The sequence below is a fragment of the Saccostrea echinata genome, unplaced genomic scaffold, assembly GCF_033153115.1.
Source record: "Saccostrea echinata isolate AGI-Se365-2 ecotype Australia unplaced genomic scaffold, CSIRO_AGI_Sech_v1 ptg000012l, whole genome shotgun sequence".
Lineage (NCBI taxonomy): Eukaryota > Metazoa > Mollusca > Bivalvia > Ostreida > Ostreidae > Saccostrea > Saccostrea echinata.
Window position 1 is genome coordinate 2,168,790 of NW_026889761.1, and position 250,083 is coordinate 2,418,872.

At 33.2% G+C, this 250,083-nt stretch overlaps 12 protein-coding genes and 1 pseudogene across 14 annotated transcripts; 7 read left to right on the forward strand and 6 right to left on the reverse strand.

Annotated features, from left to right (window-relative positions):
• Window positions 1-18,761: 18,761 nt before the first annotated feature.
• LOC133185671 (ficolin-1-like) lies at window positions 18,762-35,183 on the reverse strand. The gene is made up of 4 exons (XM_061320979.1): window positions 35,084-35,183; window positions 33,436-33,532; window positions 20,935-21,099; window positions 18,762-19,012 (listed from the first exon to the last, which is right to left on the reverse strand). Exons 1-4 carry the CDS (start codon window positions 35,108-35,110, stop codon window positions 18,762-18,764), a joined length of 540 nt encoding a protein of 179 aa, XP_061176963.1. The 5' UTR covers window positions 35,111-35,183.
• A 13,949-nt stretch (window positions 35,184-49,132) lies between these two features.
• LOC133185672 (ficolin-1-like) lies at window positions 49,133-57,944 on the forward strand. Its single transcript, XM_061320980.1, has 6 exons — window positions 49,133-49,180; window positions 49,291-49,372; window positions 50,669-50,802; window positions 51,055-51,151; window positions 56,293-56,457; window positions 57,697-57,944. Exons 1-6 carry the CDS (start codon window positions 49,133-49,135, stop codon window positions 57,942-57,944), a joined length of 774 nt encoding a protein of 257 aa, XP_061176964.1.
• Window positions 57,945-66,595: 8,651 nt separating this feature from the next.
• LOC133185673 (fibrinogen-like protein A) lies at window positions 66,596-73,467 on the reverse strand (annotated as a pseudogene).
• Window positions 73,468-80,029: 6,562 nt separating this feature from the next.
• Window positions 80,030-98,579, reverse strand: LOC133185186 (fibrinogen-like protein A). Its single transcript, XM_061320276.1, has 5 exons — window positions 97,841-98,579; window positions 95,789-95,937; window positions 91,857-91,953; window positions 85,337-85,501; window positions 80,030-80,324 (listed from the first exon to the last, which is right to left on the reverse strand). The coding sequence occupies exons 1-5, from the start codon at window positions 98,490-98,492 to the stop codon at window positions 80,077-80,079; spliced, it is 1,311 nt and encodes a 436-aa protein (XP_061176260.1). The 5' UTR covers window positions 98,493-98,579; the 3' UTR covers window positions 80,030-80,076.
• Window positions 98,580-102,735: 4,156 nt separating this feature from the next.
• LOC133185783 (uncharacterized) lies at window positions 102,736-103,400 on the forward strand. Its single transcript, XM_061321076.1, has 2 exons — window positions 102,736-103,032; window positions 103,172-103,400. The coding sequence occupies exons 1-2, from the start codon at window positions 102,738-102,740 to the stop codon at window positions 103,330-103,332; spliced, it is 456 nt and encodes a 151-aa protein (XP_061177060.1). The 5' UTR covers window positions 102,736-102,737; the 3' UTR covers window positions 103,333-103,400.
• A 10,024-nt stretch (window positions 103,401-113,424) lies between these two features.
• Window positions 113,425-122,227, forward strand: LOC133185183 (uncharacterized). Its single transcript, XM_061320273.1, has 7 exons — window positions 113,425-114,196; window positions 114,284-114,344; window positions 114,999-115,052; window positions 115,198-115,407; window positions 115,968-116,314; window positions 120,890-121,089; window positions 121,275-122,227. Exons 1-7 carry the CDS (start codon window positions 113,623-113,625, stop codon window positions 121,908-121,910), a joined length of 2,082 nt encoding a protein of 693 aa, XP_061176257.1. The 5' UTR covers window positions 113,425-113,622; the 3' UTR covers window positions 121,911-122,227.
• Window positions 122,228-125,246: 3,019 nt separating this feature from the next.
• LOC133185784 (nacrein-like protein) lies at window positions 125,247-132,068 on the forward strand. Its single transcript, XM_061321077.1, has 8 exons — window positions 125,247-125,428; window positions 125,796-125,957; window positions 128,689-128,855; window positions 129,157-129,249; window positions 130,266-130,283; window positions 130,526-130,730; window positions 131,160-131,326; window positions 131,690-132,068. The coding sequence occupies exons 1-8, from the start codon at window positions 125,260-125,262 to the stop codon at window positions 131,870-131,872; spliced, it is 1,164 nt and encodes a 387-aa protein (XP_061177061.1). The 5' UTR covers window positions 125,247-125,259; the 3' UTR covers window positions 131,873-132,068.
• Window positions 132,069-135,307: 3,239 nt separating this feature from the next.
• LOC133185785 (N66 matrix protein-like) lies at window positions 135,308-146,892 on the forward strand. The gene is made up of 8 exons (XM_061321078.1): window positions 135,308-135,507; window positions 135,760-135,921; window positions 137,111-137,277; window positions 137,669-137,761; window positions 138,121-138,138; window positions 138,524-138,674; window positions 144,333-144,499; window positions 146,084-146,892. Exons 1-8 carry the CDS (start codon window positions 135,345-135,347, stop codon window positions 146,255-146,257), a joined length of 1,095 nt encoding a protein of 364 aa, XP_061177062.1. The 5' UTR covers window positions 135,308-135,344; the 3' UTR covers window positions 146,258-146,892.
• Window positions 146,893-154,665: 7,773 nt separating this feature from the next.
• LOC133185786 (mitochondrial carrier homolog 2-like) lies at window positions 154,666-165,070 on the reverse strand. The gene is made up of 12 exons (XM_061321079.1): window positions 164,977-165,070; window positions 164,182-164,269; window positions 163,690-163,796; window positions 160,361-160,441; window positions 160,191-160,248; window positions 159,785-159,836; window positions 159,464-159,523; window positions 159,235-159,328; window positions 158,925-158,957; window positions 158,599-158,666; window positions 157,000-157,075; window positions 154,666-156,380 (listed from the first exon to the last, which is right to left on the reverse strand). The coding sequence occupies exons 1-12, from the start codon at window positions 165,058-165,060 to the stop codon at window positions 156,267-156,269; spliced, it is 915 nt and encodes a 304-aa protein (XP_061177063.1). The 5' UTR covers window positions 165,061-165,070; the 3' UTR covers window positions 154,666-156,266.
• A 209-nt stretch (window positions 165,071-165,279) lies between these two features.
• LOC133185788 (large ribosomal subunit protein bL19m-like) lies at window positions 165,280-169,269 on the forward strand. The gene is made up of 6 exons (XM_061321080.1): window positions 165,280-165,350; window positions 166,205-166,415; window positions 167,174-167,301; window positions 167,510-167,644; window positions 167,986-168,173; window positions 168,583-169,269. Exons 1-6 carry the CDS (start codon window positions 165,302-165,304, stop codon window positions 168,853-168,855), a joined length of 984 nt encoding a protein of 327 aa, XP_061177064.1. The 5' UTR covers window positions 165,280-165,301; the 3' UTR covers window positions 168,856-169,269.
• Window positions 169,270-174,821: 5,552 nt separating this feature from the next.
• On the reverse strand, window positions 174,822-197,362 carry LOC133185175 (MORC family CW-type zinc finger protein 3-like). Its single transcript, XM_061320238.1, has 17 exons — window positions 197,333-197,362; window positions 191,071-191,143; window positions 190,606-190,738; window positions 190,064-190,281; window positions 189,277-189,427; window positions 188,927-189,068; window positions 187,230-187,358; window positions 186,862-186,984; window positions 186,350-186,447; window positions 181,989-182,081; window positions 181,030-181,161; window positions 180,379-180,462; window positions 178,274-178,307; window positions 177,885-177,968; window positions 177,316-177,480; window positions 176,285-176,346; window positions 174,822-175,900 (listed from the first exon to the last, which is right to left on the reverse strand). The coding sequence occupies exons 1-17, from the start codon at window positions 197,360-197,362 to the stop codon at window positions 175,366-175,368; spliced, it is 2,286 nt and encodes a 761-aa protein (XP_061176222.1). The 3' UTR covers window positions 174,822-175,365.
• Window positions 197,363-204,584: 7,222 nt separating this feature from the next.
• Window positions 204,585-227,925, reverse strand: LOC133185174 (MORC family CW-type zinc finger protein 3-like). Its single transcript, XM_061320237.1, has 17 exons — window positions 227,896-227,925; window positions 223,899-223,971; window positions 222,682-222,814; window positions 222,127-222,344; window positions 220,778-220,928; window positions 220,334-220,475; window positions 219,069-219,197; window positions 218,133-218,255; window positions 216,013-216,110; window positions 213,955-214,047; window positions 212,996-213,127; window positions 212,345-212,428; window positions 211,045-211,078; window positions 210,691-210,774; window positions 210,120-210,284; window positions 208,654-208,715; window positions 204,585-208,279 (listed from the first exon to the last, which is right to left on the reverse strand). Exons 1-17 carry the CDS (start codon window positions 227,923-227,925, stop codon window positions 207,745-207,747), a joined length of 2,286 nt encoding a protein of 761 aa, XP_061176221.1. The 3' UTR covers window positions 204,585-207,744.
• A 275-nt stretch (window positions 227,926-228,200) lies between these two features.
• Window positions 228,201-239,316, forward strand: LOC133185789 (SET domain-containing protein 4-like). Of its 3 annotated transcripts, none has more exons than XR_009720949.1 (8): window positions 228,201-228,411; window positions 232,027-232,153; window positions 233,346-233,745; window positions 234,391-234,565; window positions 234,818-234,902; window positions 236,987-237,067; window positions 237,372-237,725; window positions 238,517-238,597. XR_009720949.1 is itself a non-coding variant. In XM_061321082.1 (8 exons), exons 1-8 carry the CDS (start codon window positions 228,246-228,248, stop codon window positions 238,616-238,618), a joined length of 1,260 nt encoding a protein of 419 aa, XP_061177066.1. In that variant the 5' UTR covers window positions 228,202-228,245; the 3' UTR covers window positions 238,619-239,316. The 3 variants fall into 3 exon arrangements, 2 of the variants coding, with proteins under 2 accessions (XP_061177065.1, XP_061177066.1); XM_061321082.1 differs by having other exon boundaries at window positions 228,202-228,411; window positions 237,372-237,495; window positions 238,517-239,316; XM_061321081.1 differs by lacking the exon at window positions 238,517-238,597 and having other exon boundaries at window positions 237,372-237,850.
• The last annotated feature ends 10,767 nt before the right edge of the window (window positions 239,317-250,083 follow it).

Below are 250,083 nucleotides of genomic sequence, written 5' to 3' on the forward strand. Positions count from 1 at the left end.
TCTTGACAAATCGATCTAGTGCAAGGGCATACCCTCAATGGATCATGACAAGCTTTTATTCATAAACTCTAGAAGTATTAAGCTATTTGAAAATTGCTGCGATCCTGTTGAAATCTTGAAACTGAATTAATTATTTCTATATTTAATGAAGCTGACCAGCAAAAAATTCAGTATGCGTTCATACAAATATGATTTTAACAATGAAATAGTAGAATCTATTTAGGATCTCGGCACTTTTCATAAACTATAATGGGTGTTGAAACTATTTAAAAATAAAACTTTGAATTTTAACTTGGCTATGCCCATGCACTATTGCCATTTATAAGCATCCTCAATACTGCAAGTATTGTGCTAAAATCACGTGACTGCCACATCACGTGACAAGTCTAAATAGAAAATCAAATCGTCCTCAATATGTAGTTAATAACCATAATTACATTTGTCCGATATTAGTAAAGAACTAAAAAGAATTGCCATCTTGAAAAAGAATATATTTTGTTTCATAAAAAATCACCGATATTTCCATTGCGCACCTTAACTGTACTGCGTGAATAGTAAGGGGATAAATTTAACAGCTACCCAAGTTGTACTGTATAACCTTTGCTGGGCCAGTTTACGCGTTAAAATCGTGAAGCGTTTTTTGGAATAATCGTAAATTTGTTCCAATCTAGTTTTACAAGTACATATATGACTTGCGTAGCTATCAAATTTATTTTTAATTGAAAAATACTTATGACCTTGAATATTGTTCATTATCTCCATACATTTCAATTTAATTGAATTTTCTATTTAAGCGTAAAATTTAAGATATATCCCTTCAAAAAAGCCTTCATAATATGCAAAATTGAAATGTAACGTCAAACAAATTGAAATTCTTTTTTGCAATCAAATTGCGACGTAGGCAAACTACAATACTAATTCTTCTATCTAGTCAAAGTGTAGTGTTTAAAGTAGTCTAGTGTATTATAAGCAGAAGTAAATTACAAACTGATAACACTAATCCCCTGTGATTACTAGAAATTATGTAACCTTATTGTTGGGTAGACTTATCTGAGTTTCAATCGGGATTTTATTGGACTTGATCCACGAACTTTCCGAACAACCCTCGTATATATATATATATATATATATATATATATATATATATATATATATATATATATATATATATATATATATATATATATATATATATATATATATATATATATATATATATATATAAAATACTTTCATGTAAAATACTAAAATCTGATTGGTTTAGACGCATTTAACAATTCGTAATGTTACCCTCAGCGTTAGCAACACACTTGACAACGGGTAACATTACGAAAATGTCACATGCGTTCAAATCATGTGCGTACGGTTCACTGTAGAATTCTCGAAACGTCGGTTGTGCGTTTGAAAGAAACCGAATAAACGACGTCAATAAAAGCTTGCGTCCGATGTAGCTTATTTGAAAACAACAAACGACAGAAGAAACATCCTTGTGAGTGCAAACTTTAGATGTTAAAGGACTTTTTGAGTAGCAAACAAACATATAAAGAGGTTGGTAAATCTTTTCCGAAGCTTTCTTATTGAGAAAAATAGAAGCGGGGAGTTTGAAAGCTTTCTAAGCGTACACTTAACGACGATCTCCGATTTTTTTTTTATAACATCCGAAATCAATAAGACATTCAGTATAATAAAATAAATAGTGCACGTTTTTGAGGGTAAAAGTTGAAATTGACACCCCTCGGAAAACCATTGTCAACCTCCGCTGACGCGTCGGTTGACAATGGTTTTCCTTGGGGTGTCAATTTCAACTGTTACCCTCAAAAACGTGCACTATTTATATAAAATATATATATATATATATATATATATATATATATATATATATATATATATATATATATATATATATATATATATATATATATATATATATATATATATTCGAGAAAAGTATTTCTCGCTAGCAGAAAAGCTTGATTGTATAAATAAACCAAAGTAGTTTATGTGAATAAAAAAAATTGATTCCAATATATGTTGAAATGTTCAGGCTCCGATTTATAATTTTAATGCAAGTAACTCTCTTCTTAAAAGCTTGTTCCAGCTATTCAGTTTGGAATTCTTAACGGGAATGTAATGTAATATTATACCTTTTGACAAGATCCAGCTGGATTCGTTGAGATCCCTACAAATAGTGTGTAGAGTGTCATTTACAGAGACGGAAAACCTTTCAAACGTTTCCTCTGTCTTTTTTACACGTTCAAAAAGACTGTTTACACTGCATTTCTGTAATGCATCATTCATTTCATTCAACTGATATTCGAGAACCTCAATACTTGGGCTTTTAGTGGAAACAATTAGCGATTCATTTAGAGCCTTTATCTTCTCCACTGTGTTCTGTATATCTTTTTTAAAATCACTTTCCATTTTCTTTGAAGTCAAAATAAGCTGTTTTTCAAAATCTGCATTTTTCAAGACTAGTTTACGATTTTCATCTTGAAGAGCGAAAGTTTTCCTTTTAATTATCTGGTCAAGATATTGAATGTCTTCCTTTGTAGAGTTTCCATTGTCATTCACTGTCCCGTTCACAACTTTTAAGTCCTCTTTATATTTGGCATTTTCTTCCTCCATAATTTGTATTTTTTTCTCTAAATCCTGTAATTCTTTTGTCACCTCGATCAGCTTCGTCTTTATGACTTGTCTATCGCTTTTGCCGTCTATAGCATCCATCACTAAATTTTGTAATTTTTGCACCATAGAAAAACGAACCATACTTTCCTGATTCAAAATGTCTCGTAAAACATTGGACACCCTTCCTGATACAGCGCTAGGAAAGAAACCATTCTTATAAGAAGTTTTTTCTTCTTGTAAAGAAAACTGATCAAGGTTTCCGTGCGTGTGCATAGAAAGTATTAAACCTAATACGTGTACTTCTAAAGCTCCCATTTTGGTAGGGTCGTCTGATAGACAAGAGAGTTGTATATATAGTGAGTAGCACTTGCCGTTAGTTAACTAACACTCTGAAAAGTGTTTTACACTGAAAAGATTACTGTTCTTAATTTGCGTTCAAATTAACAAGACACGTTCGTGTATATATTATCTCGAATATAATTACTTATATACTTTCTGAGTTATAAATGCATCATATATTTGCTAAAACGTATGTACATGTACATACTGCATCCTATGGTAAATTTTCATTGAAAGAATACTTATCCCAAGAATCAAGCATTTAAAATTACGTTTGTTTGTTTGCTGTTTTAACGTCCCTCTCGAGAAGTTTTCACTCATATGGAGATGCCACCACTTGCTGGTGGAGTTCTGCAAATTTAGACCTATACTCGACACTTAGGGCCATTGAGCAATGAGGGATCTTTTTCGTGTCAAAACCTACTGCAACACAGGACCTCAGTTTATACGGTCTCATCCAAAGGACCGGACTCCACGTCCCACATTGGATTTGAACCCGCGACGTAAAGATCAACTCCTTACTCTGCGACTCCAGAGCAGACCCCATAACCATTGCGCCACGCGAGCGACTTTAAATTATGTAAATTATGGCAATTGACATAAAATGAGATAAAAACTAGAGCAAAGCTCGTTGCAAAACAACTAGTAGGTCTTCCTTCAGAGCGCTGTGATGCAGTAAACCTCGAACTTGCCCAAATGACCTTGGGTCAAAGTCCTATCACAGTCCAGTTTACAAGTAATTTTTGTGTTACGTCTAATGTTTCTCCATTACAAGTACGGTCAGTACAGGAACTTTCTTCTTGTACAGGGTGTCCCAAAACATATGTTACACTTTTAATCATCTATAACTTTATCAAACCCAAAGCTATGACAAAGATATTTAGTCAACATCTACTGTATTAGTATGAATTTTATTTGACAAAATTTCGGGAAAATCTGTTAAATAGTCAGGTAATTATGACATCATAATGATGTCATCACATTTTTAAGCTGGATCTTTCATATGAACAGCTGGTAGAAATTGTAAAACTTTACCATGAGTGGAAATCTTTATTGTGAGTGTAAATCTGCTTCTTTAGTCATTAGAACCACGAGAAAACAACATCCAGGAATGAAAGTGCTCAACAGAATGCAAATTTACAGACTTGTGAGGAAGTTTGAAGTTAAAGGCGCCATATATGACACAATGTACTTTAACTTGACAGAGTGACCTTGGGTCCAGGTCATAATACATTCTCAGGACATAAACAATCTCTGTGAGAACTCTTTCCATTGTTTCACAATTCGGAAACAATAGTGAGTTATTTTACACGATTTTTACACTTTTTTTCCGCGAGTGACCTTGAACTTGTCTAAATAACCCTGAATCAATTTCATTACACAATCTCTGGTCAAAGCACTATTTATAATACATATGTCAACTGTAAGTTTTTAATCTTTCTTTTTTTTCTTAAATTTATAACCCAGGCATACTTTCACCTATAGAAGGTCAATATCATCAAACATACACCCCTATTTGGGTTTTTGTCTCGACAGCTGCTTCTTAATAAAAATGGAAGTAGAAAAATTTCGTATTTTGTGATTGATCATCTACAAAATTACTTCGATAATAATCACTCTGATTCTACAAATAAGTAATCTGAAATTGATATTAAAAGGATGCTGGAATTCGTCTTTGATATTATTGATGTAGTCTTCGGAGACCAGGTCTTTCAATAAACTGTTGGAATTTTGATGGACACTAATGGACTTTTACGAGAAGCACTGACTTTTACACTCGACGGCTTACTTTGACATTTAAACATGTGTCATGTACAGAGGTACGGACTTGATATTGGATTAGAAAACCTTACTAGTGGTCATAGGTATTGTGTTAGGGGAACTTACGTGATTTACTTGTATGCAATCAACACAAGAGATGATTGGAGGTAGAATAACATAACTTAAAATACATTATTCGTGAGGGATAGTATTTTCTTTCAATCTCATTTTATGAAGGAATCAAATAAGGAAGAAAAACATTCCAGAATGACAACTTGGCAGTAGTTGATCAAATGGGAAGGGAGGGGGGTAAACATAGGGTGTTTCTCCTTCCCCTCCCTCGAAAACGTAATATGTGCTTTGAAATGCCCAATTATTATCGTTATATTTATATCGCAAAAGAGCCGCCGTATATTGTCACAGTGTAAAAGTAGGTCGTCGATTGTAAAAGTCAGCGCTTCTCGCAAAAGTCCAATTGTGCTACCTTATCAGCCGACCTGTTCTTATATTCCTATGAAGCAGAATTTATTCTAAATTTTCTACACGAGAAAAGGAAAATACTTGCTGTGGTCTTGAACTCGACATTTAGATATATCGACAAAGTACTATCTATTATCAATAGTTACTTCCCTTCATATATCGACTATATAAATTACAGTGAACTTGAAATAAAATTCACAAGAGAGTCTACCCCGTCTATTACATATTTGAATGTTTTACTGACTATAGACGATAATGGCAAACTAACAACTAAATTGTATGACAAACGAGATGACTTCAGCTTTTTCATCGTCAACTTTATTTATGTAGTAAAATTTCTTTATCACCTGCATTTGGTATTTTCATCTCCCAAGTTATTCGATACTCACTAGCATGCTCCGAGTACGACCAATTTTTAAACTAAGGCAGGCTGTTGACAGAACTTGATGTTACAGGGATTTCAATAACCTCTTTTGTAGTCAGCATTCATAAAACCTATGGCCATTATAATGGCAATGTTGGCAAATATAACCTGTCATTGGGTCATATGTTGGCAGACGTGTTTCGTCCCAGTTATTAGGCTTTTGTTTTTATACTGAATTTAACTACGGAATTTTCCGGTTTTTTTTTTATCTATGCATAGGGCTCACGGCGGGTTTGACCGGTCAACAGGGAATATTTACTCCAGCTAGGCACCTGATAACTGACTATCAATTCTGAAAGTTTGAGACTTTACTTGATTACTATTGCTGAGCAAGTGTGTGAACAAAATCTTATTCTGATGAGAGGAAAACACACGAAAAGAACAGAATATTACAAAGATATTTGACGTTTCTCTAGACCTTTGCAGTTTGTAAAATATATATAAAAATCATTCAAAAGCTTTATTTATAAACGACATTTATAGGAAAGTTTATTATTCAAATTATGTTGTTTTTTTCTCTCTTATGTTGAAGTTTTACCTTCCGGTGGTACCTACATATTTCGAAACTGCAAAAAAGATGCAATAAAGTGATGCAAATTTTATGAAAAAAGAAAAGTTAAAATTTTCAATTTTTTCATAACTTCCTGTGACGACGAAACCCAGATAGCAAGACATTGTTGGGCCAACGTTGGCCCAATTGTTTTTCAAACGTTGGCCCACTGTTGGTTAGTCCTACGTTGGCCCACGGTCATTTTGCTCATCGGCCCAACGTTGGTCCAACATGATGGCATATTGTTAGGCCAACGTAGGTATAATTGTAAGCCAACTAACAGCCAACCTTAACAACTGGTTGGTTAGGTTGGCCCAATGCTGGGCCTTTGTTGAAATGTCAGATGGCATATTGTTGGGCCAACGTAGTTATTATTGTAAGCCAACTAACAGCCAACATAGAAACAACATTTGCAATCGGTTAGTTAGGTTGGCCCAATGTTGACCCTTCATTGAATGATTGGTCCGATATTTACGGTTTATTGGCCATTAAGCTTCTTTCTGTTGGCCAATTGTTGGATGAAACTTACATCTGTTTAAGTAAATTGAATGAATACTTCTTGAAAATACATTAATAAATAATTCTTTATATAGACCTTTCTCATAATTGTTTTAAAAAAAAATAATACACACTTCAACCTGCATTCATAATGCATACACGTTCAAAGAAAACATTACAAGTGATTCACTGTAAAATTATTTTATAGATATATATCAATCCAATCAGAATTTACAAAATTACTTTTCAAAATAGATAATGGTGGAAATGTATGAAAAAATATTAATTTAAAGTTCTTAATCCTGGGTCACTTCCTCTATCACTGTCCTTTTGTTTTGTTTCCCGCTCTTTCTTTTTTCCTCCCTTTGTCGCCTCCCCAGGCCTCCATCTTGATCTTTGACATACGTACTTCATACAGTCCTTTATATTCTTCAGTTTCATTGTCAGTTACCGCTACAACATTTGTTTTCCTTACAGTCTCTGATTGAAAATACAAATAATTTGGTATTGGAAACAAAGCAAATACTGGTACAGACTCCAATATGTAAATCATGTAATTAAGTCTTTTAAAGACAACGATGTAAAATACTACTAGTACATGTTGATCTATAAACCTTAGTATCCTTGTTAAAATCATAATCGTGTATGCAATAGACAATGGATGGAGACAAGTTGAAAGATGTTTTTTTACCTAACTTATTATTGTATTTCTTAATGAGCACTAGAAGTTATTGTAAATAAAAGTTTAAAGTACTTGTATGTTCCAACTGTATACACATATATAATTCATATTTACATTAACTTATATAGTGCTTGTGAGCATAAACAAGAAAAGGATGAATTCCGAACAATTTTAACAGTAAACTTGAATTAATAAGAATAATTATACTTACATCGCTTCTAAGATGCAGCTGTAACAATGGTATAATCAATAGTTTTTAAATATCCCTTCTTACTTGCTCTGCATTTTGAGTCTATCACCCACCTGTGAGCAATTGAATCTGACAGCTCACCCAACAGTTTGGTGTTTTAATCGCCGCGACTCTCCAAGCTTTAGCGAACGCCTAGCTTTTGTTTCAATTTAATTATAAAGCTGTGTTATCTTGATTTATGTATATGTAGGCTTCATTCACATCCTTTTCTTGGGAACTTTTTAAATGTTTTTCAGTCTTCTCTTATTCTCATGAATACAACGCTCATGAAATAATTCATAATTTAGAGCTTAGGATTTTAAAACTAATAAATAATCATGCACCCACTTAAAAAAAAAACAGAACAAAAAACTGTTTGGTGCTGTTATCACTTTAGTTCAAAGATAAGAATGGTGAAAATATATCAGATCTAAACAGATCCAGTCATCCAATTAAAAGCAAGGACAGCGAATGCCCTCTATTATTTCAGAATGTGCATCTAAATCAATGTTTTGCAATCAAATAAGCTTGCAACACAACAGTTCAATGGGGCAACATTGGAACCAACGTTGGCCCAACGTAACGCGCATCAGCTTACATGGACACCATAATTTAGTTGGCAGTACAATAATTGGGCCAACATTGGCCCGATATAAATATCCCATCTTGAAACAACATCGGGCCAACGCTGGGCCGACGTACTACTACCAACTTGATTAGACATTTTCAGTAAGGGTGTATTACAAACGTTTGGCCAACGTTGGGCCAACATTAGAATCCTAACTCCCTTTGAAAGTTGAGAGAATATAGAAGTTGGTTACGTTGGACCAACGTTGGGCCAACATAGGAATCCCAACATGATCAAGAAGGTTGACATGGTTACATTGGTCCAACGTTGGCCCAACGTTGTCCACCCAACGTCAACCATACAACCATTTACCAATGTTGGTCCAACGTAGTCATGCTATCTGGGAAAGTTACCGTTGACGTATTAATCCAAATGGGCTCGCCTACTCCTCAAGGTCTATTACTCATAAAAGTTTGGTGCCTTAATCTCTTACCTTTTCTTAAATATTCCTTACACATAATATTTTTGGGAAAAAAATGGAAATATGACAAATTTGATGACTGAAAGTGAATTTTGAGGGAAAAAAAAAATGAAAAATATGCTTTTGGGTATTATCATTCTCTATCATCCCTGAAAATTTCAGGAAAATTCACTCAACCATCTCTGAGAAATCCTGCCGACAAGAAAGGGAGAAATAATAATAATAATAAATAGTAAATCACTATAAAGTCTTCCGTCTGAAACGAAAGACCTTAAAAATGAAATGAAAATTAATAAAAACTGTAAAACTGTTGAGAGGGGAGAATAAAAAATACCTTTAAATTCTTTTTAATTATTATTTTTATGATTTGAATTTCGACTGACCTTCATTTCAAAAAAACTTTGAATTTCTAGGACTTTGTAAAACATGCAACCAATCATTTGTATTTAGGAATTTATATAAAATACAAGGTAGTGTCGTTCTCTAGGGACTTTCACACCTGCTTCTTTTAAGCTCATTCATTGATTATACTTACCCCCGCAAAACCGTTCAGTTGAAAACGTCGGCCCTGAAGGAAAACAGTTTATTCATTGAGAGGGATAGGGGTGGAAAAGGGGATGAGATGGGCGTTGTATGCATACACTGATGAGAGGATTTTTAATCACCTATTGGTCCATTAAATATGATTTATTAGGAATCATGATTTGTATCTAAATGCATGACTTCTGTATTAATTGCATTAAGAAAGTTTACTTAGTTAATGGCAACTAAAAACCAAATTAACATTTGTTTAAAAAATGAAATTTATTATATACACGTAGCTGTTGAGTAAAAGTTTATTCATATTTGTAAGAACCAGTTTATTTATATAACAAATTTTAGCCGTATTGAGGGCGTCCATGTCAGATTTGACAGTCTTTTTTTAGTCTACTTCGGATATATTGCAATTCAAGTCCAACATTTTTTTTTTAATATTACGGAAGCAAAATTGTCCATACAGCTTTGGCATGCTGCTATATGACTAACGTGACCTCTCTGTTCTGGGGAAGATATTTATAAGGATTTATTTCTCGTATAATATAAAATCTGTTCTCCGTATTTAGCCCCATCCTAACCTTAGACCTAAAAGCAAAATAAAAAAAAAATCATTTTACGCACATAACTTAGGAATATTTTATATGATAATAATTTGTCATAATTTAACATATATATTCCAAAGATATAATCTTTGCTAATAAGGTATTTAACTACAGATTTTCTACAAAAAGCTATTCTAAAAGCAAATGAATTACAATTTTCTTTACCAATTGTTACTCTAAGTCAAGTTTAGAAATACAAGATCTGTAAATTCCATATCGAAAAAAAATGAATTTTATTCAAAGATAAGTTTTTCGTACTTGTAAATAGAGAGCATAATGTATGGCACTCTTGGAGCTCCCTTTTTAACTGTGGCTTCTATTCATCTAATGGAGACGAAAATTGCTTATGTTGTGCAGTAGAGGGTTGGCAGCTTAAGCAATATTGGTAACACGCGGGTATGTTAAGACTACACCCAGAGATATCCTACTTGCCTTTACAATATGACGTCATAGTAAGCTGTATGACGTGAACTTTAGAAATAATGTTTTCTCAATATCTATATTTAAAGTATAATTTCAGGTCAAAGAAATGAATGGAATCATTCAAAACATAATATAAACTACATCTTGTCTTTTTTGGGTGGTATAAATAGCTAAGTATTTTGCACGGGGGTTAAATACCAAACCCATGACGTCATAACTATTGATCAAATATTTGCCGAGTGAAATTAAACGTGACGAGAATTCATGTAAACAAATAGATGAAATGGGAGTTTTAAAGCATATACCGTGAATGTTATGTGTGATTCATAAGGAATTAAAGATTAAGAATAAGGTACGCTGATATATTCTTATCATGTTTTCTGATAATTCACACAGGCAGTGCTTTGAAATCCCGATCGGCCTTTTCTCTGTCGTTCTACAACAACAAAGATGCAAAAGTTGAACACTACGCCGCATACCTTGAAACAAAATTTTTGTTTGTATCGAAAGCTTGTATTCTATAGTACTTGGAAAGTGCTGCTAGAATCGTGTGGTTAACATGAATTGATAACAAATCCTTGATCGCATGTATAAAATGTAAGAATTTTGGTAAGGTTTCATGTGAAACTTTGGAATATTTTTTTCTGTGTCGGGAGAGTAGGATTCTAGCAGCACATTTCATGGCCCAGTGATGTTTTTACATAATTATTTTGCACTAAAAGAAATGAATTAGCTCCGGGGTAGTGTTGAACTTTTCACTTTTTCATTAAGGCAATTTTTCTATTTATAGACGTCACGTGATGACGTCTTAGTGGAGTGCTTCTTTTAGCCTAAGACTCAATGACGTCTATACAATGGATAATAATAGTAAATGTTTTGTCCATGACTTTTCCGATTTATGAATGTTACATTTTACGAAAAGAAGTCTAAATTCGCCGAAATATGGTCTGGGTACTGCCTTAACATACCTGAGCACTCAGGAAAATGTTCATACTATAAAAGATAAAAGAACAAATCTTTGTTTGTTCTGGTAAAATTACAAATATACTTATCAAAGTTCATATCATAATAAAAAAAAAAAAAAAAACTGGCGAGTAAGTTCATTATTAGAGAAGGGTTCAGTACTTTCTTGATGATGTTATAGCTGGCAATTAAGTTAATTGGAAAGGAAGTTGTGGCATCTTTGTCTAAAGTGACATTATTATCCTGATTCTACATGTATTTGTTTGTTCATAACTATATGCTAACCAAGTCATTAATACAAAACATTATGAGGTTTGAAACATTGAAACATTGAAATGAAATATGAAGATAACGAACAGTATTCAATCTCGAAAGTCCAAAGAAACGATACGAATTTGGAGCAGAGCAAACACGGACCTCAAAATTTCGAGGCGGGATCAGGTGCCATGGAGGATTGAGCATCCCCTGCCGACCGGTCACACATACCGTGTGCTCCTTGTCATGATCGGGAAACAAAAACCGGAAATATATGAAACAGATGTGTCAGTATCCGTGGTATCCTTTATTTCAAGTTCACTGGGATATATCGAGTGGATATATGAATGAAAGTGACTATTTTCAATTGATTATACGTCCTCGATATATTGAAATGTAGAGTTGAGGGCCACAGCAAGTGTTTTCTTCCTCCCATGTAGACGTTTTTGAGTAAATTCTGCTTCACATGAATACAAAAATAGGTCTGCTAATAAGGAGGCGCAATTGGTATCCATGGGTATTCCAACATATTGTTGGAAGACCTGATCTCCAAAAACTACATATATATTGTCAATCAGAAATTCAAGCATCTTTTTGATATCAACTTCAGAGTTCTTGTGTGTACAATCAGAGTGCTTCTAAACAAAATAATTTTGTATATGTTTTACGAGTTTCATTTTTACAGAAAAAAACAACTTTCTATGTTGTCAAAAAGTCTGGACTTCAATTCATCTTGGGAAGTGATTGTATAAAGTGTTGAAAAGTCATACGTTTTCATGCTATTCATTTTAATAAAAATTTTTGATTTCAAATTTTCCAAAAATTCTTTAGAGTTTTTAAGTATCCACATCTGATCTACACCACTTCTCGAATATACTGTTGCACAGTACTTCTGAAGTTTCTCCTTCATTACAGTAAATTTCTTAGTGAGGGGTAAAGAAAGAGACTTTGTAGAACATTTGCTGGAGCGCGCTATGTATCTTTGTTTGTAAGGAATCCAGTAAAACTATGGTAATTCAAATGCATTTTGATTGTTATAGGAATATCAAAATCATATGACAATGCAATATTACAACATACATTAGCAAAATCATTAATGGAAAAGCTGCATGGCCAACTCGTGTGTCATATACACGTAAGTCTAATAATTTTTTATCTGTTTAACATCCAAATATAAAACACGAGACAGATTCTTATTTTTCTTTAATTTTAAGTTCACTTGGATTTTACTGATTAGAAATAAGATATAAAGATATTAAAAGCATGAATGAAAATAGCTACTGTTATTTGACAAAACGGCGATACATCATCTGATTCATAGGGAAAAAAACTTGTCAGCTGTTTATGAAAAACAATATGTGCTTTTTGGAGTTCCAAAACAAAAATCTTTTTAATGAAGCGATTTTTCTCTTTTTTTTTAACCTGCGATTTCATTGTTTTCATTAAAAGACATTTTCATCTCTAATATGAGTATCGGAAACAGAGATGTATAACGCACTATCCATTCCGAAATTAGAACTTGGAAGAAGAAACTTATGAATATATTTGTAATTTACTTTAATGAATAATTTACATGCTTTCACATTTTGTGATTAAAAATATTACAATACATTGAGTGTTTGCCACATGACTAGAAAATTTGACTCACTTTGATCTCCGATATAAAGCTAACATAAACAATGGACAACATTTTTGATGACAGGGAACAAGAAAAAACAAATGATGCTTTTCTTTTGTGCTTTGATAACATTTGTCACCTGACTAATTTAAATTTCTGTCGCCATTTCATCCATAAAAGATTGTAGCTTGTTTAGAAACTAATTTTATCTGAAATCTTGACGTGCATAGAAAGCTACAATTATATCAATGAGATTAAATATTCTCAAAACAAAGAGGAGATGCATGTGTTCTAATTTTAGAAAAGTTGTCTGGCTTAAATTTTCCTTTGATGAAATATATGGAGATAACGAACAGTATTCATGCTCAAAAGATTATAAATCAAATTTCATTGTAGGTTTTTTCTCTTTGACTTTATTCATTAACGGAAGCTGGATTCCATCAATCATGTTCATGTTTCATGGTGCAGTTAAGCCAGTAAATCCGCAAACACAGTATCATTGGAACATTTGAGACTAAGCAGAAAAAAAACATGAAGATCCAGGGAGTTACAAGAAAACTTTTTCTTTCTTTAATCAATAAAAGAACAGTTTATGCATTGATATCTTACGCCTTTGAATCAATTCTCGCTGCACAAGTATAACTCTTACAAAAGCCTTGACTCGGATTTAAATTTGTAAGAGAGGGATAGAATTAACTAAATCACCTCATAATTTGTGAACTGTAAAAGCGAGATTCTGTATTATAAAAAGAAAAGTCAATTAATAAACATAGGAATCTAAATCATGAGTTATTTGCAATAAGTGCCCGTCTTAATTTAAAGGGGAAAGAAAAGGGATCGCCATGCTTTTAAATGTTAAAGATGTAACATGTAAACTGATACTCTTTTCCAGTTAGCAGCACGATTTTCTTTTCAAAATGATAGCCACCAAATATATTCATTGTAGAGATTATTTTGCTAAAATTAGACCATATAAATAATTTTAATTAATTGGAATACGGCAGGAATATAAGTACTTCTACACTCAAGTTGAAATATATTATTACTTGAATAACCCATGCAGTGTCTAAACTCGTATGATTTAGCGTGAATTAATCTTGCTACCCTTCCCCCTTTCCCCTTTCATGAGAGGTGTCTTCTTGTATAAACGTGTTGTACAATCATTAATATGATGGACTATGAATGAAGATATCGATTTATATTATTCAAAATTGGTAGTGAAGTGTAAATAAATAGAAAATATTAATAATATACAGTATTTATACTGCGCACTTAGATTTACATCGAATATACTATGAAACTTTAGATGAAAGGTCCAGCTTACAACCCCATGTGTTATGATCTACATATATCATGATCGATGGATATAGCGGAAAATTAATCAATTTTTTTTTCTACCTAAGAGCTCCCCTCTTTTTCTTATATTAATATATAAATTATTTAATTAAAATTAAACAAGAAATCACTCAGCAATTCCATATGTTAATTGCGCTTGGTAAAATATTTTTATAAAACATATTGTACAGACTGGGGTAATTCAAACACTTACTCAGTAAATGAACATGTGATGTTTGAGTTGTTAAATACACTTGGTGTGTCGAGACTGAAAGAAGTTATAATAAACATACAACGCCTCTGGCTATGTCCCACAATATCTTTTTGAGAAAGGTGTGAAATCAGAATGAGTCCAAAGAATCTTTGAAGACTCACAGCAGTCAAGCGCATAGGGAGCAATTTTGATTGACAGGTGAACCACGTGGATTTCGTGTGTTACATTGAAAAAAAAAACACATCAGATTGTATGACTGGAAAATAAAACGAAGAAAAAAAATTGGCTACTTAATTATTGTTAAAAAGCAGAGAACGAAAATTAAATATTTGATAAGATTTGATAAGATTGATACAGAATATATACAAGTGAGAAGGAATTCATACTCTCTCTCTCTCTCTGAAATGAATTAACCTTGCTTTTCAATGCTAAATGACATCCACGCATTGAATATAATTTTTCATTATTTATAAATATCAATAGCAAGGGCATGTAAGTGATATATATATATATATATATATATATATATATATATATATATATATATATATATATATATATATATATATATATATATATATATATATATATATATATATATATATATATATATATATATATATATAATTGAATAGAATATTTTATTGTAAACATCTGTGTCCCGTTAAGGTCGTTTTCATTATTGAAACTATTTTTATTCTATATTTTATTATAGAATTTTATGATGGTTAAAACATATTTAAGAAACACTGATGCCCCCGTATGGCAATTTATAACAAAGGTTAAACTTTCTCAAATGCAAATCAAATATGTTGATACCCAAAGTAAGGTCTTGTCTCGAGGAATAAACCTGTGAAATATGAAAGGCCTAGCAGCAACCATTGAACAAATATGGAAAAGGTTAAAGTTTTTCTCAAAAGGTCAAAGGGTCAAAGTTGTTGGCATCCAAAGGAAGGTCTGTCACAAAGATTACACATGTGAAATATAAAAGCCCTAGCACCAACTGTTCACAAGTTATCGCAAAGGTTAAAGTTTTCCAAAAGTAGGGGAAACTCCAAGGTCGAGGTCAAAGGGTCAAAGTTGTTGGCATCCAAAGGAAGGTCTTGTCACAAGGATTACACATGTGAAGTTTGAAAGCCCTGGTATCAACCGTTCAAAAGTTATGGCCAAGGTTAAAGTTTGGTAAAATTTTTGCAAAACTGGGTCTAACTTCAAGGTCAAGGTCAAAAGGTCATATATTGTGGTACCCAAGGAAAGGTCTTGTCATAATAAACACTCATGTCAAATATTGAAGCCTTACCCTTAACACCGCAATAGTTATGGGCTAGGTTAAAGTTGACAACAGACAGACATGCAAATAGACAAACAGACAGACAGGACAAAAACAATACACCCCCGGGATCTTTCGATCCAGGGGCATAAAAACATGATATGATATAGAAAAACAATCATGAAAACCGTCAATTAACGATTAATTATTATAATTTTATTTAGCAAGTGCATGACGGTTTTCTAGTATATCTTCATTTTTATTAACTACACACAGAAATAAGTATATAATATTAGGTAGAAATATAACTTGAAACTAATGCTACAGAAACTTTAAATTTGCTGATTGTTAAAGTCACTACAAAGTAAACGAATCGCTGAAACATCAGCATAACTTCCAGTTTTTTTTTTTTTTTTTTAGTATTCAAAATGGCTGGTCCATGTAGTGATATAACAGTGGCCAAAGGCCTGAAACCTCGATTAAGAAAATCACTAAGGTGTGAATTGGGGTTTTACCCGGTATCTCCTTTAATTGTGCATAGATTTTGATGCATTTTTTCCTAGGATTTATTTTACCGTGACCTTTAACATACAAAAGAATTAGAAGCCATTTCCATTACCCTTAAAATATATGCACTGAAAACAAAATATGGGGGTTGGGGTCGGGGGTTGATGATATATATACAGGCACCCAGGTAGATTTGAATTGTTGTATGTTATTTAAGATCGGTGAACTGTTCTTCATCTTCATACTTTTTGTTCAGTGTGTAAATAATAGAATATCAACAAGTATGAAAAACATCAGTCGGCATTTGACCTAAGGATTGATTATTTTTCCTGATAAGGTCATTTTATCGACAAAATAAATTGGGAAATGATGACTTCAAAAGATACTGCTGATATCCTTGTTTCATCAACTTGTTAGTTAATAGCTTGCCTCGATTTAAAAATTGATCGAACACAGATAATGCTCTTGCGTATCGAATCAACTGGTAGATATAAACACCATATGCAGGTGATAAGGATATATTACTTTTGCTATGCACTCTGAAATGGGTTGATCTCCCCTACACTTTGAGAGTAGAAGATCAATGATGAGCAATATTGGTATGGGCTTGAAAATCTGGTTAGTCATTTCCACTTTTACAAGATGTATATTGTAAATGCAAGTCACTATATGAGAAAAATATTCCTGGTATAAATATTCTTCAATTAATTTTGTCATTACATATATAGATAATATTCGTCGTAATTTAACTTTAGTTAAAGTGAATCATATGGTTAAAAATGCTGTATAACATATTCATGCATTAAAGACAACGTGATACTTGCTAATTAATATTCATTATTTTTGTGATAATTTTCAGAAAAAAATTAAATTATCAATATTATTATGTGAAATATATAAATTATAATTTCATGACATTCTCATCATAAGACAATAGTGAAGTTCAATATCCTCCCTGGCCAAAGCTGCATTTTCCAAACTGGAAGTGTCTTAAACATGATCATCGGCTTAAACAAACATCTTATTACATGTATCTTAAAAATTGTTGTAGGTTCCACAATTTCTCCATGTCACCCGATCCTACCTAGGCGCGGATCTAGAATTTTTTTTCAAAGGGGGGTGTTGGTGGTTGAAACGGAAATGAGAGCTGTTATACCTTACGTTAACATAGTTAAGCGACGACTTAATAGGAGTATTCAAGCCAATAAAAACGGGGAGGGGGGGTTAACTTGCCAAAAAATTTGACAAGCAAAAAAAACAAAGAAGAGAGAGAGAGAGAGAGAGAGAGAGAGAGAGAGAGAGAGAGAGAGAGAGAGAATAATAATAAGAAGAAAACCTAATTAACTGTCCAAATCCTAGAATATGCGAGTTCTCGACCTAACAGCGGCAAAAGGAGGGAGGAATCAGCATTTGAAGCAAAATAACTATATTAAGAAAAAAGTCCTGATACTCTGATACTATCACACTATAATTATAATCAGATGTCAATTTCCATATCTCGTTTCACGTAAATAATCCATGAATTAATTATTCAAAATATCAGGTTTATGTTGTTGACTTAAAACCGGTAAAGCATGAAAAAATTCATGAAAAAAAATGTGGTAAAACTAGACGAAAGCAAATCCGTTTCTGAAAAATAAAACAACAGATATCTGTGACACTCCTCTCTCACTTTCCCTCCTTCACTTTTTCTCTCTTTTATCCTTTCTTTCTTTCTTTTTTTAGCAAATCCAAAAGGGAGGCACCCCCAGTACCCCATCTAGATCCGCCACTGCTACCTCTGATGTGAGTAAATATCCCTGTTTGCTCTGCTCCCATCTCGTTTTGTTCCAATAGACCTTTGAAATTGATTGTTGTTTGTTATCTTCATATTTCATGTTACAAGACATATAATTAACCATTTTCTAAGGACATGTATCTCAAAATTGTTTGTTATTCTCTTACATAATTTTGCAGTAATGTCTGGACCAATCAGCCGAAGATATTTATTATCTGTATACTATTGTGCTAGATGTAATTCTAACCATTTGAAATCGGAATGCGTAAGTCCTCTTATCCAACGTGATTTTAATGCCTCCAATGCATATAAAGAAAATTATGCAATTCAATTTGAAATTATGTAACACAAATGGTAAATTGCAAAATGCTAAGCGGAAATTTTACAATACAAATGGAAAATTATACAATACAAATAAAAAAGATACAATATTAATGAAAAATTATACAATACAAATGGATAATTATACAATGCAAATGAAAAAAAATAGAGAAAACAAATTGAAAATTATGTAACACAAATCGAAAATTATACAATACGAACGGAAAAGATCTGATATTAAAAGGTTAACATGCCATACTAAAGCAAAATCCTTTTTTCCAAAATGGTTTCTTTTATCTGATTCAGTTTTGGTATCTAATCATCATCACAGTCTTCTTTAGCGCCTCATTCCATTTCCAGTCCCACCATATTGGGTGTTTTGAATTATTTACAGCTGACTTTGCGTACTCTCCGTTCAGGTTTGAGTGGAGACAAGCGTTGTACCACCAGGCTCCGTGCCATTGAATAGCACAGTTACCACCAACTATGTCGTTGTCATTTTCACGATCTTTTGTTGTGAATTTCATTCCATTGTGATTAAATAAGCTGTCTCCTATAACAGAGTATTGCTAACTTTAAAGCTTAAATTGCTTATTGAAAGAAATACTTATTGTTAATCATTTATCGTTATCAGTAGTGCATTGTACTACTACTACTACTGTATTCTGTTAAAACGCATTCTATCGTAATAAACTACGATATCATCTAGAAAAGAGTATTAACATTCAAATGTTCTGCCAGAAATCACAGTAATTTTAGAACAGCTTTCAACACTGGGTTTTCAATGTCCTGGTCTATTGTCTAGAAAACTTCAAATTCTCAAATCAAAATAATCATATGATAGAACAAGGCCTTGTAACAAAACAACTGGATAAAAAATGAGCATGTATCACCTAAAATTTTCTTTTCTGTGTTTATCCTGATTTTTTAAAATAAATAATTCGGATACTTCTGTCCATTGGTTGCATCACTATCTTTACAGGCCCGTAGGAAGCAATTTCACTTTTATTAGGATACTCCGTGATCGGGAGGTCGTGAGTTCGAATCTCGGCCGCGACAGACCTAAGTCGATAAAAAAATAGGTAGCAACTGTTCCTTCGCCATGCGCTCGGTACTTTGGAGTGAAAGTTGCGGGTCTTTCGGATGAGACCTTAAAAACCGAGGCCCCGTGTCACGGCAGGCGTTGGCACGATAAAGATCCCTCACTGCTCAATGGCCCTGAGTGCTGAGTAAAGGTCAAAATTTGAAGCACTTCACCGGTATATGGTGACGTCTCTATATGAGTGAAAAATTCTCAAATGGGACGTAAAACAATATACAATCAACAATTTATTAGGATACCCACTTCCACCCAAACCTAAGGTTGAACTCTCGACTTACGGAATCTGTCTCCAGTACAGAAACAGCGTGCTAGACCGCTCGGCCATCTAGGCAAGCATATCAAACTTGCTTTCGATTGATTGAATGATTGTATGTTGTTTTACGTCCCATTCGAGAATTTTTCACTCATATAGAGATATCACCATATACCGGTGAAGGGCTTCAAAATTTGACCTTTATTCGGCACTCAGGACCATTGAGCAGTGAGGGACCTTTATCGTGCCAACGCCTGCCGTGACACGGGGTCTCGGGTTTTAAGGTCTCATCCGAAGGACCCGCAACTTTCACCTCAAAGTGCCGAGTGCATGGTGAAGGAACAGTTGCTACCTATTTTTTTTTATCAACTTAGGTCAGTCGCGGCCGAGATTCGAATTCACGACCTTCCGATCACGGAGCGAGCGCTCTACCGACTGAGCTACCGTGAACGGTTGCTTTCGATGTCACTACACGGTCATTGAGAAGGGAAGTGAGATACAGTATTATATATATATATATATATATATATATATATATATATATATATATATATATATATATATATATATATATATATATATATAATATATATATATATATATATATATATATATATATATATATAGTCAATGGTTAGGGTATAATTTGGATAAGGAAAAGGTTGAGGTTTCGCTTTAAACAATATAAGGTGTAATTCAAGATATGATTTTTAGACAGCGTATTGAAAACTTTTTTTTGGAATAAATCAACTTAACTTGTTCAATTGTATACTTTGTTTTGAATGAACTAAAGTAGTTAAAATGAAATAGTAAAATTGTTGTAATATCACAAAAACTATAGAAAGCAAGAAAAGTTTAAAATTTTATTTTAAATCGACCCAGAAAGTAATATCGGTATCTTTAACATCATGCAAATTTATCAATCAAACATACAACTAATGAATGATCTTGATGGTATTCTATATTTCCATCTTTGAATGTTCTGAATCTAAATCATAAATATATCATTATTGTCAGGTTATTTCTTCCATTGACTGTCAAATATAAATCTTAAATTATTTTTCAGACGAATTCATTTCAACAAGGCTATGAAATAAGTCATTTAAATTACATAACTTACCAGCAGTTCCATAGTACCCGGAGACTGTGAGTTGGTATTCAGTTGTCTCGCTTCCGATAAAAAACGTGGAATATTCAGCATACGCTGTCTCTCCGTTAAATCTCTGGAGTTCTACTCGCAGTTCCTGGTCCTCATCTTTGGTTAAAGCATGGATTGCATCATTCCCTTTGCAAGAATAAGATAATTATGAAAACTTATGTTTTTGACTGATTTATGTAAGTTCGTTTAATTAATGTGTGCTTATTTTTCAATTACAAACTAAGAAGGTCAAAAGTTGACCCATTAATTTACACTTACTACTTTTACGAGCGAGAGCGTGTGTGTGAGGGTGTGTGTGTGTGCTCTAAAATATGAAGATACCGAACAGTAATCAAGCTCCTTTGTAGCAATACAAACTGTGAGGCGTATCTTATCGTATACAACAAAATGGTTTATTGCTATACAAATAAGGGAGGCTGACTATAAAAAGATGAAGTCATCACAATTATTAAGTGTAGTTGTCTATTTTGCTATTAATACATTCCTGTAGTTAAATTTCAAAATATGAAGCAGTCGTGTCAGATTCCGTGTATTTATCATAGTAGGAGACTTTTCTTTTTATGAAGAAGTTTTTTGATCAAATTCTTCCCATAAGAATACAGAAACAGGTCTGTAGCAAATACTATTAGATACATTGCTTTGCATTATCTCTAACAGACAAAACTGATAGCGAGTTATTTCTCTCTAAAACCCTTTCTGTCCTAGGTTATCCCCAGTACCATTTCATGGTAACTCATTTTATGGCATGTCATAATCCAAAACAAAAGTGACATCCTCAGCTATCAAATACATGAAGTAACAACATACTACATATGCACCTTTCATCCATTTTGCTGAATTTCAAAGAAAGAATGGCGAACACATCAGGAATAACCCGTTTTCTCTATGAAACATTTTTTTTCAAAGGAAACAAAATGTCAATTCATTATCACAGAAGTTGTGAATAAAACTAAATTTCAAAACGAGTTTCCCTGTTTCGAAAGTGTCCAATACATAATACGTACCATCCTTTGAAAAAGTGCAGAACCTTTAGATTGAAGAGTATTCAGGAAAAGTTGAAAGAGAAAGGAAAATATGCTTTTCTCGATGTTGTGCTTGAACCCCTCGTCTACTCATGTCATGAAAGACTGTAAAAAGATAATGTCATGCAAAGAATGAAACAGTTGCAGTCATCCTACTGCTTAACATATCGATACGCCATCAGTGACTCTACATCAATTTCCAGTGGGGAGGCCTGTTCACACTCTTCGACTCGCTTGAAATTCAGGGACAGGATGTAGAATGCATGCTCATCTCATGCTCAGGAAATGAGTGAGTTGTCGATATGAGAGCCCGTGGCATAGTGGTTGGATCTATGGATAAGACTGTCCTACTCCAACTCCCTGCTTCTGTTAATTGCAGTTATCTTTCTAACAATTGCGAGGAAATTCACACACAATAAGAGCTCAGAACTATGCTCATTTACCTTACATTGCCCAGCATATAGGGCTTTTGGATGACAACATCCAAATTATCTTACTGATTGGATAAGAAGTCAGTAAAGCTCATAATGTTTCCCTCAACGTATCGGACCAGCTAAATATCTCATATGCACAGAAATTCCTATTAGGATGGAAACTTGTTTAGGAGGTCATCGTCAAAAAAAAAAAAAAAAAAAAAAAAAAAAAAAAAAAAAAAAGTTTGTTAATGAAAGAGGCACAGTACTTGATCCTTGCCAAAATCAGATTAAGAATATGTGAAGAAGAAGACATTCTACATTCTGTGAGTAACTCTATTTATGAACCTTACGCAGACAAGTTATTTATGAGAACAGAGGATGATGAAAACCTGGCTTGTCTGTGTACGACAGGACAGTCTTGGATAGTATAGATTCTTAATTCAGAAGGAACAAGAGTGGCTTTTGGACCTCTCCACTCATTTTTTTTTTCATTTATATTTTTCTCATAGTAAACCAAGTGATTGTGAATAAACATCTTTACATTTATGAGATACTCAAATGTTCACTCACTCACACCATTTACATCCTTTTTCTTATGAGGTCAAAAATAATAAAAATAATTACAGTTTGTCACTTTTTCCTCCTAAACCTTATACCTATATTTTCCAAATTATTAAATGAAATGTTTGGAGATAACGAACAGTATTCAAGCTCAAAAGTCCATAAAGCAATACAAAATAGGAGCAGAGCAAACACGGACCTCCAAACATCAGAGGTGGGATCAGGTGCCATGGAGGAGTGAGCATCCCCTGCCGACCGGTCACACCCGCCGTGTGCTCCTTGTCATGATCGGGAAATAACGGAAAAATCCGTCGACAATTCAGTGTGTAAATAATGGCCTAACAATTAGTGTGAAAAACGTCAGTCAGCATTTGACTCAATGATAAATTGTATTTGCTGACAAGGTCATTGTATCGACCATATAACTTACGAAATGAAGACTTTAAACGAGACAGCTGATATTCTTGTTTCATCAACTTATTTGTCAATAATTTACCTCGTTTTAGAAATTGTACATACGTAGAGCATGCTCTTGCGTATCGAATCAACTGAGAGATATATACCCCGCATGCAGGTGATGAAGGTATATTGCTGCATAAGTAAGGGAAGTTGACGATTGAAAAGTTAAAGTCATCACGTTTATCATAAAGCTTGGTTGCTAGATTACCATTAACGTCTTTTTCAAGTAAAATATCCAAATATGAAACAGATGTGTCAGACTCTGTGGTATCTTTTATCTCAAGTTCACAAAAATATATCGTATCGACATAAGAATGGAAATAGCCATTGTTAATTGACAATACGTCATCGATATATCTAAATGTCGAGTTGAAGGCCACAGCAAGTGTTTTCTTCTTTTCACGTACAAGATTTTGGACAAATTCTGCTTCATATGAATACAAAAAAAGGTCTGCTAATAACGGGGCGCAATTGGTACCCATGGGAATATACTTTGATTCTTTAAAGGGAAATTTCAGGATAAATATAAAAGAAAAAGGGAAAATATAAAAAATAAAAAAGAATAATTTCAACTGTCGCTCATCAAAAACAGGTTTCAATGTAGACCATTTGGAACTAAAATTTAAAGTTTTATTCTTTTGGATTGAAAAACATTTCAACTTTGTACTTGACTCTAAGATTGCATAAGAGAGCACTGAAATTTAGCATTTTCTATTGCATCGGGCAAGTAAAGATATTCTGTTTCCTGTGTAAGATAATAAAGTTTACAATTCTGTTATTTTTTTGACAGAGGAACCCCCCTATTATGACAATGTTAATATTAAATCCCACCCTTTTTGAAGTAGTTCTATATAACTGTTGGCTAAGACTACTCCACAACGGCAAAATATCGTTACAAAATAAAAATACATGTTTTATTTCACTTTCATTCTTACAAAAGGCACAGCAATCTGTAGTTTTAATTTTAAAGATAGTAACTTACAGGAAGAATCCTATGCAATATTCTAAACTGCAGCCATTGAACAGCTGTATCACTTGTTACTTTAAAACGAACTTTGAAACCATGTATTTCAAAATAACAATGCCCATAGATGCCTAAAATGAAAATCTATTTTTAAACATATGTAGTTTAACACTACGTCTGTTTAATTTGGAGTATAATGAATGTCTCAAGCTACAATTCAAAGTAAAAGGACATAGAGCTATTGAAAGATTTCGCCTTAAGTTCTGTCAATGAACATATATTTGAAGTATTGTGATACTGCAGAAAGAACACTATTATATTGCATAATCTACATATGCATATCTTTATATGAAAGGCAAAACAGTTGTTATAAAGAATCTTAGTTTAAAAACATTTCCATAGTCATCTAAAAAATATCCCATTACTCTAATACCTTTCTCATACCAAACTTTGATTTCCAACCAAGATGTTAGAATTGTACCATACCGGGATATTTAGAAAATTGTTTTGTTTTGTTTTTTTTTGTTTGTTTGTTTTTTGTTTTGTTTTGTTTTGTTTTTTTGTTTTTTTTTTTTTGTTTTTTTTTTTACATTTTCTAAATTATATAAACATTTCATGACTTCAAGCCATGATTTTAATACTTCTTGCCAAAAAACATTGTTTTTAGGAAGTAAATGTTCTAAGATAAACAGATCCCCAAAATGAAATGGCCTCTCAGTCTCAAAAACATCTTTCTCATTCATTGCAAAATAGATATCCATCCATGGATCTTTGTTTTTGAGTAAACCTTTTATCCAGGAATATTTTTAAGGAATTATAAAAAAAATTTATGTTGACCATTTTTAGACCCCCAGAAAGATAATCTTGCTATACAAGGGATCGCTTAATCTTATCCGATTTGGACTTTCATATAAATTTAAAAATATCTTTTTGCGATCAACTATAAACTCTTTCTAGGAGTTGTAAATAAATAAATTAATTATTAATCTCAGGCATAAATATGAGTCTTTAATTAACAACAGTTATGCGACCAATTGGAGTAAGGATTCTTCGTTTCCATTGTTTAATCAAAACTTTTTATTTTAGGTAATTGTAAATTATAATTAATATCAACAATGTCTTGAAGATGAGCAGAGAATTGAATTCCTAGTAAGTTGAAATCTGCAGCTCCTTATTCTAGTTTCCACCTTGTATGATGGAGAACTTCCTTAAAGAATCTTTTTAAAACAATCCATACTATTTTAGTTTTTAAAATAGTGATTTTTAATAAAAAAAAAAAATGAATAGAAGTCTATTAATCAAGAGCAGCAAAAGGAGATTTTTGTGAACTATCTAAAGCAAGAAAAGTATCATTAGTATACTGGGATAATTTATGTTCTTTATTATCTACCACACTAATACATTTTATATCTGTATTTTGTTTGATTAAAAATTCCATAATTTCTGCACATAATATAAATATCGAGAAACAGGATCACTTTGTCTGCAACCTCTTTGTATATCAAACTGACCAGATAAAAATGTATTTTGTAAAACTGAAGCGTTCAAATTATGATTCAGAATCTAAACCACGTTTATAATCAATGTACCAAAATCAAAATACTTCAAAACTTTATATGTAAATTCCTCATGAGAGTGAATCAAAGGCCTTTCAAAATCAGTCAAAACTAATAAACCTGGAATGCTTTTAGAAGATGTGTAGTGAATTTAATTTTACATGAATCTAGTATTTTCACCCATATATCTATCTGGTATAAATCCTTAATGAGTATCTGAAATTTCATAATCTATTGTTGTCTTAATTCTTCATGCAAAGTATTCTGATACTATTTTGTATAAAACATTTAGAAGTGTTAATGGATGCCATTTTCTTAGAAACTGTCTAGATTTATTGACTTTTGAATTACAAGAGATTATACCTAATTTTTGTGATATTGGAAGCTCATTATTGATAAAAACACACTTTACCTTTAAAAAATAAATTTTCAAATCGTTCCAAAAGAATTTAAAAAAAATTAACGGTGTAAACATTACTACAATGGAAATTAGTTATTTGTCATATTTTAAAGTAGAAGGAGGGCCTTGAGGTGAAAAAAATACAGCTCATTCATTTTTTTTTCGTATTTTGTACATTTCTAATTTATTATGTCCCACATATTTTAAAGCAGTTATGTCATTAGGTTTCTAACCTTACTTTAGAGATATTGATTGACAAATACTATGCCCTACAGTGTCTTAGTGGAGTTTTGATTTTCCATTTTTCAGGGCCGATTACTCTGTCCATAATTGGATTTTTTAGACATAGATAAAAATATGTCAGTGGACATGTATCATATTTCAGAGTATGAATGGGGTTTAGAATTTGAAATTCTTCTACTACACTGCATCAGGGTATGGAAAGTAACGTACTTTTTGAGACAACTTAAATAATTAAAAAAAGCTTGAGTTGCAAAAAAAATTCTATCATTCAATATATGAAAAATACGTTGAAATGCAAGTTCTTAATATTATTGATTAACTGTAAAAATATCGAATTTGTCAAATATTTACAAAAGAAGTGATAGTTTACACGTTTTGCACTTATATAACGGACACTATGACGTAGTTAAACAGTCATGTGGCCGTGTGTCCTTCATTCCCTTAAGGACAGATGATACAAACAAAAATATTGATGCCTGGATTGGTATACATTTGTTTACCTATTTTGGTTGTAAATGAGGTGAATAATAAATTTCTAAAATTTCCGTGTTTGCTCTGCTCCTATTCTGTATTGTTTAATGGACTTTTGAGATTGAGTACTGTTCGTTATCTCCATATATTTAATATTAAGAAATTCTAAACTTTCAAAGATGCTCAAAATGTTACCATTCTGCAACCATCCTTATTAATCTAAGCAAATTTTTGTCATTTGAAATTCAATTCTTGTAAAAATTTTAGCGAAAAATTAAAACCTGTGCGGTTAAACTTATTCATTTTCCTCATATAAATATGACTTGGGTTGTTATTTTTAGGATTTTTGATAAAAATGTGTTTGTATCATCTGTCCTTAAGTACCTCGGCTATTTCTTTTTCATTAAAATCATATTCAAGTTTCTCAGATGCACGTGTAACTAACCTTTGAATATCTTTTCCTTATATACCGTTCACGATTATCGATATAGTTCACCGTTCACGGTAGTTCAGTTGGTAGAGCGCTCGCTCCGTGATCGGTAGGTCGTGAGGTCGAATCTCGGCCGCGACTGACCTAAGTTGATAAAAATGGGTAGCAACTATTCCTTCGCCATGCGCTCGGCACTTTGAGGTGAAAGTTGCGGGTCCTTCGGATGAGACCTTAAAAACCGGTGCCACGTGTCACGGCAGGCGTTGGCACGATAAAGATCCCTCACTGCTCAATGGCCCTGAGTGCCGAGTAAAGGTCAAAATATGAAGCGCTTCACTGGTATATGGTGATCTCTCTATATGAGAGAAAAATCCTCGAATGGGATGTTAAACAACATACAAGCAATCAATCTTTTCCCTATATAATATCTCCTAAATTATTGTCCCAGAGTTCAGAGTCTGAACTTGTATACTAATGCTTATGAAAAAATTTCAAATGATTGAATATCTCTGCCATGATTATATATTGTACCATCTACATCTAGGTCTACTTTTGTGGTAGTTTTGATAAAAAAAAATTCCTGGCTTTTAATTTACAAAATATACTTTGTTGGTTTTTCCCTTTCTTCCATCCATCGAACTCTTGATCTTATAATAAGTCCCTGCAATTTTTTGTTTCCTCAAATTTTGAAGGCTTAACTTTTTAAATATCGTTCAAAAAAATTTCTGTCATTGATTCTATATTTTCAATGTCCTCGAGTAATAAAATATATAGAGAAAACGAACAGTTTTCAAGCTCAAAAATCCATTCGTACATTACAATTCCGGAGACGAGCAAAGACAGACCTCTAAAACATCATAGGTGGGATAAGGTACCATGGAGGAGTAAGCATCCCCTGCCAAGTCACACCCGCCGTGTGCTCCTTGTCATGATCGGGAAATAATCCGTCGACAATTTGGTGTGTAAAAGATCTTTCAGAAATTTTCTTTCTTTTTTCTGAACAATGAATAAGAAATATTTACCCCCTTAATTTCCATCTGAATGACTTCAAAAAATAAACTGTCTTCGTTTTAAACATGAGATTGGATGTCATCATTTTTAGAAACATGTAAATATTGGGCAACTACCTTTTCTTTGGTTTCCTTTACTTTTTCAACATATGTTTTATCTGTTAATAAGCTATTATTAAATTTCCAGAGACCTCGACCTCTCTGATGGCATTAAATTTTAATTCAATTATGACTGTAGAGTGATAAGACCTGTAACCAAATTTATTAGCAAAGTTTTCAACCAAATTTGAAAGACTACCCGAAATAAGGATATAATCGAGGCAGCCTTGTTGTAATGGATTTCTTTTTTTCAACAAGGTCTATATTTTTTTTTTTATCTGTGTTTAGAATTCTATAGTAGTAGTCTATAAAAGTATGAAGATATTCCATAATCTCTAACATTTTTCCAAGTGCATTTAGGTTACTGACACTACAATAATAAAAAGTATCTGAAGATGGGTTTAAAGATACAAAGAGAATATCTTTATTAATTGATTTGATATTTGCTTTATCCAACGAGTTGAAATGGAGTATATTCGCGAGGCATGCCGAGCGAATAAACACCATTTCAACAAGTTGGATAGAACAAATATTAAATCACACAATTACAGATGTTCTATTTATCTCATACAATTTTCACTTTTGACGAAACTTTGAAAAAAACCCTCTGAAACTGTATGAATAATTCTCATCACAGTTATATTGATGACGTCGCACTGTTGATGCTGAAACGTCGAAAGAAAGTAGATCATGTACAAAATATAAAATCTTTGCTATTTGCGTCTTTGAAAACTTATGTGATAATATGTTTGAGATTTATTTCAAACAAACTTTTGACTGAAAGTTGTAAAGACCGAGGGATCATTCTTTGTACGACGGAGGTACTCAGGGTGCTTGGCTACTTGTAGATCCATCATTGCAGTTTCATGGTAAGTTACACATAAATTCCTATAAGGCATACTTAGTATAATTTAAGAAAGAATTGTTAAGAGTGTCAAAGGAATTTTACAATCTTGCACCACCAACTTAACTGCTAGGCCTTACGTCCCCCTTCAAACGATTTAAGGTTGGAGGTAAGGAGTAACATCTGTCTTCACAGTAACAAGTACGATACTTTGATAAAATTTGACTCTTCATTGAAATATACGAGTAATTTTTCTTTTTTTCACGAAATTCTTGCTCACTATCATTTAGATTATATGGCAAGAATTTTCACAAATCAAAGTTTAGATCAATTTGAATCTTGAATCGAGGGATTGTGTTAAAACGGAAGTGCTACTGATAAAGTACCTACCCGTGGATAAAGCATGTGTTTATCTCATGAGTTGTATCCTCCACACGTATGAGATAAATATCACAAACAAATTTCCTTATCTCCCAAGCAGAAGAGTAACAATAATACTTTTTTTCAAAATTTCTTTCAATGGAAATGTAATTAAGAAATTTTAACTGTGTAAAATGTTAAAATTCACTCTGAAAAATATCCCCAGAAACTTTGCAATAATAAAATTTCATGCATTTCAAAAACTTCTCAAAAAATATGCTGAGCTGTAAACGTGCATTTCTGCACTTTTCACACAATTATGTGACTTGGCCAAACATTAAGATGGTTTAACTTAACGAAAATCACTAAGTGAGAGAGGCACATATTTCAGCAAAGATATTTGACTTTTTGGAAGAAAAAAGTTTGCTTGTGTTATTTCTCCTGGAGGCCAGATTAAAGCCACCACAAAATGACAAATTTAATTATTAAAAACCGGTAAAAGTTTCTCTAACCATGTTATAATAGTCTGGATCATCAGAACTAGGACCATATATGTTTTGATAGTACTTCTATTATCTTCAACTGTGAAGTCTAATGCCAGTAAATTTGTAATATTAAATCTTTTTACATTGTGTACTTTAATTTCAAAGTTGCTTTTAAACATTACAGCAACCCCTCTTGGATTTGATTTAAAAGAATTAAATGAACATTAAATTTTGAAACCCCATTGTGCTTCTCTGTATTTGCAATTTCTGTTGTAAAATGGATGTCTTGCAAACACACAATTTAATATCTTTTTTTTCTGAAAAACAAAAATTCAAAACATCTAGATTTTTTTTCTGAGTACCCTTGCTCTCTATTTTTTTACTGTCTCCCTGCATTATGATCGACTACTCTTGGTTAATGGCACGAGAACAATTGATAATCTCCGTTTCTCTACAATAGAAACGTTTGGAAATCACGTTTATAGTTACCTATAGTTAATTTTCACAATCTGGAGAGTTTCTAACTATTTCAGAAATCTCAAAAAATTAGAAAGGAGAAATTTAAAAAAACTAACAACGAAGCTGAAGCCCGCGTGGCGCAGTGGTAAGAGCGTCTGGTCTAGAGTCGCGGAGTAAGGAGTTGATCCTTATGTCGCGGGGTTCGAATCCCATTGTGGGACATGGAGACCGGTCCTTCGGAAGAGACCGTATAAACCGAGGTCCCGTGTCGCAGTAGGTGCTGCCACGAAAAAGATCCCTCACTGCTCAATGGCCGAGTATAGGACAAAATTTGCGGCTCTCCACCGGCAAGTGGTGGCGTCTCCATATGAGTGAAAAATTCTCGAGAGGGATGTTAAACATCATACAAACAAACAAAAACGAAGCTGAAAAAAAAAAAAAAAAACACTTCAGCACATTACGTGACCGGAAGTCGGTCTCCACGCAAACTTACCATGTTAAACTTTTTCGATCTGACCAAGGGACCAACTTTATATAGTTTATTGACAACCTTGGCGTCAATGTAATCAATGTAGAGTAAAAGAATTTTTCAATTTCAATGTAGTGTAAAAGAATTTTTGTTCTGCCAAAGATGCGCATAGCTATTCTACCCACCTCTTGCATCCCACATAAGTGGGGTATTAAAGAAGATTATTGGAATTTCAAGAGGGATCCTATTTAAATCTAACAGCTTTTTGTGCTAAAGGCCTCACCCATGAACGTTCTCTCTCTCTACCTTTCTCGTCGAAGTGTCCTTCATAATTTAACGCAAGAGCACTTGTTCTTCTCACTATAAATGCAGAGAACTCCTCTTGTTTTTCAACTCATTTATTGTATGTACTTCAATTGGAAGTAAACTTTTAAAGAATTATCGTATCATCTCTTAGTTAAATTAATGACTGCCAATTTGGTGCATACTTGGTATTTTTCTTACATTATTTTGTTACTGACAATAAAGTACGAAATCATTCGTGTTGTTGAATCGGACTTTTGCGCTTAATTAGTGATCGTTATCGTAATAGGAAATATTCTGACAAGTGTCTTAGATCAGTTCTAGCTGAAAAAAACTCTCAAATATGTACAAAATGTGGATTTTCATGCTTCTATAATATAGCCATAAAAATGTATGTGCAGCCATCCCTTCCTGTTACTGGAAGAGTGTCCGTTTTCTCGTCTTCCCTCCTCTTGATATCTCTATACGGACAAGTCTGCGATCATCGCTCCTTACCCCTGTCCAAGTCCAAATGCGTAGAAGCCCATAATGATTACGGTGCCAGTGCGCTTGCAATTATGTTGGATTTTCCTGGCAGTGCAGAACCTACTATTAGTGACAAGTTTGGGGATTATTAATGCTTGGCAAGTGTGCGAACACCTCCACTTGTTCTATATGGAAGAGCTTTGGTATGCGGACTTTTTGCCTGCATACTTGCAAGCTACACAGATACAACTCAACTGTTTGTGCAATTACCTGGTTCTGCACCGTCTAAGACCCAAATTAAAGTGCGCAGTACAGTTAAGGTGCCAAATGGAAACATCGGCGATTTTTTTAGATAGAAAATACATTCTTTACAAGGACGGGCGCTTCTTTTTATGACTTTAGTATTATCGGACAAATGCAATGTGGTTGAAAACTACATGTGGAGGACGATTAGATTTCTTATTTAGACTTGTCACGTGATGCGGCAGTCACGTGATTTTAGCAAATATACCTGAAGTATTGAGGTCATCTATAAATTCTAATATTGCAAGGTCATAACCAAGTTAAAAATCTAAGTTTAACATATAATTATCTTCAACACTCTTTGTAGTTTGTGAAAAGTGCTGCGAAACTATATATAGATTCTACTATCCAATTGCTAAAATTACATTTGTTAGACCGTATGTTGAATATTTTGCTGGTCAAGTACATTAAATATAGCTATAATTAATTCATTTGCAAGATTTCAACAGGTTCGCAGCATTTTCCAAATATCTTCATACTTCTTGAGTTTATGTGTAAAAGCTTGTCATAATTCATTGAAGGTATGCCCTTGCAATATATCGATTTATGACGACCCTTCTATTACCTTTCAATGAATCTGCATACAAATATACGACAGTATTGCTTGTCTAGGGAATATGCATGAAGTATATGAATAAAATGATAAAATAGACATCGCATCTAAGTTAATGGCCTCTTATATATCTACAGTTTGTATTTCATTTAATTACAAAATACATTTTTCATTGTATAAATATAACTTGATCCGCCTCTCACTGCATACAAACTGCGTCAAATTTTACGATATGACGTCACATTGACAAGTGCATTGCGATCAGTGAATTGTTTTTATATTGCTCTGTGGGATTTAACCAACGACAAAAATGCATGCGCTAGTAAGTATTGATGTAGTTTAAAGCTATTCAACAGTTTAAAATAGCAAATCATTTCATTTTGTGGTAATTTGAAGAACTTATATTTTTGTGTGATGTCATAATAAGCATTTCCCGTATAAATTAGGCCCCGCCTCCTTTCTGCAGCCTTAACTGTGCTGCGTGATTGTAACTCAAAGCTATCAACCTTTATCAAGGATACAAGCCCTAAGGACTTAACATTCAGTGATTTCCCTTGCATGATGTAATCTTATAAATTCGTGATTCTTACCTATCCAGTAGTTATTCCTTGGATCCCCAAAACCATGTTTGTACTCTTCCCAAATCCGATAAAAATCAGTCGACCCATCTATTCTTTTCTGAAAAACCTATTAAAATGGTAGTATTAAAACAGTTTATACACGTAATATGAACAGATTTTGTTTGTTTGTTTGTATGTTGTTTAACGTCCCTCTCGAGAATTTTTCACTCATATGGAGACGCCACCACTTGCCGATGGAGAGCTGCAAATTTTGTCCTATACTCGGCACTTACAGCCATTGAGCAGTGAGGGATCTTTTTCGTGCCAGCACCTACTGCAACAGGGGACCTCGGTTTATACGGTCTCATCCGAAGGACCGGTCTCCACGTCCCACAGTGGGATTCGAAGCCGCGACATAAGGATCAACTCCTTACGCCGCGACTCTAGAGCGAACGCTCTAACCACTGCGCCACGCGGGCGACAATATGAACAGAGTACTAAAGTACGGAAATAACCAACGAGAGCTTCAAGGCATTGAATATAAGGAATATTAATAATTTTATCTTTTCAAATGTAGAGCAAGTTGGAGTGGAAAAAGCACATGACTAGCAAAGAACAAGGTAAATTAACTTTAAAAAAATAAGAACAATGAGTTCGTACATTTTATAGCTCAATACAATGAACTTGTATCCTCTCGATCATGGATGGAAAACAATGATTATTTGTGGATTAAGTAGTCTACAAAAAAGTATTACAAGAATACATGCATATCCAAAATTTCATCGGCAAATTCAAAACTCTGGGTTGTGGACCACAAACGTATGATTAATCATAATTGAAATCATAGCTTAAACTTTGACTTTCTGACTCCCTTGAGCTTTCAGAAAATGAAAAAGATGAAGATAACAAATACTGATCGATCTCTTAGAAACAATATAAATCGTGAACAGGGTAAAAAATAAACCCCCGGAGTTAGATCATGCAATCTTGAAACATGCATGAAAAATCAGAAAATTCAACTGCCCTTTGTTGTTATTTCAGGTTTCGTCCCTCCATGTTTGGTTAATGTTAAAATCAAGAACTATGGTTGTGTTTCGAAATCTATTCCTTATTTAGGTACTCATGCTGTGGATTTGGTTTCTAGTTATACTGAGCAAAAGACATAAAGTCATCATGGTAATACTTTGTGTAATTTGTTTTCATGAAAAACTCTAACATCTGAAACTGTCTTAGATTTTCTACAGTTGAAGTTGAAATAGCTTATAAAAAAAAATTTATTGAGTATTCGTTAATCTTTCAAAAACTAAAACACCGTTCACGGTAGCTCAGTCAGTAGAGCGCTCGCTCCGTGATCGGTAGGTCGTGAGTTCGAATCTCGGCCGCAACTGACCTAAGTCGATAAAAAATAGGTAGCAACTGTTCCTTCGCCATGCGCTCGGCACTTTGAAGTGAAAGTTGCGGGTCCTTCGGATGAGACCTTAAAAACCGAGGCCCCGTGTCACGGCAGGCGTTGGCACAATAAAGATCCCTCACTGCTCATGGCCCTGAGTGCCGAGTAAAGGTCAAAATTTGAAGCACTTCACCGGTATATGGTGACGTCTCTATATGAGTGAAAAATTCTCGAATTGGACGTAAAACAATATACAATCAATCAATCAAAAACTAAAATACTACTCACCGTCCACCCTCCTCCATCTGTCGTCATGTCACAGTAGACCTCTCGTCGGGTGTCAGGGTAAATAACGTACACTCCATCTTGATCTTTCGTGCTTGGGTCTCTTTTCACAATATCTGAACAGTCTTTATATATTTTTTCTATTCAGTTTTAAAAAAGAAAAATAAATTTAATTTAATACCTGATTGCGTTACACAACTTGTAAAACATAAATTCATTTGAGATTGATATATTTATTGTGTGTTTGTTGATTAATGCTCTATAAAACTGAAAATCTTCCTTTTGGACTTTTTACAATATTCTACAGAAACTGAAGTTAAAGCAGTTATAACCGTGAGAGTTAAATATCTAGTCACAAGTCATAGTAAAATAAACTGTTCAATTAGGAATTAATTGAAAGTGTATCATAATTAAGAATCTTGAAAGAAAATGAACATTATTTGGAGAATGTATTGTATGATTGATTGATTGTATTTTGTTTTACCTCCCGTTTGAGAATTTTCACTCATCTAGAGACGTCACCATATACCAATGAAAGGCTACAAATTTAGACTTTTACTCGACACTTAGGGCAATTGAGCAGTGAGGGTTCTTTATCGTGCTAACGTTACCGTGACAGGGGGCTTAGGATTTTAAGATCTCATCCGAAGGACCCGCAAGTTTCACTTCAAAGCGCCGAGAGCTTGGTGAAAGAACAGTTGTTGCCTACTTTTTTATCGACTTAGGTCAGTTGGGGCCGTGGTTCGAACACACGACCTTCCGATCACGGAGCAAGCGCTCTACCGACTGAGCTACTGTGAAGGCTACGGTATGAATTTATTATCATTAACATTTCATATAAAGATAAGTATTTTGCAGTCTTGATGCGAATTACATTATAAACATACACATCAGTACTCTGAAAATGATATTAAAACTATGTTTGAGCTTCTGAAGATCAGGTCTTCCAACAATCTGTTGATATGCCCATGGGTACAATTGCACCCTATTATTAGCAGACCTATTTTTTGCTTTTATATGAAGCAGAATTTATTCAAAATCTTACAGAAGAAAACAGTTGTTGTGACCTTCTACTCGACATTCAGATATATAAACGACGAATTATCAATCAACGGTAGTTACTTCCATTTATACATCCCGGTGAGCATGAATACCAGAGTCTGACACACCTTAAATTTTTCCTTTCCAACTTCATATTTGGATATTGCTTTTATGATAAGCATGATGACTTCAACTTATCGATTTATCACCACATGGGGTTTATGTCTCTTAGTTGATTCGATACGCAAGAGCAAACTATTGATAAGTTGATGAAACAAAGATATCAATGGTTGCGTATGTAGTCATCATCTTGCAAGTTCCATGGTCGATACAATGACCTTGTCAGAAAATATAACCTATCATTGAGTCAAATGCTGACTGACGTTTTACATATAAATTGTTTGGATGTTATTAATACATTGAATTTTCCACGAATTTTTCCGGTATTTCCTGATCATCAAGGATTGCACGTCGGGTTTGACCGGTCAGCACGGGATGCTTCCTCTTACATAGCACCAGATCCCACCTCCGATGTTTTTGAAGGTCCTCGTTTACTTTAATCCCGATTTTCATTGTTTAAATAGAATTTAAGCTTGAACCATCACTTCTAAGAAAAATGTTTTTTTTTTTAAATATGTAATAAAATATTGGACTAAATAGAACGCAGTGGTTGGTCATGGAATGGGTGAAAGAGTAATTCGGGTTTAATCTTAAATATTTACATTTCATGGATTATTGTTCCTTTATATCTTTCAAAAACAAATTGAACGTTCATGGTAGATCAGTCGGTAGAGCGCTCGCTCAGTGATCGGAATATGACCTTGTTTCTAAGCACAGTCTACTGTTTGGTCGAATTTTGAGAAACAAGATTCATACAGTACAACATATCACAATCTGTTTATGCACATTACCTGGCTGTCAAATTTTGTAGTCTATGACCGTTAGTTACTATGAAAAGATTCCGTCCTGGCTCAGTTCATACTTATATATGCAAAATACTCACTTAAAACGAGGTTGTTGAAAGTCTCGTAACATGAGCTTATTTATCGGTAGTTTTTTTTTTTTTTTTTTTTGTCTGGAATTTGATTGTACCCAGCATACCGAATCTTTTTTGATACATAACCACCATATATGGTTGATCGTGATTTTTATGTATCACTAAATAAATAGTGCCAGTTGACTATGAAAATTATCATGTATTTGTAGCAACATATCCCTATCACCTGCATATTGTGTTTATGTCTCCCAATTGATATATAGGAAAGTATTTTTAGAAGTATATTTATCAGTTTAATTGGGAAAATATGAAAATTCCATTGCAATTTGCATTTGTTATACATGTATGATTGAAGTATTTTTCAAAGGTTTTCCGTTTTATGATTTATTTAATGTAATAAGCAAGCTTGTTCAATTATACAGAGTAATTATTAGACGTACAAAACTTTGATATGAAAGAACTCATCTCTTTATTCTCATACAAACAAATAACAGAAACTGGAAGATTACAATCTTTATCAAGCATTATAAAATAATTTTTGTACATATTTTTTTTCTAACTAAAGAAAGTGTAATTTAAGAATAGAAAATTTAAAAGCATCCTAAAGTAAATTTGAAGTAATATCTTACCTTCTAAAACAGGAACACATTTCCCAGCAATACATATTTCATCCTCAGTACAGGAATGATTCAGACAATTGCTCGCCAAATGCTAAAGTTAAATGAATTAAGGGTTGCGATTACTTAAAGGGTTTTTATCACATCTAAAACTTTTTCGATATGACAAAGTTTACATGTTATTTAAATCATATATTTAAAATTCTTTGCTAGGAAATTAATATTTTTGATGTTTCAGCGATTCAAATTTGAATTTTTCAATATGCATATTTTCATCGCCGATGTTACGCGCCATTGCTCTGAGGTCATAGGTTTCAATCCTGGTCAAGCGAAGTACTTATTGTGTATACAAAAGTACTCATTTGTTGCGTCTATTAAACCTGTTCGAAAATAATTAATTGATAATTGGATAATTGACAACTAGTAAGGTATAATTTGTGGCTTTAAGATCCACAATTGTGCACAAGAAAGGCTTACGAAATATTTTTTCCCACATTTCCTGGACAGGCATTTTAAACAGTCGCACAGAATCTAATAGGAATGTTGTGAATTTCGTAATGGCACACGGCGCCATTGAAGAAGTATCACTCTTATTGTATGATAAACACTGCTTGAACAAGATATTCGGGATTTATTTATATATAAATAATTGAAATAATTAAGAAGGAGAATTTAAAACTCCCATATTTATAAATATTTACGAAGCTAAACTTTAGTAATTTCTTCTATTCAGTAGAAGTCCCGAGTTGTCAACGGCTTCGTCTTCGGTAACCTCTCCAAATGTCGGCATATTTTCCGGTTATTTCTCACTGCTAGACGTTCATACATAAAATATAGACCGTCCATAACCAAAGGAATATGGCCGATGTCAAAATTTCAGCCAGCCATTATGTGTAGTCTATCTATTTAAAGTAAGAATCTATTCAATATATTTTTTCTTACGATAAGCTTTACGAGTTCTAATTGACCATTGACACCTATGACGTTTCAGGACCACGTGACCCCTATCTTATTAGTGGAGATTTGTACTTCAAGAACCCTATATTACAGGCGTTTTATCGTCTAATTACAACCGTTTTCAAAATTATTTCGTAGTTAAACGATAATTATATGTTTCAGGAATATAATAGTGTTTCATTTGAAAGAAATTTAGATACGTGATAAAAACCCTTTAAATATTTCATTAAATTCATTCTTAGTTGAATGTTTCAAGATCTCCATCTTACCTTTGGGAATATTTCCCGTTCGACATGAAATGTGTGGCCTTTCTTCATTAGATTTCCACCATTCTTGATGACAAATCTTGTGTTTAGTCGGCATACATTTTCTTCTTGTGTCCAATCCACTGAGCGACACAACTTAAACTTAAAACAAACCATCATGCACATTGCAATGTCAGCATTTGTCAAAAGATTAAAACCAGGCATTGATGAATTTTTGTAATTGCTAATGAGGAAAGTTTTTGGGTCAAATGCATCGAAGCATTGGGAGTAACATGTTTGTAACAGAGCGAGAACTTGTCCAAAACGGTAAAGACTGATCATCGTCACACGATTACAGATTTTTAAAATTTCGAATTTTATTTTCGTAAGGTTCTACCAGGGCATTTTCTAAAACTGTTTTTTTTCTGAAACATATATGGCAGTCGTTAAGGTCTGTCTATTTCTGATTGATGAGGTCTCCCATGATAGTTTTTTATAGTAGTATTGTTCAATAATCAAAACACAAATGGTTTGAGTAAATTGGAAAAAAAAATATAAAATATTCATGAATAACCGAAGTATCAATATTTTTTTTCTGTTCGTGTGCATTAATATAATTTAAAAAAGAATTTATTTGATTGCTAGTATTTCGGTTTTAATACTATTTATTGTCATCTCTCTCTCGAGGTAATACATTAAGATTAAAGGTTCTAATGTAAACTGCCATTATTGGCTGGTTGTTTGGCGACCGCCAGGTTCTATTTAGAAGGTGGTGGCCTGGCAAACTTTTTATTAAGCTTCTGAGACTGCCCCTCTAGGGATAAAAATTCTAAAGGTAAGAAACATAACGTTGTAAACAAATGGAGGTGCTCTGTTTGTGAGATTTTCAACATGTTTACATGTACAACATTACCAATTAAATTCATGCAAGAGGCAGAGATGATCTCCTTCAGTCGCTTCTATCCATAACCCATCAAAATATATTATTTGCCCAAAATTAACGTTTATTTACAGGACTTAGTCCATTTTCCTTCCACTGTCAATGTAAGAGGATGTCAAAAAAGGTCACAACATACAAATTTTTATATATCTGTAGAGTGACAATCTCTGAAACTTAACAAAAAAGAAAATTATATAAAAAATCAAAATATAGGCATGATAGACTAAGAAACCGTGTATTTTGGATAAATAATCGTGTTAAGGTTATACAATTTAAACAATTAATTAAACAATAAAAAGTATAATGATTATAAATATAACCAGACTGATGAGTTTCCAATAATTTGTTCTTATTCTTCTTAAAGGTATTGTTCTACAATTATATATAAATACATCGAGAGTCAATGCAGTACAAATTACAATAAATGTTACATTAATTCCTTCTCTGTCTTATTTCTTAAAATTATAGCCTCATATCACATTTGCATTAATTTTATTGAATATTATAAATGAAACAGATAGATAATTTTATGATATTCAACATATGTGAAAAACATATATATATATCTATATACGTTTTCTTTGTCCTGAGGAAGGGACAGGGCGTCCCGAAAATTTGACAATTTCTATTGATCGTGTCGTTGGTCATTTTTAGTGCTTTATATAAATTTCCATCCTTGACCTTGTATCTATTTAGTAGATCCGACACTAAGGATATACAGTAATGTTGGTTTTTGTAGTGCTTTATATATATACCCTTAAGTAAGGATCTGAACAGGAGGTGTTGTAAAAGAACAAGTGACTGACATTAGGTTCACATCAACCTGTCAGCAATAATGACATCATATAATAATAAAACAATAAACAATAAAAATTACATACCCAGAAGCTTAAAACCCATGGTCGTAGGAACCTAGGGGGAGTGGGGCGATACATAGAATACATAGAAAACATAGATACTATAGACTTGTGGCCCCTCAATAAAAACGTCTGATGTCCTTTTTTTTTGAAAAGTCAAGCTACTTTTGGTAGATGATATTGTGTGCCCGCGAACTGAAAATGTATAGCTGTGCCCCCCCCCCTTCCCCAATTTCCAAACTGAGATTGCTACAATTTTACAATATCATTCTTACACTAAATATATGTGGTTTACAATAAGGCCTGACAGCTAGAGTTTGCAGTGACCTGACGTCATATTCCTTGATATACATTAATATTTTAACCTACCCGAATACAATCTTTGAGTCTCTTTCAAGTTTTTATCATCTAACTTCTAAGGAAGTTTAGCAATATCTGATGTTTTTAGATATATATTATTTATAGATCCATTACGAATATTTAATTTTTATCTAGGCCAATGTTTTGTTTTTGTTTTTTGCAAAACTCTGTTATTTCGTGAAACATTAAACATTTCTTAATTATTTACATACTTGAGTTCCATAAAAGAAAGATCAATCCATGAAGTTAATAACATATTTTCAAGAAAAAGTTTATGAAATAGGTAAAGTTTATGGCTAATAGCATCATCTCGTAAAAATTATACTTTTTCAATTGTCAATTAACTTGAGTTTTCCGCAGAGATTTTTCAATAAATGATCAGCCCTAACTTGTTGGCTATCTGCTTACTCAAGAATCGGCTGACAAGACACACAAGGTTGGCTATCGTCTTTAACTCAGAATCAGCAGCCGCCAAAGGGGAGGATAGTTCTACTAGGATTTTAAGACACCAAAGGGAGGGATGGTTCTCTTAGTAGGATTTAAAGAAATCAAACAAAAATAAAGGAAGGGATAGTTTTCCTAGTAGGATTTTAAGACATCCAACACTGAAGGGATAGTTCTCCTATTAGGCTAGAAAGATACCAAACAAAGGGAGAAATTCCTCTCCTAGTTGGATTTTAAGGAGCACAATTTAAAACTAGATGATTCCCGATCATGACAAGGAGCAAACGGCGGGTGTGACCCGTCGGCAGGGGATGCTCACTCCTCCATGGCACCTGATCCCACCTCTGATGTTTTGGAGGTCCGTGTTTGCTCTGCTCCTATTTTGTATTGTTTAATGGATTTTTGAGCTTGAATACTGTTCGTTATCTCCATATATTTCATGATGTTATAAGACAGTAATGCCCGCACATATGTGTTTTTCCCTAAATGTACACTCCCCTCTACCTGGGTAATGAAATTCCCTGAATAGTTATTTTATTTTATATTCTACATAAAATTATTCATGCATGCAATTAAGCAAAAAATGCACAGGTGAGCATGTGGCCCTTTAGTTAGCATTTCAACAATAAATCAATTCGAATAGATGCAGTTCGTGTTGTGATTTATACATTTACCTCAGAATGGTCATGTCAACTTTATTCTTATGAGTAATATAAACGGTCAGAAATTTTATTGATTCATTGTGAGTCTAAAACCGAGTAATATAAACGGTCAGAAATTTTATTGATTCATTGTGAATCTAAAACCGATCTCAATTAAGAATATTATAGATTTAGTTTTGAGCCAAATTAGACAAACTGTTAACAGTGATTGATACTGGTGATTTATAAAAAATATTTTTATTGATTGATTAATTGAATGTATGTTGTTTTACTTCTCATTCGTGAATTTTTCACTCATATACAAAGGTCACCATATACCGATGATGGGCTTCAAATTTTGACCTTTACTCGGCACTCGGCACCTAGGGCTATTGAACAGGGAGAGATCTTTATCTTGCCACCGCATGTCGTGGCACGGAGCCTTGGTTTTTAGGTCTCATCCGAAGGACCTGCAACTTTCACTTCGAAGTGTCGAGCGCATGGCAAATGAACAGTTGCTTCCTATTTTTTATCGACTTAGGTCAGTCGTGGCCGATATTCGAACTCACGACCTACCGAACGAGAGCTATACCGACGGAGAAAAACTATTTTGAAAGCATAAAGATATTTATTTTGTAAGGGAATTTTTGACAACATTCTATTAATATTTGCGTATAATTTTCTGACCAATATGCATATGTACATTGTGAATAAGTAAATTTGCTAACCCGCAATTGAAACATTAAAATATGAATTTTAAATCAGAGATCTTATTAATTCCTGTATGAATGAAGATATACATAATGTGTGTAACATGCCGCTAGAATATTCTAGTTATTCATTTTTCTTATTTTAAATTTTTAAGTGCAATATTTCACTGTCTGGACAAATTATAATAAGAGTTTTACATGAGCCTATGACCACCCCCCCCCCCCTTTGGTAATAAATGTACTGCATTTCAGTTTTGGGAGAAATTTGCATATTTTCTGTTGTTGCAAGTTAATTTCTTAAAGGTTGTATTCGTGGATTAAAGTGTGTACTTTCAATGCATTTGTGAAAATTTTACTATAAAATAATCCTTTGAGATTTTAATTTTATCTGTATACCAATTTCAAGATTTTCTGGGAAATCTCAATTTTTTAACTCAGCTGAGTATGCTGGTGGCACGCAGAAAAATATTAGATACTAGTATGGGAAAAAAACCTCAAAAGACTCAGAAGACAAGTCTGAGTTTGAAAAAAAATATTTATTTAGTGGCACAGTTCGTTGAGAAAACCTCACAATTTCTTCGATAGAACAGTTTGGAGAGAGATATTTTTATGAGAAATCCTCAGATTTGAGAAAATCTCAGCGTTGGTGGGCCCGAAGTCAGAAGATCGGAGTTTTGAGTCTGACATACAATTAGGCATTATTACTTTAAGATATGTCTTCTGAGAGGGTTACTTCAAAAATCTGTTTTCATTTCCGGTTATTTTTATTTGCTCTCCTTGGATTTCCCAGCATTGCACGTAGGCAGGAAGGTTTTCTGAGCAAACTGCGATGGACACTTTGTAATGTTATTGGCGTTGCACAACATCTGAAATCTGAACCTCGACCAGCAACAAATATAACAGCTGGGAAAAAGGCGTGTTCACCTTTTATAAAAACTTTGCCCACAATCATCAGTGAATTCTTCCCGAGAGAACAAGTATCTTTCCTTCCCCAGAAAAGAATTGTTGTTTAATTGCTGCGATAACAGTTTAATATACAATAAAGAAAGTAATGTTATTAGAAAGGAAAGAATATTAGAAGAGATAAAAGTCGTACAAAGTTCTGTTTTTAACAAAGAATTTTTTGTAAAATTTGCAATATTTGACACCTCGTTAACTCCTAGGATATTCCTTATAGCAGAAATATTGAGATATTGTAGTTTTTTTTTAATATTGACAAGAAGAATTGATATTGGACAAAGATAACTAGTTTTTTTGTCAAGTTCAAACAAAGCAAGGGGTCATTGTTACAGGGTCCTCATAAAAGCATGTATTTTTATATTATCTATTTAATTAAAGAAGAATTTAACAATACATTAGAGTGGCATGTTACCATCGTATTAGAAGCATATTTTTTTGCGACTCTTTAAAAAAAATCATTGACCGATTTGCATTAAAAAAGTCTCAAGAGTATGAAAGGAGAGATAACTCAAATTTGAACACTAAGATTTTCAAGCTTTGTTGAAAAATGCTATCTCAAATAGTAATTAAATTTAATATTAATCCTACAGAGCTTGCATTGAAAATAAAAAAAAAACTAAAATTTCAATTAAACTCAACTTGAAAGTCTGAGTGACAAGAAGATATAATTCTACCGAACTGTTTCATAAATGTTTAAATAAAATACGTGGGTAGAATCATATTGAGTTAACAAACCATATTTAATATTTTTCAACAAACTTGCTTTCACGTGCTAGCTATTAAAAATGCATGTTATTTTATATTCATCTGCTATTTTTTTTCACCATTTTTAATAAAATTTCTTGAGCTGTAGTTTTCTACTAATTTAAACCTGACTGAGCTTTTAATAATATTAAAGTTTTAAACAACATATTTAATGAGGATTAAAAACCCGATTTACTTCTGTGTACCTACATAAAACATTTTTTTAATTTGATTTATTCCAATTGTCAAGTTTATCTGTGACAATGTGAATTGGCATAAACTTTTCTATAGTAAAACAATAACAGGGAAAAATGAGTCTGATATGTTTTCAATGTTACTAAAAATTCATTTTAAGTACATTAAAGCTAATATTTGCATTTATCATTATTTATAAAACACAACAACAAATACTGTTTTCTGTATTGTTAGAAGTGATACTTGTATGAAGTTAAAACTTGAATAGGTGTATGTTTGTAATAAAATGACACTATCACAACATGAACTATTTTATGAATCATAACATTTGATTTATTTTTTTGTATCTAATCATCATCAAAGTCTTCTTTAGAGCCTCCCATCTATTTTTCCATTCATATCATACCGGGAACGTATGACCAGTGACAGCAGACTGCATACTGTCCGTTGAGGTTTGAGTGTTGACAGTCGCTGTACCACCAGTCTTCGTGACTAAAGTTTGCAGCACAGTTATAACTACTCCAGTTGTCATTATCCTGATCCTTAGTTCCAACAGTTTGGTGGAAGACTTGATGGCTTGAAGACTTGACATAAATGTTGTAAATAAGAATTCCACTATCCTTTTAATATCAACTTCAGAGTACTTTTGTGTAGAATCAATGTGACTTTTAACGAAGTAATTTTGGTGATGACCTATTACAACGTCTTCCGATTTGTATCCTTTCAATGAACTATTGAACTTGATAACGGTTCATTATCTTCACATTTCATGTATTTGTTTACTTGCTTTTTAAGAATATAGTCTCTACTTTGACAGAATTTACTTATTGTGTGAAACCTTTCGTAAAAACACATGACCTCGTTTCTGATAATGATTTTAAATGGGCTGTTGATGAGATTGGTATGAAATATCTGAAAACAAATGGTTTCTCAATGGAAATGGATTCTACAGATAAGCTTTTTCCAGTATGGAAAAAAACATATGGATGTTTGTAAACACTGTAATATTTTTATTCTCAATGACAGATCCAATGCTTACCCAAATTGTAAATGTACATGTAAACAAACTAGTGTTATAGATTATTGTATAATTAATCTTGAAGTTTAAGAATATGTATGTGATATAATAGTATTACCCTTTTCTACACTATTATCTGATGTTCACACACCTATTGAGATTTTTTATAGTTCTTTGAAAAGGATCTTGTCTTTATTTACGTGTAAATAACCAGAAAAAAGTACAAGGGACTGTTAAAAAATAGCTTCCCGAAAAGAAAGTATCAGTCCATAACTTCATTAAATATAACTAAATATTATCACAGCACTCGAACATGAAATAAAAATACTATAGCAGAAAATTTCACGTCATATTTTAAAGTTATATACCGCATTTTGAGGTAAGTTAAAGAAATCATGATTTAGTGAAGTACAAATTTCCACTACAGGTTAGATTACAATTTTAAAAAAAAAATCTTTGCAAAATAATTTTTGAATTAGCAACTTAAACTGTCCAAGGAATATTCTGTATTGTATGCTGGGATTACAAAACTACCTACTGAGACACTTTATGGTTGAACCAACCCAAGAGAGAATAGAATTTTTAAATTATAATTATTTAACTGCAATGAACTTGGTGATGAATTTCATGACCTATTTAAATGTACTGATGTATCTAGAAAGAAGTCAAGATTTACGTATTTACCAAAATACTTTCAATCGAACTCAAATGTCTTAAAATTTGAAATGCTTTTGAATGTTACAAATATGAATAAACTTATCAATATTTTTGAATAATATTATACATTATACATGCTTCATTTAGTTAATCCCACTCTGTTATTCCTTCTCCATACATGTAATATTTAATGTTTATAATATTCTTAGTACACCTTATTCTATGTTCGCTACAACACCCTTGTCAATTGACCTTGATCTACAATACCTATACTGGATTCCTAAACTTCATAAAAACCCTTACAGAGAAGGATATACTGCCAAGCCAATGTCAAGCTAATGTTCTACCAAGCCGCTATCTTTAGTCATTACACAAATATTAACAGCTGTAAAGTACGAATTTTAGACACACTGTTCTACTGCATATTCTACAAATGGTGTAAATCAGATTAAAAAAACATCAATGACATCACCCATTGTTATTAGTCTACGTATATGTTACCGATTCAATCAGCACTAGTTGGATATTTAAAGATCCAACTGCCTATCGGTTGGATATTTAAATATCCAACTGTGCATAAAAACATGAATAAGCAATGAACAAAAAAGATCAAAGAGTTTTAAAATGTATTTCCAATGCACATGAAAAATAATAATTACTCCAAATTTGTCATACTATTAGAATTTATTTCCAATGCACAGGAATTAATTAATTCGCCTTTTCCCACCATTAGAACCGTGTTAAAAATGCACTTCCAATGCTCACAAAAATAACAATTCCTCTCAATTTTACACTATATTAGATTCTTGTCGTCATTAAAAATATCCAATATTTATGCGATGGTATTTTTACAGAAATGTTTCCAGTCTTAAATTTTCAAAGCAACACTTTTCACACGCTTATAAATACATTTTCACCTTGAACCTTAAACCTCATCACCTCCTGTTGCTGAATATTATTTCGGGGATCCGTTATCAGAAAATCCCCTCAGATTATTTGAGGTTCATCTCTGTTCTCATACTTCTTAAAATAATTTTATAAATTGCCAATCTATTTTTGACACACTGTTTTTATTGCAGATCTTGATATGGATTATTTTCAAAGCAGGTTCCGCATAACACCGACAATCTTTTTATCTGATTTAGAACTACTAGAAGTATTGCCCGAATGGATATCCATAAGATTTCAACACTTTTCCTCAACAAATCTTCATCTTATTCACTTTATCATTGAGTCAAATGCTGACTGACGTTGTTCATGCTAATTGTTAGGCCATTATTTACAAACTGAATTGTCGACGGATTTTACCGTTATTTCCCGATCATGACAAGGAGCACACGGCGGGTGTGACTGGTCGGCAGGGAATGCTCACTAATCCATGGCACCTGATTCCACCTCTGATGTTTGGAGGTCCGGGTTTCCTTTGCTCCTATTTTGTATTGTTTAATGGACTTTTAAGCTTGAATACTAAATTATATGTAATGAAAAATTTCCAAACTTTTATCAAAATTCTGTAGTTTTCTTCTGCTTCCAGGTCAAAATTATTCAAAACACTATCTGAACCTCTCTAAATCTACTTGGGATTGGAGAACATCCTTGATCTGATTTCATGACTGTTCAGTATAATGGAAAGGTTTGAAATGACATTAGCGCCATGCAGTTTCATGCTCACTAGTCCATGAATACAAGGAGTGTTCGATAAGGCTATTGTATTGTGTCTCTGTTGGATATCTAAATGGGATAGATCCTATTGTATTACAGCAAAGTTGGATATATGAATGGGTAAATATTTCATTGGGGCCCAAAGTGGGGAAGTTTTTTAAGTAAGATAAATAACTCGATAGTGTTGAATAGTTTAGAGAAAACACCCCCTCCTCGGGCCTTCAGCCCTCGGAGGGAACGTTTTCTCTAAATTATTCTACACCATCTCGTTATTTACCCATTACTGAGGATTCTAAAAAAAAGTTGATATTAAAAGGATGCTTCGGCTTCTCGTTTATAATATTTATGCATTTTTTTTTCGGAGTATCTATACACTTAACCCAGAAAACATTTTATGAAAAAAAAATGACTATCAAATGACAAGAAAATAATTTTTATTTTTTATTTTCTAAATCCTAATTTAGACCGAAATGCTGTAAATTATTTATAACGACTTTGAAAAAAGAAATTATTGTTTCAAGTTTTTCCATTTCATTAGTAAATAACAATAGGAATCGATGCATTGTTTTAATCTTTAAACAACCCACCCAGTGAAGGCATCTGGTGAGAGAGACATGATCAATCATTTACTGGCAGATCTGAACACTAGATGTATACATAACAGAAAAGAAGAAAATAGTCTGATACCCAGGTACACATTGATTTTCGCTATAAAGTTTAAAATGGAATTAGTCGGACATCTTATGGTGGTCAGTCTGTACCTCATTGGACAAGTCCTCACTCTGCTACAGACATGCTGCTCTCAGTGCGTCGACCCCAAGACTTTAATTACAAACAATCATGCAAATTATTCAGCGCCTAGTTTTAAGCTTTTGAACAATTCTAACTTAACATTGTGTATGATTGTTTGTAACAAATTTAAACTGTGCCTTTCTGTGTATTGGATACAAGAAACAAAGACATGCCGGCTAAACACAAGATCTACCATTAAAAATGACAATGGCTTAATGACCGAAGGCCACTACATTCATGTCAAGCGAGAGAATTTTCCAGAGGTGAGAATAAATTTAAGACGGAAAAAAAGAGTAAAACTGAGTTATTATGATAGAAATGAAACCAATTGTATATTTGAGGATTCACAACTCTTATGTTGAATTATTTTCAGCACGTGGCGGGTGATTGTTTAAACCATACTTGTACAGAAGATTCTATATGTATTCCTGGGAACTGTTCGGCAGTTTTCAAAGGTAAAATATGTTTTCACTTTCCTGTTGGTTGTGATTTTTGGCTTATTTTTCCATTTCCTGATACCGCTTTCTAAAGATCTTTTTATTTCTACTTTGAATTTTTTTTTTTCTCTCAATGACATTTTTTTCAAGAAATCTATCTCCTTTATTAAGCTTTATATACTTCGTTAAATCCCAGTCTTTTATTTTATTTTTCGAGAAGAACAAAATGTACAAATGTAAAACTATGTCCCATTTGAAAACACATCAGATAGAAGAATAAAAACAAACAAGGCTTGATATGTTACAAACAACTGAAAGATATTTACATCTTGAGTGTAAGCAAACTCCTAAACTGACATCTTAATTTATCTTATTTGATTGGTTTAAGAACATTTGTTGAAAAGGACTATTACTCTACTGTATGCATATTTTACGGCCTCCTGTTAACCCAACATAGAAACGGCTGAAATTGCATAAAGACGGATAGAATAAAAATAGCCAACAGCGCAGAATATTGCGATTCACCATGATATTTTACTATAAATTCATTCTAAATGCACATTCATTGTAACTTATAGATATATTGCATGATTTTAACGGGATAACCTTGAAAATTGTTATCCATTGAAAATCATTGCTGTCCTCGGTCGCACCTCGGTCAACAATGGTTTTCGCGTGAAAATTCACAGGTTGTCGAACCCCCTCCCAACAGAAAAGACGTTTTATTTTTGATAATGTCAACACAGACAAAGTAGCAAATCTAAACTTATGTTGCTAAAATAGGACTAAATAGCAAACAGGGGTTTAATGCTTCAAATCATACCGAATAGCAAACAGACAGCTGAGACAAGTGTTTAAATATGTTTAAATACAAACAGACACACTGTAAAAATTAAAGTAGACCTCAGACCAGATATTAAATAAAAACGTAAAGGTGTTGCACAAAAAAGGAACCGGATAACTACATCCGACATTTGAACAAGGAATGAACGGACATCTAGAAGTTTCGAATTCAATTTTTAAAAAAATGCACATCTACCGCTGTTAACTTCATCAGATCAAGTACCAAACAGCAAATCACAACTGATTAAATCAGAATAAATAGCACACATTCTCTAACAAAGTTTGAAAAACATTAAAGCAGTTCCTGACGGACAGGAAAACATGTCAAAGCATGAAAATCACTTGGACTCAAAGGGATAGAGAATATTTGATTATAAATCATCAAATTTTTGACCTGTTTGAAAACTTGGAATGAAGAAAAAGTAAATTAAGCAGTAACAAATTATTTGATTTTTTTAACATATTAAATAGGTTTCAAGGATTGTTCAGAAATTTTAAGTACAGATTCATCAAGAAAAGGACAAGATGGCGTATATGTTATTTACATCGATGACACCTGGAGAGAGGTCTTCTGTGACATGACGACAGATGGAGGAGGGTGGACGGTGAGTAGTCTTTCATTGTCAATGATTAACCATACTCTATAAAAGGTTACATGTAAATCATAAGAAATTTGTCTAACACGCAAATCTATTTGTATTGTTCAAAACAACACTATATTGATTCTTCCAGACAATACCGGATATACAAATGGTAGCTTTGTTATATTAATCTAGGATAAAACAATCTAGTTGTTCATGTTTTCCCCCAATTAAAGACATGAAGCTTTATAATAAATCAAAAAATTTTTGGTACAGATAATTCAGAAACGAGAAGATGGCGACGTTGATTTTTACAGAACATGGAAAGAGTACAAAGAAGGATTTGGCAACGCCTCTAAAAACTATTGGATAGGTAGGTATGCTTGTGTGATTCTTTGTATGTAAGGGATGTTTTAGATTTTACATATTCACAGTGACAAATATCAAAATTAATACAAAATTGACGATTTATCTTCATTTCATGAAGAGTCTCATTGACCCCCCTCCCCCTCTCAGTATGAGCTGATTAAAGTAATTAAGCAGTTCAAACACTTACTAAAACTGCTAAAGTTTTAGTTAAAATCCATGTTTAGAATCATTATCAGCTCTAAAGCTTAGTCCTGACATCTCAGCCTATCGCACTATTACGGAGAGACAAACACAAATGGAAAATAACAGAAAATGAAATAAACAGGAGATTTAAAGTATTAAGTAAAATATCCAATTTGTCACTCGTAAGAAAATTTTTATTTTTTTTTTTTTTCATTTGTTCTTTGAACCTTGACTCTTTTAAATTCTTCATAAAGAGAACTGGTGACGGGAGCCTAGTGGTAGGGCGTTCGCTCAGTAATCGGGAGCCTGGGTTTGATTCTCGTTCGCCGCGCTGCGTCAAATCGAAGTCCTAAACATAGATGGTGACTCTTCCTTCGTCAAGAGAATTATATACTAGTGAAAGTCACGGGTCTTTCGGATGAGATCTTAAAAACAGAAGTGGCGTGTCGAGCTGCGCGTTGGCACGTTTAATTTTAAGAACCCTCATTACTCAGCAGCTCTGAGTGCCGAGTATAGGTTTAAACAACATTTAATCAATCAATCTTCTTTTTAAAGAGATGGAATACGTTTGTTATCCATACCATCTCGATGTGTTTCTAGTACAGGGTGTCCCAGGTATATGGTATATGATACCATTTCAAGATTCTGTAAAACCTAATGAAATGAATATTGAATTGTAACAGATGCCTTATAAATATTGCATATACTGTCCAATTTTATTCACATGATTTGACAGTCATTAAAAAGAAAACTACAAAATGAGTTCACTTTGAAAAATGCTATGGTTTTTAAATGATGCCCTCTAAATAACGTTCTATCTGTGTAATGATGATGTGAAGACATTGCACAAAATTCCTTAATTTGAGACGACAGTGTCTGTCTCGGTAGTTACTTCTTGATTTTCATCAGATGTATAACTTTTATATATGTTAAGGATTCTGGTTTGGGTTTAGTAGCAGTAACCTAAGACTAGGATTGATAATTACAGTTTCAAAATGAGGGTAGCTAGCTCTTTTGGTAATCCATTTTGATTGAAATTACAGTTTTCTTTTCAAAAGTCTGATGTAAATTTGTATCGTTGCAATTTCATAAGTGTGAGAATTTTTTTTTGAATATTTTGTTCAAATAAAAATGTACTTATTCAAATACATGTATTTTTCGAGACATATATCAAAGAAATTAGCCAAGGGATGTGATTGTGGAAGGTATTTCAAATGATATCATATACTTTTGTACACCCTGTATAATGGTAAAAGAGATGTAGTCTTTTTCTAGTAGTGTAAAAAACACTTTTCATTTCTAAAACTGCATTCAGTGAAGGATTTAAATGTAAAAATTAATGCAAGAGAAACACATACAAATAGGAATATAAAAACTGAAAAAAATATTAGTGTCTAAAATATTCCTATTGCTTTGAACATTATGAGACACCTTTAAAATATTCCAGTAGTATTAAGCTATTCTTTATCTGGTCAAGGATCTTATAAGTATTTTATAAGTATTTACTCTAATACCGATGGAATTCCTTTTCACATAGTCTTGGAAACTTGCATCTGATTCTGATTTATCTTTTAAGGAAAGTTATTATGGATGAGACATTATACACTACTTGGGGCCTAATTTGAGTCAATGATTGTACTCTGAGTATGCTCATGTGTTTTGAATCAGCTAGGATACATGAACACCATATGCACGTGAGAGTATATTATTGATACATAAATAAGGGATGTTGACAATAGAAAAGTCTATGTATTTTAAATCTGAATAGAAGGCCACAGCAACAGTGTTTTTTTTTTCTTTCTATTATTAAAACGTTCTGAATGTATTCTGCTTCATAAGAATATATATATATATATATATATATATATATATATATATATATATATATATATATATATATATATATATATATATATATATATATATATATATATATATATATATACCGTTCACGGTAGCTCAGTCGGTAGAGCGCTCGCTTCGTGATCGGAAGGTCGTGAGTTCGCATCTCGGCCGCGACTGACCTAAGTCGATAAAAATGGGTAGCAACTATTCCTTCGCCAGGCGCTCGGCACTTTGAAGTTCGGATGAGACCTTAACAAGTTGCTGTCCTTTAAAAAAGACTGCAATACGTGGACCATATGCATGTGTTTCGAAACGAAATTCGAAGAAAATTTCTAGATTTAGTGAGCTTACAAAGGTGTAATTAAGTTTTTTTCCCCTAATTTTCATCGTTATTTTAGTGTGCTTAATTAGGCTGTAATGATAAGAAAAATCATGACCTTGAAATGATATGAATATGAAATGTTGATCTAGATATCTATCACAATTGTAAATTAGCCTTTAAAATTAACAACAGAATTAAAAGAGGCTGAAGCGTGCAGGTATCGTAATCTCCATTGGTGCATCCAGGGGGGGGGGGGGGGGTTCGGGTGTTGGAACCCCCTATATTTTTGTAGAAAGAGGAAGACAGAGAGAGAATGTTTATTCTGTAATATATATATATAAATATATATATATATATATATATATATATATATATATATATATATATATATATATATATATATATATATATATATATATATATATATATATATATATATATATATATATATATTAATCTAGTATTTTCAATAAAATATTAAGTACTTCAATCTCTGCCCTTTCTGCCCACTAGATAGAGTTTTGCTTATTGCTTCCTCCGTGTACCTTTACCGGTTCCGGGCCTCGACCACCCACATGTAACATGAAATATTTTACTTTGATATCATCGGAAGATTCCAGCGAACTAGCGTACGGCTATGCCATTTTTGGACCATCTTCTAAAGTAACTAACTTTAAGAAGTATGCATAAAAAGTCATGAAAGGGAGTATCCATAAGAGAATATTATCCTTTACAAAAAATTTGATATTTCTTATGCAAAATTTGTACATGGCAATTAATTGTCATGTACAAATTTTGCCTAAGAAATATCAAAATTTTTGTAAAGGACAATATTTATCTCCTTACATTATGGCGATATTTTAATCAATGAAGAGAAAGGTTCAAAATGTCCCGTAGTATGTGGGGGAGGGGGGCTCACTTTTTCTTAAAAAAATCTTTTGTTAGAATTTGAATATATAAGTTTTAATTTGCATTGGAAGCTCCCTCGCACTTTTTGTCGCGGAAAGGTTCAAAATACAGAAAATCAAACATTTAAAAGAAATGAAAATGTACCGAAAAGTTAGACGAAGCCCCCCCCCCCCCCCAATAGGATTTTACAAGGTGGTGCACAGATTGTTAATTTATTTATTTATTTCTGCTTGTCAACTCTTTTTGGAAGTTGCCCCCTTTGAAAATTAAACCGTTGCTACGGGCTTGAACGTAAGTGCCTGTGCTGTGACTTACAACCCCCTTTACTAAAGGGTCTCGAGTTATCTTAAACAATTAATACTAAGTTATCGATTAACTCGATCATTTAAAAACACAAAAAAAGATTAATTTTGTGTGTTTTTTCTTCTCTGTCTTTTTTAAATAACAGAATGGTTAATATACAACACCTGCAATCGTAACTTCTCGGCAGAAGGTCTGAGAAGATGCGATTGACAATCTTGTCGTACGTGTGTAGACCTAGGCTATTTGGTCTTGCAAGAACAGGTGTGAGTACTGTTTGCTAGTGACGCTTAGACTGGTGACGGTATTTGCTACAGACATAAAGAACTATACACCAGTTTCATAACATGTACAGTTTTTTTTCTAGTGAAAATTGGAGTAAAGTAAATGGGGTAACCCATATCTATTCTTGTTACAACGACCGTCAATGCATCCATGAACGAGTTCATTGGTTACTCTGAAAGGTGGCACAGGTTTACCTTTCGTTAACATTTTCTACAATGATCTGCCTACTTTGAGTGATTGTACTTTCATAGCAAAATGTTAAATTTTATTCCCGGTTGGCCTATAGTTTTGTCATTTAACTGAAAAAAAATCGGGCTATTTCGATACATGTAATGCTTAACGACTGGGACTTGACATCTGTACTAGATTTATACGGAAGTATCCTGTCATTGGAAAGATAGATGGTACACGTGTAGCACAGATCTGTAGTACGCAGAATTTTCTCTTTTTTTTTTTTTTTTTTTTTTTGATGTTTCTCCCTCTCCCCCACATGGAAAAACATTGCTTCAGACCTTTATCAAGCTATATTTGGATTGCTGTCTATCAAATTATTTTGCAGACCTTGATGCACAAAACTAATGCCGGTAAACATGGCAAAGACTATCTTTTAAAACTTAGAGTGGTTTTAATTCAACATGTTCAAGCGGTTAAGCTATCTCTATAAGTTCTTCCTACTTATTTAAAATGCTTGTACCATAGAATTTAGTTTGTATATAAGGATATATGTATTAAAGAGTAATTCAGATCTTGGTTACGCCAAAGAATAGATAAATATGATGCGCAGATTTTAGAGCGAAGTTTGCCAATGATTGGCATATTCTAATTCGAAGAGGGCGAATTGTTCTACGGGCAAGTTAACTTAGAGGCGAATTCTCTAGCATCCTCGCGCATGCGTAGCCTGACGTAAGCCCATGGCATCCGGTTTAACTCCGCTAATATATTTTCTGCGTAGACCTCAGGGTCCACGCAAAAACCGAGGCCCCGTGTCACGGCAGGCGTTGGCACGATAAAGATCCCTCACTGCTCAATGGCCCTGAGTGCCGAGTAAATGTCAAAATTTGAGGTCCTTCACCGGTATATGGTGACGTCTCTATATGAGTGAAAAATTCTCGAATTGGACGTTAACAACATACAATCAATCAATCATAAGAATATATAGAGGGTTGATAAAGTAGTACAACAAATACCCATCTGATTTCCCCTGAAATTTGTCTTTAAAGATTACATATATATTGTCAATAACGAACTCTGAGGAATAAATATATAGTTGATTACTATATTTGTTTACATCTTTCACAAAGGGAATCAAGCAATCCACGCCCTAACAAAGGATAAAAACCAAGAACTCCGAATTGATTTCCAGAGACATAATGGAGAACAGGCCTCTGCTGTGTATACCACATTTTACATCGGAGATGAAGACAGTAAATATACCCTTACAGTATCTGGATACAACGGTACAGCGGGTGAGAAAAGAATTATGACACGTCAGGAAAATTCACAGCTTCATTTATCATATTCAAAAATTATATTAAATAAAAAAGCACGGATTTGAAGTGATACATTTTTTGGACAATTTTCGATAAAGTGCAAAGACAAACGGAGAAGTTAAAATATGTCATAATTTCTATGTAAAGAAATTGGCCATTGTATCTAAAATCCTTTAAAAACTCAGTTTTACCTCAACGACTTTCAATTATAAACATGAAAATATCAAAATACAAGTAGTATGAAGTACAGAAATAAAAATAAAAAGATCAGTATGTTCTGTTGTTTTCTTTTCAGTACTTGCATAAAGTCTGATCTTTATATTATTATGGGAGATTGTTCTACTTGATCGATATAGGGCTCACGGAAGGTGTGACCTGTCCGTAAGGGATGCTTACTCCTCCTATGCACCTGATACTCCCCTGGAATTTCCGGGGGTCCTTGCTTATGTCCTGGTTACAGACTTGTATTATTTGTAGTTTTAATGAGCTCGAACGCTTTTCGTTATCCTAACCCTTTTCATTCTATAAAATGTTGATATGCACATTATTCCTTTTGAGCAGAACATTTAGTTTCAAATTTTCTAAAGGCTCTTGGAAGTTTTTTCATGTATCATCATCTGATAAACATCATTTCTTGAATATTTTGGTGCACATATTACCGACTTTACTCCTTACCTATTATTTTAACGAAAGACTTTGGTAAGCATTCGGTAGACCCCCCTATGTATCTTTGTCAAGTTTTAAATGAAAATTATGGAATTAGTACTTTACAATTTTTTTGTGGATGTGTTTCACAGTCCAGTAAAATGTAACAATAATTCGCCGTACATCATAACGTCCATCACGCCACGAAGTAAGGGACTGAACCTCACGTCGCGTCGCTGGTTTGATTACCACTTGCGTTGTGTGAGAAAACACTATTACCCTCTAAATGATAAAACCACGCCCTCCAGCGTGACAAAACGTAGGAAAAGTCAGCATTTCCTGAAAACGATGTTCGTTATCTTCACCCTTTTCCTTGATTTTCCTAAAATGTTGACTAGACAAACTTTTTGCGCATACGATACACATTTATGTGCATTAATATACACAATCATCTCGGTTTACGTTGGCTTTTTGGGGATGAAAATTTTTAATGATACTCTTAATACATACCATATGTGTATGTTAATTTAGGAAGACTAAGACGTCCATGTTATCTCTACTCTGTTCCAGGTGACAGTTTGTCTTGGCACAATGGTATGAGATTCAGCACTAAAGATCAGGAAAATGATATTGACAGTAGCCGTAACTGTGCTACAACATTTCACGGGGCCTGGTGGTACAGATACTGTTTCCAATCAAACCTGAACAGAGAGTATGCACAGTCTGCGGCGAATGATCCTCGGTATGCGACACGGTGGCACTTCAAACGGTCTCATGAAGCATTACAAAAAACGGTGATGATGATAAGACAAAATTAATAGTATTATTCAGTGACTCTACAAAAACATGCCCAATTAAGAATTTTTTATTCCGCTTACAAATTCACCTTTGTGATATCTTTACTGTGATTGATTTCAACTCATTGACACATTGTTTTGTAAATACGAGGGCCGTTCAAAATGCGGTCTCTGATATTATTTACTCTTTAAGACGTCATATAGAATTGAAATTTCACAGAAGCATATTTCTTTACGATTCAAGTAAATTCGTTGTATAACGTTTTCATTTTATTTCATTTCCCCTAAAATTATTGCTGTTATGATACTGCTGTTGGTGATGTACGGAGCAAGACAAAATTTTGAAAATTAAAGAACAAACAAACAAACAAACACACAGTATCCAACTCCTACTCATTTATTTTCTATAATTCGTGATGCTATTCAACAATTTTCTCTAAAATTTCTTTTAATACTTCTAATACTTTAATAATACTATACTAGTTTTATAGTTTTTAAGTTGGACCAGAAATAGTATATGGATGTTTGTGCTGAATGGAAGAGGTAACCCAAACCGTACAGTATCAAGTACTAAAGAAACATGTTGAGAAAGTCAAAAGTCACATTTTACAAATGCCTGTAACGACAAAGATTTTACTGCACCGTGACTTCATGATATGTTCGGTTAAATCATAACAATTTACAGCATCTGGTATGAAATTTTGATAACCATATAAGTAATGATTCTATAATACATGTATTAAGCTTGCATATTTACTTAATAAGGTCATCAAATATTATTTTTCTTTACAACAAATTAGCGTTATTTTTGAACGGACCTCAAGTTGGTATACAATGATACAAATGATTTATTGCCATTAAAGTGCCCCGAGAGGCATACAACAATGAAACATGTAAAATAAATATGTATAGTACAGAGATTTGTATAAAAAGTACAGACAACAACAGAAGGTACAAAGAGACGATGTTACAAGAAGGTATGGAAATCTGTTGCATTGTAAAGGATTTTTTAAAAATCTTTTACTCATATAACATTAACAATTGTACTTAAATATGTTCCACCTCTCACCTAATGTGATTGTCCCAAGAAGGATATACAATATATAAGTTCAATTACATCTATATTATAAATTATGAATAATATATAGCAGTGTTAATGATTGGGGGGAAAAATCATAATACAGTTTTATAAATAAAAAAAGATATCAATTAATCACAATTCAGGTAAACAAATAAAATTTATCATTTGGTTGTAGGTAAGAAAAAAATTGTAACATTCTTCATTTACAACGTTCATTAATTTTTGCCTGTCCTCCTTGTGTTTCTCACAAAATAATAAAAAAAAAAATGCTATCCATCACAAACAACATTTGAACTACAGTGTTGACAAATTCGTAGATGTAGTGGAAGTTTCTTATATCTACCCATTTCGATAGTTAGTCGATGACACGAGATTCTATTTCTTGTAAAACTTTTTCGATAATCAGCATTATTAATCAAAGACAAATAACCTTCCATTTGAAGAGAATATTTAATGTTAAGATATGTCCTGAGTTTTAAAACTGTGAGCTGTTTTTCTTTTTTTTTTTTTTTTTATCTACACTCCAAGACTTTAATTAGAAATGCTGACTTAAGAAGAGTATGAATATGATTTTTGAAAAATCTTAGCTGGTGTCTTTTTTAAACATTTTTTTTTTTTATCTCGGGAATCTTATCCAGAATAAAACTAATACAGCCAAAAAGGGAAGGAGCATTTTGACCATGTAGATGTTTGGATGTAGCATATGCGTTTAAGATAATTTCATTATCCGAAGATTCCATATTTTCTAGCCGGTGCCGGTAGTTTTGCATGCTCCTTAAAATTTTGTAAATTAGTATTAATCTTCCAAGTTCAGATAACACAGCTAAATCAGCTGGTTTTCTATTAACATCAAGTACACTTTTACAAAATTTAGTGTGCAGTTTTTCACATTTGGAGTCTTTCAAAATTGCTAAAAATTTCTTATTTTAACTGAACGTAGTAGACTATGGATTGAAAGCACCCCAAACCTCACTTCCATACATCAAAATTGGCACAATTGTGTGATCAAATAAATGAACTGTTTTTTATACCTGGACTTAATTTTATGAACTCCTTATTCAATTTGTAATATGCTTTTAATGGGTTTTTTTATTCAATCCATCTTGTGTCAAAGTGAATGAACCAAACGCTGAACAAAGAAGACCAAGATATTTATAATTTTGAACTGAATCAAGAATTATATTATTGAGCAGAACATTTTCTTTTATGCTTTTCCCAGCTCTGTTGATATTGTTTTAGTCTTAACAGGATTAAGTGTGAGACACATGTCACAGCAATATTTATTAAGCTTATCAAGTCTATCTTGTAAACCCATTGCAGAAGATCATCAGCATGCAATAAACAATGAGATGGCTTGTTGTTTAGTATAAAACACAATCCCTTATATATATGCAGTTAAAGTTCTGATACGAACAAAATGTAAAGTTAAAAAAAAACAACAAATTCCACTGCAAATCTTAATGTCTTTTCATTTATTTACAACTCTTCTAGCAGTTTTTGTTCTAGAAAATCTAAACAGTTGCAATACGTTTGATGTATTTTGATGACTCTAGTCACAATTACCATAAGTTTTTCAGTTGATGATTTACCTTGAAAATCAAGTAAAATAATTTCATTTTGCATTCCCAAAAATGCTATTTTATTTTGATAATAATACTACAAAATATAGGGACCTTTTGAATTCCAGCGAATTTCCTCCGGAATTTCCGAGACCTGAACTGTATTGTTTGTAGATTTTTTGAGATCTGTAACTGGTCGTTATCTTTTTTTTCCTTTTGCATTAAATACTTTGCTTGTTTACTTGTTTGCTAAGATAGAAGTTACGTGTACAGGGATATGTATTAATGCATTATCAGTTGATCATTATCAGAATAAGTGACTGCTTGTTACTGAGTGAACTAGTTTTGCTTTTAGAGATATTGATTGGAAAGCGCAATACTCAAATGTAGAGCTGTACGTGTTAATTTCTTTTTATGTAATAAATACCGATTAGTAATGGTTCCCGATATTATGCATATGATGTCTTTACCAACTGCATTAAAAATTCATCGTTAGTGTGTGTGTGTGTATGTGAATATGATAATAGAGTGTCAGCATTTAAAAATAAAACATGATAGATATTGGGAATATAACTTAACGTTTAAAACTTTCATTTTTAAGGTGCGTGTGTGTATTTAAAGAGAATACCAGCATTTATAAATAAAAAAGTGTTTTTCTTTGAAAAATATTGGGAATAAATGTGGCCCTAAATACTCTCTAATACAGTAATGATTAAGTTTTTTTTTATTGTTTTCGTTGTTAATTCTGTGTGTTTTTGATCAGAACTATGGCACAACTGTTATTCATTTCTTCTGTTCTTTGAAGAACTTAAATACGGTTCCCTTTTTACTCAGATTTACAGTTAGCATTTTAACTGTATTTCTTGCTTTCATGAACGATGAGGATAACGAACATTAATCTTGTAATCTTGCTTAAAAGTAAAAAAAAATAATACAATGGAAAACAGAGCAAACGTGGACCCTTCAGGTAATCGAAGGTGAGATCAGGTGCCATGGAGGAGAAAGCATTCCCTGTCGACCCCCCACCATGATCGGGTAAATTGGGCTATTCCAACAATTATGAAAGAAATGGCCCAACAACTTTAATTAGCTGACATTTGACCTTTGTATTTGCAAGCACTGTCTGTATGAAAGTTAATGACCTAACAATTTGTATGAAAGACACAAGTCAACATTGGATCAATCGATAGATTGTATTTCAAACAAGGTGATTGATTGGACCATATCATTTGCGAAATTTTGTTTAAATTGAGATTGTTGATATCCTTTAATCATGAACATGAGTTTATCAGTAATCTTGCTCGGTTAAGAATAATGCATTTGCGTATCTAATCGACAGGAAGACATCACACTTTATAGTGTTTTATTGGGGTCGTTTGCTCATCTCAATTTGTAATGTTTATTTGGACTTCAAATCATTAGACCATTCTTGTCACACTAAATTGTCTTAGGATTTTTCGTAGTCTCGTTTAAAGTCATCATTTAGCAAGTTCTATGGTCGATACAATGACCTTGCCAGCAAAACAATCTCTGTTTATGTCGAATGCTGACTGAAGTTTTTCATACTACTTGTTAGACCATTATCTACACACTGAATTGTTCACGGATTTTTACGTTTTCCGTTTTCCCGGTCTGGACAAGGAGCACACTGCGGTTGTGACAGGTCGAAGGCATATGCTTACTCCTACATGGCAGTGGATCCCACCTCTGTTTTTAGAGGTTTGTATAATTATATGTACATGGCAGTGGATCCCACCTCTGTTCGTAGAGGTTTGTATAATTATTTGTACATGGCAGTTGATCCCACCTATGTTATTAGAGGTTTGTATAATTATATGTACATGGCAGTTGATCCCACCTCTGTTTGTAGAGGTTTGTATTGTATCCCACCTCTGTTTGTAGAGGTTTGTATTGTATCCCACCTCTGTTTGTAGAGGTTTGTATTGTATCCCACCTCTGTTTGTAGAGGTTTGCATTGTATCCCACCTCTGTTTGTAGAGGTTTGTATTGTATCCCACCTCTGTTTGTAGAGGTTTGTATTGTATCCCACCTCTGTTTGTAGAGGTTTGTATTGTATCCCACCTCTGTTTGTAGACGTTTGTATTGTATCCCACCTCTGTTATTAGAGGTTTGTATTGTATCCCACCTCTGTTTGTAGAGGTTTGTATTGTATCCCACCTCTGTTTGTAGAGGTTTGTATTGTATCCCACCTCTGTTTGTAGAGGTTTGTATTGTATCCCACCTCTGTTTGTAGAGGTTTGTATTGTATCCCACCTCTGTTTGTAGAGGTTTGTATTGTATCCCACCTCTGTTTGTAGAGGTTTGTATTGTATCCCACCTCTGTTTGTAGAGGTTTGTATTGTATCCCACCTCTGTTTGTAGAGGTTTGTATTGTATCCCACCTCTGTTATTAGAGGTTTATATTGTATCCCACCTCTGTTTGTAGAGGTTTGTATTGTATCCCACCTCTGTTTGTAGAGGTTTGTATTGTATCCCATCTCTGTTTGTAGAGGTTTGTATTGTATCCCACCTCTGTTATTAGAGGTTTATATTGTATCCCACCTCTGTTTGTAGAGGTTTGTATTGTATCCCACCTCTGTTTGTAGAGGTTTGTATTGTATCCCATCTCTGTTATTAGAGGTTTATATTGTATCCCACCTCTGTTTGTAGAGGTTTGTATTGTATCCCACCTCTGTTATTAGAGGTTTATATTGTATCCCACCTCTGTTTGTAGAGGTTTGTATTGTATCCCACCTCTGTTATTAGAGGTTTATATTGTATCCCACCTCTGTTTGTAGAGGTTTGTATTGTATCCCACCTCTGTTTGTAGAGGTTTGTATTGTATCCCACCTCTGTTTGTAGAGGTTTGTATTGTATCCCACCTCTGTTTGTAGAGGTTTATATTGTATCCCACCTCTGTTTGTAGAGGTTTATATTGTATCCCACCTCTGTTTGTAGAGGTTTGTATTGTATCCCACCTCTGTTTGTAGAGGTTTGTATTGTATCCCACCTCTGTTATTAGAGGTTTGTATTGTATCCCACCTCTGTTTGTAGAGGTTTATATTGTATCCCACCTCTGTTTGTAGAGGTTTATATTGTATCCCACCTCTGTTTGTAGAGGTTTGTATTGTATCCCACCTCTGTTTGTAGAGGTTTGTATTGTATCCCACCTCTGTTATTAGAGGTTTGTATTGTATCCCACCTCTGTTTGTAGAGGTTTATATTGTATCCCACCTCTGTTTGTAGAGGTTTATATTGTATCCCACCTCTGTTTGTAGAGGTTTGTATTGTATCCCACCTCTGTTTGTAGAGGTTTGTATTGTATCCCACCTCTGTTTGTAGAGGTTTGTATTGTATCCCACCTCTGTTTGTAGAGGTTTGTATTGTATCCCACCTCTGTTTGTAGAGGTTTGTATTGTATCCCACCTCTGTTTGTAGAGGTTTGTATTGTATCCCACCTCTGTTATTAGAGGTTTGTATTGTATCCCACCTCTGTTTGTAGAGGTTTGTATTGTATCCCACCTCTGTTTGTAGAGGTTTGTATTGTATCCCACCTCTGTTTGTAGAGGTTTGTATTGTATCCCACCTCTGTTTGTAGAGGTTTGTATTGTATCCCACCTCTGTTTGTAGAGGTTTTTATTGTTAGTCGTTGGAGCGTGATTACTGTTGGTTTTCTTTATATTTTATAATTAGTTACTCCTCCGTTCATACTATACACAGAAAAGCTGTAGTAAATGTATATCAAGAGATGAATATTTATAAACGATAAAGTAAATATAATTATTTCCAATGTGTCTTAAGTGTGTTGACAAAATTATTCTTACAATTAAACGTCAACTAGAGAACGTAGGTGGCCTTTATTGCTCTGTTTGTAGGATTGTCTAATTTGCAATAAGTTGTTCTTGTTGCAAGGTATGGTTAATTGATTGGAACGATCCAAGATATGAATATTTCAGAATTTTTATTGAAGAGGAAGTTGTTTAAAATTTAAAAGAGCCAGGCTCCGAGGCCGTAAAACTTAGATGAGCCTACTTTTGATCTCAGTCTCTCTTTTTCCTTATTTTCTCCTTTAGATCTAGAACAAGTGAGACCAATTTATCCTGAATTTAGAATGATCATTAATTCTAGGAATAGTAGTATAAAATGAAAATTGATACATTTTGATGCTATTGATTTTGGGGAAAATGTTATTTTATATCAATCCTATTGAAAGAGATAGGGTGCAAGAAAAAATATAAAAAATAAATCTCCAAGCATCGTGCTATAAAACACTGTTCCTGCCATCATTGCCATCCATACTTTTATTTTAGATCGAATATTTTTCGCTAATCAATATTTTTTTTCTTTAAGAGTTTCAAAGTGACCTCCTACTGAACGGTGTTTTAATGGACTGGATCCAAAAAACTCTTAAACAGTTTCTCATGCGGCTAATAGATCAGATGGAATCCCTTTATCCCAGTTTTTCTTATGATTAACAACTTTCTTCGCTTTAGTTGACATGGTGTGATGATTGCGTTTTATGATAAAGGACACAAACTTTCTTCCGCAACCAAAAATGTACATGAAAAGTTTATATATATATATATATATATATATATATATATATATATATATATATATATATATATATATATATATATATATATATATATATATATATATATATATATATAATATTGATCAACTAATTTTTATTAGTTCTTAATACTGTACATGAAAATTTTCGCCCTATTTTATTTAAAACGGGGAGAATGAAAAGAACACAGCTGTGTTCGGCGAAGGTAAATTGTTAAGAAGTATACAAACGCGAAAATAACACCAGGCGAAAATAACCCTGTACGCAGTATCCAAGAAGAGGTGTAATGAAATGTATCGAAATAACGAACAGTATTCAAACTCAAAACCCATTAAACAATACCGATTTTGGAGCAGAGAAAACACTGACCTCTAAAACATCAGAGGTGGGATCAGGTGCCATGGAGGAGTGAGCATCCCCTGCCTACCGGTTACACCCGCTGTGTGATCCTTGTCATGATGAAAATACATGAATATTGATCGTGTTTTATTTACAATTATAGAAAAAAGAGATTAAATTCCATCGACAAAACATTTCTATCATCAACTTCCCTTATTTATGTAACAATATACCCTTACCACCTGCATATGGAGTTTATATCTCCAGGTTGATTCAATATGCAAGAGCATGTTCTATGTACGAACAATTTCTGCAACGAATCAAGATATTAACAAACAAGTTGATAAACAAAAGTATAAATAGTCTTGTCTTAAAGTCAATATTTCGTAAAATCTATGGGCGATGTTATAACTTTGTCAGCAAATACAATCTATCGTTAAGTCGAACGTTAACTTACATATTTCATACAAATTATTAAGCTGTTATTTTCAAACTGAATTTTCGACGGATTTTTCCGTTTTCTCGATCATGAAAAGGTGCACACGGCGGTTGAGACCTATCGACAGGGGATTTTTAATCTTCCATGGCACCTGATCTCACCTCTGATATTTTTAGAGGTCTTTGTTTTCTCTTCTTTCAATTTGTACTGTTCCAATGGACTTTTGAGCTTAATTCATTTTCGTTATCTCCGTATTTTACAGGTCACTAACTATCACCCCCAAGAGCTGAATTGGCTAATGTGTAAATGTATGCTAAGTTAAGGATACCAAGTTTTTGTAGAATAAAGGTAGTTTTTCGACACCCATTTACCGCATAAGTGGATGTGATAACTCTGAGAGATTATCACACATCTAAAAGATACTATTAATAACCTTCTCAAAAATGCTTTGTATATAACTACTAATAAAATAAAAAGAAGTTCTTTGAACCAGGTTGTTGTTGAAAATGCCGTATTTTTTACATCAATTGACCCCAAGAATGAAAAGGATATTCCGCTCTTGCATATCTACATGCCCCACCAATCACCTTTAAAAAAGATAACTTGGTTGCTGTGTAAAACGTAAGAGGAGTTCCAAAAACCCCCTAGATAAAAAAGAAAAATTAAAATTTGTCGAAATTTAATTGCACATCAACTGGACAGCCATCACCTTCCTATAGATGATTAGGCTACTTTCGTAAATATAAGAGCAGTTTTGGAAACTAGGTTTTGTAGCTAATCTCGTTTATAGTCTCCATTTGGCCACTTGAGTGAAAATTAAAACCAATTACACATCTACAGAGTTAGTTACTCATAAAAATGAAAGATTAGTTTTACGAAGAAGAAAGTAAAATAGAGCGTACTACGATATCAATATATACGAACTTTTTTTTAGAAAGTGCAGGTATAATGATAATCTCAATATAACCATGTCAGGATGAAATAACACATTTAGTTTTTGTGTCGTATCATCATTACAGTCCTTTTTAGTGCTATATATCCATTGGTCCAGCTTCTCCAATACAAATAATTACCGCCATACACCGCAGACTGGGCGTACTCTCCGTTCAGGTTTGAGGATGTACAGGCATTGTACCACCAGGCTCCGTTAAATAATACTGCACAGTTAAAATCTAACTTCTTGTCGTTGTCCTGATCTTTGGTGGTAAACTTCATTCTATTATGATAACCCAAACTGTTACCTGCGACAGAATATTGGTATTATTAAAGTTTGATGCTTATTGAAATGAATAAGGATTAAGATAGAAATACAAACACTTAAAGCTGTCATTGTCTGGGTACTCAGTAACCATCCACATACAATGTATTAGTAATAAAGATATCTGTAATAAGGAGCATTGTCAAAACTGCGTATATAAAGAAGGCGGAACTAATTTTTACAGGAATGTGTGATATCACGCAAAAATAGGAATTATTTAAATAGAAGAGTATAGAATAATTTACATTTAAAAAAATTAACTAAATCAAAACAAACCTGTACATTTAATTTTGATGTTTTAACAAGTGACTGATCGCAATATTGCAATCATACAGATTTTCTTTGCAGCTTTTAATAGAAATATGAAGATAACAAACAGTTATTTATTCAAATGCATTACTTTGCTTAATATATTTAATGACACATCACATTCTAGAAAAAGAATTGAATCAATACATTCTGAAATATGATTTGCAATGTTTATGCAAAAGGTATACACCTTTAATAATATTTCGTCTTCGTTGAAAACATTATAAATATTTCATTAAATTTTAAAGTGAAAAAAAGAAAGACCTACAATTTTTATCTTAAAACCGTTAATTTATCATTTATACCTCTTTCTACATGCATCACTGAGGTTTTTTTTTGTTTGTTTGTTTGTTTGTTTGGTTTTTTTTTTTTTTTTTTTTTTTTTTTTTTTGGTAGTTAATACTGTCGCTTCTCATATTTGAGACTAATCTCTGTCAAGTATTTGTTATCATTAAATCATTGTATATAAACCAATTCTTCTTTTGTTTACTTGATTCTTCAATCACTTGTGATGACTTTTACATCATGTAACAGTCTGAGGTGAGAATATTTTAAATAGACCTACCCGCGGTGCCTGAATAGCCGGACAAGGTCAATGTATATTTACTGCTTTCGTTGCCGACATAAAAAGAGGAGTACAGGGCGTGTGCTTCATCTCCATCAAAACTTTTTAGCTCAACTCGGAGTTCCTGGTCCTTGTTCTTTGTCAACTCATAGATCGCGTCATTTCCTTTAATAAGAAATATAGAAAAACAAATATATTGTTTTACCATATTATAGTGTAAAAGAGTATTATCGAAATATAAAATCGAAAGGTGATCCAAACAATTTTGCTTACCTCAATATTTTATTAGGTAAACTTAGCTGGTACACAACTCGCATTTGATGTAAGAGTTTAAATTTTCAATAACAGGATGCCCAGGATATAAATAATGATATTTTTTAAACATCGAGAAAAAGTGCCTAGATTCAAATAGTGCATATTGAAATGTAAAACGTGAAAATAACGAACAGAGATTGATCTAAGAAAAATCTACACACAATTCAAATCTGCGAAGAAGGTATAAAAAACGGAAACTCTGAAATCGTACAGTAAAGATCAATTGTCTTGGAGAAGTAAGCATCCCCTTTTAACCGGTCACAACTGCCATGAGCCCTATGTTTTGATCAGGTAGAGGGAATATCCCGAAGTCAGATTTAGAATAAAAAACAGGCGTAATATTGGTATTAAATATCTTAGTTAAAAACTCAAGATAGGTTATATTTGCTAAAAAGTCACTACAACAACCATAGAATTTAAGAAATGCTGACTTTAAACGAGGTTGTTGAAATCCCTGTAACATCAATTTATATGTCAGTAACCTGCCTCGGTTTAAGACATTGATCATACTCAGAGCATGCTATTGAATATCGAATAAGGTGGGGGACATAATCAACATATGCAGGTGATAGATGAAAATATTCCGTTTGTCATAAAATTTAGCTGTTATTGGACCTTATCATCTACAGTTAGTTGACCATTATACAGTGTTCTATAAAAACCATGGCCCCGGAATATAGGTTAGTTCTGAATTAAAAATTAAATATTCACATGAAATACTTAAGAAATATTTTTGAAAATTCGAATTATTCATATTAATATGCTATCCACTAATTAAATTTTCCAGTTCATATTCATTCAATATTAGTGTCCTTAGGAATGTGTCAGGGATAATTTTCCCCCTAATTTTAAATGGGAAGAATTCTTTATGAAGGAAATAAGGTATAACAAAATGCTAACTGTCTATCTCTTCGTTTTAGTAGACCGGAAGTGATAAAAGAATTTTAAAAACTACATATGCATGTATATAGAAAGTAAGTTTATAAATTCAAGCTAACAAAACCTGTAACAATATTTGTAAGGCTCATTATTGCAACTGCATTTTAGAACAAATTGGTTCTAATTCCATGTCTATGCAAATGAAATTTAAAGCCACAATTCCCTTTCAAAAGACCTTTTTCAAAATCAATGTTCAGATTTTTAAATTGTTTTAATATTCCAGTCAATGAAAGTGAGCGTGATTTGCCCGTTTTTTACTGTTGTACTTTATTCTTTTTTTCCCCTTTTTTAAGGTTTCATCCGAAGGACGGGCAACTTTCATTTTAAAGTGCCGAGCGCTTGGCGAAGGAACAGTTGCTACCTAATTTTTTATCGACTTAGGTCAGTCCCGGCCAGGATTCGAACACACGACCATCCGATCACGGAGCGAGCTCTCTACCGACTGAGCTACCGTGACGGTTAAATAATTGAAATTCTTATTCAAGTGTAACATGGTAATAGAATTCTGATGCCTGCTTAGTTAATATTTACTAAGTATAATGCTTACAATTTTTATGCAAGGGATCGAGCTAAAGCATCTCAATTACCTATTTGGATATTTTACTAAAAAAAGACGTACATGGTAACTTAACAAGAAGACTTGATGATAAATGTGATGACGTTATTTTTTCTCTCGTAATCTTCCTTTATTTATGGAGCAATATCACTTGCATATGGGATTTATGTCTTTTAGTTCATTCGATACACATATTTCTTTGGCTAGAAATGTGCCCTAGGTTATATGGTTCGAGGGTTTTGGGTGGTTTTTTTTTTGATCGATCAATATTCGTTATCTTCACCTTTTCATTAATAATGAAACATTGGCTCGTGCCTATCAACGTTCGTAATCGTCACCTTTTCCCAATATTTACTGCTTTTTTCTTAATATTCAAATAATCAGTGGCGAAGCTAGCAAAAAAATACTGTATTGAAAAAAGGGCAAGGGGTCTTGGTCTGCCTTGAGGCCTCCAGCGTGTCCAGAGCATGCAGGGCCCTGGTTGGGGGCCCAGGGAGCGAAGCCCCCAGAAGCTTCTGTAATATTGTTTTCAATTTTTTATTATCGTACTTTTAATATATATGAAGATAAAAGCTGAGTTTTGACAGAATCCACAAAATTTGTTTCTTCAAAAGCCGTTAGTATGAAGGCATTTCATTTTCAACAATGAAATACAGCAGATTATACTTGTATCATCCCTTGAATAAAACTGATATTTTCACAGGTGTTATTTTTACGATCAGAATTGCAAAGTACTATGTGGCACCACAATTTCGTCTTTTTAAAAAATCAATTTACAAAAAACATCAAATCTGTCGTATTTTAACGTTCAAAATACCATTAAAGTTTAATTCTAATTAAAGTTGGCTACTTGTTCAAATGTACTGAGCCCTTCATTTCATTTTTTTTCTCATTTCAAATGCACCTTAATGTACCTTCATCGCAATATTGTATTGAATATTAATAGAGAGGCAGCTAGTAGAAAATGGAAAAAATAAATTACAAACAGAAAAATCAATGTTTGCTATGTAATATATTTCACAAGAGAGTTTTTTTTTTAAATATTTATAATTTCAGGAGTGCGATATCCAACAACAAAAATCGAATATACATTTAAAATGCTATTACATTTTCAATTATTGATTTTTCTAAAATAAAGAACTCGTGCAACGCAGTAAATTTGTCTTTCAATTACCAGGGGAATGAATAGTTTACATCATTGCTTTAAATTGAAGTATATATAAAAAAAATTGTCCTTGAAATTAAAACATAAATAAATAAATAAATTAGATAAAACGAGAAGAAAACTGAATCAAAAATCCATTAAAAAGATCAAAAATCTTATGGATAATATGTTCGAATAAAAAGTCTTTTTCTTTTGAAATTTCATATAATTTTTACTTTTGTCTATAATTGAACTTTCGAAATAATTTGTTGTTGAAAATCTGTGTATTCATTTGAGTTGTTACGTAAAGGGCACTACGTCACTGATAATGTAAAAAAGAAATACACAGACAAACCTAGCCAGTAACTTTTAGATGTATTTCCAAATCCATGTTGATACTCATCCCAAGTCCTGTAAAAATCCACGTCATCTTCTCGTTTCTGAATGACCTGAAAAAAAGTTAATAGCATTTATTCTGTAGAAACTATTCAGAGATACATGTATATAAAAAGAGTTATTACAAGACATTGTCCTAGCTATAGATTTTCTGGTAAGTTCCAGACTATAATATCTGCCACTGGGAACTATTTCATGATACAGAGATAAGTCTGATTGTCGCAGTTATTTGTTTTAAATATGTTTAATTGAAAGAATCAAAATCCATTGTGTATTTTTTATGGGTTTTTTTTTAATTCGTAGCGAATTTTATATTCCCAACATTGAATCCATTGATTTGTGTGAGGATAAGACCTGATGTTAAGTATATGATATATTAGCCTAGAATCCAGGTCTGGAAATGATTTTTCTGTTCAGTTCCATTACAAGATATCTTATGTATCCCCCTCCCGCTCAGAGACTAATGTCAGCAAAAAGGTGCATCTCATTATCAAAAAATGATATTATTATTTATTTCATTAACCTTTGCAATCTGCAACTGCCTAAGAATTTTCCAGTGCGAAAACTTACTCATAAAAAAGACTAACGAAAAAAGGATATTTCATAGGAACCGTCATTTTAAAATTAAAAAGAAAAACACTACTCACCGTCCACCCTCCTCCATCTGTCGTCATGTCACAGTAACCTCTCTCCAGGTGTTGTCGATGTAAATGACATATACGCCATCTTGTCCTTTTCTTGTTGAATCTGTTCTTAAAATTTCTGAACAATCCTTAAAACCTATTTTCAAAAAGAAATTAAATAATAATTTGTCGCTGCTTAGAATACCATTTCCTCCATTTCATGTATCCATTTTTATGTTTTACTGTGATTTTTTTTTAATATAATGCTAACTTTGGTACGAAAAAGTTTGCTATAATTTAGTTTGATTTCAACAGTTGTGAGTGTCTCTTTGATATTAAATGTAAAGTCAACATTGGTATATGAGTGTTTGAAAATTGGTTTGATGTCAAAACTTCTAGGTGTCCGCTTGCTTTCTTTTCAGATGCTAATGTTCGTAGCTGTTGTTTGCTATTTGGCCGATACTTTTACATTTCTGTTTTTATCTGTTCTGATGTCGACACTGTGGATATCTTTATGTTACTATTTAAGTACCATCACATGTTGTGCCTATAGTGTTTTTCTTATTTCCAGACTAGTTTATATCCATTTGCTACCTGTTGTTGTAGCTGTTTGTGCTATTTCGTACGATTCGGAATTTTAGCTGTCTTATCTGTTATTCCGTATGATTTTGGCATTCTACAAAAAAAACTCATTATTAAATCCCTAACGCCCTATCTATCTAGTTTGGCCACCATTACTGGCATCGTCTCTTATGTCAATCGTCGATAAAATCAGTACATTTGTTGTTTCGTTTACGAAATTGTAAAATAAAATTGTGAATACTGTTCGTTATCTCCATATATTTCACTATAACAGAAAGAGAAAAAATCCTGCCAAATATAACAGCCATTACCACAAAAAAATGTGGAGTCATATTTTACCTTTTAAAACAGGTACACAGTTCCCCTGTATGCAGACAGAATCCTCGTCGCAGGTATGGTTTAAACAATCACCCGTCAAGTGCTGAAGATAATTCAACTAAGAATTATGAATCGTTTAATGTTAAATTAAATTCATTATGTAAACTTTCCAATATTTCCATCTTTAAGTGCGACACGACACCTATACTCACCTCTGGAAATTTTTCCCTGTTGACGTGAATGATGTGGTCGTCGGTCATTAAACCAATGCCATTTTTGATGGTGAATCTTGTGTTTAGTCGGCATGTCTTTTTTTCTGGTTTCCAATCCAGAGAAAGACACAACTTAAACCTGTTGCAAACTACTATGCACATTACCAAGTCAGAATTGTTCAAAAGGTTAAAACTAGGAACTGAATAATTTGCATGCTTGTTTATGATGAAAGTTTTCGGGTCGAAGCACTGAGAGTAGCATGTCTGTAACAGAGCTATGATTTGTCCAAAGAGGTACAGACTGATCATCAAAGGACGTTCAACTAATTCCATTTTAAACTTTTTAGCAAACGTCTTTTCTGCTGTCAATGTGTACCAGGGTATCCGACTATTTGTCTACTCTTCTGTAATGTATTTACTATACAACGTAGCTATTTGCCACTTGTCACAAACTACATGTCCCCATGTCACTCTGGCTCTCTGTTACCACTTGTTCAGCTTGATAAAGTATTAAAACAACTTCATGCAGTCTCTTACCAACAATGACTTTACCTGAAAATATCTCATTTATTGTAAAACAGGACTGCACAGTTACACTTTCTAAAGACAATTGGTCCTTTTGCTACATAAATATTCTTTATGTCAATCCTTTATACTGCTTTACAGGCAATAATCCGCCTTTGAGCATGCTTTGCTCATTCAAACCAAAAATTCATCTTTATTTTTTATTATACTTGTATGAAAAGAAATGAATTTGCCTCTTAAACTAAATTTTTCTTAGAAAGTTTAAGAGGCAAATTCAACAAATATTCTTCAAAGATTAATGTTCTTTTTTTTAATGTTATCAAACCTTTGGGGGAAATTTGAATTTCACTAAACCATAAGTGCTTAAAAGGATCTAAAAGAGTGGTTTATAACTTTTTTTTAACCAAAATATATTAATTGAATATGCATTCCACAAATAGGTGTTTCTACATTCATTTAAACATTTCCACTCTATGGGTAATGATTAAATCTTTTAATCTTTTAGTCTTATACATTTCTTTTCATACAAGTCAGCTTAAAAAATTTCCCCACCAAAATTTTTATGCAACCTCTTTGCTTTCATAATTTTTTTTTAGCATTTTACAATCATGCGTAAACCATGTACCTGTATAAAATTCTTTCCAAAGGCCTCTTTAGCACTTGAAACCAATATGCTACTAATTCTCTATAAAATCTGACGTGACATTTTCCGCTATAGTGTTATTGATTTCATGCTCCTATACTATGAATGCATTTATTTTGTCTTTCATGGAGTTATGGAGTGATTCCTGCTTTTTGGGGATCCAATTTTTAACAATCTCATACTTTTTTCTGGTTATTTTCATGTAAATTAGAAGCATGCTTCTTTTATAAGACTAGTTAAACCTCCATAGGATTGTGAAGATCAGATAATAGTGTAGAGAATGGTAACACTGTAACATCAGATACATATCTTAAAAACTCAAATCTGGTAATACGATAACCTATCATACTAGTTTGTTTACATGTACATTCACCATTTGGGCAACCTTTGGATCTACTACTGAGAATAAAAATATTTTAGTGTTTACAAATATCAGTAAATTTTTTTCCATACAGGTTAACAATCTTATCGCTAGAATTCCTTTCCATCAAGAAACCATATCTTTCAAGATATTTTTGTCAATCTGATCAACAGCCCAACGAAAATTGGAATCAGAAGCAATGCCATGTATTTTTACCAAAGGCTCCACACTATTAGTGGTCTTTTTTAATTCGCTCAAAAATTTCAACAGATGAAAATCGAAACTTTGATGGTGGTATATAGACTTTTTCTATTAACAAATAGTCGTCAATGCCAAATGTTTAACCTTCTTTTCTGACCCAAAGTACATTGCCACATTCATTATTAATACACGTAATATTGCAAGTCTTGGTTCTTGAATTTCTGAAATATACAACTATTCCAATAGATCTATGCCTGTAAAATTCACTAAAATTAGGAATATCGATTATGTCAGCTTTATCTGTTATTGTTTCTACCACTAGAGTTGTCCCAGAAAACTCAAACTCAAAAAAACTCAAAACTCAAAAATTACCTGACCAGTTTTTTTTTTTTTTTTTTTTTTTTTTTCATTTTTTTTTTTTTTTTTTTTTTTTTTTTTGCGCAATGTTGGGAAATGATATTTTTAATATTTTGACCTAATATTATTAAGGCTGTAATCTGATTTGTATATGGAAGTGGCATTGAAAGAAAATTAAAAAAAAGGTGATCGATGCACCACTGTTGTTTCGCTATTTTAAAATAGCATTGTCAGCGATGTTTTGTTTATTACCAAATTATACGAAAATATTAAGCGACAAAATGTACATTGACAAATCTCTATGATTTGCGGTACTAATATTTGAAAATTCATTAGTTTGACATAAAAAAGTGGCAATTTCAAGACGATATATGCACAAACACTTTCCGTTAGATATAGCTAAAAATGGCGACATTGGGTGATTATGCAGATTATCATTCGTTAGGCTGGGAATGACTCTTGTCCCTACGGGAAAAAGAGACTGAAACGATTGAATGACATAAACTTATCTCAGACACTGGTTTATACCAGTTAAAAGAAGTTCAAGGATGACTTGACTGGTTAACCAATGAAAGAAGAAGTTGGTTGACCAACAAAAATGACAAACTGAAAAGTAAAAAGAAGTACGTTATACGTGGAGACTAATTTCTCGAGAAGTTGGAATTATGATCCGGGTTGAGAAAGTCTATTCAAAGAATTAATCACCCGTACTTTCGATGATTCTAGAATGTGTGATATAAGTACAAACAGTTACAAACTAAAAAAGAAAATGCACTGTCCAATTTCTGCCTCACAAGAAATTTTAAAATTCAAAAAAAAAAAAAAAAAAAAAAAGGAGAACATTTTTTTAAAAAAATGTTAATGTTTTTCTTGGACTACCCTCGTTTGTCATATTCATTTATAAAATCAAGAAAATCAGGTTTCGGGGCCACAAAGGTATACAAATCTCTGCTCAAATCGCAGCCTCAAATCTTAGATATTTCTGCCTCAGCTGGGATTTTCCTAAAACACCGTGCCACCAACATTTCTGAGATTCGTCTCATGTAAGCTGAGATTTGAGAAAAATCTTGGACTTATTTTCATCGTTATATGCGACCCTTTTTAATAATGCACGAATTAGTTGAGTGAATGATTGAATTTACCTTCTAGATAGTTGTTTATGCAATATTTTGGTGTATAATCACGAAAATACACATTCTTCACTTTTTTTGCCGTTTGGCGTCATTCAACGGTAAGAATTCCATTATGATCTTTGAGAAAATAATTGTACAGCGATCCTCCCCCCCCCCCCCAAAAAAAAAAAAATCTTCAGTAAATTACCACAAAACATATCCAAACTTTGTAGTCTTTGCTCGTCTGTCGACATAAACACACGGAAATATAAACCGAGGCGTCACTTCCGCCTTTGTGGCGTTACATATAGAAAGATAACAAAAATAGGTAGGCGGATCAAGAATATATTATGCGTTTTACCGATTAAAACTTATCAATTTGATTCTGTCTTTCTTTTCTTCTGTAAAATGGCATATATATCTATTACATTTCATTTTCCGTAGCAAATATTATATTAGTTATAGGAACTTTTCGTATTTAGAATAAATAAAAGATTTTTTAAGCGGTCAACAGAAATAAATTTTACCTCCGAAATATGACTTGAATGCTGCAAACTCAGCGTAAAGCAATAAACATTGAATGATTTTTTTTTCTAGCAGATCAAAAGCAAAATGCTCGATATATAGCTAAACTGTGCACATCATAAACTTCTTGAGTGTTCCGTTAATTGTGCATAAGATGCGAAAGAGAACGTGTCCAGGGGCGGGTAAAATATGCATGTTTGATTTTACATGATCCCCATTTATCAAGGAAATTTAGATACAAATTGCTTAATTGCCGGGAGTTTCAGCCCCCACCCCCCCACCCCCTTCCCCAATGAATGAAAAACCCTGTATATGGAACATGTTAAATAACACATCGCATATCACTTTTGAGAAAAATGTCACAGAAATTTCTTATTCTTCTTTTTAGATAGTAACACATTGCCGTTGTATAACGACAAATAGTAACAAATATTCGTCGTTACACTGGGAACCCAAGTCAATCTCGCATACGCTTATTAATTGATGAATAATCACTTATTTCATATTATAAATAAAAGTTTTACTACGTAATCATGTATTTAAAATTATGTACCATACTTGTTTTTGATTTCAAAACGTAACTGGTCGTATTTATAGATGTTTAAATAAATGGTTATTGTAGATTATCTTTCATTACTGTATTATTTAAGAAAGTCAATACCTCCTATTTACAAAAAAAAAAAAAAAAAAAAAAAAAAAAAAAAAAAAAACATGAAAGTAGAATAAGAATATCTCTTCACATTATCTTGCAATTGAAACTGGGCGAAATATTGTAAAGGAACGAATATTTTGTGAATTTTGTAAAACTAACATAGAAAATGAGAAGTTTTAAAAAAAATCGTTTGAATAGATGCAGTTCATGTTGTGATTTATATATGTACCTCGGAATGGTCATGTCAAGTTTATTCCCATGAATAATATAAACGGTCAGGGATTTTAGTGATGCATGGTGAGTATAAAGTCGATCTCAATTAAGAATTTTATAGATTTAGTTTTGAGCCAAATTGGATAAACTGCTATCAACAGTGATTTATAATGGTGGTTAAAAATACTATTTTGAAAGCATAGAAATATTTGAAAATGGAATTTTTGACAACAATCTATTAATATTTGCGTATAAGTTACAAGAAATGTTTTTAAAAAAAGTAAAAGTAAAAAATAACTACCGGAGAAAGGACGAAAAAAGGAGATTTGAATTTTTTTATGTAGTCATTTTTCTTTTTTCTTTTTTTTCCTGACTGATATACATGTACATTGTGAAATAGTACATTGGCTTCCCCACAATCAGAGCACAAAAATATTAATTTAAATCGAGTTCTAATTAATTCATGTATCAATGAAGATAAACATGATGTGTATAACATGCCGCTAGAATATCCCGGTTATTCCTTTTTTTTTTTTTTTCTTTTTTTTTTTTCTTTTAGATTTTCAAGTGCAATATTTCACTGGCTGGACAGATTTATAAGATTTTTACATGTGCTTAAGTCCTCTCCCCCCCCCTCCCCTTTCGTAGATATACTGCATATCAGTTTTGGGAGAAATATAGCATTCTTTCTGTAGTTGCAAGTTCATTTCGTGTTAGATTAAAGTGTGTACTTTCATAACATTTGTGAAAATTTTACTATAAAATAAACCTGTGATATTTTATTTGAGGCTAATGTATACCAACCTCAAGATTTTCTGAGCTGAGTCTGTAAAAACGTTGGTGGCACGCACGTTTGAGAAAAATCTCAGATATGAAAAAAAAAACTCAAAAGACAAGTTTGAGTTTGAGAAAATATTTATTTGTGGCACAGTTTGCTAAGAAAAACTCAGATTTTCTGAGAAATCTCAGCTTTGGTGGCCCGGAAGTCAGAAGATCGGAGCTTTGAGTATAACCCACATTCATTAATGCATTCTTACTCTAGATGGGTCTTCTGAGAGAGTTACTTTAAAAGTCTTGATTTCATTCCTAGTTATTTGTTGTTGCACCCCGTGGTTTTCCTAGTATTGCACGTTAGCAAGAAGGCTTCTGAGCAAAAAGCGATGGGCGCTATGTGTTGTTGGCGTTGCACGTCATCTGAACCTGGACCAGCAACAAATCTACCAGTTTGAGGAAAGACGTGTTTATCTTTTACAAAAATTTTGTCCGGAATCATAACTGAATTCTTCCCAAGAGAACACGTATCTTTCCCAAAAAGAATTGTCGCTAGATTTCGATGACAGCTTATCATACAATAAGAAAAGAATGTTATTTAAGAGGAAAGTATATTAGAAGAGATATAACCCAAACGAAGTTTCGTTTTTTATATAAACATTTTTCACCAAGTATACAATATTTGACACCTCCTAACTCTTATTCAGAATTACAGAGATATTGAGAAATTGTAATCTTTTCAATATTGTCTGTGGTCGTAATTGACAAGAATAATTGATATTAGATATAGACAGCAAATAACTAGTTTTTGTCATGTTCGAACAAAACAAGGGGTCATTGTTACAGTGTTCATAAAGACATATTTTTTAAATATTTCTTTTAAAAGAAGAAACATCACATGAGAGTTGCGTGTTACCATCGTATTATACGTATTTTCGTTTGCGATTATTTTTTAAAAGAAAAACTTTGAACGGTTTGCAGAAAATAGTCGCAAGACGGTAGAAAGAGAGATAACTCAAATTTGAACACTAAGATTTTCAGGGTTTGTACAGAAATGCTATCTCAAATGTTCTGTAAATTTAAGATTAATCCTACAGAGGTTGCATTGAAATTTCAAATTTGGCATATTGTCCTTCCAATTAAACTCAACATAAGTGTGTGAGTGTCAAAAAGATATCATTTTATAAAATTATTAAAATTTTATTAATATCATATCGAGTTAAAAAAGCAGTTTTAAATATTTTGACAGCAAACTTGCGACAATGTTAATTGGTATAAAATTTTCTAGAATGAAACAATAACAGGGGAAAAATGAATGTGATAGGTATAAAATGTTACTAAAAATTAAGTTATTTTCAGAATTGTTAAAGCTTATATTTATCATTATTTACAATACATAATAACAACAAAAACTGTTTCCTGAATTGTTAGAAGTGATACTTGTAAGTTGATAATAAAAGGACTCAACTAATATAAAACTTCTTCTAATGTATTCAAGTTAATACTTGAACATGTGTATGTATGTTTGTAATAAAATAGTAATATCACAACATGAACTATTTTATTAATCATAACATTGAATTTAATATTTGTATCTTATCATTATCACAGTCTGTTTTAATGCTTCATTTCTTTTCCAGTGTTCCCATACCGGGTAACTCCAACTAGACAGAGCAGACTTTGCGTACGCTCCGTTAAGGTTTGATTTGTGACACTCGTTGTACCACCAGGCTCCGTGCCATGTTGAAGCACAGTTACTACTACTCCAGTTGTCATTGTCCTGATCTTTAGTACTAAATTTCATTCCATTGTGCCAAGCCAAACTGTCACCTGAAACAGAGTAAGTTTACTGCTGATTAATTAAAAAAATAGTGTAACAGATTAACATCCACCTAGTTTAATTATGTACAATTTAAGGATGTTTTATGTAATATGACTTTCCCTTAACCTTAATTATTTTACTCATAAATACTATCATAATCTTTAATTCAATTTACTATAATAATAAATCAAACTGTCACATAAGGTATTGATAAATTCTACAATTAAATTTATTGCATATAAGAATAAGATCTGGAATAAACATCGATTGTGATATCATGTATCATTTCTTTGTTATTTTTTATTGTGTTCCATTATGTTTATTACATAAAAATGCAATTATATTTAAAGAAAAAGACATGTTTAAAGTCATTGAACATTCTCAGTACTTCAAAGTGCTCATAAAGGCTAAGGAAATAAAATATGAGTATTCATTATTTTTTCACATTTTTAGCTTTGAATGCGCCGATGTAACATACCTTTTTAAAAAATTTATAACATCTAACAAATCTTTTTGAAAACAACCTGTTTTCAGTCAAAAAATACACTTTCATACCAAAAGTATGTCATTTCATATTAATAACAGAGAAAATTCTAGCATGAAATAAGGTTTATTTTCAAATAAAGCAATTTATGTTAAAAGTCTTGTAACTTTACTTTTGTTGATTTCAGAATGTGTTTTATCTTTCTAGTATTTTTCTAAAATATTTATTTGTAAAGCTCGAATATAAAGCCCCCCTTTTTTCTAATTATGATCCGTTTTTATCCGGTTCCTAAATTTTATCAAAGCCCTTATCTGTCTCAGCCAATCAGATTGCTGCGCAATGCATCTATTTACATAATTCTTTGTTTACTCGGAGTGCTGCCACAGAAAGTTTGTCTGACGAAAAAGCAACCTCCACCTCCACTCCATCCCCCACATCTTTAAGTCAACAATTATGCATATTTCTCTGATGTTTTCATGCGTTTTTTATGCACCACTTTTGTTTCCAATAAAGTTTGATGTTGTATTATATCGCATTATCGCATCTGTGTGTTGTAACAATATTGTGGCTGGGAGACCACTGTTGTGTAATATTTTGGTGACTTGCATTTCTAGCCAAGAAACAGTTTATATGTCAACAAGCTTTCATTGATGCTGGTATGTCTCCCAGCCAAATTCTTTTGTAATTGTTTTTATGGATTACATTTTTCGTCATTTAAATAAATGACAAGTTTTTTACACTTAACATGTTTTCTGTTATAAATATTGGAAACAAACTGAGTTGCTATGTTGCCTTGGACTACCAGTAAGGTTTTAACATAAATACTATTGTCGAAAAAAATGCTTAATAATATAAAATTTTTGCATGTTTTGGGGTTAATACGATGATTTAGCCACCTGAGGAGTACAATATTCACCTAGTCTGAAGGGCAAGCTGAATATTGTACTTCAAAGGTGGCTAATTCATCGTGTTGACCGAATAAACAGCAATAATTGTTTTATTATATGATAGCAAATTCCAACAAGATTGTTTTTTGTTTTAATTGTAAGTTTTAACAAGACATTTCAACAAGAACACATTGTAACAGAAAAAATGGTACACTTAAAATGTTAAATTTCAGTTTCTTGTTTCAGGTCTATCACTGAACCCTTTTTAACACTTTCCCTTGAAGAGTACAGTGTAATTAATTATTATATTACATGAATTGTGAAAGACATGATTTTTTTTTTGTTACATTTTTAGATACTCCCTCTAGAAAACAGCCAATAAAATTTTGTGGTTCATATTTGGATATTTTACTAGAAAAGACATCATTGGTAACCAACCTAGATGATGAACTTGATGACCTAAACGTAAAAATCGTCAGCTTCCCTTACTTATATAGCAATATACCCTTATCACCTGTATATGGGGTTTTATGTCATTCGGTTGATTCGATACGAGAGACTATGCTCTACGTACGAACAATTCTTAAACGAGACAAGCTATTGACAAACAAGTTGATGACACAAGAATATCAACAGTCTCCTTTAAAGTTATCATTTTACAAGTTGTATGGTCGATACAATGACCTTGTCAGCAAATACAGTCTATCATTAAGTCAAATGCTGACTGAGGTTTTTCATAATAATTGTTAGGCCAATATTTACATACTGTATCGTCGACGGATTTTTCCGTTTTTTTCGATCAAGACAAGGAGCACACGGCTGGTGCGACCGGTCGGCAGGGGATGTTTACTCATCCATGCCACCTGATTCCACCTTTAATAGTTTTAGAGGTCCTTGTTTGCTTTGCTCTCGATTTGTATTGTTTGAATAGTCTTTTGAGCTTGAATACTGTTCGTTATCTCCATTTTTCATTACATATAGTGTACAATATTGTATTACTCATCATATATTATAAATTGAGCAAAGGGAACAGCAAGTAACAGCTATCCCTACAATTTATCGTGACATTTAGAAAAAAAAAAACAATTCGGCAACATTTTATCAGTATTATTCAACGTTAAATTTATAAAAGCTTTGCATCAACCACAGAATTGTGCATCTATACGTTGTCGTAAAAAATGTGCCGAAGTTAAATATTCCAGTAGACATTACATAATCGTATACAGTGTTTTTCCTAAAATAGCTTCATATGGTTTATAGCTTGGATGTTTTGCTTACTATGAACGATAAGGGCCAACTAACAACTAAACTGCATGACAAAAAAAAAAATGAGATGACCTCAACTTTTCCATCGTCAACATTCCTTATTTGTGTAGTAATTGTCCGCTTTCACCTGCATGTTGTGTTTACGTCTACTAATTTATTATTTACTCAAGACCATGCTCTCAGTACGATCATTTTAAAACAGGCAGGTAACTCACAGATGATTAAAGTAACAGGGTCTTCAACATCTTCATTTTAAGTCAGCATTTCGTAAATTCTATGCTCGTTGTAATGAATATAATGACTTTGTTAGAAAACGTTATCTATTATTGGATTGTTGTTTAGCTGACATGTTTGATACGATTGTCAGGCCTTTGTTTTTTAATACTAAATTTGACTAAAGAATGTTCCATCTACCTGATCAATACAAAGAGCTCGTGGAGGACGTAACCAGACAACAGGAGATGTATAATCCTCCTAGGCACCTGATCCCACCTCTGGAATTTCGGACAGTCCGTGTTTTATGCACTTTTTACAGATTTGTATTTTTTTATAGCTTTTTTTAGATAATCACTGTTTGTTATCTTCACCCTTTTCATTGTACTTATAATAGTATACTTGGAAATATATTCGAATTTCATCAAACTCGACCAGTTCTTCTCTACTCCGACATATTCCGTGTTTACTGAATCATAAATAATGCACAAATTAACCTTTAGGTATTTGTTTCGAATATATTTTTATTCATACACTGTTACATGAATCTTTTTTTCCAGTAAAGCTGATCAGCTTTGATCTGAATGATTTGCTAGAGTATGGTGTCTTTTTTACATAATTTTATCAAGTCGAACATACCTCACACTGAGATGTTTAATGTTTACTATTCTTTAAAGAAGATTTGAAAGCAACTTTTCTGGTCTTCACCGCTGGACACTTAATAAAATAAAGTGGATTGTAGCACTGCCCTAATTCGGTTCCATCGATCAGATACAGCGGTGCTGTATTGTATGACTTACTGTATCTGAGGACTCCCTAATAAGTCCTTGCACATGCGCTTAGCCTTAAAAAAGGATATATATCAGTGACCGTATAATGTAGGGCCGTGCATCTAGAATTCCATCAGCATAGAAAGCAAGTTTATTGATTTGCCTATATATCTGATTGGTCAACCGCGCTGTTCCTGCACTGCTAGGACAAAGATTTCGCAGAACGAGAGTTCAACCCCTGGTCGGGCGGGAGTTGGTATTGTTAAAAAGTGAATTTCTCTGTGCCTTCTTTACTTTTATTTTTTCCTGTTCAGCTATGTTAATTAAATATTCTAATGCAATTGTTTTGTAAAACACATTTTGATTGGTTAATACACTGAAGTTGAGGCAGTAACACGAGCATTAACGAGAATGAAAGCTTTTCATTGTGACGTCATAATAGAGCGACGCAAAAACACAATGCTCCATGACGTATTTTTTTTTTTATAACAAAACCGACAACAAAATAAGACGGGAACATCAAACAATCTCTATATATTTCACAAAATGCATTTATTGCATTAGAATGGGAATAACTATCTTTTATTTTGGTATTTGCGACCGTTAATGCTGATTTAACGGTCACAAACATCCGTTTTACGCGTCGCCGGTAAAACTCAGTTTGCGACCGTTAAGGACAGACGATACGTTCCTCAATAATATATAATTTTTTCTAAGATTTTGTCTTTGAAGTATTGCTACTTTAACATATTTACACGCAAAAAATTGAGGTACCTTACCAGGCATTTGTGTAAGATACCAGACGATGATGTTTCCTATAAAATCCTTTTGGAAAAAAACTTAATTAGCCAATAACACATATTTTTACTTTTTCAATTTTTCAAAAACAATTAGAAACCAGTTTAGAAATCAGAAGATAATTAAAATTCAGAATATTTTCCACACATTACGAAGATATACAAAACAGATATTTGAGGAACGTATCGTCTGACCTTAAATCAGCATTAACGATCGAAAATGTCAAATTAGAAGATGCCAAATTAGAAGGTAGTTATTCCCTAAGTAATTGTAAATAAAAATGTGCTTTTAAGTAATGTTAATTTCATCAGAATATGTATCAGAAACGATCTTTTAAATATCATAAAACTAATCCTGTATCTCTCTTCCATTCTCAGTGACATTGTAGTATAGAGCGGCGATGCGAGATTTCCATCGACATCTAAAGAAAGATTCCTTGACTTGACTAGATAATCGTATGGTCTAGTGCGCTGTTCCTGCACTGCAAGGAGACAGTTGAGAGTTTAAGGCATATGTAAAATGTATGACAGCGGGGCAACAGTATTTCCATAGAAGGGTGTGACTCGGGGAAGGTGGTAAGAAGTAAAAGGAAAAATACAAACCTGCAGTTCCATTGTACCCGGAAACCGTCAGTCGGTATTTATCAGCCTCGTTTCCGATATAAAATGTTGAATATTCAGCAAACGCTTTTTTCCCATTAAATCTCTGGAGATCTACTCTTAGTTCCTGGTCCTGATCTTTGGTTAAAGCATGGATGGCATCATTACCTTTGTGATAAATAAAAAAAAAAAAGATGATAAAAATCAAGATATTTGACTGATTATGTTTATTCATTTTACAATTGAATTATAATTAAATTTAAATTGACATCCTCAAAATCACTAATATTTAATTTTAAAAAAAAATGCTCCGTATTAAATAAAAGATACTGTTTGGGACTTAGGAAATGTTAATTCAAAAATTAAAATATATGAGCTTAAACTTCATAATTTTGCTAATATAAGCATGATTTAAGCTGTATCTTCAAGAAAAAAAAATGAATAAATAACAAAAAACGAATCATTTGTTCTAAATAATGCCCTATAATGTGAAAAAAAACGTAAAGATTTATAAGGGTCATGGCAAAAAGGAACTTGGAATTTAAAGAAAATCTACCTTTTCTTCATCTTTTTAATTGTTTTTTTTTTTTTTCCCATTTATAACCAAACTCTTTCAAAATATGTTCTCTAATCCATGCATCATTTTTTTTCGTTTTACATGTTTTTCAATAAAAATGGAACTCGTAAATATACTTACCTTGTAATTGGTCATTTGCAAAATTATTTTGTTAAAAAACATTCTGATTATACACACAAGTACTCTGAAGTTGACATTAAAAAGATGCTTGAGTTTCTGATTGACAAAATCTATGTGGTTTTTGGAGACCAGGTCTTCCAACAATCTATTGGAATTCCCATGGGTACCAATTGCCCCCCGTTATTAGCAACCTTTTTTTGTATTCATATGAAGCAGAATTTGTCCAAAATCTTGTACGTGAAAAGAATAAAACACTTGCCGTGGCCTTCAACTCGACATTTAGATATATCGACGATGTATTGTCAATTAACATTCTTCTGTCGATACGATATATCCTGGTGTGCTTGAGATAAAAGATACCACTGAGTCTGACACATCTGTTTCATATTTGGATATTTTACTTGAAAAAGACGTTAAGGGTAATCTAACAACCAAGCTTTATGATAAACGTGATGACTTTAACTTTCCAATCGTCAACTTCCCTTACTTATGCAGCAATATACTTTCATCACCTGCATACGGAGTATATATCTCTCAGTTGATTCGATATGCAAGAGCATGCTCTACGTATGTACAATTTCTAAAACGAGGTAAATTATTGACAAATAAGTTGATGAAACAAGAATATCAGCTCTCTCGTTTAAAGTCATCATTTCGTAAGTTCTATGGTCGATACAATGACCTTGTCAGCAAATACAATTTATGACTGAGTCAATTGCTGACTGACGTTTTTCATACTAATTGTTAGGCCATTATTTACACCCTGCATTGTCGACGGATTTGTCCGTTATTTCCTCATCATGACAAGGAGCACACGGCGGGTGTGACCGGTCGGCAGGGGAAGCTCACTCCTCCATGGCACCTGATCCCACCTCTGATGTTTAGAGGTTCGTGTTTGCTCTGCTCCTATTTTGTATTGGTTAATGGATTTTTGAGCTTGAATACTGTTTGTTATCTCCATATATTTCATTCTTAAGACGACAAAGATGGTTTCATAATGCGGCACATTTTGAAAATAATTTTTTCTTCCTTAAAATATGAGTAAAATATTATGTTATTTGTTAAATACCTCTTTAGGTTTAATTTATTTAGATTTTGCTGATTTTTTTTTTTCATCTATCAACATATCAAAGAAATCCAGTGAATGCAGGAAATCTTTTAAGGTTTGTATTGATATGCATAATTGATAATAGACAGCTCATTTTGTTGTTATTCAATATACAGATTTATAGCACCTTTCTATAAAAATGAAAGATGAATCTTGCTTGAAAGGCAATTATAGTATATATTAAGTTATACTATCACACAATGGGAAAGTCTGATCAGTGTAACCGTAATTATTCTAGAGATATTAGATTTTTTTTCATTTTAATCACCGAGCATGTATCTCTGCTGGTGGACAGTGTCCCCGAGGACACTTGTCACTCGGTATATATTCTACTATGAATATTGAAAAAAATTAATGTTTCCACACAGGCTACCACGGCGTCAAGTATAAAAAGGCATCAATCTGTAGAGTCTATAAGGGACACAGGCTCTAATGGTTGACGCTCCCCGGATTCTCCTCGGGGATATTAACAATTTATCCTTTATACAGTCAGTAGATAATCAATTTGGTATAAAACAATTCTAACCAGTCTGGTATAGAACAAATCTAACCTTTAGATTAACCTGCAGCTCTCTGCAGATTAACCTGCAGAGAACCTGCAGCTCTCCACCGGCAAGTGGTGGCGTCTCCATATGAGTGAAAAATTCTCGAGAGGGACGTTAAACAACAAACAAACAAAAAACAAAAACTTAAAAACCGAGGCCCCGTGTCACGGTAGGCGTTGGCACGATAAAGAACCCTCACTGCTCAATTGTCCTGGGTGCCGAGTAAAGGTCTATATTTGAAGCCTTACAATCAACCAAACATATATCAATCTTATGGAAAGAGTTTCTATACTAAATTTACTGAAAAATTGACTTGTAAAACTTCCAACATTGTCTATGCAGTTGAATGTACTGTATGCGGACTCATTAATATTGGTGAAACAAAGGGTTCACTTAAAGAATGTCGGGGCATTGGCTCGAAATAAACAATGTGGGGCAATTAACATCTTTATAAACATTTCAATTCACCTGACTACTCTATTCTTTCTATGAGGGTTAGAATTTTGGAAAGAATATATCATCCAACTAATAGTCCAATATTAAGTACTCCAGGCCATAGACAACGAGAAGAATACTGAATCAGAAAACTAGGCACGGCCTTTCTGTATAGTTGCAATGACCACATAAATAAATAATGTAGGGAATCTTTCAAGGGCACAATGTGCCAACGTAAATGTAATAGAACTTTTTCACAATATACCTAGATAAGCGTAGTCATGGGCATAGATCATACAATAAACCAATTATACATGATGTCTCTTTTGATTCACTTTCACCTTACGTCAATAAACAATAAGGTCCTCATCACATTCGCACTAAACTGTCTTCAGTTTCCTTGACATATTTGAATTGGCTCTTTGAAGAAGCTTAAGCAAGTCCATACTTATTCTTCAACTGCAGAACACAAGCTAATGTCTGTGATTATGGATGTTCCCCAACACATAAATTCCTAAACTTCCTTAAAATCTTTACACAAAAAAGATATATTGCAGGGTCCAGCAAATTTTCTACCAAGCCCCTTTTTCTTTTCCTAACCAAAATACTGCAGTTAAGGGGAAACTTCAGACGTACTTTGCTAAAACATACTCTAGAAGTGGTGAAAATCAGATGTGGATCCTCAAAAACTCAAAAGAACTTTTAGAAAATCTGAAATCACAATTTTTTTCAAAAGTCTACAACATCAAAACGTACGACTTTTCTACACTTTATACCACCATTCCTCACGACGAATTAAAAACTAGGCTTTTTGATATCATAGACAACTTCTTCAACATCATTGGGACTCGTGAATTTTCACATCTTGTGTTTGTACATCAACAAAATTCCTCCGTTAAAAGCCACTCTAATTCTACACACAAGTACTCTTAAGTTGATATTAAAGAGATGCTGGAATTGCTCACTGACAATATTTATGTCGTCATCGGTGACCTAATCTCCCAACATACTTGGAATACGGATGAGAACTAATTGTGCTCCTTTATTCAAAAGCTTCAACATGAGAAGAAAACACTTGTCGTGGTCTTCAACTCGACAGATGAATCAACGACGTTTTATCAAATAACAATAGTTATTTCCATTTATATGTCGACTCGATTTATCCAAGTGAACTTGAAGTAAAAGAAACCACAGAGTCTGCCACATCTTCTTCATAGTTGGATGTTTTACTGATTTTAGAAGACAAAGACCAAGTAAACTCTAAATTATATGAAAAAGGAGATGACTCCAGCTTATTCATCGTCGACTTTCCTTATTTATGTAGTAGTATTCTGCTATCACCTGCATATGGTGTTTATGTCTCCAAACGTATTTGCTTCTAAAGAACATAGTCTAAGAACGGTTAGTTTTTAAACTGAGGCAGACTACTCATACATAAATTGATGTTACAGGGATTTCAACAACCTCGTTTAAAGTCAGCATGCCGTAAATTCTATGTTCGTTATAATGACCTTAAAAGCAAATATAACCTATCAATGGGTCGTATTCTAGCTTGATTTGTTTCCTAGAAATCGTGAGACATTTGTTTTTATACTAAATTTGACTAGGGAATGTTCCGTCTACTCGATCAATACATAGCGCTCATGGCCGATGTGACCGGTAAACAGGTGATGCCCACTCCTAAAAGGCACCAGGGGTCCGTGTTTATGGCCTATTCACAGATTTGTATTGTTTGAAGTTTTTATGAGATCGATCACTGTTCGTTATCTTCACCCTTTTTCATATTTGTGATATTAATCAAAAGCAGCGTGTCAAAGATATATGACGTAATATTTATATTTTCATTAAACTATATAGGTTTTTGGGAGGGAAAAAACGTAGACATTGTATTGTAACTAAATTTTATGCTTTGTTTTAAGGAGGTTGGATCCTGACATTAAAAGTAATGAGAATTTTTTATCAAGTATATTTTTAGAATTTATACACATAGCTTAATTAAAAATCAAAACAAAAAACTGGGGTCAATGCGCTTCTTTTGGCGCTACAGAGCATATAGTTTGACCTTTTTGCACTGTAAAAACGTCTTACACATAAATCAACTTTTTAAGTTTTTCCTCTGATATTTTTTATTCAAATAAGTTATGGGAACAAACACAGTTTTATTTCATCTTGAATAGACACATCAAAATTTTTGACAACGAAAATTTTTTTAAATTACTCCGCACATTCAATTATTTGACCTTTTTGCACTCAAAAAATTTCATTTTGCTAGCATTACAAATTTAACAAGCAAAAAACTCATTTAAAAGTAATGACATTTTACTGAATTTAAGAAGAATGGTTAAAAGTATCTTGTATATTCAGAAAAGAAAGTTAAAAGTGGGGGTCTGTGATGTTAATTTTTAGATATTACTAAAATAGTGCTAATTTTGAGCTTAAATTAGGGCTATTTTTTTTCTCTTGATTTTCACAATATATTTGATTTACTTATCAAATATGATGATTGAATTCATGACAGTTTATTAAATATATAATTTAGGACCAGTATAAAACAGTTCACTGCACAAAATAACTCTGTGTGCAGACTGGATGTAAAAATAGGAATCCAAACTTAACATACTTTGAATACTTCGAAAGAGAAAAAATGATCATTTTCTTCTAAAAAACCTTCCGCCACAAAATATAGTTCCTCACTTACTGCTTTTGGTATGGAATTTAATCATGGAGTTTTAACTGAATATAGTTTATTTGGCATTGTAGAATCCAAATTTATTGTAAGAATTAAAGCATTACTCAGATTTTTTTAAATATAGGTTAAAATAAAAATCTGCTCAAAAGCTCAGGAGCGAACCTCGTTAAGCTAGATACAAATTTCGTGCGCTATTACATTGCTTATATGAATGATTGATTGTATGCTGTTTTACGTCCCATTCGAGAATTTTTCACTCATATAGAGATGTCACCATATACCGGTGAAGGACTTCAAATTTTGACCTTTACTCGGCACTCAGGGCCATTGAGCAGTGAGGGATCTTTATCGTGCCAACGTCTGCCGTGACACTGGGCCTCGGTTTTTAAGGTCTCATCCGAAAGACCACTATTGTATTGGGCTAATTACTAAGATTACTGATTAAATTACTGGTAAAATCTAATTTTACTAAATCAAACATATTACAGTAATGCTAATGTAAAGATACCTCATTCAAGTTTCTGAGAAAATCAACAGATAATTACGGAACAGGCCTAAGAGAAAAATCGGTATGTCTGATATAAACAATTTAAAATATCCTAATGAAATATGTATTTGGAAAAAAATTACTTTAGTCTGCATATTCCAGGTTATTAAAAGTAAAAAGTAAAAAATAATTTGTTTTATCAAAAATAAACATGTAACTCTGATCCTCGGAATTTGCATTTGAATTTATTTGCAAAAACAGGGCCTACAATTCATAAAAATTCTGAAATTCATCCAGATGAAACTGTACGATCTTATTGGTATTTTTTTTTTTTTTAAAGAAGATTTAAAGAATTTATGTTCTTAAATTCAAGTATCACTAATAGTAATTTTCAGATTAAATCCACAATTTAGTTTAATATGGCACTAATGAGTACAAAAATAAACAATCAATACCTCAAAAGCTTGCTTTGTGTAGAAATGATATATATCAACATGCATACTAACCACTTTACAATTATTGCTTAAAGGACAAAGTTTCCTTACAAAGTTTTTATTCTTACCAATCCAGTAGTTTTTCTTTGGATGGCCAAAACCATGTTTATATTCTTCCCACGTCCGATAGAAATCAGTTGAGCCGTCTATTCTCTTTTGTAAAACCTAATAATGATTAAATTTAATGAAAATGGTAGAAATCAATTAATCTTTGATAGGATGTAAGAAATATTTGCTGGTTTTAATTATTGCAACAAATATTCCCTAAGAATGATTAAAACCGTAGAAACCAGTTGTTCTGTAAAATGAATATTAAGAATTACTTTCGCATCCATAACTAATTGCTGACTATGAATGCGACAAACTTGAATACATTAAACATTCATGAATAAAACACTAAATACAAGTAATGTTTTTGTTTGTCTGTTTATTTTCACTCATATGGAGACGCCACCACTTGGTTTAAACCTATCCTCGACACACAGGGCCATTGAACAGTGAGAAATCTTTTTCGTGCCAAGACCTATATCCACTGCGACACAGGACCTCAGTTTATTCGGTCTCATCCAAAGCACCGGTCTCCACGTCCCACCGTGGATTCGAACCAGCAACGTAAGGATCAGCTACTTACTCCGCGACTTCAAAAGACGCTCTAACCATTGCGCCATGCGGGCGACACAAGTAATGTTAAGAAAGTATTAAAGTGTGCGAAGGGCCGCTATGCAGATGCATAAATAAAGTAGTATAAGCACTAGTGTTAGACGGTTATATGTGAAGATTACGAAAATATCTTGTCAACATAAAGAATTAGAAGGAGGGCAAAAACATGGAGCCCTGAAAATAACAGAAGCGGGTTCAGGAGTATGCAGTCCCTGATGTGGATGAGTGTGGGAAAAATGCCATCTGTAGAAGAAACCCGCACTGAATATATGTAAGTAATCTCGTCAAATCTCAATAAATTTACAATTCATACAGGGTGTTTCAGAAAACATGCAACCATTTGCATTCCCCACTTTATTGATATGCAAACAGAAATATATAAAAATTTTATTTGATATTATAGTAAATAGGCTCAAGATTTTATTGTTAACAAAAATTTCGGAAATAATTATCATTTAAATGAATTATGACATCATATTTGACATCATTGAAAAACAGGTCATTTCATTTTGAATGTGGAATTTACTAATTATAAAGAGCAATCATCAGAAGTCATCAAAGCATGTTGCTAATTCCTGTGATTACTTTAGGGCAATATACAAGTAGATAGGTATTAAGAATGCAAAGAACTTAATAAAAAGTTGAAGTTGCATGTACAAAATTGTTAAAAATTTTGAATATAATGGAACGTAAATGATAAAAGAAAAGGAAAAATTGAAAGAACGAAAACAATAAAAGACATGAAAACATTGAGAATGTTAGAGACGTTGATTCAGGGATTCGCATGAAATCCTTAAGTAAAAAACTGACCTTGTAAACGAATGCGACTCAAAAATGAGAAGTCAAGTGTTTATCGGATGATGAAATATGATTTGAATCTTACACATTAGACTGGTTGAAACAAATATTTGGAGAACTATTCTTCTCTTCCAAATCCCAAAATTATTTGGCCTCCACATTCACCTAACTTAACCCGCCAAGACTTTTATCTTTTGGGGCATTTAAAGGTCACAGTTTATAAAATGCACCCTATCACAACACATGAACTCAAAATAGTAAAAGAAAAAAAATGAGTTAAGATTCATAACAAAGAAATTTTGTGTACTAGTTATGATTATGAAAAATTTCTTGCATCAATTACATTTACTCATTTGGCGTAAATGATGTCATTTAGAACATATTTTGTAACTAGGTGAAATTTTAAAGCTTCCCTTTATTCTTTCGTAACTCATTATCTATTTGCCGGAATAATTTCATTCTTACAAGAATAAATTTTGAAATTGTGCCTTTTGATTTCATATGTTGGTGAATGGTATTGGATGAAACATGAATAAAGTATAGTCAATCCAAATGGTTTCATGTTTTCTGAAACACCCTGCATATCAAACAGGTTAGTTGAGTGTTGTAAAATTAGACCAACTGGAGAAAATCACAAAAATGTAAAGATGAAAATATGACCCGTCAACACACTTAATGTGGGATCTGTTGCATAAGATAAGCAGGGATACTCTATCTGCATGTAAATGCTGTTGCCGCTGTAATAACCTGGTAAGCAGAATAATTTGTAGTCAAAATATCGTAAGAACAATGGCTTCATAAATGGTCTACAATTTGTAAGAAGCATGCAAAGAAATAGAATTTCCTTTATGCTGAATGTTAACGAGCCTGTTGAAAAATCTCTAAAATTAATGTACTTGTATATTGCCTAGTTCTTTCTAAGAATTGGTCGTATTCATTACCTGTTCATGTGAACAGAATCATAGACTCTTAATGAAAGTGATACGGGATACATTTACAGGGACATACCTCGTTTGTTCACACATTTTGATAAAATGGTCGTAATAATCATCTACAGTCTGGAGTGCAGTATATTATAATGTCTTTTTTTACATTTAGATACGTCGGAGGTCCTGCTATTTTTTTTTTTTTTTTTTTTTTTTTTTTTTTTTTTGTGAGTGTGAGCTCGAGGTTCTAGTTTCTATAGTGATAGGGAATTCCATTCATTAATTTTATTTGGAACAAATGATGATTTATAAGTTTGCCGTCTACATACGGGTATTTTATAGTTTTGAGAGTATCTTGCTGTAAAAGTGGAAGCTTTGCATCGTATGTAAGGTATAATATCACAAAGATCATCAGAAACTAAATTATTATAAATCTTAAACATGTATTTAATCTGTGTAGCTTGTGTCTATCACTAAGCAACATCCAGCCAGATTCGAAGTTCAAAGAATCTCTAGGTGCTAATAAAGTCAGACCAGCAACAATACTGAATGCTTGTTGTTGTAATTTCTCTAATTTTTCAGAATCTGTGACTGAACCGCCATTGAAGCAAATTCAAGTTTGGGGGGGGGGGGGGTAAAATGACGTATACACAAGTGAACGACTTTTTAAATTAATTTTGAATTTAATTTTTATCAATAATTTATTATGCATTTGACAGCAAGATTTGATTTTGAGATGACCAACTTCAATTTTATGAAAACGTTACTACTAAATGTTTGCAGGTTTGACCATATTATGATTGGTTATCTTGAAGAAAAAGCTTAAGAGGTACTCATTTTTTAAGTCTCGTTTTAAATCAACATTTTGCAATTCTATAGTCGTTTCTTTGATTTTGTCAGCATTTAAAATATATCATTAAGTCGAATGCTGACGTTGGATTTTGAGCTTGGTTATTGTTTGTTATCCCCATATTTCATTATAATTGTGCTTAGGCTTTTATACTACCTTAAGGGTAAAAAACATATTATTTTGTGGTGATTTGCTCGTGATTGCCCAAACCCCCTTGTCTTTATTTTATATGTAGTTCTTTTTGAAAGCATATAAAAGTATTATTGTGAAATATGGGTTTTTAACTTATTTTTCGTTCTCATATTTCTTTCATTTTCTTTTCAATATATGTTGATTTATAGGTACAAATTATCAGAAAGTGTAATATTTTATAAGAAGTAACCATAAAAGGTATTTGTTATACAACCAAAACATTGCAACACAACTCCTATTTCTAATCAAAGCATTCATGTATTTTTATCATTGCATTGTCATATGACTATGAAAATCGCCTGTGTGGCGCAGTGGTAAGAGCGTCTGCACTAGAGTCGTGGAGTAAGGAGATGATCCTTACGTCGCGGGTTCGAATCCCACCGCAGGACATGAAGACCGGTCCTTAGGATGAAAAAGATCACTCACTGCTCAATGGCCCTGCGTGCCGAGTATAGGTCAAAATTTGTAGCCCTCCACCGGCAAGTGGTGGCGTCTCCATATGAGTGAAAAATTCTCAAGAGGGACGTTACGCAACAAACAATCAATCAATCAATCAATCATATGACATACTCACCGTCCATCCGCCTCCGTCTGTAGTCATGTCACAATAAACGGAAGTGATCTTAGAGTCGACGACAATATCATAAACGTCATCTTTTCCTTTCAGGCTGGGATTCCTTTTTAGTCTATCATAGCAATACCTTGGGAACAGTCTTGAATCAACTGGAAAAATATACACTTTATGATTTGAAATTTTTGAACACCAAACAAAATTATAAGATTGGAATGAAATAGAATGATATCATTGAGGCAGGCTATAACGCACTGTTTATTTGTTTTATAGATCTTTTCGGGGGAAATGCGTTAATATCTCTAATTATGTATGAAATTACAATACTAATTTTTAGTACGCGTACTTTTTCCTTGTTATTTTCACAGGAATGTAAAATTAATTTCAGTCTTCCATACTCGTGTAAAATGAAATGATTTTAAATATTTTTCACTTGTTTGTTACTGTATATCAGTATAATAATCTAGCATATTAAAATTTTGAAAAAAATGCTCAGCTGTGATCAATGAAATGCAATTTGACATTATTTCGTTGTGATTGTTTTTGATTGCATGTTATTTAACGCCACATACAAGTTCTTCTTATTCATATAAATCGCGTCTGCTTTATGTATAATACCATGAAGATCGCTTAGTACCGTAGGTGCGAGGATTCCAATATTACCCCCAACGCCTACTGTGACACGGGTTTTAAGGTCTCAGTTTTTTTTTCTTACGCCGGTTGCTTGGCAAACGAACAGTCAGTACTGTTTTTAATTCTTTGATTTTCCGCGGCACCGGGAACTAGAATAAAACCAAGACATCCAAGGCACTACCTATAGACTACTTCAATCCCTAAATGGTTTTCTATGTGAATGTTTTAATGTCTGAATGAGCCAAATAAACAAGTTTGAAATTCACTAAATGAGTTTGAAGAAGACATAATGAAATGTATGGAGATAACGAACGGTATTCAAGCTCAAACGTCCATTAAAAAATTTCAAATTTTGGAGCAGAGCAAACTCGGATCAGGTGCCATGGAGGAATGAGCATCCCTTGCCGTGTGCTCCTTGTCATGAGCAGGAAATAACGGAAAAATCCGTTGACAATTTAGGGTGTAAATAATGCCCTAACAATTAATATGAAAAACGTCAATCTGCAATTGACTTAATGATAAATTGTATTTGCTGACAAGGTCATTGTATCGGCTATAAAACTTACGAAATTACGACTTTAAATGAGACTGCTGATATTCTTGTGTCATCAACTTTTTTGTCAATAACCTACCTCGTTTCAGAAATTGTTCATACGTAAAGCATGTTCTTGCCTATTGAATCAACTGAGAGATATAAACCACGTATGCGGGTGATGAATGTATATTGACGTCTTTTTTTAGTAAAATATTTAATTATGAAACAGATGTGTCAGACTCTTTGGTATCTTTTATTTTAAGCTCTCCGGGATATATCGTATCGACATAAGAATGGAAATAGCCATTGTTAATTGACAATACGTCGTCTATATATTGAGAGGTCGAGTTGAAGGCCACAGCAAGTATTTTCTTCTTTTCACGTATAAGATTGTGAACAAATTCTGCTTCATATGAATACAAAAATAGATCTGCTAATAACGAGTCGCAAATGGTACCCATGGGAATTCCAATAGATTGTTGGAAGACCTGGTCTCCCAAAACCACATAGATATTTTCAATTAGAAACTCAAGTATCTTTTTAATATCAACTTCAGAGTACTTGTGTGTACACAATCAGAATGTTTTTTAAACAAATTAATTTTGCAGTGTGATCAATCACAAGGTAAAAAAAAATCTTCAAACAATATAAATCTGTGAAAGAGCATAACACACGGACCCCCTCCCCGAAATTCTTAAGGTGGGATCAGGTGCCTAGAAGGACCAAAATTCTCCTATAAACCGTGGAATTGACTAAGATTTTGATAAAGAGGAAAATATCCACAGCTATTTTATGAAATATATGGAGATAACGAACAGTATTCAAGCTCAAAAGTTTGATTTGATTTGATTACAAATAAAATAAGATTACAATAACTTTTGACTTACCTCTCGATATTTTATCCGATAATTGTAATATTGATTGATTAACATTCTCACGAATATTGTTCATGGTTTTATTGATGGAGACTGAAATTCTTTTGAATATGTCCTCCAACATATTGTACTGAGTTTTATTCATTCGATTTAGTTGATCAGCTAACGATTTCTTTTCTTCAGAAAAGGTGTTGTTTTTGTTTCTGAGCTCTTGTAGCTCATTTCTTAGCAATCTGTCATTTTGTGAATTTTCTGCTACTGCTGTCTTCGTTTCTTGAATTTCTTCTTTTAATCCAGTCTGGCTGTTGTTCACAAAAGTTATTATTTTATGATTAATCTCAAGTCTGGATTTCGTGTCCATGTTTTCGTTTGTTAATGCCTGATTTTTCTTTTGCAGATCCAGGGTTTGGCGTTTTAAGAAACTTATTTCTGATTCTTTTAAATTTTGAATCATTTTTTCAGTGCGATTTTTGTTTTCACCCAGTGTCTCATTCAATATCTTTAATTCCTCTTGTAATTTCAAATTTTCTTTTCTTATTCTTTGGTGCCGATCTTCTGATTCCTGCAATTCTTTTATTACATCGTTAAGTCTTTTATTCATGTTTTGAGTGCTGTTTTTGTTGTCAATGACATCCATAACCAGATTCTGAATTTTCTGTACCATGGAGAATCGAACTAAGCTTTCTTGATTCAGAATATCCCATAAAACATTGGAAATTCTTCCAGACGTAGTATCAGGTAACAACTTGTCCATCAAAGATTTGTCCGTAAAAGACTGGGCACCAAGTATCTCATTTGAAGAGAAAAAATACACAGCTACACATAGTAAACACTGCATTATTTAAAGGATATGTCAGAATAGTATAGATTGTAAATGATACGATGAGTTTAAAATGACCCTTTATATATAACAGCAAATTATATGCAAAAATGAAAATCTTGAAGAGGAAAACAACTGTTTCTAGTTTAATTATGACGCAAAGAGCCTCTTTGCGATCTATTGAAATCGGTGAACACAAACAAAGAACAAAGAATTCGGGGACAAAAAAGTAAACCTTGAGTAATTTCTGGTGTTGACTTGGTAAAATGTGAAAAAATTATATTACGTGTGCTCATATTCTTTGCGAGGTAAAATGTTTGCGAAAGTTACTTTTAAGCAATTTCAATTCAAAATCAATTTGATTGATTGGTTGTATGTTTTTTATGTCTCGTTCGAGAATTTTTCACTCATACAGAGACGTCACTATATACCGGTGAAGGGCTTCGAATTTAGACCTTTACTAAGCACTCGGGGCCATTGAGCCGTGAAGAATCTTTATCTTGGTAACGCTTGCCTGCCACGTGGCCTTGGTTTTTAATGACTCACCCATAACTTTAACTTCAGAGTGAGTTCCTTGCGTTTGGCGAAGGAGCAGTTGCTACCTATTTTTATCGATTTAGGCCAGTTTTGCGGCTTAGGTTTTAACCCACGACATTCCGATCAGGGAGGGAGTGCTCTACCGATGAGCGACCGTGAAGGTCAACATCAATTTTAAGAAATGCAGAGAGACGACTCTAAATAGTCTTTTTCATCTACAACTTAAAATCAATTGAATGAAAAAAAAACTTTACCATTCCAAAATGACAGGCTTTCACAGATATATTGAACACACGTTGTCACATGACTGGTAAAGTCTCTATTATTGAATCCATTAATATATAATTTTTACATCAGCAAGAATATCGAATTAAGCAAGTAATATGGATATCTTTTATGATAATAATTTTAGACAAAATAATATTTAATAGAAATAAAAAAAATTACCGCAATCAATTTAAAACGTATATACATGTACATTCATTGTTTATAAATAAAGAAAAGATATGCATATAACAGGGAAAATCATGGTTTAGGAATCATAATTTTATTTTAAAAAAAACAGCAAAACGTCAATTCTTTCCTTAAGAATATGTATATGTCTAGTTTAGCTAACCGTCTGATCGACTTAACCACAAGGCAAATTTATTTCACAGATTTAAAACGGAAACCTTAAACCATAATAGGAAACCTATCAAATATATCACCAGAAATCAAGACAATTATCGCCTAGAATGACAATTTGCTAACAAGGATAAGTAAATGTTGATTAATTTCATGATTTAGTTTTGTTCACTTTCGAATGACAAATTTCTTTACAAATGATGCTTGGATACACTTTTTTCGTTACGATATGGAGATAAAAATAAAATAGAAATCTCAAAATAATCCATTTTACATTTTAAATCACAAATTGAATCACGTACATTCGGACTGGCTTAATTAAAAAGACGGTTTATAGGTGCTCGAAGAATGATTATAGATCGTCTTTGTCGCCTAACGGGTTATTCATGTTAGATTAAAGATGGATTTTAGGTGCTTAAAGGTGAATTTTTGGAAGTCTTTTGTCACCTTTAAGCCACCTTTAAGCAAGACTTATAACTGCTTAATGACCAAACTCTTTTAAGCTGCCTCTAATCTTTACAGGCCGACATTATTTATCGGATGGTAAATTTTAGGTGAGGATTTTGACTTTTAAAGATATGAATGCCTCGAGTTTTAGTAGTCTACCTTCTGTCGTGTTCTCTACCAATACCTTTACTCAGGAAGTTATAAATTATACAGTAAACATTCATACAGTATTTGAACTTTAACTTTGTTGAATTGATTAATTTTGATTAAAAAGAGGAACATATTGGAAATGAATTTATTCTATTTTTTTGAAATTCAATTTAAGATAATGATTTGTGTTTGTATTAGTTTCATCTTTTTTATGAAGAAGATGGAAGATTTCGCCATGAAATTTAATTAAAATAATTTGACATGACTAGGAGACTTCATTCATTGGACAATTATATATTACAACTTTATTCAGAATATATCTTTGGGCAATACAACCCATCAGTTTACAAAAATAGCATATAATACTAAAATATATTACAAAATTTAAGACTCACAACAAGCCTAAATTTGGGGGGGGTGGGGGGTGGGGTGAAACCCCTGGTCAAGTGTTCCCTCAGTCCCACAATTCCACTCATTTATAGTATACAATATTATAATATATTGAATAAAGTAGTACAATACATAATTCAAAGTTATAATACAATATATAGCAATGCTGTTTTCATGTACAGACATCTGACGGATTCCATGTGTACAGTGAAGCATAAAACGCAGTTGCTTGAATCATGTAGGTTAATATGAAGAAGAATCAAAACAAATTCTTCTTAAATTCTTCATCTGTTAACAATTTGTAATTTACGTAAGCTTCATTTTTTCTTCACTACATATAGAATTCGGTTAACATACAATCAGCTCTAATCATTGTTGTCATTGTCGATAATGAGAATCGGAGTCCTTGGAACAGAATTCCAATTTCTCAAAATAAGAATATCTGCCAGTTCCTAAGATATGAATCTAGGTTGGAGATTTTTTCAGACTAGTTTCACAATAAACATTATATTTTCTGAACTATTGAACAAAAAAAATTTGATTATAGATTCCTTAAATTGAATTTTATTTAAGGAACATAAACTTGTAATGGCATTATTTTATATTTACAAAGAAATTAATAGATTTCCTTGAAATGAATTATGGAGATAACAAAATCTTTCTGCATTCTTGTTATTGGAAATTTCTTAAAGACAGAAATATATTTATTGACGTCATAGTTTATATGTAAACAATCTTCTGCAAACCAAGTTGTCTGTATGACATATTTTAATATATATCTATAGAAAGCACAAAGAAATTCACCTTTTTAATAGAATACCCACTTCCGCCGAAACCCGGGGTTGAACTCTCGACCTCGACCTACGGAATCTGTCTCCCAGCAGTACAGGAACAGCGTGCTAGACCACTCGGCCATCTAGGAAAGTCATAAAACTTGCTTTCGATGCCGATGGAATTCTTGCGGTACTGTCCTACACTACATGTTGAGAATGAAAGTGAGATACAGTTATTTGGACATTAATTTTATTAGAGGATCGATACCGATACATATTGTAATGAATTAAGTTTATTTAAATATATATATATAATACGTTTTCTACAAGTGTACAGTTACTTTTATTATCGTTAAAATTAAACGTAATACAAATTTCCCTCCTTAACATAGCTAGATCATGATATGGGTATTGGAAATTCCAGCTGTAAAATTCGATAGATCAACATTAGAAAAAAAAAATAATAATGTGTAAGGAGCAAAGGAATTGAAAACAGTATCTCTAGCATGAAATTTAAATTTGTCTTTTTAGCAGACACTTTTATTTTGCTTTTATTCAATGCATTTTCCTGTGAATATTTTGTACGTATTCAATATTCTTCAACACAAATCAATACTAATTTTCTTAAGTTTTCAAGAATATAACAATACTATTTTCTTCATTTTTCATCAATATATAAATAGAAATTCTTAACGAATCCTGTTTTAATTTTATTATCATTCATCTGATTGATTAATATCCTGAATGATAAGTATAGATATTATGATAAAAGGAATTCAGCCACGAATCAAAATCAAAGCGCTTTTGTTATGACTGACCTATTTTTAAAGGGCAACAACAGCTCGATTTATATTTATACAAACCATTTGGAAAACCCATCATGTCTTAATTTTTGATACGGGTCAATGATCTCCGGATAAACAGACGTATAACAGCAAACAAGGTACTTTCTTGATTTATTTTACTGTTAAATATGTAAAATCTTTGTTTTTATTAATGTCTGGAAGTATTACCTGTATCGTAGAATAAGTCTTTTAGTACATACTTATAAGAACATGACTAAACTGTTATAAATTATTTGAAAAGAAGGGAGATTAGGCATCTAACGACTAAAGACCAACTCCTTTAGCAAGATTTACAGATATACATAAATAAATATTACAGTGGAATGGATGCTAAATTGGAAGACAAAAAAGAGACTTCTGTCAAACATAAGTCTGCAAGTGAAACTGAGAAGATAAATCAAACAACAAAAAGAAAGTACACTGAAAACGAAGATGGCAAAACTAGCGAGGGCAATGATGACAAACCAGGTAATATAACCAATAGGCATAGAAATGACATAAAGGTAAACGACAGACAGAAGATGGATAATTCAACAAAACGAAGGAAAAAGAAAAATACAGAACCACGGCACGATTCTGAGGAAGAATTAGTGGAAGGCAATAAGGAATTCCTTATTGGTAAGTAACGGGTGATTCGAATTATAGATTGAAAGGTTTGAGCTTCCATATGGAAGAATAACATACTTCCACTGAAATCAGATTCATGTGCTTATAAATAGCTAATTTTTTTTTACTTCTTTTCCTCTTTATTCTTTAGTTGCTGGTCCCGGCAAAGATCGCACTTACCAATGTCCGACCATTCAAACACACCCGAAAATTAAAAATCCACCACCCGCTCCACCTCCTCCACAAAGTGATACGAGACTCTTTGATCTAGAAGCCACCTGCCCCGATAACCAGTACCAGTTCTTAGCATAGAAAAAAAAACTCTTGGATTTAATAAAAGGGAGATACATGTATCTCTGATAAGTTAACAGTAGCTAGATAAAATGCCATGATTAATAAAGAAATCTGAGTGTAGTTAAATTATAGAAAAGTAATATTATTAAAATCATTGTTTATTGAATTATGAGTATGATCATTGTTAGTTTCTTCAACTTTTTCATTAGTATCACTACCCGTAGTCTCATGGTATCTTACGAATCACATTTAAAATTAAGAGTTTTTTTTCTGTGATAAAAACATTTTTTTTATATCGGACAAATGTAATAGGTTAAAACGACAATTTTAAAGAGCTATTCTCTGTAACCACTTAAACTTCTTTGCCAAGCATGGTAACCGATTTTGATGAAACTATGCCTATTATTACACCTTGACACCAGAAATATATATCAATTAAAATTTGGTTGCTATATGTCTTGGTTACCATGGTAACAGCCAAAACAAAAGTTGAAAATTGAGATTTTCAGCTTCTTTGAATCTTTATTAAGCTTTAATAAAGACTAGGAAAAACAAACAAACCATTCTCACAAAAGATGAATCTCTGTTATGTTATAAAGAAACTATTTAGAATACTGTATATCTCTAATTAAGTGGTAACCATGGGTACTAACCCTGAAAAACACTCAAATTTCACAAATGATAGGTGTTACATGATCAAACTCAATCAACAACTTAAGAAAAACTATAAAAAATATTTTACCTTAAGTAATTATGTATTAGCAATATTATTCTAAAAATAACTTTCATGGTTGCCATGATAACACAGTGTACCATGCAAAATGTTGCCTAGATTGAGCTAATGCTATTATCTTGAGGAGAAACATGAAAACTCAAGACTGGCGGATATACATCCTTAGGACCTTGCAACACCGACAACATAAGAAAAACTGGAATTAATTGCAACTTTGCAGTGGAACTATGGCAAAGACGTACCAGTAGTTTAAAGTGACTTTTTTTTGTGCTGCATTAGTAATTTACTTACCTTTTAATTCAAGAAATATATTATCTGACTCACCTTGAATAGTTCTGATCTGGTAGAACAAAAGTTTTTTGTTTGTATGTTGTTTAACGTCCCTCTCGAGAATAGAACAAAAGTAGAATAACATATATTGATATATATATAATACTGATATATTGATGAAGAAAACAACACTGTTGTTATGGTTACCAAGAAGGGAATATGTTCGATTTTGTTATCTTTATATCATTGTAAAACCCTATAGTGCCAGCTTCTTGCATCCAGTTAGAGATTGGGTGGTAGTCAAAATTGAAAGTCAGGTTAGTTGTTCATAAATATAAATCAAAAAAAAATTTTGGGATTCTAAATACAAGTGTACGTATTCAAGGAAACAATTTTTTTTTTCAGATTTTTATGCATATTTTTCTGGATAATTCCATACCAACTTCTATTTAAAGAATTTAATTTGAATTTGTTTGAAATGTGAAAATTAGGACCACACCAATACCTTTAAAAATTGATCGCTAGTTATATTACATAGAAATGTGCTCTTAAAAAGGTAGGATCAGATTAAAACATACATAGAGTAAATTTGAAGTCACTTTGTGGTATTAAAACCATGGTTACCATTGTCAACCAATACGAAATTACATATTTCGTCCTTGGTATATGTTACTAGGATCTTTCTTCTATTGTTTGGTTACATTTCAACCTATAATTGTTTTTTTTTTTTTTTTTATTTTTAAGTATATGACTTTATAACATTGAATGAATAAAATTATTACTTTTGAATACTTTGTTTCCATAGTAACGTCATGTTTATCGTGCATTTATATAGATGATTGAACATACGTACCTTGCAAGAATGTTTATGAATTTATTGTGAAGAAAACCGCAGCTCAGGTTGTCAGAGCGCGCACGGCAATTACATACCCCAGAACCGGTTTTTATGATAATACCATAACTTGTCGATTTTCGAAGAACCCATGTCACGTGACTCCATGTATTCAGCGTGTGTTCAGTATTTTATAACTCTAATCAAAACTAACTTTTACCAAGTTTCGAATTCCACATTTAATAATTGCAATATGTTTTGCAATTTTAAAATGTGTTCAAAGTCAATGAGCTTAACCAAATTCAACATCGTTATCTTTGACCAACACTAACCACGTACTACATGAAATATCACCTGCATACGGGGTATATATCTCTCAGTTGATTCGATACGCAAGAGCATGCTCTACGTATGTACATTTTCTAAAACGAGGTAAATTATTGACAAATAAGTTGATGAAACAAGAATATCAGCTGTCTCGTCTAAAGTCATCATTTCGTAAGTTCTATGGTCGATACAATGACCTTGTCAGCAAATACAATTTATCATTGAGTCAAATGCTGACTGACGTTTTCATACTAATTGTTAGGCCATTATTTACACACTGAATTGTCGACGGATTTTTCCGTTATTTCCCGATCATGACAAGGAGCACACGGCGGGTGTGACCGGTCGGTAGGGGATGCTCACTCCTCCATGGCACCTGATCCCACCTCTGATGTTTGGAGGTCCGTGTTTACTCTGCTCCTATTTTGTATTGTATAATGGATTTTTGAGCTTGAATACTGTTCGTTATCTCCATATATTTCATATTTGATCAATTGGTACTGAATTGCTTTATTGATCAAGTGTCTGGTCCGAATACAATATTTGTAAACAAAAATTACATAGTTTGTTGACAATCTTTAAGCAATGAATACGATGTAATATAAAATCTGACCTTGCACTGAACAGAAATATCAACATTTAAAATTAAAGATGTATGATCGATTTCTTTTATCTCAGAAAATGAAGATTTACCCCCATCATTCATTTACAGTGTAAACGTTTCTAACTTTGCCAAAATTACACACTCTAGTTCGCATCTGTTCCAGAGAAAAAAGAAATTGGAAGATTAAAAAATACGACAATAAATACAACGACTGCTGATAATGCACCTGCGCACTAACCAGTTTTGCTTTAGTCGTAAGCATGAGATTTCACGAGTGCATATTATCTGGTGTGAAAAGCTGGTTATTTTGACGAAATCGAGACACAAGAAAAGAAGAATCTGTATACCTTATAGCGGCCAAACAATCTACCTTATTGAATAAACAATTTTTTTAACAAGGTATGAGGTAAAAAGGTGGATAAACTATGAAATGGTACCCGTAAACAAACGCACGTGTTTTACCTAAAGGTCATGCGATCATTGTCGAACAATCTTTGAACATTCATGAGTTTTTGTTTGTAAATCAAAGAATTTTTTCTTTAATTACAACTTAAACACAAAACATAGGAAAAGTGGAAAGGATGTTTTTTTTTTTTTTTTTTTTTTTTTTTTTTTTTTCATTTGAACATATGATAAACTAATTTCCATAGGGGTGAATTCCAAATAAAAATTACCAAACACATTTATCAACTTGCACTAAAAATTCAGGTAATGGGAATAAATGTCTATGTTTCAGCATATGTATTTTGATAGTGTCTAAATACCTGCCAAATATCTCATTGATATCACAATTCCCAAAACAGCTATGCCCAAAAATGATGCTGAAATGTCCGAAGTGGAAATTCAATATTTTTTGAAGATCTGTGAAATAAATAATACTGGTTTATGTTGGAAATAAAGACTTTCCTGATGATATTCAAAGTATTATCTTCTTTAATTAACAATGATCTATTTGATCTATTATACGCAAGAGCATGCTCTACGTCTGAACAATTTCTAAAACGAAGCAAGTTATTGACAAACAAATTGATCTGTTTGAATAATTTAGTACTAAATTATTGACAGTTTAATTATTAAAATCCTTTTCTTTTTCAATTTTATCATTTCAGATGTGTTTCTATCTTTTCTTTGATTTTTTTTATGGATATGAAAAAAAATAAACACACTGAAAAATTGTTATAAATTTCAAATAATTCCACCTCAACTTCACTGAAACAACAGAACAAGTTCTGATGTAATTTTCGCTTCACAATTCTACTTTAAAAACTCTCATGCTCTTGGTCAGGAATGCAACAAATGTGTTGGAATTATTGCTGATCAAATATGAATAAATATAAAGACAAAATTGATGAATAGAATGTTTCTGGTTGACCTCAGATGCTTAGTGTTTGAAGGAAAATATACTATAAAATATATTTCATCATCAAAATATATATTTTAGCTAAATTTTTGACATGAATATGGAATAATTCAAGATATAAAGACAAGTTTAAATATTTTCATGTGTTTTAATAATGAAGTATTGGACTATAAATATTGTACAATTTCGTTACCATTTGATGTTACCAACACCTCTATGGTTTTAATTTTTAATTCTACTGCAGTCAGGAGAATAATAAAATTAGTTTATAATTATCAATGATATTCATCTATCTTTACTAAAAAATAAATTTAAAAAATGTTTAATACTATTTGATTTTCAATACATTATGTCTATCAACGAATTTCAGACTTTTTAAAGTCATATCAGAGAATAGCTTTCATCACTTAACACATATTTTAAAATACAATATATATATATATATATATATATATATATATATATATATATATATATATATATATATATATATATATATATATATATATATATTTATATATATATATATATATATATATATATATATATATATATATATATATATATATATATATATATATATATATATATATAAAAGTGATTTTGAGGGAATTTTATTGTTTCATATTTCTTTTATATTAAAACTTTTCAAACCAGAATTTAAAAAATAATGTAAGATAAAAATCAAAAATCCCAATTTGGTGGTCATTATTTTTTAATTCACCCATAGGCAAAAAATACATTACACTCGCAGACCATACAGCTTTTATGTATATTGTGAAATTACTACAAAAAAGAAAATAATAAAAAAAAATCTATATTAGATTTCAGAAGTCGATCTTCCTTCAGAATATGCTTGATCGACTGGATTGTCACATGGATTAAGTTTTCGCAGTAGTATTTCTAACTCATAGTTAACGTTTTTAATACTTGATTCAGTACATCTGTGTTATCCAAGAACACTTTGTTAGCTCTCATTGATTTATAATCAGAACCAATGAGTTCAATTACAAAAGACCGTTTACTTGATTTTGTTCCCTCCCCCCCCCCCCCCAAAAAAAAAAAGAAAAGATATTTGTTTTCTGAAATGTTTCATGTAGTGTTGTCAAATTGGACGATTTTTAGTAACCGGTTACTCATTTTCTTTTCAGATGTAGCAACCGGTAACTTGGATGATTTTCCTCATAGTTTCCATATCTAGTATTTATCTCATTCGTTACTTATCGGTAGAAATAAAACACAAAAGTACTGTATATGAACTTCATTTACAATAATAAAATCAAACACACACAGTCGCCCGCGTGGTGCAGTGGTAGAGCGTCCTCTAGAGTCGCGGAGTAAGGAGTTAATCCTTACGTCGCTGGTTCGAATCCCACTGTTGGACGTGGAGACCGGTCCTTCGGATAAGACCGTATAAACCGAGCCCGGTGTCGCAGTAGGTGCTAGCACGAAAAAGATCCTTAACTGCTCAATGACCCTGAGTGCCGAGCATAGGTCAAAATTCGCAGCTTCAAACACACACACACACAATATCTCCGAAGAATTTTGATTTTTAGATGTCACTTGAAACGGAATTTTTTTTTTTTTTTTTTTTTTTTTTTTGGTTCAAGAAATGAAATATATGGAGATAACGAACAGTATTCAAGCTCAAAAGTCCATTAAACAATAAAAAATAGGAGCAGAGCAAACACGGACCTCCAAAACATCAGAGATGGGATCAGGTGCCATGGAGGAGTGAGCATCCCCTGCCGACCGGTTACAGTCGCCGTGTGATCCTTGTCATCATCGGGAAATAACGGAAAAATCCGTCGACAATTCAGTATGTAAAATAATGGTCTAACAATTAGTATGAAAAACGTCAGTCAGCATTTGACTCAATGATAAATTGTATTTACTAAAAGGGTCATTGTATCGTTCATAGAACTTACGAAATGATGACTTTAAACGAGACTGCTGATATTCTTGTTTCATCAACTTATTTGTCAATAATTTACCTCGTTTTAAAAATTTTACATACGTAGAGCATGCTCTCAACTGAGAGATATAAACCCCGTGTGCAGGTGATGAAGGTATATTCCTGCATAAGTAAGGGAAGTTGACGATTGAAAAGTTAAAGTCATCACGTTTATCATAAAGCTTGGTTGTTAGATTACCATTAACGCCTTTTTTAAGTAAAATATCCAAATATGAAACAGATGTGTCAGACTCTGTGGTATCTTTTATCTCAAGCTCACCAGGATATATCGTATCGACAAAAGAATTTTATCGACATAAGAAAACAAATAGATATATATAGTCGTCAGTTACCATTTCTACATGGTTACACTTTCCTTTTCAGTCCCCGATATGTCGCGATCAAGGAGAATTAACATACCCCGTAATTACCGGTTGATTTGTGGAGTGTCAAGTTAATCGCTGGTTTCCGAATTATGTTTTAATCTTAGGTGATGTAACTTATTTATAGTCCCACTTGTATCCAATTCACATAATTTACATTTTACAGATTTCGAGTCAGCTGTTCTTTTAAAATACTTCCAAGCTTTGTATGTCTGCGGCGACAACTTGTTAAATTATGTTCTTCTGACTATAGCACAGGTGTAAATGAGGTAATCATAACTCATGTCTTCAAAACTTGTATATCCACTGGCAATCAAAGCTATCAATTAAACTAATCAAAACAAATCGAACCTATTTGTGAAGCACTATATCAAGTCTAACGGTAAATAAAATTAGGGAAATGTGTTAGTATACATTTATAAACAATGTTACATTTATTTTCTACGTATTTACTAAGTGAAATGCATTTTTATCCAAGTAATCGAATAGCAGTTTTACTAACCGATTAATCGGTTAACCGGGTATTCGTTGACAACACTAGTTTCATGATATGAAGATCAGATTACAATGTAGATATTTGTTTAATTTATACTCTTCATTAGAACGAGAAAACTTTATTGCTTTGGCCTTCAATTTAACATTTAGATAAATTTATGACATTTTATCAATTAACAATAGTCACTTTCATTCAGGATCATATGTCGACTCGATATATCCAATTGTACGATAGGACTGGCGGTAAATTTAGACTTTGCTTTGATGTTGCTGTGGTGTATTTGCAAGAAGTATCACAGTTTTTTCAAGTCACGCCCACCTTTTGGCATCAAGCCATTCTGTGACAAGACCTAGACTGATGAATGAATGATGTCAATTTCCAGACCTGGCTGAGGAATGAATTAAGTCAACATTTCTAATTTAAAAAATACTAACATTATCTTGTCGTGTTCGCTTCATTAATGTTTCTGTATGTTTTCTCCGCGTATCCTTAATCAGTAAATGATACGTCCTATCTCGAGTTCTCGTCATTCTCTTTCCCGTCTCTAAATACAAATAGCAATTTCACATCAGAAGTCCCCGCGTTTTTTTTTTACTTCCAATACCATTTGCTTTGATGTACCAATACCATTTCAAACTTTCATTAACATATCACAAATCATTTCATTTTTTCTGTACGCCATATAGAAAAAGTTCAATGGCGATGTTTCCCATACCCATCCCCCCCCCCTTTTTTTTAAAAAAAAAAAAAAAAAAAAAGATCTAGAAAGATAAATTTTCTTCCAGAGATCACGGCTTGAATATAAAAGCCTACAATCGCTACCCGTGTATCTGTACCTGACAAAAATCATGTTTTCTGCGTCTTTAACATTCCAAAGGTACAATATCTTCACACGTACCAATTCCGAATTTTTTTTATCAACAATTTGCAGTAGCAGGGACGCAGGTAAGTATGATCCTTGCAGATGGAGACAGCTATTTATACAGACTCCGGACCGTGGCTTGACACCTCGTAGTAGGCGGTGCTAATTATCAACTTGTTTTTCTCTCATTGGTCTTCTGGTACGAGTAACTTACACAAAAGATATTAATTGGTTAGCGTTAAATACACTCACAGTTTTTATTCCGCCCCTCGTGAATGAAAAAACTGTGAGTGTATTTACCGCTAACCAATTAATATCTATAGTGTAACTATAACGTGGACACTACAGAGTCTGTCACATCTGTTTCATATTTAGATGTTTCATTGACTATAAACGATAATGGCCAACTGTGAACTAAAATGTATGACAAACGGGATGACATCAACTTTTCCATCGTCAAATCTTATTTCTGTAGCAATATTCCAAGATCCTCGGCATATGGTGCTAATGTCTTTCTACTGATTCGATAAGCAAGAACATGCTCTGTTACCCTCAATTTTAACCGAATGTCTTCATCTTGTACACCCCCCTCCTCTACATTATTTCGCTCGGTGTCTGTACTTGTTTCTGTCTCTTTAATGTATCCTAAGCAAACACCTTTCAACTTGCTCATGAGTAAGGTATCTGATGTTAAAAATTCACGCTTCCCGTTTTCATGATTTTGGCAACGGTGTGCAAATTGTTTATGTCTATTTTTTTTAATGCCTAAATCTGGTAAGAAGAATTTTTTTTACAATTTTTTTTTTATATGTATTACTTTAATTTAGACAAAAGTAAAATATTACATCTAAATTGTATAAGACGATTTACAGTCTTTTGTTCGTTTATATTTTTTTACTGTATTGTTCCTTGAAAGTTTTCTGATGAATTTCAACTGATGAACAAAACAGAAATCTGATAACACTACTTTAATCTTCCTTGAAATGTACACGTACCCTGGTGAAAAGTATCAGCTTTCAAGATATGCAGATGTAATTTTCTATAGTTCTCAAATCCTACAAAAAATATAGACTAATTACTTTGGTAACCGATATTTGATTTCTTCAGCTGCGCTTTTTCTCTTGCTAATTTCAGTTTATTTTTATAATGAATTTTGCAGATGTCATGATACAGAATTTGAAGCATAAATTTTATATGTGCACCTCGGTTTTGTAGCATCTTATTTCATCAGTTTTAATATATAAGGAAATTCCTCATGATATTTTCTTCGATATTTCCTTCGCAAATGATGCATATTGAAATGATTCTCAGTTTACCAACAATCAAGAAGCTAAGTGTTTATGGATAACTTCTTCATCTAATGTTTTCCTTAGTTCTTTTATGTAAAATTCTAATATTTAAAATAAAAACCATTGACCCGTAAAAGAGTGTATACTGTAGAGGGGAGAGAAGTTCTAAAAATAAACATGTTTACCAGGTCATGAATTTCGAGAGGTAAAAAGCTATTTTTCTTGAATTTGTTTATAAATTTTATCGATCCTTGTGTATCAAGCTTCATCGAGAATCCCGTACTTTGTATATAAAGACATTTAAAAATTAGTTACAGTTTAGAACACAAAATGTCATCGTTTAGGTAATAGCAGTGCAGCATTGTACTGAGAAAGAATTTAGCTAGGTATGTCAATTAAAATTATGATTAGATTCAAAATTCCTGTCAGTTTTGAAGTAAATTAATTGTTCTTTTTATATGATATAAATTCATTTAAATGCAAGAATTTCTAAGCTATGTAAAGCATTATTTTGATTGCTTTATACGCCACTTAAAGGATTCCATTTCGATTTTTTTTATTCATTCAGTAAATCTTCAGAAATCGAAGAGAGAAGCTAGTTTTTCAGTCATGAATAACAATAGTGGTGAAGGCATGAAATATATCGATCGGGATCGGAATCCACGCATTTGTCAAAAGAGAAAGTAGGAGGTTGTCAGTGGTAAACAATGCAGTGTTATTGCAGATATAAAACCCTCGTGAATCGATTATTAGAGCTTATGATTTTGTAATATGATTATATGACGACTTGATTTGAGGTAAATATGCATTAAGTCTTATAAAATATTAGTTTTACCTTCTGCACTTGATCATGAAAGGTACTACTAGGGCAATAACACAGATGTTGACCGACAGATTTTCTGTAAAGTTGCCATATCTCATAATCTGTAATCATGTTGTAACGAATTCCATTTCATTCCAGAATGGAAAACATTGTTTGAGAAAATGTGAAAGTTCTATATTGTGATGTTGGCAGCGTCCGAAAATGCAACAAAATTTCATTGTTGGTGGACCAAGAAAAAATCTGATGCAGAATAGATCGTATAAATAATCTGGCCATTTGACATGCTTTGTCAGTTTGAGTTACATTAAATTAAGTAATTTCCATTTCAAGCAAATATTACAAATGCCTTAGGTCTCAACACTCGTATGAAGGACAATGGAGGATGATAAATTAATAAGATACTGCAAGATCATCATCGCAATCAGTCAAGTTCTGACACTAACACTGCGTGATTTACTGAAGACGAAAATTCCTCCAAGGCATATTTTCGAAACTGTGAATAGAGGAAGTAAAAAACAAAAAGATAATGTTCGTCAGCAATTTGAATTGATACAAAAGGCAGCTAACGATAATGATTACTGCTCCTTAGATATAACGCTTCTATATTGTTTACTTCAGAATTTTACAGACATTCCCGAGCCAACTAACGGCTGGGGAAGAGAACCGAGGGCAGGCTTTATAAGAGTGGGAGACAATATCGAAAGAGTTCGATTTATCCGGAACAACAGTTATCATGTTCAATGGTTGGATCAGTTAACAGGAGAAAAATTCGAGGAAATCAGAACTTATATGATTGGGATTTGTGAACGAATGACACGACAAGTTGGAGGTGATTTGAATTACGCAGAAATTCTACTGGAAATTCTGGAGAGACATTTGATATTTGATGACAGATTAAAGAATACAGTGGATAAAACAGTTGAACATTTCAGGCAGGATCACTTGGCAGGTAAAAAAAATGCTGCTTCATCGATTCTATTTCCAGGTTTCTTTCATAAGATCAAAGAGATTAATGAAATTTCATTTTGTTTTAAAGAAATAATTCCTAGAAAACGGACAGCTATGGGGTCAGCAGCAGGGAGACCAGCACCAAAAAGGTTTATCTTTTTTACACTATTTTTTTGAGGGATGAGGTAATTTAGAAGCACAGAAATTTAGCCCTTGTGGTAAAGCAAATACACATATGCTTCTTCAGTATCTAAATCATCATTTCAATTTTCAAAATTTATTTTGATTTAAAGGGTATAAGTAGCAATTTTGACCAAAAAAGAAAATTTTTAATAAATTTAAATGAGCATGGAACATTCCATAGATTTTAACGTAATTCAGGAAGCGATAAAAATCTCTGGATTTGTGAAAAGTACATTAAATCCAAGTAAGATACTTTATGCAAATTTGTTGTTGTTGTTGTTGTCATCAAACATGCAGGGAATTAGACACAGTATTTCCCAATAAAATAAAAAAAGATACAAAGTAATCATCATGATCATATTTTCTTTGAAGTTTGAACCTGTTTAAGGATGGTATTAGAAGAAACTAACTTTATATTATGACACCATATTTACTGAAATTGCCATTGGTTCGACGTAATGTACTTGTCGGATGAAGATTTGTACATTTTAACGGATTGTTGTGACATCTTGTCAAAAGTGAATTTTAATTTTAACAACAAACAAATTTTGATTTAAAATAATGTATATTTGCTTAGAACTAATGCATTGATGAAATAAATAATATGATTTTTCTGTTAGATTGCGAAGATCAGATACGACTCCCGATGGAAATATAGCTACATCTTTCCCTACGTAAGTCCACTGTCATATAATTCTCATTGAGTCGCCTATTTAAAAAGCAAATTCTCAGCCTTATCTAAATAATTTGACCAGGAATGATTTATGAATCATAATGGAGTATTTTGTAAATATAACTAAATTGTACATTGTACTTCAGTTATGACGAGAGACGGAGGGGTGCACGCTGGAAGTTAAGTCAAACATGTTCTAAAAAGAATCTCAAGAAACCTAAGTCTGTTTTGTTAGTTGGACCTGCTGGAGTTGGGAAATCTTCCTTCATCAACTCATCCATTACAGCAATCACAGGGAATTATTGTCCATACGCCAAATCTGGACAAGGAAGAAACGTCACCGTGGAGAATAATGTGTAATAAATATGTCAGATACTGAATGCATAATTTAGTGCAAAAGCTTATAATGAAATGATCGAAATATAAAAAAAAAATTGGAAATATGTTTTTATGCGAGCGTGTTTACTTATCTTGAAACAATTATGTATGTTTTTTTTTTGTAGATTAATGTCACCCTTCTTGTTTATAGCAAGAAGTACACGATTGTTACACAATATGAAATATATTCTTTAAAGTATACTATACCTTATTAATCATTTTTGATATTGAGCAATTAATCTTAAATATAGACCTATATGTGTATATTACAGACTTACATTTATGATTGTGTATTTGCTTAATGTCTATAATTTACAGACCCTTATAGATGATAAGTAATGTGTTCTATTGCATGATATTTTGTGACGATTTTTAGTTTTTTAATTTCATTTCACAATGTTCACAGAAAGGTTAAAACTTTGATGTTTATCATCATTATTAGATGCTTTAAATCATCGATTATTCTTTACTCAGCTATTCCTTTAGGTGACGCATGAGTGTGAAGAATGCTTAATACATATAAAAATTTGTTTTATAGGATATGTTGTAAAAAGTATGCCAAAGGTAAACTCCGGGAGTCATACTTACCTACGTTTGTCGATATGATTGGCCTCGATTATGTCTTTTCACCATCCAATGATAAATCAGAAGAGTGGCTTGCAGATGAAATAGTAGGAAACCTTGTTGATGGGAAATATCCAGAGAACACTGATCTCTGGGACTATGCAAAGAGAAGAATAGAAGACCATGAACCTGTTATTACACACAGTGAACAAGGACTATTGATTGACGTTATCCTGATGGTATGGGCCCCCAAATCTGGTGATCCTCTCCCAGACAAAGTTATAGCATGCATTAATCATCAGCGGTGTATTAAAGGACGAGGTGAGTTACCGGGTGGCAATCACACAAACATTAGTTCTGGCTTTTAAGGTTCTAACCAACTTAAGCTGTAAGCTTAATTGAGCTTTCTGGTATTTTTTCTGTCTTTATTTGCAATGCTGAACATGGCAATATGTTGCATTGGATCAAATATGGAGATATTGAAAATTAATCAAGCTCAAAAGTCCATTGAAAAAATACAAATCGGGAGCAGAGCAAACACGGACCTCTAAAAGCATCAGAGGGGGGATAAGGTGCCATGAAGGAGTAAGCATCCCCTGTCGACCGGTCACACCTGCCGTATGCTCCTCGTCATGATCGGGCAAATGGGAAAATCCATAGAAAATTCAGTGTGAAAATAAATCCTAACAATTTGTATGAAAGACGTCAGTCAACATTCAACTTAATGATATTGTATTTCCTGACAAGGTCATTGTATATGTATCGACCATAGAATTTGCGAAATGTTTAAAATTTAAAGACATTGTTGATATTCTTGTTTCATCAACTTATTTGTTAACAGCTTGCCTCGTTTTAAAATTGTTCATTCATAGAGCATGCTTTTACGTATCAAATCAACTGGGAAACATAAACTTCATATGCAGGTGATAATGGCATATTGCTACATAAATAAGGGAAGTTGGGAATAGAAAAGTCGAAGTCGTAACGTTTATCATAAAGTTTTGTTAGGTTGTCTTTTCTAGTAAAGTATTCAAATATGAAACAGATGAGGCAGACTTTATGGTACTTTTTATTTCGAGTTCAAAGGGATATTTCAATCAACGTAGGAATGAAAATGAATATTGTTAATTGATAAGATGAGATTTGCGACATATTGTTGGAAAACTTGATCTCCAAAAACTGCATAGATATCGTCAATCAGAAACTCAAGCACCTTTTTAGTATCAACAGAGTACTGTGTGGTGTACAATCAGAATATTTTTTAACAAAATAATTTTGCAAATGACCTATGAAAAGGTAAGTATATTTACGAGTTCCAGTTCTATTGAAAAAGCAGCAGTCTATGATGTCAAAAAGCCTGGACTTTAATTTATCCTGGTGATTGGCTAGATAAAGTGTTGAAAAGTTGTACGGGTTGATGTTATTGATTTTCGTAAAATTCTGTGATTTCAAACATTCTAAAAGTCCTCGGAGTTTTTAAGTATCAACATCTGATTTACACTACTTTTCCAATATATTGTTGTACAGTACTTCTGAAGTTTCTCCCTTACTGCTGATAATATTTTAGTGAGGAGTAAGAAAAGAGGCTTGGAAGAACATTTTCTGGAACCCGCTATGTATCTTTGTCAAGATTTTTATGTAGTTTAAAATTCCAGTATAGGTATGGTCATCCTCACAACGTCAGGGATCCTGTGTCAACTCGTTGCCGTTGGACCCCTGACGAATTCATTCGATATCTTTGAGTTTGCTTCTCTCATTGAGAAGCACCAATCAAATTGAAATAGATGTACCGGGGTATAAAGAGAAAGGAGTCAGTTGACACTTGTAATGCACGTGTTACGCGTTGTTTATCACCGAAAGGCGTAATGTGATTGGTTGAGAGATAAGAAGACCAATCAAGATTTGTATTTTTCCCGAAAAGTCTCTTCAGTAAGCCCGCAAGATATCGAATTAAATTTGTCGTGGGTCCAACGGCAACATGTTGACACAGGAGACCCCTGGCGTTGTTAGGATGAGGTATGATAATTCAAATTCAATTTGATTGTTGGGAATATTAAAAATATTGAAAACTGACATATAATTTTGAAGCATTTCCTCCTTAAAAGGGGAGCTGTAAGTTGAATTACCACTTGCAGAATTAATATACAAGTTCCTCTAAAATACAATTGAATTAATGAGCCTTACAAACAAAGACAATTTTGTTACCTGCTTTGTCGACTGGGACCAGTACATATTGATTCTGTAATCTTTGACAATGCAGATTCTGAATTGTTCACCCCCACCCCTCCGCAGAATAAGATGGGTTCCAAACAAGTATATTTTGGGAACGTCTTCATATAAATTTCTGAAGAACGGGGCCATTATAACTATTATTGTAATTTAGCATCTTCAGATAGTACAGATTCAACTCAACCCGTACGAAATTTTGAAGAGGAATAGGCATGGCTTAGATATGGCTTTGGCACTGATTTTGAAAAGCCGTACGGGACATGGACACGGAATCTGAGTCTGAAAATGAAGTGTTTTCACACAGAAACCCGTGTGTAGGTACGGAATCCTTGCCCCAGGAAGGCGGTTTCTAGCTTATAAAATTTGAATGATTGTGAGGCGGTTTTGTGTCAATCTATTTATATCTTACGGCTTTTTACAAAGCATGTTTGTTCATATCTTTCTTTTTTAAACATCGGGAGATTCTCCTGACCTAGATATAGATGAATGCACAGATCCAATGACTCCATATATGGTATGTCGCGCGGCTTTTCTGACGCGAGTTTCCCAAATTCGTTTCTGCATTTTATGAAAAATGTCTTGGGTTTCTGGCATGGGTTTTCAGAACTTATGAATCCATATAAGGAAACTAGCACGGCTTTTAATTGGCACCTGTTTTTAGGTCACCTGAGTCAGGAAACCTATTGCTAAATGTTTCGTCCGTCGTCGTGCGGGTGTGCGTCGTGCGTAAAGTTTTCACATTTTCGACTTCTTCTCAAGAACCACTGGGCCAATTTCAACCAAACTAGCCACAAAGTATCCTTGCGTAGAGATGATTCAAATTTGTTCAAATGAAGGGCCACGCCTTCTTCCAAGGGGAGAAAATTAAGATGAGTGAAATGGCATCTTTTAAAAATCTTCTTCTCAAGAACCACTGATCAAGGTAATGTGAAGCTTATATGGAATCATCTTCAGGTAGTGTAGACTCAAATTTGTTAAAATCATATATAACCCCCAGAGGTAGGGTGGGGCCACAATGGACGATCAAAGTTTTACATAGAAATACATAGGAAAAATCTTTACCAGAACCACTGGACCAAGAAGGATGACACTTATGTGGAGGGAAATATCTTCGGATAGTGTAGATTCAAGTTTGTTCAAATCATGATCCCCAGGGGTAGGGTGGGGCCACAATGGACAATGGAAGTTTTATGTTGAAATACATAGGAAAAATCTTGAAAAAATTCTTTTCTAATGAACAGCAAAGCCATGATTGGTTATATTTACATGAACGCATCCTCAGATAGTATAGATTCAAGTTTGTTCAATCATGACTCTGGGGATAGTTTGGGGCCACAATGGACGATCAAGGATTTACATATAAATACATAGGAAAAATCTTGAACAATCTTCATCTCAAGAATAGCAAAATCATGATTTGTCTTATTTATATGGAAGCATCCTTGGGTATTGTTAATTCAAATTTGTTCAAATCATGACCCTCTGGGATAGGGAGGGGACACAACAGGTGATTAAAGTTTTAGTTAGGAATATATAGGAAAGATCAATTCAAAATCTTCTTCTCAAGAACAACAAAGCCATGATTAGTCATTTCAATACAGAAGCATCTTCAGGTATTGTAGATAACTAAATTTTCGCGACACCTTATTTTGGCGAGATAGTCATTGACTCTTTATTAGAGAGACAGAATATTCACGAGTTGTGGCTATTGCTCTATATAATTTTTAGGAAAACTAATATACAGGAGAATAGAATTTTCTTTGTCTATCAGTTTATTTATACTCTATGGATCCTTTATGGATTGTTGTTTTATACTCAGGTGACCGTGAAGGCCCTATGGCTTCTTGTTGAAAACCATGTGACCTAATTTAAATATTTCAGCCAATACCCGTGCCCTGTTCGTGCCTTGACCACTTCTTGTCAGAGCTTTCTATACATTTTTACATACGAACAGGATTCCTATGGGTTTCTGGAAGCTGAATCCGTGCCTGTGTCGTGTCTAAGCCACCAAGACTGTTTCGTACGGGAATGACCAGGCAGTTTCGTTGGGCCACAAGTTTTCTATGAGAGTATATATGGGATTGGGGGTTGGAAGTTGGGAATAGAATAGGGCCACAAAAGGAGATCAAAATTTGACATATTTTTCTTTTTTTCTTTTTTTTTTTTTTAAAATGTTCCATGATTAGTTATATTCATTTGCAAGAATTCCAATTTGAAGCAGATTTATATTTGTTCAGATTATGGCCCCTGAGGTAAGTTTGGGTCTTAAGAGTCAAAGTTTTTCATGAGAATATATTGAATATATTGCAAAGTAAAAAAAAAATCAAAAACAATGAATCATTTGAACATGCAAACATTCCCAATTTTTGTTTTATTCCATGTAAATCTCTGCTGAATAGTTCATCATTTCAGTATCAATATAGGAGCTTTTTTATATATAAGTATGCTGATTGTTTGAAGTCTAAATATGCAAAGACACACCAAAGATCAGTACTTTTAGGCCATATGTATCTAACTTTGGTTTCTTAGGAAATATATGGAGAAAACAGCTAAAAACATTAAAATATATAACAAAGCTTTTCACATTTGAAGTCATTCTGTAACAGTGTGATCCTTACGACGTGCGTATATTCTGATAAATTCGTATGTATATGTTATCAATTTCAGACATTCCAGTATTTGTGATAATGACGAAAATGGATGAATGTGATGTCGATCCCGATGAATTAAAGAATAAAAAGAATTTCATATGTGAACAACTCAGAATTGAAAACAGTCACATTCTGGAGTGCGTCAACTATATCGATAACCAAGGATGGAATGAAGAGTTTCATTCAGAGTTACCCATCCTAGAATTTCTGAATAAGGTAAGTAGTTATTTTTGTCTTTGTTTACTTTATCCTAATTGTTTAAAGTACATTTATAGAAAAAAAGAAAATGTTTCAGGATTCAGCACATTTTAAAGTGATCCTTGTTAAATGTGAAAAAATTACAGTTTCCAATTTTTAAAATTATTTACAGTTCATAAAGTGTATTTCTTATTCCGTACTAGATCTGTGATAAGGTGTACGAGAGAAGAGATTTGGTAAGATTGCAATATAAACATTGTATGGTGTCATCAGAAAGAGTTGAGGAACCATCAATTAGCTACACAAATCGGAACAGGAATGCAACGGAAAATACACAATCTCAGCCATGTTTGCAAAATGGAGGGGATGAACAACAAAACAATACCCACTTAAAATATGAAGCAGATCTACCGTCGACATCCTTGTTTGGTCTCACTTCTGGGAATCAAACAATTCAAAAGTATCAACAACCTAAAACAGGAAGTCGTGAGAATACGACTAGTATTTCCTCTCGTAATCGGTTGAACATGCCTGATAGTTTGAGTAATGTCGTTGCTGCTCAAAACATTCGACGTGATCGAGGAGACAATACACAAGTAAGGCTTAGAAGTAACCTTCCTATCACTACGAGGAATATCCAAAGCCAGTCGTCACGTGGTGTAGGTTGTCAGTCAGAATCCTTTGTTTCTGAAAACAGGGAACATTCTACATCCACTGAGAATGAACAGGAGACTTACTACATGAGGAATTTGCCATTAGTTTGTCGAAAACTTTTATTTGTAATCATTGTTTTACTTTTAGTTACCTTCTTTTTATTTGTTTGCGTTCAGAGGTCATAGAATAAAAATTTAAAGTAAACAGTTATACAAGCTTACAGCGAAGTGCCAGGGACCAACAATTTTGATTCGTTATAAACGTTATTCGTTATATCCGTTCAGTTCACAACGTTTTAAAAACTGCGAGGAATGAAGATCACTTCGATAGATATTCTCAATTCATTATTAGCGTGTTAGCTATTAACCATGTTTTATTGTATTTAGTTCATTTTATCAGAAGAAATATGATGTTTAAACAAATTACATTGTTATACAAAATTATTTTGATTTGTTTAAGGAAACTGTCCATTTGTTCTTCTATGTAATATATAATGTGTGCTTTGAAGTATACATAAACTTTTATGGTGATCCGTTATTATATTTGTCTATTAAAATATACAAAGAATAGCTTTAACATTTCTCATTAATTTCACAACTGTTGTATAACTATATTTTTCCTAAAACAGGCTATTTCATTGCGTATTGATACCTTTTAACAGCTTTGGCAACGTGCTAAATTAACTGTGGAATCACGTTAATTCTTTGGGGTAAATACAATCAAATTCTTTAATGATTGAAGGAATTGTAATTTCGTGCGAAACTTGCATATACAGAAGATATACATTGACAAAGTTCTGGGGACGTAACTTCGTTAATAAGGATGAACCACAAAATCCATGAAAATTGATCCCACACGAACTATGATGAGTTTACAGTAGTAAACGTCAGATATTCCGCCTTATCTATGAAGTCCAGTAAAATGTATAAAAGTATGAAGTCGAAATGAAAATTTTGTAAAGGCCGACAATGAATCTTGATAATATAAACTGTGACTGCAAAGAGGAATTTTTATTTTTAATTTTACACCTGGTATCCTTATACTCAGAGTTTCTTTCATATGAAATATGGAGATAACGAAGATCAATACAAATCAGGAGCAGAGCAAACACGGATCTCCAAAAATATTAGAGGTGGGAGCAGGTGCCATGGAGGAGTGAGCATCCCTTGCTGACCGATCACACCCGCCGTGTTTTCTTTGTCATGATCGGGAAATAACGGGAAAATCCGTCGACAATTCAGTGTGTAAATAATTGCTTAACAATTAGTATGAAAAACGACAGTCAGCATGTGACTTAATGATAAATTGTATTTGTTGACAAGGTCATTGTATCGATCATAGAGCTTACGAAATGATTACTTTAAACAAGACTGTTGATATTCTTGTTTCGTCAACTTGTTCGTCAGTAACTTACCTCATTTTAGAAATTATTCATACGTAGAGCATGCTCTTGCGTATCGAATCAACTGAGAGATGTACACCCCATATGCAGGTGATAAGAAGAAATTCTTCGAAATCATTTGTCAGTTTGAGAAATATTTTCATAATTTCCATGAACCAAACTAAATCTGAATTACTTTTACTCCATTGGATTCCAAACCTTCATAAAAATCCTTTCAAACAAAGATACTAGGCGAATCTCAGTAGATATTCTTCAAAACCTCTATCTTTATTTCCCAAGAAAATGTTAACAGCATTAAAGTCGAAGCTTCAGCAGAACTGAGTTGCAACATATTCAGGAAGTCATGGTTATTTTAAGAAAAAATTAGAATTTTTTTTATTTTTTTTCAAAATCAATCAAACCATAATGTACATTTTTGACACACTGCATACAACCATTCCACGTGATAATTTTAGAAGAGACTATTTTGAGTTGTAATTAACTGTTCTTCAATTAAAATGGCACTGAGGAATATACATATATATTCTAATAATCATCCTGATAATTATTTTCCTGTAAAGTATCTTAATTCGCACAAGTACCTGAATTAGATATTAAGAGAATACGGGATCCATTTATTTGGTTGTCAATATATGCGTAGTCTTAAAATAAACAATGATTCAAAAAATTATTCAAAATAATCCTGTTTCGAGTAAAATGAAATCTCCGTACATCCCGTTCGTACATCTAATAAAGTAGAATTGTAAAAATAAAAGTAGTTCCACCTATGCTTATTAAAAAAAGACAACCACGAATGAAAATATTATGCATTTCCGGATTGTAAGTAATTAATGATGTGCATTTCTAAATTAACTGAACCAAACAGACTGGGTTTATGTTCATTAATTAAGTACTTAATGCATTCCATAAATTCTGGCTGTTTCGTGCACGAACGTTTTGATTCATTAATTAAATGCATTATTCGTGTTTGAAAATAAATATGGAAAATTTTATCATTTTCTTTAGAACATGTATACTCATGAATCTTACAAACTATTCAGGGGATTTCTATTATAGCACTATTACTTCTAAAAGGAAAATCCTAGAAATCAGTATATGGTCCAATGCATGTGTATATCAATCTTCCATTCATAATTAAATATAAACAATGATTATGACTGAAGAGATTTTTGCTTCATTTCTTTACATTTTTATTTAGTCATTTGCTACAGAAAACAAATGCGAGTGTTTTCTCCGTAAGAGCGTTTATTATACTTAAGAATAATGTTGAGTGCAACTTTTTCGTTTATTCACGGTCTCAATCTGCAAGTAGGAAACTAGGTAGATAATTTTTGCTTAAAGTTATTAAATACAGATGAAAGATATTTATAATAATTGGATGTCAAGAAAAAATACGCCAAAAACAACTTTTCACCCGTATACAGTATATTTATAACATGCATTATCATTTTTTTATTTTAACGCTGATTCCCTCATAAAGATCATAGAAATTTAGTGTATATATATATATATATATATATATATATATATATATATATATATATATATATATATATATATATATATATATATATATATATATATATATATATATATATATATATATATATATAAAGTTTACATAATATCTCAAGTTTTAAATAAAAAATCAATATCGCTGTAAAGTATTTAATGTTCATTTTCAGTCTTTATTGTTTATTCAACTAAAAACCCAAAATTGATTTGCAATTTTTAGTTTAAAAATTCTGTCCAACTGATTAATTCAACCATATGACTGCTTCAAAATCTTTGTACTAGAGCTTGTGATGAGAACATAAGTACTAATTTAATGTTGTGTATTCACTTATTTATATATATAATGAACGTCCAGAATGACAAACATATAATTGACCAAGGGGTTTTCCCGTAGTATTATGGGACACTGGTTAAAATAAGTTCCGGTCTGAGATCTGTTGAGTGTAATCTTGTAGTAGTACCGTTGTCCTGTTGTGATTTGATTTTTTTAGTTATTCAGTGCAACTTATTTACATCGAATGTCGACATCCGCGATGTTACTGTATAAATAATCTTCGCTTGGACAATAAGAATCAATTTTACTTCAGTCGCGATTTCAGTACATTTTACTCACTAGTATGTGTAAGACATCATTATTTTATCTTTTATATCTATCTACAACAGTGACAGTTTTGCAGGGAACATCTATTTATTCTAGCTATATGTACAGAAACCGACACACCGGGAACTGCAGGGAGGAAAATTGTGATTTAGCTCACTTCAGTTATAACAGGGATAGCTGCCAAGGTGAGGCATTTTATCAATAATGCTAAAGATCTTGAGAGAAATACTTACATATTTCAATTTTGTTCAAAAATCTGAATGAGAATTGGAAGGCTTAATTTTCTCTTTGAATTCCTCTACAAGTCTAATTTCTGTTTTCTTGGATTAGTTGCAAGGATTAGTTTTACAAATCATTTATTCACATTTGGAATATCATCAAATTTTTTTTTAAGACATTTTCAATTTTTTTGAAAATAGGTTATCATTAAAATATATCTGACATTTTGAAAATGGCTTAATCACTTGGAGTTGTTTTTCTTTTCTCCGTGATTGTATTTTAAATTAAAAAACAGATATTTTTGTTAAAATGAATTGTAATTGTCAAATGCAGGTCCAAATTTTTGGGACCGGGTCACACCATGCTGGGGAAATTGTTCTTCTCTTTCCCAGTCGCCAATAAATATCAACACAGAGGAGACAACTTATAGTCCTTTCAGGGGACTTAAATTCTTAGATCTTTGTGAGCGCATCAGCGCTAAAATTAGGAATAATGGTGAGTTGCTTTTTTTTAATAGGGATACTTCATTGAGAAACGACAGAAAAGTGTTCATTTAAGTTTCATTATTATACATGTTTTATGTTATCTTTTATAAAACTTTTGATTTTTATTCGAAATCTTATTTATATTCGAGAACCTTATATTCATTAAGATTTATAGATTCCTAAACTTGTCATTCATAATTCGTAAATATTGTGATTTATATTCGATAAGAGCAAGGTTTAGTCAGGGCCTTTTTGGCCCTGTGAATTTCAGAAAAATCAAAGGTGTTTAGTTGACAAAAAATATTACATCAAATATAACCACGACACTTAGTGACTGCATATGTATTAAAAATTTTCTCAAAAGACCATGTATTATGGCGTCAAGAATTGTGTCCATATTCCAAAATCCTGAAGATATCTTCAAAAATGGTAAAAGTTTTTAGCTGGGTTTTTTTTTTCAGTATTTTGCGTAGATTATGCAGTTATATATTGAAAGAACTGTTCTTGAAAATTATAAAACGTTCTTTTTTTAGATCGAGGGGTGGGCTTTTATATTAATTCTTTTCGAAAGGTTCACCCGTTCTGCAAAATTCAAGAACATTTTATTTTCACATAGCCTGTTTTTTAATACTTAGGCTCTCGGAAGATTTTTTGCTAGGAAAGAAAGCTCAAAGTCTCTGATTTATATTGATGGAAATTGGACATAGAGTCATGATCAAATAATTGGTATATGGGTAGGGCCATTTTATTCATAAAGTGGACCCAACTCTTTGATATTCTTGTAGAAAATCTTGTGATTTATATGGGGTTTTTTTTAATACGTATTCGAAATATTGTGATTTTTATTCTAAAAAATATATACATTTATATTCTAAAACGTTTTTATACAGAAACTGTTAATGTGAATTATATGTAACAAACTTGTGATTTATGTGAAAAATCCTTTGAAAAAGTTATCAATATTCTAAAAATTGTAATTGAAATGTAATATGAAACTTGCGATTAAAATGCAGTCTTTCTATTTATATGCTATGATTTTGTAATTTATTAAAGAAATCTACATTTTGATTTGCCTTCTTTTGCATCCTTTTGCATGTGCGACATGATACCTGTAGTACACAGGATTTCAGAATGTGAATCACAAGTCTTTGCATGTAAATAACAAGCTAAACTCGACACTCAGATATATCGATGACGTTTTCTCAATTAACAATAGGTACCTCCATTCCTATGTTGACTCGATATATCCTGCTCAACTCGAAATAAAGTACACCAAGGAGTCTGTCACATCTGTATCATATTGAGATGTTTTACTGACTATAGATGATAAGGACCAACTAACAACTAAACTGTTTGACGAAATGTCAAATTTCTTATTTATATAGTAATATTTCACTATCACCTGCATAGGGTATTAATGTCTCCAAATTGATTCGATACTCAAGATCAACCGAATAAGTTGATGTTACAGGGATTCCAACAACCTTTGTTTAAAGTCAGCATTTTGTAAATTCTATGGTGGTCATAATGACCTTGTTAGCAAGTACAACATATCATTGGGTTGTATTTTGACTTACATACCTTATAACAGTTGTTAGGCCTTTGTTTCTATACATAAGTTGATTATAGTTTGTTTTTTTTTAATTTAGCTAATTAAGTGTTTTAATATAATTTCTTTTTAGATCGGTCACTGTTCATTATCTTAAGCTATTTCATTTTAGAATATATCTCACAATATTTCGTACAATATTAAGGCATATTAATCACAAATGCACAATTTTTGAATATAAATAACTAAAATAAAGTTTTTTTTAAAGTTAGCTTTTTAAGACATTTTTCGAATATGAATCATAAGATCCGGCGTATTAAACAAATTCAAATTTACGTTAATAACAGTTCGTGAATATAAATCACAAGAAAAAGAAAATACGATGATGGGCAATGAAGTAGTAAAAAACATTCTTTTGAATGGAACGTTTGGGTCTTTCTTATAGAAAGTCAATTGTTACATAATGACACGCCCATTTCTTTAGAAACGAGAAAGATATTCGTAGAAATGTTTTAAGATACACACTCTCTACAACTAGCAACATGAGTTTCGCTGATATGAAGATTTTATGAAGTTAGGAGATAGTTAGAAACTCTCCGCTTCTGTTAAACTCACGTATTGCAACTAATATGTGCATAATATTATGGATTTATCATGTTTATTAAAGTTATCACACCATGTATTGATCGAACACGTGTTTATTCGGTTTTTTTTTTGTATGCTGTCTATCTGATTGGCTATTGTATTTATGGAGTACCTGTTCTACAGGTATTTGAATGGACGATTTGACCGGGTTTTTTTTTCCTTTCTGAAGAAATAGGCGTGACATTATGTGGCAATCAAAGTTCAAAAGAAAGCTCAAAACGTTCCATTCAAACAAATTTTTTTTTTCCACTTCAGTGCGCATCATTGTAATTCAATAGTTTCGAATATGAGTCAAATATTATGTATAATATTGCAACGTTTTACAAGCCATATATAGTTATCAGGATTAGATTTTTCCATATATAGAATGTAAAATTTCCCTTGTCAATTGGAACTTGTCAATTGCAAATAAACGTTTTTTGACACGTGAAAGCTGAGAAACAGGGCAGTGTGTCAGTAGTAGGAAACAGCTGTAAATCAGCTGTTTATAGGAAATCAGCTGTTTATAGTGTCATAAACAGTGGAGTTTATTTTCTTTTTTGTCTAGGACACTCGCCACACTTTATGGCTGATAATCCCACTCAGGTCAAACTCGGGAACGTCCCGTACAGCGGAAATAAAGGCTATGTCTTCCAGGAAGTCCATATTCATCTGGGGCAGAGGGAGATTCGAGGATCAGAACATTCACTAAATAATAAGTTTTATGCAATGGAGGTACATGTAATTAGAAATACAGTTAATCTCAGATATAAACAATTCGCTTATAAGGAAGATCGCTTAAATGGAAACCTTAATGAATCCTTTAGAAAGTGTTTCCTTTTGTTCCTTATACGGATATTGTAAACCGAATTTGAAGTCCCTGTGACTTTTATATAACCACCTTTTACAGTATATATTGTATAAATCATTTTACAAACAGTCAGTTATAGATTAAAACATTCCTATCCTTACACGTGCAACAAACTGATCAAAATAAATTCAAAGATTATTGATTTTTATTAATTTCTGATTGTAGGCCCACATGGTGTTTTACGATGACCTCTATGAGAGTATAGAGGAAGCCCAGACACAGCCCGGGGGACTGGCAGTCATTGCAATAATGGTGGAGGTAAATAGTCCGAAGATTTACAATAAATAAGTCTATATTTGTGTGTCACCTACTAATGTATAAAATAGATACAGCAAATATAACCTATCACTGGGTCGTATTCTTTGCTGACATGTTTCATACCAATTGTTACATGTATGAATACCTTTGTTCTTATACTGAATTTGACTGCCGAATGCTTCGTCTACCTGATCAATACATAGGGCTCATGGTGATTGTGATCGGTCAACAGGGGAGCTTACTCCTCCTAGGTACTTGATCCCGCCTCTAAAATTTCAGAAGGTCCGTGTTTTATGCCCTGTTTGTAGATTTTTTTTTAAATCGATCACTGTTCGTTATCTTCACCTTTTTCATACAATAAAAAACTCAAGCATCAAAATCTTAAACATGTATATGGAGCTCAGTAAGTAAGAATTCGTGTGCAATCTTTAATATAATAAATACAACAATTAAAAATCAAGCATCATCATTAAACTAATATGTATTAGGAAATTAGTCGTCAATAATTTTACATTAAAAATTAATTCCACTTACTGTATAGAACTTAGTGACAAAACATTACATTACCTTGACTTTAATGATGAATTTAGTATCAAAGTGTTCGGAAACTATATATCATATCCATATCGATGTCAATAATTTAGCATTAAAAAGGTCATCTTGAATTGCTAGTGATATAAAATGTCGGAATGTCCTTTATTTATTGTCTACTGTTATACTACTTAAGTCAACATTGCATTGCCTTTATGTAGAAATAAATTGGATTATCGTCTATTGTTAATAATTTATATTCTGTATAATACAATATCACCGTAATATATACTTCCTTCTTCCTAAAAAAAATTGAATTAGCTAGACCTCTTGACACTAATGAAGAAATAATATTGTTGAATATGTACTTCCCAATTAATTAATTTTTTTCTAAAATAAATTTTTATACCTCTATATAATTAAATGCATTGAAATGTACAATAAAAATGAACTGTGGATTGAACATTTTATTCTACTTTGTTCAGATTGAAGAGAAATCGAAGGTAAGATTTTTTAAAGACATTTTTAAAAGCTTTTTTGTAAACAGCTATATGATTTATAATTTCTGAACTATATCCGTGCATAGTTCATTGTTGTATTTAATTGGCTTACACTTAAAAAAGAATTAAAAATTCACCCATGGATTAGAAAACAATTAAAGTGTGAACTTCCTGAATGTTTAAAAAAAATCTTAATAACCTTTACCACGGTAAATGGGAAATGATATTTTATTATATCCTTTTAGTTTACAAGTCAGAACCTGAATTTCTATAGAAATTCCTACTTTTCCTTTGGACCTCGATTTCACAGATATAAAAGACGAGTTCCATGGCGAGCGGCTTCCTGTTCCGATACAAGCGTCTGTAGGACAAAGAGTGCCAAGCGTTTGAGCTACTTAATGGAGAAATATTACACTATTATAAGAAATCACAAACCAGAGAGAAACGCAGGTATGACTTTGATTCAATTAAAAGAGTGAAGCTTAGTTATAACGTGTTCAAAAAGTAAGTTTAAACTTAAGATGAAGGATATACAAAATTCTGAGAATGTGACGTTTAGTCATAACTCCTTGTATTTTGTTGCTTTGGTATATTTATTTGCTACATGATAAAATTAGATAAAATTAAATTTATATGTACTTTTAGCGGATTTCAATGTTTTCCTGTTCTTGCGTTAAATTTCTTTTTAGACATAAAGGTATTGATTTAAGGAGAATACAATAATAAGGATGAGTTGTTAGGAAAACCTCTAGATAAAATATGGGTTTAAGCAAAAATAAAGCCTCTTGTTTGAAACAAAATATGCTTCGTATTTCTGTATTTCTGTACAATTTACATCCACCTGATTAATTTCTTGCTTTTTAATCTTCTGTATTGAAGAAAGAATAGAAAATTCCTATGTAGAGGTTCGAGAACAAATATCCTTAAGTGATGTCCTGCCGTATGACTGGAGTTTCTATACGTATCACGGTTCACTGACTACACCACCTTGTTATGAAACGGTTCAGTGGATCGTAATGAGATGTCCCATTAAAGTGACCAGAAAAGTGAGTGTATTAGTGATCAGGGGATGTACATTAAAATGCTTTTTTTCTCTCATATTCTAGCAATACCCCGTTTTTATTCTTTCTCCTTTGACATGCCTGATCATTTAACTTTGGGAAGAGCTCGATACAATAAAGAATTTTAAAGAGCATGTGTAATATGGTATCTAAAGAAAAGTATTAGGGTGTTTGTATCATATAAGCATTTCTTTTAGTATACAAAATATGAGTAAACAAAACAGCTTGACAATTTGCTAGCTTCTGGTATATCAGTGAATAAATTGATAATAATGCTAATTTTAATCCCTAAGAATCAAACAATAATCAAAAACTATTTTTAACACTGGGTGTTAAATTAATTTTCAGGCATTTGAAGCACTTGGTAATGTCTCAGATATCCATGGCAACAGACTTAAAACCATGGGAATTCGTAGGCCCATACAGAGAGGAATCATAGACCATCCAAGTGTAGAAGTAGAACGTAACTTCCGGTGTGGATCTCTGGGTAACAGACAAGATCTCTGTCCAATCAATTACGATGCCTATTAGAGACATTTTCTCGCAATTATTTTGTGTGTGAAATACAGAATCAAATCATTGACCCTTATCTTCAGTGCGAGCTTGTGAGAAGCGTAAAACCATTTGAATTTGGGGCTAAAAATCTAAAGTATTGTTTTGTGTACATTATTGACATGTTAAGCTATTCAGCGCTGGCTCTGCTACGTTATATTGTAAAGTAAATAATGCACTTTTCTCTTGACATTTTGTTGTGATTGTTGTCTTGTAATTTGTTATAAACTTCAAACCTGTACGTAGTATAATCTAATAAGGCAGCTCTGTATTACTGGAGAATATTCATGTCAGTAATATCGCTCTGCTTTTCTTTATACACGCATTTCTTACGAGTTTTGAATTATGTATAATTAATGTCTATAAATAATAGAAATGACGTGGTATTATTATTTTGTATTTATTATTCAAAGTAGCTATACAATCTTTGCAATCGCAAAAAGGTTTATAAATCTGTAATTTCATCGAATTTTGAAGCCGTATTCCCCGGAGGGTCAGTGAACATGGAACGGCAATTTTAAAGTCTTAATGAAAATCTTAAACAACATTGAAAACAGTGGTTACTATGGTCGAAGCCAGCTGTGAAACAATGCAAGAAAACAATTTACAAGGGTATTTGGGGATGTTTTTCCTGATCATACTGATGGGAAATGATGTATGGCCATCTTTCCTTCTGTTTTCAGTAATTCAGAAGTACTAAAGAATTAAATTCAATACCTACAAGTTTTAGCTGACAAAGCAGGTAACAACATAGTCTTTGATTAATAGACCCACTATCACAATTGTCTTTTAGAGGAAATTGATTACGTGGCATTCCAACTCTCTAAGAAAAAGATTCTTCTAAATCATTTGTCACTTTTAAATTTTTTAATTTTTCCAACAAACAAATTGAAATTAAAATTTTACATATATTAGTACTGAATTCCAAAACTTAATAAACATTCTAAATAAACAAACTTACATAGCGAAATCTAATCAATGTTCTACCAAGCCTATATTTTACTTCTCACTAAAATATGCATATGAACAGCGGTGAAGGATAAACTTATCAGCAGAACTGAGCAACAATATATTTGAGAAGTGGTGTTAAATGTGGATAGTAAAACAAAAACTCCAAAGAAGAAAATTTGAAATCACAAAATTTTGATAAAATCAAAAGCATCAAAGGAATGACTTGACTTTAGAACACTTCATGCAATCATTCCAAACGATAAAGACCGGTCTTTTGACGTCATAGACAATTGCTTCTTCAATAAAATAGGAACTTAGAAATTTTCATATCTTGTCAATGATCATTTACAAACTTACATTGTTGAAAACTATTTTCATCAACAGCTTAAAAACTTACGACTTTTCAACTTTATACACAAACATTCCCCACGATAAATTAATGTCCAGGCTTTTTGATATCATTGACAGCTGCTTTTTCAATAAAAATGGAACCCATTTATTTATTTCCATTGTCATTTGTCATTTACAAAATTATATTGTTAAAAAACATTCTGAGTGTACACACAAGTACTCTGAAGTTGACATTAAAAAGATGCTTGAGTTTCTGATTCACATTATCTATGTGGTTTTTGGAGATCAGTCTTCTAACAATCTATTGGAATTCCCATGGGTACCAATTGCGCCCCGTTATTAGCAGACCTTTTTGTATTCATGTGAAGCAGAATTTGTCCAAAATCTTGTACGTGAAAAGAAGAAAACACATGCTGTGGCCTTCAACTCGACATTTAGATATGTCGACGACGTACTGTCAATCAACAATGGTTTCCATTCTTATGTCGATACGTTATGTCCAGGTGAGCTTGAGATAAAAGATACCACAGAGTCTGACACATCTGTTTCATATTTGGATATTTTACTTGAAAAAGACGTTAATGGTAATCTAACAACCAAGCTTTATGATAAACGTGATGACTTTAACCTTTCAATCGTCAACTTTCCTTACTTATGCAGCAATATACCTTCAACACCTGCATACGGGGTATATATCTCTCAGTAGATTCGATACGCAAGAGCATGCTCTACGTATGTACAATTTCTAAAACTAGGTAAATTATTGACAAACAAGTTGATGAAACAAGAATATCAGCAGTCTCGTTTAAAGTCATCATTTTGTAAGTTCTATGGTCGAAACAATGACCTTGTCAGCAAATACAATTTATCAGTGAGTCAAATGCTGTCTGACGTTTTTCATACTAATTGTTAGGCCATTATTTACACACTGAATTGTCGACGGATTTTTTCAGTTATTTCCCGATCATGACAAGGAGCAGACGGCGGGTGTGACCGGTCGGCAGGGGATGCTCACTCCTCCTTGGCACCTGATCCCACCTCTGATGGTTGGAGGTCCGTGTTTGCTCTGCTCCTATTTTGTATTGTTTAATGGACTTTTGAGCTTGAATACTGCTCGTTATCTCCATATATTTCACACACATAATTAAAAATGCTTTGGTTCCTTATTGACAATATCTGTGCAACTTTGGAGAATAAGTCTTAGATAATCTGCTGAGTGATTATTGCTATCATACCCGTTTTTGTATTGTTATGAATGAAAAAATATATAGCAATGAAAAGGGTTAAGCTAATGAACAGTGATCAATCTCAAAAAATCTATAAACAATACAAATCTGTGAACAGGGCATAAAGCACGACCCCCGGAAATTCCAGAGGTGGGATCAGGTGCCAAGGAGGAGAAAGCGTGTAACGTGTTTTTTTTTTTTTTTTTTTTTTTTTTTTGTTATACATTCCTTCAATTATGTTTCCCTGAATTTTGAATTTTCATTGCTGAAATTGCTTTGAAGGCAATGCTATTAATATTCATTTTACAAACAATATTTTGAACAGTTTATATAGTCTAAGAAGATATGATATACATATACAAATGAGTCTTTATGTGTTTTGTCATTTTGTACTTCGTTGGTGTCAGACTGCGTGAGAGATAACTGTTAACTTTGTTAAATATATGATTCAATTCGAAAACAAAAGATTATTCATGAAAACATTAAAACGATAAAAATCAAGAGGGGTATATACCGTTTCACTAATTATAAACAAAAAATATATATTTTAATAGCCTCATTAAAAGATGCATAAAAAATGTATAGGTATTTTAGTGTGGAAAATATGCTGGGGATAATTCTGATGCACTGTTATATTTCCAAATATTGTCTCAGTTCGAACATGTCAAACATAACCCCGGCTTTGGTAAAATCTAAACGGTTAACCGCATAATTAAGGAGCAGTTCTGAAATACTAGTCTTATTTTAATTATGGCAGGGCAAAAAAGCATGCAATTAGATAAAACCCTGCAATTAATGCAACTTGACATCCGCCAGTGCATTGTTCTGTTTTTGTTATGTGACATACATATAAAAAAGAGAGGGATTCCGTCATTGTATTCTGTGGTGCCCTGCTGCACCTTCTCAGGCTTGAGTGTACAAACATGGAGTTCTGTATAGCATGCCTGATAAGTGTGCTGTTGGCGGGGTATTCCACTGGACAATTATATAAAAGCAGGGATGAGTTCAAAGTCAAAATTATCGATTATTGTCGGACAGAAAATTGTGAAAAAGCTCAATACAGTTACCACAGAAATAGCTGTCGAGGTAAGTTTTAAAACACTAAAATTTCATGTTGTATAGATTAAGTCTTTTGTATTCATTTACATTTTGAAAAAAAAGTTAGCATCCCAAACAAAAATGTAAGAGATTGTGGCTTTAGAGGGATAGTTCAAGTGATTTGAATATAAATACTGTATATAGCAAAAACGTTTTTTTTTAATCATACCCTATTTATCTTTGATAAAATTAACGTATTATATGATGGATTTTTATTACAATATACATGTTTTCCATTAGGTCCGAATTTTTGGAGCCGCGTCACTCCATGCTGGGGAAGGTGTTCCTCTTTTCGTCAGTCCCCGGTTAATATAATCACCGACGTAACACGTTACGTACCACATGGACCACTCCAGTTCTCCAAGTTCTGTGACAGAGTCGATGTTCAACTCATTCACAGAGGTATGTGTTTTGACAGAGTCGATGTTCCACCCATTCACAGAGATATTTGTTTGGCTTGTCTGGGAAAAACTACAATATTATAAGCAGAAGGTATGAACACTTTGCTAATAAGCAAAGCTGTCAAATAAATGTGTTGTCTCTATTTGTTGCTCAGTTTTCATATTCTAACATCTATCATTCTATTATAACCCGCTGATGTAATACAGTTATTGTCTAGATAGATCATTTGGGTATTTTTATTCTCTTTAACGGACCTTACACATTGTACCACTGCTAACTACAAATATCCCAAATTGTATGCATTATATTTTTAGGGGTTTTTTTTATTCAGATATACTGCAGTAGAATAAGGTTTCTTCGATTTCACTTTCTTTTCCTTTTGATTCCTGAAATGCGATGTAATTTAGCAAGCTGTTAAAACAAAACCATTGTAATGCTAGAAGCTTCACAATCTGCCTTTTCCCCTGCATATCCTGTTTGACAAATCACTTAATCTGTCCATACAGTGAAATATGACAACAAAAACGTTTTATGAGACCAATTATCACATACTTCTTATTGTTAATTAAGATAACAGCCTTTTTTTAAAATAGTTATTAAATGGTACAGAAAAATGAATAATATATTGAATCCTCTAAATATTTTTTTTTTATTTGTAATACAACAAAACTTGAAAGTTGCATGTTTTTAATTTCTTTGTAAGATACACCTGTTAATGACTTGGTTTTATTAACCAGGTCTTTTTCATAGAATGATGATATGTGATGAGAAAAAAAAATCTAATTATATTCAATTGATGAAAAATCAATTTAAAATTCATACCTTTATTCGAACTAACTTGCGAAATAACTTTTTCTATGAGAGTTTTGTTAAAATTGTAAAGCGGGTGAAGTACGACGGATGGTTCATCGTACATGTAGCTAAGAATGAAATACTTGGAGATAACGAACAGTATTTAAGCTTTAAAGTCCATTTAAGCAATACAAATCAGGAGCAGAGCAAGCACGGACCTCTGAAACATCAGAGGTGTGATCAGGTGCCGCATGGAGGAGTGAGCATCCCCTGCCGACCGGTCACACCTTCGTGTGTTCCTTTTTCTGAATAGTATAGGACAAATTACAATTATATACGACCATGTTCTTGAAAATTAATTTTGATAAGCTAATATACGAGTATGTTTAATTAATAGGGTTTGTGCCTCACTTTAGGGTGGATAGAGACAGCAAGATTGTTATGTGTAACGTCCCTAACCAGGGAAAGCAAAAGTATATCATCAGGGATGTACACCCCCATCTAGGGAGGAGAGAAACTCGAGGATCGGAACACGCCTTTGATGGGTCTTTCTACCCGATGGAGGTATGAACTCAAAAAAAAAAAATTATTTGTACAATTCTAAACCTTAACGTCTTTATCAGTCTTGGACAATTTTTATCAGAGTAAATCATAGAGTATAGAGAAATTTTGTCTTCAACGCTGTTTCCTTAACATATCGCATAATTATTTTCTTATCTTTCATGATGGTAGTCGATACAAAAAATAGAATATTTATTATTTCCGAAGAAATTACACTTACTATACTTACTAATCTAATAGTCAAAACCCTTTACATTTTCATAAAGTTGCTGTTTGGCAATGCGTTTAATTATGATATATAGCTGGATGAATATTAAAAAATATATAAAGAAAAATAATCAACTGCAGTGAATACTTTTATTTCTAACTTTTTTTCTTTTCTTGCTCCTTTCAGATACATTTGGTTTTTATAAACAGTAGATATAGAACTTTCCGGGAAGCGATGACGAGATCTGGGGGTCTAGCTGTCATTGGAGTCATGGTGGAGGTAACACAGCCCTCAACAATATCTATAAATAGATTTTATAGCAAAAGCCATTTTAAAAACCTTAATAACGACTTTTAAAAATATCACGTGCGACGTTAGTGCCAACTGACACATAATGGTTATGTAATGTATGAAATATGATGTTATGTAATTTTATGAAATATTACTCGTCATTCTTGCATTACTTTAATTAAAAGTAAATGATCATTTTAGCAATAATGAAATATGCCTTATAATTTTTTTCATGAAAGTGCACTTATTTCCGTTTTATTTAAGACATATAAACACTACGATTGGTAGAATACAAATTTTATATATATATATATTTTTTTTTTTTGTTTTTTTTTTTTTTGTTTCAGATAGAAGAGAATAAAAAGGTAATTAGACTCAAAATTATATTTGCCATGATATTAATGTCTTTTCAAAAATAATAATTAAGCAATTGACACATCTTCTACCCTTTTTCTGCCCTACCTGTTTTCCAGTTTTTCTTCTTTTTTTTAAAATAATAATATTTATTTATTCATTTGTGTTTTATGACTAAACCTGTCTTAGAAATACGAAGACAATCGTAAACAAATAATTAGCTTCAGGAAATTTCCATCTTTATTAAAGACACCCAAAAAAATAATAATAATAACAAGAACTCTGTTCTCGGATTTTGTTTATGAAACTCTGAGATGCTTGTGACTATAGAAGATGATATGGACTTTTGACATTTCAGCCTTGATTCCAATTCTCATAGTTCTTTGATTATTACAGGGACGTCGATCAAATAGACGTGGTTACACACATCAGAAGAACTCTTGTAGGAATGTAGCTAATTGTAGGCTAAAGAGTGCAACAAGGCTTAGTCATCTTATGGTGAAATACTTCAAAAAGATAGACAAAGAAAAAACAAACTCGAAAAATGGTAAACATGCTTTCTTTTCTCAAAGTCTGTCATAAAAACTTATTTTTAAAAATATACGAAAGTAATGATAACATGCATTGACGTTATAGACCAATCGGCAAATATTGCCATGGCAAATTGAACTGGCTTCCATGTATTAATAGTCGTTTGGGAGAATGTGAAAGAGGTTGATATTTTGCCAGACCATTTTCTTTGACACATCAATAGCAAATTGAAACAATATGAACTAGACTGATTGATTGATTGATTGATTGTATGCTGTTAAACGTCCCATTCGAGAATTTCTCACTCATATACAGACGTCACCATATACAGATGAAAGGCTTCAAATTTAGACCTTTACTCGGCACTTAGGGCCATTGAGCAGTACGGGATCTTTATTGTGCCAACGCCTGCCGTGACACGGGGCCTCGGTTTTTAAGGTCTCATCCGAAGGACCCGCAACTTTCACTTCAAAGTGCCGAGCGCTTGGCGAAAGAACAGTTGCTACCTATTTTTTATCGACTTAGGTCAGTCGCGGCCGAGATTCGAACTCATGACCTTCCGATCACGGATTGAGAGCACTCTACCGACTGAGCTACCGTGACGGTCAACTACAGTTAGTTTGTCTGAATGCTGTTGGAATAGGAAGAATTTAGAATACATGGATGAAAAAAGTGAAGATAACGAACAGTGATTAAAAAAATACAAAAAATACAAATCTGTGAACAGGGTCTTGACCTGAGACTGTCTCTCCTAGACCGAGGCTTTCAATATATTAAAAAAAATAGAGAATTGAAGGTATATGTAGAAAACTCTGATCATCAAAGGCTTATTTGCTTCTTTTGGTTTGCTTTTTCGCCCTTTTTATATACCGGTACATTTGATAAGAAAGGGGTGTTCTTTATCTTTTGATATTGTCCATTCTTGAAGAGACCCAGGTAGCACAAAACATTTTCAAAACATTTTATTGCAGTTATAAAAAGGTTTTTTCAAAACTTTTCAGAGTAAACATTTTTAAAATGTTTTTAAAACATTTTACTTTCCCATTGTAACATTTTAAAAACATTTTTTAAAATGTTTTCAAAATGGTTAAGGTAAAATCTTTAGGGAACATTTCTATAAAATGTTTTTGAAACGTTTTAAAAATGATTCGAAAGGTATGTTTTGTTTGTATATATTAAAAACTTTCATATTACGTTATAAAAATGTTCTTAAAACATAATATAAAACATTCCTTTTCTATTAATCTGTAGCACTGTAATGTTACTTTTCTAAAACATTTTGAAGGAACGTCGTTAAAACATTTTTAAAACATTCTACATACTGCTTATAGTACGATCTTTAAATGTTTCCAGGCGTTGGTCGTGAAAATGTTTTAAAACATTTAACAAAACGTTTTGTCCTCCTACAACAGAAACATTTTATTTATAATTTATGCAGCATTTAATAGAAACATTTTAAAAATGTTTTTAAAACATTTATATCATTTTCAATATTAATGCATTTATTTATTTTCAAAGTATGTCGTAAATATGTTTTTAGAACGTTGACTTTAACGTTTATCCTTCTAAAGACTAAAACATTTTATTTAGCATTAATGCAACATTTTGTAATGCAATTTTCAAAATGTTTTAAAAATATTCACGACTAACCCAATTTTCTGAAAAAAAAAATGGCATAGAGGATAAAGATTAAATGAAGAATTGCTTTTAAAAAGTTTCCGAAGACATTACTGCAACTCGATCACTTGCGTATCCCGGTATTTTCTTTTTTCAATAATACATTTTAAAAAAAAGTCTTACTGAGTTCACAGACTTGTAATCAATACAAAGTTCATTGAATAAATTTAAGAAACTTTAATTTTAAAAAGAAAACAAAATAATAAACAAACTGTTTACAATAATTAACACAGCTTGATTTATGACGGTACGTCTCGCCTGTTTGCATCATATTTCTTAAGCTCCAAAACAGCAGATTAGGAGTGGCTTCACTGGTCAGTTTCAGTGTCAAGATAATCTTGTTATGCAATTCACCTGCTGGGCAGCGCGTTATAGAGTATAGTGGTTTGCAGCTTATCTAGGCCAAAATTTGAATTCTGGTAAACAGCGTTTTCTTGTCGCTGCATGATTTTCAAACAAGATTTTTGCATCATATAAGCCTGGAGAATGAGCACCGGATTATTAACATCTCCATTGTGAGTATACTTTCATCAGAGATTTCAAAAGATAATTTTTAAAAATAACCTTTATGTTACCAGTACATCATTGTATATTTGTATGCACATGTGTGGCAAAGACAAATCTATTATGTGTTTGAATTGAATACTTTAGGCAACAACAAATATATACCTCCTTGTCTTATGTTGATCATAATTCAAAATATCTTAATTTTGAAACATGAAATTATATTGCTGTTAGATGACAGTTCCAGCAACAGACTTGAATTCCATTCATATTGCCACATTTGAAAGAACCGCCTCTAGATGACAAAAGCAATTTTTTTTGTACGTAAATATCATTGCTCTTACAATAATATTATTGTGTTACAGTTATGAACAAGCAACAACTCTAATTCTTTTCATAAATGCAAATGGGAAAAGTTCTTGTGATTTTATGATTTAATTAAAAAATGTTCATCATTTAAACGTTAAATATCTGAAGTAGACGAGTGACTTAAACACTATTGTCTCCATGTTTACAGGTTCTGCTTTACAGAAAAGATCGAGCGACTTGTTCAATTCTTTCCGAGGACAGACTTCTTGTGAAGTTTATGTGTGCGATTCCATTTACATAATAGCTAGATCCGCCGCTCTGTGGTACCTACACATATACATGTAGATACATGCTTTTTGCGAGATCGTAATTGATAACAGTGATCTAGGCCTGGTTATTCTTTTTATGGGAAGGATTTGTGTGATTCTGTTGTTTTTAAATTCAGTGAATGGATTTTTTCTTTAAAAATACCTGTTGGGTTAAAACAATATAACTCAGAACTTGTACTGGAAATGGAACTAAAATGTGTTTTGCATATTGCATAAGGGTTTGTATTAAAATTTGTAAAAAAAAAAAAAAAAAAAATGAATTCATTCAGTTGTGATTTATTTTTTGAGAGCTAAAAATAAGATGAAATGTATTAAAAGCGCTCTTAAAATCATACAAAATGATGTTCTCATGTCATTATTTAGAACATCTAGTGACATTTCAGAAAGAGATGCCATTGCGACATTTGGGTAAAATGTTTTAAAAACGTTTTAAAAACCATACAAAATCACGTGAATAAAACATTTGCAAAAATGTTCTTGTTACATTTTAGGAAAATGTTCTGATAACATTTGCTGAAACATTTTGCTAAAATATTTTAAAAACGTTTAAAAAACCATACAAAATCACGTGATTAAAACATTTTTGAAAAATGTTTTTGTACCATTTTAATTAAATGTTCTGATAACATTTTCTGAAATATTTTGCTGAAATGTTTTAAAAACGTTTAAAAAACCATACAAAATCACGTGATTAAAACATTTTTAAAAATGTTTTTGTGCTAGCTGGGAAGTTCGATATAATTGTTCAAATTCATTGTTTAATGTTCCTTTTCTCTGTTTGGCAGGACTTTCATTTTTTGCAAGATGCTTTTTGTATAATGGGTATCTTAAGCAAAATTTTACAGGCCTCTTTATTTGACTTGAGTCTCTCATCAATAACAACAACTTTTTTATCCTGGCAAAGAAAGCTTTTATGTTGCAGAATATATTGTATTACTCGAATGCGATAGCTTTATTCGCTGTACGAGCCTTGGCAACCGTCGTTCTTTTCTTTATTTAGAGGTGGGCCAATAAACTCAAATGGCTGGGTATTATATTTTTTTTTTATCCATGTTGATTTTTCTAGATAGATCGATGACTAAAGCAATCATGATAAACAGTTTTCTAAATCTGAGTACAATGAGACGCAATGTGATGCATTTTTTCGTGGAATTCACTTTTTTCGTTGACATGTTCCTCTACTGATTGTTCTTCTTCCTCTCTTAGAGAAGTTATGTGAGAGAGTGTTTTGATGTAGATCCCACCTCTGATATCTTAGAGGTCCGTGTTTGCTCTGCTCCTATTTCGTAATGTTTAATGGACTTTTGAGCTCGAATACTGTTCGTTATCTCCACACATTTCATCCTAAGGCTTTAAGATAACTCGATTCTCTTCAGCGGCCAAAAAACACCTTTGAAGCAATGATTTACTCTACTCTCTAACCCCATCATAGGAGACCTGGGTACCTCTTCCTGGTATTTCTAATGATACCCGTAATACCAGAGGTATCAGATTAAATATGGGTTCAAATGTCTTGAAACTTTTCGCTAAATAAACCATTCGATTTTAAATAGCTGATTTTTAAAAGAGTTTTATGCCTCTTGAAAGTAAATAATCTAAGAATGCTGGATTGTTGAAATAATACTTTTTTTATGCATAAAACAAAATTATGAAAAGTATCACTATGCATTTTGCACCAGTATGCATTTTATTCCTTGTATGAAGCTTGTGTCTGCTTTCATTTTTTATAACTGGCGAACTCTCAATAATAGCCTTCACAGGCACTTGTGGGCTGGACCCCACACTACCTGATATCGATAATGTAACCTTTTTGTCTCAATAACCTGTTTTTAAATATGTCGTTTTCGACTGATACATGAAAATTTCAGTCGGAAACGATATATTTAAAAACAGCTTATTGAGACAAAAGGGTTATATTATCGATATTAGGTAGTCCATATTAGAATACAAAAACGGGAAAAGGGTGTGTCGACCCCAAATTTAAAAAAAAGAAAAAATGAAGAGGGGGAGCAACCCCTAAGTGTCTGTGATAGCCTTATGTTTAAAGAAAACGTCGAATCAGGTCAAGGCCAAACATATTGCAAGACCGATTCTTCAACTATCGGGAGACTACATTACAGTTCTAACTTAGAGCCTGATTAAGCAAAGTATCTCATAACGAATTGCAGGAATTTCCTCTGCTTTCTTACATGTATGTGTATCAATAAATCAGAACATTCATTTGTTACACAGAGTATCACTATATTTATTGTTAAACAAGTTCTGTACAAAGTGTCATGTACAGTGAATGATTTTATTGAAGCACTGCTTTCTCCTAAATTACCAACAACCATTTTCATCTATCAGGAATACTTTTAAGATGAAATATATGGAGATAACGAACAGTATTCAAGCTCAAAAATCCATTAAACAATACAAATTTTGGAGAAGAGCAAACACGGACCTCTACGACATTAGAAGTGGGATCAGGTGCCATGGAGGAGTGAGCATCCCCTGCCGACCGGTCACACCCGCCGTGTGCTCCTTGCCATGATCGGAAATAAAGGAAAAATCCGTCAACAATTCAGTGTGTAAATAATGGCCTAACAATTAGGATGAAAAACGTCAGTCAGCATTTGACTTAATGATAGATTGTATTTGCTGACAAGGTCATTGTATCGACCAAAGAACTTACTTACGAAACTTAAGATCTGTAAAATTCATTATTCGAATAATTCTGCAGTTTACTATAATTGCAGCAAAAATAACTTATTTGGTGTTTACAGTCTTCTTTGCATGTATTCTTCATTAAAGAATATATGCACCGAGGTAGCGTTTAAGTTTACGAGAGCCTTAATTTAATTTTATATTTACAGAAATGAATAAGACGTTTACAGCGGATATCGGACAGGCTATTTCTCTGAATGAAATCCTTCCTTATGACCTGAGTTACTATACATATCACGGTTCATTAACCACGCCGCCATGTTATGAAACGGTTCAATGGATCATGATGAGGTGTCCAATCAAAGTGACCAGAGAGGTATTTCAAAAGTTTACATAAAATTGTGCAAAGTGAGTATGGTTTCAATCCATGTCTTCAAAGAGGAAATTAAACTATGTACATAATGAGTGCAATGTCCAATCAAAACTGTACACAATGATTAGTCAAAGTCTCCAGAGTAGTAATGCAAAAGTGTCCAAATTTGTTCGGGGACCTATCAAAACTGCACATTTTTATACGAGGGCTGTTCGGAAATTATTGAGACAATTACTTTTACTGCACAAAGGACGCAGATTAATTCATGAAAATTCGTCAACATTTTATAAATAACAAATAAAACAAATGTGCAAAATTTCTAATTAATAAGATAATCAAATAAGTTTCGGAGAAATAATAAACATTCATATGTCTATTGACCTGGAGCAGCATCGCTACGTCATTTTAACGTCACGTCAGCCGGAGATATTTTATTATGCGAAACGATCGGGAAGCGTTTACTCTTCTTTCTCAGTTATCACATATAACATTCCAAAAATCAAACTGTCTCTTTTCTTAAACGATTCTTTAAAAAACATAATAAAACTTGCTGTTGTTGTTGCTACCCCAGTGTAAAATAAACATAAAGTGTCATATACAGGTTTGACTTAGCATCATGCAGTACCGATTTATGCAAGACGGGTCAACATTATTTAGTCCGTGAACTCTCTTTGCTCTGGTTGAATTATTTGTAAGAAAAAAATATTTACAATTGAAAAAACAAACCCTTAAACATATTTTATCGCATTATTATTGTTAAGCTGGTCGTTTAGTCTGGACAAGAGTTCTCCCTAGCGCTACACAAAGTTTAGGTATGCTCGCTGCTCCACCTTGACGTCAAAATTCATTTTGTCGGCGTCATAAGATTTCTATTCCGCGCTTAAATGTTTTAATGATCTCCTTTTTTCTGATGGAAATTCTAACAAACTTGCAAAAATGAAGTCAAAATTAAATTGAAAAATTATATACATGCATAATTTGAATTATTTTCGCTCTTACTATGGGTCCACCGGGAGTTTGAACGTTGGTTTTACATATTTTCAATATCTGGTTTTGTGACTGCGCCGAGTACCACTTTCAGTGACACATTAATATACCATGGAAAAGAAGAAATTAAATATTTGTAAAATATTTCTTGCTTTTATTAATTAATGTTTGTAAAACGTATATACACATTTTCACCGAAAGACGTTCATTAGAAAGAAGAATATACACAATGTCTCAATAATTTCCGGACAGCCCTCGTATGTTGACCAATAAAAACTGTACATAGTGAGTACAGTGCATAATCAAAATATTTAAAGAGGTAATTCAAGATAGAGTTTAAAAATATTAAAGATTTTACAATCTTACAGATATCAGCTTTATCACAAGCATGGGATGTTTTTATCTAATTTCGGATCGAGTACAAATGTTGAGAATGGATGATGACAAAATATATGCCTAATAATCAGCTAGCAAACCCATTTTATAGTATTGTTGTTAGTGCTAAAATAAACTATGCAATAAAGGGGCCACAGTTCGTACAGGTATGCAACAACTTGATTATCCGAAAGGCTTAATTATTTATATCCCTTTTCTTCACAGGCATACAAGGCCTTGGCAAACTTACCAGATCTTCAGGGTCACCCACTTAGTAAATATGGCACCAGAAGGCCTCTTCAGAGAGGAATCACAGACCACCCCACTGTTGATGTACAGCGCAACTTCCTGTGCAAATCTTCCGGAAATAGGAGAGATGTCTGTTACAGACGGGGTTGATCTCAAAAAGATAATTTTTTCATTAGTTTCAGGGATTTGCTCACAATTTACTTTGAAAATTTAAGCGTTTCCAATGGAAATACTATCTAATGCAAATGATATATACGTATGTACTGTGGAAGGCCACTCGTTTTATATTTTACATCTAAGAGTGTAGTCTGAAGTTAGTGTGATTGGGGTGTTCAGAGGATTTTATTACTCACGTGCTCCAATTTAAATAGGCGTGGTATACAGCAAATGCATTTTACTAAAGGTAACTTGACAACCTTTTCGGTTAATATGTATTGGCAAAAAACTTATTTATCATAAGTCTTCCCCAAATTGTCGCTTATGCTTATATGCAGTTTTAATCAGGCCTACAAAAAATTCTCTTTATAAGACGACCTATATACGGAACTTATAGATTTACAATGAAACAACTAGACCTTCGGCTATCATCAGCCAACGATACTCAATGGATACGCATGTGACGGTACATATTGTCGTTTTTTACATATTGTCGCTGGCGACATTATGTGCCTCACCCTCACTGTACATAGTGTTGCCCCACAGATATTGTTGCTTCAAGATTTTTTTTTTTTTTGTTATTTGGTAGTTTTGTGAATGCAGTACTGTAATTGGTGTGTGATTCACACTGACCTGTCTCTAATGCTATTTCATGCAGCATGATTGTGACGGTACATGTTGTCGTCCTGTTCATATTTTCGCCGGCGACAATGTGTACCTACCCTCACTGCGCATAGTGTTGTCCATCAGAACATGTCGCATGACAATGCACGGAAATGCTCCATATAAAATGTCCAGAGAAACCAAAAACTTCAAAAATGGTCATATACACTTTTCATCGCCGAAATATGGCTGAAATACTGCCGACTCGGCGTTGAACAATAATCATCAATCAATCAATCCATATAAATATGACTAATCATTGACTAATCATTGCTTTGCTGTTTTTGAGAAGATAATTTTAAAGAAATTTCCCATATCTTCCTATGTAAAACTTCGATCGCCCAATGTGGCCCCACCCTAAGCCCGGTTTGATTTGAAGATACTTGAATCTGCGCTACCTGAGGATGCTTTCGTATAAACATCACTAATCACGGTCCTACTGCTGTTCTCAGTGGTGGATCCAGAAATTTCAGAACGGAGAGGGGGGGGGGGGGGTAGGTGCGGGCGGTTCAGAATTTTTTTGTCAAGCAAAAAAATTTAAAAAGTCATTTGTATGTAAAGGTGTGTTAATGCATATGTTAAGTATATTATTTAATTATGAAATTTTACCTGTGTACAAAATTGAGAGTATCTACAAGTTAAACAACAAAATTTACCAAAGCAGAAAGAATCAAACCACCTGGAGGGGGTGGGGTGTGTGCCGTTGCTACATCTGTCTGGTATTTTTAGATTTTCTGTATATATTCCTATGTAAAACTTTGATCACCCATCCCTGGGGTCATGATTTGAACAAAATTGATTTTGTTTGTTTGTTGATATAATGTCCATCTCGAGAATTTTTCATTCGTATGTAGACGTCACCACTTGCCGGTGTAGGGCTGCAAATTTAGATCTATACTTGACACTCAGGGTCATTGAGCAGTGAGGAATCTTTTTTCGTGCCAGCAACTCAAATTTGAACTTACGCTATGTAACGAAGCTTTCGCATAAGTATCATCTCTTCTGACCAAGTACTTCTTGAAAAAAAATTTTGAAAGAATTTTTTTCTTAATATTCTATGAAAACTTTGATCACCTATTGTAGCCACACCCTTCCCCCGAGGGATATGGTCTGAATAAAACTGAATCTACACTTCATAATGAAGCTTTCACATAAGTTTCAACTTTTTTGACACAGTGGTTCTTGGGAAGATTTTTCAAAGATGTCACTAAATTTTCACTCCCTTGAAAAAGGACATGGCCCTTCATTTTAACAAATTTGAATCCCCTTTATCCAAGGATGCTTTGTGGCAAGTTTGCTTGAAATTGACCCAATAATTCTTTAGGAGAAGTGAAATTGTGAAAAGATGCAGACAGAGGGACGGTCAGACAAGATGTGATCAGAAAAGCTCACTTGAATTCCAGTCCAGGTGATCTAAAAATGTCAACCCCAACACCAATTATATCGACACGTGATGGAATATAAGAACAACGCAAAAAATAATCTCCAAATAATCATTACTACTGAACATAAAAAAACTAATAATTGTATTCAATCTCCAAGTATATACAGGCCCGTAGGAAGCAATTTCACTTTGAGGGGGCACAACCATACATTTTCAGTCGGGGGGGGGGGGAGGGGGGCACTATTCACTACAAATTTCACGTTCATCAGATATCTCAAGAATTAAGGTATCTTGACATATCATAGTGATGTACATCAATCCTGGACACAATTTTCTGACCAAAAAGTTTTCTCCCTACAATAATGCGAGAAAAGCTGTCTGTCTCCCTCTGTGTGTGTATCGACGAAAATATATATCGACCTTGACTGTACATATCAGCGCCGACGACAATATGTGCTGGTGCTTGACTGTACATTTTGTCGTCCATTATGCAGGAGGAAAATAAGGCTTGTCTCGGTACATATTGTCGCCGGCGACATTATGTGCTGATGGACGACAATATGTGCAGTGAGGGTAGGTACATATTGTCGCCAACGACAATATGTACCGTCACATAGGCATCTCATCCAATAAAGAGACACAAGGAAAAGGATATAAAATAACTTTTCTTGTATAAATGTACTATTTTAACAAGTCAACCTGAATTATAAACCAATGTATATAATTGATGAATAATTACATTTAATTAAAAGCTTTTTGATCATTCAAGTGTGAATTTTTTCACCATACTCATATGGGGTACCTCTTTTTTAGCTCACCTGAGCCGAAGCTAGGCTCAAGTTAGCTTTTCTGATCGAAATTTGTCCGTTGTCTGCCGTCGTCGTTGTCATAAACTTTTCACATGTTCATCTTCTTCTCAAGAACCACTGGGCCAATTTCAACCAATATTGCCACAAAGTATCCTTGGGTAATGGGGATTCAAGTTTGTTCAAATGAAGGGCCACGCCTTCTTCCAAGGGAAGATGATTATGAATTCGTGAAAAATTAATGGCATTCTTTAAAAAAATCTTCTTCTCAAGAAGCACTATGCTTGAAAATATGAAACTTAAATGGAAGCATCCTCAGGTAGTGTAGATTCAAGTTTGTTCAAATCATGACCCCCGGGGGTATGTTGGGGCTACAATGGGCGATGAGAGTTATACATAGGAATATAAAGGAAAAATCTTCAAAAATCGTCTTCTTAAGAACAGCAAAGCCATGATTGCTCATATTAATATGGAAGCATCTTCAGGTAGTGTAGATTCAAGTTTGTTCAAATCATGACCCCAAGGGGTAGGATAGGGCCACAATGGGTGATCAAAGTTTTACATAGGAATATATAGGAAAATTTTTAAAAATCTTCTTCTCAAGAACAGAAAAGCCATGATTGTTCATATTTATATGGAAGCATCCTCAGGTAGTGTAGATTCAAGTTTGTTCAAATCATGACCCCCGGGGGTAGGGTGGGGCCACAATGGGCGATCAAAGTTGTACATAGGAGTACATAGGAAAAATCTTTATAAATCTTTTCTTAAGAACAGCAAAGGGGGGAAAATTGCAAGTATGAGAGGGCGAAAATAACACGGGGCGAAAATAACCCTGTATATATACAGTATTACCTTCAGTTGTTATATAATACTGTGTAAAGAGCTTGTGTTATCACTGCAAGACATCAAAGATCACTTTCAATTTTATTCCATACTAATAAGTATTGGTAAACAAGGCACGATTAAAGGAAATTTGATTTCCAAAAAAATGTATTCATTTTTGTACTTTTATGGGGTGAAGATGTCAACTTTTTACAAGACCATTTCAAAGACTTCAAAACCTCGAATCATATCAAGATGTATTGAATGTAAATTGTTACATGAAAATATTTACATTTCATGATTCATTTCAAGACTTATTTATTATTAATGAATAATAATTTTATGAGTTACTGGTCCTGGCTGAGGAGCGGATAGCCTTAAATGAGGTTGTTAAAAGCTCTGTCTTGGTAGAGTAACAGGAAGTGAAGCTTTGATTAAATAAAATACTTTCAAAATTTCAGTGATAAAAATAGATTAAAGATTATTTCTTTCTCTTACAAATGTAACTGTGATGAAAAAATTTAGGGTTCTTTATTGGTTCATTTTTCTTTAATGGTTAATTTACTCTATCATTAAGATGGGTTCTGCTTTAAATCAATAAAAAAAAAATACTAAATTTAGGTTATAATTATGTAATACTGTTTATAATTATGAAAACCACGAATTTGGATGAATTTTATGTTGTACATAGAGGTATAATGAAATGTCATTGCATCGTCTTTAATTCTTTATGCATATGTCTGATGTAATTTTAATTAACACGCCTTGTAGATTTCACTGAAACATGACTAACATACCTTACAGTATATGTCAGACGTGTTATAGATAAGACTCTTTATCTTTTTAAATGCAACATAAATTCAAAAAGAAAATAAAATAGATAAATGCTTATATGGGTTTTGCTTTTTGGATTTATAATCCCCAGTACCAAAACGGACACACCATTCTCTCCGATTCTAGTTTTGAAACTGTTTTCAATAAATCTTCATGGTTTTTTGTTAACCTGAGTCATACCATACCATAATAATTAAAAGCATTCTATATTTTACATCATTCACGAGATAAATAAACAGACATGGTTGATTACACTTATTCTTATAATGTGCAAAATACACATCTAAAAAAAATTTGAATTGATAGGCTATCAATTTCAAAACATGTGGCTCTGTGACCTACTTGTATTTGTCACATCCAGAGACTCTAAGATATACTGACTAAGTTTTATAATCCTATATTCTATATTTTGTGGATAAAAGCATCAAACACAATTTTTTTTTTGGAAGTACATTACTTGACCTACTTACGAATTGTCAATACAGACATCTTTTTTAAAGTTAATTGCATGCCTAAGTATATGACATCATTTAAGCTAAGCCTGTGCCTAAGGATATGACATATATCATTTCATAACAATCTTTTGAGTTGAACTTTGACTATCTTCTAGAGTCTTTTAAAATCCCAAGTTAATGCTTTCAACAAATTTAAATCTTTAAAATAAATTTTGATGCTTATTTGCAAGGTTGGTGAAAAAATGTTTCAGCAAGCAGTATTTGGATTAATATTTTCTTGAACCATTTGTCACATGAAATGTTCATTAAGATAACAAACAGTGCTTATGCTCGGAATACGAACTGAGTTCAAACAAAGACCACCAAAGGTAGGTTCAGGTGCCATGGAGGTGTAAGCATCCCCTTTGCCCGGTAATAGCTATAGTGAGTTCCTTTTACTATAATGGCCTAACAATTTATAATAAAAACCTTCAGTCATGTTCGATATAAAGACCTGTTGTACTTGCAAACAATGTCATTTTATCGACCATAGATCCATTGAATTCGTGAAAATTAAAAAATATTAATATGCAGAACAAGCCTTGCGTATCAACTCCATTAGGAGAAATAAATACCATATCCAGGTGATAATAGTATATTGCTACATAAATAAGGGATATTGACGATAGAAATGTTGAAGTCATCACGTTTATCATAATTTTTGTTGTTAGTTTGGCATCAGTGTATTAATATCTAGTAAAACACCTACAGATGAAACAGATCTGTCAGACTCTGTGATGCGTTTTATTTCGAATACAGAGTGATGTATGAGAACAACAAACATATGAATGAAAAAGAATATTGTAAATTGATTCTACGTCCTCAATATGTATACAGTAAATGTCGCATAGAAGGTCACAAAAATAAACTTTTTTTTTCTTTTCATGAAAAAGTTTTGAATGAATTCTGCTTCATAGGATAAAGAGGCGCAATTAGAATCCATTCGATTTTTCCAGCAGATTTTCGGAAGAATTGATCTCCAAAGCGTACATAGATATTGTCAAAGGGGAACTCGAGCAATTTCTTAATATCATCTTTAGAGTATTTGTTTGTGGAGTGTTTTTAAGGAATTAGAATTTTTACCCAGTGGAATTCCAACTTTCAATATTTCGATATATGGACGACGTTAAATACTAATTAACCATAGTATGTCGACTTGATATGTATCCCAGTGAATTCGAAATAATAGACACTACAGGATCAGCCACATCTGTTTCATATTTGGATGTTTTACTGACTATAGACGATAAGGACCATCTAACAACTAAACTGTATGACAAACTAAATGACTTCAACTTTTCCATCATCTACCTTCATTTATGTAGTAATATTCTACTATCATCTGCATATGGTGCTTATAATATCTCCCAACTTATTCGATACTAAAGAACATGCTCCGTTTACGGTCAATTTTTAAACCGATGTAGGCCACTGACAAATACGTTGATGTTAAAGGGATTTCAACAACCTCGTTTAAAGTCAGCATTTAAATTCTATGGTCCTTATAATGACCTTATTAGCAAACAACCCATCATTGGGTCGTATTACTTTAGAATGAATCGTAGATATATGGCTCTTGTATTTCACACTTGCATTACCTGTGAGAAGACCCTTCATAAGGTCCTCTGATTCCTGACCTCATGGCCATAATGTTTGACCCATTTTTTAAAATTAACATTAATTGGTCATAACCTTGGGATGAGAGAAGATATGGTTTTCATATTTATAATTTACATTACCTGGGAGAACATCTTTCAGAAAGTTGTATTTTTTTTTACCTCGGGATCTTTATCTTGAAGTTTCAGGCACGTAGTGTCGTTTTTGAAAGGGGGACAGCCAGAAAAAATTTGAGAACTTACTTGAAAAAAAAAATTTTGACAAAAAAGGTAGTTCAAACTCGAAAATCCTATTTCGTTAGGGGAGGGGGGGGGGTAGGTTTCAAATTCTTTTCACAACCGAATTTTATTTATACATTACCAAATTACCATGATTTAACTACACTTCAACAAAAATGGGATGGGGGGGGGGGGGGGACCTGCCTATCAATTAACGTTTCAATAGTAAAATGTCATGTTTGGAAAAAAGTAGGGGGAGACCTCCCCCACCCCACCCAATACTTCCGTGCCTGATTTTGTTCTACTTATGACAAACGTAAACTCTGGCCATAGCTTTTGCACCTAATAGGAATGGGCTTACATATTTTTTCATGTACATTACTTGTGACAAGACCTTTCCCAATATATGATGTTCTGATCTTGAAGTTTAAATTACCTATCAAAACAGTTAACCTTGGTCGTAACTTTTACATCAGAACAGACAGAGCTTTCATATTTTCCCCCTATGCATTACTTGAGACCAGACTTTTTGGAATGTACCATGATTTTAAATCTCATGACCTAGTCCTCCATGTTTGACTTTCTAAAGCTTCAATCTTGGCAGTAACTTTTGCACCAGAATATATTGCATCAGAAATATAAAACAGTCAGTTTTGTTTTGCATGATGGACAGACAGGACAGGACAGAGAAGATAGTTTTATACAATAAATCACTGAACCCCAACAAGTAGAACCCCAAAGCGGGGGACTACAATTCTCTGGATGGGCTTGTTTTTATTCATTTATTCACGTCAACTCCATATATCTATGAGGTTGAAATAAAAGACACCACAGAGTCTGTCTTATCTACCTCATAGTTGGATATTTTACCGACTTAGCCACTATAGACGTTAATGATCAACTAATAACTAAACTGTATGACAAACAGGATAACTTCAACATATCAATCATGAATTTTCCCTGTTTATATAGTAATGAATAAGTTGATGATACTGGGTTTTCAACTTCCTTGTTTAAAGTCAGCATTTCGCAGATTGCACAGTCATTATAATTATATGTACCTCGTTTTCAGATACAATCTATTGTTGGGTTGTAATTTACTGACCCGTTTCCCACCAATTCTTAGGCCATTGTTTTATACCATTTTGACTATGGATTACTCTGTTTACCTGATCAATACAGGGGGCTTATGGAAGGTTTGAATGGTGGACAGGGGATGCTTACTCCTCTTAGGCACCTGATCCCACCTCTGGAGCTTCCAGAGGTCCATGTTTTTGCCCTGTTCCAAGATATGTTTTCTTTACTGGATATACGAGTATGATCACTCTTTACTATCAAAATATTTTTTCATTCAATGCAAATGGAAGCTTTGGAACAAAGAATACCTTGCAATAAAATTGGTAAATATTGTGTAAGGGGATCTTAAGATACATCCATTTTCAAAGAATTTCACACACAGCCCAAATGACAAAGAATGAGCCCAATATTAAACCTTCAGTTTAGACTTTTTAAAAAGAAATCATGAAAAAAATAATTCTGGATTAAAATTTATTTTATATCAAGTAGAGCAATTGCATACATATCATGATCTAAATGATTGAGTGTTAATCATTTTAAATGTATTTATGCTATAAGTATACTACTTTTAGATGCACTTAATTTGGTAGTTTTGTATGATTTTTATGAAAAATTATAATTTTTCTAATATTCCTGCAAAAGTACACACATTTTTTTTCCACAATAAAATCTTATATACATGTATGACAATATACTAAATACTGCATTACTAAATTCAGCTCTCACTACAATATCAGCAAGGAAGGATCCAATAATTTTTTCAAAGTAAGGAAACTGTTTCAAATTTAATTATTAAATCTTTCATAAATGCATGATTTTCGGAATTTTTCATATTTATTACTTAAGGCAAATTAGATCTTCTATTATTGGTCATGATTAAAAGGTAGACTAACAAATATCTTGGACAGGAAATAAAATACTATCAAGAAACGTTTCTAAAGAAAAAGAAAATATTGTACACTATATGATACATGTCATACATATTTTCACAGTAGGAGAAAAAATGAAATCCAACAAATTAAGTATGCAAATTTTGAGACATTTCGTTGTTGAAGGTGAAAACTTTTCAAAATAAGTAAGAATTATCAATTTTTGTTTGTAGGTGAATGGTCACTCCATCTTAACTCTAACTGTAAAAATAGCAGGTGCTTGTGTATTCCATAAAACACTATTATGCATTATACACTCTCAGTATCCTATACATATTATGTAATATATTTAATTTCATAAATCAAAATACAATAAAAACTGTTAAATCCAACATCTGTACACTATTTCATTGTAAATCAGACCATTCTCTTCATTCCTATTATACTGTTTTCTATCTTCTTTATAATGAGAAATCTGACTCCGTTCTGACACAAATTTTGTGTCCTAGTCATGTCAGTCCAGACGTGTTCACTATAAATAATAAAATCATTGTGTAAAAATCTTATCACTGTACTTTTATATTTTTAAATCAACAGAAGATTTCTAAGAAACTCTGGTAAGAAAAAAAGCAAATTGATAAAAGAGCTGTCACTACCAAAAGTCAAATCATGTATGTCACTAATTGCTCAAGTTACAAAAAAATCTGTAAATGAACCATTTTACTACTGCTCTAGGAAGCAAAAATTATTTGTTCAGTTGAAAAATGGTAAAATCATCAGAAAGAAATAAACAATAAAATCTAAACATACATCTTCACAGATTCTTCAACTGAATACAAGCATAAATCTAAATCATTAATGAAAAAAAAAATTTAAGTCTAGGCAAATTTCCAAATTCTGCACCAAAACATAAGTTCAAAATCATCTTACAGATCTTTAATATCTACAAAGTTTGGCATGTGAAATCTTGATTTGAGAAATGAAAATCCATGAACAATTATACACAGTTATGTAATCATCTCACAACTGATGATATTGATAAATCATCACAGTCTCAAAGAGAGGGCTGCTGAATACCCCCCTGTATTAATACTGAGTACAGTTCCTGTACAATAAAACCATTACTACTTAACAATGGCATCAGAGATAGACTTTACTTTACAGAGTTTGTTTTAGGCCAGCTCAGTTATTTTGAATTTTTTGTGTTGATCCCTCACGTTTAGAAGCTTGCATATTTCCTGTATGAGTCGATAGGAGGATTATACATCTGGTTGTGTCGGTCCAGGCCTGGGCATGCCCTCCAGAACATCGAAGATCCTCGATTCAACTCACCCTGCAGTAAATAAACAAAGATGGCATTTCAATGCTTACAACATCTTAAAATTTTTGAAATGAATTTTTAAGTATTATTTGATCTTTATAACAATAGTGAATGAAAAGTATACAATCATGTGTTTGCTATTACCTATACCTCCAATCATGAATAAATTATAGCATTGGCAGAATACACTACTAGTAGTTGCAGTCTTTTTGACCTACAATACTCAGTTTTTTGAGGCGAGTTATGACCTACAATACTCACAGTCTTTTTGAGGCGAGTTATGACCAACAATATTCACTGTCCTTTTGAGGGGAGTTATGACCTACAATACTCACTGTCCTTTTGAGGCGATTTATGACCTACAATACTCACAGTCTTTTTGAGGCGAGTTATGACCTACAATACTCACTGTCTTTTTGAGTTGAGTTATGACCTACAATACTCACAGTCTTTTTGAGGCGAGTTATGACCTACAATACTCACTGTCCTTTTGAGGCGAGTTATGACCTACAATGCTCACAGTCTTTTTGAGGCGAGTTATGAGCTACAATACTCACTGTCTTTTTGAGGCGAGTTATGACCTACAATACTCACTGTCCTTTTGAGTTGAGTTATGACCTACAATACTCACAGTCTTTTTGAGATTGGTCCAGCAGTCTCGCCAGTCTGCGTAGTAAATCATATAAGGAGGGGACGCAGCCGCCAATCTATAAATAGAAACACAGTGCATAGTTATCCATATATGTAGTGTTAAATCCAGACCCTAAAAAGGGCATGGTAATCCAATAATCAAAAGGGCACTTTACGCCATGACAAGTTTTCATGAGGGCACCTTTTTAACGTCTTTGAAATTATAAATATTTTCTTTATCATGTGTATGTACTTAATTTATTATTAAATACTGAAATCTTTAGTTATACAAGTATCTAAAAAAAAAATTATAAATCTGTCAGCTTAATTCATTTAATACACACTGAGAGGGCAATTATTGCCAAAATTTAAATTCAAATTTTTTAATCAAGAAATTAGTACATGTATGGTTATCAAGGTTATGCTTAAAAAGTAATAGGTGTGAATCTTTTTGTCATTTGCTCAAGAATTATTTTAGTTTGGGGTATGATTTTTTTCCCTTGCTTTAATATTGTTATTTGTGTATGAGGTAAATAACAGAACAAAATTGCAAAGGGGGGGGCTACATGTACTTGGATAATAAATGTAGAGGGCATTCTCCTTATTTTGAAAATAATCTACCAACAAAACCAAGTGAAAACTGATCATACCAAAAAATTAAACTTGAAATAATATATAAATAGGTTAAAACTTTTTTTCTGGCTTAGAAACATTGAACCTCAGGGTGTCAACTCAAAAAGTTAGAACACAGAATCATTGAACATGTTGAAAGAAACACTTCATACTTTGTTGTTTCCTAGCCCATTTCACACATAATATTCTATTTTTTTGGTACTGTACATTGTAAGTTGACTTAATTCATCAGCAGTTTTATTTTTTCACAGTTCTTCATCAACTCTGTTTTTTTCTACTTTCAATTTAAAAAAAAAAACGATCCTGATTTAAAATGTGTAACATTTTAATTTACAAATTTATCTATCTTTGACATTGGGCTAATTCTTGCATAATCAATGCAATCAAATGATATTTTCTCATGTTATCTCTTGTACCCTAACAGCCTGAGGCATGTTACCTGGCCAGGTGGCTGTGTGCGTTCAAGCGAGAAGTGATTTCCTGTCCTGAATTCACACCTTTGCGTGCATTAAATAAACAAAGGGGCTAATCAGCATGCACTGAATAAACAAAGCCGCTAGTCCATCTTGCCTCTGCAAGGCACATTTATTTATTTTTGCAAGGAAAAAAGGGCATGGCGCTGGAAAAAAGGGCATGGCGCCGAGAGAAAAGGGCATGGTGCCGCGCCATGCTAGTTTGCTTTAGATTTAACACTAATATATGGTAGGGATGCAGCTGTCAATCTATAAATAGTAACACTAGTGCATAGTCAATCATATAAGGAGAGGAAGCAGCCACCAATCTGTAAATAGTAACATAACCCTATTGGTTAATGCCTTATCTTTACATGGCACACACATACAGAAGAATGAAAAAAAAGGGGGAGAGGGTTGCAACCATAAATTAATAACAGTTCTATTCATAGCATTAATTATTAAGAAACTGAGGGCAGCTGGCAGTAGAGATGTGCAGTATACACATTGCTTACCCTGAGTTGTTGACACACATGATCCTAGAGACCAAAACAAAGGGGTAGGTGATCTGAGATACAGCAAACTAAAAAATAAAATGAGAGATTATCATGATAATTCTATGTCTGACTTCAATGTTTAAAGACAGAATTAAATTTTCAGGTTAATACTGAATGATTGTCATTTCATGAATTGATAATACCTATAGGGTTTCTTGAATACACATTATGTAAGATTGATGCCAAGTGCAATAAAGTTCACTTTCGGTAATGGACTATTTGGCTACAGATTTGCTGACTTCATTGCTTTTATATCTCTCGCTTCACTCAGATATAATACTTACATTACAGGCCACTGTTGTGTAGGATTTATATTCCTGTAAAATAAACAACATGTGAGAAATGGGGTCTTGGTTATATTAACACAGTATTATGTCCAAGCGAAATATCTTGATATTAGCACCTTAATTGAATAAACTGTAATACATGTTTGGTATGCTCATGTATGCACATCAGGAAAATAATTCAGGCACAAAATATGCCTAATGATTTTGAATTTCCATTTTCGACCTTCCCTATTTTTAGATCTGGGCGGGACTGGGGACAGGGTGTATGTGTGGGGGAGGGGGGGGGGGAGTGGGGGTAGATTCCTACCTTGTCATCTATCAAATAGTCGTTGATGAGGTCTGAGATGAAGTTTATAAGACATATTGTAATGGCTTCTCCTATTAACCTTGGTACAAGGCCACTAAAAAACAAAATGATACAAACATTCAACAGAAAATTTATTTGAAAATATGGATTTGATTCATTTAAATTTCATTTTCAGATGCTCTACTTTTCATTAACATTTTACAGTCATTGAACAGAGAGAAAAACTCACGCATAGAACCCTGAAAAGCCTTCTATTCTGTAGATTTCTGATATTGATGAAAATATGTTACTAAAAATAAAAAAATGTGATTTTAATCAGGTTCCAGTTTATTTAGAACACCTCTTTACAAGAAACATAGTATTAATTTTCTCCTAATAATTCATCATTTCTATTGCTAATACTTGTTTTGGTAGAGAAAGTTTACATTTCAAAACTCTGAATAATGAAACTCAGGGTAAACTTTCAAAACAAACTTAAATTTTAAAAAGAATTTTATCTAGTATGTTGTAAACTTAATGATTTGTATTTAATAAAATTAAAAGACCTTACTTGTACATGGTTTCTTCTCCAATAAACTGGGCCATGGTTCTAATTGCAATAACTTAAAAAAAAATACAAATCCATTTATATTTCACAACAAATTTATTCTGTGATGACCAATTTCATTGCCAACTCCATTTAGATCTGATCATGACTTATAAAATTCTTGTTTATATCACTCTCTGTAGAAAAAGGTAAAAAAAAATTCTTTTCTGAAAACAAATTAAGGTCATAACAATGTTAAACCTCTGCTGACAGATTGATAAAGAGATCAGGGATTTTTTAATTGACCTCTGATCAGTTAACTAAGGATGTAAAAAAAATACATAACAATATTCTAGTAACTGTGCAGTATTAAACACAAAATTAAAATTAAGAATGACTTGCAAAAACCTATATTTTGTATATTTTATACCTTGAAATGGATGGCTACAGAAAATGGCAACACATTTAGCTGTCACTTCTCTTGACGTCTGAAATAAGATTATAATAATTTGTATGGCAGATCAAAATGATATACAAGTAAAATTATTTCATTTGCCTAAATCCTAGTTGTAAAATTAATGGAAAACTGTATCTTTTTACCTTAATTCCAAAATGTCTTAGAAATAGGACAACTTCTGAGCCCGTTTCCTCCTCCTCTATTGGAAACTGTTTCTTAAGTTCCTACAATCCACAAGTGTCATCATTTAGTCACAGTCTTAAGAATTTCAATTTATATGTACCAAAATGTGTGAAACACAGGACAGTTATTGTCATTTCAAAATTTCTTTTTATGCCCATTGCACAACCAATTGCATATACCGGTACATGTATTTTTCAATTCGTTGTTGACATGTCACTTTTCATGAACTCAATTATTAAGGAGGTTCGATCCTGAGCTTTTGGGCAGATTTTGGTCTGGACCTTTATTTATAAAATTCTGCATCATTTCTAAGTTCAAACATTAAATCTGGATTCTACAATGCAAATTAAACTATTTCCAATGAAAAAACCACGATTAAATTCCATTCAGATAGGATTTAGCAAGGAACTATATTTTATGGCGGAAGGTTTTTCAGGAGAAAATGATCAATTTTTCCCTTTTGAAATCTATACAGTACTGTTAAGTTTAGATTCCTATTTTTCCATGCTGGTTGCACACAGAACTGTTTTTTGCAGTGAAATGTTTTATGCTGGTTCTGAAATACCTATTAAATTATTTTTTATGAATTCTTTCATTATAATGTGACAAATATAGTAAATATATTCTGAAAGTCCAGGAAAAGATTCAGCCAATTTTAAAATAAAATTAATACTTTTTTAGTAATATCTAAAAATTTACATCATAGACCCCCACTTTTGTTTTTCTTTTCTGAATATATAAGATAACTTTGATCAATCTACCGAAATTCAGCAAAAGTTTAAGACTTTAAAATAATTTTCTTGCTTGTTAAATTTCTAATGACAGAAAAATCACATTTTTTGAGTGCAGAAAGGTCAAATAATTGATTATGCGTAGCAATTTGAAACTTTTTTTTAGTCACAATCTTAAAGTGTCTTTTTTCTAACATACTAATAATTTATTTTGTCCCATGATTTATTTGGATAAAATCATTGGAGGGAAAATGTCAAAGATGTGATTTTTGATTAAGACACAAATTTCAGTGCAAAAAGGTCATATTAAATGTACTCTAGTGCCAAAAGAAGCATATTGACCCCCATTTTTGGTTTTGATTTTTAATTAAGCTATGTGTGTAGAAACTGAAAATATACTTGACAAAAAAGTTTAAGACTTTAAATATCAGGATCCAACCTCGTTAAATGAAATACACAATTTCTTTACAACTGTATCTTTCCTTACTTTGCCACTCAAAAGGAGAGGGAACAGAAAGGGAACAAAGGAAACATTGCAACAGAACGACAACGCCAATATGAGAGACACAATGTGAGAAAGACATCCTGAACATAACAATATATGTACAGTTGAACTTGAACATGGATATCTCGAATACCATGAATATGTCGAAGTCATTTTGAAGTCCCAACTATTCTTCCCTGGATATCTCAAATCCTCGGCTATCTCGAAGTACTTTCTTGCCAGTTGGTCCCTTAAAGTTCAAGATAACGAGGTTTGACTGTATATGCTTGCTTTTCTGGTCTCATTCTGTTTATATTATATAACAGCAAGGAAACTAGAACTCAACAACCTATGGTATCTATCTTATAACTCCTCTCTCTCTCTGTTATTGAGCTGCCCTCTAGTTCTCTCTCTCTCTCTCTTTCTCTCTCTGTTATTGAGCTGCCCTCTAGTTCTCACTCACTTTATTCTTACTCCTTCACTGTAACATCTTTCTATTTTCAAGCTTTACAGCTGCAATAGCAAGGGAATGAGTGGCTCTATGGGTACCTCGAACAGTGGCTCCATGGGTACCCTGTAAAGTGGTTCTATGGGTGTCCAGTACAGTGCCTCTGTGATTTTGAATTTCTCTTTAAAACCTCCTGAGACACAATAAAACTTAAAATACTCTCTAAAACTCATGAAAGTTTTGTCTTGACTAGACTCTCTCTCAGGGATGGGGTAATTGATAAAAGTAATTGTAATTGAGTGTAATTAATTACAATGAAAAAATACCCTGTAATTTCAATTACTTTTCAATTACATTTAAATTACTTTACATAGTGCATATTATGTGCATTTGATAGGAAAATATTTCCAACACAGTCACATTTTACAGTAATTTTAATTGATTCAAAGGAGTCCTTCTGTTTTTCAAAATCTTAAACTCTTTTATATCTTAATAAATGAATTTGATATATTGGCTTGTTTATAAAAATATTAGTTTGTTTTATGATTATAATGCACATAATGAATTAATACTAGTTTAATGTTTAAGAAAAATTTTGTCCTACCTCTCATATTAATATAGGCATGAAAACATTTCAATTTTTTGTAGCTTGATTATCAAAAAAAGAATAGAAAATTATAATTTAATGTGTCATTAAGACCTGCCTTGTTGCCCTTCAACTCCCAGCTGTCAATTGCTGTCAAAACAACCCTTCAAAATTCTATACCATGCTTTGTTTAAATTCAAAGTTATGACCATTAGAGCTGATTTACTAAATACTATTAAGAATGTTCTACTATTTTAACATTTCAACGGATCTTTATATACATGTATGTATTTCGTATCTGAAATAGTAATTGTACATAAAACAAGTATTATTTGTCAACATTTGCAATTTAAGATGTTTAGCTTGCCTACCTGTAGCTGAAATAATTTGAAAGTATTTTATGGTTGATTCATAAACGCTTGAAAACTTGCTTTTAATCAAATTTCATAAAGGCAGTCAATTAATTGATAAAATTAAATACAAATACATGTAGGACTAAGTCTTATGCTGATGAAACACACAAACATGACAGGCACCTGACATTATTTATTTTAAATATTCCCCTACCTTAAATTTACATGTATTTGTTCTTCAAGATTTTTGAAAAGGAAACAAAAGTAATTGAAATGTATTTAATTACATTCTTCAAAGTAATTGAGAGTAATTAATTACATTTGTAAAAATCAATGTAATTGTAATTGCAAGTAATTGACAAATTTTTCAATGTATTTGAAAGTAATTAATTACATTTCAAAGTAATTAATCCCAACCCGCTCTCTCTTTTAAGTAGTTAAATACCTGAGTCAAGGTGTGTGTGTGACACACATCCTGAACAGACTCTCTGTTAGTTAGTTAAATACCTCAGTCAAGGTGTGTGTGACACACATCCTAACCAGACTCTCTGTTAGTTAATTAAATACTTCAGTCAAGGTGTGTATGGCACACATCCTAACCAGACTCTCTGTTAGTTAATTAAATACCTCAGTCAAGGTGTGTGTGACACACGTCCTGACCAGACTCTCTGTTAGTTAGTTAAATACCTCAGTCAAGGTGTGTGTGACATATGTCCTAACCAGACTCTCAGTTAACTGTGGCACTAGTCCTCTCCACAAACCAAGGAAACCATCTCTCTTCTTGATGTGGCCAACTAAATGATGAAACACAAAGTGGTCAGAAGTATTTTGTGATATACCTATCATGTTGTGGATGTTCCTCACAGTGCAGTTAGGATATCTGACATTCAGTGTACCTCTATCAAGAAATCTGATCTCTAATATAGACCTTACGAGTTACTGACATTACATGTATGTAAGATAAATTATCTGTTCAACACAACTCATGGAAATATCCAATCTTTAGGATACAGGTAATAATACAATATAACTGTACAGTTTTTGATATGCTTGTAGATCAATTTTGAATAATGACACATCTGATATACATTGTTGATTTCAAGGTGACCTGGTATTGTGTCACAAAATCTGATATTATAATAAAGACACTAACTTGCCACATGTATTTATTTGACTTACTGTATTTGAAGATGTTTGGGTAGTACCATCTCTCCTTGCGAGTCAGTAGTTCTTTGGATAACGATGGAAGTAAAGGTTCATGACCAAGCTGAAAAAGAATTGCAGGAATACTTCTGAATGTATATAAAATAATGGTGGTGCCAAATTACTCCTTTGTCTTAAGGTTAGAGCAAGAATTTGAAATCAACAATGTAGAAATACAAGTACTACTACACAGTAAGCAATGGTGAGAGCTAGCAACTTTACTGAGAAGGAGGGGGAATATAAGGGAGCGAAGAAGTGCTACTGAACTCCCTCTCTCACTTTCTTGCACCCCCACTTCATGCAAACATTTTTCTCGTTGCATTCTTGCTTCTTTCCCATACCATCCTTGCTTCCTCACTAAATCACCTTGTTAACCATGGGTTTCAAAAACCAGATCACTGGCTTTATATCATAGCACCATATCATGATAATTTTTTTATCAGTCTGACACAGAAAAATGGATTTATTAAAACATGACCATGATTACTTGTTGAAATCCCTTAACCTTTTTATCATCGATTAAGACTCTGATTTTCGAAATGTTAAATACTAAAGTGTATCAAACTTCATAGTGACAAGAAGGAGTGGGTGTCGACTGCCGATGGGAAGTATCCAAGTTCCCTAGAGCTCCTTTCGCTTAACGTTAGGCTTTGGAGTTTGGCCTGGTTTGGGTTCCTTGAGGTAACATCGAGATTTCTTATGGTATAAAGACGCTCCCATATTGAAATCATATATAGTGTCTACTCAGTGCATGTTGCGTGTAATTATTACCTGTATTAGGACTTTGGCGTAGCCCAAAGGGTGCGAAATTGTGGTGATGAAAGCCCCAGCGGCATAGGAGATGACATTCGCCATTTTCGGTACTTATTAACTCGAAATAAAAGGATTCGTGTCAAAGGACAAGCTGGTCTGTAGAAACGTATTCTGACAAAAACAAATGTTTTGATTTGATTTGAAAATTTTAAAATTCAATTTCCACGTCAATAAATCACTGTATAAATAAAACCCAATAACTTCTTACTATTATTTTATGGTACAACTTAATGTCTATTCCTCTCAAAACGCAATGAAGATATTGAAATTTTAAAGCGTCAAAATGTCTTTCTCGAAACAAATTAAAAAACTTTTTACTTCAACCTTAATCAGTGAGTATTATGTTGATATTTTGCAAGAAAAAAATAATAATAATTGGAAATAGTTTATTCTGTATATCACTAAATGCATTTTAAAAAGTAATCCTATCATCATCATGTAGCTCGAATTACCTCCACAATTAGATCACGTTTGTCAGAACTTTCATGCTCATGATGCTGTCTAAAGCAAGTCTGCCTTGTTTCAGCAAATATTGCCAGCCCATGTATATATTCACCTGTAAATATAGTAATTGCTTAATGTTTACTTTATGGCACACTTATCGATGTTCATTGGCTCATACTGGTGTCAAAATATTTAAATTTTAATTTACATATAATTAATTATACATAATTTTATTCACAAAAAAGTGAATGGGATGGGGCAGCAGGCATAGCCTATTTCAGCCCTCTTCCTAACATATGACAAAATATGCCAGGGTTGCCACTACATCAAGTCACTTGAATTGGTAAATTATTAAACAGGTCCAGTACAATCTCGATTTAGCTATATTTCAATTTCAATTCAATTCAAGCTATATAGCTATATAGCTTGAAATAGCTGGTTGACAGGGGATGCTTACTCCGCCTTGGCACCTGATCCCACCTCTGATGTTTTTAGAGGCCCATGTTTGCTCTGCTCTCGATTTGTATTGAATACAGTTTGTTATCTCCATATATCACCCAAAGGACTCCCCATATTCAAGAAAAATAAACAAAGGTTATCAAAGATTATAAAGTGGAGTGTTTTATATTAAACCTGTATAATATGGAACCAGTACTTACTCCTTTTCAGCATGATAATTATGTATTAAAACCAAGAAATGTACCTTTTTTCCAGTACATTTTTTCCTTTTATTTTTTGGCAGACAATGTGAGAGTGTTCAGTACAAGTGGATGTCAACAGAGTAACACACTACTACACAGAACAGTCAACAGACATCGCCGGGTTAAAAATGGCACAACAGATTACCAAAATGAAGGGGAGGATCAAACAAAAAGACAGAAGGTGGAGGTAGTGGAATTACAGTTGGATTTAGGAGTCAAGCAGAACCAACAGAGAGAAGTGGATGCATTTAAGTGAGTGTGGGAGACTGAGAGTCAAAGATTGTTCTCTTAAAAGTAAACAAAAAATCAATGGCATAGTTATCTTGCAGGGGCTGACAAATAGATTTTATGCCCACAGGCAAATGCATGGACTAAGTTCACTTGCCCTACTTGTATTTTCACTTGCCCAACCATAAACTGTGAAATGAAACTACAAAACATAGTACTAGTAGTTCTTTTATTTCTGTTATTACCTTGCCAGTGTCCTTAATGATACTTAAAATAAAATTAGTTGAACTGGTTTGCATACAGAGTACACCACTCGTTGGATAAACAAATGAAGATAATGCTGCTTAAATGATGAAATAGTTTAGATTTCAGTCCAGATGTAAAGCTAAGTCTTATTTTGTCACTTGGCCATAGGCAAATGCTTATTGAAAATTCACTTGCCTGCCCCCTAAAATTCACTAGCCCCAGGTGTCAGGCAATGTGATTTGTCAGCCCCTGGTTTATGTCATTGCTTTTTTAGCCAATGACTATATGCTCCGAAATTTAAAGCAGCATCTTTTTATTAGTAGCATCTGCAATAAAAAAAAAAAAAAACATGATACTAAGCCTTTAAGTTAATTTTAATGGATTTGCACGGAGAATAAAGCAGTCATTATGTTTTTTGCTATCGATCAACAGAAATATACTGGATATTTGAATCAGCTGATGAAGCCTTTAGAAGGTGCGGAAACTCTGAAGAATATTTTGTATATGAAAGCAATTAACAATGTTTTCTTTTACAGAGAAAAGTACCCGGATTTCCTACCTCGCACAGACAGGGTCTCCAGACGAGACTATGTGTTAGAAATGTTACACAGACGAGATATGTTTAAACGCAGGCAAAACCTTAATATACCAGAATTTTATGTTGGTTTGTATTTAATATGGAGTTGAATAACACTGAAAATTTATTTACTGTAATTGATGAAAATTTTTATATTTGCTTTCAGTCTTCTATATCCATGAGTTTTTCTGAATTTTGTTTGAATCAATACAAATATTCATTCTATATCCTGGCCTAAAGAAATGAGTTTTCCTCGTTTATTGTGTATTAAGATTATGATTGTGTTTTATTTTAGGAAGCATCTTAGCTGTGACAGTAGCTGACCAATATTCCCCAACCAAGGAGAACCGATTTGTTGGGATCTGTATCCAGAGGCAGTTTGCGGGACTACAACATAACTTCACTCTTAGAAATGTCATCTACGGTCAAGGTACTCTAATACATCTTTGTAGATTTGGAACTATCTGCACTTTGCTTATCTTGTCAAATATAGGTATGTAGACAGACATTTTCTGTCTTCGACATCTTTGCTTTCTAAATGAGGAAATTTTACACTTGTTCACAATTACTATCATGCTCTCTGTTTTCTTGTAGAATTGCAGAATTAAGATTCATTGAATTAAGGCCTTATATTCAAATACAAGGGATAAAGTTTATGTACATCTGTCTTTAATACAGTCAAGGATAAAACATTTTGTCAGTAACTGGAATAAACATACATTTATAATAATACACCTTCCTTAACATAAAAGTGTTGTATTTTACTTTTAGGTATAGAAATTAAATATGACCTTTATAACCCAAACATCATTAGTATAGAGTGTCTTAAGACAGAAAAGCGGCTCGACTCGGAGCTGTTTTATCTGCGAGACTGCCCTCAAGAATATTCCACGTTCCCCTTAAACATGGAGAAAGTCCCTGCCCCCAAAGGAAAAGACGTACCAGTCAACGACATCAAGGTCAGTGATTGTTGATAACTGATTTGTTTTAAGAGTTTTGAGTTACATTCTTTAACCAAATTATCCAGTAGCATGTTGTTGAATAAACCCATAAAAACAGATGTGCATAAAGCTTACAGACTTGAAGCAATATTATATTTATCTGCTTAGCTTCGACATGTGCTGAGAACACTGATAAATATTCCTTGGTGTGAAATTTTAAGTCATGACTCCTTGGAGTTGGGGGGGGGGGCACTTATATGGGGTAGAAAATATTCATGGGAATAAAGAGAAAAAAATCTTGATTTGAATATCTCCTGATAAAGAACAGCAGGGTCAAGGTTACTCTCGACTGGTAGCATTGTGCCTTTTGTTATAACAATTTCATCAACAACAAAAAAAAAATATATTTCATATTACACGACTGTAGGTGCCATTGAATTCTCCCCCATGGCTGGAGAGATGGGAGAGAAGAAAAGATCTGAAAGGGATCACCGGAAACGATCGTAGATTGACAGCGCGACAACAGCGGAGGGCAGTTCTATCTGAGAAACCATGGCGGGAAAATGATATCATGTTAGAATACAGACACTCCCTGAGAGATGACGAAGTCCTCCACATCAAAAACATCGTGGACAGATTCCAGGCTAAAGAACAACAGAGGAAGGCGGAGGCTGAGAAAAACAATGCTGCACAAACCTGAGCCATTATTTCTATCAAAATACATGCAAATAATAAATGAAAATATTTCAAGATATCATTGTGTAATAATTCATGAAGTAAAGCAGATTTTTTGGAGAGTTACTTAAGAATCTTTTGAGGAATTGTATGCTACAGGTAAATTTCTGATTAAAAAAACAAGTGCTGTTTTTGGAAAAAGAAATGCATCAGTGGGCAAATATCTTATCTTTAATAATAAAGACCCAACTGAATAAAGTCATATCAAGGAGACAATTTTTCAGTTTTATTCCTGTAATGGACAATGCACTTGATACATGCATAAATTCATGAGAACCTGCTGAGCATTAAAGATGTAGGTTTATCCCAGAGGAGTAAAATGTGGTCAAAATCCAGCATTTGCTGATACTCTCAGCAGAAATAAATATTTTAAAAAGTTCAGGATTGTAATTCATTTGTATGTAGTCTTTTTGTAGTCCTTCCTGGAAACCCTTCAAACATGCTTCATAGTTTGGGAGCTCTATGCAGTGTATGAAACAAATACCATCTTGGCATTCTGACAGTACATTTGTGTATGGTCCATATCTTTGTATTGGAGAAGCTCATACCTGACACAAATATTGCCTATGACCTAACCTTGACCCAAGGTCATTCCAGCAAATTCAAGGTCTCTGGCAAAGGTGTAAATTTTGTCTGATCCATAACTCCCAGTTGATTCAATATGCAAAAGATTGCTCAACATACAAACAATTTCTAAAATGAGGCACGCTATTGACAAATAAATTGATGATACAAGGATAGCAGCAGTCTCATTTAAAAGCAACATTTTGCAAATTCTATGGTTGATACAATGACCTTGTCTGCAAATACAATCTATTGTTAAATCGAATGTTGACTGACATTTTTCATACAAATTGTTAGGCCATTATTTTCTAGCTGCAGAACTGTAGCGTTATGGTTTTATATTTTAGTCTTTGACGGTAATGCTACAGATCCCGTTATGTAAATAAAGTGCAATTTGAGGCACAAAATTTTCTGCACACTTATAGGGATGTATTTCACCACTTTCCAGCACTGGTTAATCAACAACCTTTCATCCCCTAATTCTAGATATAATTCTATAACTAACCTGTGTATTTTATCCACCCCCTAACTCTTTATAGTTGTCTCTACAGTCCAATAAATTCACTTGTGAATTTCTTGTCGGATGGCATAACTATTTTATTGGTCTGTAGAGACGACTATAAAGGGTTTGGAGGTGGATAAAATATACAGGTTGTTTATAGAATATGTCTAGAATTAGGGAATGAAAGATAGTTGATTGTCAAATGCGGCAATTTTTAGAAAGTGGGGGAATACATCCCCAAAGTGCGCAGAAAATTTTGCTCTGTAAATTGCATGATATTAGCATTATGGGATCTGTAGTGTTATGGGCAAAGACTGAAATATAAAACAATAATGCTACAGTTCTGCAGCTAATTATTTTCAAACTGAATTGACATGGATTTTTCCTTTTCCCAATTATGACAAGAAGCACACAGTGGGTGTGACAGGTCAACAGGGGATGCTTACTCTTCCATGGCACCTGATCCCACTTCTGATATTTTTAGAGGTTCGTGTTTGCTCTGCTCCCAATTTGTATCATTTCAATGGACTTTTGAGCTTGAATACCGTTGGTTATCTTCGTATTTCATTATGACTTGAGGATGTGTCTTGACCCAAAGTCATTTTAATATGGTTAAGGGTTTTTGGCAGCAAAAAAGCAAAATTGTATCCTGTTCATAACTCTCCAATGGATGAATATTGGATGTTCATAACTGAGTTTAAAGCATCTCACAGCCTTGACCAAAGGTCATTTCAGCATGTTCAAGGCCAATGGCAGGGGTACAATTTTAGTGAGTTTGGCCAAGTACCTCCACTTCAAAACTGTTATCAAATGATATCAAACATAATTTGTTGATCATGTATCTTAAGTTTAAAGCCTCAAAAATTCAATTCTTCCATCAAGAAGCATCTGACCTGCCAGATCTTACTCATGTTGCTGCCATATTTTGCACATGTTGCCAGATCTTGCACCTGTTGCCAGATCTTGCACATGTTGCTGGCAGATCTTACTCATGTTGCTAGCATATCTTGCTCACAAACACAATGTTTGGTATTAAAAGGCTTTAATGGATCATATAACAACTCTATAATTTGCTAGTAAAATGAAAATAAAATTTCACATCTCAGTGTGCATCATTTCAGTACTTTTAAAGTATATACAAGTGATACATAGCACATACAATGCAAATTGCTACCATCTTTGATTATACTGAAGTCAAGAAAAAATTGAGAAATGGTAGACAAACATACAGTAACTGAAGTTAGAAATTTTAATAATTCATTTAGGACATCCATTCAAAGTTCTTTTTACACTAAACAATAGAAAATATGTGATTTTTAAAGTAACATCTTTTGACAATATCACACATTAACAACTAAACCTTCAACCATATAAAGAGTTATCTCTTCAAGACAAGGCACTGTGCTATCATCATTCTTGGGGGATCAATGTACGAGGATTTTGTGGTCACTCTTACCCACAAAATTCCCTATGAACGAATATTTTCTCAATGTTTTGAATCTTCTGTATAAAGAGTTACCCACAAAATTAAGTCCCCGTGACACCAGTAAAATTTTGCTTGCCCATGACCATTGACCCCCACAATATAAAATGATTCCACAGTTATATTATGATATATCACTACCATATTCTCTGTATAAATCAAGTTTGCTTATATTCAAATGTACAAACTTGAAATTATTATATACAACAAGTTTTAGTACAAATATAAACATAAAGTTAGCAAATAAATGCTTGGTGTATTAAACCTTATTAAATTAGGGTCATACAAATATACTCTGCTGTCTGAAACAATCTAAATTTCCTACAAAGTATGAATTAAAGAATATACAAGGACATATGTACTTAGTGTGAACTTAAGGAACAAATACAAATGTCTATACATAGATAGTACCACATGACTAGATTTACAGGGGAAACACTAGAATTAGGGAATGTTAAAGGATAAATAATTTATGAACCCTTTCTGACAGAAAATTAAAAAGATGCAAAATCTCCCCAACAAAACTTCATTTTAATGTGACTGATAAGTTTGTTGTAGGTGATACACTTTGTTGTGGGTGTTACATTTTGTTGTGACTGATAAACTTTGTTGTAGGTGATACACTTTGTTGTGGGTGTTACATTTTGTTGTGACTGATAAACTTTGTTGTAGGTGATACATTTTGTTGTGGGTGATACATTTTGTTGTGGGTGATACACTTTGTTGTAGGTGATACATTTTGTTGTTGATGATACACTTTGTTGTGGGTGATACACTTTGTTGTGATACATTTTGTTGTGGGTGATACAATTTGTTGTGGGTGATACACTTTTTTGTGGATGATACACTTTGTTGTGATACATTTTGTTGTGGGTGATACATTTTGTTGTGATACATTTTGTTGTGGGTGATACATTTTGTTGTGGGTGTTACATTTTGCTGTGGGTGATACACTTTGTTGTGATACATTTTGTTGTGGGTGATACATTTTGTTGTGGGTGATACACTTTGTTATGGGTGATACACTTTTTTGTGGGTGATACACTTTGTTGTGGGTGATACATTTTGTTGTGATACATTTTGTTGTGGGTGATACACTTTGTTGTGGGTGATACATTTTGTTGTGTGTGATACACTTTGTTGTCGGTGATACACTTTGTTGTGGATGATACATTTTGTTGTGGGTGATACATTTTGTTGTGGGTGATACACTTTGTTGTGGGTGATACATTTTGTTGTGGGTGATACACTTTGTTTCATGACTAGAAATGTAGTTAACCTAGTATTTAATACAAAGTCTAATGAATGTCAGCACAGTTCTTCTGTAAATCAGTTACTGTCGTTATCATCTCCTTTAAATGAATCCAATGACTTCTTGATTGACCTGATTCTAATTTTTGAGGTTCATACTCTACTCTTACTTCTAAGATTTTAAACAAACATAGCTGGTATCAAAACAACTTGACTATGACAAAATAAAGTCTAATATGAATTGGAATAATTCATTTGTGCCAAATACATAACATTCATCTATTTACAAAACAAATAAAATGCATGAAGATAATGTGACCAAAGTGCATATATAAACTTCTTCATCCTATGATATTAAATCTTTATCACACACACAATAAACTCTCAAAATTCAGTTTTAGAAAACACATTGGCAAGATTCTTTTTTTTTTTTTTTTTGCACAGTATTTAAGAATTATTTTAATTCCTGGGATGTCAATTCATGCACAATTCTTTCATTATGAAAGATATAAGCAATAAATCCTTATTCATTCAGATTGTAGATGTAAGGCTAAAATACCCAAGAAAATTGAGTCCCCGCAAAATAAAATATTATATGTACATATATCATGGGATAGGATCTAGTAACAACACCTTTCAGATAACTCCCGAGCTGATACGCTGTAAACATCAATTCATAAAACAGCATGGAGCCATAGGGTAAAATGTTTAAAGACATGCCAAATCAAATACCAGGTTTTATAAGTTTAAGAAAGGAAAGACCATTCATTAAGTGAAGTTAACAGTGTAACAGAAATATATTAGCATTTGTTTTTACTGGTGACCATTTCACTAACCTGTTAAAGATACATGTAGTAAATGTGACATAGTTTAAAATTCTGTTTCACCAAGAATTACAACAACTTGTAGGCTCCAATTGCATTTGTGATTTAATGAGTGAAGCCTGTTTATCATTTCCAGAACTTCTCAGAATTTTCATGTATCTTACATGTAGTTAATGACAAGAAATATAGACTATTCCTCTGTATTTATCCAAGAAAATAATAAAAATGAAAAAATATATTTGGGTTTTGGAATGGAACTTAAGCAATGTAAAATACCTCAACACATTATGACAAAACATACTAATTCTTATAAACTAGTGTAATGGATGCTGTGTATTTATCCTCCCTGAGAATTGTATTAAAAAATATACATGTACAGTAGATTTAAATATATTAAAGTTTGTTAGGAATACACCTTTATTATACAGTATACAACAGTCAAAATACAAAACTGATTCAGTTCTTCATATCATTATAAAATCTGTTCATGACTCATTTTGTAGGTAACAAATAAATTTCACACACATACATGTACATGTATATCAAATCACTCGTAAAATAAAGACATCATATAATGTTTCCTTGTTAACATATTAAAATTATATGTTTCTACAAACTCTTACTTGTAAATACACAGCAAAAAATCCCAGTGAAATTAATAAAATATCCGAACAGTAATGTTTATTTTGGTGTGTTCCCGTTTTGCACACATTTGATAATTAGGTATAGAACAATAGGTGTTAAATATGTTTTGATAGCAATTATAGTCTGATCTCTGACTGGGATTTACCTGGAATTACATGATTTTTACAAATGCATTATAATATATATTTAAAAGAATAAATTTTGAAAATTTAACTTGACTGTCCAACCCAAATGAAGATGAAGTTGATTTATTCAGACAGATATCCTTACAAGTGTATCGCAGTTCAACCATTTTTTTTTCAATTTCATAAAGATAAAATGAATTAGTAAATGAATTCAATCTTCATTGAGAGAGATATCATATGAATATAATCATAATTGTACTAGTAATTTTTGATATTTTGATATTTTTAATGTTTTAACATAGTTTTTTTCTTATTAAGAAATTACAAATTGAAATCAAAATATCAAATGCAAAATTTAATCATCATTTCTACCTATTCTTTCCGTAGATTCTCTTTCTCCTAATTCACAACTATGATATAGGCTATAGCAATTAAGTAATTATCTTACCTGGATCAATTCCCGTTTTGCACACATTTTTTCAATACCTGAAATTCAAATGTGTGGAAATCGGGCACAAACCCTTACATTCTGTATGTAATAGTGTCTCATACATTATATACATGTACATGTGCCATAGAGTTCTGTTCGTTGAAAGTGTGAAAAAAAACATACGTATCTGACTCCCTGTCAGTTTTTAATCAGGTACTGATAGTGCGGCAGTTATCGATGTGAATAATCTCAAAGTTATATCTTAAATTCAAAGTCTGGCATAAAAAATAATATTAAAAACTAGGAAAGTCCCCTTGTATATTTATATTTGATGATATGTATCAGTTTTATCAATCTATCTAATACCTATTCCTAAAACATGTACATGATTGTACATCCTCTATGACCAAAAGTTCAATGTGAATGGGTCTCCTAACCAACAAGTTTCCATGTGTTTCACCAACTGAACAAATTACTGCCACTATATTCTCAGAATCGCCGATATCTAAGGTTTAATCTGAGTCACATTTAGTTCAATGATTGTCACACTATAATCTTAGATCCACCAACTTGTGTATCTAAGCCTAAATCTGAATCACTATTTGGTTCAGTGACTGTCGCCATATTCTCCAATCCACCAACATTTACGCATCAATCTGAATCGTTCTCCTCCCCGTTTGGTTCGATGTGTTTCATCATTTGCACAATAACGTCCTCTATATTCTCGGATCCCCCCCACTCTTTACTGGGGTCGATCCTCCTCAGCAGTTCGTGGACGTTTTTCTGGAAGGCGAGTAACCGTTCCTTATAGCTCTTCTCCTCCTTTGTTTCCTCCCTACCCTCTGTCTGTACACCTTTCTCTTTAAATGTCCGTAACTTGTTGATCTGCTCCTTCAGTTTATCAAGGTTAGGTTTAACATCATCTGCCTGAGCATTGGAAGCACTAGTTTTACTATCTTTATTGTTTGTTTTTGTGGTAGATTTGGAGTTCTCCCCCTTACTGGGAGTAGACTTTGGATCTTCTTCTTTGGATTGTTTTGACGACGACGGAGCGCCTTCTCCTTTCTCATCTGAGTCCTCGGTTATATCCACCACTCGGTCGTCGTGATCGGTGTTAGGTATGACCTCCAGGACGCTGCCGTCCTCCGTCTTTATACAAATACTATTACTGGAATGTTTCCTCTTCCTAATCGTACAAAAAAAAGTTTAACTTTACTATCTCACTTTACAAATAGCTTGATTGAATATTATTGTCATTTAAACTGTGTTGTTTTCCTCTTTAAAGCTTCACATGTAATTCTCAGTCTGTGAATTGTCATTGAGGAATGCAATGACTAAACTATTATATATTATTGAGTATATTGCCACATTTTGTGGATTTCAATGGCTGTACCTTTGATGACCTAAATGATCACTATCAATTATCTTATATATTTCTTTTTTTTTACGGCATTACATTTAATTTAAGGATGTCCATACCATTTTAAATGAAATAACGAGGAGCTGAAGGACTGACTATCAGTTGTAATATATTTCCTGTTATAACAGCATTAATTAAGGATGTTTGTACCTTGAAGCTGAGGAAGAAGAGGACCTGATATCTGCTCCTCGGGCCACTTTGTCCAGGAGCTCCTGTTCATGATATAAATAGATTAATAATCATAAGAGATTTCTCCTCCATATATTTGTCTTCAGAATTTTTCATCAGATAATTTTACAGTTATACATTTTTATTATTGGAAAGATAAAGGATTTGGTAAGATGGCAAGCATAACAAAAATGGAACCTCTTAACCTGATGTAACTTGAAAATCGAATGAATTTCCTGTGAGTCATACTGAGACATAGTAAGCAGGACGTGACTCAAACAAACACTACTCACACTGTGTAAGTCATACTGTGACATAGAGAGCAGAACGTGACTCAAACAAACACTACTCACACTGTGTGTGTCATACTGAGACATAGAGAGCAGGACGTGACTCAAACAAACACTACTCACACTGTGTGAGTCATACTGAGACATAGAGAGCAGGACGTGACTCTAACAAACACTACTCACACTGTGTGAGTCATACTGAGACATAGAGAGCAGGACATGACTCTAACAAACACTACTCACACTGTGTGAGTCATACTGAGACATAGAGAGCAGAACGTGACTCTAACAAACACTACTCACACTGTGTGAGTCATACTGAGACATAGAGAGCAGGACGTGACTCTAAAAAACACTACTCACACTGTGTGAGTCATACTGAGACATAGAGAGCAGGACATGGCTCTAATAAACACTACTCACACTGTGTGAGTCATACTGAGACATAGAGAGAAGGACGTGACTCTAAAAAACACTACTCATACTGTGTGAATCATACTGTGACATAGAGAGCAGGACATGGATCAAACAAACACTATTCACACTGTGTGAGTCATACTGAGACATAGAGAGCAGGACATGGATCAAATAAACACTACTCACACTGTGTGAGTCATACTGAGACATAGAGAGCAGGACGTGACTCTAACAAACACTACTCACACTGTGTGAGTCATACTTAGATATAGAGAGCAGGACGTGACTCTAACAAACACTACTCACACTTTGTCTTAGGTTGACGAGATTCAGATTCTCTGCGGCGTCCAGCATTTGTCGACTCGCGGCTTCCTGTTCGACTCGCTCCCTGTGGAGAGCCGCTATCATCTTCTCTTGTTTCGCTGCCTTCTCTTCAAGCTTCTTCAGCTTCTCGACAATAGGACTGAAAGACTACAATGTACAAAATATCTCCTTCAATTTATAATTACACGCAAAATAAATATCTACAGAGTACATTTATATCACTAATACATGTATTTTATAGCATTGAAACAATATCATTGTGACAAGCCTGCTTTATAGGGAAGGATAAGTTATCACAGGTTTTTATTTAATCAGAAAATTTAATAAGCATTTCAATCTTAATGGGTTTTTTTTAATCATAAGGTCTCAAGACCTAATATCTTTTTTTAAATTTTATACTGGAGAAAATTATTCAGAAGTGCAAATGCTGGCTACAAATCATGGTTCTCTTGTGTACTTAAAGAGAACCAAGACATCCTAAAAAATTACAGATAAATTAGTTTAGTATCTAAGGCATGATCCTGGAGTAACTTCTAATTTTGCGAACTCACTTCTGATTTTTTGCGCTGGTTCATTTCCATTTCCTTCCTCTGAAGCTGTTTTTCTTTCTCTGAAAGCTGAATCTCTTTCTGTTTCTGGTAAATAAAAGTCAGGAAGAAATAAGCCACTAGCAAAAATAATGGATATCTTAAAGATACAAAATCGCTATAGTTTTCCTCCAGTATTTTCCTAGCTTCAAATCATTATTATACGTGTACATACATGTATACATATGTTTCATTTGTAAAAAAAAAAAAAAAAAAAAAAAAAAAAAAAAAAAAAAAAACCATATGAAATGCCCCTACTACATTCATGTAGTTCTTAATTAGGTATTGAGTTACCTCTCATTTAATCAGGAAATTTTTTCCAAAAAATAAAATTGAAGGCAATTTGACCTTACCTCCTGTAGTTTGATTTTCAGCCTGAGTTCAGACCTGTAGAACAAAGAAACAAGGTAAGATTAATAGATCAATGTCTCCTATCTGGTTAGAAACAAGGTAAGATTAATAGATCAATGTCTCCTATCTGGTTAGGTTTTCAGGTAAGATTAATAGATCAATGTCTCCTATCTGATTAGGTTCTCAGGTAAGATTAATAGATCAATGTCTCCTATCTGGTTAGGTTCTCAGGTAAGATTAATAGATCAATGTCTCCTATCTGGTTAGGCCCTCAGGTAAGATTAATAGATCAATGTTTCCTATCTGGTTAGGTTCTCAGGTAAGATTAATAGATCAATGTCTCCTATCTGGTTAGGTTCTCAGGTAAGATTAATAGATCAATGTCTCCTATCTGGTTAGAAACAAGGTAAGATTGATAGATCAATGTCTCCTATCAGGTTAAGTTCTCAGGTAAGAGTAATAGATCAGTGTCTCCTATCTGGTTAGGTTCTCAGGTAAGATTAATGGGTCAATGTCTCCTATCTGGTTAGAAACAAGGTAAGATTAATAGATCAATGTCTCCTATCTGGCTAGAAACAAGGTAAGATTAATAGATCAATGTCTCCTATCTGGTTAGAAACAAGGTAAGAATAATAGATCAATATCTCCTATCTGGTTAGAAACAAGGTAAGATTAATAGATCAATGTTTCCTATCTGGTTAGGTTCTCAGGTAAGATTAATAGATCAATGTCTCCTATCTGGTTAGAAACAAGGTAAGATTAATAGATCAATGTTTCCTATCTGGTTAGGTTCTCAGGTAAGATTAATAGATCAATGTCTCCTATCCGGTTAGGTTCTCAGGTAAGATTAATACATTAATGTCTCCTATCTGGTTAGGTTCTCAGGTAAAATTAATAGATCAGTGTCTCCTACCTGGTTAGGATCTCAGGTAAAATTAATAGATCAATGTCTCCTATCTGGTTAGAAACAAGGTAAGATTAATAGATCAATGTCTCCTATCTGGTTATGTTCTCAGGTAAGATTAATAGATCAATGTCTCCTATCTGGTAGAAACAAGGTAAGATTAATACATTAATGTCTCCTATCTGGTTAGGTTCTCAGGTAAGATTAATAGATCAATGTCTCCTATCTGGTTAGATCTTAGGTAAGATTAATAGATCAATGTCTCCTATCTGGTTAGGTTCTCAGGTAAGATTAATAGATCAATGTCTCCTCTTTGGTTAGAAACAAGGTAAGATTAATAGATCAATATCTCCTATCTGGTTAGGTTCTCAGGTAAGATTAATACATCAATCTCACCTATCTGGTTAGGTTCTTAGGTAAAATTAATAGACCAATGTCTCCTCTCTGGTTATAAACAAGGTAAGATTAATAGATCAATGTCTCCTATCTGGTTAGAAACAAGGTAAGATTAATAGATCAATGTCTCCTATCTGGTTAGGTTCTCAGGTAAGATTAATACATCAATGTCCCCTATCTGGTTAGGTTCTTAAACGTCTCTAAACTGAAGGTAACAAACACTGAATCATATTCTGAATCCATCTAAAACACAAGATTTAAACCTATGAAATAAACTAGATCATTTTCATGCAACATATTTTGAAAGGCAAAGTTATGAAAAGTATATACATGAAGTTAGTAACCTTTTCATCTAAAATATGTATGTTAAGGCATTATCGTCACTTTTTTTTTAAAGTTGCAGACATCAAATATTTCTTCTATGTCTTTTTAAAGCTAACTCTGACCAATCACATTTACTCACTGTTGCTGTTTAAATGTCTTTTTATAGCTGACCAATCAGATTTACTCACTGCTGTTTTTTGAATGTCTTTTTATAGCTGACCAATCAGATTTACTCACTGTTGTTTTTTAAATGTATTTTTATAGCTGACCAATCAGATTTACTCACTGTTGTTTTTTAAATGTCTTTTTTATAGCAGACCAATCAGATTTACTCACTGTTGTTTTTTAAATGTCTTTTTATAACTGACCAATCACATTTACTCACTGTTGTTTTTTAAATATCTTTTTATAATTGACCAATCAGATTTACTCACTGTTGTTTTTTAAATGTCTTTTTATAACTGACCAATCACATTTACTCACTGTTGTTTTTTAAATGTCTTTTTATAGCTGGGGCCCATCAAAGCTTCATCTTCATCCTCTGGTTCTTCAGGAATTTCACAGCGACTAAAAATAAACAGCATTCATAAATTACAAATATACAAGCATGTTAGAAAATTCAGCAACCTATACCACTGAGCAGACAAAGGCATAGATTATTTTATATTCATTGTTTGTTAAATACAGAGGAATTCCAAGATATCCAACCTAAATGTGGCATCAGAGTTCACATGGCAGTACCACAAGCAAAAATGGATTTTGTGAGATACAAAGAGTTTGGTAGATAACTTACTTGAAAGCAGTATTGGGTTCATGTCACAGTACCACTTGTCAGGGAATTTTATATGTGATAGAGAGGAATTCCTAGATGACTTAATTGAATGCAGCATCAGGGTTCATCTGACAGTACCACTTGTCGGGGAGATTTAAATATGATAGAGAAGAATTTCTAGATGACTTACTTGAATGCAGCATAGGGGTTCATGTGACAGTACCACTTGTCAGGGAGATTTTCTATATGGTACAAAGGAATTTCTAGATGACTTACTTGAAGGCAGCGTCGGGGTTCATGTGACAGTACCACTTGTCAGGGAGATTTTATATATGACACAGAGGAATTTCTAGATGACTTACTTGAATGCAGCGTCGGGGTTCATGTGACAGTACCACTTGTCAGGGAGATCCTCCTGTCTGAAGCCTCCCGGTAACCTTCTCCACTGTAAGCAGTTATCACACTGGGCCCACAGCCAATCAGGAGCTAGTACTCTATAAATAGTAACAAAAGTAAATCACACTGGGCCAACAGTCAATCAGGAGCTAGTACTCTATAAATAGTAACAAAATTCAATCACACTGGGCCCCAGCAAATCAGGAGCAAGTACTCTATATATAGTTATGAAAATCAATCACTTTGGGCCCATAGTCAATCATGACCAAGTAAAATATCAATAGTACCAACAATCAGTGCTAAGTTCTCCAAAATTCAGGGTTGTTCCTAAGACCCAGGGGCCAGGGAATTTCCCAGCCTATATGGTGTAATCCTCCAGTTATTCTGGTATTCCCCTTCAACCCTGTTAGGGGAGAAACCCCAGAACCCCCTCTACTTTTTTTAATGTCCTCTGCTATTTCATTTCTTAGGAACAACCCTGAATAAATACATGTAGTTACAACAATCAAGCTGCAAGTGCTCGATTATGGCACTGCCCCCTCCCCATTACCTTGTTTATGGTGTTGTCCCTCCCCTGCCCCCTTTCCTATTTGTTTATAGAATTTGGCTCCCCTTAGTAATATATGACATTGAGCCCCTTCTTTTTTTTTTTTTTTTTTTTTTTTACTTTTTTATGGCATTGGCCCCCATTATTTAGTTGTTCGGACTATTGGACTCCCCTTACCCCTTACTTACTTGCTTATAGCATTAACCCCCCTCCCCCAACTTAATTACTTATGGCATCAGGCTCACCTTAATTTCATATTTATAGCAACGGGTCGCTAAATATTTACTTGTTTATGGAATTGGTACTCCCCTTTCTTACTTCTGTATTGTATCAGGCCCCCTTACTTATTGTTAATGGCATTAGACTCCCCATACTTACTTGTTCTTTGAAGAGGATGCTGTGTTATTGGTCACCCCTCTCTTCTCATTCCAGTAATCATTCAGTTTGATTCCAACATTTGTCATAAAGGCACTGAAATGAAAAAAAAAAAAAAAAACAAGAGGCCCATGGGCTACAATGCTTCATCAAACGATAATTTTTTTAACAATCTTCTTGACATGAAAAATTCTAATCCAAAACAGTGGTCCCATCCTACTCCTAAAGGGTCATGACATAACCTAACTAGAACCAACACATCCTGGGGATGCCTCAATATCATTATCACTCACATGGTCTTGATTTTCTGTGTAAGAATTTAAGTAAACATGTATTAGGCCAAAAAAATCAATCAATAGTTTCTCAGGCACCGCCAAAACAGGTCAAAAACTGCTGCATTGATCATTTTTATTGACATTTTGAAAAGGGAAATAACACCTTCTTCACAACAACAACAAAAAACTTCCTGCCGCATTGAATTTCGAAAATTTTGGCCCGAGGAACTATCAATTAATTTTATTTGGCCTTAATTAGGTAAAAGTTCCCCCGATTTATGCCTCACTTTATCCCCAATATCCATTATCAAAAAAATGTACTTAATTGCGACACTGCTATTTCATTTAGAATAGAGTCCTAATAAATTTCCATGTAAAATACTGTCCCCCTCCCCTGGCCATGATTAAAACAAACTTTTATCTTCATTACCTGAGGATGTTTGCATATAAATATTAATCAGTATTACTAACAATGACCCTGTTGTTCTTGAGGAGGTGACTTTTAAACATATTTTCTGATATACTCATAAGTAAAACTTTGATCACCTTTTGTTGCCTCACCCTAACCCCTGGGGCCATGATTTGTACAAACTTGAATCTGCATTACTATAAACCTTATGCTTGCATAAAAATATTATTGAATATGGCCCATCTGTTCTTAAGAAGAAGATTCTAAAACATTTTTCCACATACATTCCTATGTTCTAAAACTTCTGTCCCTTGTTTTGGTCTAGCTCTACCCCCGGGGGCCATGGTTTAAACAAAATTGAATCTAAACTACAGTTCATGGGATGTTTTCATACAAATTATGCAGAATATGCCCATGCTGTTCTTGAGAAAAACTTCAATCTACACAATAATGGGAAGCTTCCACATTTTAAGTTTCATCTTTACTGGTCTAGTGGTTCTTGAGAAGATTTTTGAAGGACCCCAAACAGAAAAAAACAGCCTATGGGATCATGCTAATGGCTCGTGTGTAAATCATGGTTTTGATATGATTTCGGTATAGGAAAATTTCACATGCAAATGAGCTAATGGATCAGGATTCTTGGATGATCTGTTAAACTAAACAACTTGCAAGAAAACCATGCTCCTGGTATGATCTGGTGTAGCTAACAACTCGTATTAAAACCATGGTCCTGGTATGATCTGTTAAAGCTAACAACTCGTATTAAAACCCTGGTCCTGGTATGATCTGTTTTAGCTAACAACTCGTATTAAAACCATGGTCCTGGTATGATCTGTTGTAGCTAACAACTCGTATTAAAATCATGATCCTGGTATGATCTGTTAAAGCTACAACTCATAGGACAATTATACATTCTTACACAATTTAACTGAACACTTTAAAATTTGCAACAAACATCCCTTTAATATTTGATTTACAATTTCAATTACCAAAAATAAAAAAAAATATTATACATATATGTCACATGTCATGAGGAACTATATCATCATGCAAATGTAATCCGAACAATGGATCTTCCTTAATCAGATGACAATTTAAAAAAAAAAAAAAAAAAAAAAAAAAAAAAAAAACCATTTAATCCAATCTATTCACTGAATTTCAAAAGAATAGAATCACAGAAATCCTTTCTTCTTAAAGAATAATTCGGCATTCATTGATGTCACTGCTTATTTATGATTCTGCAAAAAGCATGTAATTACAACATATGTTCACTATAGGATCAACAGAGTCACTGTGGTGGATCTATTATTTAGAATCACAAACACTGAAAAGGCTCCCAAGTAGTTTGTCCTCAGATATAATTATAAGCTCTTGTTTTGTATAGCACAACCTGAAAAGAAACGTAGAGAAAATGGTGTTTATTCATCGATCTACATATAATTATCTTTAGATGATGAAAATATGAAATATTCAAGTACTTTCCACATTTCATTAATGAAAAGAATTAGATTAATCACCATGAGAATAATATTGTTGAAATGTAATATTATTAACGTACACAAATTTAGTCTTCACCAAAGGCAGGTCATTCGAATGTGGCAATTTAAATGAAATTCAAATATGTTGATTATGTAGATGGAACTGACAACTAGCTGCAAAAGAATTTCATTTTTAATAAACATTTTAAATAATAATTAACAGTACACATACACAACGAATACTTGAATCAAGGAGGTAAATTTGATGCTTAAATTAAGTTTCCAATTCAAATCCATGTAACGCTTTAATTGTCTCTTCTACACATATACAAAGAAAAATTCAATCATGTACGGGTAGAAGTTAGAAAAGTCTTCTCTTTTAAAAAAAAAAAAAGACTAAGATAAAGGAATTATACTCACCGAGCAGAGTTAATAGTCCAGCGCTTATTTTTGTTGCTTATATGATGCAAAGTCTTTTCTTTTAAATCAGCAACAAGAAAACGCGCACATCTTGTTTATCAGAATTCAAATTCTGGCCTAGATAAGCTGCAAACCACTATACACTACAACGTGCTGCCCAGCAGGAGAATTGCATAACAAGGTTACTATGACTCTGAAACTGACCGGTGAGCCAATCCTAATCTAATGCCTTAGAGTTAAATTGGGAGTGGATCACAAATATTATATGAAGACAAAGATTTTAAAAAACCAGGCTGCGTTATTTAAACAGTGTGCTAATTTATTTCTTAATTATTGTATTTATTTATTTGTTATTTCATTTGACTTTTTAAAAAAAAAAAAAAATTTGACTTCAGTAAACTTTGTACCTACCTGTATGAATTTTAATTATTAAAACTTAATTTTTCCGTTCTCTTTTAAATATGGCTATTATTAATGTATGCATGTTGTTTGATTCTCCAAGATGGAGTGAATTTAAAGCTTGCATTTTCACCTATCATAGATGTGTGACGGGGGTCCTCCCCTGTCACTGGCACTGATTAATAATTACGATTGTTTTTATTTACATAGTTTATTTACATATTTACAACACACGCAATATAATTATAGTAATACGCAAAGTTCACAATTATAAGATACATCCACTCTCATTGACTTCCGAACTCATTCTACCCTCTTGTTATCACATGTTCTCAGGGCATGGCCATACCAAATCTCTTACTCCCCAGTTTCTCACACAAATCAACCTAATGCTCACTTTCATCTCTCAGAACTCTATCAAACATAATAAACAAACGACAACAGAACTGACACACTATCAAATTATAAATTCATGCTTGCTCAACTCTCTTTCTCTCTAACTAGCTAAAATGACACCCATGGGAAACAGGGCTACTACGACTGCGTCGTGCACCTGCAACCTTATCAGACCTTCTAACTCTCTCATTTATTTACATTTAATTAACTTGGGGGATAGCTTTGTGACAGATGACAAAGTTAACAAACCATATCAGGATCATACAACCAAGTTAACAAATCATATAAAACTCATGATTCTTAACAGAGAAGTTAGCAAATCATGTGTAACTCGTATGGAGTTTAAAGACAAAGTTAAGAAATCATATCAAAATCACAAACTTTTAGCAGTTAAAGTAAACGAATCATTTCAAACTCATGTTCCTTTGTTTTCTAAGTTAATGGCACATGCCAGAATCGCAAGAAAATCATAGCAGACTCATAGCCAAGAAACAAACCACAACAGGATCATACTTCCTTATTTGTCATATATGATTTCTGTATGATCCATTTAATGGATCATGTCTAAATCATAGTACAAAATCATGAATTTGTGAGTTTGATATGATTTCTATGTGATTTTGGCATGATTTGTTTAAAAAAGTTTTTGTTTGGGACTCTGCCAAATTTTCACAACATGTTGTATTTTTTAATTATCTCCCCTTGAAAAAAAGATGTGGCCCTTCATTTGACCAATATCAATCCCCTCCACGCAAGAATGCTTTATGGCAAGTTTGGCTGAAATTAGTCCAGTAGTTCATGAGAAGTTGAAAAGTTTACACACAGACCGTTAAACAACAAATGCCAGACAAAATGTGATCAGAAAAGCTCAAGTTTTCACTTTTATAGGTGAACTAAAAATGAAACACTGCAAGCTTGACCTTAACACTTATAAAATAATACATTTATATTCTTCATTCAATCTTGCTTCACTTATGTGTTACTCACTTGTACTTGTCGTCACGGCTGAAGTCCTGTTTGTTGTGGGTCGGGGTCAAGAAGAAGGCTTCAGCCACACCCACAATTCCAACTCCAAGCTCGTTAGCCTTAAAGTTTAATTGTCTCATTAATCAAGGTTCGACATTAACATTAGTCTGTTAGTCTTGGACTAATACATTTTCATTCAGACTAATAAAACCTCTGACTAATAAGTCCGAATGGACAAATAAAAATTCCTACTAAACAATGTGATTAAATTACCAATGTCTGATTTTCCACAACATAACTGGAAAATCTCCAAATATATTTTTAGGTTTACAGCTTCATGGCAGGTAGTTAGGCAATTATAATACAACGCCTAAATTTACAGACCATTTTTTGACAGACTATTTAAAGTGCCTAGTAAGGATAGTAAAAGTAAAGAAGCACTAGTCGGGCTAGACTAATGCCCAAAATAGTTAGTGTCAAACCCTGAAACAGTCAAACCTGACATCAAAGTATTATTAAAAGAAGAACAGTACCTGTTTTTGACATCCTACTTTGTCATAAGCCCGAATCAGTCGGTTTTTGTGGTACAACATTACCCCATAATCCTCTGGGTTTTTACTGGACGTGAATCCAAATTTAATCACTAATGGTTTATTCTGACAAATTGTTAGGAATGCTAATAAACCATTCTAGTGCTTATAAAGCTTTAGGAGAGAACGATATGAAATTACGCTTGATGTTATGATACGTTAACTAAAATATAAATTGAATAAAATTTTCATTTTTCTAAATACATGTATAACAATTTCATTGAATTTTGATACCATACATGTCATTGATGTAAACAGTGTAACGCTGTTCTTACAATGGTGAATACTACTTTGTATTAACAGAAGGATACAATCCAGGTCGGCTTGTAGACGTCGGTCTCCGTCTCAGACAGGCTTTTACTGATCATTTTTGTTTTCACCTTCTTTCCCCGCAGAACAATTTTCATCCTCGGCTTCAAGTACAAAATACTGCAGTATGCCTGGAAAATAAACTTTGGAAATAAGATACTTTATTGCTTCTGTAGAAACTTCTACTTTAGGAGTCTTAATACTGTATACAATTTTTATCCCATGTTTACCCCTTTATCCCGTGGATATGACTCATTGGATAATTTTTTCATAATCCACAGTTGTGACGTCACAATGGTTTTTGCGTTAGCGCGATGAAGTAAAATAAAGTGGAGTCCTATATAAAACAGTGTAAAACATTGGTTGTGAAGTGTTAAACATGGGATAAAAAGAATCTCCCATGATTTGTAGTTGGATATGACTTTTATCCAACTCGTTGTGTGTTTTTATCCCCTCGCCAACGCTCGGGGATAAAAAAAACACACAACTCGTTGGATAAAAATCATATCCAACTACAAATCATGGGAGATCCTATATGTATATTGTGCCAAATTTGATGGAAAAAAAGGAAAAATTTCATTGCTGTGTTTGATCTATCTTTAAAGGGTCTCTTTGATAGCTTGCTGTGTTTGATCTCTCTCTAAAGGGTCTCTCTGATAGCTTGCTGTGTTTGTTCTATCTCTAAAGGGCCTCTCTGATAGCTTGCTGTGTTTGATCTATCTCTAAAAGGCCTCTCTGATAGCTTGCTGTGTTTGATCTATCTCTAAAGGGCCTCTCTGATAGCTTGCTGTGTTTGTTCTATCTCTAAAGGGTCTCTCTGATAGCTTTCTGTGTTTGATCTATCTCTAAAGGGCCTCTCTGATAGCTTGCTGTGTTTGATCTATCTCTAAAGGGTCTCTCTGATAGCTCGCTGTGTTTTTTCTATCTCTAAGGGGCCTCTCTGATAGCTTGCTGTGTTTGATCTATCTCTAAAGGGCCTCTCTGATAGCTTGCTGTGTTTGTTCTATCTCTAAAGGGCCTCTCTGATAGCTTGCTGTGTTTGTTCTATCTCTGAAAGGCTTCTCTGATAGCTTGCTGTGTTTCATGCTGTACACAGTGACCAACCCTAGGAGAGACTTTGTACTCGGGACTTTTGTCGTGGATTGTCCGATTGATTGTGGAGTAGTCAATGAGATACGTGCTGACTTACCCTGAGAGAGACTTTATACTCGGGACTTTTGTCGTGGATTGTCCGGTTGATTGTGGAGTAGTCAATGATATACGTGCTGACTTACCCTAAGAGAGACTTTATACTAGGGACTTTTGTCATGGGTTGTCCGGTTGATTGTGGAGTAGTCAATGAGATACGTGCTGACTTACCCTGAGAGAGACTTTATACTCGGGACTTTTGTCGTGGATTGTCCGGTTGATTGTGGAGTAGTCAATGATATACGTGCTGACTTACCCTAAGAGAGACTTTATACTAGGGACTTTTGTCATGGGTTGTCCGGTTGATTGTGGAGTAGTCAATGAGATACGTGCTGACTTACCCTAAGAGAGACTTTGTACTCGGGACTTTTGTCGTGGATTGTCCGGTTGATTGTGGAGTATTCAATGAGATACGTGCTGACTTACCCTGAGAGAGACTTTATACTCGGGACTTTTGTCGTGGATTGTCCGATTGATTGTGGAGTATTCAATGAGATACGTGCTGACTTACCCTGAGAGAGACTTTATACTCGGGACTTTTGTCGTGGATTGTCCGGTTGATTGTGGAGTAGTCGATGAGATGGGACTCCGGGTTTCTGATGTCCAGTGGGTCACTGAGAAAGTCCAGCTCCAAATTTCCAGAGTTGTTGTTCCTTCAAAGTAATTAATAACATATAAGATAGAAATAAACTTTATCAAACTTCATATTACATGATATCTATAGTTTCAGCATTTGAGCAGTGACTTGATTATACTTGAATCACATCTGGCTGAATAAATATTGATGTATGCTGTAGACATGTTTATGTTTTTAACATCAGAATAAGTGTCCATTAGGACACCTTGAGACATAAGACTTACTTAGTAAGATTGTATACAATGATTCTTGTCCCAGTTCTCAATTTTTCCAGCGAGTCAAGCTCGCTCAGTAGTTCTTTCTCATCTTTGAAGATGGAGTGAGTACATATTGCTGACAAGTTATTTTTAGTCTCTGGGGAGGTTCTTCTGGTTTCTGAGAGGAATTAAGGAAGTGCACATATTTTCTTAATGACACACCAATATCAGTGGTCAAGTAATTGAGAAAATCCTTGAATATTGTTTTAATATTTTAAGTTTGAAAAATTTTGATGTTACATACAGTATTTGTCATATCTGTTCTACTTAACATGACAATTGTACCAATTCACTTTAACAACTGTAAAGATTTTTAATATAACGTTTGATTATATTTGAGATAGTTATTCGGGGATAGGAGATATGAATATATAGTGGGGCCTCCTTACTCCAGACACCTGATTCCCCAGCAAATCAGCAGGATAAACCAAGAGTCCTGATTACTGAGACAAAATTTTTATATTTGGTATATACATGTATTTAAATAGGAATTCTATTCCCCATAAATTTCGTCCAGAAGGTGAAGCATACAGAATATTGCCATCCAGGTTAATGAGGCTTCACTGTATATTATCTGTAAGAAGCTGTTTAAAGACTCTCCAAACTATTATCTTGATACTATTAATAATTAAAATAATCACCTGAAAAAGTCACCATAACAGAACTGAAATTGTAGAACAGAAAAATTCTGGTGCATTCCCACCAAAGAAAGAATGTGTTTAAAAAATCAAATAAAAACTAAACAGAGGGATACTGTTTGGGAGATTCCATGAGATAATTGGTACAAGTACCGTCTCTGCCTTGATGGCCTTCAGATACGTCTGAGAAAGAAGTCCAACACTCATCACGTCCGCTTGCCGACTGAAAACAATAGCATCCTTCCCCAAACGCATGCTGCCAGACTTAAAGCCATTGCCGTAGTGACCAATGGGTTGATGGTTTCCAACAGCTACCTTTTCACAGTAGCCAAAACTACAGAAAAATATAATCATATTGTGTGTGAAAATCTGAAATAAGCTACCAGTACCACTATATACATGCATACAGAGTCTACATATACAAATTTAGGAAAGTATCAAATGTAACTGATCAGGTTGATGAGAAATCAAATCTGAGGACTGCAGTCAGTAAGATTCAAACTTCTGCTTTGGGACATATGTGATGTCGGTCTTCTCTTCGGGTCCTGAACACTTTTGTGGTATGTCAGTTAAAACTTCATGCAAATATATCATCTGTTTGGGGGATGGGGAGGGGTCTATACCTAAATATTAAGTAACATGTGGGAATACTACTCACCTGAGCATTTTGTGAAGTTTTTCGGGGACCATTCCATTTCCGTTGTCTGTGAAGGTCAGACACACCTTTCCATTGATGTCTCTTTTGTTGATCCCTAATTCTGAAGCATTCACATCTGGGTCATACGCATTGTCTACAATACATTCAGTACATTTGTTAAAACTGGGGGCAATAATTATTTTGCAGTGCTACATCTTGTTTCTCATGCATGCATTATTGTAAATGTTTCATGTTTATAATATCATCTCTTCAGTGTAGATACAGTTTACATGTATGAGAATAAACTATTGTCAATGTTATCTAATTGTTCTTATATGTTGAGCCAATTACTGATGAGTAAATGTCCTTTGATTTCTCAGTCATTACCCTTTGAAGTCTCAGCTCTACGATTTCTGAGATTTTGAGTTCTAGTAACCCACCTGTGGGTTCCGAGTCATTTAGCTTTGAGGTCTAGCTAGGCCTTACCTATTATTTCTGCAATGGCTGAAAATGCCCAGGTGTGGCTGGTGGAGTTACTATGTAGGTAATCAGGGGACACCTGTTAATACAGTAATGGTGGAGTTACTATGTAGGTAATCAGGAGACACCTGTAAATACAGTAATGGTGGAGTTACTATGTAGGTAATCAGGAGACACCTGTAAATACAGTAATGGTGGAGTTACTATGTAGGTAATCAGGAGACACCTGTAAATACAGTAATGGTGGAGTTACTATGTAGGTAATCAGGAGACACCTGTAAATACAGTAATGGTGGAGTTACTATGTAGGTAATCAGGAGACACCTGTAAATACAGTAATGGTGGAGATACTATGTAGGTAATCAGGAGACATCTGTAAATACAGTAATGGTGGAGTTACTATGTAGGTAATCAGGAGACACCTGTAAATACAGTAATGGTGGAGTTACTAGGTAATCAGTAGACACCTGTAAATACAGTAATGGTGGAGTTAATATGTAGGTAATCAGGGGACACCTGTAAATACAGTAATGGTGGAGTTACTATGTAGGTAATCAGGGGACACCTGTAAATACAGTAATGGTGGAGTTACTATGTAGGTAATCAGGGGACACCTGTAAATACAGTAATGGTGGAGTTACTATGTAGGTAATCAGGAGACACCTGTAAATACAGTAATGGTGGAGTTACTATGTAGACTTTTTACTCGGGACTTTTGTCTTGGATTGTCCGGTTGATTGTGGAGTTTTCAATGAGATACATGGTGACTTACCCTGAGAGATACTTTTTACTCGGGACTTTTGTCGTGGATAGTTCTTTTTATTGTGGAATAATTGATGGATACATGGTCTGATGCTGGGGAAATGCCCAATTGATTATGTAGGGTATTATTACTTTACTTTGAGAGAAGTAAGTCCCTTTTGATTATTCAACTACAATATTTAAATTTAGTTTGATTATAATCTCTTGGGGCCAAGGTAGGGTCACCATATTGGGTCAAATTTTTTTTATGGAAATAACGAAGGAATTTTCTTCAGAAGAACAGGGCTAATATGACTTAGTGAGAGTTATGGCACATGGGCCTCTTTGTTGTCCCTTTTTTGTTTGTTTTTAGCACTTTTGGTGCACGCAAGGGTTCTTTATTGAAAAAATGTTTTCTAACTGTTTCTCAAATGATGAAGCCCAGACAGTACTGTTGAAAGTTACCTGTATAATGTAGTTAAACCTGCTTCATAAGATGTGAATTCAAAAAAAAATGTACAAAAATTTACATGATTTTTATTTTAAAAATGTTTTCTGTTTCTCAAATGATGAAGCCCAGACAGTAATGTTGAAAGTTACCTGTATAATGTAGTTAAACCTGCTTCATAAGATGTGAATTCAAAAAAAAAATGTACAAAAATTTACATGATTATTGTATTATTAAATTATTAATTTAGATAATTATTATCAATAATTGTCAAAAGATTCTGATTCATTTTTTTCACTTCATCCAATATCTGAAAACATTTTTTTTTAAATTTTTCCTATTAAATCACTTAAGAGTGTAAACTGATTATATCTGGGCAAACGTTTATATTTCATGTGTTATGACATGTCCATGCCTGTACATGGATCATTCAAAAATCTTTGTTTATGTGACATTTATTGTCTATAATTCGAAAATCTTATTGAATAAAATGATATTATAGGCACACACTTTTATAAACAAATGCAGGATAAACTAAAATACATGTGCATATTTGTAATTTAGAATATCACAAGTACTATTGTCACCTTTATTTTAAGAATAAAACATTTAAACGTTTAATTTCATATGTCTTTTTATTCAGCATGTATGTTGTCATAATAAAAAAAAATATGAAATTAAATTATGCTTATTCTGAGTTATTGTTATCAAGGTTAATTGATATACTGCTTATCCAAATGTTTAGCTCAATGTTCACTGTTTAATATTTAAACAATTCACATATAAAAGATTAATATATGTGAAAGCCTGGGAGATCTTTCTTAAGTGAATTTTTCAAACCTGAGATTTAGTCTACATACATGTTTCAAAATTATGTGATCAGCAGGTTCAAAGTCAGTCATGTAGATATTTCGCCTATTGTATAATTATATTCATATTTGGTTTAGCAATAGTCCCTCCTACTTGGTGGGGCCTTAAAAGAATTATTTTTAGCATACACAAAAAAATCTTATTATCTTTTGAGGAACTGTAGGGCCAAGTTGACTCGGGTGAGGTATATGGCAATAAGGTTACTGGGTACTAGTATATGTTCATAATGAAATTCATTGTGTGAACTTTGGAAACATTTAAGCTAACTAAAAGTGCAAATTAATTTAACAAATCTCAAGTAAAATTGACCCCAGTATATTTTTAAAGAAGGGTAAAGACCTAGCTATAACATAATTCTGTGGTACATGTACTTATAATAATAATTGTTATTAAAATAGTGTTACACAGTTTTTATCTGTATTCTTGTAAATTCATTTACCTTTCATTTTTACAAAACAAACGATGCATATACACATACAAACAATTACACTTACACATGACTAAAATAAAATTTACTATGATGCTTGCAAAGTATTTTTTGTTCAAAATGAAAAGATGACAGCAATTTTTATTTGAGAGGTACTAAATAAAATGTGTTTGCAAATTCGGATTGTTTAGAGGACGACCATAAATTTGAAATTGGAGCTGCTACTTTTTTGAAACATATAATAATGTTGGAAATAGATAATTTTCCCCAGCTGGCAAGAAAATATTTTTTCATTGCCTGTTGGTACCCCCCTTTCCACAACCACCACCACCAAACTATACACACCCCACAAAAGAGAGTTGTGGAGCAAGTCTGTTTTTTTTTAATTATCTATTTAATTTTTTTTTTCATATATATAATAATTATTAATTTTTTTATTGCCTGTTAATTGGTACCCCTCCCCCATACCCCCAGATAGAGCTGTGGAGTAAGGCTGTTTTTTTCCTTTTCTTCTTATTTAATTCCCAGATAGCAAGACTACGTTGGGCCAACGTTGGCGCACAGTTGTTGACTGCATTAACATTTGCCCAAGGTAAGTTTGCTCATCGGCCCTACGTTGGCCCAACATGTTGAACCAACGTTGGCACAATGTTTATCCATTTCATTACTGAATTTGGTCAATGTTGGCCCAACAATGGACCAACGTCCACTATGAACAGTGATTGTGTCAACAAAGGCCCAACATTGGCCCAACTAATCCGAGATTCCTCTGACTTTAACCCCTGCTTTTATATTTTGACATGCCCTGCATATGTCAAAATATAAAAGCAGGGGTTAGAGTCAGAGGAATCTCGGATTATGGCCCAACATACTTTTTGTGTTAGCCCAACAATGGCCCAATGTCCGTTAATCAACATACCATCGGTGACTCAATGATGGTCCAGTGTCCTTTACTTGTGTTGGCCCAACAATGGCCCATTGTTCTTTTACGGACAGTGATTTTTTCAACGTAGGGCCAACAGAGGCCCAACCTATCCTGTATAAATAATGATTTCCATTCAAAATTAATCCATCTTAACAAGAAATAACTAGATAATATTGACAAAGAGGCAAAGGAAACTGAATCATTTTATACAAGAATTAATTAATTAATTCTTGTATAAAATGATTCAGTTTCCTTTGCGCCGCATGTGAGTTAAGGCTAGGTATAGGCGTTTCTATGCAAATGAGCTAATAAAAACGCATAAGAGGTATATTTATTATTCAGAGAAAGTGTTGATTTATTTTCTTATGCATACTTAGTACCCACGAAATGTTATAGCCAGTACACATTATGACGTCATATTATGACGTCACTGATCCTACCTACTGGAGGTAATAAAACACATCAACAAAACAGCTTCGGCGCTAGGGATTCCCCTATTTATTTGTACATAAAAATTGTACAATGCTAAGAAGAATATTCTATAGATTAATAAACTGCGGCACAAATCCTAGGCATTTTCTCCTTTGATCGGAATTTGAGGAAACTTATACCGGACTCTACATTTTTACATTTATTCAACTTAAATTTTTACAAATAAAAATTATACAACTGAGCTGTTGATATTTCTGCAGCAATACCAGCAAACTTGGGACTATTCTGCCTCGAAATATACCTTGTTTCAGTTAAATAAAATAGAGCATGCCCTTGCGCCGAAGCATTTTTGTTGATATCCATCATAATCTTCTGTAGTAAAGAACAATGACGTCATAATATGACGTCATAATGTGTATTGGCTATCTCATGTCGTGGGTACCAAGTATGTATTAGACAGTAAGTTTTAACTTTTTCTGCATAATATATATAGTCCTTAGGTATTTAATTAGATTATTTACACAGAAATGCCTATACTTAGCCTTAACTCACCTGCAAAGTAGCTATAGTTTAAAAATGTAATAATAATAAACTTACATTTCTCTAAGTACTTAGCCGTTAGCTGTTGTATGCGCGACGTTTTTAAAAATCCCAATCCTACTCTAACTTCCTCTGCATTTTTGAGTTTATCAGCCAGCTGTGAGTAATTGAACTTGACAGCTCACCACATTTTGGTGTTTTAATTGCTGCGACTCTTTCAATTTTAGCGACTCGCCTAAGGTAACTTTTGTTTGAAAGCAATTTATAAAGCTGGCTGTGTTATCTTTATTTATGTATATTTAAGCGTCATTAACATCCTGTCCCTGGGAACTTTTAGTTTCCATATTATGCTAATGTAAAAACAATTCAGATGTATCTATATTATCCTGATGTAAAAAAAAATTATTCAGTCTCCTTTTATAATGAATTCTCGTTAATTCTATACGAGAGAAACAAGTCTTACAATTACGCTCAAACTGTAAGCTTAAATAAGATTTTAAAATTAATAACCAGGCACTATAAAGAGTAGAGGAAAACCCCTAATTTTTTGATAAGTGGATACTAATTACAAGAAAGCTGAACATCAATATAATTGTCATCAATAAACTGCATGGCCAGTCTCATTGCTGTGGAAGAAGCTTACCTAATTGCAGAAGCTTAATACCTAATTGCATGGACAAAGATTGTGCTCTTATCTCAGAATCTAAAAATCCTTAAATTAAGTACGCTTAAGTAATAAAATCTAACAATATATCTGTTGGGCCAAAATAGGGCCAATGTACTCATCCCAACATAGAAGAGAACACTCGCCCTAACATAGGACTAACGTTGGGCCAGCGTATAGTCTTACCAGCTTAAATTATCTTTTCAATTAAGCCTAGGGTATAACAAACACAGGGCCAACTTTGGGCCAATGTAGCGCTCCCAACTCATGCACATCGTCCTTAAGTTCGCAGTCCAACTGTTGGGCCAACGTTGGATCAACGTACTCACTCTAACTATAAAGGACAACTTAAAACAAACAATCAAGCTTACATTGGGCCAACGCTGAGCCACCATACTGCTACCAGATTAAATTTTCAACTTCGTTAAGATTGCATTACAAACGTTGGGCCAACGGTGGGCCAACTTTGAACCCCCAACTTCCTTAGAAAATATAGCAAAACGGAATTAGTTAATGTTGGACCAACGTTGGGCGAACGTAAAATCCCAACATGGTTCGGTACTAAAGAGATGATTCACATGGTAACGTTGGTCTAAAGTTGGCCCAACATTGTTTACCCAACGCCAACTATCGGCCAACCGTACAACCATTAACCATGCAACGTTGGCCCAACGTAGTCATGTGTCTGAGTATTTGCTTCTTTAACTGTTAAAACATAAATAATTCGTCCCTTAATATCTTGGAAATAAATTTATAATCTTTTAATTTGAATATAGATAAATAATCTAAACACCACCGGAATGAAACTATCGTCCTCTTAAAAATGTAGAGTTGATTCGGTTGGGAGTAGGCATTATTTTGTATCACAAAATACTTTTTTGAGTTATTTCAACATAATTGTTAGGAAAAAATTTTTTTTATATCGGAAATAGTTGAGTTACTCTGAAATACTAGTTTAGAGTGAAAATTCAGCGCATGTGCTTTGCGATTTCTGGAGTGAATCTCACCCGTCCCCGAGAAAAATCGGTAAACTAATAGACGGGGTTACGTGACCCCGTCTAAAAATGGCGTATGCCTATTTTCGAGTCGTGTTCAGCTTTAATGCAACCAAAATGACCACAGTAAAACAATAATACTGAAGAAACAAGAGGATATAAAATACAATACAAAGGTTGACAAAAACAGCATGTATACTGGTGTTTTCAGAGAAATAAAACTAACCCTTGAAGTTAAAATTCCTCTCGTCGCCATGTTTGTGGGCGAGTCTATCGACGCCGTGGAATTGTATAGTGGAAAGTGCTTTATTTCTTCCTGGTTGGGTAACATCCCCGTTCGAAAAAAAAAAATCCAGAATTCACATTTGTTGTAATTTCTGAAAATGATTATTTCTCAGAGATATATAAATCTCAATATTTTTGAATGAGGTGTTTCAACTCTTAAAAATATGTTTTTCTCTAAAAACGGAGTACAGTACGTCATGTACCTTTTAAATATATGTTAACGTTAGTCAATTATTTGCTTCGTAATTGTGCAGTAACATATTGATGATAAACAGGTTGTCTGAAAAATTTCAATAATTCAGTTACTATGCGATTGAATATTTGAATGGTCGTATGCGGCAGATACGACCTTCCATTAAAACTTCCGGCACTATTTTTAAACATTGTTAAGCATAAAATAACTGAAAAATGAATAGTTGAACAAATAGCTTTGGATGTTAAAATTATATTGATAAAAAATAATTATTTCAGAAGCAATATGTTTATAGGAACTTATTATATTAAAATATTTCAGCCTCAATATAGATCGAATTATTGCTTTAAGGTCAAGATCTAGTAAATGAAAGGTGCCTACAGATTTCTCAAATGTGAGAAATAAATTCCTTTAATGATGCTTTATAACTTTAGCTTGGTCAAATAAGGTGTTTCGGGGCATAATTTGTAAGTAAACAAGACGAAAAATCATATCTTAAACTGTCATTTTCAAAGAAAAATTAAGAAAACCAGTCATGAATACGGGAGTTTTTTTCCATATCAGACAAAGGAAATGTACCCAGATTGCCTACAGTCTCTCAGAAAACGGTAATTTATATGTTCTTGGCATCTTCTTTAAAATGATATTAAATTGAATATAGGTATCGGGATTACTTTTCACATTATTTTAAATTAAATTCCATGAAATATTTTATTTTCTACATAATTATATTAGAGCCGTAAAGTACGGGAAAAAGAAAGTTGAAATTGATTATGATGTCATAATGGATCTAGCACCAAACAGTTAGTCTAAAGTCATTTACTAGTTCATATTTGGATATTTTACTTGAAAAAGACGTTAATGGTAATCTAACAACCAAGCTTTATGATGAACGTGATGACTTTAACTTTTCAATCGTCAACTTCCTTTACTTATGCAGCAATATACCTTCATCACCTGCATACGGGGTATATATCTCTCAGTTGATTCGATACGCAAGAGCATGCTCTACGTAAGTACAATTTCTAAAACGAGGTAAATTATTGACAAATAAGTTGATGAAACAAGAATATCAGCTGTCTCGTTTAAAGTCATCATTTCGTAAGTTCTATGGTCGATACAATGACCTTGTCAGCAAATACAATTTATCATTGAGTCAAATGCTGACTGACGTTTTTCTTACTAATTGTTAGGCCATTATTTACACACTGAATTGTCAACGGATTTTTCCGTTATTTCCCGATCATGACAAGGAGCACACGGTGGGTGTGACCGGTCGGCAGGGGATGCTCACTCCTCCATGGCACCTGATCCCACCTCTGATGTTTAGGGGTCCGTGTTTGCTCTGCTCCTATTTTGTATTGATTAATGGACTTTTGAGCTTGAATACTGTTCGTTATCTCCATATATTTCATCTTGACCTTAAATGTATTATGTTTGCATGTAAAATTTTTGGCAGAAATTGTTTTCTGCATAAGAAAGCAAAGTTTGATTTAGTGCATTTTTGAATGTACTAGATATAAATGCAGAAACAAGGTAGGGTCACCATATTGGGTCAAATTTTTTTATGGAAATAACGAAGGAATTTTCTTCAGAAGAACAGGGTAATATGACTTAATGAGAGTTATGGCACATGGGCCTCTTTGTTGTCCCTTTTTTGTTTGTTTTTAGCACTTCTGGTGCATGCATAAGGGTTCTTTATTGAAAAAATGTTTTCTAACTGTTTCTCAAATGATGAAGCCCAAACAGTACTGTTGAAAGTTACCTGTATAATGTAGTTAAACCTGCTTCATAAGATGTGAATTCAAAAAAAAAAATGTACAAAAATTTACATGATTATTGTATTATTAAATTATTAATTTAGATAATTATTATCAATAATTGTCAAAAGATTCTGATTCATTTTTTTCACTTCATCCAATATCTGAAAACATTTTTTTTTTAATTTTTCCTATTAAAGCACTTAAGAGTGTAAACTGATTATATCTGGGCAAACGTTTATATTTCATGTGTTATGACATGTCCATGCCTGTACATGGATCATTCAAAAATCTTTGTTTATGTGACATTTATTGTCTATAATTCGAAAATCTTATTGAATAAAATGATATAATAGGCACACACTTTTATAAACAAATGCAGGATAAACTAAAATACATGTGCATATTTGTAATTGAGAATATCACAAGTACTATTGTCACCTTTATTTTAAGAATAAAACATTTAAACGTTTGATTTCATATGTCTTTTTATTCAGCATGTATGTTGTCATAATAAAAAAAATATGAAATTAAATTATGCTTATTCTGAGTTATTTTTATCAAGGTTAATTGATATACTGCTTATCCAAATGTTTAGCCCAATGTTCACTGTTTAATATTTAAACAATTCACATATAAAAGATTAATATATGTGAAAGCCTGGGAGTTCTTTCTTTAGTCTGAATTTTTCAAACCTGAGATTTAGTCTATATGCATGTTTCAAAATTATGTGATCAGCAGGTTCAAAGTCAGTCATGTAGATATTTCGCCTATTGTATAATTATATTCATATTTGGTTTAGCAATAGTCCTACTTGGTGGGGCCTTAAAAGGATTATTTTTAGTATATACAAAAAAAATCTTATTATCTTTTGAGGAACTGTAGGGCCAAGTTGACTTGGATGAGGTATATGGCAATAAGGTTACTGAGTACTAGTATATGTTCATGATGAAATTCATTGTGTGAACTTTGGAAACATTTAAGCTAACTAAAAGTGCAAATTAATTTAACAAATCTCAAGCAAAATTGACCCCAGTTTATTTTTAAAGAAGGGTAAAGACCTAGCTATAATATAATTCTGTGGTACATGTACTTATAATAATAATTGTTATAAAAATAGTGTTACACAGTTTTTATCTGTATTCTTGTAAATTCATTTACCTTTCATTTTTACAAAACAAACGATGCATATACACATACAAACAATTACACTTACACATGACTAAAATAAAATTTACTATGATGCTTGCAAAGTATTTTTTGTTCAAAATGAAAAGATGACAGCAATTTCTATTTGAGAGGTACTAAATAAAATGTGTTTGCAAATTCGGATTGTTTAGAGGACAACCATAAATTTGAAATTGGAGCTGCTACTTTTTTGAAACATATAATAATGTTGAAAATAGATAATTTTCCCCAGCTGGCGAGAAAATATTTTTTCATTGCCTGTTGGTACCCCCCCCCCCTTTCCACAACCACCACCACCAAACTACACACACCCCACAAAAGAGAGTTGTGAAGCAAGTCTGTTTTTTTTTTAATTATCTATTTAATTTTTTTTTCCATATATATAATTATTATTAATTTTTTTATTGCCTGTTAATTGGTACCCCTCCCCCATACCCCCAGATAGAGCTGTGGAGTAAGGCTGTTTTTTCCTTTTCTTCTTATTTAACCCAGATAGCAAGACTACGTTGGGCCAACGTTGGCGCACAGTTGTTGACTGCGTTAACGTTTGCCCATGGTAAGTTTGCTCATCGGCCCTACGTTGGCCCAACATGTTGAACCAACGTTGGCACAATGTTTATCCATTTTATTACTGAATTTGGTCAATGCTGCCCCAACAATGGACCAACGTCCACTATGAACAGTGATTGTGTCAACAAAGGCCCAACATTGGCCCAACTAATCCGAGATTCCTCTGACTCTAACCCCTGCTTTTATATTTTGACATGCCCTGCACATGTCAAAATATAAAAGCAGGGGTTAGAGTCAGAGGAATCTCGGATTATGGCCCAACACACTTTTTGTGTTAGCCCAACAATGGCCCAATGTCCGTTAATCAACATACCATCGGTGACTCAATGATGGTCCAGTGTCCTTTACTTGTGTTGGCCCAACAATGGCCCATTGTTCTTTTACGGACAGTGATTTTTTCAACGTAGGGCCAACAGAGGCGCAACCTATCCTATATAAATGTAAATAAATAGTCTTCTTGAAAAGGTCAAGGAATGTCCATTTTTTGATTCTTCGACACCAGAATATAGGCTCGGATCTGTGATTATGGATATTGCAAATCAAAGGCTTTTTAAACCCCCACGTTTTACTGAAGAAAATGCTGCTAAAACAATCCGTTTTTTCCTTAAGCTTCAATATGCCAACAAAGGAATTGACGCGGTTAATATAAGTAATTTTTAATCACAAAAGGGTCCAGTCTTGTATTCCACCATATTTCAAGTTAAAGACTACACCTTGTTTTTCCTACAAATATACTCGACTATTGCTTCCAAACTTTTTAATTACAAGAAAACTTTACAGGGCCTGGATATTGAATATCTGAAACATAATCCTCCATCGTGTTCATGTTCTTCTTCACCCTATAACTATAGTCCTGCTGGACACTGTATTACTGGTGACGTAAATATAGTTAATAATGAGGACCTTAGATCACTTATTTTAAAAGGTCCCAAATATAGGGAACCCCGATCCTTCAACTGGCGTCGGAATTTCATAAATATTATGGATTCTGTAGAGGATTACGCCAGGCAATGGGCCAGACATGAAAAAGAAGACCTTGACGCTTTGTCAGAATGGATTAAATGTATCAGATGTATGTTAAAATCGCGCATTAAAAGATTGAGGGGCAATATGAGAACCATCTATCCTTCTGTATTCAATAATCCAGAAGGGCAAAAAGAATTAGATAGATTACATGATAAGTACGTACTCGTCCCTGCTGACAAAGCAGGTAACAACATTGTCTTTGTTTGTAAGGCTCATTATATTAAATGTATTTTAGAGGAACTTGGATTTAATTCTACAAGTGGTAATACAACTTATACTAATAGTTCCCTCTCTAAGGAAGACATTCTTCAAATTCATATGTCAGTTTTGAATATTTTTAATATTCCAAACAACCAAAATGAATATGAATTTGAATTACCATATTTATATTGGGTTACGTTTCTCCTTGACTGGGATTATGTTTTTCATGATCAGTGACTGGTATTATGTTTTTCAGTGACTGGGTTATGTTTCTCTGTTACCGGGTTATATTGTTATGTGACTGTGTTATGTTTCTCTATGACTTGGTTATGTTGTTCAGGGACTAGGTTATGTTGTTCTGTGACTGGGTTATGTTTCTCTGTGATTCTCTTTGACTGGGTTATGTTATTCAGTGACTGCGTTATGTTTCTCGGTGACTGGGTTATGTTGTTCTGTGACATGTTTCTCAAGGACTGTGTTATTTTGTTCTGTGACATGGTTATGCTTCTCTGTGACTGAGTTATGTTGTTCAATGACTGGGTTATGTTGTTCAGTGACTGGATTATGTTTCTCTGTGACTGGGTTATGTTGTACAGGGACTAGTTTATGTATTTCCGTGACTGCGTTATGTTGTTCACTGACTGGGTTACGTTTCTCTCTGACTTGGTTATATTTCTCTGTGACTGGGATATTTTTCTCTGTGACTTGGTTATGTTGTTCTGTGACTGGGTTATGTTTCTCTGTGACTGGGTTATGCTGTTCAGTGACTCAGCTATGTTTCTCTGTGACTGGGTTATGTTTCTCAGTGTCTGCGTGATGTTGTTCAGTGACTGGGTTATGTTTCTCTGGGACTGGGTTATACTGTTCAGGGAATAGGTTATGTTTTTCAATGACTGAGTTATGTTGTTCTGTGACCGGGTTATGTTTTTATGTAACTAGGTTATGTTTCTCTGTGATTCTCTTTGATTGAGGTATGTTGTTCAGTGACTTCGTCATGTCGTTCAGTGAATGGGTTATGTTGTTCTGTGACTGGATTATGTTTCGCTATGACGGGGGTATGTTGTTTTTTGACTGGGTTATGTTGTTCTGTGATTGAGTTTTGTTGTTCAGTGACTGGATTGTGTTGTTCAATGACTGGGTTACATTTCTCTGTGATTGGGTTATGTTTCTCTGTGACTGGGTTGTTTCTCTTTGACTGGGTTATGTTTCTCTGTGACTGGGTTATGTTTCTCAGTGACTGGGTTATATTTCTCTGTGACTTGGTTATCTTGTTCTGTGACTGGGTTATGTTTCTCGTGACTGGGTTATGTTTCTCAGTAACTGGGTTATGTGTCTATGTGACTGGGTTATGTTGTTCAGGGACTAGGCTATGTTTTTCAATGACTGGGTCATGTTGTTCTGTGACTGGGTTATGTTTCTCAGTGACTGGGTTATGTTTCTCTGTGACTGGGTTATGTTTCTCTTTGACTGGGTTATATTGTTCTGTGACTGGGTTATGTGTCTCTGTGACTGGGTAATGTTACTAATGTTTAATAAAGTCCAAACTGAATAAAGTCATATTAAGGAGACAATTTTTCAGTTTTATTCCAGTTATAGACAATGCACTTGATGCTTTAAGAACCTACTGTGCATTGAAGATGTAGCTTTATATAAACCCAGAAGAAGATATGCATGTCACAATCTAGCATTTGCTGATACTCTCAGCCAAAATAAAAATGAAAGTTTAGGATTGTAAATTATGATATAGTCTTTCAATACATGCATTCTTTCCAGGCTTGAAACCTTTCAAACTTGCTTCATGTAGTAATTTCACCCCCTGCAAACAAAGCTTGGGAGTTACATGATTGTATATGTATACAGTATATATAATAAATGAATATCACCTTGTCATTTGACAGTGCATTTGTGTATGGTCCATACCTTTTTATCAGAGAAGTATGAATAGATGAATATTGGATGTTAATTACCAAGTTTAAGGTATATCATAGCCTTGACCCAAGGTCATTTCAGCATGTTCAAGGTCAATGGCAGGGGTATAATTTTGTGAGTTTGGTTAAGTACCTCCAGTTCAAAACTGTTCTTAAATAATATCAAACATAATTTGTTGATCATGTATCTAGTTTAAAAGGCCTCAAAAAATTCAACTCTTCAATCAAGAAGCATCCGACTTGCCAGATCTTATTCATGTTGCTGCCAGATCTTATTCATGTTGCCAGATCTTATGTTGCTGCCAGATCTTAATCACGAACACAATGTTTGGTATTAAAAGGCTTTAATGGATCAAATAACAACTCTATAATTTGCTAGTAAAATGAAAATAAAATTTCACATCTCAGTTTGCATCATTTCAGTACTTTTAAAGTATATACAAGTGATACATAGCACGTACAATGCAAAATGCTACCATCTTTGATTATACTGAAGTCAAGAAAAAATTGAGAAATGGTAGACAAGCATACAGTAACTGAAGTTAGAAATTTTAATAATTCATTTAGGACATCCATTCAAAGTTCTCTTTACACTAAACAATAGAAAATATGTGATTTTAAAGTAACATCTTTTGACAATATCACACATTAACAACTACACCTTCAACCATATAAAGAGTTATTTCTTCAAGACAAGGCACTGTGCAATCATCGTTCTTGGGGGATCAATGTACAAGGGTTTTGTGGTCACTCTTACCCACAAATTTAAATTCCCTATGAACGAATATTTTCTCAATGTTTTGAATCTTCTGTATAAAGAGTTACCCACAAAATTAAGTCCCCATGAAACCAGTAAAATTTTGCTTGCCCATGACCATTGACCCCCACAATATAAAATGATTCCACAGTAATATTATGATATATCACTATCATATTTTCTGTATAAATCAAGTTTGCTTATATTCAAATATACAGACTTGTAATTATTATATACAGCAAGTTTTAGTACAAATATAAACATAAAGTAAGCAAATAAATGCTTGGTGTATTAAAACTTATCAAATTAGGGTCATACAAATATACTCTGCTGTCTGAAACATTCTAAATTTCCTACAAAGTATGAATTTAAGAATATACCAGGACATATGTACTTAGTGTGAACTCGAGGAACAAATACAAATGTCTATATAAAGATAGTTTCACATGATTAGATTTATAGGGAAAACACTAGAATAAGGGAATGTTAAGGATAAATAATTTATGATGGAACCCTTTCTGAGTTCTGACAGGAAATTAAAAAAAGATGCAAAATCTCCCCAACAAAACTTCATTTTGTTGTGGGTGATACACTTTGTTGTGGGTGAGACACTTTGTTGTGGGTGATACATTTTGTTGTTGATGATACACTTTGTTATAGGTGATACACTTTGTTTCATGACTAGAAATGTAGTTAACCTAGTATTTACAAAGTGTAATGAATGTCAGCACAATCATTCTCCTGTAAATCAGTTTGTTTTGTATTCACCTCCTTTAAATGATGACTACATTTGTACTTGATTGACCTGATTCTAATTCTTGAGGTTCATAATTAACTCTAACTTACTTCTAAGATTTTAAACAAATGTAGCTGGTATCAAAACAACTTGACTAGGACAAAATAAAGTCCGATATGAATTGGAAAAGATTAGTGCCAAATACATAACATTCATCTATTTACAAAACAAATAAAATGCATGAAGAAAATGTGACCAAAATGCATATATAAACTTCTTCATCTTATGATGTTAAATCTTTATCACACACAAAATAAACTCTCAAAATTCAGTTTTACAAAACACATTGGCAAGATTCTTTTTTTTTTTTGCACAGTATTTTGGAATTATTTTAATTCCTGGGATGTCAATTCATGCACAATCCTTTCATTATGAAAGATATAAGCAATAAATTATTATTCATTCAGATTGTAAATGCAAGGCTAAGGTACCCAAGAAAATTGAGTCCCCACAAAATAAAATATTATATGTACATATATTATGGGGTAGGATCTAGTAACAACACATTTCAGATAACTCCAGCTGATACACTGTAAACATCCATTCATACTATGACATGGAGCCATAGGGTAAAATGTTTAAAGACAGGCCAAATCAAATACCAGGTTTTATAAGTTAAAGAAAGCAAAGACCACTCATTAAGTGAAGTTAACAGTTTAGCAGAAATTTGTTATCATTTGTTTTTACTGGTGACCATTTCACTAACCTGTTAAAGATACATGTAGTAAATTTGACACACTGTTTGTAATTCTGTTTCACCAAGAGTTACAACAACTTGTAAGCTCCGATTGCATTTGTGATTTAATTAGTAAAGCCTGTTTATTATTTCCAGAACTTCTCAGAATTTTCCTGTATCTTAAATGTAGTTAAAGACAAGAAATCCCGACTATTCCTCTGTATTTATCCAAGAAAATAATAAAACTGAAAAATATATTTGGATTTTAGAATGGAACTTAATAAGCAATGTAAAATACCTCAACACATAATGACAAAACACACCAATTCTTACAAACTAGTGTAATGGATGCTGTGTGTTTCTTCTCCCTGAGAATTGTTTTAAAAAATATACATATACAGTAGATTTAAACATATACACCTTTATTATACAGTATACAACAGTCAAAATACAAAACTGATTCAGTTCTTCATATCATTATAAAATCTGTTCATGACTCATTTTGTAGGTAACAAATAAATTTTACAAACCCCTCCATATTCACACACATACATGTATATCAAATCCCTTGTAAAATAAAGACATCATATAATGTTTCATTGTTAACATATTAAAACTTCATGTTTCTACAAACTCTTACTTGTAAATACACAGCAAAAAATCCCAATGTAATTAATAAAATAACCCAACAGTAATGCTTACATTCTGTATGTAATAGTGTCTCATACATTATATACAATCATGTACATGTGCCATAGAGTTCTGTTTGTTGAAAGTGTGAAAAAAACATATGTATCTGACTCCCTGTCAGTTTTTAATCAGGTACTGATTTTGTGGCAGTTATTGATGTGAATAATCTCAAAGTTGTATCTTAATTCAAAGTCTGGCATAAAAAATAGTATTGAAAACTAGGAACATTCCCTTGTGTATTTATATTTGATCATATGTATCAGTTTTATCAATCTATCTAATACCTATCCCTAATACATGTACAGGATTGTACATCCTCTATGACCACAAGTTCAATGTGAATGGGTCTACTAACCAACAAGTTTCCATGTGTTTTACCAACTGAACAAATCACTGCCACAATATTCTCAGAATCACCTGTATTTAAGCTTTAATCTGAGTCACATTTAGTTCAATGACTGTCACACTACAATCTTAGATCCACCAACTTGAGTATCTAAGCTTTAATCTCAATCACCATTGGTTCAGTGACTGTCTCCATACTCTCCGATCCACCAACATCTATACTTCAATCTGAATCATTTTCCTCCCCGTTTGGTTCGATGTGTTTCATCATTTGCACAATAACGTCCTCTATATTCTCGGATCCCCCCCACTCTTTACTGGGGTCGATCCTCCTTAGCAGTTCGTGGACGTTTTTTTGGAAGGCGAGTAACCGTTCCTTATAGCTCTTCTCCTCCTCTGACTCCTCCCTCCCCTCTGTCTGTACACCTTTCTCTTTAAATGTCCGTAACTTGTTGATCTGCTCCTTCAGTTTATCAAGGTTAGGTTTAACATCATCTGCCTGACCACTGGAAGCACTAGTTTTACTATCTTTACTGTTTGTTTTTGTGGTAGATTTGGAGTTCTCCCCCTTACTGGGAGTAGACTTCAGATCTTCTTCTTTGGATTGTTTTGAGGACGACGGAGCGCCTTCTCCTTCCTCGTCTGAGTCCTCGGTTAGATCCACCACTCGGTCATCGTGATCGGGGTTAGGTATAACCTCCACAACACTGCCGTCTTCTGTCTTTATACAAATACTGTTACTGGAATGTTTCCTCTTCCTACTCGTACAAAGAAATTTAACTTTACTGTCTCACTTTACAAATAGCTTGATTAAATAACATCATTTAAACTTGTTGTTATCCATCTTTAAAGCTTTACATGTAATTCTCAGTCTGTGAATTGTCATTGAGGAATACAATATCTAAACTTTTATATATTATTGAGTATATTTGCCACATTTTGTGGACTTCAATGGCTGAACCTTTGATGACTTGAATGATCACTATCAATTATCTTATATATTTCTTTTTTTTTTACGGCATAACATTTAATTTAAGGATTCATTTTAAATGAAATAACGAGGAGTTGAAGGACTGACTATCAGTTGTAATATATTTCCTGTTATAACAGCATTAATTAAGGATGTTTGTACCTTGAAGCTGGGGAAGATGAGGACCTGATATCTGCTCCTCGGGCCACTTTGTCCAGGAGCTCCTGTTCATGATATAAATAGATTAATAATCATAAGAGATTTCTCCTCCATATATTTGTCTTCAGAATTTTTCATCAGATAATTTTACAGATATACATTTTTATTATTGGAAAGATAAAGGATTTGGTAAGATGGCAAGCATGACAAAAATGGAACCTCTTAACCTGATGTAACTTGAAAATTGAATGAATTTCCTGCGAGTCATACTGAGACATAGAGAGCAGGACGTGACTCAAACAAACACTACTCACACTGTGTGAGTCATACTGAGACATAGAGAGCAGGACATGACTCTAACAAACACTACTCACACTGTGTGAGTCATACTGAGATATAGAGAGCAGGTCATGACTCAAACAAACACTACTTAAACTGTGTGAGTCATACCGAGACATAGAGAGCAGGACGTGACTCAAACAAACACTACTCACACTGTGTGAGTCATACTGAGGCATAGAGAGCAGGTCATGACTCAAACAAACACTACTCACACTGTGTGAGTCATACCGAGACACAGAGAGCAGGACATGACTCTAACAAACACTACTCACACTGTGTGAGTCATTCTGAGAGACAGAGAGCAGGTCATGACTCAAACAAACACTACTCACACTGTGTGAGTCATACTGAGACAAAGAGAGCAGGTCATGACTCAAACAAACACTACTCACACTGTGTGAGTCATACTGAGACACAGAGAGCAGGACATGACTCTAACAAACACTACTCACACTGTGTGAGTCATTCTGAGACATAGAGAGCAGGTCATGACTCAAACAAACACTACTCACACTGTGTGAGCTCACACTGTGTGAGTCATACTGAGACACAGAGAGCAGGTCATGACTCAAACAAACACTACTCACACTGTGTGAGTCATTCTGAGACATAGAGAGAAGTTCATGACTCAAACAAACACTACTCACACTGTGTGAGTCATACTGAGACACAGAGAGCAGGTCATGACTCAAACAAACACTACTCACACCGTGTGAGTCATACTGAGACACAGAGAGCAGGACATGACTCTAACAAACACTACTCACACTGTGTGAGTCATTCTGAGACATGGAGAGCAGTTCATGACTCAAACAAACACTACTCACACTGTGTGAGTCATACTGAGACATAGAGAGTAGGCCGTGGCTCTGACAAACACTACTCACACTGTGTGAGTCATTCTGAGACATAGAGAGCAGTTCATGACTCAAACAAACACTACTCTCACTGTGTGAGTCATACGGAGACATAGAGAGCAGGACGTGACTCTAACAAACACTACTCTCACTGTGTAAGTCATACTGAGACATAGAGAGCAGGACATGACTCTAACAAACACTACTCACACTGTGTGAGTCATACTGAGACATAGATAGCAGGTCGTGACTCTAACAAACACTACTCACACTTTGTCTTAGGTTGACGAGATTCAGATTCTCCGCGGCGTCCAGCATTTGTCGACTCGCGGCTTCCTGTTGGACTCGCTCTCTGTGGAGAGCCGCTATCATCTTCTCTTGTTTCGCTGCCTTCTCTTCAAGCTTCTTCAGCTTCTCGACAATAGGACTGAAGGACTACAATGTACAAAATATCTCCTTCAGTTTATAATTACACGCAAAATAAATATCTACAGAGTACATTTATATCACTAATAGATGTATTTAATAGCTTTGAAACAATATCATAGTGACAAGCCTGCTTTATAGGGAAGGATAAGTTATCACAGGTTTTTATATAATCAGAAAATTTAATAAGCATTTCAATCTTAATGGGTTTTTTTTAATCATAAGATCTCCAGACCTAATATCTTTTTTAAAATTTTATACTGGAGAAAATTATTCAGAAGTGCAAATTTCTTTCCACAAAGCATGGTTCTCTTGTGTACTTAAAGAGCACCAAGACATCCAAAAAAATTACAGATAAATCAGCTTAGTATCTAAATGCATGATCCTGAAATAACTTTTAAATCCGCGAACTCACTTCTGATTTTTTGCGCTGGTTCATTTCCATTTCCTTCCTCTGGAGCTGTTTTTCTTTCTCTGAAAGTTGAATCTCTTTCTGTTTCTGGTAAATAAAAGTCAGGAAGATATAAGCCACCAGCAAAAATAATGGACATCTTAAAGATACAAAATCGCTATAGTTTTCCTCCAGTATTTTCCTAGCTTCAAATCATTATCATACATACATGTGTATGTTTCATTTGTAATAAAAAAAAAATGAAATGCCCCTACTACATTCATGTAGTTCTTAATTAGGTATTGAGTTACCTCTCATTTAATCAGGAATTTCTTTCCAAAAAATAAAATTGAAGGCAATTTGACCTTTTGACCTTACCTCCTGTAGCTTGATTTTCAGCCTGAGTTCAGACCTGTAAAACAAAAAAACAAGGCAAGATTAATAGATCACTCTGCTCTATCAGGATAGGTTCTCTCAAATCTCTAGACTGAAGGTAACAAAAATTGAATCATATTCTGAATCCACCTAATAACAGATTAATACCTACGAAATAAATTAAATCATTTTCATACAACATATTTTGAAAGGCAAAGTCTTGAAAAGTATATACATGAAGTTAGTGACCTTTTCATCTAAAATATGTATGGTAATGCATTATCGTCATTTTTTTTTTTAAAGTTGCAGACATCAAATGTTTCTTCTATGTCTTTTTATAGCTACATGTAACTGACCAATCACATTTACTCACTGTTGCTGTTTAAATGTCTTTTTATAGCTGACCAATCAGATTTACTCACTGTTGTTTTTTAAATGTCTTTTTATAACTGACCAATCAGATTTACTCAATGTTCTTTTTAAATGTCTTTTTATAACTGACCAATCAGATTTACTTACTGTTATTTTTTAAATGTCTTTTTATAACTGACCAATCACATTTACTTACTGTTGCTTTTTAAATGTCATTTTTATACCTGACCAATCACATTTACTTACTGTTGCTTTTTAAATGTCTTTTTATAGCTGATCAATCAGATTTACTCAATGTTCTTTTTAAATGTCTATTTATAACTGACCTATCATATTTACTTACCGTTGTTTTTTAAATGTCTTTTTATAGCTGACCAATCACATTTACTCACTGTTGTTTTTTAAATGTCTTTTTATAACTGACCAATCAGATTTACTCAATGTTCTTTTTAAATGTCTTTTTATAACTGACCAATCAGACTTACTTACTGTTATTTTTTAAATGTCTTTTTATAACTGACCAATCACATTTACTTACTGTTGCTTTTTAAATGTCATTTTTATACCTGACCAATCACATTTACTTACTGTTGCTTTTTAAATGTCTTTTTATAGCTGATCAATCAGATTTACTCAATGTTCTTTTTAAATGTCTATTTATAACTGACCTATCATATTTACTTACCGTTGCTTTTTAAATGTCTTTTTATAGCTGACCAATCAGATTTACTCAATGTTGTTTTTTAGATGTCTTTTTATAGCTGACCAATCAGATTTACTCACTGTTGTTTTTTAAATGTCTTTTTATAGCTGACCAATCAGATTTACTCACTGTTGTTTTTTAAATGTCTTTTTATAGCTGACCAATCAGATTTACTCACTGTTGTTTTTTTAAATGTCTTTTTATAGCTGACCAATCAGATTTACTCACTGTTGTTTTTTAAATGTCTTTTTATAGCTGGGGCCCATCAAAGCCTCATCTTCATCCTCTGGTTCTTCAGGAATTTCACAGCGACTAAAAATAAACAGCATTCATAAATTACAAATATACAAGCATGTTAGAAAATTCTGCAACGTATACCACTGAACAGGCAAAGGCATAGATTATTTTATATTCATTGTTTGTTAAATACAGAGGAATTCCAAGATAAACAACCTAAATGTTGCATCAGAGTTCACATGGCAGTACCACAAGCAAAAATGGATTTTGTGAGATACAAAGAGTTTGATAGATAACTTACTTGAAAGCAGTATTGGGTTCATGTCACAGTACCACTTGTCAGGGAATTTTATATATGATAGAGAGGAATTCCTAGATGACTTAATTGAATGCAGCATCAGGGTTCATCTGACAGTACCACTTGTCGGGGAGATTTAAATATGATAGAGAAGAATTTCTAGATGACTTACTTGAATGCAGCATCGGGGTTCATGTGACAGTACCACTTATCAGGGAGATTTTCTATATGGAACAAAGGAATTTCTAGATGACTTACTTGAAGGCAGTGTCGGGGTTCATGTGACAGTACCACTTGTCAGGGAGATTTTATATATGACACAGAGGAATTTCTAGATGACTTACTTGAATGCAGCGTCGGGGTTCATGTGACAGTACCACTTGTCAGGGAGATCCTCCTGTCTGAAGCCTCCCGGTAACCTTCTCCACTGTAAGCAGTTATCACACTGGGCCCACAGCCAATCAGGAGCTAGTACTCTATAAATAGTAACAAAAGTAAATCACACTGGGCCAACAGTCAATCAGGAGCTAGTACTCTATAAATAGTATCAAAAATCAATCACACTGGGCCCCAGCAAATCAGGAGCAAGTACTCTATATATAGTTATGAAAATCAATCACTTTGGGCCCATAGTCAATCATGACCAAGTTAAAACATCAATAGTACCAACAATCAGTGCTAAGTTCTCCAAAATTTAGGGTTGTTCCTTAGACCCAGGGGCCAGGGAATTTCCCAGCCTATATGACGTAATCCTCCAGTTATTCTGGTATTCCCCTTCAACCCTGCTAGGGGAGAAACCCCAGACCCCCCTCTACTTTTTTTAATGTCCCCTGCTATTTCATTTCTTAGGGATAATCCTGAATAAATACATGTAGTTACAACAATCAAGCTGCAGGTGCCTGATTATGGAATTGCCCCCTCCCCATTACCTTGTTAATGGTGTTGTCCCTTCCCTGCCCCCTTTCGTATTTGTTTATAGAATGTGGCTCCCCTTAGTAATATATGACATTGAGCCCCCCCCCCTTTTCTTTTTACTTTTTTTTGGCATTGGCCCCCATTATTTACTTGTTTATGGCATTGGACTCCCCTTACCCCTTACTTACTTGTTCATAGCATTAACCCCCCCCCCCCCCCCACCCCCCCAACTTAATTACTTATGGCATCAGGCTCACCTTAATTTCTTAATTATGGCAACGGGTCGCTTTATTTACTTGTTTATGGAATTGGTACTCCCCTTTCTTACTTCTGTATAGTATCAGGCCCCCTTACTTATTGTTAATGGCATTAGACTCCCTATACTTACTTGTTCTTTGAAGAGGATGCTGTGTTATTGGTCACCCCTCTCTTCTCATTCCAGTAATCATTCAGTTTGATTCCAACATTTGTCATAAAGGCACTGAAATGGAAAAAAGAATGCTGACAAGAGGCCCATGGGCTACAATGCTCACCTATATCCCTCTATTCTTTATCAAACGATAACTTTTTTTTAACAATCTTCTTGACATGAAAAATTCTAATCCAAAACTGTGGTCCCATCCTACTCCTAAAGGGTCATGACATAACCTAACTAGATCCTACACATCCTGGGGATGCCTCAGTATCATTATCACTCACATGGTCTTGATGTTCTGTGTAAGAATTTAAGTAAACATGTATTAGGCCAAAAAAAAATAATCAATAGTTTCTCAGGCTCCGCCGCATCAGGTCAGAAACTGCGGCATTGATCATTTTTATTGACATTTTAAAAAGGGAAATAACACCTTCTTCACAACAAAAAAAAAAAAACAAACAAAAAAACTGCCTGCCGCATTGAATTTCGAAATTTTTGGCCCAAGAAACTATCAATTAATTTTATTTGGCCTTAATTAGGCAAAAGTTCCCCCAATTTATGCCTCACTTTATCCCCAATATCCATTATCAAAAAAATGTACTTAATTGCGACCCTGCTGTTTCATTTAAAATAGAGTCCTAATAAATTTCCATTTAAAATACTGTCCCCCTCCCCTGGCCATGATTAAAACAAACTTTTATCTTCATTACCTGAGGATGTTTGCATATAAATATCAATAAGTATTACTAACAATGACCCTGTTGTTCTTGAGGAGGTGACTTATAAACATATTTTCTAATATACTCATAAGTAAAACTTTGATCCCCTTTTGTTGCCTCACCCTAACCCCAGGGGCCATGACTTGTACAAACTTGAATCCACATTACAATGTACTGTAACCTTATGCTTGCATAAAAATATTTATTTATTGAATATGGCCCATCTGTTCTTAAGAAGAAGATTCTTAAACATTTTTCCACATACATTCCTATGTACTAAAACTTCTGTCCCTTGTTTTGGCCTAGCTCTATCCCTGGGGTCCATAGTTTAAACAAAATTGAATCTAAACTACAGTTCATGGGATGCTTTCATACAAATTATGCAGAATATGCCCATGCTGTTCTTGAGAAAAAGATTTTTCAACATTTTTCCCATATATTACCATGTAAAACTTTAATTCTGTATTGTGGTCCAATCCTACCTCCTGGGGCCATGATGTGAACAAATTTTAACTGTACTACCTAAGGATGATTGCATCTCAATATTACTTACTGTACATTGGCAAATAATCATGATGGTTTTAATTTCACTATGTTCGCGATTCATCATTTTTCCGCAAAATTAAACCCATTGTGAATGCTATCATTAGCTTTTGAAAAGGTTTAAATGCTTATATGAAATTTAAATTAATTTCTTGCAGTGTGAAATTAAACCCATCGTGATTGGTACTTTTTGAGAAATCGTGAAATTTTAACACCGTCGAATTAAACAACTTACAGTATATGGCCCCGTTATTTTTGAGAAAAGGATTTTAAAACATTTATTTTCTATATATTCCTCTGTAAAACTTCAATCCCTCACTGTGAGCCCACCATATTCCTGGGGGCCATGATTTGAACAAACTTCAATCTGCACTATAATGGGAGGCTTTTACATTGTGAGTTCCATCTTTACTGGTCTAGTGGTTCTTGAGAAGATTTTTGAAGGACTCTGCCAAATTTTCACAACATGTTGTACTTTTTAATTACCTCCCCTTGAAAAAAGACGTGGCCCTTCATTTGACCAATTTCAATCCCCTCCACGCAAGAATGATTTGTGGCAAGTTTGGCTGAAATTAGTCCAGTAGTTCATGAGAAGTTGAAAAGTTTACACACAGAGTAAAACAACAGACGCCAGACAAAATGTGATCAGAAAAGCTCAAGTTTTCACTTTAATAGGTGACCTAAAAATGAAACACTGCAAGCTTGATCTTGATACTTATAAAATAACACATTTCTTAATTCAATCTTGCTTCACTAATGTGTGACTCACTTGTACTTGTCGTCACGGCTGAAGTCCTGTTTGTTGTGGGTCGGCGTCAAGAAGAAGGCTTCGGCCACACCCACAATTCCTACACCAAGCTCATTAGCCTAAAAGTTTAATTGTCTCATTAATCAAGGTTCGACATTAACATTAGTCCGTTAGTCTCAGACTAATACATTTTCATTCAGATTAATAAAATCTCTGGCTAATAAGTCCAAATAGACAAATAAAAATTCCTAAACAAGAGGCCCATGGGCCACATCGCTCACCTGAGTAACTTTGGCCATGCTGTTCATTACCAGATTCCCCCTTGTAATACCTATTGTGGCCCCACCCTCCCCCCAGAGGCCATGATTTGAACAATTTAGAATCTACACTACCCCAGGATGCTTCCACATAAGTTTCAGTTTTTCTGGTCCAGTGGTTCTTGAGAAGATTTTTAAAGATTTTTCCTATATATTTCAATGTAAAACTTGGGATTCCCCCTATTGTGGCCCCGCCCTATCCCCTGGGTCATGATTTGAACAATTTAGAGTGTACACTACTTGAGGATGCTTCCACATAAGTTTCAGCTTTTCTGGCCCAGTGGTTCTTGAGAAGAAGATTTTTAAAGATTTTTCCTATATATATTTCAATGTAAAACTTGGATTCCCTATTGTGGCCCCGCCCTACCCCCGGGGGTCATGATTTGAACAATTTAGAATCTACACTACCCCAGGATGCTTCCACATAAGTTTCAGCTTTTCTGGTCCAGTGGTTCTTGAGAAGAAGATTTTAAAAGATTTTTCCTATATATATTTCAATGTAAAACTTGGATTCCCTATTGTGGCCCCGCCCTACCCCCGGGGGTCATGATTTGAACAATTTAGAATCTACACTACCCCAGGATGCTTCCACATAAGTTTCAGCTTTTCTGGCCCAGTGGTTCTTGAGAAGAAGTTTTTTAAAGATTTTTCCTATATATTTCAATGTAAAACTTGTATTTCCTATTGTGGCCCCGCCCTGCCCCCGGGGGTCATGATTTGAACAATTTAGAATCTACACTACCCTAGGATGCTTCCACATAAGTTTCAGCTTTTCTGGTCCAGTGGTTCTTGAGAAGAAGATTTTTCCTATATATTTCAATGTAAAACTTGGATTCCCTATTGTGGCCCCGCCCTACCCCCGGGGGTCATGATTTGAACAATTTAGAATCTACACTATCCCAGGATGCTTCCACTTAAGTTTCAGCTTTTCTGGCCTAGTGGTTCTTGAGAAGAAGATTTTTAAAGATTTTTCCTATATATTTCTATGTAAAACATTGATTCCACATTGTGGCCCCGCCCTACCCCCGGGGGTCATGATTTGAACAATTTAGAATCTACACTACCCCAGGATGCTTCCACATAAGTTTCAGCTTTTCTGGCCCAGTGGTTCTTGAGAAGAAGATTTTTCCTATATATTTCAATGTAAAACTTGGATTCCCTATTGTGGCCCCGCCCTACCCCCGGGGGTCATGATTTTTACAATTTAGAATCTACACTATCCCAGGATGCTTCCACATAAGTTTCAGCTTTACTGGCCCTGTGGTTCTTGAGAAGAAGATTTTTTAAAGACCCAACCCTATTTTTGTCTTCTCTTGATTATTTCCCCTTGTGAGGGGACTTGGCCCTTCATTTTAACAATTTAAATTCCCCTTCACCCAAGGATGCTTTGTACCAAGTTTGGTCAAAATTGGCCCAGTGGTTCTTGAGAAGAAGTCAAAAATGTGAAAAGTTTACAGACGGACGGACAGACAGACGGACAGACAGACGGACGGACGACGGACAAAATGTGATCAGAAAAGCTCACTTGAGCCTTCGGCTCAGGTGAGCTAAAAACAATGTGATTAAATTACCAATGTCTGATTTTCCACAACATAACTAGAAAATCCCCAAATATATTTTTAGGTTTACAGCCTCATGGTGGGTAGTTAGGCAATTATAATTCAACGCCTAAATTTAAAGACCATTTTTTGACTATTTAAAATGCCTAAGGAAGATAAAAGTAAAGAAGCACTAGTCGGGCTAGAATAATGCCCAAAAAAGTTAGTGACAAACCCTGCAACAGTCAAACCTGACATCAAAGTATTATTAAAAGAAGAACAGTACCTGTTTTTGACATCCTACTTTGTCATAAGCCCGAATCAGTCGGTTTTTGTGGTACAACATTACTCCATAATCCTCTGGGTTTTTACTGGACGTGAATCCAAATTTAATCACTATTGGTTTATTCTGACAAATTGTTAGGAATGCTAATAAACCATTCTAGTGCTTATAAAGCTTTAGGAGAGAAAGAATTGAAATTACATTTGATGTTATGATACCTGTATGTTAACTAAAATATAAATTGAATAAAATTTTCATTTTTCTAAATACATGTATTATTAGTTACATAGTTTTTTAGTGACAGGGTACGGAATGATACCTGGTTAGTAAATTTTATACCTGGCGAGGCAAAGCCGAGCCAGGTATGGAATTTACTAACCAGGTATCATCCCGTACCCTGTCACTACAAAACTATGTAACGAATTTACCCCACCGACAAAATATTTATGCATTGTCTGTGGTTTGTAAAATTGTTTTTCTCACTATATATATGTTTCATCACTCATACAATGCCTATTATGACGTCACGTTGTGTGACGTAATGTTGTTTTGCGAGTGTTTCGTGCTATAGACTAATAACGTACTGACAGTTTTGAAGAAAAGGGAGAAAAAGGTTCCATCTTCGTTACTTACATTAGTTAACTGTAACATTGTCAACAGACACTCGGCAAATCGCGTGAACTCGAGTTGTTCGAACGTTACAAAAGAACGATAACTCCGTATCGACCATGTATTGATTTTCAAGCGACTAGGTATAAGTAATACACCCCCTTCATGTGACAGACTTCAACCAATCGTAAGCCAGGATTTCATCGAAAAATCAACAGAGGTGGGGTAAAACTATTTCTTTGAATTTTGATACAATACATGTCATTGACGTAAATAGTGTAACGTTGCTCTTACAATGGTGTATACTAGTTTGTATTAACAGAAGGATACGATCCAGGTCGGCTTGTAGACATCAGTCTCCGTCTCAGACAAGCTTTTACTGATCATTTTTGTTTTCACCTTCTTTCCCCGCAGAACAATTTTCATCCTTGGCTTCAAGTACAAAATACTGCAGTACGCCTGGAAAATAAACCTTGGAAATAAGACATTTTATTCCTTCTATAGAAACTTCTACTTGTATATAGTGATAAATCTGATGAAAAAAAGGGGAAATTTAATACTTGATATCATGATTACTTATCTTTATAGAACTCTTTCGCGGTGAAGGTAGGAAACGTCTGTTTGCTGGGGGCAATGTGCTGTTGCATATATCACGAGACAGAGCATTGTGGATTTTTAAAGGGCAAATATGAAAGAAATCCTGGTGAAATATCTTGCGGAACATTCGCTGAACCACGCCTATAAATTTTAAGAGAACCCAGTCCTCAAGTGTTATATTTTTATTGATACTTTTTCAGTAAGCCGACTCTTCTAATTAAATTTTACCATTTCTTTCTGATTATCGTTCCTTTTGGAAGCCGATAAAAAAAGATCTAAACATTCCAAATAAAACAACCTACTATTTAAAGTTCAACCCTTTGCAATACATTGTATTTTCGGCATACTAATTGTTCGAATCATTCAATTGTCACTAGCATAAGTAATTCATGCCCCGGAAATCTCGCGAGATTTAGAGTTTCCTCGACTTTGCCGCAAAAGAGCGGCATTACATTAGATAACTTTAAGGTAATCGCGATACAAAGTATTGGCAAAGTCTGAAGCTTGCAGTGCTTCTTTTATCTCTAAAAGGCTTCTCTGATAGCTTGCTGTGTTTCATGATGTACACAGTGACCTACCCTAAGAGAATCTTTGTACTCGGGACTTTTGTCGTGGATTGTCCATTGAACATAGAGTGGTCAATGAAATACATGGTGACTTCTCTAAGAGAGACTTTGTATTCAGGACTTTTTTCATAGATTGTCCTATTGATTGTGGAGTAGTCGAGATGTGTGCTGACTTACCTTTAGAGAGACTTTATACTCGGGACTTTTGTCGTGGATTGTCCAGTTGATTGTGGAGTAGTCAATGAGATATACAGTGACCTACCCTAAGAGAGACTTTATACTCGGGACTTTTGTCATGGATTGTCCTGTTGATTGTGGAGTAGTCAATGAGATACATGGTGACTTACCCTGAGAGAGACTTTATACTCTGGACTTTTGTTGTGGATTGTCCGGTTAATTGTGGAGTAGTCGATGAGATGTACAGTGACTTACCCTAAGAGAGACTTTATACTCGGGACTTTTGTCGTGGATTGTCCTGTTGATTGTGGAGTAGTCAATGAGATGGGACTCTGGGTTTCTGATGTCCAGTGGGTCACTGAGAAAGTCCAGCTCCAAATTTCCAGAGTTGTTGTTCCTTCAAAGTAATTAACAACATACATGTATAAGTTAGAAATAAAACTTTATCAAACTTCATAATACATGTATATCTATAGTTTGAACATTTGAGCAGTGACTTGATTATACTTTTAGAACACATCTGGCTGTATAAATAGTGATGTATGCTGTAGACATGTTTATGTTTTTAACATCAGAATAAGTTCCCAATAGGACACCTTGAGACATAAGACTTACTTTGTGAGGTTGTAAATAATGATTCTGTGACATAAGACTTACTTAGTGAGGTTGTATACAATGATTCTATGACATAAGACTTACTTAGTGAGGTTGTATACAATGATTCTTGTCCCAGTTCTCAATTTTTCCAGCGAGTCGAGCTCACTCAGTAGTTCTTTCTCATCTTTGAAAATGGAGTGAGTACATATTGCTGACAAGTTATTTTTAGTCTCTGGGGAGGTTCTTCTGGTTTCTGGGAGGAATTAAGGAAGTGCACATATTTTCTTAATGACAGACCAATATAAGTGGTCAGGTTTAATGAAGAAATTTCTTAAATATTGTTTCAATATATTCCATGATATTGTTTCAATATATTAAGTTTAAAAAATTTCAATGTTATGTACTGTATTTGTCATATCTGTTATACCTACATTAGGCCTGAGTATTGCAAGCTACCTAATGATACAATACATATCACGATACGGTCATGCAATACAACATGTATCATGATACAGCTGTCAATAATTAAATTTACTGATATCTTCACATATTCTTGTTTGCCAACCTCCATAGTTATAGAAAATATAAAGAGAACATCTTGATGCCCATAACCAAAGTTATTTACAGGTGGACTTATAGCCTTACCATTGTATTTTTTCATTGCCACCTTGTTTTCAATCATTTTCTAACATTAAAATTTGTTAGTTTGCATGTAGAGTTTTCAAATAAGACAATGAAAATAAATCTGTACTGTATCATGATGCATATATGGTGATACGATATGCATATTGTGAGACCTTGCAATCAATATGATCGTTGTATTGCTGTATTGACTTGTTACACCTCTAACCAACATGTACCAATTTAATAACTATAAAGATTTTCTGGACTTAAGAGTTTGATTATATTTGAGATGGTTATCGCTGAGGGGAGATGAATATACAGTAGGGCCTCCTTAACAAAGACACCCTTGTTCTCCTGCAAATTGTCAGGATTGTCCAAGATTTTTTTTATGGGTATGTTTAAATAGAAATTCTGTTCCTCACAAACTTTGTCTGGAAGGTGAAACATCCAGAATATTGCCATCCAGATTAATGAGGCTTTACTGTATATTATCTGTAAGAAGCTGTTTAAAGATTTTCCAATTTACTTTCACAGTAAAACATGTTTATAGCAAACACGCTTATAATGAATTGACACTTAGAGCAAAGTGATTTCCCTTTAACTTTAAAATATATTGTACACTTAATGGATATAATGAATTAAACTTAAAAGAAGCAAAATCATCTGTCCCTGGCACTTTGTTATTTTATAAGCATGTTTTACTATAATAATTAAAACAATCACCTAAAAAAAAGTAACAGAACAGAACAAAAATTATAGAGCAGAAAAATTCTGGTACATTCCCAAATGTGGTTAAAAATATTAATAAAAACTAAACAGAAGGATACTGTTTGGGAGATTCCACGAGATGATCGGTACAAGTACTGTCTCTGCTTTGATGGCCTTCAGATATGTCTGAGAGAGAAGTCCAACACTCATCACGTCCGCTCGCCGACTGAAAACAATAGCATCCTTCCCCAAACGCATGCTGCCAGACTTAAAGCCATTGCCGTAGTGACCAATGGGTTGGTGGTTTCCAACAGCTACCTTTTCACAGTAGCCAAAACTACAGAAAAATATAATCATATTGTTAAGTGAAAATCTAAATTAAGCTACCAGTACCTCTACATATACAGAGTCTATACATACATAAATAGGAAAAGTGAATGTAGGAAAGTATCAAATGTAACTGATCAGGTTGATGAGAAATCAAATCTGAAGACTGCAGTCAGTAAGATTCAAACTTCTGCACGTATGACACATGTGATGTCAGTCTTCTCTTCAGGTCCTGAACACTATTGACTGGTACGTCAGTTAAAACTTCATGTAGATATATTGGCTGTTTGGGGGATGGGGAGGGGTCTACACCTAAATATTGTGTAACATGTGGGAATACCACTTACCTGAGCATTTTGTGAAGTTTTTCGGGGACCATTCCATTTCCGTTGTCTGTGAAGGTCAGACAAACCTTTCCATTGATGTCTCGTTTGTCGATCCATAACTCTGAAGCATTCACATCTGGGTCATACGCATTGTCTGCAAACCATTCAGTACAGGGGTGTGCAATTAAAAAAATCAAGTACTAGCCCACGGGCTAGTGGCAGCAGTAAAGTTACTAGCCCCAAGTAAAAAGTTACTAGCCCAAATGTAGGTGGGAAAAGTAACAACTACGAAAAAATAAATTATTGTTGAATAAGTCAGGGGTTTAAGGTAATTCTTTTTAAAATTAAAGTTTTATTCTCACTAGTAAAATTGAATCATGTATAAATTAATAATTATGATAGAGAATAAAATGAATTTAAATGAATTATTTTTTCCCTTTCTCTGTGCATATTGCACTAGCTCATATAAAACAAAGTGAAATCGTTTTTTTATTTATCTTAAATAAATAAATACACTGGAAATATATTTTATGTACACGTAAATCACATAATACTTATCTTTCAGTTGATTGAGTGATCGTAAATAATAGATATCTGCCTTAATTTACCATAAACACACGAATGGAAGAAATTCAGATTAGGAAAAAAACGATCGTTTTTGGAAGTAAGTAAGTCAGGAAGTGCTGCAAAATGGATAAGTTTATGGAGATTTACGAACAATAGGAGCATTCTGCCAGGAAATTTTTCATTGGTTGGGAATAATTAGCAAAAAATAAGTGAAAATACCGGTAGTGATTTTCATTTATAACATTGGTATTTTTTAATTTTTACTAGCCCAAGGGGCTACCTGCATGCAGAGAACAACTAGCCCGACCCCAGAAATTGGTAGCCCCGGGCGTCGGGCGATGCTAATTGCACACCCCTGCAGTACATTTGTTAAAACTGAGGGCAATACTTATTTAGCAGTGCTACATCTTGTTTCTCATGCATGCATCATTGTAAATGTTTCATGTTTATAATATCCTCTCTACAGTGTAGATACAGTTCATGACAATAAACTATTGTCAATGTTATCCAATTGTTCTTATATGTTGAGCCAACTACTGGTGAGTTAATTTCCCTTGAGTTCTGAGTTATTACCCTTTGAAGTCTGAGCTCATGATTTCTGAGTTTTTGAGTTCTAGTAACCCACCTGTGGGTTCCATGTCGTTTAGCTTTGAGGTCTAGCTAGGCCTTACCTATGATTTCTGCAATGGCTGAAAATGCCCAGGTGTGGCTGGTGGAATTACTATGTAGGTAATCAGGAGACACCTATAAATACAGTAATGGTGGAATTACTATGTAGGTAATCAGGGGACACCTGTAAATACAGTAATGGTGGAGTTACTATGCAGGTAATCAGGAGACACCTGCAAATACAGTAATGGTGGGGTTACTATGTAGGTAATCAGGAGACACCTGTAAATACAGTAATGGTGGAGTTACTATGTAGGTAATCAGGAGACACCTATAAATACAGTAATAGTGGAGTTACTATGTAGGTAATCAGTAGACACCTATAAATACAGTTATGGTGGAGTTACTATGTAGGTAATCAGGGGACAGCTGTAAATACAGTAATGGTGGAGTTACTATGTAGGTAATCAGGAGACACCTGTAAATACAGTAATGGTGGAGTTACTAGGTAGGTAATCAGTAGACACCTATAAATACAGTAATGGTGGAGTTACTAGGTAATCAGGAGACACCTGTAAATACAGTAATGGTGGAGTTACTATGTAGGTAATCAGGAGACATCTATAAATACAGCAATGGTGGAGTTACTAGGTAATCAGTAGACACCTGTAAATACAGTAATGGTGGAGTTACTGTGTAGGTAATCAAGGGACACCTGTAAATACAGTAATGGTGGAGTTATTATGTAGGTAGTCAGTAGACACCTATAAATACAGTAACACAAGTTAATAAAAATACACCTAACATTAAAACATGCATGAGTATGGAGAAAGACTTTCCCCTTTATTCCATTGTTCAGATCATATTGTCCTGTGGATCCAGATTATGAGCAAGTATAGCTAGGCAGGACAAAGTACTGCTCAGGTGGCAAGCTACTAATGTAGACTATGTGTATTAACACAGGATTTACACTCTGTTCAAAAGGATTTACAATAAAAAAAATTCTCTCTTCTCTGAATTATTCATAGTATACACATAGATTTGATTTATCTGTCCCTGTCTATTTTGCAAAATTGCCAACACACAGAACAAATTCTAATATCATGATTATATACAGCTAAAACAGGACAACGTCATTTTAATGGTAGAACATTCATTCTACAAGTTCATATTAAAAAAATCTAAAAATCCTAAATCCCGTTGCGCCCATGGGAACGAATTATGGATGTTTCGGGACCGCGATGTTTCGGGACCCCGACGTTTCGGGACCTGACAACACGTTTCGGGACTTGGGTTAACACGTTTCGGGACTTGGGCTAACACGTTTCGGGACTTCTAAATATTTTGTAAAGGAAATGAAATAAAACTTGTTTACTTGTGTTTTTATGTTTATACATGTATAATTTCTCAGTTTGATACACAATTTATAATTTAAGAAGCACTGATTGGAGTTTTTATTAGTTTTAAAGTTTGCCTGCAGCATGGAGCACGCCTGCCGAGAAAATCAAACGCCCGCGATGTTGTCTCTTTAATTTCTTATTACAGTATTTGATATATTACCTTTATAAAGTATTTGGTTAACATTTGACCAAAATTTAATTCAATTTTTTTTTTAAATATATATTTGATTTATTTATAGTGTTTGTTACGAGAGTTTGTAGAATTAAAGCCGGGAGACAATCGTAACTGTGTGAAGACCACGGACGTGTTTTTCTTTCTAAGACTTTCTTTCTCTCCTTTTAATAAAAATTTTAGGTATTTGATTTCATATTTGTTTACAAAATTTACAAAGGCTCAAGCTAGCACATGTGCAGTAAAAACTTTACGTTTTACAGGTAGTTGTTTTGAATCAGAATCTGAAATATTCCATGTTCAACTTTTTAAACATCAATGTATAAAATTTATAATTATTATTTCAGGTTATATATGCAACAAAATCATAAAAGCAAATTTATACAAAATGTTACGGGTAAGAGAAATGTTATAACTTAAGCTATAAACTTCCTACACATCCATGTATACGTTAAGCAGAGAAGGAAAAAAAAAACGAAATGGGTAAGAAAATCAGCATGTATTTGACATTTCAAATATATATAACGTCAAAGAACAGCTTGTAAAGTAGATTTTACTGAAAGTATGATGTGTATATATATACCATGTATGCAACATTTGGAAATAAACCAAACTTACTAATTTTCAAAATATAAACACGTTTAACTTATTTTTCATCTTAACGTTTCAAAGTTAAACAATTTCTTCGTCTATGCAAAGTACATGTATACTCGATGGCTTAAGAAAAATGATGAAAGTAATCGATTTTATTCATTTATTTTAATTAGAAAAAAATATTCCCACGAAAGTCCCAAATATTCCCGCTATATATTATTGTACTATCAAAATTGTTAATTTGTCTACAATGATATGGATGTCTGAATTTATGTTTACTGTGTATACACAGACTACAAATCTCAATGAAACTCAATTATCGATCTTATATACCCGACCAGTGCGTAATATTATATCTGGTGTTACATAGTTAGGTACATGACAAACTTTAAATAATACTGTAAATAAATACTAAATATTATTTAATTTGCAAATATTAAATTTTTCATGCTACATGTACGTTGTAAAAGTGTTTAAAAGACATTCCACATTGACTACGTTAACAGGTCAACTTAAATTTCAAATTTCCACCTTGCCACATTAAATAGATAAAGCTATGATGAAATTTAAAATGTTTTTAAAGACATTATTTGAAACGATATCAAATGAAATCATGTTGTTTATACCATTTAATGCTTTTTTTAAAGTATGGTATTTTTTTTAAATTTAGGGCCAATGTTCTCGCAACATTTGTAAAATATGTTTATTTACAATGTTTTGGAAACTTTAAAAATGTTTTCGTAACATTTCCAGGGAAGAATCTTACAGATACTATGCCAAAACTTTTCGAAAAAAAAATAAATATTTGAAACCGTTTGGGAAAAGGTAGACAAAATCAAGATCAAAACATTTTGAAAACCTTTATATTTTGTTGAACTATTGTTTGATTCTGAATTATTTCATTTACCAATAAACAAACGATATTTTTTCCATATTTTAAATTTTTATTTTCTTAAAATAATTTCAAAAGAAACCACACAATCTTTTTAGTTCCCATTACCGGCGGCGTCTTTATACATGTACGTAACACCTCCCTATGTACAGAGTATCAGTTGGCATATGTGTACCTGATCCCAGTTGTTGTTTTAACAATTTACTGACATGTTTTTTAAAGATATATTCGACGATAGCTGGAGATCACTTGAATATTTTAAAATATCTATCATCAACCTGAGAAGATTAAATTTTGGACCCCCCATCACCACACACACAAGAAAAAATAACACAAAATAAAATAAAAATGAATATTCTAAAGATTTATTCTTCTTCGTCTGTTATGAAAAAAACCCCATCAAAGTATATCTTTATGACAATTTTTATTATAAAAATTAAAATTCGGATTTAGCTTGAAATATTACGTACTATGTGTAATTAGAATAATATGCTATATCACCATAATAAAATAATTTGTTTAGATCCCGAAAAAAATTAACTCAAGTCCCGAATCGTCTTTACCCAAGTCCCGAACCGTCTTGTTGCTGGTCCCGAAACGTCGTATTAGTCAGGTCCCGAAACGTCGTGGTCCCGAAACATCGTGCACCCATGGGAACATGGCTAGAGCATTGCAAAGAATCACTTGAAAAGATTTACTAAAAAAAAATGAATCCTTGATATCTCCCTACAACAACTCATTTAACATGCCTTTGGCTTTGTATATGTATATCGGGTTTCGTATGATTTTGTAGGAATTGTCCCAGAATTATCTGAGAAGTAAGATATTCTTACTACTGACAAGGTAGGTCTTTGAAAAAGAGTGTGGTCCTCAACACATTCTTTAATGCAACCAAAATGACCACAGTAAAAAAATGAAATTGAAGAAAAGGATATATAAAATACAATAAAAAGGTTGAAAAAAGGCATGTATACTGGTGTTTTCAGAGAAACAAAACTAACCCTTGAAGTTAAGATTCCTCTCGCCGCCATGTTTGTTTTGTAATTAAACGATCAGAATATTAATTTCCGAAATAATAAATATTGTTCTCTGTTTTTCAGATTTAATTAATTATTCTAAATAAAGAAGCACTTGACCTAAGATTATGATTTTAAACCTTTTTAAATGAAAATTAAATATAACCACGCCAATGTTCTCCTACAATTCGATATCGTATTTTTTTCGGAATTTGGACAGTTCTGCAATGTTGGTTTCTTCCAGGAAAACATTGGAGTTTTTGTTTCACTTTCACAGCATTCACAACCAAAAGCACGTGGATGAGCTGTCACTCTCAGATAAAATAGTTAAATCGATGCGGCGTCTTGGAAGGACAAAGAGAACACGCAGAAAGAAACGAACAAATAAACCTGTTATTGACTTCTCTGAAGAAATTGTCGGTTTGTCAAAATGGATGAAAAAAGAATCCAAAACTCATGGTTTTAAATGGAGGAGCATATTATATCCAGCGAATTTTTTAGGTATTGAAGTGTGTATCTATTTACACATTTTTTTCTGGTAGTGGACAGTTTATAGGAGTCTTATTATACTGTCTCGCTAGTGAGCTAGCTTTCCTAGTATGGAGGGTAATCGTGTTCAAAAATCCAGACTTGTAAGTTTGTCAGCTGTTTGTAAATCCAAACTTGTAAGTTTGTAAATCCAAACTTGTAATCGTATCAGTTTCATAGTATACATATGTAAGTAGGTAATTCCGACATCCTAGCATGTAGTTCCGAACATAGAACTGTGTTGACTTCGAGTTTATACTATGAATGTGTGTATTTTTGATGTTGTAAACTTTGTTTTCCGGAATTTATATTTCAGCGCTCTGAATAAAACACAAAGACAATTAACAAGTCTACAAATGTAAAGTCTACATGATTGTCGAATTTTGATAATGAGAAACTATGGAGGGGCATCAGTGCCACATTTTCCCCCTTTTTTTCTAACTTCTTCGTTTTCCAACTGAAATAAATTATTTAGATTTTATTTCTTTTTTTATTCTAACTTCCAATTTTATATTAATATTTTCATTTGAATTTGTTATTTAATTTTAATACTAACTCTTTGTTTATATGTTCCAGTTTTATTTAACTTCTTAATTTTATTTTATTTGAAGATGTGACATGAACCATTACCCGCTTATTCACGGCTTGCGTGGATCTAGAGGGGCTTCGGTTTTTAAGGTCTCAACCGAAAAATTATTCAGTTTCACTTTCAACACTTTCAATGTCGAAGGAATAGTCATTACCAACATGGCCGTAGGAACCGGGGGGGGGGGGGGGGGGGGGGGGGGGGGGGCTGACCAACACGTATGTTAAAATGTTAAATGTCTTAGATTTTGCCGGCGGGCACTAGGAACTTAGGACAAGCGAACTCTTACCCTCCAATGGCCTACGAAGCTAGCGCCCAACCACTAGGTTACTGTGATCAGTGCCCCAGTTTATTAAGTACCAATGTAACTGCAATGATATCATATTAAAAAAAAAACAACAACCACTCAGTAGATAAAGATCCGTATCAATGTTTATGTGAGGGGGGCTCCAAAAAAATTGACGATGAAAAAAATAAATAAACTGCCCAAACTCCTCCTTCGTGGGAGGCGATGTTTAGGATATCTTTAACTTTTCAGTAACTTTTTTTTCAACGCAAGAATTTGCCAGAGTTTAATGATACTGCAAAATATGGGGGTGGGGGCGGTTGGGCATACAGCCTATAAATTAATTTTCATATTAAAACAGCTGCAAAAGATTATTCTCCAAGCAAAAAAATTGGGAGCCCAACCTTTCGATCCCTCCTACTTTGGACCTGAGATTTGTTAGTGAAAATTTTTTTTCTCTGTCCTACTTTAAAAAAATAATGTGATGACAATATCAACTTAAAGATACCTGATATTTGTGTACCCTAAGCGTGCAATCAAAAATGGTGGTCATATTTATCATATTTGAAACATCTTGCATCAGGGCCATAAAACTTAGACGGGCTCATTTTTGATCACAGTCTCACATTTACCAAAGGAATTAATAGTATGTGGAAAAGAGAGACTGGGATCAAGAGTGAGCTCATCTAAGTTTTAAAGCCCCGAACCAGGTCCGTAGGTAGCAATTGGGGTGAGGGTGCCAGTATATACTATTCCAATAAAAAAAAGCAATTTCTGATTGTGCCCCCTCAATAATTTTGTCGGTAAATACAAAAGAAAAGAAATAAGGCTAATTCATCATAGTGCCCCCTCAACAGGAATGTTTCATTGGGGGGTGGGGGGCTTATCAAGAAATTTTGTTTTGTGCCCACTGCCCCACCCCCACCCAATGAAAATGCTTCCTACGGGCCTGAAAACGTGAGAAAACACGCAAGAATGGTATCATATGGTCTTTAAAATGAAAAAAAATATGTTCCATGGAAATGTTTCTACGTTTCATAGCTAGACTGTAGCTACCTGTACATAAAAGGCCCTAGCGCCCCCTTTTGTTTAAATTTTATTCGGATTTCTTAGTTTAACTCTGCAGGTTTTACTTTCTTAAACAAACTTTCGATTTTGCTTATAGTTATTACCAAAAATATTAAGTATTAAGTTAGGTGAAGTGAAACATAATTGAAATTTTAAGATAGAATCAAAATACGAAAGGAATCAAAATTGCCATAATAAAATATATAAAATAAATAAAACTGGAAAATATAAACAAGCACAGCACGGATCCAGAAGGGGGGGGGGGGTCCATCCCAGTCCAAAAAAATCCAACCCAGAAATTTTTCTTGACAAGCAAAAAAAAAAAAAAAAAAAGGTAAACTCCTTCCCAAGCATGAAAAACCTATTTCGCACGTGCGCGCACACGCGTGCGCGCGTGTGTGTTGGGGGGGGGGGGTGTTTAGTCGTCAACTTAACACAGATCAGCGTTTTCGAGGGGGGTCCAAGGTCACTTTTAGTTCATTTAGTATAAACATTTAATAAGTCTGCAAATTTCAGGGGGGGGGGGGGGGGGCGGACCCCCTTCTAGATCCGCGCCTTCAAGAAGTAAGAACTAAAATAAGAAATAAAAAATGAAGAATTTAATTTGGAAAACAAAAAGTTAGAATAAAATAGTAAATAAGACCATTAAAAAATAATTGTGGCACTGATGACCCTCCATAGGTTCTCATTATCAAAATTCGACAAACGTGTAGACTTTACATTTGTAGACTTGTCAATTGTCTCTGTTCAGAGCGCGGAAATATAAATTCCGGAAAGCAAAGTTTACAACATCAAAAATACTCACATTCATAGTATAAACTCAAAGTCAACACAGTTCTATGTTCGGAACTACATGCTAGGATGTCGGAATTACCTACTTACATATGTATACTATGAAACTGATATGATTACAAGTTTGGATTTACAAACTTACAAGTTTGGATTTACAAACTTACAAGTCTGGATTTTTGAACACGATTACCCACCATATCCTAGGCGCCGTTTTGGTTGTTATTGTCATTTAGTGATATCACCTATCCGTTTTGAATTGGCGATATCACCAATTCGGATAGGTGATATCACCTATTTGCATTTCTTACAACATTAAATAATGAATGCTCCCTTCCTGAAGACTATCTAGCTTCAATACAAAGTAAAGGATGAAATTTGAAAAGGCTTTCAAAGAGCAGTTTTACTTCCTTTGCAACAATTCAAAATTGATGACATTGATTTTATTACTCTTGAACAAACTTTTCAAAAAAGATTTTTTTGTTTTTATGGACTTCTTGTACTCAAAGGTCTGTAAGTCTTGTTACGTGACTCACAAGATTTTTCGATAACTTTAACTTCCCAGTAAATCACACACGGAGTTCTGACCTATTTAAACAGGTGATATCTCCAATTCAAAAGCTGAATAGGTGATATCACCAATTTGAATGGATGATATCAGCAATTGAATAGGTGATATCACCTATTGGAATTAGTGATATCATCTGATGGTAGTAAATACCAAAATGGCCCTTCATAGTAGAGTCTCTCTCTGTTTCAGGCAATTTATTTATTAGTTAAGCTGCACCTGGATGGGTGAATGCTACACGTTACATTATAACCTTTCATTAAAAAACATCATTTGTTATTGTTATCACAGATACTGGGAGGGGTATGATGACAAGAGAAACCCTTCATCCTGGGGACACCATTGTGTCCATACCACAACATCTACTCATCACTGTAGAGACCGTCCTGTCTTCAAGTATTGGTGAACTAGTCAAAAGGTATTATGACACTTGAAAGGAAGCATGTGAAGTCATTGCTCAGATATTTAGTGACAATTACACATGGTATTTCATGTACACGTTCTTTTTAGTTCATGAAGAGTGATATTTATGCATATATTTATATGGGAAAAGTACATTGTAAGGTATGTGTACATTGTAAGGTATGTGTACATTGTAAGGTATGTGTACATTGTAAGGTATGTGTACATGTATGTATGTGTACATTGTAAGGTATGTGTACATTGTAAGGTATGTGTACATTGTAAGGTATGTGTACATGTATGTATGTGTACATTGTAAGGCATGTGTACATTGTAAGGTATGTGTACATTGTAAGGTATGTGTACATTGTAAGGTACGTGTACATTGTAAGGTATGTGTACACTGTAAGGTATGTGTACATTGTAAGGTACGTGTACATTGTAAGGTATGTGTACATTGTAAGGTACGTGTACATTGTAAGGTATGTGTACACTGTAAGGTATGTGTACATTGTAAGGTATGTGTACATTGTAAGGTACGTGTACATTGTAAGGTATGTGTACATTGTAAGGTACGTGTACATTGTAAGGTATGTGTACACTGTAAGGTATGTGTACATTGTAAGGTATGTGTACACTGTAAGGTATGTGTACATTGTAAGGTATGTGTACACTGTAAGGTATGTGTACATTGTAAGGTATGTGTACATTGTAAGGTACGTGTACATTGTAAGGTATGTGTACATTGTAAGGTACATGTACATTGTAAGGTATGTGTACACTATAAGGTATGTGTACATTGTAAGGTATGTGTACACTGTAAGGTATGTGTACATTGTAAGGTATGTGTACACTGTAAGGTATGTGTACATTGTAAGGTATGTGTACATTGTAAGGTATGTGTACATTGTAAGGTATGTGTACACTGTAAGGTATGTGTACATTGTAAGGTATGTGTACATTGTAAGGTATGTGTACATTGTAAGGTATGTGTACATTGTAAGGTATGTGTACATTGTAAGGTACGTGTACATTGTAAGGTATGTGTACATTGTAAGGTATGTGTACATTGTAAGGTATGTGTACATGTATATTGCATATGACCTTAATGACCTTTTGGTGAGGATATGCAGATTATATGTCACTCTTCTATATCACTGTACTTTATATGCTAATTCAGTTACATTGATGACAATTTTAATTTTCAGACAGAAGTTGAAGCTTTCCAGCCAACAACTTCTTTCCCTTTTTCTCCTGAGTGAAAGGAACAAGGGAGATAACTCTTACTGGCATCCATACATAGCTACCCTTCCAATGACTCACACAACCATAGGGTACTTCTCAGCTAGGGAGTTAACTCTGTTTCCACAAAAATTAAGAAAAGCAGCAGAGTCCAGAATCTCTGACATAAAACAAGCATACTTTGAGGTGAAAGACTTCCACTCAGGGGAGACAATTCTGTATGAGGACTTTTTGTGGGCGTGGTTCTGTGTGAATTCTCGATCAGTCTTTTACAGGTTAGCAAGGTCGGAGTTTGTGAGGGAGGATGGAAATAACCTGGCTTTGGCACCGTACCTTGATCTACTGAACCACTCCGTAGAAGCACAGGTAACTCAACTGAATACCACCAGATTGGCATGTGAAGTACAACCTAATTGCAGTTAAATTTCAACATCCTATAGTTTCACCATGATGATTTGGTATAGAACTTATATTGTTAACAATATTTTAACTCTTTTGTGGCTTGGTTGTGTAATGATAAACTGCCAACCCAAATACAGCACTGAGGGGTTAACCAATATAATTATTTACTGATATTTTATTGATTCTATACCATGTAAAAAGTATTTTACATTTCTTTTCTAATGTGGCCATTGCATGGGTTCATTTGTTAGTGGCAAATTAAAAAGATCGAATGGTATAGCACCTGTGTAGATAAAGCACCTGTCTAGATAAATCACCTGTGTAGATAAAGCACCTGTCTAGATAAATCACCTGTGTAGATAAAGCACCTGTGTAGATAAAGCACCTGTCTAGATAAAGCACCTGTGTAGAGGTCAGGGGACCTGGATCTCAATCTTTTGTCTGATCCTTTGGATTTTCTTACTTCCTGTTACACTTCATTGAAAAAAAAATATGAAATTCAAAATGTATTAAGTAATTATTTAGCTGCCCAATTTTTAAAATTTTTCATTTGTAATGAATGAAATCGATTCATTCTGTTGGTCATATAAACCCCTTTGTAATTATTAGGTAGATGCTGGCTTCAATGAGAAGACAGGATGTTACGAGATCATAACTCACAATAGCTACAGGAAGTGTAGTCAGGTGTTTATTTCTTATGGTAGTCATGACAACAGCCACCTGCTGGTGGAGTATGGATTCACCCTCCCTGACAACCCCAATGATGCCCTCGCAGTGGATTATGGTAACTAACTAGGACAAATAATTGTTTACATGGATGCAAGTGGATGAAGTTTATTTATTTATTTTTTTTTTTCAAATTATAGAATTAGATTAGTAAGTACATGTACCTTACAATGTTTCTTAATTAAGTATATTCAATTACTTTAAAAACAGAGACTAAGATTAGGCGAATATTTTCATTTTTATACGTGCTACTAACTTACTGTCACAGTACCTATACTATTGGTTACATATATAATCATTTCTATCTTAGATGTGCTGATGGATGCTGCTAAATCTCTTGATGTTAGTTATACAGAGAGGAAACAGGACATCATACAAACAAACAACCTACACAGGTGTGGTATACAAATAAACAACCTACACAGGTGTGTCATACAAACAAACAACCTACACAGGTGTGGTATACAAATAAACAATCTACACAGGTGTGTCATACAAACAAACAACCTACACAGGTGTGGTATACAAACAAACAACCTACACAGGTGTGGTATACAAATAAACAATCTACACAGGTGTGATATACAAATAAACAACCTACACAGGTGTGTCATACAAACAAACAACCTACACAGGTGTGTCATACAAACAAACAACCTACACAGGTGTGGTATACAAACAAACAACCTACACAGGTGTGTCATACAAACAAACAACCTACACAGGTGTGGTATACAAACAAACAACCTACACAGGTGTGGTATACAAACAAACAACCTACACAGGTGTGTCATACAAACAAACAACCTACACAGGTGTGGTATACAAACAAACAACCTACACAGGTGTGTCATACAAACAAACAATCTACACAGGTGTGTCATACAAACAAACAATCTACACAGGTGTGTCATACAAACAAACAATCTACACAGGTGTGGTATACAAACAAACAACCTACAGGTGTGGTATACAAATAAACAACCTACACAGGTGTGGTATACAAATAAACAATCTACACAGGTGTGGTATACAAACAAACAATCTTCACAGGTGTGGTATACAAACAAACAACCTACACAGGTGTGGTATACAAACAAACAATCTACACAGGTGTGGTATACAAACAAACAACCTACACAGGTGTGGTATACAAACAAACAACCTACACAGGTGTGGTATACAAATAAACAATCTACACAGGTGTGGTATACAAACAAACAATCTACACAGGTGTGGTATACAAACAAACAATCTACACAGGTGTGGTATACAAATAAACAATCTACACAGGTGTGGTATACAAATAAACAATCTACACAGGTGTGGTATACAAATAAACAATCTACACAGCTGGGTATACAAACAAACAATCTACACAGGTGTGGTATACAAACAAACAATCTACACAGGTGTGGTATACAAACAAACAATCGACACAGGTGTGTCATAAAACAAACAATCTACACAGGTGTGGTATACAAATAAACAATCTACACAGGTGTGTCATACAAACAAACAATCTACACAGGTGTGGTATACAAACAAACAACCTACACAGATGTGGTATACAAACAAACAACCTACACAGGTGTGGTATACAAATAAACAATCTACACAGGTGTGTCATACAAACAAACAATCTACACAGGTGTGGTATACAAACAAACAACCTACACAGGTGTGGTATACAAACAAACAACCTACACAGGTGTGTCATACAAACAAACAACCTACACAGGTGTGGTATACAAACAAACAACCTACACAGGTGTGGTATACAAACAAACAACCTACACAGGTGTGTCATACAAACAAACAACCTACACAGGTGTGGTATACAAACAAACAATCTACACAGGTGTGTCATACAAACAAACAATCGACACAGGTGTGTCATACAAACAAACAATCTACACAGGTGTGGTATACAAATAAACAATCTACACAGGTGTGTCATACAAACAAACAACCTACACAGGTGTGGTATACAAATAAACAATCTACACAGGTGTGTCATACAAACAAACAATCTACACAGGTGTGGTATACAAACAAACAACCTACACAGGTGTGGTATACAAACAAACAACCTACACAGGTGTGGTATACAAATAAACAACCTACACAGGTGTGGTATACAAATAAACAATCTACACAGGTGTGGTATACAAATAAACAATCTACACAGGTGTGGTATACAAACAAACAACCTACACAGGTGTGGTATACAAATAAACAATCTACACAGGTGTGGTATACAAACAAACAATCTACACAGGTGTGGTATACAAGCAAACAATCTACACAGGTCTGGTGTCTAGAGATCTTTGATGTACATGTTATGATAACATCACTATTTCCTCACACTGTTCATTAAGGAAAACACATTACAGAAATCTGTATGAATATCTTTCATTCTCAACATTGGCTTCTGAAATTAGGTAAAGGTTTGAGATGAGTTTATTTGTCTCTACAGAAAGCTGGCCTGTACAGTGGAAGGTCTGTCGTGGAACTTACTTATGATAACAAGGATTCTGGCCATGGATTGGACCGAGTTGTAAGTACTTACTTGTAACAATGGAGAAATACCAGGAAATCATTCTTTGTTTGATCTTTTGAAATGATGGCAGTATAGATGTGTAGGGGTTGGATGAGGGAGGGGTGGATGGGGGGGGGGCTCAGTTTTTAACTATATTCTTTGTTTGTCCAATGTTTTAATTTCTTGATAGAATAAAATCTCTTGGAAAAATGGCTCATAAGTATAATTCTGCAGTCACTGTGACTTTTTACTCATTGTTCAAACAATTATATCAGTAATGTTGTGTTGAATATTTACTAACAATGCTCATTAATATTCATAGACAGAATTGGAAGGTTGTACTGCAGGGAGGTGTTATATCAACCAGAAATGAGAGGTTGAGCAGGAATATAGCTCGGTCATTCCTAACTCAGTACATACAACAGAATCAGGGACTGATCTCCAAAGTAAGGCATGATAATAATAAGTCAGGTGTTATATCAACCCGAGAGGCTGAGCAGGAATATAGGTCAGTCATTCCTAACTCTGTACTTACAACAGAATCAGGGACTGGTTTCCAAAGTAAGGCATAATAATAATAAGTCAGGTGTTATATCAACCTGAGAGGCTGAGCAGGAATATAGGTCAGTCATTCCTAACTCAGTGCTTACAACAGAATCAGCAACTGATATCCGAAGTAAGGCATCTTTGTAACATATTTAAATTAATCACTAGAAACTTAAGTCATTATCAGAAAATGAACAGTAAACCTATAATTAAAAGCTTCATGCGGCAGTTTAGTCTATTGCTTTACTTTTATTTAACTTTGAAAGGAGAAGTTCTTCATCTATATCTATAAGCTAAATTGTTATGGAGACCAATATCAGTAAAATAAGATATATTTAACATTGAGTCACATGATTTTTGAGTAATAGATGCTAGATAGCTCCATGAAAAGAGGTTCACAATAGAAATTTGTGTCCCATACAATAGAATTTGTTACCCATAGAATAGAATTTTGTGTCCCCTACAATAGAATTTTGTGTCCATAGAATATTTTGTGTCCACTACAATAGAATTTTTATCATTAGAATTTTGTGTCCCCTACAATAGAATTTTTATCGTTAGAATTTTGTGTCTTCTTCAATAGAATTTTATGTCCGCTACAATAGAATTTTGTCCATAGAATTTTATGTCCCCTACAATAGAAATTTTATCTGTAGAATTTTATTAGATTAATGATTGTGACAAAGATTTGATCAATCGAAAGCTGTTCAATATCAACAATATTGGTAAAAGGTAGAGTTGAGAGAAGCTCTCCATAAAACATCTTTAATTAGTTTTTTCATGTATATTTGTAGAGATTTGGTACATAAAAATGTTTTAAAATACGTTTCTATTTTTCAGTTGATATTTTGTTTTAATTTAAGCACATTTCAGAATTTTGTGATTAATTTCTACTTGTTATTCTCCACTCTATTTTTTTAGTTTCCCCCATTTTCCAGTATGAACAGGATGGAGAAGTTAATTTTCTCCGTTGTCCAAACTGAGAGGAACATTCTTCATTTAACCTGGACATTTCTGACTTGAGGACTCAGATATAGGAAACAGTATTTCTGAATTTTACAAAAATCTGGAACTCATCAACCCAGACAGATTTAATTCTAGACTCAGCCAGCTGAATCTGAAGGAGATACTTACACTGTAGTTATCTGGGATCCTAGAAAGTCTAGCTGGGACTGATACATGCTTTATTGACTGTGAACATATGTACTAGTTGAACAGGTCAACCTCTGAAATCATTCCTTTTATTCAATGTCAATCAAATTTTCCATCATTATAATGGTGAATGGAAAGACTAATTTTATCCAAATGTGGAAATACAGAAATTCCACATATGGGACTCTGAAGAGTTACATTCGTTAAAAATGTTACCCTCTGAATGATGAAACCACCCCCTTCAGCACGTTAGAACATAGAAACAGTCAATTGCTTGATGACGGGTGATATTAAAAAAATATAGTGACTGTGCGGAATCTATGTGCGTGTGCTTCACCTTTCTTTGTATTTGTGTAAAATATTCAGTATAATATAGAAGATAACATTGAAAATTTTCACCCCTCGCCTCAGTTGACAATGGTTTTCTTGGGTGAAAATTTTTTATGTTCCACTCAACTACATGCAATATTTTTTATATAATATTAACTATTATATTTACTACAGAACTAATTGTAAATAATATTTGAATAATATATTAAAAATATTATACCATATGGAACTCCTTAAAGTTCATATCAGAGTATTAAATATTACTCATTGATTCTTTTGTGGTCAAAAATGTCCAAGAATCAAAATGAAAAATAAATGTTTAAACATACAGTAAAGCATGCATGTAACGAAGTGCCAGGGACACATGATTTTACTTTGTTATATATATAATTTGTAATATGTTTTAAAGCCATGAGGAATGAAAACCACTGTGCTGTAAGCTTCATTATAAGTGTGTTCGCTATAAATATGTTTTACTGTATCTATTTTTCTGTTTCGATATACAAAAAGTTCTGAATTGACAGAATTATTTTGAATCTGAATTTCAAAAGAAATATGATAAACATACTCATTTGGAAATTGTGTACATTTTGATTTTAAATTTTGAACATCAATCATTGGACATAGTCTTGCTATTATTTCCTCTCTTTATGAAGATGGCTTAAACTCCCTCTGCCAATCATATTTTAAAGATAAATTCACAAACTACACCTTGTCAATTTATATTTATTTAACCTGATTCTTATTTAAAATATTTATTTGATATCTTTTACTGTGTTACTTTGGAGGTAGAGTGCTAGTTAGAATAATCTAACTGTGTCTCGGGACAATCCCGTAGGACAATATCATTTTAGCGATAGAACGTTCTATCTAGTCACTGGCGGATTTAGAGCCCCCCTCCCTTTGTGTCCAAAATATACATTAAGTTTAATAAATCAATTTTTTTTGGTGTGGCCGTGGTCCCCTACCCCACCCCAAACTGGTCGGGCCCCCATTTCAAGATTCCTGGATCCGCCACTGCTGGTAGAGTGCATGCCACTGTATTATATAGAGATAGGTCTTGAGATGATATATAAGCACGTTTTCAAACGATCTGTTATTTTATTTGGCTATTAAGATTTTTTTTCACTTTCCCTGCATGAAAGAATGATAGCAGAAAATTGCTATAAATAGACACAAAATAAAGATACTTTTCCTTCTTACCAATCAGACCCACAGGAAAGTCATAAAACACGTGGTTTTTTGCTCATTTTTTAATTACAAAACCTGTAAATTTGATGCACATCTGGGATAATTATAAACCATTTGAATATTCTATTTTGACCAATATGAGGATTAGAAAGAAAATAAAGATGAAATAAGTCACAATCAGACAGTATGAGGTTTTTTCCCCAATAGTATTAATTAAGATTTGGTAGGATATATGATACAAATACGGCTTATTTATCTGTCTTTTGACATGCACAGATCCAGGAATTTTTTTCCAGGGGAGTGAGGAGGTTGGGGGGGGGGGGGCATGCCAACTCAAACAAATATCGAACTCAAAGATTTTTTGACAATAAAAAAGGTAAACAATTTTCAAAAACCTGAAAAAACCTATTTCTGTGGAGTGGTAGGGGGTGCTCACTTCCATTTATATACATGTACGACTCTCTTTACAATTTAATGAGCGGTCTGGCTTTGCTGATGAGAGGGGGTGGGGGGTTCCTAAGGCCATTTTTCAGTTACCAGTACGTGCATAGAAATTTATTTAATTCAATAACCCTAAAATCCAGGGAAGAGAGTCCTACTACATGTACCCCCCCCCCCCTCCCCTATCCGAGCAGCTTTGAAATTTTAGAGAAGAATACGACAATAGTAAGGCTTATTTACCGAGTATATATGCTAAATCGTACGATCGAGTTGGGTATGTGCAAGTATAGATGTAAATAAATAGCACCTTCATGATTCTATATATATTTTTTTTTTAATTTTTAACATTTTTTATTTTATTTGTTTATTTATATTTTGAGATGAAAATTTTATTTTTAGTTCTCGTTAAATATGTTGGGAATACCTAATTCTTACATACCTGTTCATCTGAATTGATTTTTCTTCTTTAATAAAATGCAAAAACACGTGTTCTATTATCGATTCTTTGAAGTTGTGGGTGTTTGCAAATGGTGTTTTCTGATTGGCCAGGGGGAAAAAATTACTTGCTTACGAAGTATATTTCTAGCAATTTTAGTTATTGTTCTTGATTTCCATATATGGAAGTCGTCGAAACTTATCAATTCCAGACCCAAAGAAAAAGTAAAGGACTCCGGTGTTTAATGATTCAAATCAAAGAAAAAGTGTTTGTTTTTATTACTTTTGTCAATGTCGAAGGGTCATGTGATTAATTATTTCTGTGAATAATGAGTTCTGTGTACTTTCTCATGTTTCTATTTTGAAAGATGACGTGGATACAAAGAATAATTTTTAATTATACTGAGTTTAATGGACTTTCTTTTTTAGCGAGATAAAAATAAATTTCTTTTGTTTAGAAATCTTTTGTATTACAATGAACTTCTTCTAGATCTATGCAAGCAAGATGCTTTGTATTTTGAACGTTCAATCTATATACAACAAATAACCTTGATCATGTTGATGGAAACATGAATTACCCACGTTGAAGATTTATTTTGTAATTATGTAAAGTATTTTCATATTGTCAAATTTACTATTAAAACTGTTAATTTAAAGTATTTTAAATAATCAACCATGAGATCGTTTTTAGAGTTTTTAAATTTAAAAATTTGGAAACTTGGACTTTTTTTTTAAAGAAAAAAAATTATGAAGATTTCCTTGTGATTGGTAAAATGATCTTGGTTATACATGTACATATATATTTATTAAATATAATAATATGGAGAAATAATATTTTATAATAATTATTCAATTGTAAATATTTTTATTATGTTGAATAATAAGTTTTAAAAAATGCATTTTTATATAAATGCAGAACTTAACATGGCATCCAATAATTCAAAGAATATATAAAAACTATTTATTTGTTTATCTTTTTATGTATTTATATATTATTTTACAAAAATTGTCATTAAACTCTTACAAAAATTCGATGTAGAGATGTACATTTTTACCTTAATGGGAGTCATGGACTTCTTGCAGGTCTCCTTGGGAATTCTGGGTAATTTTTTCTCCCATGATTTCTTATCCCCTTTATTAATGGAGGACTTGCTTTTCTTTGGAATTCTGTATTTCGGATCAATAAGAGGAAAAAGTTTGCAGCCCTCTAAACCTATTGCAGAGGACATGTTTCTTTGTTTGTATTTTTTAGCTGACTAATCCTTTGTGAGGCCGAATGCAGTTTGTTTTGTGACACGTGTATTTTAATTTTATAAAGTAGTATCTATTTCACAAACCACAGATTTGTTGCTAATATTTTGTCAGAGGACACAGTTAATTTACAAATTATTGTAACTGTATCTTGAAGATGACTAATTAATGTTGGTCATATGAATTTTGGTCTAATTTTAGAATATTGTCATTTTTTCTTGTGGATGACTAATATTATGTTGGTCATTTAAACTTGGTCTTTTCATTCCTGTTGAATCTTGTAACCCAATATAATTAGTCTTTGTTTTCAATGCAACCGCTTTTAATTTGTGAAGATTTTTAAAATTAATTTTTAATCAACCAGCACAAAAGGACTGTCCCTTTTCTATCTATACGTGTAATTCTGACGAGCTACCTTAATCATTAATTTTCAGATTACTAAAGACACTTTTATTCCATTATTTCAAAAGAGGAATATCAGCTTTTTTCCATATTATAGGTAAATGTAATTAAATTCACTACTTGTAGAGACCATAGAAGCACTATATCCCTCGATTATATTGAATTACAAGTATCAATCAAATTGGTTCAAGTTTTCAGAGATCAGTAAAAAAAAAAATATTGGTCATGAAAACAGAACGGATATTATTAAACTAAATAATCCATAATAAACTAATAAGGTTAATTATGTATATTTTTTTAAATGAAGATTCAAGCTAAAAACATGTTTTATCAATTTCTGAGTTTGGATTATATATTGATTTAATTATGGAATTCCAAATAGAGAGCAAACTGCTTACTGCCAACTGCTCTCTACAATTGATTTTAGATGATTATCATACGCAGGATTAAATAAACCTATGATTGGAACAATATTTTAATAAAAAATTGCATATTCAGGAATTTCCTCTTGAAAATAAATTATCAAATGTGGAGTACTAACAGTACTCAATCTCAAAGTCCATTTAAACAATACAAATCAGGAGCAGAGCAAACACGGACCTCAAAAAATATCAGAGGTGAGATCAGGTGCCTTGGAGGAGTGAGCATCCCCTGCCGACGGTTCACACCCACCGTGAGCTCCTTGTCATGATCGGAAAATTACGGGAAAATCCGTGGACAATCCGTGTGTAAATAATAGCCTAACAATTAGCACGAAAAAACGTCCATCAGAATTTGAACTTGTGAAATGATGAATTTAAACGAGACTGTTGATATTCTTGTTTCATCAACTTGTTTGTCAATAACTTATCTCGTTTTAAGAAATTTTTCGAATGTAGAGCATGCTCTTGCGTATCGAATCAACTGAGATTAAAAAACCATATGAAGGGAAGTTGACGATTGAAAGTAAAGTCATCACGTTTATCATAAAGCATTGTTGTAAGATTACCATTAACGTCTTTTTCTAGTAAAATATCCAAATATGAAACAGATGTGTTAGAATCTGTGGTATCTTTATTTCAAGCTCACTGGGATATATATCGTTTCGACCTGAATGGCAGTACGTTGCTATTGTTAATTGACAATGCGTCGTCGATATATCTAAATGTCGAGATGAAGCCGACAACAAGTGTTTTCTTCTTTTGTATAAGATTTTGAAAAAATTCTGCTTCATGTGAATACAAAAATAAGTCTGCTAAAAATGGGGTTTAATTGGTACCCATGGAAATTCTGATAGATCAAATGATAACAGTGAGCAATTGGATGGTGTATATGGAATTCAACAATTTATTTATTTTCTAAATATTTTTTCCCAAAAAATTCACAGATAATTTGGCATTTTCTTGGTTTTCTTTGACAGCTTTTACATTTTTTTTAGGTTTTAGAATAATTTTGTAACTCGAAAAGTTCTTTTTAGAGTATGTAAAAACTGTATTTATGATACAAATATGCAGTCATTTATGCTAGGTGTTCTCAGACAAGAATGTTATCAAATATACTCAGGATTATTTTTAAATGATAAAGGTAATCAGTTACAATACATGTAATTTGAAAAGATACCAAGTTTATTTGACTATATTCATGCCTGAGAAATATCATATTGTAAACAAAGTCGAGCAAAAATGCTTTAATTTATAAAATCTTCTCAAATAAAGTCTGGAATCATAAAATGTAATAATCGCTTTTGAAGATATAAGGAAATATATAATTATATAAAACCTGTATGACTTTATCACTTTGTCAAAAATAAGACAACACAAACCACCATCAATAAATAAAATAATACACTTTCATCTTCAGTTGAATACATGCATTGGGGATATTTTAATATTCAGGATGAATGATTTTAATTCTTATTACTGTATCAATCTTTTCAAAACTATTTTTTCATATCGTGGACCAATATGATCAATGTTTGAAATTAGCTCAATCAATCAGTACAGTGTTCCTTGGTTTTTACATAAAATCATTTGATGCAAGTTGGTTTTAATGACAATTATACTACATTTAAACTAAAGACGTTTGAAAGAGGAATTTCTGTATTCAAATGTTGGAATTACAGTACCCCTTGTAGTAAAATTGAGGAATAAATAAACCATCAGAACTGAATAAACAAATAAATCGTTGGAAGTGTAAAAAGAAAAGTTACAGGTTTTGTCTGGTTGTTTGTTTTGTTTATTTAAAAAAAAAAAAAAAACTAGAACTCAATATCCTAAGATTGACAACAGTTACGAGTGCTGAATGACCAATTATACCCGGTCACATCCGCCATGAGCACAATGTATTGATTAGGTAGACTCCAACTTAGTATAAAAACAAAGGCCTAACAATTGGTATGAAACACGGAAGGCCAAAGTGCGACCCTTTGATAGGATATATTTGTTCACAAGTCATATTATAATCCCTATAGAATATACGAAATACTCTTGAGTATTGAATTCGTTGGGAGACATTAACACCATATGCAGAATATTACTATATAAATAAGGAAAGTTAACGATGGAAAAGAAAAAGATATCTCGCTTGTCAGACAATATACATGTAGTTGTTAGTTGCTCCTTGTCGTCTATAGTCAGTAAAACATCTAAATATATGAAACAGATGTGCCAGACTCTGTGGTTTCTTTAATTTTGAGTTCACTGGGCTATATCGAGTAAACATATGAATGGAAGTAACTATTGTAAATTGACTAAACGTGGTCGATATAGCTGAAGGCCACAGCAAGTGTTTTCTTCTTCTCATGTAGAAGTTTTTGAATAAATTCTGCTTCATAGGAGCATGAAAAAGGTCAGCTAATGAAAGAATACAGTTAGTGTCTATCAGTATTCCAGCAGTTTTTTTTTTTTTTTTTTTTTTTTTTTTTGAAGACATGGTCTTCAAACACTACATAGATGTTTTCAGTGAGGAACTCCAGCATCTTTTAAAAGCAATTTGAGAGTACTCATGTACTCGTGTGTAGAGTCGGAGTGATTTTTAACAAATTGTGCTTATGACTAATCACAAGATATGAAAATTTCTGAGATCCATTTTCATTGAAGAAGCTGTTGACTATGATATCAAAAAGCCTAGTTTTTATTTTATCGTGAAGAATGGTTGTAAAATGAGTCGAAAAGTAATATGTTTTGATGTTACTGACTTTTCCAAAAATCTTGTGAGTAATAAGTACGAGTATATTATAGGAAGAAAATATACAAATACCAGTATAAAAGTAATGTACAAGTAAGGTAAGTTGCACTGAGTATAAAATGTAACTGGGTAGAAATGTCCACAATAATCTCTATAAAGATGCAGAGATCATATTGATTGCTTTTGACTCGAAATGAATTAAGAATTCATTACAATATCTTTTTTTTTTCAGGCAATATTACCATTTTCTTAATAGTTTGCAATAATAAATCAAACAGAACATCAACAATTTAAAGCCAGACTTGAGATGAAAACAGGAACGACCTTGATATTTCTAAGAAATGGAATACTCACTTGACCTTGACCCTGATCCACCATGTGTTTGATTTTAATCCAATGAAGTGATTACATGTAATCCAAAGAGAATCATAGAGGGTCTTAATAGTCACCACGTCAGTGTTAGGGATTCAATCGAGGGTGAAGGGGAAGTAAAGACAACAGCTGTTCTTATTTGTACAGGGGAGTAAAATGATCTCCTGTAATGCTGTTTTAATGCTATCACTGTCATGCTATAATGTGGGAGTGTTAGGTAATTTAATACCTTGGAGTGGCACGAAATTTCAAGCTTCTGTATATTGATAAAATCAAAAACATACATATTCATGCAAAAGGTCACAAAAGAATTGTTTTGTGAAATGATAAAGATAAATGAGTTAATATGTGCAAGATTTTTTATTTTAAATCAAGGAAATTTTTAAAAATTAGAATAGTTTTATGGGATGAAAAAAAAAAAAATATTATATATAATGTACGGCATGATGTAAGCAAAACATAGGCCTAATTGAAATGTGGTGTTTTTTCTTTCATGTAATTATGGAAAAAAAAATTATAGGATTAATTTACATAAAAATAAACTTAATTAGCAATTTGAACAATTCTTGCGCAAATCATTTACTTGTATTAAAATTTACTCCTATGTGCACCTTTTCAAAGATTAGGACTACATGTAACTAAATATTTTTAAAATGATTGCAGTCAACATTATGAAGCTTAATTAGCAAGTGTGACTATACCAGTACTTTAACAACATAAATGTAATGCGTCCTTAGTAGTACTACACATCTCGATTTTGAAGTTCTTGATCAGAACAGTCATAAAATTGAGAAAGGATCAGTTAAGTCATAAGATAAACAATAAATAAACAATCTGAACCAAAAAACATAGCTTGCTCTGGGTAGAGGAATGAGAAGAGAACCACAGAACCACATAAACAAACATGCAAACAAACACAACAAAGGCAATGGTCAACACTTCGGGAACAAGTCGAAGATGATCTGAGAGAAATTGGAGAATGATGTCCAAACTCGGATTCCGTGGCTATGCCCTTTGTTCTATTATCATTCTTTAAAGAGGATAAAAAAAATCGGTTATTAAAGTTGAATTCATCAGCAATATATGTAATGATCTTCATGTTTTCAAGTTAATTGTTATTCTATGATTTCAAAAATAACTCACGATTTTTCACTTTTGAGATTACAAATATTGATTTTCTGTAAGTTAATCCCGTTTATAAAATGTCTCCACGTAAATTTGAAACCTCACCTGTGTTTTTACATTTTTACTATGAAAACGTTTCTGAACTTAATCACTGTTCGCTGTCTTCACATTTAGTTGCTTTCATTATATTCAAGTATACTTTCGAGAGTTTACATACTAATTTATTTGTATTCTGTGCCAAGAAAATCCTGCCATAATGCAATGGTATCCAATGTTCAGTTTTATTCCTACGTCGAATTGAACTCAAAATGAAAAACCACAGAGTCTGTACACATCTCTTTCATATTTGGATGTTTTACTAGAGAAAGACATTGATGGCAAACTGACAACTAAACTTTATGATAAACCTGATTACTTCAACACATAATTCCCTTATTGGTATATGACTACATACCATTATCACCTGCATATGGAGCTTAAGTCTCCTAGTTGATTCGATATGCACGCGCATGTTCCACTTTCGAACATTTTCTAAAACGAGTCAGGCTATTGACAAATAAGTTGATAATAAAATTAAGGATGTTAGCGATTTCATTCTCGTTTAAAGTCAACATTTTGCAAATTCTATGGTCGATACAATTGCATTATTTGCGAATTCAATCTGTCATTATGTCGAATGTTGAATGACGTCTTTTCATACAGAAAGTTAAGCCATTATTTTCGCATTGAATTGTCTACGGATTTTTCCACTTACACGATCATGACAAGGCGCACACTGCGGGTGTAAACGCCTTTTTCAGAAATGATAATAATTATATTAAACATTGCTTTTTATTCATTTTTGACTGTCATTTTCGTTGGTAATGAATTGACAAAATACACTCTTAAGGAATTATTTCTTCATTTTCTGATAACAATTTTTACCCAAAACTTTTTCACATCACTTTATTGGTTTCCAATCAGTTTGAATAGTTCAGTGTACATATGTATCATAAAATGATTTTCAAAAATAATCCATTTTTGTCATTAGTACTTGCAAATTTCTGAAATTGAAAAAAAAGCTCCTTAGTACTTAAAATGTTATGATAGATTTACATGAAGCTATGAGAGCATAGTACATGAACAAAATATAGTTCGTCGCGTCATGCGCACCCGTGCAAATGATAATTATTTGCTAGATTCCTAATATGAAATCAACTGTGATCGGCTTTGGCCGATCACAAAAATTAACGGAATATAATTTCACTGACGTAACGAAGCACCAGTCAAAGACATAAACTTCACACCAATTGATATACATATACTTCCCTCCCCTTCAATGTTAATTAGTGAAAGTATAATTAAGTGCATTTTCTTACAGTAATTATAATTAATGAATGATAACATATTTAATTTCGATGATGATTGACAATTAAATCAAAATTTTTATACATTATTTGTCAATGTAATTCTTTTTATATTCATTATAAATACATGTTATTATAAATAATACTTGAAAATTATACTTTTAATGAAAATAAAATCAACACATATTTAGCAAAATAATCTAGTTTTGCATACTTTACATAGAGTCATTAAATGTGCTTAATTCTGCAACCAGAATTTCTATTACATTTTGTACAAGAGTTTGAAAGAAAGATTAGCCTATAATTTGTAAGAAGAAAAAATACCGATACTTGAACATACACTATCAATGCAAATTCAATAAAATCAAAATCTCTCTCTCTCTCTCTCTCTCTCTCTCTCTCTCTCTCTCTCTGAATTGCCACTTGAATCAGGGTTGAATCACTGACATAGAAATAAAAATAAATCCTGTTACAGTTCCTGTTGTTATTAGAGTACATAACTCCTTTTGTCCACATGTGCTGTTGTCCAGCGGAAAGAATCACTGAGAGAAACTTCTATGCACATAGACAAGGTATGTCAAATGTTATGTATCAAAACTTTTTTTGCAGTCTCAAATAACACAAAAAATTATATATTCGCGTAGATAAGTAATAATATATGCATGAAATACTAATAATTCTTAATTATAATGTAAGGTAAATAATCTTAAGCTTGTTTAAGGTGTGGGTTTTTTGAATGATTATCAAACCTCATATGAATGTACATGCTTAATAAATTCATGATAATTATATATAGCTTTTTGATTTGCAACTCTTAAATTTTGATCAGAATGGCAAAAAAAAATCTAAAAGAATAATGAACAACAAATTAATGACGTTTGATCACTCATTATGTCTTCAGTTGATACTTTAGGAATCTACATAATGAAGATTATTTTCTCATTTTTACTATGAATTCAAGAAACGGACATTAAAGTTGCATTGAAATAAAAAAGAAAAAAAAAGACTGTAAAAGGGTTTATGATTTTTATTGTAAAAAAAATCCTTCAGCCTTATTTTTCGCCTTTATTTTCAGACTTTATTTTGCGATGATGCAACGAAATAAATCTCGGATATTGTTATTGTAAGTAAAATTCTGTAATCGAGCGTGAATTAGTATTGTTTAAGTTTGTTACATACAGGATTATATATATATATATATATATATATATATATATATATATATATATATATATATATATATATATATATATATATATATATATATATATATATATA

Coding starts and splice junctions, on each gene's coding strand:
- LOC133185783 (XM_061321076.1), top strand. CDS start 102,738: ATGGATGCTAAATTGGAAGACAAAAAAGAGACTTCTGTCAAACATAAG. Junction 103,033..103,171: donor CAATAAGGAATTCCTTATTG/GTAAGTAACGGG, acceptor TTTATTCTTTAG/TTGCTGGTCCCGGCAAAGAT.
- LOC133185789 (XM_061321081.1), top strand. CDS start 228,246: ATGCGGCGTCTTGGAAGGACAAAGAGAACACGCAGAAAGAAACGAACA. Junction 233,746..234,390: donor ACCACTCCGTAGAAGCACAG/GTAACTCAACTG, acceptor TGTAATTATTAG/GTAGATGCTGGCTTCAATGA. Junction 237,068..237,371: donor GCCATGGATTGGACCGAGTT/GTAAGTACTTAC, acceptor TAATATTCATAG/ACAGAATTGGAAGGTTGTAC.
- LOC133185784 (XM_061321077.1), top strand. CDS start 125,260: ATGTGTAAGACATCATTATTTTATCTTTTATATCTATCTACAACAGTG. Junction 125,429..125,795: donor TAACAGGGATAGCTGCCAAG/GTGAGGCATTTT, acceptor TGTCAAATGCAG/GTCCAAATTTTTGGGACCGG. Junction 128,856..129,156: donor ATAAGTTTTATGCAATGGAG/GTACATGTAATT, acceptor TTCTGATTGTAG/GCCCACATGGTGTTTTACGA.
- LOC133185183 (XM_061320273.1), top strand. CDS start 113,623: ATGGAGGATGATAAATTAATAAGATACTGCAAGATCATCATCGCAATC. Junction 114,197..114,283: donor CAGGCAGGATCACTTGGCAG/GTAAAAAAAATG, acceptor TTTGTTTTAAAG/AAATAATTCCTAGAAAACGG. Junction 115,408..115,967: donor GTCACCGTGGAGAATAATGT/GTAATAAATATG, acceptor TTTGTTTTATAG/GATATGTTGTAAAAAGTATG.
- LOC133185788 (XM_061321080.1), top strand. CDS start 165,302: ATGTCTTTCTCGAAACAAATTAAAAAACTTTTTACTTCAACCTTAATC. Junction 166,416..167,173: donor AGAGAAGTGGATGCATTTAA/GTGAGTGTGGGA, acceptor TTTCTTTTACAG/AGAAAAGTACCCGGATTTCC. Junction 167,302..167,509: donor TATACCAGAATTTTATGTTG/GTTTGTATTTAA, acceptor GTTTTATTTTAG/GAAGCATCTTAGCTGTGACA.
- LOC133185786 (XM_061321079.1), bottom strand. CDS start 165,060: ATGGCGAATGTCATCTCCTATGCCGCTGGGGCTTTCATCACCACAATT. Junction 159,524..159,784: donor GGAGAAGAAACCATGTACAA/GTAAGGTCTTTT, acceptor TTTTATTTTTAG/TAACATATTTTCATCAATAT. Junction 159,329..159,463: donor GGCTTTTCAGGGTTCTATGC/GTGAGTTTTTCT, acceptor TTTGTTTTTTAG/TGGCCTTGTACCAAGGTTAA.
- LOC133185672 (XM_061320980.1), top strand. CDS start 49,133: ATGACCGAAGGCCACTACATTCATGTCAAGCGAGAGAATTTTCCAGAG. Junction 49,181..49,290: donor AGCGAGAGAATTTTCCAGAG/GTGAGAATAAAT, acceptor AATTATTTTCAG/CACGTGGCGGGTGATTGTTT. Junction 49,373..50,668: donor CTGTTCGGCAGTTTTCAAAG/GTAAAATATGTT, acceptor CATATTAAATAG/GTTTCAAGGATTGTTCAGAA.
- LOC133185785 (XM_061321078.1), top strand. CDS start 135,345: ATGGAGTTCTGTATAGCATGCCTGATAAGTGTGCTGTTGGCGGGGTAT. Junction 135,508..135,759: donor CCACAGAAATAGCTGTCGAG/GTAAGTTTTAAA, acceptor GTTTTCCATTAG/GTCCGAATTTTTGGAGCCGC. Junction 135,922..137,110: donor TGTTCAACTCATTCACAGAG/GTATGTGTTTTG, acceptor TTTAATTAATAG/GGTTTGTGCCTCACTTTAGG.
- LOC133185175 (XM_061320238.1), bottom strand. CDS start 197,362: ATGGCGACGAGAGGAATTTTAACTTCAAGG. Junction 189,428..190,063: donor CTCATGGAATCTCCCAAACA/GTATCCCTCTGT, acceptor AATTCCTCTCAG/AAACCAGAAGAACCTCCCCA. Junction 181,162..181,988: donor GCATCCTCTTCAAAGAACAA/GTAAGTATGGGG, acceptor TACTATTTATAG/AGTACTAGCTCCTGATTGGC.
- LOC133185186 (XM_061320276.1), bottom strand. CDS start 98,492: ATGGTACAGAAAATTCAGAATCTGGTTATGGATGTCATTGACAACAAA. Junction 95,938..97,840: donor ATCGGATAAAATATCGAGAG/GTAAGTCAAAAG, acceptor ATATTTTTCCAG/TTGATTCAAGACTGTTCCCA. Junction 80,325..85,336: donor CGGGTACAATGGAACTGCAG/GTTTGTATTTTT, acceptor ACTCTGTTTCAG/GTGACAGTTTGGCTTGGCAC.
- LOC133185671 (XM_061320979.1), bottom strand. CDS start 35,110: ATGACGACAGATGGAGGAGGGTGGACG. Junction 33,533..35,083: donor CAGATGGAGGAGGGTGGACG/GTGAGTAGTATT, acceptor CCATTTTAATAG/GTTTTTCAGAAAAGAATAGA. Junction 19,013..20,934: donor CGGGTACTATGGAACTGCTG/GTAAGTTATGTA, acceptor ACTCTGTTATAG/GAGACAGCTTATTTAATCAC.
- LOC133185174 (XM_061320237.1), bottom strand. CDS start 227,925: ATGGCGGCGAGAGGAATCTTAACTTCAAGG. Junction 220,476..220,777: donor ATTGTATACAACCTCACTAA/GTAAGTCTTATG, acceptor ATTACTTTGAAG/GAACAACAACTCTGGAAATT. Junction 219,198..220,333: donor AGTATAAAGTCTCTCTTAGG/GTAAGTCACTGT, acceptor TTTATTTTCCAG/GCGTACTGCAGTATTTTGTA.